This window comes from Ixodes scapularis, unplaced genomic scaffold (assembly GCF_016920785.2).
Source record: "Ixodes scapularis isolate PalLabHiFi unplaced genomic scaffold, ASM1692078v2 PGA_scaffold8__174_contigs__length_109621045, whole genome shotgun sequence".
In the NCBI taxonomy this organism is placed as follows: Eukaryota; Metazoa; Arthropoda; class Arachnida; order Ixodida; family Ixodidae; genus Ixodes; species Ixodes scapularis.
The window spans coordinates 97,283,125-97,569,474 of record NW_024609883.1 but is presented as its reverse complement, the minus strand read 5'-3'; the positions used below and the strand labels follow the sequence as shown (position 1 = coordinate 97,569,474).

Genomic DNA, 286,350 nt, shown 5'->3' with positions numbered 1-286,350 from the left:
CGCTTCTTTTGCAGGCCCGGTAAGAGGAGGTCATTAAAGGGCACATTGCGAGGACCGACTGAATACACAAAGCCGTCACGTTCTCACGTGACAGTGCCACCCAACATTACGTCATCACGTTGTGTCGGCTGGTGTCCTCGTGTCATGATGATCACGTCATTGTGTGACCTGATTTGACGAAGTCAGCTGACGTTACATGGCACCATGACGTCTCTGAGTGTCACGTCATGGCATCACCTGTGGTCACAGAACACCCAAATTCTACGGTAGTGCGAATACTGGTTCGAATCGAATGCGGAGAGCAAGTCGTCTGCTTCTTTTGCAGGAGGTGCGGTGACGTCACAAAAACGCCGCGCTCTGATTGGCTCTGATTGGAAGGATAGTGGGTAGACCTCAAAGCAAGCTGCCTCGAGGTCTACCCACTATCCTTCACTCAGAACCAATCAGAGCTCGGCGTTCTGACGTCACCACAACCCCTGCAAAAAAGCAGACGAACTGAAGCTCCGCATAGCACTGCGTCACTCATAACCTTCGTAGGAAAAAAAAGAAAAACGGTTGTCGGTTAACAAAACCGACAACCGATTTTATTAATGGTGTTAAAGCTAGAGATTACACCGCCCTGTTCAGTTCAAATGGGTACTCGCACCGACCTCTACTAAGTAGTAAAAACTACGAAAGCGTCTTTGGGGTGGCGCTGCAGTGTCAGGTGACGTCATCGAGGCTACATCCGCGGACACGAAATCGGCAGTGCTGGGCATCTAAAACTGCTCGTCCTTTGTGACTCTATTTGGGCGGTAACTTTGTATATTTCCGTGGGGCCGCGCAGACATGCATTCGGTTACTTTCCGAACTGATGGTTACATGCTTGAACTCTCGCACCAGATTGCCAAGCAGTACCAGTCAAGCAAGCACATGTCGTTTGGGATAAGCATGTCACCCGGAGACCTCGCCCCCCAACTCGACGATCCGAAACGCAATCTAACGGACTTCGCGAACGCAGCGAAGCTGACTTACAAGGACTCGGGGATCGGCTCCTACGGGACGCTGGGACTGCCGAGAACCGCCCAGGATTTCAAATTCCAAGAACCCCTGAAGAACTGGTATAAGGTACGTTACAACAACCCGACGGGGTGCTTCCAAACGCTGCACGAACGCTAAAAAAGAAAAGAAAATGTACAAATAAATAAATAAACAGAGTGCACCGAAATTTTCCATAAAGCCGTCTTTGGGTGGTGCGTTTATTATACTCAAATTGTGTAAGTGTAAATTTCAGAAAAAAAAAAAAAAAAAAAAAAAAAACATTCCAGCCCAAAACGTTTTGTTTTCTTTGTGCTTTTTTTTTCTTTTATGCACAAGGAGGAAAACGAAAAAAAAAAGAAAAAAGAACCCGTTTGGTTGAAGGTGGCAGTCACAGATGGCAAAACATAAAGCAAAAACGTGAAAGCTTTTTTGAGGTGAACACCCGGAAACAGATGCAGCAGAGCGTGTGTGGAAGTATAGACGCTTTAAAGGGATACTTCAACGAAATTTGAAATATTCCCGTTGTGTTCAAAAATAGGTTGAATATGATCCACAATATCCGTAAATGACAATCGCACGTTTGTATTTTGAGCCTGGTGGCTGTATTTTTCGTTGTAAACGGCCCACTCTGGCAAGCGTTCAGAGAAGGCCCAGCGGAGACCACGTGACATCCAACGCAATCGTGACGTAGGTCGTCTCGGGACGAGCAAAGCTACGGCGAGGCTGACGTCGAGAGGATGGCTTAGCCGTTCCAGCCACCGAAGCGGCTGCTTTTGTACGAATTTTGAGTGGTGGGTTAATCCTCTATAATCTTGTAGGGAGACAATAACGACTTCTGCGACACACAAAGGGCATTCTCGGGAAAAGGGGAGTTCCTCCTTTCCCTTTTCTCTCGTCGTGGCCGGAGTCCAAGGAGGATAGAAGGGTAGGAGAGGGAATGACGTCGGCCACGTAGCCTCCACAAGCCATGCTCCCTTGACGCCTCGCCTCTTTCTCATTTTCCTCCTTACTCTCCTCACTTACCATGCCAACGTAACCACATCACGTGACCGTAGCTAGCCTTCGTCTTGCTATGGGGTACTAGAATACACCACAGTCTAGCCTTCCATCTGATAAAACCTACCGGACGGAGCACGCGCAAGCCTGCAAGGAGTCGTTCTACAATCAACCATCCATCTCACACGTGACATGTCACGCGCACCAATCGCCAGGAGATCCGCGGTCACGCTGGACAAAAAATCGTTTAAACTTTTTATGACTAGGCTTCACCAATATTGCAACGTGCCCCCTCCTAGTACTTCTAACCTCCTTGCCGGAGGCGAGACAACCTCCGTCACTAGCTGTCAAGGTTCCTAGATGGGCATTACAAGCGAGGCGTCAGCGACATCCACCAGGTGCTCTTTGCTAATCGTTTAATTCGTTTTAAAATTTCTTTTCGTGACTTTTTTAACAAGATATTGGTATGTTCGATGTGATGCTGCTCCTTTGGACACATATAGACAAAAAAATGAGCGCTGAAATTTCGTTGTAATATCCCTTTAAACACGCGCCAGATTGAGCCGCCTAGAAGCCGCCATAGCCAAGCTTCTCTTGTTTTACCGAAATGCTGAGCAACTGAAGTGGGCGTTTACGAGCCTCCAATGAGGCCTATGGTGAGGAGAAGGACGCGGTACCACCTAAAGTGGTGATAACCTGTCCTGCTGCTGTAATGATGAAGTGAAGCGAACGGAATAAGAGGAAAGAAAAACTGAAGGTCGATTACGGCGGCGCCCATCAATCTGACGGTTTTTACCGTTGTGCTCCTTGTGTGTAAAAAATAAAAAAGAACAAGTTTTTTTATATGTTGAAATTGTTTCTTTCTTTTTTTTTTTTGTTTTGAAGCCCGCACTATAAATGCACCACCTCCCGCCGTAGACCCTGGCAAGTTTCTTGGCCTTATTTTTTACTAAAAGAGAACTACGCTTTGTAATTTTACAAGAAAAAAAACGACCTGTGAAATACACCTTTGACGAAAAGTTTAGATGGCTACGTGCAGGCGTCAATTTTTACGGTCCATTTTAGATCGAGCCTGGTGACTTGGACCACCCTATACTGGTAACATTGACCTTGGGCTGTTAAAAACGTGGCTATCACGTGGTACGAGATGTCATGTCACCCTTGGGGCGGGTGTGTGCCAGGCGCAGGTGTCGTCTGCACCACACTTTGGTAACATTCGACGACGTCTGCACAGCTGCCACGTCAGTCTGCGCACGTAGTGTGAACAAAACTCTAAGAGATAATAATCACAAACAGTGAGATGACGACGGCGGTTGTGACGCGGGAAACGGCAGTAATGGCGGGACAACCAGACGGCTCCCAAGAAACGCGTTGCGTCGCCAATCACGTGGGCACCGCTGAGCGCCGAAAGGAAACGTCGCTGACGCCATTCGCTACACTCGCCCGGAGAAATAAAAACCGACAAATTGGGGCAACGGTGATGTCATTCAGCTCAACGTTGGCTACGCCAACGGCGCATTCTTGAGTGCGCTGTTGGGCGCACCTCCGCCTCTATTCGCCCTCTAGAGTCATCCGGTTTCGGCAACTTGGCGCGTCGCAAAGATTGCCGGACAGTTACAACACGTTTAGATAGAACTAGGTCGTAATATTTGACGTGCGGTCTTGCTAGGTGATACTGAAGAGGAATGCATCGCTTCTTTGAAAACAAAATGTAACAGAGTTGCCCTTTAATTGCGATCGAATCCCACGCTCAGTTGAGTGCGAGTCTGATTTCGTTTCTGTTATATTCAAGCTTTAATTACTCTGTCATTTTTTTCGCCTGCTGGTTGCTCGAATTAGAAGATCTCACGAAAAGAAAGTGACCATGACTACTGGCATTATATTTCAGTCTTTGTGAGACTTACTATCAAGTTCACAACCGCTTTCTCCCTGAGAAACCGAAACTGACGTCAACGTTTCAAAGCTACTTTGAAAATTGAAGGCAGGTGGCGCCAGGCGCCCCTACTCCTGCCTAGGGAGGCTCAAGGGAGGGTAGGCTATAGGGTGCCTTCATGTCCCGAGCATGAAGGCACTCTAGGGTAGGCGCAACTCAAAACCCGGAGAGAGTTTGCAATTTAATCGTGGCGCATGAGGGAGAGGATTCGAGAAAGGATATGCGCCAATGTTGCCTGCACGACAGCAGACGCCCGCTCTGTTGCAACTCTGTTACTCCATGCGCCTTTCCTCCTGTCGCCTCCCATTACAAGTAACGAACGCCTTGGCGCAGCCTCTCTCGCTTCTTTCTCGCTCGGAGAATTGCAAACGTCGAGTGGAGAAAGCAGGGTTGCCAGACAAGCAGCAACGTCCAAGATTCCCTGTTTGTCGTACGTTCGTTATTGGTGTTAGGCCTAAGTGCTCGGAGCCCGGGCCATGAACTAAGGCGGCGGAGTGTCAAGTGGCGTTATAAGACCCTGTCCCCGCTCATGTCTATACGACACAGCTAGAGCAGGACAATTTTTGGTGCAGTACATTAATTAGGTTCCGATTCCCCTCGACTTTCTATGGTCTCCGGCCCCAAACAAGGGCGGTGATCTCAAGTGACTTCTTGCGTCACACTACCCCCCCCCCCCCCCCCCCCCTTTACGTTTTTTGGGCTTTGCTCCGGGCAGAGCCAGACAACTCTGAACTAGGGTCCGATCTCCCCTGACGTCCTAGGGACTTCAGCTTTGGACTAAATGCGGCAGATCAAAGTGGAAAGCAAGCTAGGGCTCGTTTCCTCTTGTTCGCGGTACCACCACTGCAGCAGTTGAAGCCCGAACGCAACCTCGTACTTTTCTCAGATTATGATAGTGGCACTCCGGAAATGTGCTGTGCCCTGACTGATGTGCTTCAATACCAGCACCACGACCACAGTTTTTGTGCTATTCTGGTGGACTGTGAGGGCCAGTACCACGACCACTGTTTGTCTGCTATTCTGTGAGTTCGAGTCCGGAGCACAAACCGCCACTCCTGTTGGTGGCAGTTACCACCGCTGTGTGGTCCAGCCCTAGGAAAATACAGCCTGGCTGCACATCCTTTGCCAGTGCCCAAAGGGCCTGGAAGGGTGCCATCAGCTCTAAGGCAGGGATGTGCTAAATCGATGGGAGAGGTGTCCAAAGTGATGACCGATAGTCCCTTCCCCGAGTGTGCTCCGACCCCCCCCCCCCCCCCCCCCCCCCCCCCCCCCAATAAGCTGTCTGACTCTTTTCTACACCACGAGGAGTTCTTGGTCTGCCAGTTTGGGCCTTTCCTCAATACTACTTGTACCGTGACAAGTCATGTCGCTTGTCTCTCTATAGCATGAGTTGTCTGGTATGTGCGTCTCGGTAGGGTGTGCCTTAGGTCTGTTTGGAGATGCCTCACATAGAAAACGTTCTCTGGCAGAACCATCGAAGCATGCATTCTGTACTGCAAAGTTTGCGAACTGGCATGCTGTGACCCTTAGTTTTCCCAGAGCTTTCCACTCTCTCGTGGGGTCTCAGGAAGTGGTAGCCTCGTATCTACCGGAAGTTTTAGGAAGATTCTTAATACTGGACGAGTGTCAATATGGATTTCTCAGAGTTTACCGGTACCTATACGCTTGGCTCACTTCAGCATACAGAAATTCAGACCAGTGCCTGCTGTCGACTCGTCACATTCGGAAGACCGGCAGGCTGGGAACTCCTACTTGGAGGAGTAAGAAAATCCTACGGGGTAACCAAGCCACCTCCAACTCTGTTCTTTCCAGGGTTCACACAGGCACGGGGCTTGTGCCTAATCGAATTTTAGAGGTGTACCTCGGCAAGAGGTATTTAGGGTACCTCGACAACGCCGAGGTACCCTAAATAACTCTTGCTAACGACGCAGAAGTTTTTTTCATCCAGCCGCTTGCATCCAGCCGCTTGCAATACAATAAAATAGCAAACGGGATAAAATTCGCCCTAAAACAGGCGGGTTTCGACATATCAATTCTTAAAGCGCACTCCACTCGAAAAGCCGCCACTTCCAGGCTGTGGAAGAGGGAGTCCCACTGGCAGAGATTTGCAGCGGCAGGTTAGTTCTCACACGGTATGCTTTATCGACGCCAGTTAGACACCCGGGGACATTTAGGCACGCAGGTGTTGAGCGCACATACCGGAGCTTTGAACAAGCAATTGTGAACTTGATAGTAACGCAACAGAGGCTGAAGTATAATTACCAGTTCTCACGAATGGTACCTACCTGAAGTTAGGGCGGGAATTCTACGAAGCTAATGGAAGCTCTTACTGTCAAGTTCACACATCCACCACTGCCCACACAAACCATGTACCTCACTCTCTCAATGAAAGGTCGAGGGAGGAATTAACCAACCAGCTAGAAGCTAAAACCACACACAAAAAAGAAAAGAAACGTGAATAAACCTGTGCGCTGGGGACTCTCTCGGCGGAAAATTGTCTTACAGAAACTCGGAATGATGACGGAACAGGGACGCAAGTCACTGCGCAGGGGTCAGGGCGAATGGCACCGCCTGCCTTTAGTTTTCAAAATAGCTTTACAACGTTGACGTCAGTTTCGACGGTTTCTCAAGGAGAAAGCAGTTGTGAACTTAAGTGCTTCCATAGGTTTCGTATAATTCCCGCTCTAGCTTCAAGTAAGTAGCATTCGTCAGAACTGGTAATTAAGACAGCTGCTGGAGCAGCGCCTGCCCACCTCTCCGACGAATATTTTGATGGTCGCGAATTTGCCTCAAAATGGTTCAATACATCAAAACGCGCAACTGAACTGGTAACCCCCAAAAGTGACTCGACATTTTCTGTTCCACGAAGTTATTAAAATTTTAAATTTTGGTTTCCTCCGTTGTCTTTCTGTACTGGAAGATTTTACCGGCAAGACTGAAAAAAAGTGACGACAGATGTTGTATGGACTGGTGCCGACGGGTTAGAAGATGTCTGTTGGTGTAAACTGACTATTGTAAAAACTCACTCCGGAAAAGCAGTAAAAAAATAAAAAAATAAAATGCGCGTCATACTGTACTTTTTTGCTTGACTGCGCATGCTCGATAAATGTTTTTTCTCGCCATCACATTCACGTGACGTTTTCGCAATAAGCATTTAGAATTCAGAGATCATAAATAGCATGCTGGGAAGAGTAAAGCCTGGGCATTCCGAAAACGTCCTTAGTTTGGATAGTTTCAAAACTGCCAATGTCACAACGATATTACACTAAACAAAGACGCCATTATTTTCTTTCGTGCAGAGCCTCACCACTGTGACTAAAGGCTTCGGTAACAGGTCTCTGGTGTTTCTGGGTTTGAAAATACAAGACGCCGGTAGCAAGATATCGGCGGATAAGAAGTTGGCGAACGACCTCTTCTCGACCCTCAAGGATATTGGGTAGGTCGCGGGAGACGGTGCGACCTCTCGGCACCGCCATCTTGACTCCGGTTGTGTGTAAGCCGTCTGGCAGCCTTGGATAGTTGGACAGTAACGGCTGTACCCTTTGTAACTGGCGGTAGCTTGCGCCACCTAGCCTAAAAACAAAAACGACAAACGCTGCCTAAATGGATACATCGGACTGTTGCGTCGGCTGCGATTGGACTTAACGTGAAACAGAGTGTAGAAATTCTATCGCATTGGAAACTCCACTTGAGATTGTTCGGTACCTCTGTGGTGTCAAAAAGTCTTCCATCTAATCTTTTTTCTTTATTTTAGGATCACGCTGTTCGTGCTGATCACGCACAACGTGGAGGAGCAGGCCGGTGACAAATGCTCCTTTGTTCCCATCAGCTCTATGTCCGATGCAGCCTACAAGGACAAGAGTCTCCCCGCCCTGGTAAGAGAGACGGAATTGAGACAATGCAAGGATCTGTGAAAAGAAACCACAGACAGAGGTCAAGTTTCTCTTTGCGGTTCTCTGTATATCCGGCTGTATTCCTGCTTACACGATACCAGAGTGCATGGTTTATACTAGTATGGTCTAATAAATAGGCAGCGAGTAAGAAATAATTGCTTCGCGACGTTCGTGTTACTTTCCGAGCGAGCCCAAAGTCGACGACACATGGCTGAGGGACCTTACTTGTAGATCTTTTTTGAAAATAATCGACAGTGAAAATACTTCTACATTTGCATAGGTATCTCAGGAACCCATAAATTAGGGTATTACACCAAAAAAATTGTATTGATAAAAAAAACAAAAAAAAAACATGGTTAAAGTATTACGGAATGAGTCAAAGTCTTGGAAGGCAACACGTGCTTTACTATACTCTATTTCACCTTATGATGTACCGCAGGACAAGCTACAAGCGCGAGCTCCTTGCTCTAAGGCACATCTCGGCGGCACAAGCTCTCGTGTACCAAGGGCAGCTGTCTGCGCTATGAGCTCGCGCTTCTAGCCTTGTCTGCGGTATAACATAAGGTAAAACGGAGTATAGGCCGTTTCAATTCAGAGATGTCGCCAGGAAAAAAAAGTAATAGGTAATGCTGCATTTCGGAGGTAGGGAAGGGCTTTTGCATGACATTCAATGCGAGGTATTACGCAATGGTGGCAAGATAAGTAATATGCAGGTAGATTACTATTAGAAGAACATGGACGCACGGTACCATACGAAACAGCCTTATGTAGTCGTCTTAGTTATATCCAATATTCATAGCACGTGATCGCGTTGACAATAATTCTGCAGGACAAAAAAGTTGGGCTGTTGCTGAAGTATCCTCCTTCCTTGCGCTAGTGTTAACGAAAAAAAATATATATTTTTGGCAATTTGATGGCGATGGGTCTACTTCGTGCCGAGCGGGACACATGCACGGGGGGAAATACATCCTTTTTGGGGGAGTTCAAAAACGAAAGCACCACGAGAGTATGAAGGAGGAAGTCCACTCAAACGTCTGCCGACGTTGTGAGTATTCTAGGGACACTCAAGTGGCGAGTTCTTCGTTTCTTTTAACAATCCTGTAGGGTTTTTCAGAGTCCACTATACCCCGGTCCCCTTTCGCGCAGGAACACGCGATGAAGCTGGTCACGGCCGGCCTTGCCGTCTACCCCGTCGAAGTGGCCTTCTCCTTCAGCATGGTCTACCTGGCGTACCGCATGAAGACCGCCGTCAAAGCGGACAGCAAGAAGCAGGGCGCGTGCGTCCACAACGCGCCGATGACCTTCGACACATACTGCATCGAACCCGCGCCAAACGAAAAGGTCGACTCGGACAGTCTGACGGCCTCAAACTACCAGGGCACCACGCTACGCACCTACGAGACGGTTGAGACCATCACCAAGAAGGTCCTCGCCCACTTTTTATGGTCTCCGTTACGTGCGAGCGGAACTCGGTCGCGATCAACACCGCCTAGAGTTTCTGGCATCTTATAATGTCGCAGCCACACTTCTAACACATCGTACGAAGGGCAGTCTGCAAGACACTGCCTGAAGCGTGTTTTCGTCCTTGCAATGACGCTCGTGCCACACTGGCCATACAAACACTGCCTGCAGACATTATCGAAGCATGTAGGAAGCAAGCATGCGTCTAAGATGTTTGAGGAGTGTCCGCAGGCAATTCTGTCGTCGTGTCTGCTCCGAACACCGTGTCTTTTTGTATGATGCAGGAGCAGTGTGGCTGTGGCTTTAGAAATGCAAGGCAAGGCGAGGGCCGAGCACCTCAATAGGGAGTTTTCGTAGATCGTCTTCGGCGTCCCGCAACACTCTCTGCATCCCGAAAACTCTCTAATAGGGAGTTTTTGGAATGCGGTATACGAAAACTGCCTAATAGGGAGTTTTCGTAGATCGCGCGTTGCCCCCTCCACTAAGCCTTCTGCAACGAAGCCGCTACTGCGCCTGCGCGCCGATGGCCTTGACTGTAAAGTCCCGGGTATTGTAGCGGTTTGCGGAGAGCGTTGCGGGACGGCGAAAACCCATCTACGAAAGCTCCCTATTAACCCTCTAGAGCGAACGAGATCGCGGTAACTGTCGATAAGAAAACTGAAGGATAAATGTGGAAGCAAGAAGAGGGAATCCAGTAAGCCTCGCCATGCATTTCGGAGGCTGTAAGCAGCCGTGAGCACGTCCCCCCCCCCCCCCCCCCTCCCAAAAAAAAAAAAAAAAAAAGACAATCGGTTACAATCAGATTTTTCCTCGGTTAAAAAAGTATTCGATAATTAGATTACCCGATTCCTCGAGAAGAGAAGTCATTAGCCGTTACTTAAAAAAGCGACCGTTACTTTTCTGATTACTTCAGATTTTGAAAACGACACCTTTGCTATCAGTTTTAAAACTGATCTTCGCGTTGTTCATGATTGGTCTTAAATCACCGTATTACAAACTACTTATCCCCCTTAATTCACGGCAGTTCGGTGAAAAATCCTCCCGTCGAAGACTCGGTACGGTAATATCTTTTCTCAAACTTGAAACAAAGTGCGCCATTATAAAGGGGAGGGGGAAATGGTAACGGTTACGAGAAATTTTAAGTACTTCCAAAAGTAAAAAAATACTCTATCAATTACTTTCAAATGAATATAATCAAATAAATAGAAAATTACTCGATCCAAAAGGAATTGACTACAAGTAATTTGTTTCTTGTAATGAGTGCCGTACAAGTCTATAGCTGTAAGAGACTCAGATGAAAACTGAAAGTAGCGCCAATAACAATTCCTATGGCTGTAAACAAAAATGTATAGGATTTCTTTTTATTTCACGCAAGTAACGTTCGTCAGCTTTGCAGATACATTGTTCCTTGGCCTTAATGTATATCGCTTGCTTCAAGTCCATTCATCTTTGGAGTGTCAACTATAGTATTCATCGCTCTCCGCGTCCCTGCAGATGGAGAAGGTGGTGTTTCCCGTCGACGACAAGGCGTATCGGAGACCGGGCTGGGCGCTGTTCGACATCCAGGTCGAGATCTACGACGACGTGCTCTGCCAGAGGAATATCTCTAAGCCGGCGGTATTCGCGCGCATCATCGCGGCCAAGAACATCCTCGAGAAGAACAGGAAGAGGACATTTCCGCCCGGGAGATGACCGACAATATAATGAGCGCTCGATTTCGTTGTGGCCAGACGCTTATTCGAAAGGCTTCATTTCCTACACTCTAAGGCCGCAGCCATATACTGCTCGTATACATCATGTAAAAGACCCGGTGTTCGCAGCGGACATGACAACAGGATTATCTGCGGACCAACCTGAAGCATGTTAGAAGCATGTCGGCTGCCTACATATGTCTGCTTCGAACATGACTGCAGACTGTCTTTTGTAGACTGTAGTGGCAGGGTGACCTCAACCTAAGAAACCTGAAGCGTATACTATCCCGCAAAGCAACTGGGGGTGCAAATCGCTGCACTTTACGGTGGGTGTTTAGCCAGTGACGAGGCTATAGATATGTCTATAAACAGCAACAACAACAACAACAACGTCCACAACTACAACAACCCCATTCACAACAACAACCCCATCCACAACGACAACCACATTCACAACAGCAACAACCACATTCACAAGAGCAACAACCACATCCACAACAGCAACAACCACATCCACAACAACAACCACATTCACAACAGCAACCGCGTTCATAACAACAACAATCACATCCACAACAACAACCATATTCACAACAACGACCACATTCACAACAACAAAAACAACAACAAACACATCTACAACAACAACAACCACACCCACAACAACAACCACAACAACTACAACAGCAAAAAGAACCACATCCACAAGCACAGCAAGAACCAAAAAAAAAAAAACCACATCCACAACCACAGAAACAGCAACAGCAACAGCAACAACAACAACAACAGCAACCACATCAACAACAGCAACTTTACGTTGTGGAAGTATGCGTGGCGTTTTACCGCGCCCAGTACCACTATGCAGACTGTACATATTTTCAGCCCTTCGCCGATTTCCCCCCCTAAATTGCAGCGATTTGCTCTCCCAGCAGGCTTCGCCGGAAAGTATACGCTCCAGATTACCTAGAGTGTACATTTTGTGAAGTGCGTTTTTAAATATTTATCGTGCTTTTTTTTATATACAGTCGCCGAGAGCTTGAAAGTGACAGGGCGTCTCTTTCGGATGCCCGACCTTCGGCTCTAGGGTGCCTTCATGCGCGCTTTGCTCAGGGTGATGCAACTTGACCGTTTGCTTGCCGACGCTTTCCCTGTCCCTGAGCCCGAGCAAGTCTCCCGCTACGATCGAGCTCTCGGCATTGACAGTGCTACGGCGGCATTTCGTTACCGGCTATTTCTTTGCATTTTTCTCGAGAACGCGTGCTGTCTGCATCGGGTACCACAAAGAACTTCATCACCCTAAGCGAAGCGCGCCTGATCAAAGCACCCCATTCGGCACTAGCTCGTTGCCTTCGACAGAGCTTTGGCTGCGCGCGAGCGCTCACGAGAGCCCAAAGTTTTCGAGGGTATAGAAACTCGCAGTGGAAGCGTGACAACTGAAAGACCTTCTTGTCTTTCTCATCCTGCCACTGACTGTACCTTTCTTCACGCTTACTGTGACATCGAGCAGCGCGTATCCACGCAGGTCCCTTAGGCGAGACAGGTAGCATCGAGCGTCCACAAGTTCCTCCCTGAGGGCCCCACAAGAAGGGTCAGAACTCGTGACGCCACGGCGAGGGAAAGCTTTGTCGTGATGTCACGGATGGAAACCCTTAGAGGGCGCCACAAACAACATATCGACGTTTGATCCTCGGAAAGTAGCGCCATTGACTTCCCTGACGGATTCCAGGACACAAGCATATACTAATATACAGACCACAAAAACCTCGCAAGGCAATTGACTGATCGTCCCTTTTACCATGGCAATCGCCATTTAGGTCTTTTCCAATCTTTTAAGTTTCCAAAGGGTCGATCTGAACCAGCCGCGCGAAGATCGCTAGGGAGCGTCGCCGTAGTGAAAGCGTTATCACTCGTGCTTATCTAGACAGATATAATAATATTGCTCTTTAAGGCAGAAAAAAAAAAAATTTTTTTTTCAGTGCCACCAGGCAACGACGTTCCATGTAGTGGAAATGCGAGGATGCGTCCTTGTTTTACTGGTGTGTGAATAACGAAATCTAGGTATACCTTTCCATATTTTTGATTTTTGTACACCTCTACTTGCGTGCGAAAATCACCACTTAAACGCTGTACAAAAGCTATCCACAGAACCAGTAGGAATTGCCTGGCCAGTCACGGTATTTATCACTAAACTCCTCTTAAAATTAATTCTTATAATTTATTGCTGGGAGTGAAATTTTAACCCTGGCATATTGCTTTATTAAGCGTAAGACTCCCTCATCAGTCCTACTTTTGGTCTACCAAACTCAATACCTACACCTGAGTGTCTTTTTTTTTTTTGTGTGTATGTTTTCTAGTTTGTTTTCCCTCTCCAAATGTAGAAAAATAAAGCATTTGATTTTTGATATGGTATTTGTCAAAATGAACATACAGTTACCTAAATTAGACACCTGACAAAACAAAAATTAGTTTATTTGTTTTGATCTTTGAGGTATATATTTTCCCAAGTTAGAATTTTGGAAACCAACGTCTATCACCTCATCACGTTATCCTGGAAACCCATAAAGAGCCAAATACATGCGCGATAAAAGGACCGGCCTGTCATATGAATCTGATCACATTGAAATATGTGAAATTAACCTCATAAATCCCTGGAGAGCCAATTTCGCACAGGCTATTTTATACTTTTCAACACGTCAGTTGTTTTGTTGTGCCTGCGTCTCGCCATTAGCTCAGAACAATTAGCGCGTTGTGTTTTGACCACATTTGCTGGAGACGCGAACTCGGAGCATACTGGCAACTGGACCCCTTGCACGAGAACTGGCGCAGCCGTGGGCGTTCCGCAGAAATCTCGCACAGAAAAAAGACGCTTTGCAGCAGCTGTGCATGGGCGCCGCCATAACTGACCTTCAGTTTTTGTTTCCTCTTATTACGTTCACTTCACTTCATTATTACCATAGCAGGCTAGGTCATTGCCATCCTAGATTTTATTCCGTCTTTCTCCCCAGCATTGGCCTTTCTGGAGGCTCGTCCACACCAATTTCAGTGGCTCGGTATCTCGGTAAAACAAGAGAAGGTCAGCAATGGCGGCTGTATTCTGGCGCGTGTGTAAAGCGTCTATAGACGCTTTCAGCGCGCGCCAGGTTGAGCCGCCATAGCCGACCTTCTCTTGTCTTACCGAGATGCCGAGCCACTGAAGCGGGCCTTGACGAGTCTCCAGAAGGGCCTATGCTGGGGAGAAGGACACAGTAACACTTAAAATGGCAATAACCGGTCCTGCTGTTGTAATGATGAAGTGGAGCGAACGGAATACTAGGGAACAAAAACTGAAGGTCAGTTATGGCGGCGCCCATGCACAGCTGCCTGAAAGCGTCTATACCTCGTTTCACCTTATGTTGTACCGCAGCGAAGGCTAGAAGCGCGAGCTCATAGCGTTGGCTGCTGCCCTTCATGCACGAGAGCTGGTGCCGCCGAGGTGTGCCCTAGAGCAAGGAGCTCGCGCTTGTAGTATTTCCTGCGGTACATCATAAGGTGAAACAGAGTATAGGGATGTCAATAGAGAGATTTAGTAGATCGTTCCGATACCTCCGATAGCCCCGATAACGATACTATGCATGCCCAAGGGCCAAGGGAGGCGGTGGCGGAGTATCGGGTACAGTTATCGGAGTCATGCAGAACGATCTACTAAAACTCTCTATTATCAGGATCTAGAAAAATACCACACTATACCACACTAGGGTGCCTTCATACACTTTCGCCACGTCTGTCTTAGGGTGGCGCGGCATCTTGGCCATTTCTATGCCCAGAATGCACGCGCTTCGATCTCGTTCGGTGCGAGCGCTTAGCTCTGCCCGGTGCTTTGGCGCCATTTTAAGGCCCATTCGGCACGCGCAGGCTGTTTTCAATACAACAATGGGTGTCTTCACCCTATGACAGACGCACATTGAGGCACCCTATACCGCAGCGCCACCACACATTATTTCTTGCATTGATATAGACGCTTTCAGGCTGCTGTTGTGTCCTCTTATTCCGTTTGCTCCACTTCATTACCAGAGCAGGACAGGTTCTTGCCACTTCAGGTGCTACTGTTTCCTTCTCTTCAGCGTAGGCCTTTGTGAAGGCTCGTCAACGCCCGCTTCAGTGCCTTGGAATCTCGGTAAGACAAGAGAAGATCGGCAATGGCGGCTCAATCTGGCGCGTGTTTAAAGCGTCTCTATACAGGTCCGCTGCCTTGCGCCGCGCTACAACGTTCTGTTGCCGCGCATTCTCACGATCGAAGCGCTTAGAATGAATTTACGCCATGTTGTTCAGTGTTTGGTTTCACTATGTTTTTCTTCGTTCTCTGTTGTTGTTGTTTCTGTTTTGTTATTCCATGCCCCGGGTGGCTGGCTGACAGGCACACTAGTGGCTCTCGCCTTTCTGTCTTTGTCTCGCAAGCCACTCGAGGTAACATTACTCTTGCAAATAAATATTATTTTATATTATTTATTATTAAGGCGATCCCATCGCCATCTTTTGGTTTAGAATCACACGAACCAAGGTGGGGTTGATCGTGATAGGCGTTTTGTTTGCTAGACGCTAATGGCAATTTTGTTTGTTTTGTTTACTGGACGCTTATGGCAATCAATTCAGTAGAGCAAAAATCTTTTATTTCTGTACACCCCCCCCCCCCCCCCCCCCCCCCCCCCCCTGTTTTCCTATCAAGCAATTCCACCGCCCCTGGCTCCATCGTTCAAGTGTGGCGATGTCATCATGAGCTCTTAAGGAATTGTGATTGGTCAACAGATTGCACGCGACCATATGGGAGATTTTTAATCTCGCCGTATTGTACTTTTGCCTTCGAAAAAACCTTCCCTGCTCCACAGCGTTGCTCTATCTGTTCTGCCATCGGATCCATTAGAGCCGGGAACACGAATGTACTGGCGTGTAATTGTGAACAAAAACGACATTCTTACGATCTCAGGGGATATTGGTAACTGCTCATTCCTCGCGCAGCGTGTAGAGTTTTGCGAATTATTCTAAATCGAGTGTACTTGACTTCCAAATATTACCCAAATACGCACTCTTTGCTAACTGTGTACGTTAAAATTATTATGAGTGTTCCTCTGTGAGAAATATCGCGTCACACCCGGTGAGCTTTTTTGGCTCAAAAGTTTTTTCTGTCATATTTAGCTAAATACTGATTTATTTATTTATTTATTTATTTCAAAATGCTGCGACCTCGATGAGGTCCATTGCAGGATTGGAAAAAACAAACAAACACAGATAAACATTCAAAAAGGCCAACGATTAAAGATGCTGTATTACTCGGAAATCTTGTTATTCGCATGTAGGTATTCTAATACACATTAGTTTATTTCCTTTTAAAATGTGTGCACTTTGAATGTTTTTGTATTTAAATGCTTATCTATTGTGTTTTGTGTGCATGTTTATACAGCCTGAAGTTAGTCGGCCATAACGAGCGACTTGTCTCTCAGCTGTAGATGAGCAATTTAGCCATGTACAGTACAACTCCTGGAGTCTTTAACCTGCACCACGCAGTAGTGATACACTACCGCACGCCGGTACGATGCTAACGCTTATCTAGGTCTATTTATTTAGCGTTTTTTCTTTTTCTCATTTACGTTTACTCGTTTATTTTCTGGCTTTCAAGACTGCGACAGGCAACAAATCCGGCCCCTTAGCCATAACGTTTCGAGACCTTTGGACCAGAGTCACTGAACAGGTTCCCTATTCAGTGACTCCCATGCAGTTTTCTATTCAGGCACAGTAATTGGTGACCTTGCACGCAACGTCTTTCCACCATGCCGGTGTGCATTTTGCTTCTTAAAAAAAAAAAAAAAAAAAGCCATAGGACACAGTTTAGGCTGCAAGAGACACGTGCCCAAGGCCACCACAATGACAGCAGGTGTGACGTCATTGCAGGTCGTCGAAGAACCACCGTTGTACGCCCACGGCTTCTTGGCCTGCCCAGCATTCCTTGCTTCAGACACTGAGCCAAGCGACGCCACCAATGTATAACAGCTCACTTTTGAACTATGCAGCTGAACGTTCCTCGCTTCATTCGCTACAGGTGTTCGCGCACCTGAACACCGTTACAGTTACACGTGTTCATGCCCGTGCGCGGGATAAACAAGCTTCCCCGAACTTATCTTTTCTAGCGGATGCTCGCTTGTCAGTATTCGTTGGAGTGCAAAGGACCTCTACTCTGTTTTCAATTACGCTTCGGCGTTTTCGGAACTGCAGTGCATCCTGCCGAAGAGGTGGTTGCATAAGAGCGGATGCTCGCCCGTCGGCGTCAGCGATTGGCTGCCTGGTGAATGACCCCCTGTCTCGATGATGAGGGATGCTTCTGCCGACAACCCCGAGAGCAATCACAACACGTCCACTAGGATATAGTGACGTCATCCCAGCGAGATCGATCTCAGTCACAGATTGGACACGAGTGGCATGTCGGCGTTCGGAATGGCCTCATGTCCAATCAACGCGTCTCTAAGGATTGTGGGTCCAATAGACCTTTTCGGAAATATGTGGCGCCCCCACAGTCTGCTTGATGCACTGTGACGCTTCGACGCATATGTAAGGCACGCAAGGATATCCAGGAATCGCAGACAAAGTTGACGTTGGTTTAATATTTTCTGATTTCAGAACACAGAGAAGGCAGAAGGATAGCCAAGCAGGGTATGCGGTGACCTCATTTTGTGTTCGCTTTATTTCTTGCGCTCTGCGACACGGGCAGTTCAGGTGACTCCCTGGCGCATCTCGGCGAAGAGATGAAAACAATCGAACACAATTCCACGTATGCTACTCGGACATGGAGGCCAGGGGTGGCGTGGGGGGGGGGGGGGGGGGGGGGGGCTGTAAAGTCTTTTCCCCCCACCCTCCTAGAGGAGTCCGTGAACGTTTCTTCAGCTTCGGCGGTAGTTATACAGATATTTATGCGGTATAGTAAACTGATGCACCAACCACTTTTTTCTTCTTCTCTTTTCTAGGTAATCTAATAGAACGCGTCGGAGAAAGAATGACACTCAAGGCCCGGATCGAAAATGGCATCGTCTATTCCCCATATCCATCGGAACCTGCGCCCGAAATGACGGTTTACCAGGTGGTGAAACAGTGCCTCGAGCAATATGGCTGCCGAACTGCTCTGGTAAGCTTGACAACAGATGTTCACTTTAACGGGGCCTTTGTATATATAGGGTGTCTGAAATACCTAGGCACGATCTAAAATGAACCGTAACAATAAGCGCCTGCACGCTGAATTGGGAAGTAATCCGTTACAAGTAACTGATTATTGGTAATCCTTTAGTTTTTCGAGTAATTTTGTAATTCCTACGTTAATTCTTTTGCGATCGTACTTTGTAATGCAATTTCGTCACAAATATTAGTAAAGGATTACTTTAATTACTCGTTCCCTTTTATTAAAATATTAACATAATACGTACAGAAACTGGATCGATATGAGCAGGCTATCCAGCAGCATAGAGATAGCCAGTTTAACAAAAGAATAACCAATAAGAAAACACGATTTTTTTTTTTTATGACCGGTCTCTAGAACAGCTGGAATAACATGTAAGGCATATACAAATATGCGAAAAACAAAGATAAAGAAGACAATGGCGGGTAGGCGCTGTATTTTGATCTCTTCGCGGACGTAGAGGCTGCCAATGAGCATAATCGGCGCTAGCTTTCTTTGCGGAATTGCAGGAATCATTTCCGGTTAACAGTGTGCACCTACATTATTTCTCTTAAGTACAATATTTTATTTTTACAATGCCAGCGTGTGAAAAATGGAAAGTAACTCTGCAGAAAATTTTTTGTTGGCGTTGTTTGGTGTTTGGCGCATTTAATTCAGTCCGAAGTTGCACGGTTACTGCACTGGCGCGTTCGATTCATCCCAGTTCTGAACGCGTTCGGACCCAGTTCCTCAAAAACCTTGCACCGGCTCCGAACTCAGTTCAGAGTCCGTGCAGAAGCGGACGACGAAAGCAACCATCTGCTTTCGTCGTCTGCTTCTGCATCTATATAGCTCAAATGTCTGCGATGCTTGACAATAACAACGAGACGGGAGTTACATTTCCTCTCAAACTAATGTACTCATGGTGGACGCGGAAGCGAGCTTTTAATGGAGGGTAGGATTTAGCTCAAATATGCTATTTTGAAAGCGCCTTACGCACCTGCTCGCGCAGGTTTGGCTTTCTATGGTGAGTGTTGGCAGCTTGGCTCACGTAAAGTGTTCTTTTTGATGCTATGTGGGTATTCACTATGTTGATATTCTTTTTAAAAGACAGAGGAAAAGTATTACACTCGTGATAGCCCCCGCCTTGAGCAGCATCTTGGAGGCAGACTAACGACTCCGGTACATTGCTGAGGTCTGCGATTTTGTACGGCCCTCGCACGCCCCAGTAGTTGAGTATGTTACTGCATGCGTTGTTCGCTGCTCTCCGTGGCCACCCATTAACGCGCATTAAAAAAAAGAAAACGTTAAGAATTGATATTGGTTTGTTGGTTCCACGTGGATTTTTCTTCAGACTAAGAATAAACGCTTGAACTTTGATTTCACAGTGACGGTCGATAACTCTTTTGGCCAAGGCGACACTCTGTCCAGGCCTTCGCCTTCGAAGTGTCCGCTACCGCGCGCTGCTGCCAGTAAACCCCGAATCAAAATCATCCTGATGCCGCGAACATACATCGCCGAAGTGCGAAACTCGAGAAACTTGGAGTCAATCCACTATTTCCAAATAAATATGAATTCTGTCGTGGAATGCGTTGTCGAAGGGCTCGAATGATTATGGGAACGATAGAAAGCGAACGGACGTCAACCGTTAAGAATGCAGACAAAAATAAAAGATGTTTACAAATCTCTGCAATGCGAAACTAGAGCGCAGCTCTTGAGGAGGAGGAGGGGAGGGTACGCCCCTCCTCCTGCTCCTCCACGAAGTCGTGGCGTCATTTCCCCGTTAAATTTAGCGGGGAAACTTAACCCGCTAAATTTAGCGGGGAAATATTTACGCGAAATATAGCGGCGAAATGTGCCGGACGTGAACAGACGTCAGGTCGTGCGACGTCCTATCACGTGACGTCAAGTTCCCCGCCAAATCTGACCGTAAAATCGAGTTCACAGTGTCACGCGATGCCATGAAGTCATGGGACGTCACGTGACGCAGCATATTTGCCCCATGGAGTCCAGCCTTAACCATGACGTCATGCGCATGTATTGGTTTCTAGACGGTATTGCTATACAAGAGTGCCGCGGATGGCGTCTAAATTGAGAACATATTGCAGGTCTGTGACGACGAAGAGATCACTTTTGCAGAGCTCCTCAAGATGTGTCAGCGATATGCCGCTGGGTTCCAGAGACACGGCGTTAGGAAAGGCGACAAGGTCCTGATACATTTGGACAATTCCGTGGAAAGCATGATTGCCATGTACAGCGTCATTTTTGCCGGGGGAGTTGCTGCCGTATCCGATCTGATCTTGTCGAACGGTGAGGAGAATATGTGGTTGTGAAATCCGCGAAAGAATATTTCGTAGAAAGGTAAACTTCGCTGCTTTGACGCTCTCGGCTACTCGATTTGCCAATTAAAACGCGAACGTGAGATTTGTCACGGAGACACTGTGAAGGTGACGTTCCTGTCTTGGGATTGTCAATGCGTCGAGAGTTTTTTTTTATCTTCTCACATTGCTTTTTTGTGTGCACCAAATAGTGTTTACTGATTTCGAACTTTCAACGCTTCGCCAAAAATGAAGGCAAACTATACTGCGCAAAAATTTACTATATATATATGTATATATATAAAAAGAAAAGAAACACACAACGAAAGATGGGACAAGGAAAGGCACATGCACTCCCGTGCTGTTTTCTCCTCTCCTGACCAAATGGGTCTCTGTTCTTTCTTTGTGCCCTTACCTCCAGGTGATTTCCACAACTCGTTTGGTTATCTCAACCACTCCTTGATTTCTTTTTAACTTTTCCCACCGCGCCAACTGTTTTTCTCACTCCTAAGGTAATGTTCTCGCAACTAGACGCTGCTTCTTGCAGAGTCTCGTGTACCGGGGCCACCTGGTTGCCGGACAGCTATGGCCTCCGAGGAGGCTGACCCAACGGCCTCTGTCAAATCACTTGTTCTGACTGAATTATGACACAACTGGGGAATGTTGACACCACCGACGACCCCACGTCACCAGTCTACACCAGCCAAACATCATTTCAGCAACTGTGACCCAATGGAGGAGTTCCAGGCAAAGAGATCGCAATAAATTCATCCTAGCCGACCGTCGCCGTAGAAGAACAACGGGTATACCCGGGCTATTGGCTTCGACAGAAGAGGGAGCTGAATTCAATCGCTAAGCCCGCCCAGGCTAAGTGAAGAAGTCAAGGCAGCTGCATGCGCACCCTTCGTATACGACATCGTTTACAGCCAATGGAGGACTACTCGTCGATGTGGCAGAGCCGGCGACGGTTAACTGACCGCTGAAGGTCCATACTCTGGCAGAGATCCCCGTTCTTGCCAGCATAACCAAAAGCGTATATGCAAAATATCGGACTGTTCAAAGGCGTGCCTGATTGGTACTCAAACTCAGAGTTGACTGACTTCCTCGAACCAGCTGGAGCCATTGAAACACGTCGCCTATACCAACGCAACGGCAAAGAAGAAGAAGCCGTTCGACCAACAGATCGAGTCATGATAACCTTTCGCCCTAACAGAAAACGCATCTACCAAGGTCAACCATGTCGTCACTTGACATGGGGTGAACGATTATGTCGAAGCGCCTCCAAGGTGTCTCAACTGCCAAGCTTTGGGCCATGTGGCGAAATACTGCAGAGGCACCACGACCTGCAAGCGATGTGGTGAAACTTATGCCACTAAGGCCCGATTCACACGGGGCAAGTTTGCTCATCAACTTGACGTCGCAACACCAGCAACACAGGCCGCCCGCGTTCACACACAGCAAACAACTGCTGCGATTTGCCATCATTATATTTAAATTTCATTGTTCTTGCACCATTTAGCACAGCGCTATAAACGTGTTTGTATACCTTTAAATGGCGTTGAGAATACCAACTTATCTTTCTGAAGCGATTTATCTCCTAAAACTATCAATTTCAAACCAGAACCATGTCTTTATAGTTGTGATGACCGCCGGTACGGGGTGTCACGTGAAAATATTGCGTCCCTGATTGGTCGCTGCCGCTTCAAACGTCTCCGAGCTGTCTGAGTTTCTCTTCCGTTTTAAGCCCTGCGCGATCCGAGCAATGTGTGTCGCACTAGGGAAAGCTAGGAAACAACTCGTCAGCAACGCCGAAATTGCTGGGAAAGTTGCCCCGTCCGAAGCGGGCCTGAGGACTGCAATTGCGAATCGCCTGTCAAATGCGCGAACTGCGGCGGAGACCATCCAGCCGATTACGTCAATTTCAAAACACAACTTCCAGCTCTGGCCAGGAACAAGAGTTTTGTCAGAGTCCCTAAACTTTTCCAAAGTGCTGATTGCACAAAGAAGGAACGTGACGCGTCGTCCTCCAACGTCACAAACCAAGATGCAAGAGCCACCGCGGCAATGAACCCAGTTACAATGCCAAAAAGAAGAAAACCAAAGCTGCTTAAATAAAAGATAAAAAAAATCTGGCTTTTTTTTTTTATGGAAGAAAATGAAGCAGCATACACCTCAAAAGAAACAGTTCCCAACGCTGCCACCACATCAAATTCTGACACTACGGAAAGGCGATTATGCAGCGACACCGTGACTGTAAAAAGGCCTCCTCAAAAACTTATGACGATCGGAGCCTTAGTAAGTTTAATACTTTTTTATGCCACCCAACTTTATTGCCAACTTTCTACCTGATAATTTCAAGATCATACTACAAGGAATCATGGCTTTCCAACCAGCTTAATCTACTGCCATGGTTGACACCCCAAAGCGTCACCAAACCCCTGAAGCAAAACAGCGACGTCTACAAATTCTCACGCAGGGGAACTCTGCGGGACTTCAACGTCGTCATGCGGAGCTTTCTTTGTGCTTAAAACACTCCCCAATTCCGAAAGCTGCATTAGGTGAAACGGGTCTTCCTAATGACTGCAGCATCTCTGGGTACAGGCGTGGGCTTTCTTTCCAAGACAGCATCGCAGACCTGCTTAGTTTAATTGACGAAAGTCACCAAGACCAAATATCGACGTTAGCAGTACCTTTCGATGTTACAAAATCCAATGATAACATTAATCTAGCCGTTGTTCTTGAAACGTTAACGGCCGTCGCTATCACGGGAAAAGTCCAGTCCTTTCTACAATGCATCCTCACAAATAGAACGCTCCATGTTTGACTTGGTGCACCCCTCAGTACTTATCGCATATGTGCTCAACGTTTACCTACAGAAAGCTTTCTCTCGTTAATACTTTTCAACATAGTTCTGGCCAGATTACCAACATCTCTTTCTAAGTACACTCCCCTCATCAATATATCACTATATGCAGATGACATTTGCATCTGGGTTTCAGCACATCGACCTCATAGTCTTCGAAACGCCACCCAAGCAACCATTACGGAATCAAGCAATGATTTACAGGACTGTGGTCTAGAGATCTTACCGGAGGAAACCGCATTCATATGCTTTTTATTTGGAAAGGCCGGAGACGGACTAAAATTAATTTGACTATTTGCGCCGTGTACGCCAGCACAAATTTCTGGGAATCACGTTGAACTCCCGCCTCAACGGGCATACGCAAGCCTCTAATATAATAAAATCCACGCTTACAGAAAGAAATGCAATACATAGAGTGGCGAGACAATCGTGGCCAAGCTCTACGAGACGCAATCATTCAGCCCTCATTGTCATCCGTATATTACACTCATTGCCTTTCATTAGATTATCGCCAACTTACACGCAGGCTCTGGAACGCATACATCGACAAGGTCATGCGTACTTGCCCAGAAGTACCAAGATCACTGAAGAACGAAAAGGTGTATGAAGAAACTCGTGTTCTGACTTTACCACTCATGGCTATCAAACGCCTCCTTTCTCAACAGATTTGTTTGTCCACCACGCCTGCAGAAGTGGTGCTTTCGCCTTCTATGTACCACATTTACAGCTAGAATGGAGCGGTTGACTAGAAGAGATGGTATCATCCGCAACATCTGAAATGCATGATATTCTAAAGCCCTTAAATGATAAGCAAACTGACTCCAAAGGCTGCGCTTGTAGTAACGATCCCTCTCGTGCCGCACTTCAACAGTTGCAAAAACCTCGACAAACGTCACAAGTAGTCATGGCAGCCAAATCAGTTACGAAATCACTAAAAGCAGGCGGTTTTGCTGCTGTCTTTCAGTGGATACCAGCGCATGTCGGATTACATGGAAATACAAGGGCAGAAAAACTTGCTTTCAACGCACACAATCTGCCCGTTAGCATCAAGACCCAAGACAACCGTATGAAATGTTACATTATAAATGACCACATATGTGATTTATCCATAGCTAACTCTTTTTCTCTCCGCCCGTGCCTAATAGAAAAGTCTTCGACGAGCAAAGGCCACACCTCTTTTTCGTCTACGTACAGGAAGTGCACGTACAGGAAAATTACTCCACAAATTGGAAGAAACGTCATACAGACACCTGTACCGCATTCGGTGTTGCCGAAGATATTTATTATATCCTAGAAGACTGCCAGAAGTTTAAGAAAGAAAGAAAAGGTCTATCATCACAGTTGAAAAGACATCACTTCGTCGTTGCAGACATTAAAGACATTATTTTCCCATCTGGTGCCTGTGCTCGGAGGAATCCCCTTCAAAGGATATTCCTAAACTTTCTCCAAATCACTGGACTACAAGATCAACTGCTACAAGCACAGCTAGTTCCTAATATTACCAGCAGAACGAAGTATTTTTGTGATGAATAACTCTATACCTCTCACACTTTTTCTTTATTTTTCACTCTCTATGCGCTTTTCGTCTATTCTTTCAATTTTCTTTTTTCTTCTCGGAGCAAACAATGTCAGCTTATTGGCTAGACTAACCCAATCCGAATTTCTTGTTTCTTTTAATAAACCGACTGTATTTCTTTGTGCCTCCCATACCACCAGGACGTTTTTATTCCACGTGTTCATTCTGAAAAGAGGCAACATGGGTTTTAATAAGCCTTAAAGGGGCCATGAAACCATTTTTCTACTTTCGCTAAATACTACTCAGAATCACTCCCTAACGTTAATAACGAAATAAATTTGCCTTTTATTTATATTTTCTTTCTAAGCAATGGCAGTCAGCAAGTAAATTCGACAAATATGGGCGTCGTTCATCCACTGAGCTTGGAGCCAGAACAAGCAGCCACGTGGCCTGGAGGCCGCCCCAACGCTAATCATAGCCACGCGCTTAGGTCGGCCGCCGAGACATTGATTGTCGCGAGCCCAAATCGAATGCTCACACAGTGCTCGTGTTCACACTGTGTGGGCTGCGTTTAAAGGAGCGGTGCAACGATATTCAATTGGAATGTCTTTCACTTTACACGAGCCTATTGGCACTAGTGGGACTCAAGGATACTCGCACGCAACGCCACTGGCCAAGAAACTTTTTTTGTTGCGGTGTAATTTCAAGGACAAAAGCGATCATTTTCATTCATTCTCCTCTTTGCAAAATTTGATGACGTAACGTGGAGATCGCAGTACACCTTGGTGACGATATTTGAATGCGGTCCATAGATTGGACCCGTGCATTGCGTGGGCACTCGATTTGAGCTTGTGATAGTTACTGGCTCGAGAAGCAATCGCGTAGTGGCCCGTGTCCAATCGCTGCAACGTATAATACCGAGCCATAAAAATGTCCGGAACTCAGCGCGTGTCCTGTGCTTTGCCAGCCCCAGCGCGTGGCCATGATCAACATTGGCGGCATATAATCGGCTCCAGATCACCTGGCCGCTTGTTCTGGCTGCGAGTTGAGGGGGTGAACGCTGCTCGTTTTTCTTTAATTTCTTTTTTTCTGGGACTTCTATTGCGTGGTGTGAAAAACGAACACGTGTTTCATAGGTCATTAACATCAGGGATCCGTTCTAAGCGGTATTTGCGCAAAGTACAAAAATTGTTGCATCGCCCGATGCAACAGAACCGAGCAAACTAGGGTGCCTTCATGTGCGCTTTGCTTAGGGTGGTGGCATCTCGCCATTTTGTCTCACACGTTTATTTTTATTTTTTGTTCAAAAGCACGTGAAAGAGCGTGGCTCTGCACGTGTTTGTGGCGTTGACTGTATTATGGCGACATTTTGTTTTCGTTGGTTTCTTTGTATTTTCCCTATGAGTGCGTGCTGTCGGCATCGGGTACTACAAAGGGTGGCATCACCCTAAACAGAAGGACATTGAGGCACCCTAGAGCAAACTATACCGCTTAGGTCAAATCTATAGATCGATGGTGGTTTGAAAGCATTGCATACATCAGTTTCTTCACTTATCGCGCTGGGATTTACTACAGAGTTGTTCGAACCTGGTGCATTCAATAATTAAGAATATTAATAAATGAAACCTCGGGAGTCAGAAAAAAAAGAAAAAAAGAAGAAAACTGGTTTTGTGTATCAAAATGTATCGCTAAGCCTTTTATCTCAAAATCATCAAAAAATCATAGTGGGCCATTCTTCCGTTTACTACGATTGAACAATTTGTGAATTTGAAAGAAAATATCGTATTTTTCACTTCGTGAAGACTATCGTATTTTTCACAAGACTATCGTATTTTTCACAAGACTATTTCACACAAGACTATCGTATTTTTCACTTCATTTGGCCCAAACAACCGCCCCAGTAACACATAATATTTTTAGTGTACATGCAAAATATAGGGACCACGTAGTTGTTTTTCTTGAGTTACTCAGATGAGTCAATCTTTCCAGATTTTTAGCGAAAGCTTCCACCAACTTCAGGCACCTCTGTTGTAGGTATTAGCGCGATACGTTAAAAACCCGATTTATGCCGTTCCATCAAATGGCCATCGATCTCTTTCACTCACGCGGTATAATTTGCAAAAGTGTTTCTCGCTTTAACAGGCATCTGGTGGCACCCAAGTGTTGTTGACGTTGCAAACAATGCGATCCCCAGGATTTCGTCATCAAGCTTTGCAACCCCCGCTGTGGCGATTTCGAAATGCGACTTTTACAGTGGACACGACCACTGCAGCATATTTTCATTCATTTGCCTTCTTTATTCGTTTCAGATGATCTTCTTTACAGAATTCGAGACAGCAATGCCAGCCACATCCTCACCTCAGCCAGTGAAGCTAAACGATTCAGCGACTTCCGTGACAAGCTGGACGTAAAGGTAGGCTCACGCTCGCCAATATACAGCGATCTAAAATGAGAGAGCACACTCCGCCTCACCGTCACCTGGCAAACGAAGAAGGCTATGGTTTCAGTGACCCATTCACCGCGCCGGAGAGAGACACGTGACTCTACTCTATCTTACTAGTTGATGACGAAGCCACGAAGAGAGGGAAACCGCGTAGTACACAATTTGAGTGGTTGGCTAATCTCTGAGGAGGACATAAGTGACATGACTCTCGCCCTCTCGCCCCTGTAATCGGTCTCTCAGTATAGGGCTGTCACGTGCTTCGCCTTCGTCTTCCTGATTGGCTAGAGGGAGCCGCAGCGTTTGCTCTTTGCCAGGTTAAGCCGGAGTCACACTGCTTATACATCGTACCATAGCCTCCTCTATTAGCGCCGAGATGTTTCGGTGGCGCCCTCTTATGGTTTCCCTCCGTGACGTCACGACTGGGATTTGCCTTGCCGTGACGTCACCAGTTGTTATTCTGGCTACTTACCGTCGGGTGCAACGACGAGTTCGATGGTGTGTTTAAAAAGCACAGTAGAAGCTAGGAGCCATCGCAATCCGAAACTAACACCGTCAAAGTTGACAATCTGACAGTGCTCATATGCCCATGGTTTGGCCAATCGTGGAAAGCTGACCACAGCAACGCTTTTGGCCGCGCACATCGCTAATACTCACAAAGCCTGGCAGTTCGACGACGGAGCCATAGAGTGCCCGGTCGCAGATTTGGAACACTAAGATTTCTCGGGGAACCTGGATGTCAGCGTACAACTTTTGCAGCGGCGAGGACCCGAAACATGGTATTCAAACCCGACGAGAAAACAAGCAGTAGCGCGAGGAACGCCAGGAGCATGAGCGGAAATTCCATTGCTCGGGAGTAGTGTGTTTCGGCGTTTCGCCGCAGCGGGGCGCCCGTCACCTGGCTGTCCTCTCATCCGTTGTCTGCCGCTCTACCTTTTCAATTTCGGCGGCCGCTTCTTGTGGCGATCTGCCAGGTTTTGTCAGTATAGTGGAGGCTATGATCGTACAACAGACAGTCTGCAAATATATTGAAACACAAGTCACCGCGAGATCCGTGCTTGGAATGCCGCATGTCAAAGAGTTCAAACGAGAAACTTGGCACATTCGAACCACGGATGATATTGCGTGAGTTTGCAGACTGTCTTTTGTATTATGTATGAGCAGTGTGGCCCCGGCTTTACGGTGAAGCTGATCTCTATGACAATTACTGGATCGCGCTTCCCCGCTCCGCAAATGCGATTATCGTCGGCCATCTTATGACATTCGCACTAGCGCTGTCAGTCGCCATGGTTACCATCTGTAGGTCACGTGACAACAGAGGCAAAGGTCACGTGACCTTAACGTCGCTTCAGCGGATGCCGTAAGATGGCCGACCGGTGGCCGCAATCGTGCAATGGGCTCGAAGTGGGGAATTGTCAAAGAGATCAGTGGGTGAAACGAAGGATTAACGTCAAGATGTTTTGGTGGCGCCCTCTTACGGCTTCGGTCCGTGACGCCATAACCGTGCATTTGCCTCGCCGTGACGCTACGATTTTTTAGGGGTTACAAGCGCTAAAAACGACGGACGAGTAGGAGAGACACACACCACAGAACGCTCTGTGGTGTGTGTCTCTCCTACTCGTCCGTCGTTTTTAGCGCTTTTAACCCCTAAACATGTTCAACCAACTAGCCCAAATCCAAACCCTTCTGACGCTACGAGTAGTGACCCTGGTTATTTATCATCCGTAAAAATCGACGCCTGCACGTAGCAATCTAAACTTTTCGTCAAAGGTGTATTTCACAGGTCGGTTTTTTCTTGTAAAATTACAAAGCGTAGTTGTCTTTCTGTAAAAAATGAGGCCAAGAAACTTGCCACGGTCTACGGCGGGCAGCGACGCAGACGACAGGGGTTCAGTAGCGGTTCAGTAGGTGTGTTTGTCGTTCGTGACGTGGCAATTAATGGCGCGCGTTCAACCCTTTCAGGGTTACTTCTCCGTGGGAACCACCCCTGGTTTTGTTCCCGTGTCCGACTTCAAGGAACTGAACGAAGACGCCTTCCAGGAACTCCCTGTGGCCGACGTCAAGAAGGAGGCCGTCGCACTGTTGTACACATCGGGAACAACGGGTAGCCCGAAGGCCGCTGAACACACGCACTACAGCATTGTGGCCTTTTTACCTCGTCCCGGGTGAGCTCTAGAACTTAGGTATGCGCGCTCGGAGGAGTACTACAATTGACAGACATTTTTTTTTTTTTTTTTCTGGGTATTCTGCGAGTACTTTAAAGAAATTCCTAAAACAAGACTGGTTGAGGAAAATAAAAAGCTATTTTCTGGAACAAACTGCTAGTCATTATGGACGTCAGTAATTTAAAAAAAACTATTTAGTAATTTTATTTTCTAAAAATCTAACTTACTTCTTACTCCCCGCCGTTTCGAATGTTGTCCACGACGATAAATGGGATGGCGGGAGCCATCCCTCTATATTCAAAGAGGAAATCGCCCAGCTGCGTACGTCAAGTCGTTCCTACTACGCAAACGCTGTCGGCGCGATCTGATACAGCCAATCAAAAGTACACCGCCACGGCGCTTATCGTCTTTGTGCGCTTCATGTAACCGACTAAACCAATGCGGAGCGCAAGTTCGTCTGCTTCTTTTGCAGCGGTTGTGGTGACGTCAGAACGCCGAGCTCTCATTGGTTCTGAATGAAGGATAGCGGGTAGACCTCAAGGAAGCTTGCTTCGAGGTCTACCCACTATCCTTCAATCAGAACGCTCGGCGTCTTTATGACGTCACCGCAACTCTGGCGCGAGAAGCAGACGACTTGCTCTCCGCATACCACAGAGTGAATGCGCCGCATTCCTGAGCTTTATTCTTTGCGTGCGCGTGTTGCTGACTCAGGATATCGTCCGGCTCTATCGGCAGCGAACTTCGCTTCTTTCGCTCGCTCTTGGTGCCGACGTCGCAAAGCCGTCGCTATAGGTCCCGGAGCAGACGACGCACTATTTGCTCGAAAGTGGAGGTATACTGCAAGCGAGCACACTATGCAAAGACCAAGTCGTCTGCTCCTTGCTCAGGAGTTGCGCTGACGTCAGAAGGACGTCAAGTTCTGATTGGATGTGATCTAAAGGATAGTGGGTAGACCTCGATGCTAGATGCTTTGAAGTCTACCCACTATACTTTTTTTTTTTTCAATCCGCCAATAAGGGTATGACGTTGTGACGTCGTCGCAACCCCTGTGCAAGAAGCAGACGAACTTGCGCTCCACATACCCCCGTGGGCGGAGCCAATATTACTCCCCAGAAAACACTGCCTGCGCATGACGTCATCGTTTGTAGATCCCCCCGACCTGCCCCCTAGCGGCAAACACGCCGAAGCTCAATGAGAGGCGCCGCAAAGCTAGCAGACGAGCGTTCGTTTTGGCGTCGCCGCGTAGAGAGACGCTGCGAGACACGCTGGTGCCCTTGCGACGATGCTGACGCAAGCTACGTGGTGCTGCATGTATCCACTATAGTGATAACATAGGGGGGGGGGGGGGGGTTGAGGCGCAGGATTTAGGTTTTTGGTGGTATTGGCGGGGCGTGCACTCTACTCGCGTTTGCCAGCTGCCACGCTTCAAAAGCTAGTCTGGCCACCGTGAATGGGAAATGGTTTGTTTGGGCGCCTCTCTGGCAACCGTCGCGTAAGCAGCAAGGTGAAGGCGCCCAGAGGCAGTACTTGTAAACCTCTATATATACCAGCACACCAGCAACAAGCAATATTGAACCCTCCCCCCCCCCTCCCCGCATAAAAAAGTGTTCTTAGAGTGCAGCTCTTAGGCGCCCGTTGCCGGCTTGAGCGGCGTCGCCGTCGGCGTAACCCTGACGTCACGGGACCCCCCCAAGTCACGTGACCCCCACAGGTCATGTGACTCCCCAGGTCACGTGACCCCTCCCACAGGTCACGTGACCCTTCCCCAAGATCATGTGACCCCCGTGAGGGGAGGAGGAGAAAGGAGAGATATACCATAGCTCCCCTCAGTACCCTTCCCTCCTCCTCCTCAAGAGCTGCGCTCTAATTTGGCGATACAGAGAGTTGTAAACGGCTTTAATTTTTTTTCTTTTGTGTTTTGTTTTGTTTCCTACAAAAATAAACAACGCATCGCCGAACGATCATTATCCGCCAAAATGTAGCGCTAGCGGTTCGAATTAGACGCCAAGGGTTCTTCAGCACTAACCGTTATCTTATTCAAAAGTTATAAGTGACGTTCTAAAAATTTCTCTGGGGTTATGGGGGCCCAGTTTCGCCCGTTTTCGTTAACAGGCGCCATTCAGCTCCATGTATATATCGAGAGCTCTGTCGGTCACCATTTTCCCATTGCAAATTTCAGAAAATCACGTACAACTTTTGACTAGTATAGCGGTTAGTGCTGAGACTTTGGCAAATGGTTCGGACCCGCTACATTTGGGGGGATAATGCATGCGTTCGTCAATGCGTTATTCTTGCGATAAAAAAAAAAGATAATCCTGTCCATTTTTTTTTTTTGGGACACCCTGCAAAATACACAGTATTTAACTAACAATATACATCATGAACAAACAAAGCCGCGTCTGCTCACACTAACTGTGGACATTGCGCGTGCGCACAAGCCAAATTCCCGTTAGATGAACCGACTGCGCATGCCCAGTGCCGATAGCAGCGCCACCACGCTGTCGTGACGTCAATTAAGGGTCGAGTAGGTGCGAGGGTAGAGAAAACGGGGACGTGATAATGTTGGTATCAATAGTTGGTTAACAGAATCAGTTATTAAACCGTCGTTTTTGTGTGTGTGTGTGTTCTTTTTTTCCTTCAAAATGTCAAGGTCTCATCAAGTGTCCGACGACCTCGATGTTGTTGCTTCCCACATACCTATAACATCGGCTTTTGCTTTTCGGACTTACCTGCGAGACATCACCTCTGGAGCGAAGACTGTCCTTTTATCGAAATCTACGGACGCAGACAAAATGGTGGATGCAATTAGAAAATACAAGGTATATATGACACTCACATTATATTTCATACGCTAAGAGGGCTGCGTGATATTTAGTCACGCGATTTTTTAGCCGCTAGTACCTCACCAGCAATTAGTACAAAATTTGTATATTAAAAGAAAAAGCCATTCTGAAACTTATATGTCCTAAACAAAACAAAAGAGTACTGAAAATAACGCCGAGTTGAAGAATGTAAAATTGCAGCAAACATGGGCTGACAAGGATTTGACTAAATTTAAGGAGGTCTAAATAGTTTCATATATAATATTTCGCAAATGTATGAACACCTCTTTGGCGACTTCCAAATTTCCCTCAACCGGCCACCTCGTTGCCAGAACGCTTTCCGGTTCCGAAATGAACCTGCGCTGTTAGTTGTGAGATTTTACTTTTTTGTAAAATAGTTTTTGGTGTTGCCGTCCAAAGCTAAGTTCTTTCGAAATGCCCGGTATACTGTGTTACCGATGCACCATATGCGGGAATCTGTGAGCTAACTCGCACAAGTAATTTTGTGTCGTTTTCCGCGCGATAAAACATCGCTGCCATCACCGTCGCACATGGACGGCGGTGCGATCATGTTTTCTTCGCAAATCGCCGGCATGTCGATGAAACGTCGTTGAAGATCAGGTATGAAACTTGTGTTGATGAGTCTTTCGTCGGCGCAAAGGAACGCCGAGTCTGCCAGGCCAAGAGGTTGTTATTAGCATATAAATTCTTTAACATAAAGCTACCAAGGAAGAACAGCCTTGTATAGTCACTTTATTTATTAAGGTGTGTCTATTAATGAGGGACTACCTTTATAACGATCGGCCTTTGTAACTCATGCGACAAGTTGACTGTTTAAAAGTAAATTAAACATTACCCTACCGAAAAACTCGGTACTTTTCACTATCCAGATTATGGAACTGGAAATTTGTTTATGGAAACCCGAAATTCAGATTGCAGAGAAAGGAATAACGCCTAAAAACTTTAATTCCAGATAGAGTCCAGATAGAATCCAGATAGATTTCTGGCTCCATAATCCGGATACCGAAAAGTTATACCGGATTTTTTTGCACCTGTGTGAATCGGGCTCGACAGGAAAACACAAAGGAAAGCATAGACAATTCTCAGCAAGCTCAGCAATCTCAGCAAAATTACTTTTAGTACTCACCATTATCCTATTCAAAGATTATAAAATGATTTTTTTTTTAAATTTTAATGAGAAAACGGCGACTGACTGAGCTCTCGAATACACTGTGGAGTGCCAGTAACCAAAAACGGTAAAACATCAGCCAAATATTTTTCTTTTGGAATTTTTAGAAAATGACTTGTAGCTTTCAAATAAGACAACGGTTAGTGTTGAAACTTTGGCATCTGGTTCGAACACCAGGTGCTACACTTAGGCGGAGATTGAGCGTTCGGCGATGCTTAGTTTATTTTTGCGTTGAAAAAAAAAAGCACTGTGATTTTTTAGGGGGGGGGGGGGGGGGTGAGGGGGACACGCTGTTTGTTGTTATTCTTCCCCAATATATCACGCAAAGAATAGTATACTGTACTAGTTCAAGTTCAAGGAAGGTATTTCCAAGTAATGAGCATTGGCACATGAAATATATATTCGACAGTATCGCTAAGACAACCTCCGCTAAAGCATTCTTAAAGCGGGGGATAGTGCTGCGAACTCCCTTGAGGAAGGGCGTTCGCCTCACTCCGTACCGTAGCACTCTTTTCCACTCCATCTTGATACCCTTCAAAAATGAGGGCTATTTAATGGTACGGCATCCTACCTTACGTTTTAAAAAAAAAAAAGTACATTACTCGAAATATGGTGTAGGTTTTTGGAACAGCTTTTTTTCCACCGGTCAGAAAGCTCATATACATGCCTACAAAAGACACTGCGTTCACAGTATACATTATGCCAAAAATATCTGTGGATACGCGCCCCATGCATGTTGAAACATGTTTGGTGTCATACATACGCATGCTTGGACCATGTTTGTAGAAAGAGTTTTATGACCAGTGTTACAGTACAAGCAAGAAAGACATCCGAGACCGTGTTATGCAGCCTGTCGTTTGGATGATGTATTAGCAGTATGACCATAGGGCGCAAAACATGTTTATATGAATAAAGTAGTGTTTACAATTCATTTCGCCGCTACGGAATATGCGAGCTCCCTTCGGAATACCATTTGCGCAACCGCCCCATGATTCGAATCCCTCTCCCCTCACCTTGGCGCAGGTGACTACGGTGTTCGGGGGTCTACACTGGATTGTGCTGCTTGCCAAGGCGATTGAGCAGCGAGGAATTCAGCTGGACAGTCTAAGGACTGTCATTCTGTGTGCCGCAAAGGTCACTCCCCAAAGTTTGAGGCAACTCGAACGGGCGTTTGACCTGGCCATCGTCAAAGACACTTACGGAACTACGGAAGTCGGACAGATATGCAGACCTCCCTTGGGCAAGTCCAGTTGGTACGGCATCGGATTCCCGTCCCCGATGGTACAAGTTAAGGTGAATTTGGTTGCATTTAGTGATGAGTACGAGAGGTGTGCGGATAACTCGCAACTATTGGTATCATTTTTCCGCTGTCGACATGCTGGCCACAATGGATACTGGTTTGTCAACAGGTTGTTGACGTCAAGAGTGGAAACGTACTTGGACCAAACGAAGAAGGAGAAGTGCTAGTGAAGACGCCACGTTCCATGAAGGGCTATTACGGACACCCGGAAGCTACATCGCAGACAATTACTCCCGATGGTTGGGTACGAACAGGTAGGGGATGGCGACTGCTCTTGTTAATAAGTCAGTCAAAACTTAGCTTTCTCTTCGGCATTTGCGAAACTCCTTAGCACCCCTCGTTTTGCGGTGACAGTAAGGAGACCGCTGAATAGCACGTTGCGAGGGTTTTGGGAACATATAAAGCCGCCATTGTCACGTGACTCTGTGATGTCGTTTGACGTCATGTCACCGTGATGTCCCGTATACGGGACATCACGGTGACATGTCAGAGTGTCAGGTGACACCACGGTGTGACGTCGGTGTCACGTGACCTTCCAGAGAGTACCTTTAAATGCTACGCATTCAGCGCACCTTCTGGTGGCGTCTCAGTGTCAGGGGATGCAGGGACGTCATCGAGGGTACATCTGTGGACACGAAAACCCTAATGCCGCGTTAGGCCGTTTCGGCATAGCGCTGCCGTGCGGCATTGCTACTGCGAGCTCGCGCTGTCACCTCGAAGAATGCTCTTGAGCGCGGGTCAGGAATCTTACTGTGGCCATAGTAGAATGTGGTGACGCGGTCTGCTAAGACTGCCTATTCACACGGGCGGTTGAACCGCACCCGCGAGGCGGTTGCCAACGCTTAAGGCCCTGTCACAATGAGGATTCAGTTAATAAATTTCACGCCCGTTTTATGAGAAAAACAAGCGGACCTCTTTCGCAGTTGCGATTCGCACACAGAAATGGAACTCTAATTTTTTAAAACCCAAATAGTCGTATCAAACAAAATAATTTCTTCTAATCTACCCGTCGCAATGAATTTTAAAGGATTCTCATATCCAGATCGAATTATAGTTTGCAAAGGCTTCACTATTCGAATTCTCGGCTTTTAAACCACATTAGAAACACCAATACTATATAGATCTACGAAATTACGCGATGGAATGTAATTTTTTCTTGTTGTTCTGGCGCGGTTGGTCTTCTTGTAACAATTTTTTATGTTGCTTTGCTCACTCTGTAAATCGGTATTTTTGTGCTCGTTTGTTTTTCATAAAGATATGTTTGCTCACCAAATGCCTATTTATATGAGAACTCGTCAGCTTTAATTTGTAGCTTTTCTTTCTTTTTCCCTAATTTTCCCACAATTTTTTAATGTAAAATAAACATTATTATTATTATTATTATCATTCATTTAAAAGTTGGAGATATTACTGCAGCAGACAAGCTTCGTTTCGGCTGCATGGCATACTCAAAGACCTCTTTCCATGCACCACTTGAACGTCTACCACCACGGCTGCTGTTCAAAGCGTGCAATCGTGTATCAATCACCATAGCAACATACGGGTGAAAGCACTGCGGACCGCAAATTCGTCTGCTTTTTGCACAAGGGTTGCCATGATGTCAGAATGCCGTGCTCTTATTGGCACTCTGCTGGAAGCCTTGAGGGTAGACCTCAAGGCAGCTAGTCTTGAGGTCTACCCACTATCCTTCAGTCAGAACCAATCAGAGTTCGGCGTCCTTCTGACGTCACTGCAACCCTCGCGCTAGAAGCAGACGAACTTGCACTCCGCGTAGTGATGACGTTTGGGGGGAAAGGCCTTGTCTTCAAGGCTCGTTGCTCAAGCACCCACTCCCGTGCCATTCGACTGCATGGCCACAGAAAGATTGTCTCAGAGTATATGAAAGGTTTTTGCGGATTCTCGTTCTTTCTCATTTGGATATGTTGGCCCTTGTAAAGTCATCAGCTAATCTTCTGAGAGCGTGCATCTCCTACTTATTGATTTAGCTTTACTTTACACCAGCTCATGAACTGGATTTTGAGCCAGATATGACGACTACACGCTTCCTTCCAGGTGACATCTGCTATTACAACGAAGTCGGTCAGTTCTTCTACGTAGAAAGAATGAGCGAGTTCTTTCGCTGCATGGGCATCCCAGTGGCGCCCTGCTCCATTGAAAGCGTGTTGCTCAGCCACGACGGAATCGAAGAGGCAGCGGTCATTGGTGTCCCTCACCCACGATACCAGGAAGCGGCCATGGCGTTTGTTGTGCTGAAGAAATCTTGTAGCAAAATCACCGAGGAAGAGCTCCAAAACTTTGTTGCAGGCAAACCTCAATCTCGACATTTCTTTTATTCCTGTTGTTTATATTGCACCATGAGCATATTTTAGGCTTTAGAGGTGGAGAATCACATACAACAAAATTTAATGCAAAATTAAGTAGAAATACCGTAGCAGTTCGGGGTTCCTTTTTCGATTGGAAGCCTTTGATATCTCGTCGCCAATGCTTCCGCCTAAAACATCTCCGCATAATCTTTTATGAACAATAGGGTGTCGAGAAAACAAAATACTTACTTCAAGCTCCCTTCATTTCACACAGACGGGATCACACAACAGAGATCAGGGACCTTTTTAATCTAAAACCGACACTCGTTTTTTTATGCACAACTCTGCGCTGGTATAAACTAAAAAAAAAAAAGCAATCTCAAAAAAAAAAAAAAGATACCTTTTTAATGCGATATCATCTTTAAGCTAATCACAAATTTCTGTCAATGTATCTCATCTCTAAAGCAGTCATATTTCCGTTAAATTTAGCGGAGAATTGACTGTACGTTACCTATGGACAAATTCAGGTTCCATGCTAAATTTAGCGGAATCAGGTTCCCCGCTAAATTTAGCGAAAAATTGACCACCACTCGTGGCCTATGCACCAATTCAGGTTCCCGCTAAATTTAGTGGAATAAGGTTCCCCTCTATATTTAGCCGAAAATTGCCTTGACGTGACCTATGCACCAATTCAGGTTTTCTGCAAAAGTTAGTGGAATCAGGATTCCCGCTAAATTTAGCGTAAAATTGACTTCACGTGACCTATGTACCAATTCAAGTTCCCGCTAAATTTAGCGGGATCAGGCTCCCCGCTAAATTAAGCGGAAAATTGACTTTACGTTGAAGGCCGGCACGTCCCTCGTGCTACGTATGTGATACTACATACGTAGAATTAAATTATCGCGTGTTACTTCGATACTACGGATGTGCCACGCCAACTGCATCATGCGGTGTGCTCCTCACTTCACTGCCTCTGTCACTCAGGCATTCGCGCAACGCAAGAGCTGGTAACGAACCGTTTCGTATGGCCCAAAATCAACGCCGACGTCCGGGTCACCGATTATGTTGGAACCAGGAATATAGCACCCAACATATTTTATGTACAGTGCGCCTCAAACCTAACGCCGCCACGGCATTCGCCGTTTTTGACAGTCCCTGTGGCGGCCGATTGAACTATCTGAACAATGTTTGGGTTCCTGATTTCTATCCCATCCTGAGACGGCATCCCGAACGTTTTGGTGACAAATTTAACAGTAAGTAGCCGACACGAGCTCAATGTTTGGGAGTCCAGTGGCGGCGTTAAGTTTGAAATGCACTGTACAATATTTACAAAAAAAAAAAAAAAAAGGAAACTGTAGTGGACATCATTCGATGTATATAGCCGCCGGCCTGCTCGGTCACCGAATCTGGTTGCTCGTGGTGTCCCGTTCTGTCTGCTCGCGCCGACAGGCTTCTTTTTTATCTTTTCATTAACACCACTAGCTCGACTGCTGCAACATACAATGCACTACCTAAAGGCACCTTTCTAAAAATTTTAATTGCACTCGGTTTGTTGGTTTAATTATACGCAATTTTTTAAGCCCGATTACAGTTTAATTGGGAAGTTATTCGAGTGCATTGTACTTAAAGTACCACTTCGAGCAGGTTCAGAAAACTTGTCCTTTATTTGAGGTACGTTCTCTGAGTGTGTGTAGTTGTACTGAACTTAAAAGTATTCTTTTCTAGTACTTTCCGTGGAAAGCTCAACTGGCGACTTCAAAGAATACCGCCCAAATTTGAAAAAAAAAAAAAAAAAAAAAACAGAAACATATTGTCATGTGAAATTGCGCTATCGTCCTTCGAGATATTCATCTGGTCACTTTTCCTGAGTGAAGTAATGGCGGCTATATGGCGATACAAATACGTGCATTATAAGTTGCTTGTGTTAAATAGTTCCTCAGTGAAACTAAATCAACTACAGATCTATGGCAACTTAATTTTAGCCACTATTAGCCGTCATTTCCGAAAATAACTGATGCCCCTCATTTTACCTAAAACAATGCATTCCAGTAAAAAAAAAAAAAATACAACTTTGTATGAGGGAATGAAATGCTATCATGAAAGATTGGAAGACATGAAAAAAGTACTTGCATTCAACTTTGAAAGTACATTATATTTATAGTACTTTACTTCCAGTACAAGGTGACCGGTGTACTTACTACATTTCTTGAAGTACACGACCTCTAATTTACTTCGCACTTTAAGTACTTTTTAGATGTACGGTGCCCAAAAAGCGTTGAGATTTTTTAAAAGTTGTAATTAACGGTTTTGTATATTAATCTTTGTTCTAGAAAGTGTCACCTGTGTACGTAATATTCTGAGCTCTTCCATCTCTTCCCAGGCCAACTTGGAACCTACATGCACCTTCATGGGGGCGTGAAATTCGTTGACGCAATACCAAAGAACGCCAGCGGTAAAGTAATGAGAAAAAAACTGCAGATGCTTCATCAAGACGGCTAATATCACTGACTGTGTTCTACAATAAAACAAGGCTTCGGTCGGTTTTGATTAAAAAAAATATAAAAGACGTTTACAATTCTTCGTAATGCCGAATTAGAGCGCAGCTCTTGAGGAGGACAAGGGGAGGGTACGGAGGGGAAGGTATATCCGTGTGACGTCAACCTCGTGACGTCACACGTGACGTCACGTTCGACGTCATTATGGGAAACGTCCCATGATGCAACGCGTGGTTAAACTGCTCAACCCCGAAACGGGCGTCTAGGAGCTGCGCTCTAAAAATTAGCTATCGACCTAATAGCCTTAAAACAAGTTGTGTGCTAGTAACGGACTTTCTTTATACGATTCCTTATGCGGAGCGCTAGTTGGTCTGTTTCTTGCGTAGGGGTTGCAGTCACGTCAGAACGCCAAGCTCCGATTAGCTCTGATGGAAGGATAGTGGGTAGACCACGGTGTAAGATAGACAGGTGGGGAAACGGCCCATAGAAGCCTACCGCAGCGCCGTGACCGGATTGTGTACTCGTCTGCTTGCGGGTACCCCCTATTTGCGACAGATGGCGCTGCGGCGAGAGGAAAAAAATTGGAATCGGATTTGCATGGAACTTAATGGTAGAGTGCGAAAAATAAACCGAGAGCACGACAGTCCTCCATTGAAAATCCACGAGAAACCATCTCCATCAGTTTAACCGGTCGCCAGCATTCGCTCACCTGGAGTGAGAGTTCGCGGTGCTCCACATAGATGGCGCCACAGAAAAAGAGAAAACCGAGGGGGACACAATCCGGTCGCTCATTTGGCTCTCGCTTCCCCACCTGTCTATCTTACACCCTGGGGTAGACCTCAATGCTAGCTGCCTGGAGGTCTACTCACTGTTTTTTCAATCGGAGCCAATAAGAGATCGGTGTTTCTCTGACGTCACCACAATCCCAGCGCAAGAAGCAGACCAACTTGCGCGCGGCATTGTTAGTTGAAGATTGAACATACTCAAGAAGCAACGGAACCCGGGTAAGGTCCAATAAAGGCTTTGTCTTCATAGCATTGAGCGAGAAAAAAAATGTATCGAAAACATTACAGTGTAAAGAAAAAGAACACAATTTATAGATTTCCAAGGGGGTATTTAGAGTAGATTCAGTGACAAGGTAAAAACTGCAGGAGGTAGCTTCAGGGGTTCCGTCTTCGACAATGCTTCGGTGTCTCGTGGTCGCGGAACTCGAGCGTGCACGGGCAGCCAAAGCACGTCCTGTCGCTCTCGCTCTATTAGTGACTGTAGCAGCAGTTAATTATGTGCACCCCAATACGGCATCACCCCCTCCCTCCCCCCCCCCCCCTTAAAAAGATATTAAAGAAAACATTTTTTGTAGGAAATCAATTTGCTCTTCTTACAATGTTTCGCGCTTCTTACAGATTGCACGTTTTCTTTTCTTTTTTTTTTCACCTTGTCAGAAATAAATAATAGCTGTAAAATTAATAACAAACACTTGTTGCGTTCCTGCTCGTGGCACAAATACTTTTTTTTTTTACACGTCTGGGCGCCGAGATTGACGTCACGACTCACCAGCCATTGACGCACGCGCTTTGGAGGATAAGTTTTGGTTGTGAGCCCGGCCTGCACAAAGATTGCATTTCTTGCCCTGTAGCGCCCACTGCAAAGTTCTTAATTGACACGTCACGGCTGGACTATGATGAGGCTGAGCACCAATTTTTCTTTCAACTACATTATGCCTCAAAAATAAAAAGGTAAAAGTTAATTAAAACTTTTTTAGTTAAGTAGCTAACTATTAACTAATATCACCTCTTTTCTAAAACCCTAACGCAAGTTCCTTTTTTTATTATTTCTGAAAGTTTTCAAAACATGATTAAAAAAACCCGAGACTGCAGGTAACGACACACACACTCAAAAGTCGTTCCAAGCAAGGGTATGGTGCCTGGAACGCGTCTCCGACTGGTGTGTTTACCGCAGCCAAAAAAGTGGTCCCTCGATTTCCGCCTGATGACGTCATAAAAGTGTCATGCTGTCGCCGGTCGCGACCCTGGCGGCGTCCCAACAGTTGTGGTAAATACGGCAGACGCCTGTTCTGCTGCAGGTCGCTTTCCATTGTGACAGTTCACGGAAGCTAGTACAGCCGGAAGTTGGGACGCCCAAAGCGACGCCGTGACGACAGCGACATTTTCGTCCGCTCGTGCTTTTCGCCAGCATTTCTACGATCAACCGCCAGGATCGCGACAGGCAACAGCATGACACTCGCGTCATTTGTTGCCACTTCGGGACCACTTTTGATGTATGGGCGGGATAGGGCGCTAAACACACCAGTCGAAGACGCAATCGAGGCACCATAGCAAGGGTAGCACTTCACTGCATCGTGCGTCTTAATGTGGGGAAGCCCAACACTTCTGAGCGACCCATATTTGGAGTGGAAGGCTTCACCTTACGCACTTAAATACCGCAGTGAAGCTTCCTGGCTCCTTCATAAGTGTATTTTTTATTTTTATTTATTCGTATGAATAATAATGCCGGCCTACTTTTGTGGGCCAAGGCATGTGAGCACATATGTTGCATATCAACAGCGCAGCTCTAGTGATACATGGCTTCAAAAAACATAGTTGAGAAAAAGTAAAAGGCATATCGTACGAACGCTTTTCAATAAACAGGGGTAACACTTAACTGTTACATTTAGGGGCCGGGATGCAAGTCTGGCAAAGCACTTTATTGCGAAGTGCAACACAGGCAGCCTGGGGACCAACAACTAGTGGTACATCAAATCGGGGCTCAATATATACAGATAAGATAGACCGGACGCAGGCGCACAGCACTCTGACGTCATACATAAAAGTGCATACTTCATGGCATGCTGTTATCATACACACGCAGATACGACAGATACGCCCAAAGCGACGCGGTGACGACAGCGACATTTTCGTCCGCTCGTGCTTTTCGCCAGCATTTCTACGATCAACCGCCAGGATCGCGACAGGCAACAGCATGACACTCGCGTCATTTGTTGCCTCATTAGGACCACTTTTGATGTATGGGCGGGATAGGGCGCTAAACACACCAGTCGAAGACGCAATCGAGGCACCATAGCAAGGGTAGCACTTCACTGCATCGTGCGTCTTAATGTGGGGAAGCCCAACACTTCTGAGCGACCCATATTTGGAGTGGAAGGCTTCACCTTACGCACTTAAATACCGCAGTGAAGCTTCCTGGCTCCTTCATAAGTGTATTTTTTATTTTTATTTATTCGTATGAATAATAATGCCGGCCTACTTTTGTGGGCCAAGGCATGTGAGCACATATGTTGCATATCAACAGCGCAGCTCTAGTGATACATGGCTTCAAAAAACATAGTTGAGAAAAAGTAAAAGGTATATCGTACGAACGCTTTTCAATAAACAGGGGTAACACTTAACAAATGATTATTCAAATGGATTTAAAACTCCATCTAAGGCGCTGACAAATGAGTCGAAGGTGGCACTGCCTGTAATGTTGTGAGGCAGGCCATTCCAGTCTCGGACATTCTCGGAAAGAAAGAGTAGTTAAAAATGGTCTTTTCTACATTGAAACTCTCGCAGAAGATTGTCATGCTTCTGCCGTGTGACTCGACTGAGATTGTACACCAGATAGTCTTCGAACTTCATTCCAATCTTATCGTGTATTAATTTATACAAAAAATTTAGACGCTTCACTTTTCTGCGGGTCGATAACTGGGTTAATCCGGATAACGCATAAAGGGATGACACAGCCGTATGCATGCCGTATGCATTATATATAAATCGCAGTGCCTTTTTTTTTTCACTCCTTCAAGTTTGTCAATCAATAACCGTGAATACGGATCCCATAAAATGTCCGCGTACTCGAATAATGGACGAATCAAAGTAGTGTACGCAACAAGCTTAGTTTCCGGGGTACAATGTCGCATAGTCCTTCGAAGACTCCAGAGTTTACGAGTTCCGAGAATTGTGTTCCGAGTAGTTGGGCTCCAGGGGCTTCTCCAGGAATTGAAATTAGGGGGAAGGGAGGGGGGTGCGGGTGGGAGCAGTGAGAATAGAGGAGTCGTTGTGAATTAAGGGGGTGCCTTCAAAAAAAAAAGGGGGGGGGGGGGTTACATCCCCGTAGGGGGGTGTAGGGAAATCACTGTTGGGCTCTCGTATGTCATGCACAATTAAAAACCTCGGCGAGAATAAATATTCTGTCAGTGTCCCTTTAACTGTGCCAAAGTGTTGTCAAGGCGTTGCCAAAGCCAGAAAGGAAAGCTTGCTCTGGAAGCTACCTACTTCATTCTTAACATATAGTCAGTGACCCTGTGTGGCGGCATCTTATTCTGTCAGTTTTTGTGAGTTCACTGCGTTGCTCATAGTCTTAGATTTCTTTTTTTTTTTGTGTGTGTGTGTTTTTTAGTGGAATTATATGAGAAGACGAGCCGATGTATACCCTGCCCCATCATTGCTCACGAAAGTGTTAAAGCTAAGCTCTCGACGAGCCAATTAGTGGGATGGAGCAAAGGTCATTCCGGCAGTTCGCACGTCGGATCGGAGAGTTATTAAACACATGTATTCTTCGCCACCGGTGTTCCAGTCTCGTTTTCGTTGATTGCACACATTGCACGCACGACCCATTGTCCTTACTCTCCGTTGTTGGGCGGCTGTGCATGATTGTGCAGGATTTCCGACTGACACCGTCTGTTGTCATCGTGAAATCCAGGACGTCTGATTAGCACTCTTTAGGGTTGATGCTGATGCAGGTTATAAAACGTGGCAGCAGTCGCTCACAAACCTTGCTTTTTCTAAAGTCCCTCGATATGTTTTTATGAAGAAACTTTAGCTTCTTTCCTCTGGCTGGATGGATGGATGGATGAATACGGCTGAGCCCTTTGGATCGGGCGGTAGCTTACGCCTTTTTCAGTCATATAGCGCCATCTAACGGCGTGTGTCAGATATGAAAGTGTATCTTCGATAGGCTGTGCCGTTAGCACCGTCCCTGTAAGGCCTATCGCATATTTTGTGCTTACCAATCTTACTCAGCATAATAAAGCTTGTGATCTTTTTTTTTTTTTTTTTTTTTTTTTTTTGTTTTTGCTTCTTGAGCGACGCTGCAATTGCGAAGTCGCCGTTAAGCAACGTTACTAGAACAACTCATTTGGGAAATTGCCATAGGAACCTGCTTTGAAGAAGTGGCTTCGATCCGTACTCGAAAACCAAACTGGTCCACAGTCGCTTATACTGAGAGAGTTTGGCCTCCATGCTGAACCAAAATTTGAATTCCACAAAACACGGTGGCAGAAGCGTGCAACGGGACGCTACAGACACCAAAACATCACTCATACAGCGATATTTCGAACCGATGATAGTATTTTTTCTAAAAAAGAAAAAAAGAGGTGCATTTGACAGATATGTTGACGTCGTTTCTCCGAGAAGAGTCGAGAAGGAGAGGAAACGGCCTCGCGTCTTCTCCGTCCCGCCGCTTTGAGGTGGCAAAGCAAAGAGAGGAGGAAACAATATATGTTGCCGCCACGCGCCTCGTCGACCTCCTTCCCCCCCCCCCCCCCCCCCCCCCCCCCCCCCCAATCTCGACCTCTTTTTTTTCCAAAAATACGGCCGTGCATTTGAGATATTGCCCTCCGAGTGGTCTTGTAGGGATTTTAGCGTACCGCCTACCGCTCCTGCAAGCATTGTTTTTTGAAATCCAAATTTCAGTTTAAGGTGATTTCGACAGCCTGGCAACCACAGCAGCGTAGTCTGACAACCGGGGGATGACTACTTCCGTCCGCCATTTTGTGGCTCTGACTCGTAGGGACTCTATCCGATTTTTCAGGAATAAACAGGACAAAGAAGTAACGTCATTTTGTGTTAATCGCGAAATCTGCTGGGTTCTAGCGGGCAACAAGCTCCGTCCATTGGCCAAACCCTCAGTATAAACTAGGGGTGTCGCGAACCGGTCGTGGTTTGAGTTCGACCAGGCTCGACTTTTTCTAACTTCTTACGAAAAGTTCGGCAAAGGTTCGACTCAGGTTCGACTTCTATGCGCATGCGCGACCGCTTGGGCAATCTGATATTTCGGTTAACCCTCCCGCGAAATATGAAGTTGTCCTCAGTTCTGTACCTGCATGCGTAAGATGCCCTTCATTATAATTCTGCTACAAAGGCAAACAGCGCCCGTACTGTGTACACTCCTTCTACCTTGTCTCTGTATTTCTGTGCGCTTTTTGCCCCTTTGTCAGTATGCACCAACTACCCTATATCGCCACCCTTCTCCAGTTATAATCCTGCATATCAACCAGCCGAAACTTTGTTTTGCTTTTGAATTGAAAACATCAGCTATGGACTTTGTTTTAAGTTCTGTTTAGTGTGTCAAACTGAAAAAAAAAAAAAAAAAAAAAAAAAAAAAAGATTTATACAAATGTGCCATTGGAAAGCATAATATGTCGTAAACGATTTCAGACACACTTCAGTCGCAAAGCTGCTAGCATTGGCTGCGAGCACGATGGAAGAAATATTTAGGCCAGTGGTCGGCAACCAGCGGCCCGCGGGCCGGATCCGGCCCGCGAGGTAGTATCATACGGCCCTCAGCCTCCCGGTAACCCCCCCCCCCCCCTCCCCCCCTAGGCAGTCAGCTAAAGAAACAAAAAAAAAAACAAAATATATATATAAAGTTGACTAATTTACTGCCCGTCTGCGAGCAGACTTTTTCACGAATGAAGTGCATAAAATCTAACTTCCGCTCACGAATGACTGACGAAAACATCCACAATGTTTTGCGACTCGCAATTAGCAGCTTGAATGTAGATGTTCGTAGTTTGGCGAGCCCAGTTCAACACCACAAGTCTCACTGAGAGGAATCTCTAGGTTTTCGTGGAAATGTCGTATCTTGTTGTTTGTCGTGAAATAAAGAAACTGTTCATTTTCGATTTATGTACGTCAATGTAAGTTCGTGCAAGTGTTTTTTTTTAATTTTAACTCCCCTCCCCCTCCCTGCCGCACGGGGATAGATGGCGCCCAAGTATCGGTTCCCTTCCAAATCGACCGCTCTGGTTGCTTCTGCCAGCGGTAGTCCCGCCATTCCCTCGCTCACCGCTTCTTGTACCTCACCGCCGCCACCAAGTCGCCAGAGTCCGTAAATCTGTGTTCACTTCCTCCTTGTTCTTCTTCGTCGGGTTAAGGCTCACCTTCGTGCACGATGGTGGCACCTGTAATCGACACAGTACCAAAGCAAAACACGAGGCCAGCCACTGGCCGTAATCTGATTTGCTGGGGTGATAGCGTCGTTCTGCCAGAAGCTGCGCGGAAGGTAATGCTGAGGGAGCTGCACGACACTCACCCCGGAATTCCGGCCATGAAAAGTCTCGCTCGAAGAGTCTTTTGGTACCCAGGATTAGACAGGGACATTGAGAAATTGGTGCAAAACTGCCCACAGTGCCTACAGTGTTTACCGATGCCTGCGGCGCAGGTTCCTTCCAAATTGCCAGAGACCAACAAACGGTGGTGCCGCCTGCACGTGGATTTTGCCCGTCCACTGGAAGGGTACATGCACTCTCAAGAAAAAAGGGTGTATCGTTACACCCTTTGTCCCATATAATACACCCCAAAACTTCAATTCGACGTACAGCGCCCTACAGTTGAACAGGCGGCCCGAAATTTTGCGAGGTGCTTGATAGCCGTGTGGTAAAACTTATTAAAATAGCTAATCTACGTTTTACTGACAACAACAACAAAAATAAATAATCGGGGTTTTCTTGGCCAAACTGTAAAAACTCGGTGTTTTCTTTATGTGGTCTTTGATACGCACTTTAGCTATTAAAATGTTATATATCGCACCGTTATCAAGCCCCTCATAAAATTTGTGACCGTTTGTTCGACTATAGGGCGCTGCACGTCGAATTGAAGTTTTGGGGTGTATTATATGGGGCGTAAGGGTGTAGGGAGTATTCACTGGACGCCATATTTGTGGGTGCTGTTTAGAGCGCATGCTCAGAATGAGCTCACATATATAGGCTGCCAAGACCAGCACTCTTGATGGTGCGGAACGCACGTTGCAAAAGAACTGTGGAAGCTCGCCCTCAGCACGCGCTCAGCAGTCGCGCGCACAGCTATGGCCGCCAGTGAATACTCCCTATAGGGAGTATTCACTGGACGCCATATTTATGGGTGCTGTTTAGAGCGCATGCTCAGAACGAGTTGTCATCAATAGGCTGCTAAGACCGGCACTCTGGTGTTAGCGTCAGCATTAGCGTAATGGACATCACGCCTTTTTTTTTTTTTTTGAGTATCCGCCTTATTGTGTTTATCGAGACCATCGAGGCGGTCGGATGGGCATCCGGCTAACACCCAAGTTTCAAAAGTTGTACCAATGTACGTTTTAATAACTGTTCTCAAATAAACCATTCAGTTTTTCTATTACACTTGATGGTGCGGGATGCACGTTGCAAAAGAACTGTGGAAGATCACCATCAGCACGCGCTCAGCATTCGCGCACACAGCTATGGCCGCCAGTGAATACTCCCTATAAGGGGGGAGGAAATGCTACGTCATCGTAACCGGCACGTGCACTCGCGCCGGCCCGTTTCGCGGGCACAAACAGACTGCTACGTCACTGCAACATCGCCCAGCGCGCGGGAGCTCGCACGAGTCCACGAGACGACAGCCGGGGCAAACAGCGGTAGGGCTAGCTCATTAAACTTTCTACGTTAGCAGCCACTCCGACGTTTCCAGTCGTACTTCTCGGTTAGTCCACACCACACCGCGAAAAAGGCGAGCACGCTACGCCGCCGACACCGTGGCCGCCGAGGAGGGACCTCATATCTCAGCGCACTCCGGGACGGCGCGTAACCTAACCAGTGTTGCCAATTTAGCGGTTTTCCCGCTAAACTTAGCGGTTTTTGGTTCTGTTTAGCGGGATAAATTGTTGTTTTGCGGGCGGCGGGATTTTTAGCGGGTTTTATATAATCTTGGCGGTTTTTTAGAGATATAGCAGTTTTATATCGATTTGCTGTCGACTATCGTCTTCGCTGATTCTCAGTAATGTTCTGGTTTGTGAAAGTAATGCCTGTGACGTCATCAAAACATTAAGACGTCGAATATCGGAACAAGCCTCCCCGTTTTGTGCGCGCACGTTTGAACAGCATGAATGTTCTAATTTTCCTTTGACGTTTTTCTCACTGTTTCGTGAAATGGTCGCAGTGAAGTACGCTCACAAGTTTAGAAAAGACTGGCTATAAGACCCCAAACTTAAAGACTGGCTACTGGAGGTTTCTGGTGATAGCAGACGAGCCAGGTGCCGCTATTTCAAAACGGAACTGCCTGCGAAGAATGTGGATTTGGTCATGCACACTGCAACGAAGAAGCATGTTTCGGCCGCTGCACCTTTCTCCTCTGGTAGCAGACGACTCTACAAGTTGAACGGGTCTGACTAGTCACACACTGCTGAAGAGTCCTTTGCCATCAACGAGGTAGAGGGGCTTAGAGTGATAAACCGGAAGTTCGGAAGTGGCACCCCCCCGGTTGCCGCCATATTTTACGCAAATGTGACCACTCGTCACGTGACCTCCCAAGAGCCGTGACGTCCCAGCTAAGATGGCAGCGCCCAGAGCTGGCGGATGCGAGTTTGTTCGGTGCGCGGTAGCCGTGATGTGCAGCTGCTTTCCGACGACTTCGGGCTTCTTCGTGCTCGCTGACGCAGGTATAATGTGAAAATATGAAGGAATGAGACTTTATACCGTTTTTGCGCAAGATCGCTCTGGATCATCTGGATATTAACGCCTGTGAGACAGCATCAGCTCTGCATCGCCGTACCGGTGCTTGGATTCCGGGATGTGTCCGAGGATCGATAGAACTTTGAGTGCTTTTAACATGAAATTTTCGCATTCTCTTAGCTTTGTTTGAACGTTGAATTATCTAAGAATCTACGCGAAATGTATACGTCGCGTTAGGGCCTAAGGGAAGTTGTTTCAGCCCTCCGTCACCGAACAACCATAGCAACTTTTAGCGAGGAAGCTCCTGCGATTTTAACCTTTTGTGCTAATCTACGATTCTACATTCGATCGCTTTTCTTCCTTTTTTTGTGTGTGTGTGCGAGTGCGCAGTGCACCCTTATTTTCAGCTACGAGGTTGGCGTTTTATTGAGTATGGGGAAGAACAAATCGTTGCAGGCACCTGCTTCAAAGCTTTTTTTGGTGCATGCATAGATTAACTGCGCATTTTTTCTGTTTTGTAGGATTTATTGCAGCTATACTCTTTTCCATCAAGAGTGCATTGTATTAGTCGGTCAATTATTTAATTGTTCTAATTACCTGGATAAGATGATTCATATTTGTGTTCATCCCTTGCCTGGAGAGCAGTCTTGTTGAAAAATGTTGACTACCATTCCTTTCGGTCTTTTCAATAGACTCTTTTTAAAAGTGTGGGCTGTCTATACTTCGCATCACCGTAACTTGGAAAAGGCCAACCGCCACAGCCCCCTCGAGCCAATCAGAGAGACGGAGCGAAGGTGTGTGACAAATCTGTGCAGACGAGCACTCTGGTGATATGCTGTCATGTGCCTCTCTCCAATGTGTGTATTGACTCACCGAGACCGTAGCCTTTGCCGTCTGCCAAATTCTGATGAAACAAATTACAGTAGCTATACTGTAATTACCCCAGGCTTTCAAACTTTGGGTATTTGTTCGACAAGAATGTTATGTCCGCCATCCCTGTGAATTCGGCTCAGCACCTATTGGACTCGAATGCTGCATTGGCCTTCGACGTGAACTGGGGCCCATTCGTGTGCTTTGCGCCGAAAAAAATGGTGACGGTTGTGTTGCTTGATAAGGTTCTGCAAAGGGTCTATTGTGTCATGCATATAGGAAGTGTCATGCTATATAACAATGCATCAACACATACTATTAAACTATATGGTCAGAGGTGTGTTTGTTTTTTCAATTAACAAGTTACAGCAGTGTGCTTTAATGCTATTATCATGTGTGTAGTTTTAAGTATCCTCTCTGCAATGCCTACGAAGGCCCCTGGAAAGAATAAATTAATAAATAACATTTTCACATCACTGGAGTTGGTTTTCGGATGCACCACATGTTCAGGAAAGGTTGATTGAGTGCAGCCCCTTGCAGGAAGTCTGCCAGTCTGGTATGACCCCTTAATTAATATTGAAGGGTCAGAGAAGCGAGTGTCCTCGTAAGGTCCAGAGCGTGCAATGGACACAATTCTCGGTGTGTAGACTCTCAAGGCATGAAGGCAAGCGGAAATATGTTTATCTGGTTAGTGTATCAAATATGTTTATTTCCACTTGATTACAAAATTATTGATTCTTAGTAAATGGTTCCATAACGAGTTCTTTCTGCGACAGTCTCGTGTCAGGCGTTCAGTCGTAGTACCTGTGGACCTTGTTGTCGGACGACGCTCCTGGCACGTCGGTGTTCAGTTTGGTCGAGTGGCAACTTTGACCGACTGATGCTGTCTTGTAATCATACGTCATGTGCACTGAAGCTGCAGGGCTGGCTTCTAATCCGAAAATTTTCCTGGTAGTTTTCGGCATCAATGTAGCAAGTTCGGGCATGTATTGCTTACGTGGCTGTGCCTTTTGCTGTACCGTTGACTTGAAAGCTGGCAACAATTTTTGTTTGCTATCCAAGTCTGGTGATGCTTGCAGTTCACTTTTGAGAGCAACCAACCATTCTATTCCTTCAAGTCACTCAGGGGCATTCTCCCTGAAAGTTGGAAATTGTGTGCTTCGTGGAGTGGACACAGAAAATTGGTGTCAGCAAATTTTTAGGTATTGTCCTTGGACGACAACCGACACCAAATCCACTGTCACTGCATCGCCGCTCACCTGCTTTGTCGTGCTTACCTCTTGTTGAGCTGATGGACATGAGGAGGTTTGGGGTAATCAGGGATTCAGAATCTTCGATTCAGCACCTTCGGCATCAGGGACAAAGGTCGCCGAAGGTAATCCTTAATCTCCCGTGGTCGCTCCTCGAGACGTAATCGAGGGTCGTTTGGCACGAACCCTCGCCGACCAATTCATTGGTACGGGCTGCTTTGGTAGACATGGTAGGCTTCATGCAGTGGTAGCAAAGTGGTTTTCGGTCGCACATTCGCATCACCTACGTTTTCCTCGGTGTACTTTGTTGAGCACAGTCCTACACACAATGTCGGGAATGCTTCAGCGTTAGAGTGTCTCATTGAATTGGCATTGAATACTAAGGGGCAGCCGGTGGCGGTCGTCGTGCCATTGTGGCGTAAGTTGCCCTTGGTTTGTCAGATGCCGCTTCGCTCGCAGAAGTCTCGGTTGAAATACCTGTCAAACTTGTTCCGAAACAATCTCGGCAATCAAAATAAAAGCCGGGCAACTGATGGCAGGAAGTAGCTTCCTGATCTCCTCCCAGACAACGTCGTGGGTGATGTCGTGGATGCCTGGGAGGCTGGCGTCGAAGTAGTAGCTGGACAACTCGAGTGTCGAGACGCCGGGAAGTTGTTCATAGTGGCAGGCTCGGGCATGCAGTGCACATTCCATGTTGGAAGCCTCAGTGATATGAACACTTCGACTGTTGTTGGGGGGTTGCGGACAAGGCTGCCGAAGGTGTTGTCCCTCACGTGAGGCGCATGGGATTCTTAGGTTCTTGTCTTCTGTAGCATCAAGGTCGGCGTGGGCGTGGGCGCTCGATCAAGCGCAAAACATCCTCCACGAGTGCGGTGGCGCTCTCATTGGGGCAGTGTCCTGGACAGAATCAAGAATGCGGCTCTCTTTCGTTGATGTTGGCTGACGGATGCGCGCTTCAGCTTGATCTTGCAAACTTCCCATGACGTTAAGGAGGATCCATGGTTCTCAGACCAGCGCCGGCAGTTGCTTCCACCAGAAGTATAGGTTCTGCAGGAGCTGGTTGTCTGTCCACCCAATGTGGCGGGCGACACTGTCATATTGTTCAATCCAGTCCTTGACGTCTTCATACAGCTTGCGTGAAAAAGCGTCGGAGTGTGATTTGCGACGGGCATGCAAACAATGGTGGGAGGGGACACGGTTTGCTGCTACAGGTTTGTCATTGTTGGCTTAGTCAGCTTCGGATTTTCTGACAGGAGACCGAATTCCGGTGGTTTTTCCTGGTAGCAGCAACTGGCTCGGATTTCAGGTGCTTCGTGGTGTATTTCCGAGGTTACTCCTTGTGGTACTCGGTCGTCTTGCGGTTGTTCTGCCAGGCTCGGGTCAGGACTTTGCCTACGGCTCGACAGGGGGTAAAAGACGCAGAATAGTCCGCCAGCCGTGTCCCATTATCGGGTAACTCGGCTGAAGAGCCGCCGGGTTCACACAGAGTGAAGGGCTACGGGTAAAGTGCCCAGTACCTCCACCTGAACATACGATTACAGCTGAGCATGACCTGCAGTGTCCCAGAATAGTGAATATTGATAGAAGATAGTACTGGAACAAGGATCCGTGACAGTATAACAAAACTAGCAGAAGAGATCTATCCTGACCACTGAAGAAGCTGCATTGCTTTAGTGGCATTCTGTCCGAATAAATCCTCTCCTTCGGGGTTTGGCGACTGCCGTGGAGGAACTGAACTGAAATGGATGTGGGACCACTTTTCTGGTAATGAGCCACTGCAGACTGTTGCCACAAAGCGGCGTGAGCTGGGTACGTAACACGCTCGATGAAATGTCCGGACAGCTTGCGATTCGCGTAACGAGTGTGGATGAAACGTTTGTGTTGACGAAACGTGCGACAGACCAGCGGGATCAATACCAACCGCAACACCTGTGCTCCGTGAAAGTGCACGTCTACGCCGGAACAATTTCGGAAGCAGCACAGCATCACCTAAAGCATGGCACAGGAACTACCAGCTTGAAGGCAGCTCTTCGGTGCGCCACACACCTGTGCTCCGTGAAAGTGCACTTCTACGCCGGAACATTTTGTAAGCAGCACAGCATCATTCAGCACGGCACGGGAACTACCAGCTTCAAGGCAGCCTTCCGGTGCGCCGCACAACCGAAGTGAACCCTCGGTCATTTGATCGAAGCTGCACCGCGATTGCACACCGCCAAGCACGACTCAGGCAATTTCCGACGCTAAACTGTGTATCCAAATATATTGCACACACTTCACTGCAAACCTCGAAGATTCCGATGGTCAACGAGAGCACAGAAACGTCGCTTTAAATTTTATCCTAGCGGTATCCGAATCAATCCGAGGTCCGAGCAACGTAGGTCAGATTGTCTCTTCCGTGGCAATATCCCGGTCGGTCACCAGCGAAATGCACACCGTTTCTCCGTATTTTCACGTTATACCTACGTCAAAAACCACGCTGAACTCTGAACTCGCTTTCGACCGGCCTCATATGACGGCTTCCGCGTCTGAAATCAACTCGCCGAGACGAACGACAACCAACAAAGCATCCGACAAGCTCCGGCCCAGCTGGGGCCAGCCGCTGCATGGGCGCTGCCATCTTTCCTGTGACGTCACGTATTTGGTTTGGTCATGTGACGTGTGGTCAAATTTGCGTACAATGGCAGCCTTACATAATTAAACAGCGCACAAGGAGAGGGACAGAAAAGGAAGACAGAACAGGCAAGCGCTGACTCGCAACTGACGATTTACTATGAAAAGGAGAAGGAAGAAAACTACACACATGAACATATATCGGAAAAGAGAAAGATGTGAAAAAAGCTAATAAATTAAATAAAATTACACCTAAAATAATTATAGCTGAAAAGGAAAACAAAATAAAATGAAAATCAATCTCTCAAAGTCCTAGGCATGTCCAGTGCCGGCACTCCGAAGCCTTGACCATACACCTATTTGTGCGCAGCAGCCCCCATAAACTCATACTCGCTGTCTTGTAGTGTTAATGATGGCTGGCTCACACATTTGGATTCGAGCTTTCTTATCCAAAAGGCTTCCACTATTTCTCTTGTTGTTTTTTCTTTATGGGAAGCTAGAACAGTTGTAGCACAAAAATCTGGATCACATCCACAGGTTCTGCAGTGGATGGCTAGGTGGCTTCCAGTGGTGGTTTGAAGAGACTGTTTATGTTCCCTCAAGCGGTCGTTGAGGCAACGCCCAGTCTGTCCGACATAGGTTTTCCCGCAGGACAGAGGAAGATGGTAAACCACTTGTAGAATGCAAGACACAAAGTGCACCTTGTGGTTTTTCATGCAGCAAGCCCTGCTGTCATTGTTCTTGTCCACAAGCGAGCAAATTCTACCCAGTTTGTTTGGGGCTGAAAACACCATGGGCACGTTGTATCTATTGGCAACATTTTTTTTAAGTTGTGCGACGTCTTGTGGATGTATGGTATAACTAGTGGTCGGATATTGGTAAGGTCTTTGCTCTTTTTTCTTTTGGTCGATCCTTTACAGGTTTGTATCAGAGTGCCCGCAACTTCACTTAACATGGCTGATGGAAAGCCGGATCTTGAGAGTTTGTTTACTTGAGTGCTGAAACTCTGTTCGATGGTGTGGTGACAGGATTTTTTCAAAGCTGAATACATGCACGAACTGGCTATCCCTCTTTTTATTAATTTTGAATGGGCAGATTGGTAATTAAGAATTTCTTTTTTGGAGCGTGGTAGGTAGGACCAACAAATGTGGTGATCTGAGATTTTTATAGATAGGTCCAGGAACTGCAGCACATTTAGAATAGGTTGTTCATACGTAAAACTCAGACCTTTACCGCTTCTGGAGAAAACACTCAGGATTGTATCTATTAAGTCTTCTGTTTGTTCTTCTTGGAGGATAATAAGAAAGTCATCAACGTACCTGAAGACTTTTATAATAGACATAGTGCTCAAAAGCGGTGCGAGGATCATGTCTACGCCTCCCAGAAAGATGTCGCTTAAGATGGGAGCAACACATGACCCAATGCACACTCCAGACCGCTGTAGGTATGGAGAATCTTGCCATTTTACAAACAAGGCTTTCAGATAAAAGTCTAGTAGCTCCGTGAAGCTTTCCGTTGAAGTACCACTCGAATTCTGAAACTTGATTTCTCCTGATTGTTCAATAGTTGATTTGACTGAAGCCAGGAGAGCATCCTGTGGAATGGAGTAATACAGGTCCACCACGTCTACGCTGAAGGCTCCTCTCTTCTGATTGGTGTCACTCTTCAAAAAATCAATTACCTCCTCGGAGTTGTGTATGAGGAACGGGTCAACTATGTTGAGGCTAGAGAGGTGAGTCTGGAGATAGAGGGCGATCTGTTTCTGCCAAGTACCCCTTTCTGATACAATGGCCCTGAAGGGACATGCATCTTTGTGGGTTTTTGCACTAAAAAATATATCCAGGTGCAAGCCCTCAGCTTTCTTTATTTTTACCGCCAGCTGATTGAGACTTAGCTTTTGACAGGTGGCATATGCTCTTTCCTTGATCTTTTTCAGTACTATGTCTACAGGCTTGAAATTTTTCATTACAGCAGCGTTAGCCTTTTCATTGTACATACCCTCGGGCATGACGACAAAGCCTCCTTCTTTATCTGAGAGCAGAAGTTTCTGGGAGTTTTGCCCTAAATATCTGACCACGGGTCTGACTTGAATGGGCTGTCTTCCTTTCTTGATGGAGCTTGTGATGACGTTCACACATTCTGAGATGCATCGGGGACGATCTGCTTCTGGAACTTTGAAGGCTACCTTCCTTGCCAAGGTTAGTAAAGCAGGTGGCTGTAAGGTGGGTTCCACGGAAAATTTAGGGCCTAGGTCTAAAGTCTTCCTTACAGGAGAAGGAATACTAACGTCGCCCAAGATGGTTGTTGTCCCTTTGACGGCAGTCAAGTTTCTCTTTTTGCAGAGCAGTTGGGGAAGAATCCCCCGCCAGAGAAATTCAGCAACTTGTCTCTCCGAATTGCTCATGTTGTAGAACAGCCTTCGTTGTTGGTTCTCGGTGCCTCCACGAGCAGCACAAGCCACTCTAAGGCATTCCTTGAAATACCTTTCTTGCCGCCAGTACTCGGAGCGAAGAATCCGACACAGTCTTCTTGCATGGCCTGCTGACGGTTGTAGCATACCGCACAATCCATGGAGTTCCACTGGACTCCATGGATTGTGCGGTATGCTACAACCGTCAGCAGGCCATGCAAGAAGACTGTGTCGGATTCTTCGCTCCGAGTACTGGCGGCAAGAAAGGTATTTCAAGGAATGCCTTAGAGTGGCTTGTGCTGCTCGTGGAGGCACCGAGAACCAACAACGAAGGCTGTTCTACAACATGAGCAATTCGGAGAGACAAGTTGCTGAATTTCTCTGGCGGGGGATTCTTCCCCAACTGCTCTGCAAAAAGAGAAACTTGACTGCCGTCAAAGGGACAACAACCATCTTGGGCGACGTTAGTATTCCTTCTCCTGTAAGGAAGACTTTAGACCTAGGCCCTAAATTTTCCGTGGAACCCACCTTACAGCCACCTGCTTTACTAACCTTGGCAAGGAAGGTAGCCTTCAAAGTTCCAGAAGCAGATCGTCCCCGATGCATCTCAGAATGTGTGAACGTCATCACAAGCTCCATCAAGAAAGGAAGACAGCCCATTCAAGTCAGACCCGTGGTCAGATATTTAGGGCAAAACTCCCAGAAACTTCTGCTCTCAGATAAAGAAGGAGGCTTTGTCGTCATGCCCGAGGGTATGTACAATGAAAAGGCTAACGCTGCTGTAATGAAAAATTTCAAGCCTGTAGACATAGTACTGAAAAAGATCAAGGAAAGAGCATATGCCACCTGTCAAAAGCTAAGTCTCAATCAGCTGGCGGTAAAAATAAAGAAAGCTGAGGGCTTGCACCTGGATATATTTTTTAGTGCAAAAACCCACAAAGATGCATGTCCCTTCAGGGCCATTGTATCAGAAAGGGGTACTTGGCAGAAACAGATCGCCCTCTATCTCCAGACTCACCTCTCTAGCCTCAACATAGTTGACCCGTTCCTCATACACAACTCCGAGGAGGTAATTGATTTTTTGAAGAGTGACACCAATCAGAAGAGAGGAGCCTTCAGCGTAGACGTGGTGGACCTGTATTACTCCATTCCACAGGATGCTCTCCTGGCTTCAGTCAAATCAACTATTGAACAATCAGGAGAAATCAAGTTTCAGAATTCGAGTGGTACTTCAACGGAAAGCTTCACGGAGCTACTAGACTTTTATCTGAAAGCCTTGTTTGTAAAATGGCAAGATTCTCCATACCTACAGCGGTCTGGAGTGTGCATTGGGTCATGTGTTGCTCCCATCTTAAGCGACATCTTTCTGGGAGGCGTAGACATGATCCTCGCACCGCTTTTGAGCACTATGTCTATTATAAAAGTCTTCAGGTACGTTGATGACTTTCTTATTATCCTCCAAGAAGAACAAACAGAAGACTTAATAGATACAATCCTGAGTGTTTTCTCCAGAAGCGGTAAAGGTCTGAGTTTTACGTATGAACAACCTATTCTAAATGTGCTGCAGTTCCTGGACCTATCTATAAAAATCTCAGATCACCACATTTGTTGGTCCTACCTACCACGCTCCAAAAAAGAAATTCTTAATTACCAATCTGCCCATTCAAAATTAATAAAAAGAGGGATAGCCAGTTCGTGCATGTATTCAGCTTTGAAAAAATCCTGTCACCACACCATCGAACAGAGTTTCAGCACTCAAGTAAACAAACTCTCAAGATCCGGCTTTCCATCAGCCATGTTAAGTGAAGTTGCGGGCACTCTGATACAAACCTGTAAAGGATCGACCAAAAGAAAAAAGAGCAAAGACCTTACCAATATCCGACCACTAGTTATACCATACATCCACAAGACGTCGCACAACTTAAAAAATGTTGCCAATAGATACAACGTGCCCATGGTGTTTTCAGCCCCAAACAAACTGGGTAGAATTTGCTCGCTTGTGGACAAGAACAATGACAGCAGGGCTTGCTGCATGAAAAACCACAAGGTGCACTTTGTGTCTTGCATTCTACAAGTGGTTTACCATCTTCCTCTGTCCTGCGGGAAAACCTATGTCGGACAGACTGGGCGTTGCCTCAACGACCGCTTGAGGGAACATAAACAGTCTCTTCAAACCACCACTGGAAGCCACCTAGCCATCCACTGCAGAACCTGTGGATGTGATCCAGATTTTTGTGCTACAACTGTTCTAGCTTCCCATAAAGAAAAAACAACAAGAGAAATAGTGGAAGCCTTTTGGATAAGAAAGCTCGAATCCAAATGTGTGAGCCAGCCATCATTAACACTACAAGACAGCGAGTATGAGTTTATGGGGGCTGCTGCGCACAAATAGGTGTATGGTCAAGGCTTCGGAGTGCCGGCACTGGACATGCCTAGGACTTTGAGAGATTGATTTTCATTTTATTTTGTTTTCCTTTTCAGCTATAATTATTTTAGGTGTAATTTTATTTAATTTATTAGCTTTTTTCACATCTTTCTCTTTTCCGATATATGTTCATGTGTGTAGTTTTCTTCCTTCTCCTTTTCATAGTAAATCGTCAGTTGCGAGTCAGCGCTTGCCTGTTCTGTCTTCCTTTTCTGTCCCTCTCCTTGTGCGCTGTTTAATTATGTATAGCAACCACCAACTAGCCCAAGTATCCACCATTTTGAAATGGCAGCCTCCTTATGGGGGTCACTTTCGAGTGCAGACCGGAACCCCGGTTTATCGCTCTAAGTCCCTCTACCTCGTTGTTTGCCATGCTCGTATGCGCTCACTCTGCAATTTTGGCTTCGGATCACCTGGGTGAACTGTGGCCGTGGCGTGACCAATTTCTAGTCAAAACAAAAGGAAGGCTTCCTTTCAGATGACATTGATATGATCTATACTGTTATTATACCTTTGTCAAGAATTAAAGCAAAAAAAAAAAAAGAATTAAAAAGTCGTTTTGCGCTGTGTTTTGGATTTAGCGGTTTTTTAGCGGTTTTCGGGATTCCGACTGCGGGTTTTCAATTTTTGAGTTGGCAACACTGAACCTAACTAACTACACCTGGTTCGAGGCTAGCCCTGAACACGATCTGGCAGGATCTGGTCGCTCGCTCGCTCGCTCCCCGCGGGAAGAGCTGGGAAGAGCGGCCAGACTCCAGATTCATCACCCAAATGTGTTTCTTCCACCGTGGCTGCGAGTAAGTAACCAGACTCTGGGCAGTTGACGACGAAACAGTACCGTCGACGGCGACGTTTCGAATGCGTCGAGGCCGCCCTGCTGGCTCCCGGTTTCGACGTGTTTGGACAAAGGAAAAATTACTAGCTTGCGGCGAGCTGGGTCCCTGGGATAACGTTGTGCGGTCACGACTACGGGTGACATATTTTGAGTCGTGACCACGCGAACGCTGAAATAACAGCAACGTGCAGAGGTAAACAGCCGCCCGAACGGCCAGAAAAGCCTTCGCCTGCCTTCGCCCGCGCGCTTTGGGATGTCGGAGGAGAGGAGGCGTAAATATTGTAGGCTAGGTGGCGCAAGCTGTCACCTAATAATAAAAAAAAATACAGCAAGCAAACTAATTGCAATTTATCTATACAACTTCATAAATTAGTGCAAGAAGGTTGGATTAGTGCGATAAGAATTTATTGTGATATAAAATTATCCCTACCCATAAAAATCAGTAGCGACTCTGATAACTCCGTGCGAATAGAGGATCAGATAGCGATCGTTCTGACCAGCTGACCAGTGCTGACCTCTGGTGATAACATCTTGCCACGCGTGCTCCTCTGAGGCACCGACTGGAGCAAGGCGGCGGCTGCATTTTATTTCATCCATTGAAGCAGTTCGCCGGTAAAAAAAATGGTATTAGATCTAGAATTATTCCGGGCGGACAAAGGCGGGGACCCCGAGAAAATTCGGGAGAACCAAAGGAGGCGATTTAAGGATCCAGGACTCGTGGACAAAGTCGTTGACGCCGACACAGTTTGGAGAAAACGTGAGTTGACGCAAGACACGTTTCGGGGTTTCGTCAGCCCGTGCTCCGTCAAACGCGCCAGATTTGCTTAAACAAAAAAAAAAAAAAAAAAAAAAAATACATGTATATTTTGGGTACGCAGTACGGCATCAGCTGGACAACTGGAACAAGCTGAAGAACCTATGCAGCAAAGAGATTGGCCAGAAAATGAAGGTGCGTGAATCGTGTCATTAGTACCTACGGTCTCTGGTCTCCTTACTATTTTGCTGGAAGCGTATGTCAAGCAGTCATTTATGTGGTCACGTCGTGTACGTCGAGCTACGCAGTTTTTTTGAAGCTATCTGTGTATGCATCGTGCTACTGTCCGATATTGCACGACTGGAGGTCAACTCACGTATCTGTAGCTAAATATAGACAAGGTCTGCCTTCTCATTTGTGCAACGTTGTAAACAAATATCGAAGTCCGTCTTAACCCTCTGACAAAACCTTTTTTTTCTTTTTTTTTTTCTTTTTTACGTGAGCACGGGAGTTGTTTGAGTTGCTTCGGCCTACAAAATAATCCGTGCAACTTCATTTGTTAGCGTCCAGTGTGGTTATGGTGCTCTAAAAAGCTTTGTTTTGTTACTTTAATTTAATGGAAAGTAAGACCCGTGTGTTTCTGAATGCTCTTCGGCGACGTAGGAAATTAAGTTAGAGCACAACTTTGCACGAACATATCTCGTTAAGGCAGGTTCACGGATTTCCTGAGTGTGGTTGGTTGTGTTGCAATTGCTTGTGGCCACTTACGAAGAGAACAGAGCCGTATATTGAGAGAGTCTGGCCAATAGGCGTAGCGACAAAGGTGCTGGAAAGGAGAAAAGTGAGGCAAAGGGAGGAGAGCGCTGAACGAGTGAGAGAGGAAGGATGGAGCAAAGAGGAAAAAAACTGCCTTTTTGACGCAACACATTTTCGGTGCAGAGCACTGTTGAGGCTACGCTACGCTGCTATAGGCTGCCTTCTTTTTCGCGTGAATAAAAGTTTGCGATCGAACATCGAGAAAACTTCATTTGCTAGCTTTTAACCCACTGAGGAATTACACATGGTTGAAAAAACCCCGAGACTGCGAGTAAACGACAACACTAAAAGGAAATACACTATCATTTTACACTGAGGAATTACACTATCATTTTCTTTCCAGAGCAGCAAAATAAAAGGAAAGAAGCAAAATTTGGATATCAATCCTATGCATTCCACTGGGCGAATGAATGAAAATGGTGGCCTTCCCTGCTCAGCTGGGAGCAGCCGGGAGTTCACGCGCATGCGCTCGCGCCTTTCACTCTGCGCTGCGGGCTGGTGTGCTCACATGGGAGGGGGGGGCATTACAGCGGTGAAATCGTAAACTGGCCAAACTTTTCCTAGATGTCGCTTCGGATGAGAGATCACACTGGTGCCCTCTGTGGGGTAGGCCTGGAACATGTCCGACCTGCATATAACTACGCAAATGTGCGAGCCAGCCCTCGTCCATCAAGCAAATCCTTCAAATCCCGCGAGGACGAATGTCATCGTGTATGTCACCTGTACCTTTCAGTTGACAAGTCTCAGCAATTTTTGTTCACGCTGGCTACGAATAAACAACACTTCTGGCTCTCATTTCGTTCTGTTTTTTTCTCCGCAGAAAAAGGAAGATGTCGGCGAAGGAGATAACCTACCAGACAGCGTTGTGCAGGGGCTGAGTGAACTGACCTCCGAAGTACTTCAGGTGAGGTGATACTGTGTCTTAATACCTGCACTAGTGCATTGTAGAGATTGCGTTCTATACACCGTTGCGGTATTTTTGACTAAGACATTTTTGTGTGTAGCTGACAGATTCCATGTCCCTCTTTAAACGGTTTCAGGCAACCTTTGTCAACATCTCTGCGAACTTCAGTGCCATTCAGTTTCGAGGGACCAGCAAGCTCTTACTTTCCGCTTGGAAGAAAATTTAACATATAGACTTGGAAAATTTTGAGAAGTGCACTGCATTAAGAGTTACAATATTTGCCTAAAATAATTTTTTTTTAACAAAAAAAAACCACCAATCTTCTGCCAAAAAAAGAAAATAATAAATAATGAAATGTCATTGACAAGTGCATCAAGGAGTTGTGTGCATTATTATAACTGTCTGATGTTGAATTGCATTTGGTCGAGAGAAAATCTTTCAAGCATGCAGATTGTTTAGGCAGATATATAAACTTCTCCTTTATACTGAATCATTCTTGGTTTTTACACCATATCTAGGTATTCCTAGCATGTACAGCTCTTTTTCCAATTCCCCCTGTTGATGAACACTATTGTGGCGTTTGGTAAATACGCCCCATACCATCTTCTATTTTCTAGGTAGGAACAAGGTAAGCAGATCTCATTCAAATTTATTCACCTACAATAACTGTGGTCATACGTAGTAGTGTGGGAAGAGAATGTTAGCAGTCCTTTGCATCAGGTTGAACATAGAAGCATTCTAATGCTTTTTACAGCAAAACTGTTTGCGGCTAGGGTTCTGTGGGTTTTTCATGTGCGTCAACAAAAACTCTACGCTCGCACCGCCTCACGCGCATGCCTTCCCCGTATAAAAGATAAGAAGTAAATACCAAAATAAAGTGTTAACGAACACGCGTGCAAGATGCCATTTTGTTTTAGGCTTTTGCTTTAGAACAGTTCCTGCTGGCAAGTGCCACACGCACATGCCTTCCCCTTATAAAAGATTCAAAGTAAATAACTAGAGCCCTGCGCGGATAACAATTTCAGTATCCGCATCAGATCTGCATCCGCAGACTTTGTATCCGTATTCGAACCGCATCCGCAAAATGTGGAACCATGTCGATGTTCTTGCTAACCACCAAAGGTTACGATTACATTTAGACTAGCAAAATCAGCGGAAATCACGCCGACCGCGTTCTTCCCCGCCGCATGCAGAATCGGTGACTTTCACCTGTGGCCCCTTAACTCTCCCCTGAAGTCTAAACGCCTAAAAAAAAAAAGTTCATAAAAAATAAAAGTAAGAAAGTTTGGAAAGAGAGGAGGAGAGGCAGTGGCAGGAAGACAAAATCTTTTCTGTGATGTTGCTGAGCATATGCCACCGCCTCGAGTCTCGCGGTGTGTCGTGTCAGCCAGCGGGCAGATGCGCCGCTAAGTCCAAGGCTTGATCGGATCGACTAATGTGTTGTTCGAGAAAGATCGCGGCCTGTAGGCGCCCAAATATATACTTATATAAAAAGAAACCATTTTTTTTTTTTTTTGCTTGGGATGGCTACAAAGGTGGCGCGCGGCAGCCGCTAGCGTTGCTGGCGCCCTGGCGTCGTAACCGGATGAATATGAACTACCAGACTTTCTTGGCTAGAACTCTAAGCATACAAAAAAGAAACGGGCAATTTACGGGCTGCCGTGCGTGCGCCGCTGATCCCGAAACTTTGCAAACCGCGGCACCACTGGGTCACGCTCGCTGTTGAAGTATTCTTTAGTTTTTGGTATCATGACCACACTACTCTCTGCTGAGAGGGGGAGGTTTCTTCTACTTTCTTGTGACTTGTTCGTTTGAGGTTTTCTTTGGCCGGAGAAAGTTTTCCGCTCTTTCCCTGCCAAAGAACTAGCTTTCTCGGGACGATTGATGCCCTGCATTCTTAACTTTTTCTTTTTCTATAGATAGCATTTCTGATAAGATGAAATGCACTAACTGAAGCGATCTTCAGTGAGAATCAGATCTTTCTTAGGATCCCTATCGTTTCTTCAAAACGTGTTTTGTGGAAATACGTTTCGTGGACAACTCTTCACAGACATACATTTCATGGACACACGGTTCGTCGACGCTGTACGTTTTGCGGGCACATGCCCCTGCGACGCTTCTTCGGCAACGTATTTCTTCACTAAGCCGCTAAAATCTAGCGCGCGATTCACTAAGGCATGCTTAACCAAACCATGTCCCCCTCCCCCTTGTAATCCAGGCGAGACACATTAAGTTTGTTACGAAAATAGCAAAGTTGTTTGCAACGAAATGTCTCAGGTTTTTCGATGAAACGAACATGGAAGGGGAAGCCTTTTGATAAACTTCGCATGTCAACGAAACGATCTGTAGATGAAACATCAGTCGACGGACTGAATGCCACCGGGCAAAAGTTTAGATCCGGATCCGCGGATATCCGCATCCACAGCCCCTGACATCAGCATCCGATCCGCCATCCGCCAAAATCCGTCTAATTTTTATCCACAGATATGCAGGGCTCTATAAATAACCAAAATAAAACGTTGACGAACGCACGTGCAAGATGTCATTTGTTTTACGACAACATTCCCTGCATTCTCCTTGATGCTTGGGTAATTTAGCAATAGGTCTATTCAGTAGATTAATTATCGATACGCACCATTTTCAAGATAGTAGACTCTCAGGTAGATGATAAAGGTTTCTCAAAAATTTGCCGTTGTGCGACCCGCGTCGGCCATGTCTACGTTCGCACCACCCTCTCTTTTTCGTCGTTCCAAGCGCTTGTGTGCCTAGTTTCTTTCTGCTCTCCCGGGGGTGGCGGTCCCATTGCGCGTGTCTGCTTTCCGCCGGGTGGCGATCCTGTCGCGCGTGTCTAGTTTCTTCCAGCTCCTCGGCACGGCAATAGTCGTCCACGCGAAATAATGACCACCGATCAAGAAAACAATAAATGTGTGTGCGTACCTTTCGTCGTGATGACGACCGAGCAAGACAATAAATGTGTTTTTACCTTTGTTCAAACTTCTGTGTCACGTCTGTGTCGTGTGCTAAACAGCTTCACTGGTCATCCACCTTTGAGTGGAGTGGCTCATGATTGTTTTGTTACTTGCTCATTGACTGCAAGTCTGGCATTCCAACTCTGGTACTGATTGCCTTTTTTGAATGAATTGCCTCGAAGAAGGCTTATAACTTGTAGAATGCCTTACGAATATGGATATTATTGTCACACCTCATAATGTGCGTGATTCTATCAAAAAGACATTTGTAGCTACATCTGGAGCCATAAGGTTTGGAAGGTCTGCCACGTTGTCCCTGTTGTTTTGCTGGGGTACTTTTCTAAAAGTATGTTTTCCAGCTTAGTTTGTAAGCTTTCCTCTTCTTTAGTCTTCTTCGAGAGGCAGAGGAAAAAGGCCTCATTTGGGGAAATATTTGAAAGAAAGTATGATTTTCCGTGGCCGTAAACTTAACTTTCAAGGAGCGCTTCTGGAACTTCTCAAGATTTGGGAAAAATTCTTGATCACTTTTGGGGGGTGGAGAAGCATGGCAAGTAAAATTCTAAGTCGACGTTCCAAAGCACGGCTGCGGATCGGCCAATCGGGAGCAAGCAGAGGGTGTTGAGGTTTCTCCCACCGTGCGCAGTCTCCTTAACCACGTTTGCATGACCCATTTTATTCTCTTCTGCAGGGTTTAACTGTGAACCAGATCAAGCGAGTGCGTGTCTTGATCGACGAAGCGATCGTCCAGTGCAACGAGGATCTCGAAAAACACGAGGGCGTCCGGAACGATGCGCTGCGGGAAATGGGCAACTGGCTTCATGAATCGTGCGTCGTCTCAAACGACGAGGTATTTTTCTTGCACTCGTTTTCATTTTTGTGGATGTATCGTGTAGATCCTTGTGTACTTTATCTGGTCCCAAGTTTTCATTATCTTTGCACAAAATTATGCCGAGTTATTTGTCTGGTTCTCACCACATACTTTGTTGAGGGACTGCGTGTTTCTGCTCGCAGGAAGAAAATGCCGTGATCAAGACTCACGGTGACGTGGTGACCCGTAAGAAGTATTCACACGTCGATTTGATTGTCATGATCGACGGCATGGACGGCGACCGGGGATCAGTCACGGCCGGGGGGAGGGGCTACTACCTAATGGTGAGTTCTGCAGCGTGTTGCTTCACATCCTGGAGTCATTGATAGTGCCGAAATGGCAGGCGGGCCTTTTCAATGCCTGATCTCCAGCACAAATGCTGAGCCTTCAATGATGCTTTCACAATTTGACCTTCAGAACCAAACCTCAAGCATAAACACTGAGCCTTCAATTATGCTTTCACAACTTCACCTTCAGAATCAAACCTTGAGCGCAAACACTGAGCCTTTAATAATGCTTTCATCACTTCACCTTCAGAGCCAAATCTTGAGCATGAACACCGAGCCGCCAATGATGCGTTCACGACTTCACCTTCAGAACCAAACCTTGGGCATGAACGTTGAGGCTTTAATTATGCTTTCATGACTTCACCTGCAGAACCAAAAATTTGAACATGAACACTGAGACATCAGGGATGCTTTCGTGATTTGGCCTTCAGCACCAAACCCTGAGCGTGAAAAGAGCCTTCAGTGATACCTTCACGACTTCACCTGCAGTGCCAAACCTTCCGCAACAGTGAAGTACCGCTGAAGGCAACGAGTTCACATTGTAATCATGAAACCAAAAATCGAATCCTGCCAATCATTTTATACTTATCTACAGCAGTTTGTCTTCCTAGGGTCAGTTTCAATTAATATGCCACTTAATATAGCATAAAATAATCAATGAATCAAAGCTTTATTTTCTACAAATACCAACCTAGCTCGTTCTGGGATCCCGTTACACAGGCGTTTGATGTCACATTGGCAGTGTGTACACAAAGTACAACCAACCAAAGCTTGATGTGACAATATAAATTCTGTGTTTCATACATGGAGCCATTTGTTTTTGGGTAAAACCTAATATTTCTCTATACTTACACCCCAAACATATTTTTTAAAAATTGGGCTGGAACACAAGTATCATCATTTTCACATTTTTTTTGTTGTGAAAATCTGGAGCTCATTAACAAAATTTGTTGAAAGCGACCATGACAGAAGCAATGCAAAAAATATTTGAGTGATACTTTCTGGAAAAACAATTTTACTTTCAGAAAGGTAATTCTTATAAGAGAACAGATACTACCCCAGACTACCAACGCCATGCAGGTGCAGATTATCGCAGATAATATACAGTAGAACCTTGTTGATATGTTTCTCAGGGGACAACAGGAAAAAAAACAAAAAAAAACTTATAATCCGGGGAAACATAAAAAACGAGAAGGCCCTTGAGGGGCCGAGAGCTGGGCGGGACCGGCGGTTTTGAATGAAAAAGCCGGGAACGTATCAACAAGGTTCTAGTGTACACAGATGCGCAGAGGATATACAATCATCTGTGCGTGTAGATGATTATAAATGTCAACTAAATTTGTTGAAAATAGTTATGAACAAGTGATCTCTTATACCACGTTTTAACACAATTATCCGCACAATAAAGACTCGTGTATGTAAATAAAAAATTCCACGGACTAAATCCAATCAATACTTTTCATTGCCAATTAGTATAGTTATTGATATTTATATATAACCTGAATTTCATTATAGTTGGTAGGAAAACCCGATTTCTCCCTTATTACGAGCTCGGAAAATACTGCCAGCTATTCACTCCCCGCTTTTTAAAAACTATAAAACCCGGAAATGGAGGGCCCTACTCGTACCAGCTTCACCGCTAGATATTACGCCACACCTTAACTTTACCATGTGGTATGTCTTCATTGCATTATTCTTCAGGATCTTATACTAATGTCTCAGGAACTAACCCTAGTAAGATAGCAGTGGACCAAATCTTCTCCACCGTATCTGTGCCATATCTTTGCCTTCACTACTTTTTATTTCAAACTTTTTTACCGATGCTTCAACGAAATAACCCTAGTGAATGAGCAGTAGGCCAACTCTCCTACACCTTATTTTTGCCATGTGAATGTCTTCCTTCACTGCTATTAATGCAGAATCTGTTATATGTCTGGCATCTAACCGTATTTGGCTAGGTGCCAGAAACGGAAGTTGACGGGCCAATTGCCAGCCAGATGCTGACACAGCGCTTGTCTCCTCACTGATTGGCCACCAGTGCCAGCCGAACCTCCTCCTCAAGTGCCTGTGTGTTACTCCTAACAAGGGTAAAACATCACGTCTTCAGACATACAGCGACGCTCTGCGCCGTGAAACAAGCGTGCTCCGGGCTTTTCCAGAGAAAGAGTGCAACAGGGAGCAACAGAAAAGCAGACTCTTTTGCTGCAAGTTGCGTTTTCCAAGTGTTTGGTTCTCTTTTGCCGCGAGCTGTGCCAGGGCTCTGCTCGGCGCTACCACATCCCAATTGTTCCGTGTTTTGCACTCTCTGTCTACTGTGTTTTGGACGCAAACGGGCTCCGAGGAAGTTGCAATTACGCTGCAACTGCAGAAAATAACACCCCCCCCCCCCCCCCCCCGAAAAAAAAAAAAGAAAAGCTCACGCGCTTACCCTGCATGGCACAGGGTTGCTTCGTGCCATGCAGTCTCCACACGTGTACACCGTTTCTCCACTTTAACACATCGAATCCTGTGTTACCACTGCTTTGCCACATTGGTACGGCAAAGTTCTTTTTCCTAAGTGGTCGTTATGGGCCTTTCTGGGCTTTCTTTTTTTCAGAATGCGGCAGTGTTCCTGGAGCAGGCCTTGCTCCAGCTGGCACTCCAGATGCTCCATGGGAAGGGCTACTCCCCGCTCTACACCCCATTCTTCATGCGCAAGGAGGTGATGCAGGAGGTGGCACAACTCTCGCAGTTTGATGAAGAACTCTACAAGGTGCATCAATCGACTGCTCTCTCTTAGATGTATTACCCCGGGTGTGTCTATAGCTGCTGGAAAGGCTACTCTTGAGACTTTCTGGGTCTCAAATGCCTGTTCCAGTGTGACGGACATACTTAAGCTTTGCTTCAGATAGTATCCATATCTTCCCTACATCATTCATTATTGTTGGGTGCGTCTACTTATTGTAATGAAAAATTAAGTTTCTTCACTTCCTCTCCTGAGTACTAAAAGAAGGAACTGTTGTTGTCAAAACCGAGATCCCATTTCAAAAGTCGTCCAAATTTAGGCAGTGAGATTTCTAGCGGTGGGCCATTTTTAGGTGTCTTTTTATGAGCAAACTGCCTGATATTTAGAGAGACATACCATTTTTTGGGACATCAGAGCATCGCGTTCGCAACCGTGCTCTCAAGTATCACCTGTTAGAAGTGGCCCATCTCTAGGTGTCTTCTTCAGAGCAAAATATTTGACACGAAATTGGGGTGGGCTACCTTCGGGGAGGCATGTTATTTTTCGAATCCAGAGCACGGATCCGGCGTGCCTGGATCCGTGCTCTGGAATACTGCCGGTTAGGGGTGGGCCATCTCTACCGTAAAACCCTGCGAGGGCGCCCAGCCCCAAGAGGTCGCCCATCCTGTTCTTCTGGCGAAATATCTGTAACATGAAAATGATGAAACATCACCCACTCCCCGATTCTCACTTGCACCTCGATTCGCCCACATCCCGATTCGGACATCACGCAATGACTGACGAGAATCACATCAACCACGTGATCTACAGTACCGATGCGTGTGACAGGCGGCTCCGCTGTGGGTTCCCGCGTCTGTCCACGATCTGCGCACAGATTATCGGTTCCCATGACATGCGACTTAGTGGGGAGTTCCCACATCCGCGATCTGTGCGCGTGATATTGGTTCCCCGTGTCACGCAAGTTTAGCCGGTTTCCGCACATTTATCGCACCATGAAACACGAATTTGCCGTGTCTGCGATCTGCGGTATCAGTTCCCGTGTCACGTGGTTTGTAGCTGGTGCCCCTCATGTTTATCATTCATTTTTAATAATGATTTGCTGTCTCATCCCCAAAGATATCCGGCCTCATGTTTTTCACCATTTATCTCGATTTTGTGTGGGTGCCCTTACGAGATTTTATGGTAGGTGCTTTTCTAAGAGCAATATATTTGACACAAAACAGTTTGACTTTGTTCTGTGGAAACATTATTTTTTGGGACATGCAGCATTGTGTTTTCTACTGTGTTCTGCAGTATCGCTCATTACAGGTGGGCCATCTCTAGGTGCCTTTTTAAGACCGCAATATTTTACACAAAACATGGGTGGATGATCTTCGGGAAGACGTATCATTTTTAGGAACATTGTAACAAAGTCGTTGCAACCGTCTTTTAACGACGCCACGACCGCAGGTGGTGGGCAAAGGTGGCGACGGCGGGGTGGACGAGAAGTACCTGATTGCCACCTCGGAGCAGCCCATCGCAGCCTTCCATCGGGACGAGTGGCTGTCCCCCGAAGCGCTGCCCCTCCGCTATGCGGGGCTCTCCTCCTGCTTCCGCCAGGAGGTGGGCTCCCACGGCAGGGACACCCGCGGCATCTTCCGCGTGCACCAGTTCGAGAAGGTGGGTGCCCTCCTTTTTGTCTCTCTTGTACGAAGGGCAATAGAGGTGGGTCCATGCATCAAGGTGTTGCTCGACGGAGTATTGATGGAAGCAGAATGCGGCAAATCGCATGCACTGAGTTCTGTGTTCCCTGGCAAAAGAACGAAAAAGAAAGTGACAGAAAAGCGGAGAAAGATTGCAGACGAAAGGTTAGGCGTGTTCGTTTTGCCGCGATGGGTTGGAGTTGACCAAGAGCTTGTTAACTTTGTTTGTTTTTATGCAAAGCGTGACATGCGAGTTCATAGCGAGTTTCCGCATTTTTTGTCTGCGATCTGCCCGATATCGGCGGTGGTGTTTTTGTTTCAAAATAAAACTATAAAAAAAAAAACTAGGTACGGATCTTGCAACTATGTCTCGCCGTTCTGAGACTGCAGAAATGCGCAGGAAAATGGTAAACACCGGCGGCGTCTTTGTCGCTTTTCTCGCAAGGCTCGTCTTGGTTGTATGTCCCCTTTTCTCTCACTCTTATCGTTGGTCGTTTCCAGATGTACATCGAACAGGCAAACAATGACAAACTTTCTTTCCGAATTTCTGCTCTGGGGCCGAAAGATTGAGTGCTTGTTTTCCTGGTTAACTGTTCCTTTTACTCTCCTTAACCTGGCGGTTTTGTATGAGCGTTTGCAAACCCTCTCGTCGGCGTCAACGATTCCCAGGTGGAGCAGTTCTGCATCACCTCGCCCCACGACAACAAGTCGTGGGAGATGTTCGACGAGATGATCGGCAACGCGGAGGAGTTCTGCCAGAAGCTGGGCATCCCCTACCGCGTCGTGAGCATCGTCTCGGGTAAAGCGGCGTCTTGCCGCACATGAATCATTATTCTCTTACAAAGGACATCTGACGAGGTATTTATGCGTGTCTAGTTATGATAGAAACACAGCCTACAGGTGTCCACCTGCCAAGTAAATTTACTAGCGGCACAAAACTGAAATTGGGCTCAAAATTCTACGATGACAACACTGAACTCTAAGTATACGAGAAGCAATAAGCCGTCACCTGCGCATTTTTCCGGACAGCTGAAACACCAAAAGCGTGTCGATTTAAAGAAACTTGAAGCTCATTTTTGCAGAAGGTGAAACGATCAATGTGACTTCTGGAGTCCTAGGCATTGCATTCCTCTGTTGCCCAGTTCTTTTGTTTCAAACTATATTTGCGTTTTTTTTTTCATCAACTGTAGCAAAACATCAATTGTAGTATACTAGTGCTATGTTTTAGCACTTGCGTTAAAAGAATCTTATTCTTGGGAAGAGAAGGTTTTGAGGGCCTTTAAATGGTTATGGCACTGATCAGAGTGGACCTTTCTTTAGCAAGCCTCTATGCATGTATACAGCCTCTCCAGGGTGTCGAACCTGGACCGAACCGAACCAAACCAAAAAACAGGAACCGAACTGTTATTTTTAGCTGAATCGGAACTGAACCGTAAAAAAATATAACGGTAACCAGTTGATAACGGTTCACTGTATTTTTTATTTTTTTTTATTAGCACAAAATGAATATTTGAGAATAAAAAATTGGCAGCTGTATTTCAATGTATTGTTGAAATCGTCCTATACAGAATTGGATTGCATGAAAAATTGTGGGTTTTCGTGCCGCTTTTGTCTTGGCACTGTGATTAATCGTGTCATGTAGTCGCGTAACGCCACGTTGTCAAGTAATTTCACATCACGTGACCCCGTTGACTCATGTGACTCACTGCGTCATGTCGCTTTAAATTGAGAACGTCACTAGATGTATTAACCTTGTTAACAGAGCGACGTAACATGACATCACGACTTCGCATTGAGAGTCGCTTTACACTGTGACGTACGCCATTTTCACGACCGCTAGTCAAGTACTCGGGTTTATGACACTCAGCATCGCCAAACATTCGGGTAACGGCTTGTGTTCAATTAAATATAATAACCCAACTTTAACAATATCTGAAGCTAAGCCCATGCTCTATGCCTTGCCAACCCCAGCTCATGACTATGATAAAACATTGACAGTATATAATTTGCGTCAGATCACATGGCGGCTTGTTCTAATTGCGAGTAGGGGAGGGGGAAGCTGTTTTTTCCTTATTTCCCTTTCGTCTACCATTGCACAGAGGGGAAAGCTAATGGACATTCTTGCAAGTGATCGACGTCAGGGATTACTTCTTAACTGTATTCACTGAATGACAAACATTGTTGCACGACCCATATGTATACACATCATTGGAGAACCCAAACACGTGTTTGTTGGTGCTGAACTGCCCCAGGAAGTTGTCACCAGAAATAGAAGTATTGAAAGGACTAAGTGTGACTTATTAATCCTACGTTACATAGAACTATAAGTGTGTATGGGGGGGGGGGGGGGGGGGAGGGAGGAGGGGATTGGAGGAAGGGGAGGAGGCAGGGAGGGAGGGAATCTGTTATTGCCTTTTTCATGTGATGAACAGAAATTTTATGTTTCTGTGGGCTGGACAAAAAGTGCACGGGGGCACGTGGCGATACTAGGAGGATTACGTGAGCCAATTGTCAGAAAATGACCAATTAAGTAGCTGTCATGTCGAGTAGAGCATGAAAAAAATAATCAGTTAGCAAGGGTGATGCTTATTTGCAAATTGAATTGACTGACACCTTGTCCAGAACAAACCTTCAAAGCCGTGCTATGTCAGTTTATCCTGTATAAAAACATGTTCACTTGGATAAGCGCTATTTCACGGCATATTCGATTTGAGTATGAAGGTGCTTTTAGATTAGAGTGAACAATTTCAGTCACTTCTTTCTGCATGATTCTTCCCCTGCATCACGATTCTGAGTGTAAACAATGTTGGTTAGGAAAACAAGCTTTGGGATTGCCGCTTAGTGTTTCTATAGAAGGTGGACTGAAATGGTTTGTCTTAAAGCTTTCGTGGCATTTTGAAACTTTCGTTGCTTTTAACTCAGTTTTGTTGTCGTCATATATATAGTGTGAAACGTATTTCGTAAACCATAGTTCACGATATGTATGGCGACAAGGGGCCCATTTCATGACTTTATGTACTGTAATTAATTTTTTAGTTCAAGCTGGCACAACCACGATTTAGCGACGAGGAGTTGTACTAATCGCGGGTATTTTAGGCGACCTACCACACATCGCGAAAACCTGTTGATTCAGGTAAAATATATGTGACCCTAGTAAACAAAGGTATGTTGAGTCGTATAAACACGGCATTTTCTATGTTAATCTAGATTTTTTACTGTTGTTTTGAAATTAATTAACGAAATTTTATATTTTCGCCACTTGAAAATAAAAGTGGATTGTACGAACGATAGAAAAAACTGTACAAGTTAATCGTTTCACGCCGGGAATAGTGCCTATTACCAGAGCAATGTGGAAAATATATTCTCAATTTAGCAATGCAAACCGATTTGAACCGTTATTTTGGCTCCCCAGAGCTGAACCGCAACTGAACCGAAAGCCGTGAGCCCGGACCTGTACCAAACCGATACAATTCTCGGTTTGACATTCTGAACCTCTCCCCGACCCACGCTTCTTGCTGTTGCCGTTTTCGGAAAGCACCATCCTGCACGTCCAAGATTATCGGCACCTATCTTCGTGTGTATTTCGTCTTTTCCGACAATACCTTTTGAGCATATATAGCATAGTTCATGAAAAACTTTCAAAACCGGCGCAATGGCAAGACGCCAGTATGCTTCGACGACTGGACGAACGTTGCGCTGTACTTCATTCATAGTTTGCAGACAACCCCCAGATGGTGCTCATTACTCGATAAAGATTAATTCTGAAACGAGTCTACTATAGTAGCTATGATGGGGCCGCGAGGTCGGCAACTCTCTGCTTTTGGTTCGAGGACGAGCAAGTGCTGGAAATGGACCCTCCCCATCTTCCAGGGGCCCTGAACAATGCGGCGGCCAAGAAGCACGACCTCGAGGCCTGGTTCCCGGCATCTGGCGCTTTCCGGGAGCTGGTGTCATGCTCCAACTGCCTGGACTACCAGTCACGCCGCCTCCTCATTCGCTACGGCCAGACCAAGAAGATGAATGCGCAGGTAAGGCAGACGATCCACTTGGGAGAACGTCGGTCTGCGACGTTCGCGCAAGCCACATTGAAGCTCGGCTCGAGTCATGCCGGGGCTTGTAACGTCTCTAGGCGCAGAGCTGGATATGTTAAGGAGCACTGGCGTGTCAAGACTCAAACCCTCCCCAGGGTGTGGGTTCAAGTCCTCCTGGCCGAAGTGCACACAATTGGACGGAGGCTCATTGCAGAGAGTGCGCCGTGTAACCGAGATTACGGTCGCGTACCAAAAAATCTTTGGGCGGTAGAAATGAATTGTCAGTCTTCCGCTGAGGCGTGTCAGACGTCCTATGTTGGTTTAACACGTAGAAACCCAAAATTTGACTTCGAGCTGCAGCTGACGACGGGTATTTGTTGACGGCGTCATTGTAGTGCCTGTAACATGTTCACTGCCGAAACATTGCCACTTTGGAAACCAATGAAACGGGTCTGGTAAGTGTTGTACAGGTCGTGACGACCCACTAATGACGGAGGATGGATGGAAACTGACGTGGCGACGCGATCTCCATGTGAGGCTGATTCTCGGGATCACGCAAGCGGGATTCTGTAGCTCTGAAAAGTGGTTTGGCTCCACTTGTAGCTACGGTAAGAGCAAGCCAGCGTTGGCTTGTGCTGTCTTCTGCTAGAGCATTCCACAATAACCAGTCGGCTGCGTCATCGCAGTCGAACGAGCACCTGACGAGTGAAGAGGCTGGTGAAAACTTTGTGTATTTCTCTTGTGTGTTTTGGTCTTTGCAAGCGCACCTTTTCCACAAAAGAACACTCGCCAAAAAATTCTGACACAATAGCCCAGCTTCCCAACCCTTTTCACAGTCGTAGAACACATTTGTTTGTTTAAGTAAGTTATTAATTAGTTACAGTATCTGCGGGGTTCAAGGGCATTACAGAGGGGAGGGGGACAGAATCAGTAGTTAGACCACAAACAAAAGACTGGAGCCTATTAACCGAATACTACTATACATATGAAATGCAAAGAAATAAAAGCAAAGAATGAAATTATGTTAGAAATAAAACAGAAAGACATATTGTAAAACCCCTAAGGTTCACGTGCCCCTAACTTTCACGACTTCGAAAATTTGCAAATATTAGGGGTTGCAAGTATTTCTATTGTCTGGAGAGGCGAATTCCAGCCTTTAGAATTCTCTAAAGTTAACGGTTGCAAATATTACCCTGCTGCCCAATTCGCGAAATATGGAGACCGCGAAAATGAGGGGCTTTACAGTATTAGCACAGGTAGGTAGTCGGTGCCTTTCTAAACAAATCATTGGACGCTATATTTGCAAGAAATGCAAAAGGCACAGTGTTTTGCAGTTTTATTCGATGCATCCCTTTAAAGCGAGTTTACAAGACTAACGAAGGTGCCACGACGTGGACGACTCGCTGACAGTGTTGTTTTATTGCACCTGTCTTGGCAGACGGAGTATGTGCACATGCTGAATGCGACCATGTGCGCCGTCACCCGGGTCATCTGCGCCATCCTGGAGAACCACCAGACGGAGACAGGCGTGGTGGTGCCCGAGGCGCTACGTCCATTCATGCCACCCGGTGAGTACGTCTGGGACGCTTGAGCGCCGTTCACACACTTGCAACCGAGTATGACCGAGAGAGACAAGACCGGTATTTAAGCCTCTTGCGACGGCGTACGACCGGATGTGCTGCTGCGGAGCAGGTCTTTTACCGTCGCAAGAGGCTTAAAAACCGGTGAAGAAAGGGAAAAAACACAGGCGAGCTGGTGAATGATATCCATAATAACCCTGAGACGTAGGAAAAATAAAAAAACTGACAGTACAACAAAGTCTCTACAAGAGAGGTGCAGATCATATCTTGAGCTTTCACTTGGGTAAAACATGATGTCTCAGTTTTGATCAGCCTCTGTAAGTTAGTACAGATGATCCTTCAGTGTTCCTGGTAACGTGATGACCTCTTGAACTTATATGTTGGTTTATTCGGGACTAATTAATAGAACATGCTAACACAGTAGAACACCTTTATAGGAGGTGTGATCAAAAAAATTCCAGGACCAATTTCGTAGCGTAAAAAGAAAGGGCAGCTCAGTGGTGCGCGCACAGCAGTCTGAGGAAGGGACTTCCTTGTCTCGTTTTAAATGTCACTCGCGTTTTAGGAACGGCAGAACATAGCTGGAAGACGAAGAGCAGTAGGGCGACCTTATCCGACCTCTCTTTGACTTGAGTGACGTTCTGCCATTCTTGAGGCGCGAGTGCCACTCAAAACACCTCGCACACCTCTCTGCTTTTTGACATAAGCCTTCTAAATCATTTCAGAAGTCTCCGTTCTAGATTTGCTGAGTTTGTCGTAAAATTGATGTTCGCTGCCGCTTTGGTTTGCAGTCTATGGAGAGATCGCCATTAGGTTTGTGCTTGTGGTAAAACGAACTCGTGTAGCGCAGTTCTAAATGTTCAGAGCGACGCCCTTTGGCAAAATGACGCAAGAAGGTGCCTGCCTTCTACTGCTGTGCACGCATCACTGTGCTGCCCTTTCTTTTTGCACTACAAAATCGGTCTTGGAACTTCGTTATCACACCTTGTACTAGGTACTAAGGTCAGGGTTTGACAGAAAATGTTAGCTCTACAGTTGACCCTCGATTTAACAAAGTTACCGGGACCCGCTAATTATTTCATTAAATAGGGAACTTGATAAAGTCGAGAAAGGGAGACCTCGCACATAGGCTGCACGGGGAATCCGAATTTGTACGTTAAATCGGGAAATTTGTAAAGTCAGGTTTCAATAAGTCGAGGTACAACTGTATATGTTTTTTTTTTAAACTTATTTACAAATATTGCAGGCAGCAGCTCTGCCCAAGCAGGTGAACATTACAACGGGCGGGATAACAGGAGGTTTTTAAATGTGTCAACATTTCAACATAATCCATATCATCATTGTATCAGTAACTTATACACCGACTCATGTTTACAAACAAACCGGAGCGTCCCTCACGGTATGCCACCGGGGTGTGAGCAAAAAGCGCCGCGACCCACATCAAGAAACCGTTGGAATGTAATGTTGTCGGCATCGGGTGCGAGTCCCCCTGCTCTTTTTTCGTTGAAATTGTTACATCTACGTCTCCCTAGCAATGTCTTACTACTTTAGTGGCCTGAGCGAAATTAACGAGGCTCATTACACCGCAAAGCCTTGCATAAAACTGGAGAAAATCGCAAGGAGAATCCGACCAAATGAATCTGGCATAATAAGTTGGTGATGGCCACTGGTAACAATGATTCACATCTCCTTGTACCTACTGTTTACATCGAGCCTTTTACCCCAAACAACCTTCAAACTTAGTAGTCGTTTGAAGCCTGCACTTACTTCTTATCGCAACGTTTGTTTCTTCTGACCGCTGTCGTTTAAACGAGCAGACGACAGTTTAAACGACCAGACTGACGTTTGAACATGAAGACACACTGAACGTGGTCTGCGGGTGATCCATACAACTTGATGGTTTTCTCGCATTCTCGTTGGAACAAAACAAATAAATCTGGCGACCAGAAGTATCTGTAAATTCACCCCAAAGTGCTTCTCGCGCAAGCAATCGTGATCCGATGGTGTCTGGTCTTCCCTTTTCACAACACCCATCCACCTTCTTGGACAAACTGAGCAGGCAGAAAACTGATGAAAACTCATCTCCACACCTTTCATGCTTCTTTTGGTACAGCACCAGTTGAGGCATTCTGACGAGAAGGCAGGTTTTAGTTTGGTTTCTTCCAAAACGATACAGCAATGCCCGTCCCGCGCAGACACTTCTGCCCGCACCCCCATACAGGAAGTGCGCCGAAAGCGCCGCTGCCGCGGCGTGGTGTAACAGAGTTTAGTTAGTGTATATGTTTATACTGGTGTCACAAGTGTACTTGAACTTTGCTTCTCTATTCAGTCCGTATATTTAGTTCATCAGTTTTTACTATAGAGAAGTTTCTACTGATCATTGTTTCAAAAACGCATTTTAAATGGGGAAAAATATGTTTTTTGGTAGAGATTGTTCCCCATTCATTGGGAAACTCTTAATATACTTTGAATTTAAAGTAGTTCTCCAAGCATATATTTACCTTAGTCATATTTTGCTTTAAGTTCAGCTGAGGTGTGTGTAGTTGTAGTTGTGCATGTACATTTTTCTGGTACTTTCCAAGAAACTATGGTCCATGGAAATTTCGGCAGTCAAAATTAATGATTTGCCGTCTCTAGCCGGCACGAGCTAGATGGCTTTTGTTTGTTTGATGTGGAGTTCTTAAATTCAGTTCACGACAACTATTCGGAACTTTTGTTTTGGAAAGCAGAAGCAAACATACTTGAAGCCAATATTGCTTTTTGGGCCACACCTTTGTTGCAATTTGCTGCTGATTGAGCTTATTTGCAGCTAGCGTCGCTTTCAATCCGGCGGTGACCAATTTGTCGTGTTCCGCTGTCTGTGCAGCCTTCAGGGAGCTGATTCCGTTTGTGAAACCTGCACCAGTGGATGAGGCGGAGACCAAGAAGCAGCGGAAGCATCGCGAGGGCATGGAGAAGAAGGACGAGCCTGCGAGCAAAGAACAATAGTCCCCTTCCTCGACCCTTTGTGGTCCGACCTTTTTAAGTTAATAAAGCTGCCTTCGGTCGACGGCGATTATAACCGGATGTGTCTGCTTTTTTGTGCGTTGCCTACACTTTTGCTGGGACCATTATTGTGGAAGCTGAGCAACCCTTTGTACTGAACGGATGAGTTGTAGCGCTAAGACTTTTGCCTGCTTTGTATGGATACGGGGCTAGCCAAGTTTCTAAAGGAAAGGACATCAGTTGCCACATTGAGGTTTTTTTTCTAGCTTTTCCTGCTTTGCTCAGGAGTTATGCAATGAGGCTGATGAAACAAATATGCAAATATGTTTGCCATATATAAAGGCACCCCAATGGAAACGGTGGCTCTGGTTTCCTTATAGTACTCATTCTCAGCAGTAGACCTTTCCATAAATATGTGCTGCCCCCAGCGTCTGCTTTACGCATTATGACATTCAGATGTACGGCCCGTGAGATTATACAAGAAGGGAAGGCAAAGTTGACGTTGGTTCAACAGTTTGTGATTTCAGAACACAGAGAAGGCAGAAGGAAAGCAAAGCAGAGTGTATGATGACCTTTTCCGTTCGCTTTATTGTTTTTGTGCGTTCTGAGCTTGTCAGCGGTCCGTTTATTGGTAATGCGACGTTGGTTTGTGAAGGAATAAATTAATGTTCATTTAACTGGAAAAATTTATTACATGAATAGGTCTCTTTTCTGTCCGTTACGTGGCATGCATCGGGTCGTTCTGTCGACCAGACAATCTCTTGTTCCCAAGGTCTCGGCCAGTTGTTGTTGTGTTTGGAAGGTGACCGACAGCAAATCGAATGTTATTGTGTTGCCGCTCACCTGTGTTGTGCCCAGTCCAAGAGCATTTGTCGTGTTTACCTCTCGTTCTGGTCCGTTTCCATTTGTCACATCGACGCCATTTTCTGCTTTCCATGTAGAAAGTCTATTGTTGAAGGCCAGAATTAACTGTTGGAGTTGAATTTTGATATCTTGTATTTCCTGACTCGTGGTCTCGATTGGTGACTTCCGTTCCATTGTTGGAGTCTGTGACTAAGGCGTGGTCACCAGTTTCGGTGTCAATCATTTCATCGAACAACGTTTCAACGAGAAATCATTTCATCAACACGCAATGCTTCATCGACAAATCGTTTTATTGAATCGTTTTATCGACAGCTCAGATTAGCTTTTTTCTGTAATAAGCTGCATGAGACTCACCACAAAACATTGTGCACGGGTCAGTCAGGTGGGTTAACATTTTTGTAATGAGCACCGCAGACTGTCGCCACAATGCGGCGTTAATGTAGGCAGGGGTGTGGGTTGAACGTGTACACAGGACGAAAAGTCCCTACAATGTGCAATTCGCGTAACAAGTGTCGATGAAACGTCTGTGTCGACAAAATGTGTGTTGATGAAAAGTTGCCTACGAAACATAATTCCACAAAACGAGTTCCGGCGAAACGCTAGGGACCCCACTGGTTTCGTTGGATTCTGCGGACCCTGTCGACTGCGCCATGTCAGCGGTGGCTGGGTACCGACGTTTCACTAATTGGCAATGCGACGTTAGTGAAGGAATAAAATAATGTTTATTTAACTGCAATAAATTTGATCCCATGGATAGGTCTCTTTAGCGTCCATTACGTGGCAGGCATATTGGGTCGTTCTGTCGACAAGGCGATCTCTTGTTCCCAAGCAAGTGCTCTGGACAAGGTTCAGTTTAGTTCCCCGAATTGCTAACGTGTGCTTTCCGACGGACAGTGAAAGGGGGTTGAAGTCGAACTTGGTCCACGCGGGTTCGCGAAGCGTCCCGCATTGTGGGTTTACATTACACATCCTGCATGAAATCACCACCTAGGCTGAGGTCAGACAAACAAGCTTGGCTAGCTAATAAGCTTCTAACGATAAGAGAAATGAATTGTGCCGCTATTACGATGTACGAAGTATATGAGCCGGCACGAGCGTACATCCGAACAACCCCCCATTTCTCCTCGTTGCAAGGCCTCCGGGAGTTTCTGGAGTATTGTGGCTGGATAACCACGAAGAATTTATTCGGTTGTTTTGTAGTTTGAAGGTGATGCAATACTATTACTTTATTGGACCTCAAGGGCCCAGGTCTCCCATAGTCAGTGTTTGTTTTAGTGGATACTTCAGCACACACTTGTTGCCTACACAACTGGTAGCCATCTCCACAAATGCTCAACTACTTAGCAAACAACTCATGCAAACTTTGTGAACACCTATAAAACGCGAGATAAGCAAAAATATTGTAAGGGTGCAGGCGAGCTGGTGAATATTAACCATAGACAGGACGACGTCGTCCTATTTTCTGTCTCTTCCACGTTTTGATGTTTCTTCTCTATCCCAGTCTCAGGTTAACCCAACATGGCGAGATAAGCATACCAGAAAAGTCTAACCCTTCGTTGCAGTGATCAAAGTGTTAGCAAGGTAGCAGGGGCTAGAAAAAGAAAGATAAAATTCGACTTTTGTTCTTGCTAGGTCCTTTCTTTGCGACAGCAGTTTTCCCTTTGTCCTGGACGACAATGAACGGTGAATGGACTCTCTTAGCAATTACCTTGGCAGCACCAATTGGTCCTGTGACAAGCTGCCACTTTTGTTTTCTTTCAAATATGACGCTTGGGTTCTCGTACAAAGAACCTTGCAGAAAGTGAGACTCTGCAAATAGCTTGCACCGCACAAGTAACTTTTATTCTGTTTACCATCCACAGCTCTTCCAAAAATACAATGAAGAAAAAAACGAAAAGAAACACCATTCATGAACTAGATGCTCATTTTTTTTTTTTTTTTTTAGCTTAGACACACGCCTGAAGAGATGGGAAAAAAATCCTTATGAGACGCACAAGTACAGTGAAAAAATTACTACTCTTACCTACAAAAAAAAAGCCTAGAAACGAAATACTGAAAGAGATATACATATTGACTAAGTGCCCTGTTGTTTTCGCTTGCTCGTCGAAATTGAAAAAAAAAAAAAAAAAAGTCTCGTCACGTCAAACGGTTGAGAAGAAAGCTAGGTGCGGCCCAAGGAAAAAAAGTTCTGCAGGAAGATCTAGCAGTACGGGTGTAGCCTGCTCGGCGACCTCACGCCGAGAGGTCGAGCCCAAGCCCGAGCTTGTGTCCTCCCTGGTTGAAGTTCTTGCCGTCCAACATGGTCGACAGGGTCAGACTGATGCCCGGTCGGAGCCGGTGCGTGAACCCGAGGCCCACTTGACCCGAATTGTTGACCTTCGCCCTCACGGAGGTCTCCCTGTCGAGCTGGTACACGCAGCCGAGCCCGAAACGGGTCGCGTTCGTGCCAGCCGTCCAGGAGAGCTGAACTCCGGTCTCCAAGCAATCGTTGACCCTCTGGTAGATGGAGCCGGCGAACTCCTGACCGTCGTTAACGTTGGTGTGAAGGACGAAGTCTCCGCCCTGGTAACCCACCGCGAAGTTGGTCTTGCTCAGCCGGGACTTGTTGGCGTCGTACGACAATTGGGCGCCCGCGAGCCAGCCCTGGTAGTGCAGAACCGCGCCGGCGTGCGCGATCGGGCCACCAATGCCGAGATCCACGTCGCTGTTGACGTGGATGTTGTCCACCTTGTAGGCGGTCTTGAGGGCCCCCGACTTCTTGCCCGTCTGCGGCGCGAAGTTCGCGTTGAAGGCGAGCTTGAGACCGCGGGCTAGCTGGTCGTCGCAGGAGATTTCGGTGGCGAGCGTGTTGTCCGTGTTCCACTTCTCCTTCAGCGTCAGACCCAGGTCGGAGACCTTGTATTTGGTCTCGAGAGACGCATTCACCTTGCCGGTGTCATTGAGGCTGGTACCGCTCACGTTGAACTCGACTCCCGTCTTCGTGGTCGTCTTGCAGTCGAGTTTCACGACGCCGAAGTGGTAGTTTTTGTTGAAGAGGTCACGGGCCTGCTTGCCCAAATCGGCGTAGCACGGAGGAGCCATTTTTCCGGGCGGTTTAACGAGAGAACGGTGCGAGCACGGCTTTCGTTCCACGAGCGTGAGACGCGGATCCAAAGATGGACGCCTGGAAAGAGAGCTTTTGTGGGGGGTTTTGCTTGTTTCCAGCCGGCGGGTCCCAGTGACAGACACAAGCCTTGGACTCCGACAGAAATGTTCTACCCTTTCCGCTTCGTAAAGTAATGGCGCCTTTAACAGTACTAATAATAAGTTTAAAGCTTCTAAAATTGTCTTTATACAGTTTATACACACATAAGAACTAATTATTTCTTTAAATATTGTTATTTTATTTATTTTGAATTACTAATTTTTTGTAGAGTGTAGTTGGCTGTGTACATTCAGACTTTTTAGACCATATGAAATGGAAGTCGTAAGAGTAGAAGCTACTTTGCCGTCTTCTACGCGCTGGCTAGTTTTAAGGCTCGATCTCTTGAACGTACACGCCACGCACTATGCGGCTACGGATTTGTGGCCCTTGGGACAAACGGGCTCTTCAAATCTGGCATATTTAGCCGTCTCTTTTGTCGCCTATTCGATCTGGATACTTTGGCTGTCGAGTGCAAGTGTGAACGAACCGGTGCAAATGATCGAATTTGCTTCCTTCCAGGGGAGTTTCATACAGTTCGAGGCCAGTGCTTTCTTTTTTGTTTTCCCATCACACCTCTTAGACCTTCGTGCATTTCCATCACCGAACGAGTGCCTTAACTGCACACAACACAGCGTCTGATTCGACGAATGCGGTGGCCGTCAACCGCGTCTCGAATCCGCTAGTTGCCTCCCCCAAACTCGACGCTCAACATCGAAGAGGTCACCTCCAATCGCGAGTTATGGACGTAACGGCCCTAGAAGCCGAGGCGAAAGCCACTGCCATCAAGCACATCATCACCATGCTACAGCTGCCCGAACAGCTCGACAAGGTCCAACAGTACAAACGCCGGGTGAGCCGCAAGAAAGCCTCCGTCGAAGCCATGCTCAAGACGGCGCTCCAGTCCCAACTGGACGGTTTCCGAACCGCCCTGACCCTCCAAAAGTCCATCCCGAACGATGTGCTCGAAGTCCAGCGCAGTCTCAACAACGACATGCAGGAAATCTTCAGGGACCTGCCTGGACTCACCGAACGCCTCCAAGAGGTCAAAGAAGAGAGCATGCGGCACTCGCAGTACGGCGCAGCCATAGAAAACCTCAAGCACATCTTCAACGTTCCGGGAAGCGTTCAGAAGACCCAGGAACTGATCGCCAGTGGCAAGCTTCTTCACGCGCATCAGGCACTCTCGGACCTGGAGAACTCGAGGGACGACCTGCTCTTCGAGCTGCACAAGTTGCCCAGTCAGAGCGTCACCGACCGTAACATGCTGAAGCAGTACTTCGCGGACGTCGAGAAACTCTCCGAAGACCTGGGCAAGCAGATCTGGCTCGTGCTAAAGCGGACACTCAACTCGGTGCGCAAGGAACCGCAGGTGATCGTGACGGCGCTGAGGATCATCGAACGCGAGGAACGTCGCGACAACGCGGCACGGGAGCGGGAACGGTCGTCGGCCGGTTTTCTGCCGCCGGGCCGACCGAAGGAGTGGAGGCGTCGGTGTTTTGAGGTGCTCGAAAGCGCCGTTGAGGACAGAATCGAAGGGAACCAGTTCGAAGAGCGACACGAGAACAAGATGTGGCTCGTGAGGCATCTCGAAGTGACGCGGCAGATTGTCCTGGACGACCTGCGGACCGTCAAAACGGTGTGCGTGCCTTGCTTCCCGCCGGAGTACGACATTGTTGAGCGGTACGGCAGCGTTTATTCTCATGTCTGCTTCTTTAAGAATTGCTTTCTCCTTAACGTGCTACTTCAGCTAGCTCGTTGCCTATGACTTCACAAAGACACATCCTAAATCCTATGACTTGTACTAGCTTTTATTGCAGTGCTGGTGAAGTATAGGAGTCGTCTGTGCTTTGTTTACGCCCAACGACAACTTTATGTGGGAGCATGGTGTAATTGAGCTCTGTTCATTACCCACTGTGATCAGTTATCAAGACGTATGATTGTCTACTCAACTTTGATGGCTCGTAATAATTAAATATTGGTGCCCATAGCTCCGATCTCACCGCCAGGAAAGTTGTTGCCAGCTGTGAACAGGAGGCAGACGATGCCTAGAATTCATCTGAGTACAGTAACGTAGGCTGCAAGTATGACTGCACGCAGTAGGCTAGCTATCAGGCTGTTTCCCTGCTACAATGGGCCACAAGTTGCCACATCCTAAGTTCTCACTGCTTACTTTTTTTTTTTTTTGCAAGCTGGATTTTTTGAGTAGGATAGTTGGCATTACTCCTAAATCTTCTCTTGGACACCTCTCAAACTATCATTTAGTGTCGCTCAGCTGTCTCCTTCATGCGGTGCAGGTACGTCAAGATGTACCACAACTGCCTGTCGCGCCACCTCCAGAACATTGTGGCAAACCAGCTGGAAGGCAACGAGTACATTACGGTGCTCGGCTGGCTCACCGTGTACTCGGGCGAGGAGCTCATGGGTCATCCGGACCTTGCCCTGGATGTGGAGCGCCTCGGACCACTCCTGGGGCGCTCAGACGTCCAGGGTCTTATCCAGAAATACCTCGGCACGCTGGTGGCCAACTACCAGGACTGGCTGAAGAATGCGCTCCAATCGGACGTGAAGGACTGGCACCGAGAGTGTGAGCCAGACACGGACAGCAGAGGTTGCTACCACACCTCAGCACCCATGATTGTTTTCCAGATGGTTGATCAGCATCTCCAGGTATGTCTGCTGCATTTTTTCAAAAAGCATGCCAAGATTCATCCTTGTGGCTGTTCAATAGCTGGCATTGCATCGGCGTGCTTATTGGGGACCCTAGGGTTTTGTAATAGCAGACTGGTCAAGTTACCCCCTCTGCAGAAATCAGTGTAGATCAAGGTAAACTAGTTTTGCAGACACTAGATCAAGGTAAACTAGTCATGCAGTCAGTATTGATCAAGGCAGACTAGTCATCCAGTCATTGTTGATCAATGCAGACTAGTCTTCTGGTTACTGTAGACCAAGGCTGACCAGTACTCTTCCAGTCACTCTAGATCAAATCAGGCTAGTCTTTCAGTCATTGCAGGTCAAGGCAGACTAGTCTTCCAGTCATTGTAGAGCAAGGCAGGCTAGTCTTTCCTCCCTGTAAACATCTGTACGTCCAATATGGCCTGGACCTTGGTAGTTCAATGTTTGAGAAGGCCATTAAAATGTGCTATCCTGTCCCAGGTGGCCAAGACAGTGGGGCCCGACCTAGTGCGGAAGGTCCTCACCATCAGCCTGGAGCAGACGACCAAGTTTGTCGGTGCCTACATGGAGGCCGTGACTGAGTTCAAGGACCGCCACTTCGAGGACCGTAGCGTGCGCAAGCTCTTCACCCACTACGTGATAGCAGTGGCCAACAACTGCCTCCAGTTCCAGCAGCTCTTCGACAAGTCATACACAGACTGCTGCACAGGTCAGGCTGCCCTGTCCAAGGGGGACAACGAGACCTCGCAGGTGAGACTCTTTTGGAATCTTTCGAGGGTCCCTAACATCCCCCCAAAGTTAATTCTTTTTTTTTTTTTTTTGTGCATCCCGTTAGAATACGGTGTCGGCACGCCTCCCTCTTCATTTTGCACCTCTGAATTTCATAATGGCTGAGAGAAACAAAGCTAGACTGATACCAGACTGTCAGTGCCACATTGACGTTAAGAGACTCTAGAAGTCGCATGCATTGCTTTACCGTCTGCAGCTGTACATTTGACATTTTCAGCATTCTGATGGGCATGGAAACGATGGTTTTATAAATTTTATTACTTTTATTGTTGAGGGTGGGCCTCAGATTCCTTATCTCTCAGATACTCTAAGTTCTCGGTTGTCATATCCCATTGGCTGAGGAGAAGAAAGGCAGAGAGTAGCAGCCAGTTCTTGGCCGGCAGTTTTCGTGCCATAAAAGAGCCAACTTCGAGTCACTAATTGTTTTCTTGATAGTTGGAACTTTGCAGGTTTTGTCAGAAACTGTCTCAAGGGACACATGCATGGTCTTTTCTCATTTCCTTCCACTGAAAAGACAGCTTGTATGCAAAATCCATTTTCTGGGACCCACCACCTTAAAGCATGTTGTTGTCTGCTTCTCGGCAGGTGTACCACCGTCTGCAGCAAAGCCTGGACCGTCTGCAAGAACGCACGCTGGACGCGTTGCGGGACGAGCTGTTCCTGGACCTGGGCAAGGAGCTGGGCGACGTGCTGAGCCGCAAGTGGCTCCTCACGGGGCCCAACATCGTGGACACGGTATCGGCCACCATCGAGGACTACTTCCGGGACTACGCCCGTCTGCTTCCCCGCAACCTGGAGACCCTCGCAGGACGCATCCAATGGCAGCTGGCACGCTGCTACGTCCAGGCCATTCTGCAGCGCAAGATCACCTTCAAGGTCGGGATGTCCTTCGTTTAATCAAACCAGTGTTTCTTTTTGTCTTGTTTTGAATGGAACTGTTGCAGTTGGAATTTGTCTTGCATTGCCGTCACCGTAGCATCAGGCTGATGTCCTGCTAAATTTAATTTGGGACGCCACTATGGGTCAAATGGTCACGTGGTTGGTGCAAATACAGGTCACATGACTGTGTGGCATGCGTCTGGTCATCCTAGGTTGCGTGACTTCACAGTGTGACGTTGCGGTGTCGACAATGTTGTTGGGTTTAGTCATGTTGGGGGTGACATTACATTATAATGTCTCGTAACGTGATGTCGCATGGCAGTGTCATTGGACCTCTCTTGACATAATGATGTCTCGTAAGGTGATTTTGTTCCGTCCCGCTGCCCAAAGTTGCCTGCATAATTACCAATGCATTGTGCATACGGGGCATTTAGGTGGTAGATTAAAGAGTGCCTTAATTTTTTTGTTTTCCGGTGTCGACTAGAAGTGCTCTGATCATCACCCAACATGTGCAACCCTGAATAGAGGCAGCAGAATCACGTGGAGAAAACGGGGTTTCTCTCCGAATTTCGGAATATTCAAGGAGCTGACAAGCTGTTGCATTTTTAAACTTCGGTGGTGATGAAAGCAGAAGTCTGAAGGAAGGAGGAAGAAAGCTTGAAGAAACTTCAGAAAGACAGTGTGGAAAGTCAGGGAGAAAATGTGGTTTTATTGTCGACTTTGTCCCACAAATTGGTCTTGCATAGACAGCTTTTCGAGCGCTCATCATTTTCTGTACCCCCTTGAAATACTGGGTGACAGAAAAACTTATTGCTGCTTTTTTCTAAAAAATTTAATAAAGCAGAGTTTGTGCGTTACAATTTGAGAAAGATGTAAAACCAGAAAACATGCAGCTGTGGTTTAGTGGCTTCGAAAACTTCCAGACTTTTCTTCTTTAGCTCACGTCTCTTGACTTAGTTACTAAAGAGGAGGCTGGGTGGAATTCCGTGCATATAATATTGAAATTTCTTGTTTCCTGGACCTTTGATAGTGGCTACTTTTGCATCAGTCCTCGCAGAACAGCTTTTTGAACTCGAGAAAATTGAAAGAATTAAGCAAACGTTTTACCGCTGCCTTCTTGAGGCTGTGCTTCTTCGGACATGACACCTTCCGTACAGAGAAACTCCTTTCTTGAAATCTGCTTGCGATTTTGTCTCAGGGCTATGAAGAACGCAAGGTGGCTGCCGAGAAAATCACAAAGGAGGGCGAGCAACTGCGGGCCCTGTTCCAGAAGGCCTCCACTGGGATGTCCTCGGCACATGGTTGGCAGACTTTTCTGATAGTCTGTGAAGCTGTGCGTGTTTAGACTGCGAGAAGTGAGGCCTAATGGTCACCTGGTGTCTTCGCCGTAGATAAAAAATTTAGCCAGTGCCGTGCCACTGTTAGCCTGGGGGTCTGGCATGCATTACATGCTTAGTCACCAAATCTCCATTCCTCAATAGCAGTTACAGCATTTGTACAGTAACATCCAATTGCTGTCGCATCAGTGTTAATTAGGCAGTTCAGTTTTCAGTATACTTGTCAAGACTGAACATTGTTTTGAAGGATTCTTAAAAGGCGATAGTTGTGCCGAAATTTATCTTAGATCTTTGGTGTCTTATTGTTTGGTTTTTTATTCCTGGTACCATGTATGTAAATGTAGCATAGAACTGGCACTAGTTGAGTGATGATAGTACCGTCTTTCAGTCAATGTACAATAAGAATAGCTCGTGCAACGAGACGGAGAGTACCTTTCCTTCAACCTTTAAACCGTTCTAGCATTTGTCATCCCTCTGAAACCGTACACTCACCTAGAGATATTCAGCGGAACAGAGCCACTGCGCACGCTCGGAAACGTTTGCCATGACCCAATAGACATAAACGGCAGCGTACAAGAGCCGATTAATCACTAAGGCACATTTGTGTGCCTTTGTGCACTGCTGGTCGTTTCCTTCCACTATCGTTGGCCAACCTTACGTGCTGTAGTCCTATCAAAAGTAATGGACCCCAACTAACGCGAATCTACCACGTTGAAGGTCGTCAAAATAAGGCTTTGAACAGCAGAAGCCCTGTTTGCGGAGCGAGTGCCACATTGTGTCATTCTGTTACAAAAAACAACAACAACAGCTTGAGGTAGTCGCAATTCAGTCATGGTCATGTTTCAAGCTGCACACTTGCCTGGAGACAATTTAAAGGCTGATTCACCCACTTGCGACTGCTTATGACGTGTGCCTTCAAACCTCTCATGACAAAGAAACATAGCAATGCCATCTATCGGATATGGAACACTCAGTTTCTGTAAAATTTCCTATTTTTTTCGTGCATCTTGGCTCGAAAAACTTTTGACAATGCTATAAACAACCATTTCTCATAGACAGGATGTACCTTTCGTCTCGTAAATACTACAAAACCTTTGGTCTAGTGATGTGCGGTTTCAGGGTTGCCTAATACGTGGCGCCAGCAGGCCAGTGTGTTTCCTCGTTGTAGAAGATCATAAGAGTTTGGTTCTAAGCAGACGCAGCGTGCGAACGGGCCTTAAGCTGCACTCGTCTCTTCCACAGCGGCCTCCCATCGCGGAGGCGGTTCCGCGCCGTCGAGTCCGCTGGACGCGCTGCCGCTGCTCGCCGAGGTGCTGAAGATGAAGGACACGAGCTTGCTCAGCCTGGAGGTGTCCGGCTTGATCAAGCGCTATCCAGACATCTCCGGGGAACACTTACAGTCACTGCTGCTGCTGCGCGGAGACATGGCGCGCAACGAGGCGCGCACGCTCGTGGCTGAGATGCGGGCGGACGATCAGCCGTTGCACGCGGGTGCGCAGCGAAGCATCTTTTCGGACATTGTGCTCACCTAAGTGCTCTCCAGAATGTGCGACGGTAGTTTTTTTTATATTTCTGGGTATTTGCTTTACCCTGTGTAGTCATATTTGTCCCTGGATATTCCTTAGGTCCCTGCTTTTGCTTTATGAATAAATAATTTCCCTAAAACTTTCCTAGTTAACGAAAAAAGTGCTTGTTTGAGTGCAAGCAAGCTGGTGTTCGGTAGACCCTCATTAATTCAAACTCCAGGAAGCCAGAAATTTTGTTTGAATTATTGGGAGTTTCAATTATCAGAAATTCATCTAGTAAATGTAATGCGAGATAAACCTATGATTTGCCATATGAATGGCTAGACATACAAAGCAGATATTTTAGGATTTTCTCTACATGGGCCTAATAATCATAAGCAGGTATACATGAGAGATTGGCGAAATGTATGAGATGTGTCTATTTATTCCTAAAAAATGTTATCTGCTGTAGACTGTTTAAACAGCACATGACAGCTCAAAATGAAATTTTGTTCATCCAGCAAAAAAGTTGTCTGTTGTGGACTATTAAGCAAAGTACACATGAGCGATGGTCCTATGCCATGCCGCCACATCACGGCGTCCGCGCAAGATGCCATGGAAACTGTCGCACAGCTCCCGTTTTCATCGCTCATGTGTTTCCTGCTTTAGCTCCGTTGAGTCTTACCGAGCATCTGTGCACTGCAAAGAAGCAACACCCGTAGAAGCGAGCTTCGCAGGTGTTGCTTCACTGCAGTGCATGGATGCTTGGTAAGAAGCGCGCCCCACGGGGCCGCGATAACAAAAAGCATGAATCGCTTGAAAACAGCGTTCTAATTTTAAGCAGTCAAAAACATAGTGTGACAGCCCAAACTTTTAAATTTGTTTGAATGAAGGAGAAGTAGGAAATATCCGAGTTTTAAATATTGCGAGTCTACTGTATATTGAACTTGGTGGTAGACACCGAGACTGGGGAAGAACAGAGATAAAAGAGTAATGCCAGAGTCCCACTTGAGCGACAAATGGAAACAACCGACAAGCCTCGAAAACGTGCAGCATGCACGCAAAGGTGTCTTTGGCAGGCTTGCAATCACACGGGTTTACTTCACGAGCACTGAGAACATGTAGGCCTATCAAAGGTAGAATCATGTGCATGCTTCGTGTGTTTTCGGCTCGTCATTGTCAGTTGTTTCTGTTTGTCGCTCTAGTGGGACTCGGTCATAAGAGGACAGAGACACTGTCTGTCCGCTTTATTTACTGCCTTCTTACTGTTTTTGCTTTCACCCGGTCTTGGGGTTTACCAGCATGTTCCCTAGTTATCCCTGTGTATCCCTAGATAAATGGAGTAGATCTGGGGATGAATGGGAAGTGCTGCCCTACACTTCCCTGTTCATCCCTAGAAGACAAGACACCTCCACATTATCGCTAGTTGCATGCTGCATTGCCAAAAGTACAGGGGTGAGAGTGTAAATGCAAGTTGCAGAAGAGTGAAAAATGAATTCCTCCCTTGTCCGTACACCCTTTTGCATATCCCAGAGATCGCTTTTGTCCTTATCAGAGATAATTCTGCTACTCGAAATTCATACAAAAGGGGCTTCCCCCTCTCTCCCGTCCTTGGCAGCGCAGCATGCAACTAGCGAGGGAGTGTAAATGTTCCTTTAGGTACCTGTTTTCTACAAAAATTTCCTACTTATCCCCAGAATATACCCTAGACAAACATATTCTTTGCTTTCAGTTCTTCAGCATTCACCTATGCATGGAGGATGAAGGGTGCCAGACACATTGAGAATTTGCCCGTCTGTTGTAATGTACATGCGTATCCGATGGTTCTTTCTCCGGAAGCCATGTATCTGCAGCCACTATATTTTTCATTCTTGCTTGTTTTGTTATTGCCTCGAAAATGACGGTACCTAAGTCCTGTTTGCAGATGTGCAGGAGCCTATATGACCACCCTCAACAACTGCCACAGTTACCGGCAACCCCTCACTGAAACTAAATAGTAGGAAACATCTGCTAGTGTTTGTGACAACAGGCACCTGTTAATTTAATTTATGGTTGCTGGTGAAAATGAAATATTGTGAATGACTTGTTTCCCACTGTGATTTGGTTTCTTCATATTTCAGTAACGATTACAAAAATTATAGTGACACAAACAGGTTATTCATGCATTGGATCCATGTGTCCCTGATTATGAAATTTTGCAATTGTAAAATATTCTAAAACACGGAATTTTGGTACATTTAGAAGTGTACAAACATACAGCTGTTTGCCGTCAACAATATTGCATCTGGGGGGTTGTGGGATTGAAATTTTCTGAGATTATGGAAGAGCCTGCAGTTATTTGATTCTGCCTATGGAAAGACAGAAATAGATCAGGAGTGCAAGAAGAGATTTTTTTTTTTATAGGAGTGAGGTTACTGGAATTATCGCATGATTGGACGTTGGAGCTTAATTTACATGAATGTTTGATCTGAATTTCTTCAAATATGTGTCTGTGCTGCTGCTTTCTTAAAATTTTCTTGGCTGTTTGTCGAGGCTAGTTATTTGTTTGGTTTTCTACTGCTTTGGGAATTCTAGAATCTGTTCCGAGCCTAAGTTGTACTCCGTTAAAGAGTTACGTCGGCGTTTTTGTCATAGTTCCCGATTTGCCCGAAAATTTGCTACGCACCAACAAACATCGCCGAAATAGTAACCCAATTATTGGTTAAAAATTTTTTTTTGCCCAGCAGCACAAAGCAAATGCTGGGCATAGTCCATTTTTTGACAGCCTGCTCGACTTGCAAGCCTGCCTTACCCTAATGTCGCGGCACTGAAAAGCGCGGGTATATTTGAATGTTGGTTTATGGCATCATTTTGACTCGCCGATTTCAGAATAACTGTACTAAATTTCGCGATGCTAGATAGCATACCGGGAAGGGTAAAGGCCAGTGATTCTGAAAATATAGTTAGTTGGGGTAGCTAAAAAAAAATCGCCGAAGCACCCCTTTAAAAGTGAGCTGGCCTATCTGCCTGGTTACAACCACCCTCTTTTATGTGGCAATCAAACGTGAATGTTGGGCTCCAAGAGAGATGTCGACTTGATTTGCCGAGCCCTGTGTGTTAAACAAGGAGGTTTTCTATGTGTTGTTCAGCTTGTTTATTTGTGGAACGTGGCATCCCCACAATGCGTTTTCAAAGTATGTCGTCTTGCGTAGTATTGGTGTGGCCAAGAGACCACGAATCTGCTGGTCAGTTGTGTGTGTTTTCTTTTTCTTTTGTTCATTCAATAACAAGCCTCCAAGGCAATGTGATGGGAGACAAAGTGTGCAGTGTAAATAGTGTGCATAAAGAAGAGTTCAAGTTGTTCTTACATTTGTATCTGCTAGTCTTTGTTGCCTTTCTTGTGTACTGCAGGAGCAGAAAACTACCGATGTAATTTGTTTAACAGTTCGCAACAGTTCCTCCCTACTGCTCTATATGAAACTGACTCTGTACAACATTTCTCGTATATTGTACACTACATGAGCCAATGGCACGATCACCACTACCATCAATGAAGGGAAGGAGGTTCAACACCACGAAGTGGGGACTAGGGGGATGTTGAACAAAGGCTTGTTACAAAATAGGCAAGAAAAATCACTTCTTTTTTTGCTTTGTTTTTGTGATGCCATGCGAACAGGAGCTACAGTCCAATCTCCTTAATTCAAACTCTTTTAATTCAAACTTGCGGATAATTCAAACTAACATGCAGGTCCCATCCTATGCATGTCTACGTAAGAAAACTCCCGGTAAGTCAAACTTTGCTTTATTCAAACAAATTTTCGGTTCCCCTTGAGTTTGAATTAACGAGATCCGACTGTATTGTGTAACGCTGATAACACCAACAAGGTAATGAAAACGTATTTGGTAATCACCACGACACTGTCATCCTGTCTAGAGTCCCGTCAAAGTATTACCGAAGGTTGGAAGCTCGTGCTGGAGGTAGGATAACTGAAATTCCTCCCTGCTTCTTTCATCCTGTCAGCAGTTATAAAAGTGCACGAGGGGTTTTGTTGGGCTGTCATAACCATATTTCTAGTGTTCCTGACTCTCGAGATGAAACGTCTTTTATTCTCTCGAAAATTAGAGTCGGGGGACGTAATTATGATGGAGTCGGCACAGCCAGCAATGATGGCCTCTGTAACAGGTGCAGTATTTGACATACCTCTACACAAACACGCACAAAAAAAAAAGCAAAAAAAAACTTCTACATGTTCCTGTTATTTGTGCAGCTGTGCACATTGTTTCCAAATGTGCTTTGGATTGGGCAAGTAGCGTATGCAATTCGGTAAGTTTCTGGCACTGAGAAAAAAATAAGCTTTTATTTCCAAAACTATAATTAAAGAGTGTAGAAATTTGCACATTAGCTTGTTTTTGTGATGGTGTCAAAGTTTTGATAGAGTTTGTGATCACGTACGGTTTTTGTGAAGGTTTTATTACTAGGATGTTTATGGCAGAGCAGAATGACATGAACTTCATTCTTTACAAGTCACTCAAGATTATAATTTTATACTGTATTGTCGAAAAACATTGTTTATATAATATTTAGAGACCTTAAACTCCTTTTTTTAAATGCATGTATTGAAAAATTTTGTACAAGGCAGGCTGAGGACTTTAGCAAGAAAAGTGACCATAACATCATCTACCCCCTTAGTATTTTGTCTGGACACAACAGCTGTGCCGTTACTCTTTATTACTCAACATAAAACTGTTAAAAAAAGTTTTAAGATAGATTGTTATAAGGGTCATATGTTCACAGGGTGAAGTCCTTACACAAATTTCGAATAAATCTATATGCAAAACAAACTTCAGGTGCTGGTGAACGACAATGGATAGGCTGAAGAAGGATCCCCACCACGGCCTTGATTCCCGTCGGAGTTGGGTTGTACTCGTATCTATGGCCTGGATCATGCTCATGTCGACCTTGAGCATTCGTGCTGCTGGAGTGATCTTTGTGGGGATTTTGGAGCATTTCGGGACCAGCCGCGAAGAGTCATCGTGGCCCGTGTCTTTGCTGAACTTTGCGATTTCTATTGGAGGTAAGGTTTTTCAATTTGATATGCACAGGGTTTGTCGTGTGATCACTTAAAGAAATTCGCTTGGGACCGAGTTCTTGCGGTCTCCTACAACGAGAGGACATGCTGGCACCATCTATGAGGTAACCCTGGAACTGCATTTTACTAGAGTGAAGGTTTTGCAGTATTTGTGAGAACAAATTTATGTGCTATCTATGAGACATAGTCGTTTATAACATTAGCTGCGTTTGATTTACTTACGCCTCCTGCACCGGTGCAGAAAAGTGTAGGGCGGTGTCGTGTCTTCATAGAGCGGTGCCGCTTTGGGGGACAATCGAGGTAACGACGTCATTCCAAGTAGCTCTAGAAACATCCACTACCCTAATATCCCGGGAAATAGCTTACCTGAAATCGAAAGCAGATCGGGCGAAAATGAGGAGTGAGCTAACTTTCGGTGTGCGATCAAAAATGGCTGTAAAAAAATGCTAGTTTTAGATACTGTGACCTGGGAAACTTGTGATTGCAGGGAGAGGCGATGAACCAGGGACGACTGTCCTTCTCAGTCGGCAGTGTTTGCTTACCTCCCGTCTTGGCTAAGTGACACCATTTTTGCCAAGGTCAGCATTGGCCAGGGCTTTACAATTATCTAGAAGTTGGCCATCTTTCGGTGTTTATGAAAAAAAAAAAAATTGCAAATCATGCCAAAGATAGGGGGCGGATCATCTTTCGGGGGTGAGGCGTCTCTCGAGACATTACGTACAGTAGGTGTAATTTGGTAATTGTTTGATTCGTTCTAAATGTGGCTCTTGCGTCTTTCCAAACAAACAATTGATGTCTTTGTGGTGTTGCCACTACATGGCCAACATTTAAGGAATAATATAGGCACTGAGATTTTGCTTCCGTAACCCTTTAGATTGCATTCGCTTCGGTTACGTCCTCGGCACCTAAAACAACAGCAGCGACAGAAAAACTGGGACAACTGCAGCTCACTGTTGTGTCGCAAAGCTACTTCTGGCATCACTGATTACACTGCGTACAATAGCTTTGTTCAATTTACTTGCACCTCCTGCACCAGGGCAGGAGAGTGTATGGCGGTGTACATCCAGTTGTGTCTCAATACACATGCCGGAAGTACACTGCCCTACAATTTTCTGCACCAGTGCAGGAAATGCAAATAAATTGAATGAAGCTAGTGAGCGCTTGTTTTTCTGAAAACCTACATACGCAAAATTTATATCTTTTGCCACAGGCCTCCCGCTCGGCTTTGTCTGCGAGTACTGGTCCTGCCAAAAGCTTGCGCTCGTCTGCACCTCTTTGACTGGCGCAGGTGTCATGGCCTGCTACTTTGCTCCAGACCTGGCATTTATATCGTTTTTCTTCGGCATTGTGAACGGTGAGTACGTACTGCGGTGCAACTGTGGATCATGAGGATGTGCCTAAAGGCCAGTTTGTATGCTTGCATTTGCTTACAAACGAGCTCTTGCAATCTCTTATGATAGAAGGACAGACTGGCACACTGGCGCCACCTATGAGGTGGCCCCAGAACTGCACTGCACTGGAGCGAAGGTTTTTGCAGTGTTTGAGACGTCAGATGTATGTACTGTCCGTTAGATAATAGTAGCTTATTACAAAGTCAAATACCTTTTCAGCCAGAAGAAAAAAAAAGATGAGCAGAAAAGGTGAAAAATACACGGAAATCACATGTTCCCCATGCGTCATCTCGTCGTAATGATAACGAGAGGTTTGAACAAACTCTGTGTACGCAGTCACAAGTGTGTGAAGTGGCCTTAATTTTCAAGAAGGCAGCCGGGGTTGCCGAATGGAATTTGCTGCCGTGTGGCGATGGCTGGAGAGAGCCAGCATGCCAGATGTACACCGTCCCAGATTGCAATGGCTCACGGGCCGTATTGCGTGCCACAGCAGAAGTCATAATTCCTTTGTTATGTATGATCGAAAGAGAGAGAGAGAGAGAGGAAGGAAAACCTAAGAGGTTAGTAACCTTGGCCAATTGTCCCGGATGTCTACTCTGCATGGGGGAAGGGGGTATGGGGAATTAATAAAAAAAAGACGGATGGAGGCAAGACGACGCATCATCTGCAAAAAGCATGTGCACAGCACATGCGTGCGTGTTGGCGATGTGACGCACACTAGCGTCTCGCTCGTTCCGAGTCGCACTGGTGGCGATGTCGACGCGAGGTAGGTGGCGCTGCATGAATCCACTTTGGTGACGTTTGGTGGAGAGAGGCACAGGACTCGTCTTCTAGGTGGTATCGACTGGAAGCACCAATTAGGTTGTCCTTCTAAAGGCACAATTGTTTATAGGCTTGTGTTCTTCAGAAAAAGCAGAAGAGCTTCGTTGTATGTCTCTGTCTGTGGGCTATCCTAGGTGCCAAACGTTTTCGTTACGTGCGTTTCGCTAAGGATTCTCGGTATTTTTGAGTGTTGCATACTCTTCATCCATGCATCAGTTTGTAGAGCTAGCGTAGCAAGACTCTTTATAGTCTATTGCTCTCCTGGATTGTAATTTCTATGTGCCAATGCTTAATGAATACCTCTGTGAATGACGGTCACTTTCACAGAACAGAAAAACAAGCGGGCGAAAACCACTTGGTAACCTCTCAATCCCCTAGTGCGATCGGCGTCATTCCATCGGAAGACCTTTTGATGTTGCTTACATTCCTCCAGTTTCTATCCTGGATAGTATTGGCCACTCACTTACGTGTCATCATTTTGCTAAATTTGTTCGCGATTCTTCCTTCCCTAGGATGACTGGTTATTTTATGTCTTTCTCTGTAGGGAAGTATTCGTCATGTAAAATTCCCCTTAGCTCGTTAAATTGGGCTCTCAAAAATCTTTCCCCCTTTCAGGAACATGCATTGCTGGGATCTACGTCGTCGTCAGCGCACTTTGCTGCCAACACTTCGAGAGATGGACGGCCACAGCCTCTTCCATTGTCTGGGCCTCGCAGAGTCTCAACGTGTTCTTCGGACCGGCGGCAGCGAACTACTTTCTAGCCGAATTCGGAACACCTGAGATGTTCCTCTTATTCGGAGCATTGACGTTGCACGGGTTGCCCGCTGCACTAGTTACAAAAAGTCCTCCTTGGCAGACAAGAAAACGTGCGATCGAACCAACGCTGCTAGAAGCAATACTGCCGAAACGAACGATGGACGTCAGCACAGCAGAGGCTACCAGGCGGGCGCTTCCAGTGGTCCAAACAGGTCGCGGACCTCCGTTACCTCCAGACGCCGCCGTCCCACAGGTTCCACTCTCGCACAACCAGCAAATCACGCTTGTGTCACAAAGTCAGCAGCAGGACTACAATATACCGACGTTTCAAGATGCTACCTCTTGCAGCGAGTTGCCTGTTCCACACGGTAAGAACGCTGCACCAAAGTCATCGAGCATCCAATCCTACCGCATACCTACCAAGCTCAGAACTACTGTCAGGGTCTTTGTCAGTCCAATGTTCTACCTGGACTCTCTGTCGCTTGGAGTGCAAGTTTACGCCATGACGACTTTCTTCCAGGTGTATGTCGACCTTGCCCAAGACAAAGGCATCGAGGCCAGCCAGGCCATCTTCTTGATGCACGTCTACTCCATCTCAGACTTTGTTGTGCGCGTCGTCAGTGGTGTGATCGTCGACCGAGGCTACGTCGAGCTGGAGACGGTCATCATGCTGAGTTTTCTTGGATGCGTTCTTGCTTGCGAAGCCGTCGCTTGGTCCACGTCTTTGGCGCATCTTCTGCTGTCGTCCTTCGTGTATGGTGCGAGCGCCGCCATCGTGCTGTCGCTGGCTCCCTCTCTCATCATCAGTGACTTCAAGGGCCAGCCAGTTCCTGTGGTGCTCGGAGGCATGATGTTTTTCAGCGGACTCTTGCTGCTGACGAGGCCTGTGCTTGTGGGTAAGTTCGCTTCACCTCTGGCATGAAAGTGGCTGAAACCATTCCTGTATTGGATTATGGTGGATAAACCCTTTTACAGCGACAGCTTTTAGAGGGAACCTCGCCCGGGAATTGTGGCAACTTGCGCTGCTGCCAAGGCATGTGTCAAAAAGCAACGAACACGTGCTGGCAGCCAGGCATTCGAAAGAGACGCCACTCTCACTTGAACAGTGGCTATAGCCGGCATCCCATTGTGCTGGCGCGTGTGCGCGACCGTCCAAGCAGACAAACTTGCACGCCGCACGACTTGACCTCAGAAAGTTCATAGCGGGTCCCAAGAATGAGACTTTCAGTTACGGCGCGCTCGGGAGGCTCGTCGTAGACTGAGCACAGATGGAATGGGAGTGGAAGCAAGAGCAGAAGCGAAAATAACGTGGAAATACTCCAAATCTTGCTCGGGAGGGGTGGCGCAGAAATGACGCCACCACTATTATGGCGAATTACACGAGTGCTGAGCTGTTGTCGCATTGACACAACACGTGTTACGCGATAGTGCAAATACACTTGAATTACATTTATCAGGCAATCACACGGTTTCATTACTTTCCAAGTTGCACGTCTGAGAATTTCTGTCATCCGTTCGCTGGCCGACTTAGCCGAGCTCATTGCCACCGAGCATGTACTGACTGACAGCGACTCATCAAGACTGTCGCTGGCAGATAGCGAGTGGGAGCTTACTCTAAGCGGCTAGATGCCCCCTGCAATGAGCCTGGCTATGACAAGTCCTGCTAACACAGTTGTCTATAAAGCAGCTCATGCCAACCTTAGAACTCGTGGCATATCATTTCATTCTTCCTTGCATCTCTCGCAGGTTATTTCAGGGACAATCTGGGGAAGTATGACGGGCTTATGCACACGATGGCTGTCCCCAATGCCCTCTTTGCCGTCATCTGGTGCTGGAAGATGATCTCCCGTCGACGTCGCATCACAATCGCTGCTTGAGAAGATTGCCTCGCCGGCGCAGCAGGTGCCGCTGGAGCATGGCAGTGCTGCTCAGGTTTTTTCAAACAAAACTTGTAAAAAAAAAAAAACAATATAAAAAGTAAAAAAGAAAAGCAGCAAATAAATAAAACAGCAAATACATGAACAAACAATTGTTTCATAAATTTACTGCTGAACGACGAAAATTAACCACAGAGTGCACTTTGACCAGCCGAGTCTGAATTTTGCAACTACTTATGACCAAGTGCCTTAAAACCCCTTGCGATCTTACGACGAAAGTTTAGACGAGAGCCAACGTTACTAAAACACTCAGTTGAATAACCCGCCTTTGAAACCCGGTCCGCTCGCGCCCACCGAGACCAAACTGGATACGATAACAGCGCCAAATTTCGATGACGAGCGAAAACATGAATATTGATTTATATAGCTACAGCGAAATTGCACTGCGAGGTGGCACCACCGGCCCTTGCGCGACTCGACCTAAACCAACACCTACAGCTGTGCAGTTACCGGAGGGGCCGCTGTGGGAGAAATGGCGGCTTTGCGATTGCCTTTAGTTGGTTCTCGAAGCAGGCCCTATGGCAGTTTCCCAACTGAGTTGTTTTAGTAACGTCGATAGCAGAGCCAGAGTAAGGCAGCCAGAGGACACACTGGCGCCATCTATCGAGTAACTGGAACACTTGGCACTTCCAGCACTCTTGAAGGGACAACGACTCTTTGCAAAAGCAAGTCTGGCAACGGGTTTGAACGGTCTAGTCGTGGAGTGTACAACGAAACAATACGCGTTATTGGCATGACGTTTCAACGATCAAAAACGGACACGGGGTTCATTTCAGTCCACGATTCGAACGGGGAGTATGCGACAGTGAACACCCTCGATCTCCATTTCCCGCTTGTCAAGCAGAAAGTCGGCTTCGTCGACTGTCCACGTCTTTATCAGGTGCACGTAGGCCACGGGCGTACGCGCCCATCCGCCGAACTTGACCTCGGGGCAGTGGTCGATGAACTTGCACAGATCGGGCCATATGTCGTCCGGACAGCCCACGTCGAACTTGAAGATGACCGTCGTCGACCAGTCGTAGTCGCGCGGGAAGGCGAGCATTTCGTACAACTGGTCGTCGGTCAGAAAGTGCGACACATCGCTCGCAGCGTTGGGATTCAGGCTGTATACCTTTTGGATCCAGGGCTCCTCTTCTTCGAGGAGGTAGCTATCGAAATCGTCTTCCAAGTCGTCGCCCGGGTACAGGGCGCCCATTTTTTTTACGACTCAGTTGGGGGCCTTTACGGTGAATATCGGGAAGAAAAGTCGGTCAAATGGGACAAATCTGGCTACAAACTTGTTCACGCCGACATGTTGATTTGAGGAGGCATATGAGCGCATATGAGAAACGAAACAAATGGACGCTGTGGACGCTCAGGGCATGTTCAAGTGTTACATATTGAAAAGTGAGTTGAAAAGTGAAAGCGTCACTCAGGGTAGCACACCTGAATTCAAGAAGATTGTTTTGGTTGTTTAAGAACTAAAACAACTAAAACAAAGAGTTTTAACGTATTTTGTTTTACTTTAAATTAAAGTCCTGTACAAGCCCTTAGGGTGACGTCAAGCTACCTCAAACTTACAGAAAGTACTTGGTGGTTTTGGTAACAACGGAACGCAGTGTTTACTTTTTAAAGCTTTTAAAGAGTGTTTTTTTGCTTTATTTTTTGACGCTTCTTCTACCAAGAACGTGAAATAGCTCTACTCAAGGTGCAATTTTGTTTTTGTAATATTGGCGATGGAGCCTCTTGTTTCGTTTTCACTTCCTCCATACTTCCGGTTCCGTCCAGCAGCCAACATGGCAGTCGTGGCGAGATCGCAGGGAAGCGAGCGTGAGCTCAAATTTATCGAAATCGGTCTCAGCGAACAGAGAGCCCGGGAAACGACCAAAAATGAAAGCCTGTCCCAGTCCCTCTTCGACGCCATCGTTTTGGTAAGTCGAAAATCCTTAGTTCTAGGTGCCGGTTTCAAGTTTCATGGCACGCCGGCCGGTCGGCACTTGCATGTTGTCTGTTAGATGTTACAACAGACAGCTGACAGTCAAAATTAACAAAAGTACAGGGCATGAGCCCTTCATACGACAACAGCTTGCTTCATGAAAAACCGCTTCCTTTACATTCGCTGTCAATGCAGCAGCACTGTGTGAACCTCTTTTTTTTTTTTTTTTTTTTTTCTTATTTGTGTTATTCGGTTTTTGCTGTCACTCGCGGTCTATTTCGGGCAAAAATGAATCATTTCCGCCTGTGCCTGCTGTTAACCCCGCCTTTCGCTTCAAAATTTTGCTCTTGTCTGCGTTGTAATTTTTTTTATTTTAAATTTCCATTCATCAACATTTTTGTCAGTTTTTTTTTCTCTAATTTTCATTCATCAATATTTATTGTGGGGCGCTTTTTCTCTTTTTTTCTTTTTAACTCGTATACGGAGCATCAGAAATAAAATTATATCATACAACAATAAAACTTCAAGCATCTTTCTTTTTGTTTTTCCTCTTTTTTTTTTTTTGCATCGACTCGTTGAATTAATACTGGACCCACTCGCCGTACCCCGTTGACCCCTAAGCTGACAGTGCAATGGAAGCTACACAATCTCTGGGCCAATCAACCCCCTCCCTTTCTTCACATGACCACTCCAGACCACTCTCTCTATAGGTGGGAGCATGATCACAGGGTGGAAGACGTACAACCGGTCGGATGAGCATGGAGCTTTCACCGCACTGTCAGCTTGGGGGTGGAAGGGGTACAGTGCGACGCTGCTGCGATGGAAGCATTGACTGCACAGACCCCGGTTGACTACTTGCATTTGCTTACGACCGAGTTCTTGCAATCTCTTACGACGAGAGAACGCACTCGCATGCGGTGGCCCTGGAACTGCATTTCACTAGAGCAAAGGTCTTGCATTATTTGCAAAATGATACGCACATGCGCTATCTGTGAGAAATGGTGGTTTATAACCTATTGTCAAAAGCTTTTTGAGCCAAGAAGAAAAGACCGATGCACGAAAAAAAAAATAGGAAATATATACGGAGAGGCCGACTGTTCCACGGCTACCCGATAGATGGCTTCAGTGTGTTCGCTTGCCGAAAGAGATCCCGAGGGGTTTGAAGGCACTCGGTCGTAAGTGGTCGTGAGTGCGAAAAACCAGCCTTTGCGGTAATTGATGCTGTCGTTGCGTTTGACAGGCAGAGAGTCACTTGGGAGGACCGGTGCCAAAGACCACCGGCACGCTGCTGTACCACGTCGTATCGAAGATCAAGAGCCAGATCAAACAATACGAGCCACTGCTGGTGCAGTACGTCGCCCAGGGGAAGCTTGACTCCGAGGTCAAGCTCACCGGTGAGACAACTGAAGCACACTGGCTCCCTCAGTGGATCCGAAGCAAAGTGCCACCCGGGTAGCGGGTTCGGATGCCCATGTGATGGGTTCGAATCCCCAGGCGGCGGGTTCGAATCCTCAAGTGGCGGGTTTGAATCTCCAAGTGGCTAGTCTGAATCCCCAGGTGGTGGTTTCGAACTCCGGGTGATCCTAATTAATAATGCATGGTGCATGTTAAAGACCCCAGGCTTGCAGGTGTACTGCAGTGGCTAAATTTCTCATCTACAGCTGAGACACCAGATGCCCATTGGGGCTGACTAACTCTCGGCTGTACAAACATACACACAGCACAATTATTCCTCTCCATGCACTGAAAGAAAAATAGTTTTTTAGGAGTTGTGTTGAAAATTTGTTGGCCGAGATGCTTGTCTGCATTGCTGCTTCGATTTGTCGGCAATCTGTGGTGTGCGTGTTTATCTTCTAGGGCAGTTTTGAGTGCTTTGTACGTCCACGTAGAAGATTAAAAGATGCCATGTGGTGTCAGCAGACGGCTATGAAGATTTCGTAATACAGAAAGATGCCGACCGACACGTCTGAGGCTTTTGTCGTGTTCTGCTGGATTTTCGTACCACTGCGTGCCGAACTGCGACGTTGCGGCTTCAAACATTGCCCTGGCGTAAACTCTATTCCTGTGAAAGGAATTAGGAATGCATGGATGGATGGATACTGGTAGTCTTACCTCTTGTAAATGCCAGTAGCTTGCACACTCTAGCCCAGGGGTCTCCAAACATTTTGGCTAAGGGGTCGGATTGGGGACCGGTCGCAGTCTCGAGGGATGGAATATAAATATAAAAATGTCAAGTAAAAAAAGAAAAAAAAGTTCTTGTCTTCTTTTGGTATTTCCATGTGTGCGTTTCGTGTGCATTGTGGCGCCGTTTTATCACACGCGCTCAATTTTTCATTGGTAGCAGCAGCAGGCTTGCTGAAAGCGGGCCGCGGGCAGCCGAGGGCCGGTTGGAAGGCCTCCGCTGGCGGGGGTTTGGAGTACCCTGCTCTAGCTTACAACTTCCAAGGTTTTCAGAGGCGATTTGTTTCTTTCCTTTCATTTCTTTTCAATATCACTTGTGGGAATCATTACTTATCAATATTGCCACGAGGAATAGGAAGACCGACTGTCGCAAGTGCCACGGCAGCATCGGTGGTCGCGAGCCTGTCCGAATTAAACCCCTCCGTTGAGCAGATGTCTCGTCTCCGACTCCTAATTGTTGTAACGACATCATTATTTAACCTTCTGATCATAGTTAAAACCTTTCGGCATCCATCCTTTCATCACTCTAGGCAAATCGAAGTACTTCCACCACAGTTCACACGGAAAGAAGAAAAACGCTGAAAATATACGAGGGACAGACGCACACACTTCTTTCATGTGTGTGTCTGTCCCTCGTATATTTTCACTGTTTTTATTCTTTCCGTGTGAACTGTAGTCCATCCAACGCGCTCTGCTACGTGTACTTCCACTACACCCATTTCATGGAAGGCAGAGCTAAGAAAATATGTTAGAATGTTTTGCGATAAAATCTCTTTGGTGCCTTTTCCTCGGTGCTTACAGGCGCTTAGGAGAAGCTCTATTCGTTTATTTTAATGCGAAAGCATTAGCTGGGGGGGGGGGGGGGGGGGGGGGGGGGAGGGGAGGGGAGGGGAGGGGAGGGGGGGAGGGGGAGGGGGATGATGTGAGGGATATAATGATACATTATTTTCAAGTTTAGAGAGGTAAAAAAATACTGTAATATGTTCTCTTAAGGCACGATAATATGTGACCGTTAATCTATTAGAGTACATGTTAGATACATCAGGTATTTTATGCTTTTAAATAAAGGAAGAGAACTATGGTCACGTGGGACATTTTCAATTATCCTTATTGCTTTTTTTTTGCATTAACCTCAACCTGTCAAAGTTACTTTTTGCTGTTGTCTCCCATACCAGATGGCAATAACAAAGAATTGAATGAAAAAGGGAATTATATACTAATTTTTTTATGTTTACGGGAAATTCATTTTTATATTTGTTCATTATCCCTACTACTCTACAAAGTTTTTTATGTATGTAAGCAACATGGGGATTCCACGACATGTGTTCAGAGAACACAACGCCGAGGGTCTTTACGCTGTCAACGCATTCTACTATATTTGGCCCAAAGTACAAATCACTGGACAATGCAATCCATGATCCTGGACATTTAAAAAGGACTGCTTTTGTTTTGGACAGGTTTATCGACAGAGAATTTATGGTGACCCAGTGTGTTAACTTGCGTAAAATATAGTTTCCTTTGGAAGTGAGTAGGTCTTCTCTTGAGTCAGAAAAAAAGATGCTGGTATCATCTGCACACATAATCAGCTTGGCGGAAGTTTCTATATTTGTAATATCATTGACGTAAATAATAAACAACAGGGGACCTAATATGCTTCCCTGGGGAACCCCAGAAGAAATACGCTGCATGTTGGATGACGAGTTTCCAATCTGAACATATTGGTGGCGATATTGTAGGTAGGACGCAAGAAGTGATAAGGGAATGCCACGTATACCGTAACATTTTAACTTGTCAAGAAGAGTCTGGTGGTTTATTCGATGGAACATTTTGCTAAAGTCTGAAAATCCCTAAAGTTAAAAGTTTATTCTCAAAATTTTCTAATATTAATTCTTTCTGTACTAGAAAAGCTGTTTCTGTGGATCTATGTTTCCTAAAACCGAATTGTGATTCCGACAACAAGGAGTATTTGCCCAGAAAATTGAAAAGTCGAGAGCACATAATTTTTTCATTGGGCTTTGAAAATATAGGAAGGATGGAAATTGGACGGTAGTTACTCAGATCATTCCTATCCCCACTTTTATAAAGAACAGAAACTTTAGCAACCTGCATCCTCTTCGGGAAGATACCGGATGATAATATAAGATTATACAAATGAGTTAAGCACGGAAGTATAAAATCCAAGACAAATTTCACAAATCCGATTTGGAGATCCTCACAGTCATGACTACGGCTATTTTTTATGTTCATAAATGTGGAGAAAACTTCGCCTTCATCGGTAGGAGTTAAAAAAATGGTTTCATTGCAGGTGGTAAAATTACTCGAAAACCCGTTCACACACCTGCATTTACTTGCGACCAAGTTCTTGCGATTTTTTACGCTGGTGCCATTTATGAGGTGGACCTGGAACTGCATTTCACTAGAGCGAAGGCTTGGCAGTATTTGCAACATCAAATGTACATTTTATATATGAGAAGCGGTCGTTCACAGCACTGTCAAAAGTTTCCCGAGCTAACAAAGAAAGAATGATGCACGAAATGGAGTAAGATATGCACGGAACTCGCGGGCGTTCCACGACTCCCCAACAGATGGCAGCAGCGTCTTCTCTTGTCGCGAGAGGTTTTAGTGAACTCGGTCGCAAGCAGACGAAAGTCTGTGAACCAGCCTCGGGCGGTAAGGTCACCCTCGAAGAAGGCATATTTTGAAACCTGCTGTATGCAGCTGCAATAAGAGAGAGGGTGGGGTGTGATGTAGACCCATACCTTTTGCAGCGGCCCTGGACTACCTGCTTTCGCACCCTCAGCCTCCATTGGACGTCAAGGCGTTCGAGAAGTTCAGCGGCGTGGGTGTCTCCGTGACCCCCGACCAAATCGAAAAAGCGGTGGAAGAGGTCATTGCCAACCACAGGGAGGCGCTGATTGAGAAGCGGTACCAGTTCAACGTGGGAACGCTGCTAGGTTTGGCTACTTGCCTCTCCCTGCTCCCCGTTGCGTGCTGGCATTTTGGCGACAAACTGATTTCGTCGTGTCGGCTCGAGCGTGATGTTGTCGTAATCTTTGTTCTCGCCGTCGTTGTAGTAGTGCTGCATGAAATTGCCTCTTTGTGGCTATCAAATATACTGGGTCTGATTGAGTAAACAAAACCCTGCTTTTAGGCCGCATGAATAAACTATGCGTCGCAGAAAGCTGAAACTCCACATCGGTGTTCTTCAAGATAACACCGATGTGCACACACAGGTGACCAATATTTTGGCGACCTTCACTGAGTATGGAGGGGGCCTCAGGTTCAGGTATGAGGTCCCTCAAGAAAACATTCTCCAGTTTTTAGACCTTTCGCTTCACTTAGGTGATACGCATGTGTGCTGGACGTACTCTCCACGCTCCAAGAAACGAATTTTGGATTTCAGTTCGGCTCACTCTAAGATCGTCAAGAGTGGCATTGCTCTGACATGTTTGGGATCCGCGCTCAAGAAATCATGTTGCCACACAATGGAAGCCAGCTTCTCGATGCAGGTTGAAAGACTCAGAAAAGCCAGCTATCCGTTACCACTACTGGCTAATGTAGCGGACACCTTGTTGAAAAGGGCAAAAGGCCTCCAAGCCAACAAACAAGATGTAGAAAAGACAAGACCGGTGGTAATCCCGTACCTTCACAAGACGTCACACAATTTAAAGAACGTGGCAGGTCGGTATGGGGTCCGAGTGGTATTTTCAGCCCCGCAAAAAATGAGCAAAATTTGCTCCATAGTCAACTCGCAAGCCGAAGGTGCCACAAGACAGAGGTGCACAAAAAAACATGCTAAACCTTTTGTTCCGTGCACTTCAGGCGTGGTATACAAGATTCCACTCTCGTGCGGCAAGGTCTACGTAGGGCAAACAGGCAGGTGTCTTAACGACCGACTTCGCGAGCATGATTATTCTTTGAGAGCCACAGTGGGAGGCCATCTTGCAACACATTGCAAAGAGTGCAATTGTAATCCGCTGTTCGGGGAAACAATAACCCTAGAGAGGCACAAGGATAAAATGACCCGCGAAGTGGTAGAAGCCTTCTACATCATATCCGCAGCTACTAAATGCATTAGTGTTGCATCGGTAGCCTTGACAAGCAAGGAAACAGACTTTTTAAGACGGACAATGCAGAACTCGCATGAGTCACGGGTGCCGCGAGACATCAGGCACGACGACCCAGCGGCAGCCGACCATGGATGATGGGTTCGTCTCCCCCCCGACACGGGTGACCAGGCGCGAGCGAAGGCATGCAAACACACCCTGCACCACGACAACGAAGGCACAGCCAAAAAAGGTTTTGGGGTTTAATCAAAGAACCAGTGTATCAAGCCTGTGCGCGCGAGGGAACACCCGACTTTGTGTTTTATATTCCTGTTTTATATTTCTGCTTCCTCTTCTTCCTTTTTCATCTTTATGGGGAACTGGACGATGTTCTTTCTTTTCTTCATCTTTGTAAATACAGTTGTGAGTAGCGCTCTTTTCTGTCCCTTCTCTCTTCCTCATACGTGTGCGCTAATGCCGTTAAGATACAGGAGAGAAATTAAATTTATTTATAATGTGATGTCCACCTAAGCTTAATATTGATCAAACAAAAAAAAATGTTTAAATGCCTAGCATTTTTTTTTTTTTTTTTTTTTTCAGAGAAATTTTGTTAGCAAGAAAGAACATCTTTTTTTTTTTTTGCTGAGGAGATTTAGTTTTTTTGTACTGAAATATGTGCTACAAGTGCCCAAAACAGCAATTTTTTGGTTTGATAAATGTTAGGCTTAGGTGGACAATGGCTCATAGGGAAATTTTGTTTTAGAGTGCAGCTCTTAGGTGCCCGTTCCTGGCTTGAGTGGCGTCGCCGTCGGCGTAATTGCGGCTTGTTTTTGGCCCCTTGCCGCAACGTCCGCGCGGGGTCACGCGACTGCCCCTTCAGGGGGTCCTGGGGGGTCACGTGACCTCAGTGACATCATGTGACCCCCTGAGGTCACGAGGGTCGAGTAACCTCACGATTACGGCGCCGCCGCTCGGAGGGAGGAGTAGCAGGCAGCGTGAGCAAGGAGGGAGGCGGGGTATACCTTCCCCTCAGTACCCTTCCCCTCCTCCTCCTCAAGAGCTGCGCTCTAACCCGGCGTTACAGGGAGTTGTAAACAGCTTTCATTTTTTCTTTGGTATTTTTTGATCCAGGTACCGTCACATTCTCAAACTTGCGGGCCGAAAAACCGTGTTCCATTTTCTCGATCGGACCCGGCAGTACAACTCTTATCGGCTAATATATCTTTTTAGTGCACTCGACAAGGTTACTATATTCTGAGGTGTTTCTTTGCCACTGGAACGCAGCTACCCTCGCCAGCGGCTCGTATTCTCGGAACGATGGGCTCGTGCGAGCACGAAGGAGTGTTGTAAATAGCCACTGTGAACTGTCGTCGAAAAGTAGTAAGCATTCATACTGTTCAACAGATGTAGCGATGTAGCGTGTCGTCAACTGAAAGATGTTCGATAGAAGTTACACCGCATTTCATGTGCTTTGTTCAGGGGCTGGGGTGGTGACGAGTGGAGGACGGCAGTTATTTTAGGTTTCGTTCCCAGTGTAGGTGCGTTTCATGCCACTAGCAACAGTATGTTATAAAAAAAAAGCATTCACGCAAAGAGCCCAGGTTGCACGCCGGAGAAATGCCTAACTTGGACGACGTTTGGAAATCCTAGGGGTCAGACTCGGGCGCAATACGGTCTTTCTCCAAGGCGGCAGCTCGTGCCGAGGTACCTCGGCTTTTCCACGGATTTTCCCAGCTTCGCCACGTTATTGCCAAGGTATACCGGACAGGAGCCAAAGATGCCACACGTCAACTAAAAGGACCAGCAGCAGCGCCCAATTCCGATAGTTGTTTGGCAATTTGGGCCCAAAATTACCACGTGAAAACCGAACAACCAGGGGTAACTCTGGTGCTCCTTTGACGATTTAGGCCCAGGGATGCCGGACGACAGCCAAACTACGAGGCAGCAAAGCCCAACTCTGGCATGTGTTTGGCAGCTTATGATGGCCAGACTCTGGCCAAAGAAGTTTGGCTCTATCTCGGCTTCTCTGGGCTCTTCGAGGCCTTTCCAGGCGAAAACCAAATTTTGTCGCAAAGAACCGCGTAATCTGGGAAAAGACACAGAAGGTTACGTTTGTTTCTCTTGCAGCGGAGGCTCGCAAAAAACTTCCCTTTGCGGAAGGGAAGTACGTAAAAAATGAGGTGGACCTGCAAGTTCTGCATCTTCTGGGGCCCAAAACAGACGACGACATGCACAAGCCCCCGAAGGCCAAGAGCAAAGTAGGTCGTGCAGTGTGGTGTAGGACTTGTCAGCCAGCCTTTAAGGCAAATCGGTTACTATGGGAATTTCACCGGAGCTCTCCTTAAAAAAAAAACCTGAACTCTGAGAAAACTTTTTGTTTTTTTAAGTGTGAGTTGTCATATGTATGTGATAAAATAGTTTCCCAAAAAATAAATATATATATAATATATATTTACCCCAATATTTAGCATTGCGAGACTCATTACGGGTTGGGAGTGATTCCGAAATTCTCAACTCTAACATAAAAAGCATGCTTAAAAAAATCGCTCATAGAACAATGTTATATTTCCCTTAAAAAAAAAAAAGTAAGTGCTTTTTTTGTTGGGAACAATTTTTTGGTGACATTCACGAGCTAAACAAGCAGCCCCCCCACCCCCCGAAAAAGATTCCTGGCTACGCCGCTGCTTAAAACATTGATGTTTTTGGGAGTTCACTGACTCTATGTGTACACATAGTCAGTATGAGTTATCAACATGTTTTGTTTCTATCAGTCCTGCTTTCTCTTGCACATTGTCATCCGTTCCATGCAAATAACCAATACACGGGCATAGGCAGCAACTTTCTTTTTCCCCTGGCTTTTATTTTAACTGTTAAAAGTTTTAACATTGATAGCTTTTTCTGATTCTGCACGGGAATTGTGTAATGTTCGATTTTTTTGGTTTTCAATTAGTTTTACACCATTTCGTTTTTATCATGTACCACCGGACACCGATTAGGCTGACTAACTTCCGGCTGCATAATCAAGCGTACGGAACAATCATTATTACTATGTATGTACTGCAGTCGGTCCTTTGCGTAACTGTTCTTATTTTCTTAATATCATTCCTTTAATTTATATTAAATGTTGGGCTAACCTCAGATCGCTAGCTAACCGTTCATTAAGTTTTTGTTGAAAACTTTGGAACCCCTGCTTGAATAAATATCTTATCAACTAACAACTTGTTTGAAAATAAAACGAGACTTTAATTTGACTTTAGGAGGGGTGTTAAAACAAGGTTACGAAAAGTGCGGGCCACCATATTTTTTTTGTTTTGTATCAGGCTCCCAAGGGGCATCGCCCGGTGTCGCCACGAGAGGCCTTCACAGAGGAGGTTCATACAGCCATCAGTAAGTGGTGCTTATATTTTTTTTTTGTGTGTGTACCGTATTGTTACGGTATTGAAATATTCTTCATATGACACACTTTAGACCAATCTGTGGCACATCTGGGTTCAAATCGGAGCCTGAGATCACAATGAACTGGTTCAGCGAAGACGGGAGTTTTCGCTGAACCAGTTCAGTTTGCTCCTAGCTTTCGGAAGGTTGGCTTCTCTGTAGTACAGGTACGTCATGCAGCGAAGCCTTGCAACGTTAAGGCTTTTGTGCACTTTTTATAACTCTGGTGCACAGTGTTATTGGCAACTTTATTAGATTCTGGGCTTGAAACTTACCCTAAAATGCCAAAGTTCCTGCGAAACGGTTTTGGCGCAATTCGGGGGAAACGGACACATGGGCACTTTTTGGTCCAAACGGCGAAAAGTAAGATGGCGGCAAGTAACCAAACTTACAGGAAAGAAAAATTACTCAACCATGTTTGCTAAAAATTAAAAAAAAAAAAAACCTGAACTGAAAAATTTACAGCCAGAGGCAATGTGTTTCATGATCACTTAACAAGAAACCTGGGAAACTGAAGAAAAAAACTAATCAAGCAAGTGTATACTAATAAAGTAAAGAGCGCCCCCCCCTCCCTCCCCCTTCCCTCCCTCCAATAAAGTGAGTTTTAGAGCGCTGCTGTTAGACGCCCGTTCCCGGCTTGAACGGTGTCGCCGTAGGCATAACGGTGCGTTGCATTATGGGACGTTTTCCATAATGACGTCACAAGTGACTTCATGAGGATCACGAGTGACGTCGCCCTCGTAACGTCACATGGAGCCTAAATTTAGCGGGAAAGTTTCCTGCTAAATTTGGCAGAAAAATTTCCCCCGCTAAATGTAGCGAGAAAATTTCCCTGCTAAATTTAGCGGGGAGACTTTCTGCTAAATTTGGTGTGAGAATTTTTTCACTATATTTAGCGGGGAAATTTTTGCGCCAAATTTAGCGGGGATGTTTTCCCGCTAAATTTAGCGGAGGAATTTACTGGGAAATTGTCCAACAATTTTTCGGTAAATTCCTCCTCTGTATTTTTCCCTCCCCCCTGTACCCTTCTCTCCTCCTCCTCCTCAAAAGCTGCGCTCTAATTTGGCATTACAGAGAATTGTAAACATCGTTCTTTTTTTTTTTTTTTTTTATAATCGGAAAAATAAACAATACTTCACCAAACGGTCATTCTTTGCCCGAATGTAGCGCCAGCAGTCAGATCCAGATGCCAAAGTTTCGGTACTAGCCGTTATCTCATTCATGAGTTATAAGCGATTTTTGGAAATTTTCAATAATAAAATTTGTGACAACGCCCATGAATGCAAGGGGCTGAATGTCGCAAGCCGCCGAGAGCATCTCCATTTTCCTATTCAAAGTATCAGAAAATCACCTGGTAGTTTAACTTTCTAATAAGATGTTTAGTCCTGAAACTTTAGCGCCGGGTCCAGCCTGCTATAGGTACGTTTTGGCGAAAAGTGTGAGTAGTAAATGGTACACACTTTATTTTTGTGGTGAAAAAAAACAAACCTGTAAAGTTTTTGGGGGGTTGGATTCGCTGTAGCAGTGTATAAGTGCAGGCAGTATGTTGAATGTTAGTAAAATTTGTTTTTCTTCTTTTGTTGTAGGGTAGGTTTCAGAGAACATACAAAAAAAAGGGCATAGAGAGGGTAAAATAGAATCACAAACCTGCGGAAAAAAAAGGGAGCATTTTTAGTTGTTGTTTTTGCGGGAGTAAAAGTGTAAATATTTTGGTCAATCATGGCTTCTCTGGGGGAACATTCTGCTCGCTTGTTCTAACTTTTTGATTCCTCCGGTATTATGCGGTATGTCCGAACGAAAAGATCTCTTCTCTAAATGGGCCAAGATGCCATCGAAGCTGTGCAGTGGTTGACAGTTAGTACGACATCTTATATTATCGCAGCGGCATCGGAACCGGCGCCCGAGGCGGGTGCAAGCACCATGGAAGAGCTGTTCATGACCAAGGTGAACTTCCACGCTCCTGGGGAAAACCACAAGACGGAAGGTTACGTCGTGACCACTTCCACCATGGCCCATCTTAAGAATCACCTCAAGGTGACCGGAGGGAAGGTGAGTTGCTGTTGCCCTTTCGAAGTCAAGGAGAGCTCCTTGGTTCCAAAAGATTTGAGAAGCCTTTTCTCTTAGCCTACACGGGCAGCTATTTTGGCTACATCTGCTTATGAGAGGCACTGCTGAGAGTCATTTGCTGACAAAGAGGTCAGGATATATTACATTCGGTTGTGTTTGACAGGAATGAAAAGGGAATTCGTCAATTCTTATTTTGAATGAGCCAGCTGGAAGCCATATTGTTATCAGCTGAGCCTCTCGACGCGCAGCATTTGGTGAGCGTGTCTGCAGACGGATTTGTTGTGGTCGAGATTTAGACAACGCTGCCATGATCCTTGTACTGAGGATAGATTTTCTCTTAACTCTAAAGTGCACTATCTACTGCAATCTGCAGCAGTGTGTCGGCCGTGTGTGTGGTTATTTCATTTATTTTGTTTGTTAGGAAAACAAACTGGGGGGGAGGAGTGTAACAACTATGTAGCGCCCCCCTCCAGTCCGCCCGTCTGTGGCCGCCAGGCTCGGCGGGCAACATTGTTCACCGCGCCAATAAACACCGTTGAGCGCACGCCGCCCCGGTCAGTCATCGTCCACCCTCACAACCAGGCTGCGTGTCGTCTCTTTTCGGCGGGTGCTTCGGCCCCCTTCGTCCACGTTCGAGAAAGATCGTGACACTGCAGCAGTGCACTATAACATTTTTGTAGTGGGGACATTGCTTTCATTGTCAACTGGAACAATCTCGTTGATGTCGTTCGAGCTTTTCAAGGTGGAGGAATGTGAAGACATTGAGAGAAAGCATTGAGAAAAAGCTAGTGGCCTTGTGCTGAAAAGTGTCATTCAATGGTTTCCCCTTGACTTTAGCTCGAAGCTTGAACTACTGTGGTGCAGTTGTGAAGCACCTGTTTAGTTTGGTAGTTTGCAAGTATCCAGCATCTTTAGCCGTGATTGGGCCACTCAATGAAAGGATTCGGAGGTCGCTGTGATCATGAAAGAGACATAAAGTTACCCTAGCAGTGCACAAAATGAGATCCACGTAACCCCTAGCTGGGTCCATACATCTATACTGTAGTGTGGTGGGCTAAAAGGGAAGATGTGATGATAATACGGGCAAAAGCGGTCCCACGATTCAAGCCTGCAGAGTGGAGCATAATCTGTATGCCGGAAGCAGCACCACCTTGCTCTCTAGGGCTAGAAGAGAAGATGCTGACAAAAACGGGCTGATTGAATATTCGAGTACAAGCTGCTGAGCTATTGTTCAGCTGTAAATGGTAACACGACCTCATATCTTTCCTCTACTTTTCTTGCCTGCTCCGTCCTGTGTAGAACCCGATTCCTAAAGGATAAACTGGTCTTTGCCGTGGCACCACTTTCAGTTTACTGTTCTCGGCCGCTGGGAGTAGCGAGCAATCGCTACACCTCCCTTTCTGGTTTACCGTAATTGTACTGCCTCTCAGAGCTTGAACCTGGCACAAAAGGGGGTGGAGTGGATTGCAGATGTGGCACGTACGTGTGACTCGCAGGTTCGCACGCGGTTTCCGCCGGAGCCAAACGGCATCCTGCACATTGGGCACGCCAAGGCCATCAATGTCAATTTCGGCTACGCCAAGGCCCATGGGGGTTGCTGCTTCCTGCGGTACGACGACACCAACCCGGAGAAGGAGGAAGAGCGCTTCTTCGCGGGCATTCAGGACATGGTGCAGTGGCTCGGTAAGGCGCCATCCTAAAAGCATCCTCCGAGTACTTCAGCCTTCGTACCTTACTTTGAGGGGTTCAGCTAAGATGTTGATAATGGAATTCTACATAAAAAGATATTGACTTACGCCCGAAGTGGAGCGCAGCTTGCGCCCTCTAAGCAACTGCTGGCCGCTGAAACAATCCACCTGGTCCGGGGAACCTCTCCGAGACTAGCGGAGTGCTCTAGCAATTGAGATAACCAGGAGCTGGCACTCAGTGGAATTCTTTTGGAATTCAATGGAATTTTCTTCTGGTTGTTGCAGGGTATGTCCCTTTCAAGGTGACGCACGCCTCGGACTACTTTGACGACCTGTACGCCCTGGCGGTGCGGCTGATTCAACGGGGGCTCGCGTATGTCTGCCACCAGCGCCAGGAAGAGATGAAGGGCCAGAACCCACCGCCCTCACCCTACCGGAACCGCACCATTGAGGAAAACCTTAGGCTGTTTGAGGTGGGTTCAACCCTTGCCTGTTTTGGTCTAAACGAGCATCGTACCGGCGTGCGGCCGTGTATCACTACTGTGCGGCACATGTTAAAGACTCCAGGCTAGCAGTTTTTCCGCACTGGCTAAGTTGCTCATCTACAGCCGAGATGCCAGATGCCCATTGGGGCATGCATTGGGGCACGCTTAGGCGAGCACTTTGAAATGCGCAATCACTGCCGTACATGTATGGCGACGACCGTCAGAGGGTCAATAGCCACATCTTGTAAGGGGACCAGGCAGCAACCACTGGTTTTTAGTTTTGTGCAAAGGAGAGGCCGAAAGAAAATCGTCTGCCTCGATCTTCGAAATTTCATGGTGACAAAGAGAGGCCCCTTGGTAGTTGGCATTCCGTACGAGTATACTTGGGTCCCACTAGTGCCGGTAAGCTTGTGTAAAGTGAGAAACATACCTACCCGATTTCGTGCCACGGCCCCTTCAATGCAGACTCCTGGGTTGCCGCTTTTTGCAGGACATGAAGAAGGGCAAGTTTGCCGAGGGCGAGGCCACCCTGAGGATGAAGGTGACCCTGGAGGAAGGCAAACAGGACCCCGTGGCTTACAGGGTCCGCTTCGTGCCTCATCACAGGACGGGCAACAAGTGGTGAGCGAGCCGCACCTCGGTTCGGACCCCGGGAGGGTATCGAACCAGGGTCCCCTGCAGTAGCGCAACCCCCAGTTTCCCCTAGGAAAAAATGCTCGACCAAAAATATAAAGGGCTTTATTTTTAGCTAGGTAGAATCTCTGAGGAACAAGGCTGAGTTGCCCTACTTGTCAGTAGTTCCGCTTGTCAAAAGGTTAGATAATCACTTTTGCGACAAGGGTGTGATGTGGTCACTAACAGAACGAGAACGACAGGGCTTGTCTTTTGGATGTTTGGCCTCCAGTATGCGCTGCTTACCCTCCATTATGCTTGGGCCATGTGCGCGCATACTCGAGGTCGAAGGTGGGTAGCTCGTGCTAGGGGCGAGACGACCTAAGCTAACTTCATCTTTGTGGGAGACGACGACTCTTGTGGTTTATTGTTGCGTGTTACTTTTAGCAGTCTGCCGAGCGAAAGGCACGACAAATTTAGCAACCCTGCGTTTTGGCTTTACCCTAGTATTTCATACATACAGTATAGACCACTTACAACGTAACCGCTTATAGTGCAGGACCGGGTATAACGCGGCGTTTTTAAACCACTGGTTCGCCTCCCATAGAACTCCATGTAATATACCGGTTATAGTGCGGTTTCTGTAGCAACCCGCCGACCGCGGCGACCAACCGACGCAGCGAGCACGCTTCCCTGTGCGACACTAGATAACGGCGCTAGCCGCAAGTGGCACTCGCAGGCCAAGGAGGTTGCTCGAAGAAGCGGGGAGAAGCGAAGAGGAGGAGCTTCAGTTGCCATAGCAACGGAGGGACGCACGCACGTGTCGTTCACGTGCGTGCTGTGCGTCCCTCCGCTCTGTGCGTTGGAAACAACCGCAACGACAGGCCAATCGCAGGTCGAGGAGAAGTGTTCGCGCGCGTTGCATGCCGGTCGCGGGCCGGCTGCTTCTATCCGCAAACATGGCGTCGGTTGTGATCGTCGACGTAGACGGCGTGGTGGACGCTCATCGTTCCCCGTAAAAGCGCTATCCTTGACTGTGAATTTTCGTTGTGTGTCGCTATGATAACTCAGCACGTACTAGGAGGAAAGATCCACCTATTAGTGCGGCGATGTCGGCGGCACTCTCAAGACGGCAGAAACGCCCGTGTCGTCGTGTTTGTTTACTTCGACTACAGTGGTGGTTTCTAAGCATTTGTGTTTTCGAACATCGCCCGGATTTTTTATTTGGAGTATTTCATGCCTGTGCTGAAGTTGAAGGTATTACTTGCGCGTACCGTAGAAGGGATGCGAATTTTCACGCGTTTTTATCGCCGGAGAAAAGTGATTAGGGTTAGCAATCCTGAACGCTCGCAACATCCGTCCCCAACCCGCGACGCCGTTAAAAGGCTGCGCCAGGCAAAAGTCGCTCATTTCTTTCAAAATGTGTGACACACTTGAGAGAGAGAAGTGTACTAGTTTGGTGAAATAAACACTTTCCTCAAACTAAGCTTTATTTTTCATCTAACATAAAATAAATTCTTTTACAAAGGTAAGTTGTCTCATGGCATGTATTTTGGCCTGAAAAATTGGTGTTTTGGTTATAGTGCGGTACCGCTTATAGTGCGGATTTTCGCGACTCCCGCGACATACGTTCTATGCAGTCTACACTGTACCTATCTTGAAGCCAACAGATAAGGAAAGTAATTAAGGTAGATCCTTCCTTTTTTGCATTTTTGTCATATTTCACCTCGATAACAAACCTCCATCCAATGGGCAGGGGTATATACAGCTTGCCAATCGCGATCGGCTTGACAGTATGTGCCCCCTCCTTTTCTTGTTCAGGTGCATCTACCCGACATACGACTTCACCCACTGCCTATGCGACTCGCTCGAGCACATCACCCACTCACTCTGCACCAAAGAGTTCCAGTCGAGGCAAGTCACCTTGTCTTTGTGTGCCATTTGATGACCTATGTTTGGCACATACGTCCTACAAAGCTTTTGTGCCATAAAAACCTTTTAGTCGTACCATTTGATGGTAGCCTGTAGAATGCTTTTGGAAGGCAGCTGGTCTGCCAGGCTCCTTTTTTGACGAATGTACCCCCATCTTTATTTGAAGCATAGTTTTGAGATTTACGAAATGATGCACAACCTCCGACATCCTTTAGGAGGCTTTATCACCAACTCTGGTCTATAGTACTTCGCTTCGCCCTAATAAGGAGCAGGTTTGAAAACTGAAAGGCTCAGAGTGCGAGGTTATGGACCACTCTGTGCACTTGATTAAATTACCCAGCGATGACGTTTAAAAAAAATCTATGAACGTCATGACGCACCTTCGGCACTGGTTGGTTGGTCCTCTGGGCTCATGGCATCAGCTGCGCCCTGGGACGCATACTAAACAGTTGGCATGCCGGTCTAATTGACGGCGGTTTTACCTCCCCCGGGCACTAACAGTTTTTCTAGGTTGAGGATCTTCGAGCGTTACGGCATGACTCTGCTCGTTTGTTGAGCGAGTGGAGTGGAGCGACACGTGACAGCACGTGCGATTGGTTTCAGGCGGTCCTCGTACTATTGGCTGTGCAACGCGGTGGACGTCTACTGTCCCGTGCAGTGGGAGTACGGCCGCCTCAACCTCAACTACACCGTGGTCTCCAAGCGCAAGATTGGAAAGCTCATCGAGGAAGGCGTGGTCAGGTGGGCTCGTCCGCCACTCCGTCTGCGAGAGACGCAGTTTAGGGATGGCCTCGCGTGTGTGTGTAGCTTTTATAGGCCCCTGGGGCCGGAATGGTGGTGAATCCAACAAAGGGAGCTCTCGGGTCGTTGTTTAAAGGCCCGTTCACACTCTTGCGATCGAGTAAGACGGAGAGAGACCAGACCGGTTTTTAAGCCTCTTGCGACGTCTTAGGACCAGAGCTGGTCCTAAGACATTGCGAGAGGCTTAAAAACCAGCCTGGTCTCTCTCAATCTTACTCGGTCGCAAGAGTGTGAACGGGCCTTTAGAGCACAGCTCTTAGGCGCCCATTTCCTGCTTGAGCGGTGTTGCCGTCGGCGTAACCACGTGTCAGATTATGGGACGTTTACCATAATGACGTCACGCGTGACGTCACTAGGGTCACGGGTGACATCACGAAGATTACTCGTAAAGGTTACGATGAAGCTCACAACCTTCACGTGACGTGATGTCACTCTTGAAGGTCACGACCTTCATGAGTGACGTCACGAGGGCCACGAGGCAGGAGGAAGGAGAATGAGAGGAGGATGGGAGGAGGAGGGACATACCTTCCTTTCCATACCCTCCCCTCCTCCTCGTCATGAGTTGCACTCTAATTCGGCATTACTGGGAATTGTAAATGTCTTTCATTTTTTCACTCAACACTGTGACCTCCGACGATGCCACAATGTGGCGTTGTGACATCAGGTCATGCGACACTGTGATGTCGAGCGATGTATGGTCACGGGACCACATGCTTTCGTGATGGTCACGTGATGTCCAGTGACATTGTGTAACCATCTGGAAAGTGTGTTGGTGAACCTGTATACCGCTGTTTCGGGCACTACTGGAATAGCAGTGGTCGCTAAATGAGCGCAAAAAACGATGAGTGTCATGAAGAAATCTCGGGCAGTGTCGTGGAATCCTAACGTTGTTTTCTACTGTGGCTTTCTTCGGCTGCAAAGGGACTGGGACGACCCACGGCTCTTCACGTTGACTGCGCTGCGACGTCGGGGCTTCCCGCCCGAAGCCATCAACAACTTCTGCGCAAAGGTATGCTCCCACCACAAAGCATTTAAGGTTCCTAAATCTTTTCTTCTTAAAAACACACGCTTATAAGTTGTGCGACGTGCTTGTCTGGAGTAAAACGGACGAAATGTGGGCCAAATGGACTGAGGTACCGTTCTTCCTGCAGATAGCTACCGAAACTGTTGACTAAAAACATTGGCTTATACGCGAACTCGTCGTTCACAAAGGTATGTTAGGTTGCTGCCGCAGGTTTTGCATCAGTATCGATCGGGCGAATAGTTGTTTTAATTTAAGCACCTCGCAAAAAAGTGATCAGCACGATTTGAGGCAAAATTTAACGGTTGAACCGCATTCGTGAACAAAATACGGTCACCAGAGGTTAGGTTTTCGGTACTTTATTGCATTAGATCATTTACACGGTGCCGCCTCACCACAGAAATATAAAAGGGTTGTGAAATGCCTCTAACCTGCGGAGGAATCGGCACAAGGTAGGAGATAAAACTGTGTCCAAAGAACGAACATGCTGTTTCAAATTAGTGGCTCGTCTTTTTGTGCACAGCTTGGCCTGACCGGGTCGCTCTCGTCGGTCGACCCCCAGATGCTGGAAGCGTGTGTCAGGGACGTCCTCAACACTACTGCGCCCAGGTGGGACTGTCGGTACACCTCTAGGAAGCATTTCCGAGTGCTCTTGGGGCGTAAGAGAATTGGCATAAATAAACCAACGAACCGAGTGCAACGAAACTGTTTACCAAGGTGTCTCTAGGTGGTGCATTAATCATACTAAAATTCAATGAGTGTAGGTCTCGGGAATAGCACTTGAACTTACAAAAATCCCGTTTTTTGTTTCTATGCAGAAGGATGAAAACCGTAAGGACCGTCTGGCTTTGCCGCTTTACAGCTGAAAGCAAAAACGAGAAAGCTCCGTCGGGATGAATGCCCAAAGGCAGATCCGGCAGGTCCGAGCGTCAACCATAGAGCTTGTTTTCACACTCTTGTGAAAAGTTTCTATGTAACCGTTTCGTTGGTTTATTTATACTACAAACTTTTGCATACGTGATTGGTGTGCAAAAGCAGTAACAGCTTGGACAGGCCTGAACTTTTCTTGCCCGACTCCATTCACTGCCCGTACAGTCTGAAGCGATCTTAGCCTGCAAACCGTAGGAGCAAACTGCACAAAATTTTAGGCGAAGTTGGTGGCCTAAAACAAGTTCACCCTCAATTTCAATTGTCAAGCGGGGAGTAAGAGACGACCCGTACCATTAGTAACCCGCGTTGAGAGTAAGTTTGGCGCCAGACAATCCAGCGTAACATGCCAAGACGCGGCCCCCACTTTCGTCCAGTCGCCAATTTTGCCTTCGCCATATTTTCCTGATCCATGCCCAGTCTATAGACTGCAAAAACAAACTTCGAATGAAAAAAAAGATGATTTTCCTTGGATAGTTTGCACCCAATGCATAGTCCACACATGAAAAAGTCTCAGAAAGATCACATCCAAAAAAGCTTATGTTCTATAGGTAAATCGCTATTAACATACTCTGCCATTCACAAAATCTGTAGTGTCTTGTCATAATAAACAATCCTGAAAAACAAATTTCTGTACAGCCTGCACCAGTAGATTGTGCACACTGCACAAAATTTCAACTTTTAAATGTGTATAGTCCAGGGACCAGTCGAATCTCGTTAATTCAAACTCTCTTGACTCAAGTTTCCAGATAATTCAAACTAGCATGCAGATCCCACCCTATGCGTCTCTATGGGAGGAAACTCCCACTAATTCAAACTTCGCTTTATATTCAAACAAATTTTCAGTCCTCCTCGAGTTAGAATTAACGGGATTAGACTTTATTGGCGATTGTCATTGCATGTTCTTGAGCCTACCTTCACAGTTTCGTCTACGAACCGCCCGGTGCTCTGAAAATCTGATTAGCTGGAGAAAGATGGCGAGCAAACCTGCCACGACAGATATCCGTTCTGGCCACTGGGTGGTATTTGGGAAAATAAGGTAGTATTTCTTACGGTGGAAATTTGTCTCATGGGCACGTCATACTTACCACATTAGCATTGCGATACCTGACTCTCGATGGCGTTGCTCTCTGAGCTTGGGTCGTTTCTTTGCAGGGCCATGTGCGTGGTGGAACCCCTCAGGGTTGTGATCAACAACTTCCCCGAGCCAGGACAGAACGTCCCGATCAAGGTCCCCGACTTCCCTGCCACGCCCGAACGAGGCTTCCACGTCGTCACCCTCTCCAACGTTGTGTACATCGAGGAGGGCGACTTCAGAGAGGTTCTTATTTTATTTATTCATTTACGCAGTACCTGCAGGGTGTCCCCAAATAAGGTATTTACAGTGTGTTTTTTTAGTTGCAAAAGTAAACTGTGCCTGGTAGAACGCTCGGTTTTGCCCAAATGTCGGTGGGCTGTCCACGCCAGATGTGAAAGTTTCGGAACAAATTGTTTTCTCATTCAAAAGTTGTAAAGATTTTCGAAAATTTTCAGTGGCGGACAAAGTTCACGAATGCCTTTATTTGGAAATACTACCAGCTACACGTTCAGAACATACGAAAACGGGGGAAAAACGGCGGTACACATGGGACCGAATGGTACAAGCTACCGGGAATAGGCCCCATTTTCCCACTGAAAATTTCGTAAAATCACTTATAACTTTTGAATGAGATAACAGTTAGTTTTGAAATATTGGCATCTGGTCCTTGAGCAGAGACTGCATGCGTTTGGCAATGCATAATTTATTTTAAAAATTAAAAAAAAAAAAAAAAATATTTTTTTGACACACTGCACATTGCTTGGAGGCATGTATTGATCATATTTAGGGTTGTGCGAATATTCAAAACTTCCGTATGTCGAAGCGAACAATGCCATATTCGCTTCTTACTTCGATTCGAATAGGACTGTTCGGTAACTTCGAATAATTTCGAAGCATTTCGAAGTTTAAAAAAGAAATTGACGAAAATTCGAAAAAAAATTGAGAGGCTTCATCGCAATGCACCAGTGTAAAGCGGTGAAGCTTGACGCGAGCATGCCAGGCGAAGCGGTGAAGCTTTTAGCGAGTGCGCAGTGCGATTGTTCTGGCATGGAGGCAGAGTTGTTGATGTGGTAGTCGTGTGTTAAGTTTTCAAAAGGAGACTGGCTTTTTTGTATCATAGCAATGAGGAGGGTTTTTCTAAATAGAGCTTGACTGGCAATATTCAAATACTGCGACAGGTCTGCATGAACTTTTAGCTCACATATATATATATTGGTTATTTTCTCTAACTTTTTTGTGTTTTTGCTACTTTTAGTTTTGGTCATCAATTGATTTCGAATCTTACAACTATGCCTCTATGGTTTCAAGGTGTCAGTGAATTTACGAACAACCAGTGCAGATTACATCCGTTGCCCGTTGTTTTCCTGGTGACCCGTAAAACCACATCGAGGAAGTCTCCCGTAGCCGACCTTTCTTTCACCTTGTATTTATTCAAGTTATATAGTAAAAGCAATTTTGTCTGGTTTTATAGTGTTGATCACAAAATATCATCTTTATGGAAAATATTCGCAGCGCTTCGAAATTGTTCGCTTCGATTCAAAATTATTCGCGGAGATCTACTATTCACGTTGTATTCGCTTCGAATTAAAAATCGGGATTCACACATGTCTAATTATGTTGTTGCACCATTATATTGTCACACCAATTGTCACATTATATTGCCAAAAAATGCAAAATAACAAGAGCGAAAAAATGTTACACAAATAGGTGTCACACACAGACTATGCATCGCGTCAAACAACAGAAAATGGTGGCGCTGCACCCCCTTTACGCTTGTTCCTTCGTCCGGGCACTTCCTTCTGGCTTGGGACGATTTCACGGTGCCCGTCGTGCAATGATAGTGCTTCAACTGTTCTTTTCTTTTAACGTGAAACTTTCTTTGGCTGGGTGTTTGGCATTTCGTGAAGCCCAGATAAAAGTGAATGCTGGATAAAAACGTGGCCGCAAGGCTCAACACTGATTATCGTTGTTATTGGGTGGGAGAGGAGGGAGCTGCTTCATGCTGATTGGTTAACTGGGAGGCCACGTGACCAGAGGGCTAGGCGAGGAGCAGCTCGACCACCCGTGCGCACTGAGGGAGAGGACTTCGAGAGTATGGAAGGCTCTGGAAGGTCGCCAGGTTTATCAGCCCGATTACCAGTAGAATTGCCTCATTCTAGGAACAAGTATCGAGTGTACAGATGGTACGCATTAAATTATCTGACGAAAAGCGTCGTGAATGTATAGGGTGACCATATTCCTCAAGGTAGAAAACGGGACATCCCAGCGGGGGGAGGAGGAATTAAACCTTGAGATTGGAAGAACAAATTTAATTAAATAACTTGTCCTATTTCAAATATTTACCCTATTGCCTTAAGCCCTGGAGCAGTGACACTCATAGTCCATGCACCCATTTCGAAGGTGTTTGTGGGCAAGAGCAATTTTACTTTCTGGGTAAATATTTAAAAGTACCTACGGTAATTTTTGTAAACTATACACCAGGGATCGTTTCATTCCCTTGTAAACTATACACCGAAACTATACACCGGGCATAGTTTCGGTCTGCTTCAACTCGCTTGGTGCCAATTTCAAAACTATGCACTCCTGCGAAAACGGGACATGATTCTTTATTGGGACAAAAAGACGGGACCGCAGAAGCGGACCTCAAAAACGGGACTGTCCCGGCCGAAGCGGGACGTCTGGTCACCCTATGAATGTAGGCGTCTGGAAACTCGGGAGTATCGCTAGACATTTGTTATGCAAGAATGTTTCACGTCTCCAGCGCGATTGCCTAGCAACTTGCCACGAAAAAAATATTTGTTCTTTTTCTTTTCTTAATTACACTCTTTCTTTTCAGTATCCACGATGTAGTCGTTCAGGTCTACGTTGTCGACATACGCAAGTATGACGAGCGTCGAGATGGCTCGTTTCGCTTTTAAAAGTTCATTTTAGAAACGGTGCTATTCGTTCGCGTGCTGACAAAAATCTCGCTCCGGGTAATCCGACAAGTTTGGAAGATCCGCAGAGACTCTCGTCATCGAGAGCTTCGCGAAGTTCTTAAAACCTATGTCTCGGCCGAGAGGATTTTGGGCTTCTATTGGACTAGAAAGCAATTTGTTTACTTAGGACACCCACTCCTTACTTCCCGGTCAGAATAGTAATTTGTTACGGCGTGCCACCTCCTTCACACTCGCGTGAATTTTCTTCTTACATTTCGCAATGTCTTGGAAATATGTACCAGGCACTTAGGTCTTGTCGTAATTAGTACTACAACGTAATGTTTTCAGAAAGGTAATTGTTTAAGTGCTGTGGGCATTTTATGCTTCCTGGATATATTGGGGGCGAAGCTTCTTAGGGTCTAGCCTTGTTCGTCCGGCGTCCGTGCTCACATCGATTGCCATCCCATCCGTCTTCTTAAAAAAGAAAAAATGTTTGCGCAGTCGACAGGATTCGAACCTGTGCGGGGAGACCCCAATGGATTTCTAGACCATCGCCTTAACCACTCGGCCACGACTGCGGGACGAGTAGGGGGCTCTGAGATGTGGTAGTAACTCAAGAGCTGGGGATGTCATGGATGAAACGTTGCATGTAGCCGCTCAACGTCTATACAGGAGAGGGCGCTGCGGTCAAATGCGTATATAATTGCGTTATACTTTGCGTGCATTGGCTCAACACTTATAGACAAGAGGGCACTGCGGTCAAATGCTCAAAAAATCAGTATCATCAGCACCACCAGAGCTTCGCCCCAATCAACATCACATCATTCACCACGTGGAGATGCAGTCTTTTTTTTTTTTCTAGTTCAATCCTAGAATATCTTGGGTTGGAGTCTTTGGAAGGGAGTATTGAACAGGGTAACTTGGTATGGGACCAGGCAGACATTGCTGGTGTCTGCTGTCTGTGTTCCATGTACATATCTAACTCCCAATGGCTTTGCTAACTCAGTCCTCATCTTTTTCAATGTCTAAAATTTCAAGCTGTAAACGATAATTCCACAATAACTAAAGTGGTGCTGCATTCTGTCATTTGATTTAGCGGAGCGTTTCTTTCAATGACCAATGTGCTATGGCTTCGTAATTGTACGGCAATTGCTCTATCTAATGGAGGAATAGACACACTGTTTATGAACAAGGCCCCGAGTACACTTTCCCGCGAGGCACGCATATAGCCGGTCGTCCCATTTTACATGAAAAACATGACATACGACGAGCTCGAAAGGACCATTACCCGTGAAAATTTTATCTGCACGGGATAGCATTTTCGCACGAGGACATTATCTCTGTCCCTTAGGTTGCAGTTCACCCGTCAATCATGACGGTTGGCTGGCTGCATGCCCCAGGGAAAAATGGACACGCAGGCTGTATTGATAAACAGTGCATCTATTACTCGAGTAAATTAATCCTACTTGGCCAATTACTCTATTGAAAGTAAAATGATGGAAAGATCAGCATTTCTCATTTCGCCGTTTGTTACAAAGTGGTACAAGCAATGCCTCTCTTTTTTTTTGTTTGTATTTTGTGGTTTAAGCTTAGTTGTCTGAGCAAAGTTTGGCAGCCTTTCTTAGCTCAGAAGCAGTATTCTGGCATCTCAAATGCACCAACGTGTCTCTAGTTAATCATGAGCCTTGTCCACTTCGAACGAGCGGCACTTTCAGCTAGGGCGAATGTCACACTCTTCTTCTCTTCTTTGCAGGATGGCGACAAGAGTTATCGGCGGCTCACGCCAAAGCAGTCTGTTGGCCTGAGGCACACGGGGCTCGTCATCACGGTCGACCGAGTGGTCAAGGTTAGCCTTGTTGCCCGCGGTTCACTGTAACAAGCGTAGGCTTTGGGTCCAACCCTGTTGGCTCGCTGCCGCGCTTTTCCGGAACTACTCCATTCGTATACTTCTCATCCACAATGGTCATGTGTGCGACAGTTTCGTCTCGAGAAATTTTACGGATAGAACTGTTTTGTCTCGACCGGTGTCGTCTAGAACGATCTCACTTCAACGAGAAATTTGTCATGATCGAGTGTCGTGCACGAACGTCTTGAACTAATGTTATGGACGAGCAACACGCTGGGAGCGTTGGACGACGTTAAGGTTATATATAATGTTTATATATAAAGTTGAAGCCCCAGCGAGGCTTGAACCTGGATCGTTGTGGTGGCACTCAGATGCCGGAGCAGCTGCGTCAGGGACAGCTCAATAAAAAAATAAAAATAAAATGATAATGAAGATTGAAAAATCCAGCACAAACAACATGCTGATTGGTTCAAGTGAGACACTCTACGCTCCCTGGTCTTTTTCAGCATGACTAAACTCGTACAATTTCTTTAAAATAACTGAGGCCCATGAGGATTTTATGAACCACCTTCGACGGGTTGTTTGGGCCAGTTTCATGGGGACCACTTTCGTATAGACCAGCTGTACAAGTCCGTCTGATCATCTGAGACTAGTATTTCTTGCACCAGTTTACCTATGGACCATCTTTATGAGGTCATCCAAACTATATGTTATTTTCTGTGCTAGTTTCCTTAGGCCTTCTGGGACCAGTTTTTCTGTACTAGCGATTCCAGGACTAGCTTCTCGGGTCTTCTGGATCGATTTCAGCTGAAGTGATGCTGAAGTGGCTTTCTTAGCCTCCTTGAGGGTCCTGGGCTGCTTCCTGAAGGACGGCTCTCTTGCAGATTGGTGGCAGGATCCACGAGATCCATGTAACCTGCCAGCCTGCCGAGGAGGCGGAGAAGCCCCGTGCCTTCATCCACTGGGTCTCCGACCCGCTCGTCTGCGAAGTCAGGCTCTACGGACGACTGTGAGTGTGTGCTCAAACCGTCAGTGCTCGATATTAATTGCCGAAAGATTACGGCAGTGTCCCGTTTGTTACACGCTGAATACGCAGTTTCTCTTCGACTGATCAGTTTTTAACGGCTCGTACCGGCAACAAGTGCTTGGGTAAATGAAACAGGCACGACTTTGCGTCGCAAGCATCGTTGCACTCGAAGGAAATTTTGGCGCTCCTCATTTTCGTTGCAGGTTCTTTCACAAAAACCCCGAGGATTCCAACGAGGTGCACGGAGGATTTTTGTCGGACTGTAACAAGGTGTGTACTTGGTCGTGCTAATGGCCACGAGTGCCATTTAGACTAGGTGCCCCGGTTGCCAATCGCCCGCGTGCCGCCCTCAGTTCCGACAATTTCCCACGCGGCCACGTTCTTATTCAGGACGCCATGGTGGTCTGCTCCAACTCCATGGTGGACAAGTCGATGAAGGGCTGCAACGTCCTCGACAAGTTCCAGTTCGAGCGGCTGGGTTATTTCTGCGTGGACCAGGACACAACGCCGGAAAAGGTAAGCGTGTTCGGAAAGAAGCTCCCGGGATGGGGAGCGCAGTGCGTGGGCATGGTGCCGGCAACGCATCTTAGACTGTCCACAAGTTGGAGACATGCTTCAGGCTCCTTAGTGTGGTCACACGACATGTCCAAATGTGTATGGAAAAAATGTGCAATACCACCGGTTCTGTTTCTGCGGTCGCTTTGACGAGCGGGGCCAGTGCGACTTCAGTCTGTGACTGCCGACGTCTTTTGTCTTTCAGATCGTGCTCAATAGGACGGTGACCTTGAAAGAGGACTCTGGGAAAAACTGACTGAGAAGCCACTGCTCACTAGGCGCCTTCTTTTTTTTTTCCTCAAAGAGGGAGAACAAACGAGAATTCTATTTTTGAATTTTTGTACCTCTCGTTGAAATATGAAGCTGCAACATGTTGAAAGCTTGCACCATGTTTGGTCTCCTTGCTTGTGTTTAGTCTTGGTATACTGTAGTGGCACCTAATCAGAAAACGCAACGCAGCCTTCACTGAGCGAGTGCACGGGAAGACGTCTTATCACGAGGTCTATTATGAATGTCCCGGCGTCGAGAGGAAATGTGGGCGTTGGCACACAATAGATTACATTTCCCGGTACAGTTGTACCGGGAAATGTGTATCTAATAACGGGGGTACTGCCCATTTCTCGTCTTTACTCACGTGCAAATTATGGATTTCGAGTTTGAAGCAAAGAGTAATTTTGGTCAAATATTTTCTAATCGAATATCAAATAGATACGAAGTTTCACAATGGTGCACCATGCTTAAACGAAAGTTCAGCTGAACTTGTGAAGGTTGTTCCCAAACTTTCACTTGTCCACTTCTAAGCTGAGTAAATTTGAGTATAGGCATGTTTACAGACTGGCACGTAAAAGACAGGTTTGTCGCACTTATCCTAATTAAGAAGATTTATAAACCTGCTTCCAGTATGCAAACATTTTTCAATTTCAAATCTGAAAAAAAAAAGAAGCAGCAGTTTTGCATTAATTTGCATTATGGTCACGGCAAAGTCGTTGGCTCAATTGGCTTCCTTCTCACGAGCGTGCACCTTGCAATCCTTGCGACGAACGGCACCGCCGCTGAAGTCTTTCAGCGTCTCCCAACGAGCGCGATGCCAAGACACCCGCGTCTGTCCACAAGTTTCAGATGCACTCAAACTTTTCGAGTTTGAGTGTGTCTGCCGCTTGGAGCTGCTCAGAGATCCACTAACGACAACGTAATGTGCAGGCTCTTCTTCTAGGTAGTATTGGACGGAGGCACACAGCTGAACACTTCTTAATCGGGCGGCGGCTTCCACCGCCTATTCAGAGCTTTTAATTTCAACAGTTAACTTCGATTAAATTCCTCGCAGGGGGCGCCTACACCTGAGATATTAGGTGCCTGGTGAAGCGTCACCACGGACGCCAGCCAAGTGGGTTGCCATACCCACATGCAGGGGGCACCTACTTTAGTGGGTGCTTGGCGAGTGGCGTCGCTACGAACCATGTGGGTTTCGCTCACCCACGCCTGGCGGTGTGTAGCTTAACCCCGGGGAAAAGGGGATCTTGGTGGTTGAGCTGAGCCCGGGGTACGTTTTGAACCTTCAGGGCGCCCTGGGCGAGGCAACATACCGCTTCGGCCCCTGCTTTTGTAGACAAATGTCCTGGCTTGGCTCGACCAGCATGATTGAGTCAGTTGCCTTTTTTCTCCCCTCCTACCTTTGCCTTTTTTCTTTATCTACCCTTCTTTCCTCTTTCACCTTCTTTGGCAGCAAGGGCCTTGGGTGGTGACAGATACTCTTTGCAGATCCACACTTGGTTATAGTTTCCTGGCACAACTATTAGAGTAATGTCTCCACTAAAGCCCTTCTTTTCATGCTTGTGTCACCTAACCCCTTGTTGGGCTCGGAGGTGGGGGCAGTGCACCACAGATTCCAAAGATCCTTGCCGTTTTATGGCTTCCCGCGCTTCTAAACCCCGAGCAGAGCGACCCCTCAAAAGGGGCTGCCCTGTTCCCCTTACTTTTGAAAAAGCTAATGAACTGGAAAAATCTCCTAGTTTTTTTTGTAGTTCACTCTACAAGTGACACTGTTAGTTTGCCCAAGGTCTCTCCCTTTTTAATGCAAAAGCATTAACTGTTTCATGGAGTGAGCTGACGTCATCAGCCTGAAACGTAAAAATGGTAGATAGTTTCCTTCGGTTCCATTGGCTGGTGCGCGTCGACGGGCGCCCATTGGCCGCTGCGCTCGTCGGTCTCCACGACCGCTCACCTCATGGCGCTGTGTGTCCATCAGCGTGGAGCGTCCAAGGTCACCAGGGGAGCACACACGCCGACCGGCGACGAAAAATACGCAGTAGACGAAAAAGGGAGCGGACGAGCGGCTTGCATGCTTTCGCATTCACAACTGGTAAGGAATGCTTAGGTGTGCCTCAATCTTTTTTTATTCCAAAGCACTTGGAACAAGTAGTCGGAAAATGCTACAAGGCAAAAAGCTAGCCGGAGACCTTCTTGTTGAGGTAGAAAATAAGCAACAGAGCACAGCACATTTGGAGATGACAAGCCTGGGAGGTTACCAGGTTACTGTGACTCCCCCACCGTACCCTGAACACTGTTTACCGTGTCATCTCCGAGGATGACCTCGAACGCAGTGAAGAGGTGATCCTCAAAAGTCTGCTCAAGAGTGCTGTTGTAGTCGTTCGACGGGTCACTTTAAAGCGTGATGGACACGAGAAACCAACTCTACATCCGAAACATTTGAACTCCATGCTTTTCCTGTCACCATGAAGCTAGGGTACTGAAACTGCAGAGTCCACCCTTTCATTCCAAATCCTTAACGGTGTTTCTACTGCCAACGTTTTGGGCATGGTTCCCGAAACTGCCGCGGCCGAGAAATGTGTGGCAAGTGCGGTGGTACCGACCATGTAGCGGACGTCTGCGAAAATGAACCCAAATGTGTAAACTGTAGTGGAGCTCACCCTGCTTTCTTTCGCTCATGCTCAAAATAGAAACAGGAAAAAGAAGTACTATTGACTTTTAAAGTAAAACATAACCTTAGCTACCAAGCAGCCAAAGAACAGCTTGCCTTTCAGGCAAGGGTTCTTATGCCCAGGCAGTGAGGAGGGGACCCCACTGTCTACGGCATCTGTGGAGACACAGACTTTCCTGGAAGACTTCCTCCTCACAGGTGTCCCGTTCTGAACTTGAAGTGGCACACACTCTTTCACCTTTATGTTCTGAGAAGGGTGCTGTGCCCTCTACCACCCCCTCCAAGGTGCCAGAAGTGCCACCAGTGGCACTAGCTGGCCCTTCAGGCAGTAGTCGAGGGCTTCCTCCCCGCGCCCCCAGCAACAACCAGAAGCCCGGGCGGATAGAACAACCTCCACTGCCCATGGGTCCAAAGCTCTTGGCGGACAAAAAAATGGACGAGCGTGTACTGCCATTTGATGATGACCTGTCTCCTCGTGAAGCAGAGTCTCTTTCTTTGGTCTCCTTTGAGGTTGTAGGACAACCAAAGGACACTGCTAAGAAAAAAACAAAAACAATTCCATGTGTTGATGCACCAAAAGTCCCCTAAATTTATTTAGTTTTTGCTTTCTCTAGTATATATGTAATAGCGATCCAACTTTCTTTTAGAATAGCAATGTCTTTCCTTCTTCAGTGGAACTGTAGACAAAGTGTAAGCCAGCTACCAGATGATCATTGCCCTATCATACTTTGCTTGCAGGAAACACATCTAAAAACGAGCCGCACTAACATAATAAAGTACTTCCAGGTGTTTTGCAAGGACCGGATACAAGCAGCTCATTCATCTGGAGGCGTTGTAGTCCCGCAACGTTCAACTTCATGTAGCTAAGTTACCCTGCAAACTCCGCTGGAGGCAGTGGCGGCCCGTATTTTGTTAGATTGTTTAATTATGGTTTGTTCTTTGTATATACTCCCCAGTTATCAGCTAAATATTGAAGAGCTTGAAGACCTTGTTTGTCGGCTTCTTCACCTTTTTTTACTTTTAGGAGATTTCAATGCTCACAATCCCCTGTGGGGGAGTGGCCGACAGGATCCCAGAGGGGCTTTCGTTGAACGTTTTCTTCTTTCCTCGGGGTTGTGCCTACTTAACACAAATGAAGCTACATATTTTAGTTCTACCACTCACATTTACTTCTGTAGAATTATTCATTTGTCACCCATTATTATTACCATTGCTTTCATGGAAGGCCATATCCCAAATCCATATGGAAGTGATCACTTTCCACTCATTTTAGAGTTTACCCTTTCTTACGTCACTCTTTCATTCTGTTCACCTCGGTGGAAGTTGGGAAAAGCTGACTGGGCATGTTTTAAACAATCGTCCCTTTTAGCTGCTTCATCTCTACATCAACTCTCCATGGATGAAACAACAGACCATCTCACAAAACAGATTTTGGAAGCTGCAAAATGATTGCCACACCGATGACGTCCACCCATCTTCCTAAACGACCAAAACTGTGGTGGAATGGACTGCCGAGCGCCTAGAAAGAAATGAAACAAAGCGTGGGGCATTTTTAGGCGATACCCTACACCAGACAGTCTTAATGAATTCAAAAGAAAGAGGGCAGAGGCAAGGAGTATTCGAAGGCGAGCGAAGAGAAAACGTTTTGGAGGGTACGTTCCCTTGTTTAACAGCACAGTATCTGCAAAAGAAGTCTGGGACTGTGTGCATAAAATTGACGGCTCTTACCGGGCATTCACTGTTCCACTTTCAAATCGAAATGGAGTGTGCCCCACAAGTCTTGAGGAACAAACCAACATCCTCGGTGAGCACTTCGCGCATGTTTTCAGTTTCCAACATTATACTCAAACTTTTCAGTGACACTAGATAAAACCAGAAAAGAAAAAACTAATCACATCTGGTGGCGTGCACAAACCCTATAATACTCTATTTACATTACACTCACTGCAAATTTTGCTTCTTTCCTCCAAACGAACTGCCCCTGGACCAGATGTTATTCATTATAAAATGTTTGAACAAAATGTTTGAACTATGAAGCTAATTTTGTACATTTTTAGTAGGGTTTGGCTTGCGGGTCACTTTCTCTCGTCCTGGAAAACTGCTGCTGTTGCGCCAGTGCTGAAGCCCGGTGAACATCCCTCTTGTGCACCTAGCTTCAGATCTACAGCCCTAACTAGCTGTCTTTGCAAGACATTGGAAAGGATGGTAGACAAGAGGCTCATGTTTTATCTAGAACGAAACAACCTTTTCGATAGGTACCAATGTGGCTTTTGTTCAGCTCGGTCCACTGTCAATCAGCTCGTCCACTTTGAGACTTCCGTACATGAGGCGTTTGTCAACAGGCAACAATATCTTTTCATCTTCTTTGATTTGGAGAAGGCATACGACCCGGTCTGGCACAATGGCACACTGCAGGATTATTCTATCTTGGTTTCCATGGCTGAATGTTGAGTGCTGTAGAGAGTTATCTGGAGCACCATACTTTCTATGCGAGTCTGGGGAAAACTCTCTCTAAAAAGTTTTTCCAGGAAAATGGAGTCCCTCAAAGGGTGTACTCGGTGTCACTCTTTTTATCGTCAAACTTAATTCCATTGGCCGTGCAATTCCTCCTTCAGTGCAATATTCTTTATATGTTGATATACAGATCTCCGTTTCATACTGTAATCCTTCAATTTGTTAATGTCAGGTCCAACTTGCGGTTAATAACTTGGTCAGGTGGGCTGATACAAATAGTTTTAAATTTTCTCCCGAAAAAACAGCGTCCAAAAACCTACTTGCATCAAGCGTGGCTCTCGCCGATTCCTTTAGCCTCATTGCCACATGCCTCAACCCCCCCAGCCCGCAGGCGTAGCTCTAAAAAGCCGTCAAAGAAAGGAACGCCACAGACAACCGTTGGAGGGAAGAAAAAAAAAAAAAAGTGACGCCGTGGCGACACTTTTTTTTTTTTTTACCTTGTTTTTGTTGGCATCGCCTCCGTTGTAGAGGGAGAGGGAAAGTAAAAGAGAATGTGCATTGAAAAGAAGCCAACTGTCAAGGGGAGCCTTGCAAAGAAGCGCACTATCGGTTCAGCCTACTCATGCCGACGCTCTTTGAAGGGAGAGAGGGAAGCGCTGCGGCTTTAGATCTAGGTGGCGTTGGAAGCAGACGGAATGCTTCAGAGGAGAGGGGGAAACCTCCTAGTCTCTTTAGCATTTCGTCTGCTTCCTCCTCCTTGGCCCTTCCTTTCCCTCGCCCAACCTTTTCGAGTTGCAACGGACTATGGTGCGTTCACAGCCGAGTGAGTTGCTGGAGCCTATGGGAGTGGCTACTCTTTACGTTACACTTTATTACTTTATGGCGAACTAGCCTCGTTTAGTGCACTTCTTGCCAAGCAGCTGTGCATTGTAAGGAAGCAATGCTCGCGCAGCCCGCGAGCTCTGTGGGTATTGCTTCCCCGCAGTGCACCAGTGCTCGGTGAGAAGCACACTCAACGGAGCTAACCCGCTGCAATCAACACTTTGAAAAGTACACTATTGTAGTTTCCTCAAAGTGAATACAGAGTAGCATATTATTCGGAACTACTATTGAAATATTCACACAACACTACTCGTTTCTGTTGATGAGAAAGCGTTTATTAGCACACACAAATGAGCACCAACCACACCTTCAAAGTTGTTCAAACTACTGTCTATCTTTGGTACTGAATGAGCTCTGCAACATAGTGCATGCACAGTTTGATATTTTGTAGTGTTTGCTACGTCGCATGCAATCGAGAAAGCGTAAGATAAAAGCGAAAGATTTATTGAAAAACAAATGTTATGCACACAACTCAACTGTGAGGTACAAGTTCATCCTACAGCCTGCAGACATAAATATGCTAGCTCTACAGCAGATTGTTGGAACAACTAATGCTACACACTACAAAAGTATGTGTGCTTAGATCCTTGCAGAGAAAAAACGTTCAGCCTTCCCACTCTTGTGAAGAAGAAAGACCAGCGGAGCTGTACTCAATACTGTGTGCTTCTTCTTCGTCGTCTGTTTTTCACGCTGTGTCCTACGATGAAATCCCACCAACGCGCCCAACTATCCATTCTTCTATTATAGACCCTTTGCAGCAGCTGTGCATGGACGCCACCATAACTGACCTTCCGTTTTTGTTTCCTCTTATTCCGTTTATTTCACTTCATCATTACCATAGCAGGCCAGGTTATTGCCATATTAGACTCAACTGTGTTCTAAAGCATCGGCCTTTGTAGAGGATCGTCAACTACCGTTTCAGTGGCTCAGCATTTCGGTAAGACAAGAGAAGGTCAGCAATGGCGGCTGTAATTTGGCGTGTGTGTAAAGCGTCTATAGCTGGAAAGGTTGCCGCCATCTACGAGCGACGGCGGAAACCATACTGGTTGTGTGCTTGCCGCTGTCGCTTGTAGATGGCGGTAGCTGTCCAGGTAGGTTTGTGTAGACATACCAAACACGATCCTGGGGAACCTAAACCTTAAAAGCTCCGCTGTAAAAAAAGATTGCCTTTCTGAGGGGAAGCAGTTTATTTCTCAGTCAGAAATGTAATCTGGTACAATCCAACTTCTCACTTTCATCAGTGGACACAACGGAATGTGTTAGCTATTAGGAACATTCAGTGCCTCTTGGCACAACTATCATTGGACAAGTCCAGCACAAAGCAGACAAGCTTCTGAGCAAGAATTGGCAGCGCCACTTTCAAGATATTTGTGGCACATCTTAATCTTGGAATGATAATAGAGGAGGTACTGCTGATGTCTCATTCTCTATATTGCACGCCCTGCACAGATGCGTGCCATATCTTCTAGGAACTCTCCCTTTGATGTGATGGGGATGGACAGGAGCAGGCGAAATTCCTATCGCTGTTGGAGAATGTGACACTTAGTTTCTTCTCATTCTCAGTTTCTTTGATCTAGCCTTGTGTTCAGGTCTGTACCTCAGGTGGTGATGACTTCTTTGCTTCGCTTTCTGCCGTGACGAAATGAGGAAGCACAATGTTACTAAAAGCGGCGCTACTGTTTACAACACTGAGCTAGTTGCCTTGTCAGTATCGCCAGACGGGCCTCATTCATCCATTCTAACGTGGCTTGTCTAGCGTTAAGTAGCAATACTGAGTAGCTCCTTCCAACACTGAAATACATGTGAATATTGAAAATGCTCGAGTATTAGTGTATTGGATTCAAACTCTGAATCACAAAGTAAGACTTAGACATTTATCTCATGTTTTCAAAGATTTAATGTAGACACCATCACAAGTCATGTAGAGCTATTAAACACAACATTAAATAAATGTATCTCAGGGTACTTCAATTAATTCAGATAATTTGGGAAGGTCTCGGCAAAATGTTCTGGGCAGTGGCAATATATGCTCGCAGACACTTGCACCTACCGCAAAGGTTTCGAAGAACGCTGCTTTTCTGAATGCTTGAGCCTCAGCCACTGTTCCAGCTTCTGAAAGTAAAGAAAAAACTAATTTAAAAACAGGAAATGAAGGCATTGTAAACATGGTAGGACCTTTTACATGCTAAATACAAGCTGCAGAATGCTGCTAATGATTCAATGTTGATTCGGCATAGAAAGATTCCAGTTTGTCTTGCATTTCCCCCCACTAAAAGGCAGAATATCATCTCCTTCATTTGACAGCAAAATGTACTGCAATTATTCTTGAAGTGAGAGCAAAAACACCTCTTACCTCTTTGCGTTCCATCAAAATGGACAGGTCTTGGGATGGCGGAGGGCCCTGCAAAGATACAAAAAATAACTTAACGGGACACTGACAGGGTTTTTATGCTTGCCGAGGTTTTTATTTGAACTTCACCTATAAGAGCCCAACTACCCAGAACATAATTTCCAGCTCAAAATTCGTTTTCTTTCTGCCTGAAAACGGCCAGTCGAGAATTGGCCGGTTTCAGTCATGCTCACTTTCTTTTTTGTGGTCAAGTGGTGTTCAAACTATGTGTTATATTTAAACTATGTGATTAAACTATGTATTTATACTATGTGTTAAATTCGTAGGTCATCTAAGGCACACATTCAATACTAAAAATAGAAAAGAATATGAATCCATTTTTGCGGCTTCCAATAAGTTGCAATTACGTTCATCAAAAAAAAAAAGTTCCACAGATTACAGGAAGTGCATGTACACGTCATTCTCAATATGGCGACGTACCATGGGCCGGACGACGCAATGGGGGCGCATGACGGACCAACATTGCGACGGATGTGGGGCCGCTACTTCGGAACCGTCGCTCGCGGTACCGGCCAATCGATCTTCAAGCGCAGAACATTGAGTGGAAGGGATATAAGTGCGAAACAATCGCACGACAAACGGTGCATGCAACTTTGTCATCTGCTTCACATGCCGGAGAAGTGGAGAAAAAAAAAAGTGGTCGGCTATGAGCCTCCGTGCTCGTGTTTCGCTTTCGAGCAGTGGAGTTTCCTGGCTTTATTAAAAATATATGTGGCTCTGCAGCAAAATATTGATTGGGTAGTCTTCTGGCACCATATTAACGTGCCTGGCAAAATATAAAAAAAAAAATTTTGGGAGGTGCCAGTGTTCCTTTAATGAAATAGTCCCAGTGATTAATACAGAATGCAACTTTTGTAGAAGGCTACAGCATGTTTTCACTTTGCCACAATGCCTGAGGCATAGAGCCCCCAAAGGGATGGAAAGAACTTTCTTCATTTGAATTTTCTCAAGCATAGCCGGGCAGGGAGGTAGAAATGAAAGGCATTTCTACCCAACCGCACCCCGATTCGAAGTATAGCAAAATGGACAATGCAGCAAGATTCTAAAGCATTTGTGTTCGAGTCTTATTTTAGTGGTGCCTTTTCATAAGCAGACGTTGCATGTCACAAAGACCGTGACGTCCACAGACCTGCCTTCGTCTTTGAGCACTGCAACCGCGGATAATAGAAAGTTTTAGACCAACCACGTCTGAAATTTTTACATTTCGGCTCACAATAATGCCTTACCTCGTGTGAATCTGAATGTGTGGGAAACTGCTCCGTGATGCCAGTTTCCTAGAGAGGAAGATTATGCATTTGAATTTGTTTTTCAGAGTTTCCATCCATGGTTACCACAAGATGTGTCAGAACCTTGGTGAACTCTTCTATGGGGTCACACGCACATAGTCCGCAAAAAACGTGGCAGATTAAATACAGGGTGTTTCTGCGAAAGCTTTAAAAAAATCCTCAAAAATATGCTGTTCGAGATGAAAAGAAACTCTGTGGGAACAAACTACCAGCCTTGGCAGACGTCAAGGATTGCAAAAACATACTAATTATCAAGGTAACTAACAAATTTACTAATTAACTTTTAATTATTGAAAATAAACACATGGTTTCACTGAGAAACTTACTAAGCATTATAAAAAATGACTAGATAAACTTTTTAGAAAGTTATAGGGCAGCTGGGTCAGCATTTTATGGCATTCTGAAGGAACGCTCAGTTTAGTCGCGTTTCTAAGTTGCGATTTCTTATCGGAGCGCATCCTTGCACCAGCGGTCCTGCTCCCCGATGGTCACTGCGCGAGGCCACCGTCTAGCCTCCCTCGTAGAATGGAGGGAAGTATGGTGCACGTGCGTTGCACGTCTCAGCCACTGGGGAGCAGAACTGCGGGCGCAGAGATGTGCTCCGATAAGAAACCAAAACCTATAAGCGCGTCCAAATTGAGCATTCTTATGAATCGCCGTAAAATGTCTGCCCTGCCTTACATTTTTCTAAAAAGAGTTGATTAAGTGGTTTTCGATGATGCTTAACAAGTTTCTCAGTAGAACCCTATGTTTATTTTCACTAATTAAAAAATTAACTAGTAAATTTTAGCCAACTATCTTGCTAATTTGTATGTTTTTGCAATCTTTGATGTCCACCAAGGCTGGTGGTTTGTTCCCAGAAAGAGGTTATTTTTATCTCGAACAGCAGTTTTTTAGGTATTTTTGAAAGCTTTCACAAGAACACCTTGCACGCATAGGGTGCACACAGTAGATCTTGGACTGGGGTGTTCAGTTTTACTCCGTGAAATTTCAAGGTGTAGTTCTCTTTTTGTAAAAGATGCAAACAACAATTACTTGCCAAAGTTGACGGTGGACGTGTTAGCAGACGACCGAATTAGCAATGAATGTGTTGTAACTTGTGGCGCCATCTCCCAATAGGTGCAGCGAGCAGGAGACACTCTGTTGTCTGTTTGCTCAGTCTATCGGGAGACGGCGCCATGAGTTATATTCGTCGCCAATTCGGTCGTCTGCAAACACATTCGCCGTCGACTTTGGCATGTATGTTGGTCTAATATTTTACAGGAGGAGAGCTACGCCTTGGTTTCACAAGGTAAAAACCGACCAGCTCCATGCACATTTTGGCCAGTTAGAGCTTTCTATGTGCAGGGGTCGATTCTTCTGGCTCGTTTTACAGCACGAGATCCTATGTGCACATCCTAAAATTTGGAAAACTTACAACGCCGGCTTTGGTGGATGTCCCCGCCCCAGGAATCCCTTTCTGGATGCAAGTGTATAAGTGCCGGTCGGACCCAGGCAGTTCCGCATATTCAATCTGTAGAGAACGAGGCACGTCAATGCCTTCAGCGGTGCAGGAGTCCATGCAGCTGTCAGTTGGAGATGGTTTTACATGTTCAATCTGAAACAGGAGAATGAAAAGCCCAGTTCGTATCAACTTCTTTGTGGGTACCCCAACAAAAAGCAGAGCTGCTTTGTTTGTTTCATCTCCAGCTATTACAGCAATGGCCACGGATGCAGGTATATAACTGGCCAAAGCCAATTGTATGGCTATGTGCATATAGCTGTATCAGCTTTTATTTATAATGAGAGCAATGAGATCGAGAGCTTTCTCAAACAAAAAAACGAGGGTATGAAGTAACTGGTGCAGGTAAATGTTAAACATTGTGATTTTACCCAAGCCTTCATTAAAATTAGCATGTTTAGCTCTCTCGGCTGCTAATTGGATGCATCAGGTTCTGCTGGGTGAGCTTTCTTGACAAAAGCCCACTCGTGAGTCCACAATCAGCCATATTTTGTGGTAGCTTTTCACCCGTACACCCGTAAAAAAGATCTTAATTGCGTCCACTGTTTTTTGGTTTTTTTTCAAGCTTTTTATTTACTGGTAGATTTTAGCGACTGTATGGCAACAAAACAACTCAAAACTTTCTGTATGGGTAGTCGATTGTCCCACCCCCTTCATAAAATAGCAGAAAGTCACAATTCACCCTCGCGTTCGATCCCGTCTCTCACGGGATGCAATTTCTAGCAGAAAACCTACTTTTTCTTTTTCGGTAGCAGACGATTCTGTTTTCTTGGTAGCAGACAACGGGGAATCATAGCAGACAATTCCCCGTCGTCTGCTTTTGCACCTCGTCTGCCTCACCTGAGCGATGCATGATTGGAAGGCATCCTAGCTGGTGCACGCTCATGACATGACGTGCGGCACTGCAAAAGGTGTTTCCTGATTTTCTTTTGCATTGAAGGGACTTCATCAAAACTTATGTAAAATATTCTTTCGAAAAACCGACCTAAGCAGTACAATTTGGTGTTTTGCTGCCCTGTTTGAACGTGTGAGAAAGTGTTGATTATGTATTTGCACTAACTGTCGTGCAGTACTGCACTGAAAGAGTTGGGCCATCCGGCAGAATGAAAGAACTAAAAATTCGTCGAAAAAGTGTAGAGAATAGAGAGAGAGAGAGAGAGAGAGAGAGAGAAAAAACTTCTGCGCGTGCGCAGTGCCCACAGATGCATCGCATATCGTATGACGTCACGAACCAACTCGATCAGTCATTTACGGACGACGCTCCTGTGACGTGAGCTTCTTATTACTCTTATGTGGCACAAGCAGCTCATCACATTCGGAGCAGAAACTATGCTGATGAAGTCGCAAGTTACACTTACCCATTCTTGATTGAATACGGAGGGAACCACGCGTTCCCGAAGTCGAACGCACACCAGTGACGTCCGATCAAAGTCTTCGGGGCGAAAATGCTTGGAGCAGATCTGTCCCCATTTTTTCGGTTGCCAGTCGCTGCCTCTTCCTACAGCCCCGAGCCACTTTGCACGCAGTCCTGGGTCCTTAGGAAAGCTAGATAAAGAATCGAGAAGTAACGTCAGTCACTTTCGGTTTCAACCCTTTGCTAGTCACTTACGCATGGAAAGATACTCCGGGTTCTTTGTAAAAGGAATGGGACCTGCAGTACTTTGCAGAACACCTCGGCATCTTGCACTCTTCGATAAGTCGTAAATGAGCGTCAAGCGTGCGAAAACAAAACTTAGGTAGCTTTGGCTTGCCTACAAGACTCAGCTGGTGGTTGGCATTAAAATGGCGATTCGCGCATTTTCTTTTCCGCTTTTTGTGCCATTTTTTTTTAGGTTGTTGCATGACGGCCGTTGACTAACTAACTTGCATAAATTAGCGTAATTAAAGGTACAGTTTTCAGCTGTATTTAAGCGAAATGCTTAGACGTTTACATTGTGGACATTTAGAACAATGTTTAAAAATTGTAATCCAACAAGCCATGAAGTCGTAGCAGTCGTAGCGCTTTCGACATCACGCAATGGTTCTTGGTTCGTTCTGATTTTCTGGCCAGGAAGCTAGAAAGCCAGAAACCAGTCAATATTTGCCTAAATTAAGTTCTCTGTGAAATTCACAAGCCCTAATTGTCAAATATGGGGAAGCGACAGCACCAAAAGGACAAACTCTACCTCACCACGACAGAGTGGTCGACCATCTACGGTGGGCGACGCACGGCGAGTCGTGAGGGCGAATCTGCCGAATTCAAAAGACTGCCCTTCGATCACTGCGCGCTGTCGCTACAGCCTTTCGAGCACCCGCTATGCACGCCCGAAGGCGTCATATACGACATTATGAACATCGTGCCGTTCATCAAAAAGTACGGCATCGATCCGGCCACCGGAAAGCCCATCGAAGCCAAGAAACTGGTACGCCTCAACTTCGTCAAGAACTCGGAAGGCAAGTACCACTGTCCGGTCCTCTACAAGGTGTTCACCGAAAACTCGCACATCGTCGCCATCAAACCTACGGGCAATGTCTTCTCGTACGAAGCTGTCGATCAGCTCAATCTGCGCGCCAAGAACTTCAAGGACCTGCTGACGGACGAACCGTTCACTCGGCAGGACATCATCACCTTGCAAGACCCTGGAAACCTGGAAAAATTCAACGTCTCCCGCTTTCATCACCTCAAGCACAACCTCAAGGTTGTGGATCCCGAAGAGGAGAGGTTGAAGTCCGACCCCAAATACACACTGAGGGTGGTTAGCTCCGAAACGCGGTCCATCCTGGACACACTCGACAAAGAGTATAAACCAGCCGAGAAAACGGAGAAGGTCGTCAAGAAGGCAGACAAATTCAATGCCGCCCACTACTCGACCGGAGCGGTGGCGGCCTCTTTCACTTCAACTGTCATGGAGCCGACCACGCAGCACGAGCCGGCCATCTTGGCAGACGACGTTGTCCGCTACTCCATGGTGAAGAAGAAAGGCTACATCCAGCTGCAGACGACGCACGGTAACCTCAATCTGGAGCTCTTCTGCGACATGGTACCCAAGACGTGCGAGAACTTCCTCGGCCTTTGCAAGAAGGGCTACTATGACGGAACCAAGTTCCACCGGTCCATACGCCATTTCATGGTCCAGGGAGGAGATCCGACGGGCACGGGAAAGGGCGGGGAGTCCCTTTGGGGAAAACCGTTTCGGGACGAGTTTAAGCCTAACCTCGTGCATCAGGGCAGGGGGATGCTCAGTATGGCCAACGAGGGACCCGACATGAACAAGTCGCAATTCTTCATCACGTACCGTTCCTGCCGGCACCTGGACTCGAAGCACTCCGTCTTTGGGAAGCTTGTCGGAGGACTCGAGGCGCTGAACGCCATTGAGTCGGTGGAGACGGACAACAAGGACAGGCCGATCGAGGATATCGTTCTGCTGAGGGCAGTGGTCTTCGTCGACCCTTACGAAGAGGTCGACGAGGAACTCCGTAAGAAGAGGGAGGAGGAGAGGACGAAGCAGGAGGTGCACGAGTCGGGGGAAAAGCGGAAGGCCAAGAGGGTGTTGAAGGAGTTCCACAAGGGCGTCGGCAAGTACATCGATCCCGAGGAAGCCAAGAAGAGCCAGGAAGTGGTGGCTGAGCTACCCGAAAAGAAGAAGAAGGTTGTGTCGGGAAAGTTTGGAGACTTCTCCGGTTGGTGACGACGGATTCCGAGGGCTGTTAGTATCTTTCGATTCGTTTTCGCAAAACTACAATTTTTGGAACGCGTCTTTGACTGATGTTTTTGGCGTCCCGTCCCACCCGTGCATTGAAAGCGGTCCCGTGGCAACAAATGGCGTCGCGGAGGCTAGCGCGTCATGTTGTCAGATGTATATGTGATCCTGGCGGTTGGTGCCAAGGGTCCTGGCAGAAAGTGTAAGCGAACACGGGTGTTGCAGTCGTCACAGAGTCCCGACACCTGGCTGCCGAAGTTTCCATGGACTGTTAAACTGTAGTGCGATTTGCAGCAGAACAGGCGTCTGCTACACCCGCCACCACCACTGCTGTGACACGAACAGGATCGCAGGCGGAGACAGCGCAACACTCAAGCGACATCACTGGGCAGACATAGAGGATCGGACACGCATTGCAGGCACCACATCGCAACGAACGTGTTGTTTGCTTTTCTTTTGGACTTCGAGGAAAGAAGTCCAAAAGCCCTCAAGTACATTGCGCATCTAAATTGTGCAGGACTGCCCCGATGCGACAGGTGTTCCTCTGATGTAATGGGACAAACCCGACAGTTGCTGGGAAACAAATGTCATCAAAAATGAAAATATTGGTGATTACAGAAGTGACGATTTGTGAAGTTCTTTTTATGGCCTGACAAAAGGCGATCATTTTTTTTTTTTTGATGAAAAGTGTTTTTATGCTTACCGTAATATCCCGAGTCATCGCCCATCCCCAAGCCATCGCCCACCCTATTTTTCGGGCCAATATCGATTTCCGAAAAAATACCGAGTCATCGCCCACCCGTTCAAATACCCCAGCGCGGACTCCGCGATCCGCGAACACTCATCCTACCCGAATGACGCGGCCGCGGACCTTACAGTTGGAGGACGTCTGTGACAAAGTAAAACGAAGGAGGGAAAGACACTTCTTTTTGTTTACGCATTTCCTCCGTGAGCGACCCCAAAGTGGTCGTGTATCCGTGCGAAAAGAAAACGATGGAGATAACAAAATAAGAGTTTGTTAATGTAACCGCGGAGTGTTAGGTCAAAGTCTGTCTCCGCCGAAGGTCACCGCGAACCCGCTCCTTCTTCCCGCCCGTCGCGACCGCGGTTGTGCAATATTTTAAGCAAAGCCAATACGTAAATAAAGCTTTGCTGGAACGCCCTACACAGGCGTTTGCAGAGCGTCCCAACCGTGCATTGATAGCCCGCCGTGCACGTATGTACGCACCAAACAAGAAAGTTGCGCAAGAGCTTGCGATTGACAAGGCGCCCGACTTGGCCCGACGCCAAAGTATTTGCCAACGCGACCGCCGGCTTTCCCGCTTTCCCAGCATTGCTCTTGGTCGCTTCTTTGGTACGCTCGCTATGCAGGCAACGCGTATGCAGGCAACGGACTTCGCTATAGTAAAATATTCTTTCGTGAGCATTTTTTTCTATAAAACAAGGAAACTAAATCGAGTTTTGAGTTTGATGTATCTCTTGTGCATCAGCGCTAGATACGCAGAGAAGAATAGGCGGTTTTTTCCGCTTTTTTTCAAGTGTTTGTGCTCACCCACCGAGACATGGCCCACCCCACTTTTTTTATGAATTTCAGGCGGTAGGGGGGTGGGCGATGACTCGGGATATTACGGCATGTTTTTTTTTCTTTTGTAGGCCTGAACATTGGGGTCTACCGACTGAAACGGAAACTGAAGCGTTTATTGAGTTGCCATGAGCGTCATCACAATTACATAACTCTCAAGACATGTTCTTTAATGTGCATGACTGTAAATAAAGCTGCGTTTCAAGTCTTCAGCCCTTGTGGTGGAAGTTCAAGGTTCAACTTGTGCGATGAAAGTTCAAGGTAGACCCTTTCTTGGACGCAATGTTAGATGCCCTCAATGTTTTTTTTCAAACCGGAGGTTCCAAGAATAAGCCAGGGAGTTCGAAATGTGAAACTTATTGCATTAAAAATTCAGAAATTTTTGAACTTTTTGCTCTAAGAAGCTTAATTGCTTTAGAACTTTCAAACTTTTTGTTAGAAATTTATCTATTTTCTTACTTGCCACACTAAGTAATTCAATGATTTTCCAACTTTTGAACATGCTAAATTCTAAAGTTTGACAAACTTATGAACAAAATTCTGAATCAAAAATGCGTCTAAAGGTGCAAGGCATTCGTATCGTGCATAAATATTGCATGGAGTGCAGTGGAAATTGTACTGGAATTTTACATAGCGAATCATGCCGCCAACAAATCGCTTTTAAAGCGCCGAATAATCGCTTTGTGGAGTCCTCGGCGCTTAAACCTCATACCTAAGAGTTTTCCTCTGGCTTCTGTACAGAAACTCTAGTGTACAACTCCATTAGTTGTCCTCGAGTAAATTACGGAGCCTGCTCTGCAGGGTGGAAATTCAACCGAAGCTCTTCACTGGGGCGTCTTTCATAACCAGAGGTATCCAAACTTTTCGGGAGATGGGGAGGCGGGTAAGGTTTTCCACCCTTTCCATTAAATTTCTGAAATATATGATTGGGCAATTGCCCCCCCCCCCCCAAATTCAAACACCACTCTTCATAACTTTAGTTGTTTCTGAACGCCGATTCCCTCGATCTATTCAGGCACGCGGCTCGATCTGCACTTGCTCCATTATCATTGGCAACGGGTTGCTTTTTAGAGTAGCCAGAGCCACTAGAAACGTTCGGGAAGCCTAGATGCCTTTACGTGCACACGTCATGCTGTATATTTTGTTGTTTCATGCCTGCATCGACTGGATTACTACTTGTTTGCAATAAGTAGGAAGAACATGTTAACCGGGTCGCCTTGGGAGTTTATTGAAGACTTGTCCAAGTTCAAAGCTTGTTTCATGAGTTACAATAAATAAGTAGCACCGTAAGTAAAACAGTATAATCGGAAGAGAGAATTTCTGGCATAGAAATATGCAATTTCAGTTGAATTTTTGGCACATTTTGCAATTTGGTTAGACGAAGCCATGTAAATGTTATTCGAAATTGCAGAATTCTATTCCCATCCACAAGCATTGAAGTCTTCGATTTTTTCAAACTTGTAACTCAAGAAAATTTTTTACCTGATCCATCAAGAAATTCAAAATCTTCAAACTTACTTTCAGAAACCCTGATAATTAATTTTTCGAATTTGAACTTTAGCGAGGTTCTAAAGTTGCAAACTACTCAAATTCGAACCTTAACGAGGTTCAAAAGGTTGAAAACCTTTTGAACTTGAACCTTGGAACGTTTGCAGCATCTCTACTTATTTGTACTTGTTTGCAAAGTTGTTACAACTGACAGCTATGAAATTGTTTATTGTCCCATCAAATGCGCTCCTTTTCCAACGGGTGCTATTGTTTGTAAAATAAATTATTCTTGCACAGATTTGTGCATTTTTCCACTTAAGCAGTTTCTTGCAAGAATATGAGGCATCCTTGAAACTGTGAGTGTATAATTGGAGCTCATTTTGTAAACCTTCTCGGTGGACTGAATTCATGCAGGTTCAGCTAGAAGATTTAAGGCTGGTGAAGGGATTTATGTAAAGCATCAATTAAACCAATATATTCTAGGTAGGCTGTGCACTCACTGGTTTTAACCGAAAAAAGCGGGTAAACATCAGGTGGTGACAAAAATACAGAACCGATTACACCCAAAAACACCAGTGGCTGAATATTTTCGCTCCGATTAAACCCCAAAACAACGGTCGTTGAATGTTTCCACTCTAGAGACAGCACTTTTTTTCTAAACTCCTCCCCTTAAAGGGGCACTGAAGTCGATTCTCAGATAGTCCTTTTTTGTGGCGACAACTCAATCTATACATGATTGAAAACCTGAGACTGTGGTTTGAAAAACAGAAAATCGTGAAGTAGAAAGAAAAAAAAAACAGACAACGTCTCAGACGTTGTCCGAGACTCTTTGAGACGTTGTCTGTACCTTTTTCTTTCTACTTCACGATTTTCTGTTTTTCAAACCAGTCTAAGGTTTTCAATCATCATGTATAACTTGCACCAGCTCGCCTGCACTTTAACCGTTTTTTCATTAACTCAATCTAGATGCTTTAAACATCTCAACAAACCCGAAATTACAATCGTGCATAGCTCATTTCTTTGTGTTCAAAGATCGCAACAGGCCCTTTTTGGGAAAAATTTTCTTCCTAGTGAAGTGGTTGACAAAGGGCGCTTGTCGGCGAGTTGCAAGCGATGGCTTCACCCGTGTTGAAGAGGAGTCTTATCCAAATGTACCATTGAGACTCTCTTCAAAACAAGTTATAATAAAATCATTCAGAATTTGCCCGAGTGTTAGGGCTTTCACTGGTCCACACAATGTAGTTGTAAGAAAAAAAGAGTCCACATGTTTTTCTATTGCCTTGAGATGAATAGGCACTTTTGCAATATAGGACTTCGTATATGTGGGAACTAACAGATTTTAAACAATATAAGATCAAAAAGACCTCTTCAAAATCTTCAGTGCCCTTCAAAGTTTCGTCAAACGTGTTATCTTGTGAATAATGAATTTTCTCTCACGATATTCAGCGTCTTTAGCCTCGTCAGCAGTCGTCCAACCAAGATACACTAAAAAACACCGAAATCTTAGTCGTCTAACCAAGATTTCGGTGTTTAAAAAATAAACACCGAAAAACATTCATCTATTTTTTACATTAATAAACACTGAATATACACAGCCTAATCAGATAAAGAATTTCAGTTCATACTCTTAAAAATGCAATTTAATTGTGATTGCATTAGTTATAATGCTTCGGTAGCAACTGAAAGCAACTGGCATCGTCCGTTTTTATGTACACATGCACGACCAGTCAGCTCAAACACAAAATTGCTCACTTTCCCCCATTTGTTTTGTCGTTAACAGGCAAACCACCACTGAAAATAAGAGTGGTGAAATGCAGGAACATGCAGCACCAACTTCGGTGAAAGTATGGTGTTCGGCAGTAACCAGCATGACTAAAATATCCGAAAGTGCCAATGTCGTATATAGTTCCTTGTGTTTTGCGACGACATTCTAAAAAAATGTATATAGTATGCACAATGTGGAAATGGGCTTCATCCCCATGTCACAGGTCTGCAAACCGATTCGTCAACAGCACCACCGACTCCTCAGACTCTTCTCCGTCGGTATGTTTGTCGCTGACGTTGCGCTTCTTCTTCTTCTTCTTCCTAGATGGCGCAGCTCTTCGCTCAAAACAGCAGTCTGGCAGAATGCTGCGGAACTCTTTGTAAAATCCCGAAAACGCAACTTCGAGAGGAGAACCCCGTCCGAGGTACTCGGCTATGAAGAGGTCTGGCTTGGGTCGCGTGTCCAGTTCTTTGGTGAAGTTGTAGAGGAAAGTGCCGTTGAACGACCGATGGAACTGTGCGTCACTGTACGGCCGAAGGAGCACCCTGTTGATCGACCTCGCAAACATCAGGCACGTCTGTAGCTGGCAGCACGAATAAACGAGGTCGGCGTCAAAGTGCCGCGCGTGGTTGTGCGTGGGGCGGCTCCAAAACTTTGAGAAGTTCTTGCAGGTCTCGTCGATGACGACCTGCGTCATCTGCTCGTCCTGCACACCGAGTAAGACTTCCTGAATGTGTATGGGATTTGGGTCATCTGATGTAGACCTCGGTTTGCCGCAGACTTTCTTTGAGGACTGGGTTGCTTGTGGAAGTAACCGCAGGAGAACCGTGTTCAGCAGCAACGAACGGAGCAGGTTTTCGTTGGTCGGCGAACACGCGTGTTGCAGCCAGTAGCTGACGACCGCCAGCATGATGTGCAAGGGCTCTGGGTATTTTAGCGCGCAGGCGTCGAACTCGAAGATGCAGTCAAACAGCCTGCGCCTGGTCAAAACGTCCAGCTCCTCGATTTTATGTAACTTCGGCAGACGTCCAAAACGAGAAACTTCGTACGATGGCCGTTCGAGACGCCTGACCATGTTTTTGCCCTCCCTGTCGAACTCCTCAACGGCCACATCCGAACCTTCCTCAGCAGCCAAAACGAGGCCATAAAGTGTCTTCCGCAGCGGAAGCGAACAGGCGTAGCTGCTTGGCATCTCGAAGCAGTCTATCTGAGTGAGATGAAACACCTTGTGCACAATGGCGACGTTGAGAAGGTACGGGCTCAGCACGCCGGAAAAGAACTGCTCCGCAAACCACCGTGGAAATGGCACTCCCGACGAATTGAGCAGTTCGAGCTGGCTGCCGTCTTGGAGGTTCCTCACGAACGACGAGCTGCGGGCTCCGTAGCGTATCACTGCGTCGCGGATCGACTTCTCCGCTTCGTCGCGGACTCCGGACTTCAGCGTGACCAGCACTTGTGAGATTGTGCCTTCGACACTTGTGGCCATCTGCAACCAGTGCAGGAGCCCGATCATGTTGGTGTGTCGCTTGCTGATCTTCAACTTCCGTTTGGACAGCTTCGGGAGCTTGATTCTGCCGAGAAAGTTTTCGAATGTGCTTCCGTTGACAAAGTCGTTACCCAGCAGGGTCGCAAAGAGGGGCAGCAGACAGCGGTCAAAGCCCGGGAAGTGAGCTAGTAAGTGGTCTATGTGGTACCACCGGCAGGAGAGAGCGCTCACTTTCGCGTCACCAACAGCAATTGTCGAGGGAACGTTGGCGATAGAATCGAGTCGGATGAAGCCCCCTGCAATGTCAAAGATGTAGAAGTCGCTGTCCTGGCTGGCAACTGGGCATCCAAAGTGGTTTGCGATAGCGGTTATCTCTTCGTCTGCTTCGGAGCTGCACTGCATGACGGGAATGCCAAGCTCCCGAACGACATCCTTGAAGACCTGTAAGGGATGAGAAGATGGTTCATAAAACACGTGCAGGCACCCTGTATGTCTGTTGTGGATGACCAACACACAACAAGCAGAGGCGATTAGATCTGGCATGCATTGTTACACAGCATGTCGTCATACATATTATGGCTAAAGCTTTTTATTTTATTTGGAGGTTAAGACCTGGAGCAGAGGCTTATCCTTGACATCCTTCTGAATATACAACACCATTTGCAACGAATTAGCTATTTTGAGTGACTTATCCACAAAGTATGGAAGATCTGTTACCTAGAACCATCTCTGTAAAAACTTGGGAAAATGCAGCATGAGCAACAGGTTTTGATACCAGGAAAATAGTGTCATCTGCTACCAACAGTTAGTTCTGGCACGCACTAAGCTTGTTACTTTAGGGAAGGGGGGTGGGGGAAGGGGAGGGGGAGGAATGACAAAATAACTTCTCCGTACATCATGAGCCAGAATGGGCAATATCTTCTGGTTGGCTGCTCCAGTTCGTGCGATGGCTTTGGCGGTGGTTAGGCGGTCCTGGAGGCGGCGTTGGCATGTCTTGAGCTTCCTGTCCGAGACGTCGTGGCCCCCGTCAAACACGAGGATGACCTCGACATTGCAAGTCTTGAAGATGCCAAAATAATTTCTGATTGCCGCTGCATACCTGGAAATTTAATCAACAGAAAGCCTCAGACACATTTAAAGCATATATAATACTGTTCTGCGAATGTCGTTCAGATGTTCAGAGAATCATCTTCTTGTCAGAGGCAGTTAAACAAAAAAATATGGCACTGTCGTAACGCCTTGACTGTCGCCATCAGTGATCGAAACCCATTGATCCATGCGATAACACGTGTTCCATACCTGTCATAATCGCCGCCATAAACACATTCTAGATGTGAGCTGTAGTACAGCATGTAAATCAGATTGTTGCCGTCGATGACCAACTTGGTGTCGTGAAGATTCTTCCATTCCGAAAGATCGGGATTCAGGTTGAAGAAGGAGCTTAAACCACGAACTCCCATAACCACCGGTCAACCTGCAGAATCATACGCATTGCCCTGTGCGTTTGTTTAAGTTACTCACCAAACCCTCGTGACTAACACTTAGCCACACTTCCTCTTCCAAACACAACTAGGCGCAATTCGCGCGTCACGGAGTTTTCGTACGGCTGAAGTAACCAACGCAACTCTAGGGCTTTACTTCTATGCGCCACCGCCATCCAAGCGAGCGCCAATAAAGCGAGCCATTTGAAAGGGTCTTTCAGCTGGAGGTGGCTTGAGGTCACTGTGAGCCATGGCGGGAAACTCGCGAAAGACTTCGAAGAACTTTAAAGGTGAGTTGAACATGTTCCAAGGGGATTAAATACCGTGTAACTAGATTTACAAGCGTGAAATTTTACGCGAACGTTTCCTTCGTAGGAAGGGGTTCAAAGCGGCCGAGTGACGGGCCACTTTTCTTCGAAGAACACACGTCCGAGATCACAGTCCGTTCTCGCAAAGGTGAGAGCATACGAAAAAGGGCCGCTATAATCCCCAAAGATCGGAACAGCTGTGAAGTCTCGTCAGTCTGTAAGTGATATATCAAAAGCCCTTTTACGAAACATTATTCAAGGTCGCTCCATCACCTCCGTGAGCATCGTAGACGAAGATGAAGAATACAAGAGTGGCCTGTCATTTTGCAAGCTTGCCAAGCAGTCTGGGCTCACGCTGTACTCGGGGAAAAAGTCCAACGTTCTCAGTAAGTCGAACTCTCTACTTGTTTGCGGCGTAAATGTGTGCGTTGCACTTTGAACTATTACTGCTAGGACCACAAAGTTGCAACGAGTTGATGGCCTAGTTGGTTAAAGGAATTCAAAGACAGAGTTGCTGTTGCTAAAAAAAAACAAAAACAAAACTTGTTGTTGTCCTAGAGTTGACTTTATCCAACAAAGTTTTTGTTGGCCAGAAAACTTGTTGGCCGTGTTTGGGAAAAGAAAAGAGAACACGTGGCCAACCAAATCGTCATCTAGTCAACTGCCATCAATATGATTGGCTGCTGATTGGGCAGGTTTCAGAGGCCAGTCATTGTCTTATACACAGCCTGTTCTGGTGAGAGCGTCGACCAGTGCGTTGACATGGTCTGTCTTCATCTACGACTCTGTGTTATTTTTTTCAAGCTGTGGATCAAACAAAGTTCAACAAGGACTTTATTCAACACATGAAAGCTCGACCTGACTACCCCCAGGTATATGTTTCCTTGCAAGAGCTATATATTAAAAATATGTATACTTTATGTTTGTTGTTTCTCTCGTTTTACCGCAGGTTGTGGAGAACCTCATAACCGAAATCAAGGACTACCTTGAAGACGATGATAGGTAAGTGCCACCGGAAATGAATGTTTGTAAAGTTCTTCCTTACATTTACATAACAGGCAACTCCAGTCAATATTTTTTTTAATTTGGGATCATAGCTGTTTTCAGCTAAAGCAGTGTTTTGGAATTAAAAGGTGTAATTTTTTTGTCGATATTGTGTGTAGTTTAATGAATATCACGGCTCAAAGTTTGGTTTTGGGCATCTATGGCGAAACCGAAACTATCTGCTAGAGGGATGGCAATACTAATCATCAGCCAAACGGCCGCGACATGACGTCCTAAGAGTGCTGCGATATGCGATACAACCAATCGACTGCAGTTCCACTGCGACGTGACGTCACAAGGGTGCTGCGCTAGTGTCGCTTGACTAAAAGCTAACCCACTTGCCGCCCGCTAAAGAGCAACTGGTCACATCTTTAAAATAGATTTTAGTGGAGTACGAGGCCTCACTTTGACGTTACATTTTCGGCTGTGATCATATTTCGTGCCACTAAAGTGATACCAGTTATTTCTGTTGGTTTCGTTTTCGACTAGAGTTGCCCTTTAACATTGCTAACTATCTACTAATTTTTGGCTGAACAATGCTTGAGGAAAAAAACACCTTGAGTGCTCCCATGCAGGTTTCAGTTTTGATTTTCTCCCTACCTCTTCCAACTGGGCTGTCGGTTTTATTTTTGCTTGTAGAGGAATGTTTGTGTCTTGTAATAACACCGATGGCATGTGGAAAGTTTTGTTCAGAAAACTTCTGTCTCGGGGTTTGCTCCTTTGTAATTCCAGAAAGGCGAATCCATGTCGTTCAACCTCTCGCTTTGTGGAAAACACGGAGGTCCAGAAATTAATACTAAACTAAATAAGAATGTCCCAGTTTCTAATAAAAAAAAAATGTTGGTTGAGGCCTCTTGAAAAGAGTGACCCCGGGGTGTGAGGCCGGGGTTGCCACTTTGCGTAGTACCTTGTCTCGGAAAATATTAGAGAAAAATATCCTCGGTTGGACGCTTGCAGACAAAGGGACATTGACACCCCCCAAATTTTTATTTTATTTTTCGCCAGGTGATCTATTATGGTGTCAGAAAACGACCCAATCTATATATTGCTACAGCGTAACATATATTTTTAATAAAGTAAAAAAACACAACTGCTCGAAACCGAAACCAAGACCAGACTGGGGAGGAAGAAGAAATATAGAGGACAAGAAAGATACCAAAAATCACGTAACTGTGCAACTTTTTTTTCTTTTTTTTTTTTCAATTAACATATTTGCAATTTTTTAAAAGCCACAAAAAATGGGTATCATATTTCCTGTCTATTTTTTTAGTATTGAGTGTGTGCCTTTGATGACCCACGACTTTGATTATCCTTGGTGGTTGTGTCTAAACCATAGAAAACGGCACGTGACCATGAAGAAGAAAGTGAGCGCGACTCAAACCTGCCAATTCTTAATCAAGATTTTCGGCTAGAAAAAAAAAAAAAAAGAATTTCGAGCCGCGAATTGTCTTGTGGGTAATTGGGCTCTCGTATGTCAGGTACGAATAAAAACTTTGGCGAGCATAAATATTAGCGGAAAACAAACAGCACAAGGACAAGGACAGAGTAGAAGGCGGTAGACACACACAGCGCTGTGTGTGTCTACCGCCTTCTACTCTGTCCTTGTCCTTGCGCTGTTTGTTTTCCGCTAATATGAATGAACAACTAGCCCAATCGTCAACACTACTGAGCATAAATACCCTGTCAGTGCCTCTATAATTTTGATCCCACAGATCAGTGTGTCTTCAATAAATAAATATACCTCATAAAAGCATGCTACAGTTCTCCATGCCACCAAAATTTGCGTTCGACATGCACCATATGACAGCACCACATGGTGGTCATTTGAAGCTTCACTAAATATCGGCATTTCAGAAAGTTTCTTTTGTGCCTGACTGAGAAAGCTCCCCTTCGCTTTTAGGCAAACTGTCACACTTCGATTTAATCGCCTGCTGCTCTCGACTTCCTGTTCTGTCGAATGATCCCGACCTTCGCTTTCGTCTTTTCCTTATACAGAATGAAGCTTGCACTCACTCCTACCAACCTGACTGGCAGTGGGTGAGTACTCACGTTTGAAGAGTCATTTGCCAGCGTACCGACGTTAGCAGACTTGGTTAAGCAACTTTTATAGTTGGAATGCCATCTGCTGCGATGGTTGACCTGTCTGTGAATTGCCAATGATATTTCAAAAAGCTGCCGAATCATTGTGTTTACAGCGGAAGAATGGTGCGGCAGGACAGCATCTTCCGCCTCTTGCTTCGAGTTCCGCCACTTCAGGTTGGTCTTTGCCTCGCCGTTTTACTGAGATCGTAAACATCTAGTATAAATAAATCGCATGAAACGAATCGCACTATGCGGAATGGTACGACCACGTGGTGCGGCTCATTCGTGCGAATGAGCCACGTGGATGAATTGTATGCACTCCGGTTGCACGAGCGAGACATAGTAATCAACGTTTTAGTCGTACAAGAAATTGGTTTCCCATGGGGCTTTACGCCGTTCACACTTGTCTTCGTTGATTTGCAGCGGAAGCTCAGCGAGTACCTCCTGGAGAAAATGGTTGAGACTGTTGTTACAGACGAGTGAGTGAGAGCCTACCGGGCTGTAGTCTTTTTGCGGCACGTGTGTCAAAACCTCCGGATCTCGCATCTAAAGTTTATTTGGGCCATCGTGGTGACTTATCTCCGTTGCAATGGCTTGGTGGCGCGTTAATATTAATGCTCGCCCCGAAATATTCTAGCACGCCTGACAACACTTACCACGTCCAAGTTCTGAACCAGTTCAGGTGGCTCGACGGCTTGGTTGGTACCAAGGTGAGCTTTACTCCACATCTAAGACTTGTTAGGAACTTAGTATTCATTAATACTCGAAAATATGCGATGCATACCTTTGTGTCAAAGCGGTCGGCCGAGCAGAGTGGCACTATCTACAGTGTGTCCCCCTAAAAACTTTTAGTATTTTTTTTTTTTCACCCCAAAAATAAATTATGCAACACCGAACGCTCGTTCTCAACCCAAACCTAGCGCCAGCGATTTGAGCCGGATGCCAAAATGTCAGAACTAGCCGTTATTTCATTCAAATGTTGTGCGATTTTCTGTAAATCGCTTTCCGTTTTCGGGAAATGAAATTCAGCTCCATGTATTCCAGAGCTCCTTCGGCCACCATTTTCCCATTGAAAATCTTAGAAAATCGCTTATAACTTTTGAATGAGATAACAATTAGTTCGGAAAATTTGGCATCTGGTTCGAAAATGAGCATTCAGTAATGCATATTTTTTTGTGATGAAAAAAAAAAAAAAAAAAAAAAAAAAAATCCATAAATATTTTTTTGGGGGCGGGGGGGGTTAAAGTTAAAGTTTATCTAGTTTATGTTAATTAGAGAATCTGGAATTGGGTTATATAGCATTGTATCTGTAAATACTGGAATGTAAATAAGAGGAGCGAACAAAAGATCTCATGCATGTCCGATCGGTGTTTTCAGTCTTGTGCTGCGGTCCTGGCGTATCCAAACCTGTTATGTTTGTGCTCTTATTAATTCTGGGCAATGTGCAGGAGTTTGCAGACAAGGTCTTCGAAGTGCTTCCGGTCGTCCCCTTGCATGTTCGCAAGGACGTGGTGTCGGCGTTGCCAGACATCCTCGAGGACTCGGAGCATGTCAATGCTGCGCTTAAACTGGGGTGAGTCGCCCACGTTGGCTTGGATCGCATCGAAGGCTAGTTGAAGTTCAGTGGAACAGTCGGCTGTCAAATCGTCACGCAAGCTTGCGTTGGGTGCTTGGTCGACGCGGCGGACACACCAGACATTAATGCCTATACAGGTTCAACCAGGAACTGTATGCAGTGTTGATGAAGGTATGAATTTCATAGGATTAACAAGCACCGTGTTTGTTCCCTCAAGTGCTCATTCCACCCTAGGCAGTTTAGCATTGTGCTCGTGTACCTTCCTTGACGCTCAACACAACTCGGGAGGAGAGCAGAGGGCTTTGTGCTTAGTCACAAAGCATTGCGACATGTTACAGCCTGTCAGCAACGGGATGAAAGCAGCAGGGAGGTTCTTCAGCTCTGCCGCCTTCAGCGCAAGCTTCCTACGCCTTGGCATCTTGTGAGCCTTGAGCATGCAAAGTAGGATGGAAAGCAACTCATCTTGTCAATATCAGCGCTGAGCGCAAGTTCGTCTGCTTCTTGCGCGGGGGTTGCAGGGACGTCAGAATGCCGAGCACCGATTGGCTCTGATTGGAAGGATATGCTAGCTGCTTCGAAGTCTACCCACTATCCTTCCAATGGGAGCCAATCACAGCTCGGCGTTTTGAGGTCGGCACAACCCCTGTGCGAGAAGCAGACAAACTTGCGCTCCGCACAGAAGCCGTTCACTACACTTTTTTCTCGAATGACCCGAAGGAACTGCTCAATTTTTTTAACGAAAATGTACAAAGGCTCGAACGAATACAAACGTCTCTTTCAGAACGCTGCTTACGGAGGACAAGGAACTGAGCTTGACCATTCTGGAGACTCTGAGTAACCTCAACGTTGATGCCGACATGGTGTCTGAGGTGGGCTCTCTCTCTTGAGCGGTGCTTGTCCTTTGCTGTTGGGGTGTTCAGTCTACTAAACTCGCGTGAAAAGATAACGATGGAGGGATCATTAAGCATCTTCTGCGGTCCTTCACCAGATTCGGAGCACCGTGATGGGGACCTTGAAGTCAGCCGAGCTCTCCCAACTGCCCATGATCGTCCGGTTCGTCCTCAGCAGCGTGTCCTCTCAGGAGGCACTGCAGGTGGGGATAAGAGCACCGTCTGTTTTGGGTGGGGGACGGGGTTACCTTTCTTTGCGAAAAAGTTAATAATATTTTAAAACCTAACAATGCCGATAGAGTGTATATCAACTGTTTATAATAAGGAAAAGAAATAAGTAACAATGCCAATAGAGCGTTTATAAGTGTTTGCAACAAAGAGGGAATAATTAAGTTGCCCTCCTGCCGCAGGTTGTGTCTCAGCTCCGAGCCAACCTGGACTTCCGAACCATCCTTCCGGCCGCACTTTCTTCAACCCAGAAGACCTTCAGGTTTGTTGGTAGAGTAAAGTTTCTTCACAATGGTGCCGTGGGCCTACCAAACTCTGGGGATGGGAGAGGGGTCGCTCGGTAAATTCTGCCCTAACGTTCGCGCCCGAACGTGCATCTGCCACATTGGTCTACAATGTTTAGCCATATGCTATAGATGGGTTTCCGGGTTTTCGCGGTTTGATTCGCTTTGAATTCGGTGGGGTGTTTTTTTTCGTGGTTTGTTTTTTCCCACCGATTCATTGTTTTCCTACGTAAGTTCTCCGTGTTGGACAAAAAAAGATCTGTGTTTTTCGAGACTTGTGCTGAAGAAAACAGGACAAGTGGAACTCACCAACCTCCAGGGAACATGTGCATAGACTAAAAATTCATGGCAAATTGCTAGGCAATTGTGTTGCATACGTGAAGCTTTTCAGCATCACAAATGTTTAGCGATACTCCGAGTTTCCAGACGCCAGGCGCCTACGTTCATGGCGCTCTTTATCAGATATCTTTTTGACGTATACCATGTGTGCACTTGATGGTTGTTCCTAGAATGAAGCCATACTACCGCTGATCGGGCTGATAAATCTGGCGATCTTCCACAGCCTTCCACATTCTCTAGCTTCTCTCCCTCAGTGCGCACAGATGGTGGAGCTCCTCCTCGCCCACCCTTCTGGTCACATGACCTCCCAGTTGACCAGTCAGCGTCGAGGACCTCACTCCTCCTCTCCCACCCATGAACCAATCACTTTTATCTGGACTTCAAGAAATTCCGAACACCTAGCCAAAGAATGTTTTGTGTTAATACTTGAAAATGTTCCCATTACCGGGGAAGGAAACTAAAGAAGGGGTTTGGTTTTTTAAAGGCTGACCTGCAAAACATTTGTCAAACGGTAAAAATCCTCGCTAGCCTTTCTATTTCCCCCTCTCCCACTCTTAACTTGAGGGCAGGGGGGGGCTAACTTGTATTCCGTATCAGCATAGGGTAAAACTGCATTTCTTCCCTGTGAAGATAGGGTATTGTTTTGGTGAATTATAGCTCCAATTCAGCGTATTAAGTTTTTTATTTTTTATTTTTTTATTTTGATAGAACCGGTTTGGGGGTTATTTTTCGGGCATTTTTCAAGATATACTGAAAATATGGAAGCCTAACTATGGCCGACCCGATTTGCCATCCTTGCGTAATTTCTCTATGATTCCAAATAAACCTATGTTTGCCAGGAAATCTGATTGCAATGGATGTTCACAATTGGGTTTTTCGGAGTGCAGCATGGAAAACGACTACGAACTCCTGACCATGACCGAGATCAAGAATGCGGTTCAGCTACAGCTGTTTCTGGGGGACGCCTGGGCTAAGGTGAGGTAGCCGCAAACGTAAGCAATATTACAGCTTCAGCTGCCCGACCATGTTTCTTTCTCTAAAGTCACCCTTTCTCGAAATGGAGTTAATCTTTCCGAATTTCAGGCCGTGGAGCGCGTCAAGGTGGCAGCAGACCACAAGGTGAGAGATCAATTTTCTAAGCTGTCCGGTGATCCTGAGATGGTGCCTGAGTAGGCAGCTGTTTGAGTTTGTTGTGAACTGTTTCTTTGTGGGTTTGCTAAAATAGACAGTTGGTTTGCTTTGTAAGAGCTGATGCAACATAATTGAGGCTGACAGCCTAGACAATTCGGAAGATGTGTACCCTCTGTCTTTCAAATTAACCAATTTTTTCTTTCTCGTACGATAGTATCCTATTTACGATAATCGTCAATAAGGTTACTTTTGCCTTCAATCATCCCAGCATAATAAAGCAACTTACCTATAGGTACTGACAGTCAGAACGGTAGGACATGTTTTTCTAACGCCCGTTCTCCAGCACGTGCTTTGTCACTTCCGACATGCTTTTTACCCTGAGCACGCGCTCAAAATCCACGAGACGCCGAAGCACTTTCAAAGGTGGAGAGCCTGCATTGGACGTGGGACTACGGAAGCTCCTTACCATTCTCACCTTGTCAGTTGCAGTAGGCTCGCAGTAATTAAAACCCTGATATTTCATACATCTGGTTAATTCAAACAAATTTCTAAATTTGGGTGGTCCCGCTACGTTTTTAGTGTATTTATAAGCCGCTTAATTCGAACGGCGTTTTCGTGCAAGTCATACTTGTTCTTGTGGCCCCGTTGAGTGCGCTTCTTTACGAGCACCGGTGTACTGTGGAGCAGCAATACCCGCGGAGCTCGCTTCGGCGGGTGTTGTTTCTCTGCAGTGCACCGGTGCTCTGCGAGAAGCGCACTCAACGGGGCTAAAGCAGGGGACACGTGAGCAATGAAAACGGGCGCCACGCGGCAGTTTCCATATCACCTTGCGCCGAGGCTGTGACGTGGTGGCGTGGCATAGGTCCACGTCATAGCGTCTGCGCAATTTGCTATGAAAATTGTTGCGCAATGCTTGTTTTTCTCACTCGTGTGTCCTCTGCTTAATATTCCACTATCGGCAGCTTTTTGTTTTGGCTAGATGAACGAGCTTAATTTTGTTTTGAGGTTTCATGTGTTGTTTAAACAGTTCACAAAAGACAACATTTTTGAGGGATGAACAAACCTATGTCATACATTTTAGTGATGTTTTATGTGTGCATACCTGCTTATGACTAGTAGGCCTGTGTAGAGCAAATCGTCAAATATCGGCTTTGTATGTGTAGCCATTCATATGGCAAGTCCTAATTTTATCTTGCATCTTATTTAAATGAATTTCAGATAATTCAAACAGAAGTTGTGGCTTTCTGGAGTTTTGATTAATGAGTCTACTGTAATATAGTACGCTGAAATAAGAAATGGCACAGGAGTGAGTTGCTGATAAATATATACTGGAAAATCATATAGACGGGAGAAGAAAATAAAAGGGACAGAATTTAGACGCTACTGCGGTCGTCCCCTTATTTGTTTCCACAACTCCGGGTTTTTCGGTACGGTACCTAGTAAACTTGCTTACCTAGATTTGACTGCCCTCCTTGTAAAGCAGTTGAAGAAGTGGAGCAAGGCACACAGTGTGCTGCGAAAAGGTTGCAAATGACGACATCTGCGGTTTTCTGCTCGCAGCCCCTGGACCTGCTCTTCCTCCTGCTGCTGCACAATGTATCGCCGAAACCGAAGACAGTCGAGGCCCTGCTTCGAGGGAAGGTTCGCTGCGGGCAGTTCACGCCGGCTTTGCTCGATGCCACCTTCGCCACTCATGCTCAGGTGACGCGTCCAGACTCGAAGTTGAGGTGCTGTTTGATTATTTGGACGTTTTCGGCCGAACTGTTACTCACCCCATAGAGTTAATGTATAACATTGAACGAAATTTCTTATGCCATAAAGCTTATTGCTCAATATTTTGGACGTCATTTGCGTGCTTTCCCCAATTTATAGCTACAAAACAGCTGCCGTGAGCTTAGTCGCTGCCATTTTGGTTGTTTTGATTTTGCCCTATAACCTCCATACCATGTCCTATGCAATGAACAAGCTGGGTTGAGGCTATAGTCCGGTTTTCCGGTTCCACTATAGCCAACATGGCCGCCGTCTGCCCATTTGTATGGTCCTTGCAGTTCTTCTCGTGGTCCGTGTTTTTCGAGTGTGACCGCGAGAAGAGCAGCCGTCTTCCGTTCTTGTGGTCTTTGAGTGCGAAGGTTTTTTTGCGGATAAGCTTAGTATTGAAGCAAGCTTAATGGACTAAAGGTTGTCTCTAAATAGTTCCAAATGGCACCAACAAAGGTGCTGACAAAGCGCAGCACCGTGATCAAACAGATCAACAAACAAATGAAAAGTGAACAATATTAGCGGAAGTTGCAAGAGAACTTAAAATTGACATCAAGCAACTGGAAAGTGGCTAATACGCAACGGAATATGCACGGAAATTTGATATCTTGCCTGAAATCGGTTTTTTGGACCGCTTGATCATTCGGACAATTTCGGGATCCCCTCCGTGTCCGAAAAATCGGTCGGCGGCTGTACGCACATATTATGAGAGACTGAAAGCACAAGTTTGCAGCGCATTCTGTGCGCTTGATTGAGTGAGCCGGCAATAATGGTCGTACAGAAAGACGACGAACGTCATGTTGTCACATTTTCGGCACTGCCTTACTGGCCCTGTCGTCTTTATAGCCAATAACGGTCACACAAAGGGACGACAAATGCCGTGTCATTTTTTTTACACTGCCCGTTTGACTTGCAGGTTTGCCTGCACCATTTTGTATGATGAAGCAAACTACAATAGAGTCTCCATCAATGAAACTTGCTTGTCTTCTGATAACTCTAATTTCTGGTAACTGGATGGATGAATTGCTCTACTCTTTATAATGGGCGGTAGCTTACGCCACCTAGCTTAAAAATATGATTCCTCCCCTTCTAAGCCAGAGCATTTTTGTAACTACGACCAGGCCGGGGGATAATCACCAGAATTTTCTTTAACAGATCAAACAAAATTGCTACCCCCCTCTCCCCCCACCTTCTCCCAACAGCGAAGGAGTCACTGATTCCGCTAAGCGGAACAGTCTTGCCCGGTCCCTCAGAGTTATTTCTGAGAGCCCACTCGCATATTCAGTCTTCATTACCGAAGAACTTGGAACTACCTAGTGACATCATGGGGGCTCTGAAGTGTTACGTAGTATTTCTGTCTCACTTGTCATTTCGTGCGCACGTCCGGTTCGTACCAACTAGTCCATCCACTTGTGAATTCGTAATTTGTGCGTTCGGCTCGGAGGCGTGAACTTGTCGGCGCGGTGGCGGCAGGTGGTGACGTCGTACAGTTCCACCGTGCTGCACCTGGCCCAAGTGCTCCTCTGGAGTCCCGAGCCCCAGGTGCTCAAGTTTGGTGCTCATCTCTACCAGCACATGTTTGTCTGCTTCGAGGGAAGCACCCGACAGGTATGCGGAAACGTTAGGGAAACAGAACGTAGTCCTACGTATAGAGCCATTAAGTCGGCCACACTTTAGAGCAGGGGTTCCGAAACTTCTCAACCTCGAGGAACCCTTTTCGAGGCTCCTCTCTCTGAGTTCCCCATATTATCAGACATATTCAGTTTCGCTCCAGAGTAAAATTATACTTTACAAGACTCACCTGCACCAAACATTGTTTCGTTTCCCGTACTGTCGCATGTCGTCGCGCGTCGTTATGATGGGAACCTACCATGAGTAAGATTTTAAAGCAAGGCTTTGCTAAAGGGGGTTTTAATTTGTGCGGAACTAGCTTTCGGTGAAATGCTTAGGTCACCTCACGAGGCTGAAGTCGTGTGATCGCTGAAAGGTGTTCGGTCGGCGACGGAAGGTAGGCGGGGTCTACGACATTCGGGGCGACGTTTTGACTTGCTTTCAGGAGGCCGTGGTGAACCTGGTGACTCATGTCGGAAGCGGGGTGCAAGCGCAGATGAACGCCGCGCTCGACTGCCTCGTCGACCTTGCCCACCGGCATACTGTGCTAATGGCACCTTTTGGCGCTTTCTTCAAGGCATGTCCCGAAATGTTTTTCTTTACTTCAGTATTGATCCAGTGCCGGCAAAGCTAATGAGACGACGTGTCGCATTGATTGGGTAATAAGAATGGCTAATATTATCTTGGAAGTGATCGTCCTACGATTTTCAGTGTCTAGTGATCTCACAATCTAATTGGTTGTGTTTTGATTGTAAATATAATTAAAATTTTAATTGATCTTTTTTTTTTTTTTGTGACATTGCAAAGAAGTGTTATATGCTGTCCAGCTTGTCTTATGCTATTTGTACGTTCTTTACTTTTAGATCTCGAGAAAATGAGTTGTTATTAAGATTGCCGTTACAGATGCAGAAGGATTCAGATGAGTGAACACATAATTGATAGTGTACTTGAAGCGTTTGTGTCCCGTAGTGTCGCATGATGGTGGGCATTTGTAATGCAGGGGATGCTGGATTTTCTGCGCAACCTGTCCCTGTGCCAGATTCGAACGCTCTTCTTAGTGATTGCGCTCATTGCCTACCAGGGTGGCCAACAAGGTGCCATGTTTCAGGTAGGACTCAGCCTCATATGCCTTTTTATTGTCCAAACTCTAGCTTGAATTAAACTTTCAATTTGTGGAAACTTTGCAGGGGATGGGGATGTGAATGTGCCAAGTCACAGTTGCAATTCGTGTGGTCGGGTGGGAGATAATTTTAAGCAATAACGAAGAGTGTAAGCTCACAGCTGGTGGTTGTTACATGTCGTATAGCTGGTTGATTTGAAACTATGTTTCGGTCTCGGGCTCGAGTTTGACCTTGAAGAAGGCTCTGGATGCAGAACAAACTTAAGGAGGGACATGGGCCTAAATTTAAAATTTCTTTTGACAAAAAGTTTACTTTTCAATTTTGAGGTTTTCGGTTTTAGAAACCAATTATACACCCTTACACAAAATTTGATAACCTTATGCCAAATAGTTGCATTGATATGAAATATTTTGAACACACTGTGAGGCAGTAACAAAGTGAAGGAGTTCAATGTTTGAATGCAATTTTCTCAGTTCCACCTTTTGCTGCAAATTTCATACGAAGGAATTTTTTGTTCTAAGGTAAAAGTATTCTGATACGCACCACGATCAAGATGTTTCTGAACTGACATTTACTGGGGAATCGGGCTACCTACTTTATTTTGTTTTAAGTTAAGGTCCTCGTTGAGAAAAAAAACTATGTTTTCAAAAATTGACTTAGGACAGATATGCATCTCATATTTTAAGGTAATCACTCTTCCTGAAATATTAACATTTTAGTTATGAAAACTAGATAGCCCTTAAGCCCCCCCCCCCCCCCCCCCCCCCTCTTATATTCAAGCAGTCAGAATGGTGCTTAATAGCTTCATTTGCATATCATAGATTTTTTAACGAAGAGTGAAACATCTTCTCATGAGGGTATGTAAATTTGTCCTAGAGAGCTGAAAGTTTGCACAGTACACCTACATCTGACAATAAATCTCCCCTGCAAATTTCATTCTGATCACTTGAGTAGTTCAGAAGTTAAATCTCTAGCCAATGTCCCCCCTTAACACTTTCTTGTGTGTTTTACACTTTAGTAGCACTGTAAGGATGTTAAATAAATTATTAAACCACTTCTACTTTAATCTTGTTCTGACACTTTAGTGTTTTACTTGATTTGCTTCAATTATGCTACATTTGAAAGTGGAGAACGAAAATACAATTTTATCAGTTTAAGTCCTGCTCGTTTCTGTTTAGCCTTTAGAAATCATTAGTGATGATATTTTAGGGTTGCTGTTGGAGGGGGGCTTATGACGAATGCATTGAAGGGGATGTCATCGCAAAGCCAGCGTCACCTCTATGAAAGCATCTCTCTCTTGTCTAGTCTTTCTTCTCGCAGAAAAATATCTTGTTTATTTCACAAGATTCATCACTCTAACCCGGCAGCTCATAGAACATTATTTTCAGAACCATGTTACATATCATCGCGCATAGATGACCAACTAAAATTAGGCATCCCTCATTGTAGCACCTCTATTTTCAATGCTTCTTTTCTTCCCCAGACATCCATTGATTGGAATCACCTTCCGGCATCAATAGTTTTAATACCTGACGGCACTGCTTTTAAAGCGCCGTTCCCACTCTTGCGATTGAGCAAGACCGAGAGAGACCAGACTGGTTTTTAAGCCTTTTGCGACTTCTTAGGACCGGATGCGCTGCAGCGCGGAGCTGGTCCTAAGAGATTGCAACAGGCTTAAAAACCGGTCTGGTCTCTCTCGGTGGTACTCGGTTGCAAGAGTGTGAACGGGCCTTAAACTGCTATTACTATTTTTTTTTATATTATGTTCTTTAGCAATGCTTATACTTTTTTTTGCTTTGTTTATTTTTGTATTGATGCATTTCTTGCCTTGTTTATTGACATTAATGTGTTGTTGCCTTGTTAGCATTGTATTCTTGTATAACTAACCCACTCCTTTCTGTAATGCCTACGGGTCCTAAGAGTTATTGGAGTTATATTTGAGTTACATTGCCAATGGAATATCACATTTATTGACTGTGAACTTCCTTGATGGCAAACATTACTCCTAATTTCATTTCAGGATGAACTGCACATGATGATACGTAAAATGCTGACCCGGTTCTGTCCCAAGTGAGCTTGAATTTATTGTACACCTTCTCCTGTTGACTTTTCCCTGTGATGTTTGCTACCTACTTGCAGCATATGTATATAGACATTTTGTACAAGGTTTTTTTTTTAAGCTTTACAGATTTGTTTAAAAAAAAGACGTGAAAGCTACACTTATGCGGTATGTATAGATGAGTTATGTGGCCAGGGGGACATTGTATAGGGGGCTAATCATAATGATCAGTCAACTAATTAAGTATAATTTGGTAATTAACAATTAAGTTAGTGAAAATATACATATGGTTAAATTAAAGACTTGCTAAGCATCATCGAAAACCAGTAAATCAACCCTTTAGGAAGATATGACAGGGGCAGCATTTTACGGCGTTCTGCAAAAATGCTTGATTTAGACACGTTTCTAGGTTTTGATTTTTTATCGGAGCGCACCTTTGTGCCCGCAATCCTGCTCCCCGGTGGTCGCGGCACGAGGCCATCCCCCTCGCTTTTCTCGCAGGATGGAGAGAAGTAGGGTGCACGTGTGTTGCGCGTCTTAGCCACTGGGGGGGCAGGACCGTGGGCACATAGATGCACTCCAATAAGAAACCGAAACCAAGAAACGCATCCAAATAAAGCGTTTTTACGGAACGCCATAAAATGCTGCCTCTGAATTATATTATTCTAAAAAGAGTTGATTTAGTGGTTTTCAATGAAGCTTAGCAAGTTTTTAATTGGAACAATATTATATTTTGACTAATTAAAAAGTTAATTAACAAATTTTACTTAATTAGCCGACTGATCGTTACGATTAAGTCTCCTATACTGTGTCCCTGTGGCCATGTAACTCGCAGTTACAAACTGCATAAGTGTAGCTTTCACCGCTTTTTTTAAACAAATCTGTAAAGCTTAAAAAAAATCACCCGTATACCATGTCAATAACGGCCAATTTGCCCTAATAATTTAAGGATTAATTGAGTTCTAGATATTCCAATTTGATATGCATTTGATATTTTTGTGGTTGTATACAGCTCTTTCCAGATTGTGCTCACACGGTTGTGGCTCTTTTGTGAGAATTGACGCCAAGTCACTCTTTTTCAGGTCAAAAAGGATAGGTGTTGTCGGAGCCCTGATGACAGTCAAGGCCATGGCAGCATCCAAGTGAGTGATGTGACAGTTTAACCTTTAATCAATCTCATTCACTGTCATTCCCCTTATTGTTTTATAGGAATGATCATTGGTCATACCACTAGCGACTCAAGAATCATTCCTGTTCTCGTGCTGTTAGTGATGCGAGAATTACACCAATTTTCCTCTTCCCGCTTGTGGTCTTGTACTGACTTATACGCTTCACACGACAGAAGACACTGTACCAGTCAGCATCGGTGTCATGGCAATGATAATTGGTCATATTGCTAGTGATACGAGAATCATTCTTGTTTTCATACTGCTAGTCATACGAGCATGACACTTAAATTTCTGGGGCTGCTGGGTTTTGCTAGCAAGGATGGAAGAACAGAGCAGAAAAGGATGACAATCACTACTAAGAGGAGGTTAGAAGGTTGGTGGAAATTATGTAGGGAAAATTGAACAGAGTACAACTAACTAGCAGAGCCGGGGGACAGGCAGGACAGAGGAACATCAGGACCCCTTCCCATGTGGGCCAAAGCCTCAACCCTGTCTCCCAGTGGGTTTGATGTTGGTGTTATGCCGACAAGGTTTGACCAGAGAAAAATCGGAGTTTCCCCAGACGGGGGGGAGCGGAGAAGGTGGGAATCTGAGTGTTTCTAGTTTCCTTGTCCCATCCCCCAAAGGTTGTCTTGGGGATATCCCGCACTGATAATAATTTAAAAAAATGCAGGGAGAAAAAAAAAAAAAAATTAATGTTTTAGTTTTTAGGTTAGGTGGGTCAAGCTACCGTCCGTTATAAGGGGTATGGCCGTTAACATCCATTCATCCATCTGTGCATCCGTTTTCTGTATGTGGACTTGTATTGACTGGCACACCTCGCAGGCCAGAGGACAGCCTCGACCAATCAGCATCAGTATCATCCGCGACGACTCCCCCCGAAACGGTGAAAGAGGCAATCGAACTTCTTGAGCTGGTTCGCTCTTCCACGTCGTCGTCTCCGCGCGCCCTTGCCCTCTTCTACGACGAGCTCAGTCGGATCGTCATCCGCGGTGGGCTTGACAGCCGCATCGAGGTGTGTTGACCGAATCGCTTGTTTTATGCTCCTTATTGCTCCTCCTAATGAGCTCTTTATATGTACTACGTCATCACATTCTGCAAATCCTTGTAAGAGAATTGCGTGGGAATGCCGGCTTCTGGGAGGATGATTGCTTTCTCATTCGACAGTTGTAGCACACTGCAGCTATGGGAATCTATTAGGGAGGGACACTACCTGGGAATGTCAACTTTTATACTGCTCACTCAATCGGCGTGATAATTGCAGGTGGTGTTTGTAGCCATATAAAAGGAGGGCACGCAAAGTTTCAGCCCTGTGAACCAATTTAGTAGGCACAATACCCCCAGAACGTAGCTTTGCATGGAATCTGTTCAATGAATCTATCGTTGAGAAATGGTGTTAATAACCACATATTTTTCTGGTGGAATGCATACTGGAATACCTGTTGCCAGTTACCATGAAAGGAAATTTCAGAACATATGCATTTTTCAGATAGAAAAAAAAAGTATGAAAATTTTTGTCACATTTGCCAAGTTTTGCAAATTATAATTTTTCATAAAAAAGGAACATGAAATTGCAAAATCTAAGCTCATAGTAATCGGCTCTTTAAAACTTTGGCATATAAGCTGCAAGTATTAAGTCTCTATAGTTTCACAGTGGAACAATAGTTTTATTAAGACGGGATTTGCCGCCAAACAGATGAACTTAGAAAAATGCGTTCAAAGTGCTCAAACCTCTACCCTTTCTTTAGCATCGGTGGACCAAAAATAATTTATAAAAAAAATAACTATTCTGTGTAAACATAAAACTTCTTGTGAATACTCTCTAGATGTTGGTGGATGTAAATATGGCATTTTTCAAAATCAACTTTTTTTGCAGAAATGTTTTTTTTTCTAGTTAGTGTCCCCCCTTAATGCTTTCCTTTGAGATGATGACGCATATTTCCCAAAGTTTGAGTTCAAGTGACTTGCAAAGTCTGGTTAGTGTATTGGAGCTTTTAATTACGCAGATTGGAAAGTCTGTAGGCTTTTAGCTGCCCCAGTTCAAAATGCACTAACGTCTAAAAGCTAAAGTACATACTCAAGTAGCGTACCCGATTGGAGGGAATGGTGAACTAAGTACGACATATGTCAGAGGTGCAGTGTCAGTACTCATTTGAGCTGTCTCTATAAGCATTAATGCATTTTTCCCCATTTGTTTTTCAGACATGGATTGGAGACACCATCATAACAGACTTCCAGGACGACTACGTCGTCGACGTCACGCGGGGCGAAAAGGAACCGAGGTGAGTTTTGTCGCACTTCCGATCGCGGCTCACCTTTTCGCTGGTCGCAGCGCTGCGCCGAGCATTACTTCCGAAGTTCATCGTGCTGTTCCTGTCTCTAAAGGGAGCCGTTCCAGCAAGAACTGCTCTTCAGCCTGGACGATCTGCCAGACGGCGCCATTGCGCTGAATCTGTGTCCCCTCCTGCTGAAGGAGAAAAACGAAGTCAAGGGAAAACGAAAGTGAGCGACCGTGTTTTAATCAAATTACTAGTCACGTGCCAATAGTACACTTTGAGTTCGAAGCGATTTTAAGCGAATACTAGCAATTTTGGCCGAATATTTGCGAACTGAATATAGAATAATTTCTTGAGGTCTTTCACTACCGTGCACCACGCTTAAACAAAAATTCAGCTGAACTTGTGAGGCTTGTTTTTATTCATATTAAAAATAGCGCAAAAGAGACGGGACAAAAAGACGAAGAAGCACACAGGACAAACGCTAACTGGCAACTAAACTTTATTGAAAGCTTCCAACTTTGCTATCGCCATGCACGCGCTTAGTCTCGTTCAACAGAGACAGGGCGTAGCGCCAAATCCGCACAATCATACCGCCCACCGCCTGTTCCAAAAGTCAGCAAAACAGCTACATCACCCCGCCGCACAATCCGAACGAGAAGAGAATAGAAAAAACGCCGCGTTAATATTGTCAAGATAGATAGTGTTAATGAAATGGTACTCTTTCTGCTGCATATACACCGATGCGACGCTTATGCAAACGTCTTTGTCACAATCACGTATTTTCGCTGCCTCCAGCAACTCACGTTCCCTCCTTCCTTTGTTTCGTCCCTCCACCTTCGCACCGTCCAGCTTGGGGGAACAACCACAAGCTTGTTTCTAACCTTCCACTTATCCACTTCTAAGCTCAGTTCATTGTAATGTAATTATAGAAACTGTGGCATGTAAACGACAGATTTTGTTGCAGCTATTTTAATCGAAGGGATGCATAAATCTGCTTGCTATATGCAAATACTCTTTCTTCTACTTCAAATTTCACCACAAAAAACAACCAAGAATGATGAATGCAAGCTGACAAGACATCGCTGTTTAGGATATACTCTTGCATGATTGGAGTGAGTTAACCCCGCCACGCTTATCACCCTGCACAGGTGCTTGGTGAGAAGCGCAATCAATGGGGCCAACTTGCCGCAAACAGCACTTCGAAAAGCATGAATGTCGCAGTTCACCTCGAAGTGAATATCAAATAGAGTACTAATCAAACATTCGTGCAACACTACAAAAAATTACTCTTATTTCTTTCGGCGATGCATGAAAAACAGTTGTTGAAATAAGTGTCTTGGTTGTCTTTTTTTTTTCGTTGAAAGTTACTGTGAATTGGTGCGGTCATTCGCGATACCTTGTTTGCAGTGTCATTGTTTGGTTTAAAAGTTTTTCTGTCTCTGAATTTGTCCTTTCTTGTTAGTCTTCGACGCCTCAGGATACAGTTGGGGCATTGGTTTTTCCATATTTTCCCTCTTAGTATGGTAAAACTTAAGCTACAAAAAAAGTTAAGTTTTACTCCATCAGTATCTTACAATATGTCAGTCCTTTGAATACTTGTCGGCATTGTCAGCTTCCATCAACCTTCTTGAATATTTGCCTTGTAGAAGAAGGAAAGCAAAGACTCTCTGCTTTAATGGTATTTGTAACAGAGTGGTATAGAGATGCCTTCCTTGAAATAAGTGTAACATTACGAAAGAGCGTCACAAGAAAACATTATTACAGCCACTAGATTGAGTTGGCTTACATCCCACTAATTATTTATTATTATTAAATAATAATTATACTTAGAAAAATATGTGTATCCTTCCACTGTACACACTGTGTCTTCTGACTTTATCCATAAGATTGAGTTTGGTTTAAATTTTGTAGTGGTGTAGCACGGTTAAACACTGGTTCAATTAAGATTTTTTAATTTTTTTTTAATTGACTTTGCTATTTTATTGAGCGGTTCTTCTGCAACAAGCATTGTGAACATTTCTGGATGCCGACGCCTGCAGGCACATCTCCCTGCTGACGCTGAGCCCGCTGTTCCGTTTGCTTCGTATCACCGAGCAAATGCTCAACGGGGAAACCCTGGAAGGCATCGACGCTCTCCTGGGATGCCCCGTGCGGATGCCCGCATCGAGCGTCTGCGATTCTTTCCACAGCCTGAGCACGGAACACCGTCAAGTCGTGGTGGCGTCTGCGTTTCACTGCGTCAACTGGTTCAGAGAGGTGATGCGAATGCCCTCTCGCTTCGTCATCCTTTCGCTTCGTCGTTGTCATGCTCTCTCGCGTAGTCCGGTTAGGAAACTCTGTCGACTTTTCCATGCAACGCTGTCGGAGTTATCGCGGCTTCCTCAGCGCCGAAGGCCTGACCCGAACGTTCTTCTTCCTTTCCACTTCAGCAGTGCTAACGCCAGATCTAGGCAGGAATAAATTGACTTCCAGCTGACATGGAGTGCAACTCGCGCCCTCTAGCCGACTGGTGGCAGCTGAAAAAATCCGCCTGGTCCAATATTCGATCCCATGACCTCTCCAAGGCTAGCGGAGCGCTCTACCAATTGAGCTAACCAGGAGCTGGCAGTCAGTAGAGCAAACGGATGTTCCGATTGCCGCCAGTCTTGATCGTAGCCACCGCACGGACAATATCTGTCGTTAATGATTTTTTATAATGAGTTTTAGGGGAAGTCTCAGAAGCAGAGAAGATGCGTGAATCTTGTCCACCTTAGGGACTCCCCCTAAAACTCGTTATGTCTAACCATTTCTACGAGGGGAGGTGATAAATTAACTTGTTTCCTTTTTTTAGAGCGCAGCTCTTAGGGGCCCGTTTCCAGCCTGAGCAGCGTCGGCGTCTCCGTCGGCGTCGGCGTAACCGGGGGGGGATGGGGCGTCACGTGACCCCCGAGGTCACGTGACCCCCCCCCCCCCTTCCCCCCAAGATCACGTGATCCCCTCCCCCGAGATCACGTGACCCCCCCGGGGTCACGTGACTACCCGCAGGTGACGTGACCCCCCTCAGTACCCTTCCCTCCTCTTCCTCAAGAGCTGCGCTCCAATTCAGCGTTACAGGGATTTGTAAACGGCTTTCATTTTTCTTTACTTTTATCCTGCTTTTTTTTGGTATTGTGGAAATTGTGCTATTTTGACAGATTTTACAGAAAAATTAACTTGTCGTACACAGAGGGTAATATTGGAGACATCATGTCATAAAGCAGTTAGGCTTGATATTTTTTTTTTTATTTAGATTTTAAATTTGAAGTTGGATGTTCCAGTAACAAAACCTTTCCTCTTAACCCTTTGACGCGGTGATCACAGATTTGAAAGTGTGAACCTAAACGCAGTTTAGGTTCACCTAAACGTGGGAGGTGTTGTTATGAGTTATCTCTTTGGCGAACTATAAGCGTCAAATTCGTACAGTATATAAATTTTCTGGTGCTATTTAAAGCTTTGAAATTAGAAGCTTGGCACGTGCGATACTCTTTGCATTTCGGCTGCTTTGGCGGTAAGTGCCGGCTTTTCCGATTCAGATTTTAAAACGCTTCTCAGAATTGGATTCTGAGGATGAGAGCTTACCACCCGTTGGAGAAGCTCTGTAAAGCACCTCCTGTTCGGAATCTAAAAGCACCGGAATGTCCAAGAAGCGGACAGGTCAAAACGAAACCAAATGGAAGAAAGGTGACAACTTTTCGCCTTCAATATTTTCGCTTGATGCTTCTAATCCTGAATGGCTTGCAAGCACTGTACATGTTCCCACTACAGATACCTGTAAGGAAAAAACCTGTGCATTAAACCTTCCTTTATACCATTCCTTTGGAAACTGAACCCAACCACTAGGAAACATGTTTTGAAGGAAAAAAAGTCGACCGTCAAAGGGTTAACAAAGTCCTCGGTATTCTCGTGTTTCACGGTTTGTGAATTTCCGTTGTGGTGCTATTTTCATTATTTGAGAACTTTACACTTTGCGAAATAGAAGTTTCACTTCGTTTTCGTGAAATTCACTACCCCTCGAAATGCTCCAAGGTTTGCAGAAACGGTTAGTTTCGAGAAACACCAAATTTATTATTTATTTAACAAAACTGTTAGCCTTCACTTGAAGGCCATTTCAGAAGAAGGTGAAACAATGCAAACATCAAAAACGTATACATATTTACACTACTTTAGCCCGCACTATCTTTCAACACTGTCCTGCGGTTGCTGAAGTTGCTGCACATTTAACATATGCCTAATGCTAACATCAGTTTTTCTCTCTTTTTTTAAATTTTAGTGTTAATTTTTATTACCTCTTGTCTCCAGCTTGTGAACGGCTTCTGTGGCCTTCGGAGCGAAGACCCAAGGGCGAAGGTTATTGACAGAATTCGTCGGATCGTCGAGCTTCAGAAGGGCCTCGAGAAATGGCTCCAGGGTTTGCAACTTTCCACACGTCGTCTGCCTTTTCAAAAGCCCTTTCTCGTTCCTTTGTTCCTCGTTAGATTGATTAGATAGGACAGTTTGCTTTAGTGCGGCTGCACACTGTTTGTGAACAAACGTCAGCTTTTCTGCAGAATGTGCAATGTCGAATATAACTTTTTTTTTTTCCTTTTTTAACATCTCGTGACTACAACCTTTTCCGTCAGGTGTCCCGGGATACATCCCTCCCCTCTCGGTGTTTGACACCGAGGACGAGGACACCAAGCCGCCTTCGGTGTCACAGCCGCCTGCCAAAAGGGGGCGCAAGTGAGTTCTCGTATTTTCGTTGGGCCCGCACTCATTTTTCGTAATTGGATATTGTCGCGAATTAAAAATATTTAGTAAGGCTAGCTTGTGCCAGTTACTGAAACAACGAGGAATCTCTGCGTCTTGTGACGGCTTTGAAAGGGTGATTGTCTAGAAGCAGCACGCTAAGTCTGCTTTTGTGCACACACCGTGACCAGGAAAGTTCCAACGCAGAACGTGCCATACTTGCCGCAAATAAACTGGAAGTTCTATAGGAGCACCGATTGGTAAAACGAAGATCTGAGCCGGTAAGGATTGAATCCTGTACCTCCGTGCGTTGGCCGCATGCGCTGCCAACTCTGCCACAGACATAGCAATGTTGTGCGTCGTGCTGTCAATAAATAGACAAAAAAGCCAATTAGAACCGTGCGAGATCTGGAACAGACCACTAGTGCATAATGCGCAGGTGGTAAGACCTCTATAGACTAACAGACTAGTAAAGATATGGGTATAAGGATGTAAAACAAGTATGCTTTGGTTAGTGACACAGGCAGCTCTGTGTCACTAGTGAAGATTTTTTTAGGTGTTTTTAGTAGTATAGATGGAGGTTGTAATGTGCTCTCCAAGAGTGTGGATATCTAATCTGTGCCCGCCGTGTGAGCACGAGATATTCATTACGAGGTATGTAGGAACCTATGGATCCGGGTGCTTGCCTAGGGGACTCGCCGCGTCAACTTTGCCGCATCGCCTTACTGCAGTGTAGAGAAGTTAGCCTTTTGCTGTTGGTGTTTATTTTGTGCTAAACCAAATATAAGATAAAAGGGAAATTTAGTCCTTCATGTCCTGGTGCAATGTGGCGTAATATTGCTAGAATCGAAATGGGAATGGCCCGTTGTAGATTCACTGTTGGCCCGGACTTGTGGGGTGTACAGAAGAGATGATGGGAATGAGGCTTGAGGGTTCTCAGCACAGATTAGCAAGGTCAGGAGAATGTCACTGCCTTATTTGTTTTCGCTTTGACATGACTCGCACTTAAATAAATTTAAAACCATCCAAACCTAGGGGAAAGAAACGCAAAGTGATGTCGGACGACGACGACTCGGATGACGAGGCCGGTCCTTCGAAAAAGGCGACGTCCCCCGCGGAAGCTGAAGATGACGTGAGTCGCAGTGTTTTTGGGCGTTTGGTTCACTGCCAGTTGCAAAACGTGGTTTGACTTGAAATCACAAGTTTTGTCTCTTTTAGAACCGGTGATATCAAAAATAAAGAAAAACTGCAATCCACCTGTGAACTGTTTGTGCAGTATGGAACCCTGCAATCTTTTTCTGAAAGACGCGGTTTTGTTAGTGCTTTAAATGCATCTCTGAAAGTTTCGTTGGTTCTGTCACTTGTTTGTTTTACTTGCTTTCATTGTTTGCCCGCCTACTGTTTGGAAATGACCCAAGGTTGGTATGGCAGTATTTTGTGGCGATGCAATCTCTTACGTATAGATTGCACATCTTTGTGAGTGTGTAACAGATAGTGCCGTTGTTTTTTAAATGTGCATTAACAATGGGTTTTCAATTCTATCGTCTACTTTACTTCTCTACCTTCTAAACTGCCTAGCACAGTGTGAAGCGGCGTTTGCTCGTGCATTAGCCAGCTTATATAGAGACAGCTGGAAATGTTACTGAAATAAAAGGCATTTCTTTTCTTTTCCTTAGTTTTACGCGTTGAATATGCCACAAGCTTTTATGTGGCACATTGCTGCCGGCATGCAATCTATTTCGCGAAGCAGAATAGTGTTGAGAGACGCACGATGAGTGACCCGAAACATCGCAGTTCGTGACACTGGCTCCTTCTAGCATTCTGGCGGGGACCGTTCATTGTTTATTTGTTGCCTACATTGCCCATCGAGCATAAAAGTAAGAACGTCCATACAAACAAATCGCACAGAAGAGCAATGCACAAAATCGAAAAAAGATTAACAATAAAAAAAAAAAACTTTCAGCAATAACATTATTCCTTCCAGAAAACGACCGAGCAGTGGGAAGCTCTATGCATAGTTTGTTGCAGAATAAAAATAGCGAAACAAGCCCCCCCTCCCCCTCTATTCTGAACCGGCAAGAGACTATATACCGGTACATCGGCTCGCACGTTTCAGGCATTAGTGGTTTGGCGGGAAAAATGTAGAGACGAAACGAGTGCCGAGTAAGCGATTGCATGAGTTTGACCGAAGTTTCCCTCGGCGAACATGGCAGGCAGACAGTTCTGGCGAGGATCTGGACTCTGAGGTCGGAAAGGGCAGTGCGACCTCTGCGTCTTGGAGGCCCTTCCTGCGGGAGCTGGACCTGGACGTGTTCGAGGTCCTCGGCGTCGGACTGGAGTGCGGAGAAACTGAGGTTCGCATTTTCCGTTCCCTGCCTGTTGCTCGCTGTGCATGGCGACTGGAGTAAGAGCGAATCGTTGATTTTGGCGAAGGCGAATATTCTACGCTTAAGGGTGGGAAAATTTTTAAGAGATTTTCTTAATGGGGTGCCGCTATCTGCTCAAGAATTTTTCCCAATTTCTACTCCTTGGGAGTTTTGGAGACCCCCTGAACACAATTCTGAAACTTTAACCCCCTTTTGCACCTATGAAAATTTGTATCCTGTCGAGATTGAGTTGTTTGGGTAATTTTTTCTCCACCTTTTGCACTCGTTTTTTCTAAGTATGTATCTGACGGGTACTGAAGTTAGCGCAGCAGTTGATTGGCCATTGATGAATAGCTGATTCGGTAGTCATCATAATATCACACTCTGGGGACAGGGTATGGGATGAAACATTCAATTTGTGACTCATCTCTTTCAGGCACCGTCGTCAAAGCTGACGACTTCGGAGCTTCTCTTTTTGCTCGACGACCTCTGGAGGAAGTTGGACCGTGCTCTGCCCTCAAGTGCTCCCAAGCGCTTCTCTGCATTCAAGGTGCATTTTGACTCCTTTCGCACTTGGCTTGCTTGACTTATAAGCAATATCCGTTTCTGTTGTGCAAAATATGTTTGTTAGTTGAGTGTCTCGTTACAAACTTGCTGACATTTAGAGGGGGCAGTTTTCTCGTAAGTGTTCCTCATAACGTTTTTTTCTAATGCGTAGTATTTATCGTATAAACTCGTTAGAACTAGACTATATACAGTAGGTTCGCTTTAATTCAAACTCGGATATTTCGTACTTCCGGTTAATTCAAACAGATCTGAAAATTTTGGTTGTCCTGCTATGTTTTTAATGTATTTATAAGCCGCTTAATTCGTACGGTGTTTTCTCTTAATTCATACTTTTTTTGTTCTCGCGACCCCGTTGAGTGCGCTTCTTTCCGAGCACCGGTGCACCGCAAAGAAGGAATACCTTGTTTTTGCAAATGTTGCTTCTCCGCAGTGCACCGGTGCTCGGAAAGAAGCGCACTCAACGGGGCTCAAGCGGGCACACATTAGCGGAAAACGGCGTTCACATTATGTGCTTCAAGACTAGCAATGATGACTAAGACGACATCGAGGATGAGAAACAGCTCACTGGCATCATGCTTTCTGGCCTTGAAGCACATAATGTGAACGCCGAGCTGGCGTGCTAGTCTTGATGACGATGTGTGTTTGTCGTGATGACTCATTAGAGGACATAAGAAAGTAATGCCAGCACAGTGCAGCAGTGAGAGTGAAGATGAGGATGAAGAAGGGGATGACCCACTACCAACTGTCACAGCCGCAGAGGCCTTTGAGCACATCGCTCGGCTCCTAAAGTTTCTGTCTTCAAAGGAAGAGTCCCGTAAAGAGCTACTTGCGTTGGCTGGTATTGAAAATTTTGTTTTGAGATCTCATGTGCTGACTAAACAGTCCACAATCGACAACTTTTTTGCCGGATGAATAAACTTAACGTCACAGTTCTTTCACCAATGTGTTATGCCTGTACTTGCTTATAATTAGGCCTGTGTAGAGGAAACTGGCCGAAATCTGCTTTGTATGTGTAGCTATCCATGTAACAAATCGTAATGTTGTCTAGTATCATATTTAGATGAATTTCTGATAATTCAAACTAAAATCTGTGACTTCCTGGAGTTTGAATTAATGAGAGTCTACTACTTTCCGGTGTTTATTTATGTAAAAAATCGGCAGATGCTTCTCGGTGTTTATCTATTTCCAAAACACCGGTGTATTTCGGCGAATCGTCTCGTGCAGACGCTTTAAACTGCTTTTATCGACAAAAAAGAATTGCAACTAGAAACAAACAATGAAGACGTGAAGTGGTTAAACTTTTATTTACGTCTGATAATTTATATTTAATTTACATCTGACAACACTGTCAGATGTAACACTGTAATATATGCTAATGGGAGCAACCAGACAGTACCAAAAGTGCACCATCATGGTGTACGTGTTCTAATATCTCTGAACCAACAACAAACAGAAAAGGTCCATTGACTTGTACTTTTGACGCTCCTTGGTTGACCCCATTAGCTTGCAGCGTCGCCTGCGTCTGGACATAAGCTGAAACGAAGTGTGAAGAAACACCAATGTCAACCCCCCCTCGGACAAGCTTCGACCCGAACATTGTAAAAGTTACTTGAAACCACCCAAATAGGGTCCACAAATGAGGAGAGCAAAAAATGAGTCTGATGAACATCTACATCTATAACTTTTTCAATGGGAAAAAAAAAAAAAAAAAAAAAAAAAACTGCTGCTTGCACGAAAATATTTAAAAACTAATGATTTTTTCAGTTTTAACCGATTTTTTATTTTCTACACTGGCGGATGCTTATTGCCGTTTTTCGGTTAAAACCGGAAAGTATACGGCCTAATTATAACAGACCTTGATAGTGATGAAGATTTTGGTCGGTTGTAAAAGGAGTATGAAGAGAACAGACACTCTTTTTAAAGACTTTGAGGTAGATTTTAACTGGAGTCTGTTGTAACCATTGAGACTGACGGAATGAGGGTGCATACTGGAAAAGAATGGTTTGTTGAAACTTCTGATCTTTGAAAGGAAGGGATTTTTTTATTCAGCTGTACTGATGATCGTGATCACTGCACACTCTCAGTCATACGAGGCTCGCTTGGCGCCGAGTGCAATGGCAGCGGTTCCTGCTACCGAACCAAAGCTACGTTTTGTCCAAAATAATGACTGCTGTCAAAAAGTCTGCTATAATGGAATGGTGATGTACTTTCAGACTTCCTAATATAGTCCATTATATCCGTATGTATGTTATAACTTGTAACAGAGTTTGTAATAAGCAAAGTTAGTTCAATGGAAGATCAATAAGAAGGTTAACCAAACTTCACAAGTTGGTGTGTTATAATCGAAAGTCCGCTGTAACCAGATCTGTTGAAGGTCAGTTATTATGGTTCCTGTGTTTCTGCTCAGATGTAGCCTCGATGGAGTGTGACGTGGCTGACACCGCATGACACTGTGATGCCACGTGACGTAACCTTAAGTCACGTGACTTAATGACATTGCATGAAGTCATGTGACACAATAACATAACATCGAGCCATGTAACATCGTAACATGACATTGTGATGTTGCACAACATCATAATGTTGAGTCACGTGACATTGTGATGTCACATCATGTGGCATCGTGACTTCACTTCACTTGACTTCCCTAATCCTCAGTCTTTTGATGGAATAATAATTATAAGTCTTTATCTTCAGTGGCCCAAAACAACCACAGCTGTCCTCTCTCTGGTGCACTCTATACCGTATTTACTCGCACAATGAACTCACTCGCGTAATGAACGCACCCCCCAAGTCGGCTCTCAAAATTTCGACTTTTTTTTTCACTCGCGTAATAAACGCACCCCAACTCGGATGTCAAAATTTTGACCCCCACCCCCCACGCGCGCGCTGGCGAAATGAACGCACTTTTCTATTCTGGTGCAGCGAGGTCGCGAATGCATAGGCAGCGTGGGCGAACAAAACGCCTTGTAAAAGGCGTTCAAAAAATTCGCGAAGATCCAACGGAAGCAAGAAAAAAAAACATGGAGAGGAGCTTTTTTTTTTTTTTGCACAGCGCAGTCTGGATTTTGGGTTCGCGCGCCGCCGCGCGCAAGGAGTATTTTAAGCGCAGAAGCGCTCTAAGCGAACGAAACAACTTGCGAAAGGCGGCAAAAAAAAAAAAAAAAAAAAAAAAACCACGGAACTAAAAAAAAAACAAAAACAAAGAGGAGCTTTTTTTTTTTTTTTACACAGCGCAGTTAGGTTGGGGGGGTCGCGCAAGGAGGTAAGAAAGAGGAGCGGGGAAGCCCTCTAAGCAAACGAAACAGCTTGGGAAAGGCGGCAAAAAGAGAGAGAAAAAAAAAACCCACGGAACTAAGAGAAAACAAAAACAAAGAGGAGCTTTTTTTTCTTTTTTCCTTTTATTTTTTTTTTTGCACAGCGCAGTCTGGTTACGGGGGGAAGGGGGGGGGGGGGGGGGGTCGTGCGTGTCGCGCGCCGCGCGCAAGGAGATTAGAAAGATAAGCGGGGAGCCCTTGCCTAAGCAACGCCTAAGCAAACAAAACAGCTTGCGAAAGGGGGCAAAAAAAAACAAAAAAAACCAAGGAACTAAAAGAAAAAGAAAAATAATTTTTTTTTTAAGAAACAAAAAAAAAAAGATTTGTTTTTTGCACAGCTTAGTTTGGTTACAGGGTCGGGCGCCGCGCGCAAAGATATAAGAAGTTACTTCGATTTTTCAGGCTAAAAGATACGTTCATTATCCGAGTAAATACGGACGGAAAAATTTTACTTCGCATAATGAACGCCCCCCTCAACTTTGCATCGATTTTTCGGAAAAAAAAGTGCGTTCATTCTGCGAGTAAATACGGTAATCCTGAAAAAATAAAACACTCGTTATCGCAACATAATCACAAAATAAAACAAAATTTACGAGTAAATGACTTACAATTACTAGTAAATTGCAATTAAAAATTACATGGAATGCAAACTTCCAAAATTTGATCGTTGGCGCGTGTGACTCTGAATGGCGCAGGCCAAGGGATCGCGGGACATTGGATTCTCAAACCTCTCGCTCTACCCCGAGTCCGACGTCGCAAAGTTTGCCGTGGGCATCGTGCCCCATCTCTGCTCGCTTCTGGAAGATGCCAGCGCCTACTTCCAGGTACGTCAGGACCTCGACGGTGAAATGGGCACATTGTTGCGGCCGCCGCAAGCATTCACACGACTGCTTCGTTTCCCGTCTAAGCCGAGTCTGCGGTAATGGGCAGGAGGCCAGAAGTCGAACGGCGGTTAAGAGGCAGGCATAGTACGTCTGCGTCAATTAACACATCACTTTTGAAGGTAATCTGTGCATTAGTGAATACTTTCCGACCCGAGTACAGAAAAAACCATAGCTTATTTTTGCCTCTATGCTACGCTACAATTGTTCACTAAGGTTCCTGTTTAGGGCTCTTTAGTGGAGCCACCGAAAGCTCGAGTCAAAGACGAGTATTACGGTAAGGTTACGCCGTCTGACCGCGTCCTCAACAGCACGTGATCTCTCAAAACGACGGGATGGTGGACGCTGCCGGCATGTTCACCGTGGGAGCCAAGGAAATTGCTTCCTGCATGACGCTGCTGCTGTCCTGCTTCAACTCCTTGTTCTCGTGGTGAGCGAGCATCTTGCACTTCGTACAATTGTCGTCGCAGCCACGCGGTTGCCGGCCTGCGTGTTTTGCGTACGTGCCGAGTTTGTTCCGGCAGCGACAGGTGGGTGACATGCTTTTTCAACAGGAACGGTTTTGAAACCGCGGTCGGACGGGACCTACTGCGGGAGGCGTTCCGTTCCATCTCTGGCCGAATCGGAACGACGCAGCTCACGCAGGTCCACGTGTTCGAGTTGGGGAAGTGAGTGGAAATTTACACCGAAGTCCTTTGTTTCCGTTTTCAAAACCGACTCAAAGCCAGCCTTGTGCCAACCTTTTGGTTGATAGCCTCGCGAAATTTCTGGTGGTCGCTGATTTTTCTCGAAATTGGTTTGACACATTAATAGACTCATCTGAACCAGTAACCCTAATCACGAGTCACAATGGTTTTTTGTCACAAAGTTATTGAAGTCTCATATTTGATCTGAGAGGGCCAAGGAGCTCTACTGGCTGTGCTGAATACCTGGTGCCAGATGTTGTAATATAGGGCAATATGAGTGCACTATACAACTTGTTTGCGACCAGTTACAAAAAAATGTAGTCGAGGGAAATGGATGTCAAAGGAAGCTCGCATTAGAAAAACAAAAGGAAAGCACGCTCGAAATACCGCAATTTTAAGACTGCCTGGCAGTTCATAAAATGTGTGACGTGACTCTGCTGGAGAGCGTGGGAAAATATGAATGTCGGTTTTGGCATTGCGCTCATTTGCCATTTTCTCAATGGCTATCTTGAATTTAGAGATAATAGGCGTCATTCTGGGACGAATAAAGCCGGGGTGTTCCGAAGATGTCTTCAGTTTGGGTGGCTTAAGAAACTGCCGGAACTCCCTTTGAAGGGTCGTTTGTGGCCAAGCTGTTGTTTAATATTTGTTACCTTGACCCCGATTTGCTATGACGGACGTATTTTCTGAGGAACGGTGGCCTCCGTATTACCGAGGCACGACCGTCCTGTAAATGAGTTTGTTTGTCCTACTTGGCGCGTCGCAAACGATGCACAAACGTCATTTCGCAAACGAACTTCCTCGATCCCCGCGCCTTGCAGACGCACGTTTTCGTACTTCGCCAAGTTTGCGGAGTCCGTGACAGAGCCGGACGGCGCCACGTCGCTCCTGCGTCTGCTCTGCACGGTGGCCGACCGGGCTGAACTGCGGGCATCGGACGTGAGGGACGTCCGTGGCGTCGCCGACGGCTTCCTGCGCCGCGATTGGCTGTGCCGCCCCACCCCCAACGCGGCCCCCCAGCGACCCCGCGGAAGCCAGTTCAACGAGTCCTTACAGTTCATGCTCAGGTGGGGGACAGCTCTCAGAGGAGAAGGGACGTCGAACTACGCGAATTCTGCTTTTCACTTCACTTCACCATTTTCGAAATAATTGGTGCCACCTGGCGACAAATTTGGTTAGAGCACCGGTTCCTTCACTTTATTTGCACAGCCCTAGGCGAATAGAGGTTTGTTAAATTTGAAAAGTTTCAGAACCTCTGCTTTAAGTGGCATATGCATAGCGTCACAGTACTTACGAAACGCAGCATAAAACAGTCTGCTGTTGTGCAAATATTCAAATTTTCTAATGGTAGTTTCTAATAATATGCTATTCGATATACGCTTCAGGATGAACTGCAATATTCATACTTTTCTTAGTGTTGATCGGGGTGGGCTAGCCCCGTTGAGTGTGCTTCTCACCGAGAACCTGTGCACCGAGGGGAAGCAAGTCCCACGAAGCTAGCGGGCTCCGCAGGTATTGCTTTTCCGCAGTGCACTCAACGGGGCTAACCTTCCACGATTATTCGCGAGTATACATATGCTAGGCAGCGATCTCTTGAGAAGCCCGCATTAATCATTTGCGCGTTTTCTTTTATTTTTTTGGGTCGAATTCGGAATAGAAATACGAATATTTGCATATATAGCAAGCAGACTTATAAATCCCCTCGATTAGAATAGCTGCGACAAATCGTACATGCCACAGTTCATATAGTTCTGTTGAAATTAACTGAGCTTAGAAGTGGACAAGTGCAAGGTTAGGAACAACCTTTATGAGTTCAGCTGAATTTTTGTTCAAGCATGGTGCACGGTAGTGAAAGACTTCGAGACTTCGATATTCAGTTAGAAAATATTTGGCCAAAACCACTATTCGCTTTGAATTCGCTTTAAACTCAAAATCCAATATTTGCACTGGCCTATAGAATGCGTCGGGGCTTTGTAAATATAATTAATTATTTGTTAAGTCGTTTCAGTTTTGACGGCTGGGAGCCGGGATCTAGGAATAGCGTTGCAGACCAGGAAGCGCAGCAACTACGGTGGCGGCCACACGAGCCCCAAAAACTGTGACGCTGTAGCAAGATCTTTGCTCCCAGTGGTCGAAACCGAAACCGCTAAGTCGAAATAATGCATTACTAATTTATTTACAGCAAAACTGTCAGTTTCAGACCTCCTGCCTTTCCTTTAAAGTTGAATTCGTGGTAGCACCGCCGATTTGTGGAAGACAGCGTTTGAGCCCGTTTTCTCGTTTTAGCACGTTCCTGTCCGAGTCGGAGTGCGTCCTGTCCAGCCTGCACGAGATTGCGACGGACTGCCTCCCAAACGTCCTGGAAGACGGAACGTCGGAAGAGGCAGCGGGGGAACAGCCCAAGTCTTTTCCGACACTGGACAAGTGAGAACCTGTTTCGGTTCAATTGAATTTATTTTTACAAGGATTGTCCTTGGTGCAAAAGGCGAACCAGTCGCTTGACAGAGGCACGAAGGCCACTAGCACCGAGCGACTGCAGTGAAAGACAAAACTTTTAGCCATCTGTTAGGATCTAGTTTGTTTGGTCGCATTTCCTCGTTGCGAATGCTTTTTCTCGGCTTTAGGAATGTGCAATAATAACGGCTGTTGGGATCTTGTTTGTACAAAATTTGTTGTTTCTGTTGGGACCCGTGCCCTGTATCTTGGTTGTTGTAGCCTGTTGATAGATGAGTAAAAGAAACTGTCATTCTAATGTATCTCCTATTGCTATGCTTACCTGCTGCTTTTCTGCGTTTGGCCGCAGATCCACGCTGAACGCATACTACAAAACCATGTTTTCCAACCTGACGGAGGCCGTGAGGGACTTGTCCATGAAAGTTCCCAGTGACCAAGAGGTATGTGTGTGGAGAGTGGCTGCTGTCGTTTAAAGTTCCAGTTTTGAGCCAATCTCTTTCAACTGGAGTGAACGCACGTAACAGCCCATCTTTAACTGGCACCATTGAACGGCCGACAAGTCTCGGTGGTGGGACTTGTGAGCTTTCTTTTATCAGCTAGCTTAGAATAAGTGTGTCGTCAATTTGATGTCTGCATTGTTCCGCGTTCCAGGAAAAGCTGAAGCATCTCGAGAAATGGTCTCTGGCCATTACAGTCTTTCAGAAGCTCGTCAGTGTTGTCAAGGTGAGATCACTGATTGCGGCTGTGAGTAGTTTTATAATTGTGCAATCTCCTAAAACGGGACTTAATTTTGCGAGGAATGTCGACACCATTCTCTCTTCCTTTTCAGAAATCCTCGGTGCGAAACAATCTGTCCGTGTGCCTGAAGGTAAACCTCACGTTTTTGTATTTTATATTCATGATACTAATAGAGAAACCTGACCAAAACGTGAGATTCACCAGATATTGTTACTCCAGCCGTTATCCCCTTGTTGGCTATAGGCAAGTGAGTCAAATCTTACCATACTCCTCGAATGTAATTTTTTCCCTCAAAAGTTTGTGTAAAAGTGGTTCTCCTGTTGACAGGCAAAGAGAGGAAGGGAAATATTTCCAGCTTTCCTGACGATTTTGCGGGTTAATTGGCATTGAGTATGACAGATTCCTATCAGAGTTGGGTCGTGTCATCATTGGTTTGTGTCAATAACACAGCAGGACACAGCTCCATTCACTACAAAGTTGCAAGTCCATGAGCATGACAGCTATTCTCTCTTTCTGCACCAATGACCCACTGATTGCAACTAGAGAAGTATAGATTTCAAGGCCTGGAGAATTTAAGATGTTTCCTTGCATGGTCTCAAACACATGTCTCCATGCAACTTTTATAAGGTAATTAAATTATGCAATCGAGACATTTCCAAACTGTATGGACACAATCTAATGCCTCGCAGAGTATGTCCACGATATATAATACTCGTTTATTGTAGATGGTGCTGTTGTAATTGGGTTCAACTGTATGTGCTAGACTGTCTCACAGTTCTTGCGTTAGTATACTGTGTCCAGTTCGTTTGACCTTGGAGTAATGGCAAAGCTTCGCTATGTCGGTTGTCGTCGGCTGAAAGTCTCGTCGTTCAGCATTACCCAGGTTTAAAAAAAATGTTTGAACAACGTCCCAGTTTGGACGCCAGTTCCTGGAATCGTTCCTGCGCAACGGCATGCCTTTGCTGGACTCGCTGTTCAAGTCGCAGCATGGAGATGTCCAGGGCCTTCTCAAGAACCTCCAGCAGAGCACGCGCTACCTGCAGCATATCTGCAGCCATTCCAAGGTGAATGCCACTGCTGAACTCTGCCATTGTGAGACCTCCGGTGACCAAGACAGTTTCGTAACAGAATGAGAGTATGTTGGTTAGACAAGGTTGGATGTATTTTGCGAACGACAGGACCACAGCTGAAGATGCCGAGCCGTGAAAACAAGCTAATAAGTCTCTTAGCAACATGCCGGCTGCTACTCTGCAGCCTTTAGGAGATTTTTCCAAGCTTGAAACTAAGTAAAGACAACTGTTCTGAGGTAATATCCTTTGTGGTTTTGTTTATTGAGGGAAGCCTAAATTTTTGTTTGTTTGACACGTAGAGTTCAGCAGGGTTGGTTTGCAACTAAGGTTCAATATTAAAAAAGTGCTTTGTATTTTCCAAGCTTAAAAAAGAAAAAATGGCATAATGAGGAATCCAGTTTTAGGCATCACTGTTCTGCTTTCGTCGGCTTCCGGTTTCATCAGCTTCCGGTTTGCTCCAATGGTGTCTAGGTTGTGAAGGACGTCGGCCTCACCGGACAAGTTCCGGCGGTCCGCAAGACGTTGGAGCTCTTTGTGTTCCGCGTCAAGGCCATGCTGACCAACAACCGTTGCCAGGATGCATTCTGGGTCGGCAACCTCAAGAACAGGGACCTCAAGGTGAGCTTTGATTTTGGTTGCCCACCCACGGTCGCCACTTAAAGGCTGTCCGATCATTACTAGTTCCTTGCGTTGCACAGCTGCGTTGTAGGAGCAATGCCATAGGGTGCTATGCACTGTGTTCCAGATATAGAATTTAGAGTTTGGTTGTTTGTTTTTTGTAATTTCTGTCATTGCATAATGTTATGCCACGGTCAGTCCTAAACGAAGCATATAGTGAGTGCACTCTTTGTATATTTTGGTATTTTCTTGCATGCCCAGGCATGCCTTTTTTTCTCACGTTATTTGTCTTCTGCGTGTTGTCCCATCACTTCTGTGCTATGCCGTTGGTTCTCTTAAATATGCCCGTTATATATTTAGTTATCAGTTTTGAAATTTGCTTCCGTGCTTCGTTGAAGTTTGATTGCACGCACGTGACCGAAGCTCTTCGAGCAGACTATTCAAGACTCGATTGATGCATCAGTGTGACTCGATTATTTTATTTCAATAAGTGGGGCATTCTCTCATAGCTGAATGAAAGACTGGACTCTGTAACTTGCAGGGAGCCGAGATTCTGTCGCAAACCACAGCGGCGGATTCCGTGGACGAAGCACAGTCCGATGACGCCAGGAGTGGCCACGAATCGGTGAGAGGCTCGATATTTGGTTACCGCAATGCACAACGCATTTTGTTTATTCTGAAGCGTCGGGGTTTTTGCAAGGTATCGACTGGCCATAAAGCCTTGCTCGTATCGGAATATTACTTAATTTTGTAGTCTGATTACTAAAGCGTGGAATGCCTTTTTAGTGGAACTTGCCAATCCCAAAAATTTGTTCATCCGTCTGTACATTTCCTACTAAATCTGGCAGGAAAATTGTGCGATCTGATTTTGCGCAGCCTATGCACCAACTCAGTCTCCATATTAAATTTGGCGGGGATTTTGACGTCGCGTGACCGAAACACCAATTCAATTTCCCGCTAGATTTAGCAGGGAGATTGATGTCGCGTGACCTGTGTACCGAGTCGGTTTTTGCGCTAAATTTAGTGGGGAAACTGACAAAAATGTAGCCTCTTCTAAATGCATTTCAACGATTGACCTGCAAGGTTTTTGCAGATAAAGGTTGCTGCCAATTTTCTTTGATAACTCAAATACATATGTGACACGACCATATTGTTTTCTGCACATTGGGATACAGTATACAGTTTGATCACACTTCTTCAACATAGAAACCTTTGCGAATTCCTGCTGGTGGTTCACTCCCCCGGCCCGGTGATGGTTGCAGGGATGTAGAGGGAAGAAATTAGATATTTAAGTGGGGGAAAAAAAAAAAAATTTCTTCAGGCTAGGTGGTGCAAGATACTGCCTGTTATAAAGAGCATAGTCAATATCATCCATCCATCCACCAGTTCCTCGGGGTCCTTCACAGTTTATGGGTTTCCTTCGTTGTCTCAGGACGCCAGCATCGTCAGCGGCAAAAGCACAGCAGACGACGGAACTGCCCAGGACGCCAGCGAGGACTACTGAAGTGGACTGATTCCCGATCCCCAGTAGTAAGCCATTTTATTATTTTCTACCGCGAATCTATGTGTTACTGAGTGCCTCTCATACGCAAATGTTTAATGTTTACATCGAGAAAGACTCGATGTGCGAGAAAGCTTAGTTGCAAATGATACAAAAAAGCTCCGTGCAAGCGCTTGGCTCCGAAAACCTCCAGTGCTGTTCATGGAAAAAAGCAGAGTTATCATCAAGGCTATTATTTGAACAAGCGGCACTTCAGCGGCTGTTCGATTTGTGTCGTTACTCCCCAGTTGGTTGGAAAACGATTGCTGAGTTAGCACCGATAGCGGTAGTGTTGAGTGAAATAGAAAGAAAACCACTTGTAGTCATTTATTTTGCGAATTATTATTAAATGCCTAAAAACTGCCCGCTCAACCAGCCGATCCAGTGGTTTCGGCCATGCTTGATTTTGCCTTTTGTCGCAAAACGCGTATACGTTTGGCGCTGAAATCGGCATTAGGTAATTTGGCAACAGCTAATCAAGTGGGGAGTGACGACACAAATTTAACAGTCGCTTAAGTCTCAATAATAATTGAGCTTTCTCTGATAGTGCTGCAGGCCTTCTAAGTCAGTATACAGATAGTTTTTTGTGTGTAGCTTCGAACTCAACTGCTAGCGTAATGTGCAATAGGGTCGTGACGAGGAGGGTTCCATTATCTTGCTCTCCGCGTGACTAGTTCAGAGCATCTTTTTTGCCAAATTACCAGCATTGTAATGTGAAATGCTATTAGTATTGTATTCAAAAATAGGTCAGCCTTTTTTTTTTTTTCCGGAAATGTCAAAAATAAAGGGTCGACCTACAATCGTGACAAGAGAATTTCGACCCACATTTGTAGCCAAATTTCGCGATCCTACCGAGCACACAGAGCTAACGAGTCACCCAGCCGGCTTTGCGCCCTCCCCTCCCCTCCATCCCTCTCCCCCTCGCAGACGCGCAGCAATAGGAAACTGAGATTTCGCTTCTTGTTGCTCACAGCGGCTAGTGGCGGCTCGCAGCGGTGCTCGCGCCTTAATATTTGGTCATTCGTCGCTTCATTCGTCTCCACCTTCTTGGGTTTCTTCTTGTCGCCGTTTTGCAACGGTGTCAGCGAGGTATTGTTGCGAATTTGTGAGGGTGTCGACGAAGCTTATGATGACATGTCCGGAAGTTCTGAGGGTGATTAAGTTTTTGGCATCGTGCTGCGAATAAAGGTTTGTTTCATACTTTTCCCAAACTTTATCTGTTCTTTAAAAAAAAGAAAGTTTACCTATACAGTCGAACCTCGATATAACGAACTTCAATGTAACGAAATCTTCGATTTAACGAAGTATTTTATTTTTCATAATTTCTTGCCCATAGACCCCATGTATTTTTAGTCTCTATATAACGAAGTCTAAGTCTATAACGAAGTGCCATTGCCATAGAAGGCAATAAATAAATCAACTCTAAAAAACAACTTCGCAAAAAAATTGTGGTTAAAAAAAAAAATTATGCGCAAACGCGAGCGCTTGATAGGTTACTTAACGGGGACAGGCCTTCCAACGTTCCCAGGCTGCCCGAGGATGCGGCGCCGGTAGCACCGGCGAGGCATGCGGCAAAGCGGATTCCGCGAGGTTGGCCAGAAAATGCCGAGCAAAAAGTTAACACGGCATACCAGCATCACCACTGACATTCACTGATAACCATAGTCCACTCCACTGCACCGCGGGTAGCGCGGGAGCCAACTTCAGCGGGGGAGCGACGTGATGGCGCGACCGCACGGGCAGTGCCATCTAGGAGAAGACCGAAAAGACCGATTATCGTCTTGCGAGCGTGGGCGCAAGCGGCGCAAGCATCACTGTGGGCGCAAGGGTGGCAAGGGGGCAAGTAAACTGTGCGGTGAAGAGTGCTGTGTAGGTTGGAAACATTGGCACCGCCTAAACTGCCTAAACTAAACAGCTTTATTTTTTAACCGGGCGGTTCACTTACGTGCTTGCTGCCATAAGGAAACGTAAAGTTCTTTCTTTGGATGAGAAAGCAAACGTTTTGGACGCCATCCTGAAGAAACTGCCGAGATCACGAGCACTCGGGAAGTGCTCGACGCAATGGACGTCCTGAGGAGGTACACGGCGTCGCATGGGCAGCAGGATGCCGTGCAAGCGCTCTGGGCGCTCGAACGCCGTATGACGCCGCTGCTACTGTCGGACAAGGCGCAAGCAAAACTCGCGGACTACTTCGCCCATAAATAAATGTCATTTTCGGTGAGTTTTCATACCCGTAAAATGTTTCGGAATTTTTTTTCGCATGCTAAAGCCAAATTTCGATTTAGCGAAATTTCAATGTAACGAAGTAAATTGCGAATTTTACCGACTTCGTTACATCGAGGTTCAACTGTATTTGAATTTTCTTCTTTTTCTTATTCTTGATAAGTTTAATATAATGGCATTGACCTATATTCGTGGTCGACTTACATTCGAGTAAATACGTAGTGCGCTTATGGCGTAACTCATTTCATGCACTTAAACCACTAGTGTTCAGAGAAACATATACGAGTACTAGACGTTGGTCGAAACATGCAAAGGTATTTCGTGCAACGAGTAGTCTTTGGGACGGCCGTAAAATATTTGTGAGACATTACGATGGCCTACGGCCACCGAACAATGCGCGTCGAAGAGCAGTTGCTGCCGTTGTCGTGTATTTCTTGCTGTGCCCGTCAGCAACCAAGGGCCTATAACGTGGCACAAATTTGGTATTCTTCAAAAACCTTGATTTATTGGGCATTTTTTAGTCGATAAAGGACAGTGTTATGTATATAGATAATCTGTTGCAGGTTAAGAATAGGCCTTTGCTCTTTTCACTTCAGGAGAGCAAATGCTGGAAAGGAACAAACCGCCAATCACGGCGAGCAGACAGCTTTGTGGGAGGGGCTTGTCCTGCCGTTCTAAACCTACAACAGACCACAGTAATAGTATGCAAGTCTAAGAAGCAACTGATCTTGTATCTTCCGACTTCTTAAGAAGAGCTCAAGTTGCCTCCATTCCCAGCAGGAGCCATATGGAAGGTACCAGGAGGAAGGAACTGGAGAGATGTCTGTGACATGGACTGCAGGCTGCTCTTTATAAAGTGATGCTCCAGAAGACTTCCGAAATTGGCGCCTTGATGAAGGAGGGGCCCTGTTTCCTCGTGGTTTCGGCCACCTTTGTTAACTTCATTTCCTTTCCTGCGAGCCAAGGCGACAACTTGTTGCGGTATCGACAGCGGAGCAGTGTATCCAACTCCCTTAAGTTCTAAAATAAATGTTCTGGACAGACATTACACCATTCTAAGGTTTTCCAGTTAACCAGAGAAGAGGAAAAATGTTTTTCTATTTTTAAATATTTTAGTGCTGGGCTTATTTGGAGTGTCAACCGAACACGGAAATACATTGGCTGTGGCATAGCTTTGATATTAGAAAAAAGGAAACAAAGCCGACGTAGGAATACATTCCCGTAAAATCCCATCCCATTTTTTTGGCTGAATATCCATAACATAATTCTAACGCTTCAACCTCCCCCCAAAAAGTAAAAGAAACAAAAACACATTTAAACCAGTGGGTATAGCTGAGTGTCATCCTTATGTGAGAGCAGCACACATGACCATATTTGTTGTCGATGAAGTTACCTTTTAGCTGATTGCACATAAGTCGTCGACCGATTTTTCGACTTTGCAGGGACCGAAAAAACGTCCAAATACTAGTATAGCAATTAGAAAAATCAGCAGATTAAAAACTTGGCTTTTATTACGTCCAAGTGGGCTTAAAAAAGTCATCAATAGTGCCTTGTTTCCGGTTATGCCTTCGCTTGCATTTGGCTACTTTCTATGAGCTTGAGAATCACTACCTTCTTTCCTAGCGTTACGGTCGTGTACTTTCCCTGCCTCTTAGCGACACTTCGCGGCAGCATAGTCCGAAAACACAATTCACCGAGACGAGATGAGAGGCGTAAGTAAGTCCATGACAGCAGAATGGCGAATGAACAAAACAAAATGACAACAATAATGATGACAATTACACTAGGCTAGAGAAAAGAAAAAAGCCGTAGCATAGCATTACTTAGCAGTACTCAAGTAGCACTGCCAAACCAAGCCAATCCATGTGCAGCCAACATAGAATTTAAAATGGCAGCTTCCGCTGATCGCTCGTCACGATTTTGTCCGAAAAATTTAACTTTCCGACTTCAAGCTGTCCAAAGCATCGGTCGTGAATATGCACTATTTCTATCGGATAGGTCGCGGTTCGTCGTTTAGGTACGAAATATCAAACTAGTCCAAATTATTGGCGTCCGAAAAATTGGTCGGCGACTGCATTGTTTGGGGAATAACAATCAATGTCTCGTCGTTGTGGCAAATTGAAATCTCCAATTTTCTTCAGTGCGTGCCAGCAAACCTTGGATTGGAGACCCCTTTGCATATAAGTTACAGCGTGTGAGGTATTTTGGTGTAGGGTTGTGATGTACTCACCAAATAGTTCCCGAACAGTGTCATCCGGAATGCTTTTCGGAAAACCTGAACAAAGTCAATAGACAAATTCAAATTTCACCCTCACCCTCACCTCACCCCCCCCCCCCCCCCCCCCCCCCCCCGTTGTGCTGGGACAAACGTCTTTTGCAAATGCACAAGCTTCAGGTTTTCTAATCATTAAGACCATCTTTCATTAGCTGACTTCTAATCAAATTGTGCTCAACCTGTTGAGTTCACTCTTTGAAAATTTCTCGACATATTTGTTGCTGATGACTCTCGTCTAAAGTTTTCTAGTTTCGCGAACCCATACGGTAGTAACGGTCTCCCCATTCAATTAGCCTAGTGAACCTTTTAATGCCAATAGTAAAGGGAGCCCTATCTCTTTTAGTTGACCGTGAAGTCCAAAGTTTGTCCAATGAGAACTGACCTGTGTAGCTGTCGTCGTCGTACACGACAGAAAGGAGCGTGTATGTGCTGTCTGGTGACATCAGGGACAGCATGACGCTGATGTACCTGGAAACATTCAGGATAATTTCACCCAAGCTCTTTTTTGTTGTCCTCTTCTGCTTACACTTTGTTCTATCTCAAGTCCAAGCACAGCCGATAGAGTCAGTTGAACACCGTCAAAAACACATTGCCAAGGCATTCTCTCCATGTCATTTCTCTCCATGTGTTTTACCGTTTTACCGTCCGCTAAACCAATCAAGCTCGGGAATGCCCGTTGACTTGCACTTTCAGTATGTGTGTAAGTGTTTGTAATTGTTCGAGCCTTTTCACTGGACTCTCACCTAAGACGAGACAAACGCCCATCCACGGCGAAGAGATAACTGGTGAAAAATATCGGGTGAACGACCTTTGGGGAGCGATAATGAGCGATAAAAATGGTAGCACTGGCTACCAACCACGTGACACGAGAACTGATGCCGCAGATCGCGGACATGACGATTTCGCGTTCGACGTTGCGCGAAACATCCGGTGACTCTGTACGAATTCACGTGTCACAAAAACCGATACTCCATATGGCGATCGGGACAAACTTGGGTTTCGTTGTGCAATAAACATGGAGGAACTCGCTACGAACTCGCTTGTCACGGGAACTGATACCGTAAATCGCGGACACAGCGAGTTTGCTTACTGGTATGATAAACGTGTGAGAGCCCACTACAAAATTGCATATTGAAGAGATTGTTGTTGTCCAATGGGAATCGGGTGTGGGGGATGTTTCGGAATTTTTAACCATATTGGTTTTTAGCCAGAAGAATAGGATGTGCAATCTCTCGGGGGAGTGCGTTCATACAAGATTTCTCGTATTTTACACTCTTGTCCAGATTATCTTGCATTTGTTCTGCCAAACTTGTTTGGTAGGGTTGAAAAACGTTCCCTTTCTCTCTTTTCATGCCATTAGGAAGGATGAGATGCCTCACTTGTACGAAATTCGGGGGGGTGGGGGGGGAGGGGAGAGGGAAGGGACAGAATACTCTATAACGAGAACAAGGGAGAATTTCGGAAAGCTCTATATATTTGCCTTGCTCATTTATAGTCATTGGAAAATAGAAGCATGTTTATCTTCTTTCCAACTGCAGGTCGGCCTTCGACCAAACAACCTTGATAAGAAGAAACACTCAGACGGCTTTTAGCCTGTTTCAACTAAAAGGAGACACTGCCCAGAAAAAAAAAAAATATATATATATATATATATTTCTGCAAAAAAAAAGTTGATTTTGAAAAATTACATTATTTACATCCACCAACATCTAGAGAGTATTCCCAAAAAGTTTAATTTTCACTGCATAGTTAATTTTTTATAAATTATTTTCTGTCCACCAAAGCTAAAGAAAAGATAGGGTTTGGAGCACCTTGAATGCATTTTTCTCTATTCCACTTTTTGGTATAAATTCCATTTTAGTCAATCTATCGTTTGATAATGGCAAAACAGGGAAGACTCATTCTTCCTTTTTCCTGACTGAAATTTAATAAGGAATGCGGCTATGGAACTCTTTTGTCACTTTACGGATGTCTTTTATAAAAAATTTTGACATTTTGTCGAAACACAGAAGACCAAAAAGTTTACCAATTTTGCAGAAGAGAAAATTTATAGAAATAAATTACTTTTTAGAAAAAAACGTTCCATAACCGCACCCTGTAGGCATTCTGCTACATATCTAGTAAATAAAAATCTTGAATATCGTGATAGTTTTCTGATGATAGATTAACTAAACAATGTAGGCGCATTGCTGATGGAAGCTACTCTAATTTCCTTCTCAATTAACCGACACCTGAAATTTTGTTGTGCGCCCTCTAGCATGACCACCAGCCTACCCTGCAAATTTCATTAATTTTAAGACAAGGGTTCAAAAGTTCACCCTCCTAGGGGGTGTGTTAAACAAATAATTAGTCCTTCAGTCGGTTTGGAGGGGTACCCCTGCGGACAATACCAGCTGAAACATCCAATCCGGCCTTTTTTGGCATCTGCGGTCCCAACAAGCTTAATTATCTCATCTGTTCGCAGATGATTGCATCATTTATCATCCAATTACGGGTTCTCTGGATTAGAAAATTTTACAGGACGACATGTATATTAGTATCTCCGAATAGTATGCCACGTGGTTGATGAAAATAAATACAAATGAAACGAAAGCTATAACATTTACCACAAAGTGTCGTTCCACTCACAAACATTGGAAATCATCCTATCGAAAATGTGTCTTCATTTAAATATCTTAGTCTCCATCTTTCATCAGATCTTACCTAGAACACTCACATTCAACATATTACTAACAAAGCGTCAAAAACCCTTGGCTTCCTCAAACAAACTCTCTTCCAGGCAAACACAGAAACAACACTTGTTGCCTACACTGCTTTTGTTAGATCCCAACTCGAGTATGCGTCCATCATTTGACATCCTCACCAATCATATCTGGGAGAGAATATAGAATCACTACAAAACAAAGCCGTTTGTTTCATAGTTCGTGGCTACTCCCGCTTTACTAGTGTAACCGGTCAACCAGAAGGCATCTTGCGTGCCTGTCATTTATTCACAAACTCTACCATAGCTCTTCAGCTTTTAAGGATGTTTTCTTATGGCGAGCTCCCCATAAATCACCCCGTTTAGATCGGATTTGTAAAACTGACCCCATATATGAGCAAACTAACATGTCCAAAAATTCGCCTCTTCTCGTTATTTCGGATTGGAATAGCCTTCCAAAGAAAATTGTGTATGTCAGTGATTGCGAGTCTTTTGTTTTGCCACTGTAAACATGGTGCTGCTTGAGTAGGCGAAGTTGAAATGAAATTTTTGGTCTTGTGTTTTATGCACCTATTCTTATGGTACCTTGTCTATATATATATTTCAATTACTGCTGAAAGTGCCGAAGTGCGTTGAAATGTTATTTGTATGCATTCATTGTATCTTTTTTTTTTTTCCTTGTGTGTGTTGCTGCTTGGTTTTGTGTTTCAAATTACTGTACTGTTGTTCACCCCTATGTAATGCCCGCGAGGGCTTTTAGTGTAGTCCAAAGAATGCGACCCCAACTTCTCATTCCATTCGTAGTTTCGACCACAGCTCCCTGAAAAACTGGCAGATAGGTCAAAGAAGCACGAAGGGCTGTTTCAGCTCGTATATTCTCCGCAGTCGTACATGTGTTCGGATGACAGAACATATGACCAGACAAAGCAATGCACAGTGGAAAAGTTCACTGGTGATTCACTGGTGAATCACCAGTGAATATCTATCTACCAAACTTTTGTGGTCACCATTTCACTAGAGGCTCAAAGCAACTACAGCGCAGTCTAATACATATTAGAACGGTTCCTTTGTCTGCGCAAAGAACAGATCTGGGCTTACCTTAATCTGTCTTCCTTGTTCACTGCTACAAGACCGCCTCGGTCCCAGATGACGTCTACCGGCCCCACAGATTCCCTATAACAAATATATGATCAAAATCTCGGCTGCAGCACAAAGGCACGGCGCAGGTGACAAGAAGTGTCCACGTAAAACTGGTGCAACATTTCAAATATATTCCCCCATCAACATCACAATTATAGGGTTACGTAATGGGTATTTGCATATATCATGCGCAGCACTTAAATTGCTTGATACGTTTATGTGCGGGGTGCACTCGTATGCAAATTTTAACTGTTCTAGGGTGGGGTTGTAGCACTGTTTTAAGGTCTCACTTAAATTTCAAAAACCTAAATTTGCCAGTTTTCAGGAAAAACAGTTCTTCAGAGTGAATTACTCCGAATCATATTTTAAATTGAAAATGCTGAATGTTTTTTGGCTCCGAAGAATGAAACATGTTTTAGCCAGCGGTGGCGCTTTGGGAGAAGGGGGCACTCACTTTTTAAAGTCGAACATGCTGCAGACGAAGATACGTAACCGCTTGTCGTTAGTCTGTAACAAACAAAAATCTAAGCGATTTTTTCAACGATAAGTTGCTCACTTTGGCAAAGGAAGGTGTAAAAAACGTTTTCTTAAAAATGCAGTGTGTCAGACGTTTTTGATGCAGGTAGACTCCACTGGCTGATGCTATTATGAACCCAGTTGCAGGGTAAAGCCCTGGAACTTTTCCACTTTAGCAAAGCGAACGTCGGAGAGGAGCCAAGTCCCCATTCGCCTCGTCTCCGGCGTTTGCTCAGCCAAAGTGGAAAGGGTGAAGGGCTTCGCGGCAGCAGCTTGTCCCGCGTTTCTTAACCTGTAACTGGGTGTTTGCGATTTTCATCACGCGTCTTTGAACCTACTTTCACGGCTTCGTCTTTAGACCGCCAGTCGCTGTGAAAATCTTATTCGTTCAAGAAGGCTGGCAAATGAACCTGCTGCCACAGCTTTCTGTTATAGCCGCTAGGCGCCGTTGATTTCGCTGGAGTCGCCAATAGTGCGAACACGACATTGGCACATTTTCGCATTTTACTTTGAATATATATTATTGGTAGGCACAAAATTTGACCACTTGGGTTTATGTTCCAAACGACCACTTCCCACTGGGCTATGGTTTGATACAGCCTTTCCACGCGTACGGTAAATTTTCTGAGGCACTACATCGTCGGATGTAACCAGTCAATTTACTTAGGCGTTCGTTAGATGAATTTTTTTTATCCATCTGATGGAGGTTTCACGCCACCTCACTGCCACTGATTGGAGGATCAAAAGTTGCGTAGCAAAGTTTGCTACATCAGAAGCAAGATGACATCCACATCACTGCACGCCGATTTCTGCAACATCATTGAACGAGTACCTGTTTGCAAGTAGACGCAGAAAGCGGCGTCACTGTTGTTTTCTGTGCAACATATCCACACTAAGCGCCTCGGCAAATTGTCTATAGTCGGTGACAACTTAAGTAAAGTGGAAGCTTCTCCCACCTCCTCTCACTTTAGCAGAGTGAAGGTAGGAGAGGAGGTGGCCTCCTTTCCAGCATTCGTCTGCTAAAGTGGAAAGAGATTGGAGAGACTTCCACTTTATTCTTAACCTGTCACCAACTATGGTGTCCGTAACTAAGGTGCTCCTGCTAAAGCCATGCCCACAGAATGCACACACCTGGAGAATTTTGCAGTTGATGACGGGGCACGTTGTTTCGACGTAGGAGAGCTTGTTTTCCTCGAAGAACAGGCGCACCGTTTTTTCAACGTACTCCAGTCCGGCAACACGATGCCCATTGTCGTAGAACCTGCGACGGTTGAACAAGCAACAGCCGAACATGTTACTTGATGGGGTTGTGAGAAGAGTCTATTAGACCCTTCCCAAAACCCCACCAAGCGAAATTTCTTGGGCCCAAAACACGCGACTCAATCGGAGTTCTTGCCAAACGGGGACGCAAGTCTCATCCCAAGTAGCACACTTGCTCGGCCCAGGCTTGGGCCAGACTGGCGCAAGCTAGAGCCAACTTGGCTCAAGCCTGTCACAAGCTTGCGCCCAACTGGCCCAACTATGAGCCAGGGAACTGTGCTGCTAGGGATGTCCAATACGCACGTTGAACTATGGCAGGCTCGTACCTATGATTTCTACAGCATCTACTACATGGCGCTCATTTCTGAAAAGGGTCTATGGATGACAATATAGCGTTCTACCCTCCTCTCTCCCATTTTTCCAGATTCAGATATGTAGCGCGCTCAGGGTGTCCCATTACGGCGTGATAGTCTGTCTGCTGTTCGTGCAACTTGCGCATTTGTTTGCGCAACTTGCGCACCCCCATTGCCGTCACGTGATTTTACGCCTCGGTTTCGGCCAGCGACGATATGCGCCCGGCTACCCTCGTCGGCGCGCGCTTTCTGCACATTCTTTGCGTTGCCCGTTGATTGTTGTACAGTGCAATCCACTCATAACGATACCACATATAACGATGTCCTGATTATAACGATCAGGTTCTAGAGTATTTCGACTAGGAACGCTCAGTATCTAGTCCAGATACAACGATAATCGGTTATAACGATTGATTTTTCGGGTTTTCTTAGTATCACTATAAGTGGATTGCACTGTATACTACGACTGTCTTCCTTCCGGAACCATAACCCCAGAACTCGTGCAAACGTTCAAGCGCAACGCTCGGCAGTGCACAGACACAAAGACGACGCGACTTTGCCGGCGGCAGGAGGCGCTTCGAGTTGAGTGGGAGGGGGAAGCCGTTCGCACAACGGACAATTTGAAAAAAAAAAAAAACCACCCCAAAAGGCGGTGCGAGAAGGCGCAATAAATGAGCCTTTTTCAGTAGGCCTCCGTGCGTGCATACATCCTTTCCCCTAGCCTTGCTTCCTGCTTTCGCCATTTTCAGAGGGCACGAGTCCAGACTCAATATTACGAGCAATCAAATTACTTGTAATCGATTACTTTTTGGCATAATTTTGTAATCATTTGATTAGCTTTAGTACAAAGCAATCACTAGAGTAATCTGCTTACTTTTGAAAATACTAAAATTAATCATACCCGTTACGTTTTCCTAGATTTGTACAATTCTCATTACAAGTGATCAAATTAATTGTAATCGGTTACTTTTTAGAGTAGTTATGTAATGATTTGGTTACATTTATTAGAAATTAATCGCAAGAGCAATCTTATTACTTTTGGAAGCTCTAAAATTACTCGTACCCATTACTATTTTTACCTCCCCTTTCTAATGGCGCCTTTTGCATATGTTTCCTACCAAGAAAGTTTCGAACCAAATCTCAGACAGGAGGATGTTTTACCGAAATTGGCGGATAAAGATGATAAGTAGTTCATTAATCGGTGATTCTAATCCAATAGTGGACAGTACAGAAGACCCGTCTTAAAACCGGCAAAGACAAGTCACTTTCAAAATCCAAAGTGTAATCGGAGAAGTAGCAGTTACTTTTTCAAGTAATGACCAATCACTTTTCTTCTAAAGTGATTGAGCAATCTAACACTTTGTAGCCAAAGCATATTGTAATCAATTACTTTTTTGAGTAACGTGTACAAGACTGCTTTTTCCTCTCCCTTTTCTGATGTTTGTAAAAGTTTCCCATCAAGGAACATTCAAACCAAGTTTTCGAGACGAGGGTGGTTTACCAAGGCTAATGGATGAAGGAGATGAGCAGGTTAGTATAACTCGGGTGATTCTAATCCAACAATGAACAGCACAAAAGACCCACTGCTTTCAAACAGGCGGAAAAATCTGTCGTTCTGAAAATGTCAAGTGATTGGAAAAGTAATCGTTACTTTTCCGAGTAACGTCCGATTGCTTTTCTTCTCGGGTGATAGAGTAATGTAATTGAATTCTTTTTAACCAAAGGTAATTGTAATTGTAACCGATTACTTTTTACAGCAAAAGCTGTTAGTGACCCGCTCCCCAATTTTGTAACGGCGCGAGCGTAAACGCCGTCAATTTCCTGGCTAAATTTGGCGGGAAAAGTGATGTTGCGTGACCTGATGTCGCAGCACCTACAGAAGGTTCAGGTTCCCGCTAAATTTAGCGTACAAAATTTACGTTGCGTGACCTAAGCACCAATTCAGTTTCCCCGCTGAATTTAGCGGAAAAATGGATGTCACGTGATGTGACCTATGCGCGAATTCAGTTTCCCCGCTAAATTTAGTGTGAAAATTGATGTCGCGGCACCTACGCACTCCCCGCAAATTTGGTGGAAAAATTGATGTCATGTGACCTACAGGCAAATTCGGGTAATTCAGCGGAAAAATTTCTCTTGCATGACCTATGCACCAAATCAGTTTCCCGCTAAATTTAGCGGAAAAATTGACGTCGCATGACATATGCACCAACTCAGTTTCCCCGCTAAATTTGGCAGAAAAACACATCATGACCTTAAAATCATTCATTCATCAGCAATGTTTCGACGCTAAAGCAACATCATCTCAATATCAGATCACCGTATGACGCACGATCAGTGCAATGTCAATCTATCGTCATCGTCATATAGTCTAATGATCAGCACAGCTCTCGCTGTCTAAATGCATCACATCGTGTGATCGTCGCGCAATTTATTTTCGAGTAACGTAAACAAGACTGGGCACGACCAACATCGTATACACTGTTTATCTCTTCTTTTTTTTTATGCTTTTTTTTTTTTTTTTTAGAGAGAGAAAGTTGGTAGTATGGGGCACAAAGAGCAATGAAAACTGATGCAACGGCACAATGCCAATCTTTTTTGACAGGCAGAGGCATGCTGGGCTGCCCTTCATTTGAAGTTCACAGACAACCTCTTAGACGGCGCTCGGAAAAAAAGGTCCATTATACAAACGTCCGGTATGCTTTCCTCAGCATCTGCTCCGCGACACTGAACGACACGTGACTGCTCGTCTGCGTATCCCCCGTCGTCTGCTAGAGCCTATTCTGTACAGCCAGTTCCAGGCATTCCCTTCGAACCGCGGGCTGCGCTGCACGCCTTGCTAAAGTAGGGAGTCTTCAATCTTTTCTCATTTTCACCATCGTGCATCATCCGGGTGCTCGTTGTTGTCGTACGTCCAAGCACAAAAATAGGTATGATTGTGACGCAATCACTGTGCGTGATTAGTTTAATCGATGATAGCAAATGCTCAGACTTGCGGGGGAAAACAAATGCGGCACTCAAAGTTATCGAGGTGCTCAGATTCATATACGCCGCGTGAGATAACGTAGATCAAAAAGCGACCGAGAAAGAAGAGGAGCTCACCACTTTATTTCGTTGGCCTTGCCGCAGAGCGGAATGAACACCTGGGCGTCCCGTCTGTTGCCCAAGACTTCATCCACGTGCTCGGTCAACAACCTGTGCAATGATAAGCGCATCTGCATCTTTATGCGTTTATTATACTTGCGTTTGCTTTCCTGGAAAAGTGCCCATGGGTTGTCCCCCCCAAAAAATGTAGTGTTTATTTTTTTAATTTTTACCGCAAAAATAAAAGATGCGTTGCCGAACGCTCGTTCTCCACCCAAAGGTAACGTTAGCGGACCGGACCGGAAGTCAAAGTTATGTTATTTTCTTTAACTTTTAACTCGAAAGTGTGGCCCGTTCGCGCCGTTCGGCCGCATGTCTTTGTCGGCCACATTTATACCGTCAGAAATTTCAGAAAATCTCTCGGAATTTTGAATAAGATGATGGTTTGTTCTGAAATTTGGCTTCTAGTTCGGACCGCCAATGGTACATTTGGCAGAAACTGAGCGTTATTCTTCATTCGAGCTTAACTCCTGACGCAGCCGACGTTACGAGGTAATGGCACCAATCGAGCAGCGTTAAAACCGCGAGTCTCTAGGCCTTTCCTGTTTATGATTAGTTCAGCGATAATAAAACACGTACGGAAACATCACGGACGCCATGATGGTGCACTTTTGACCCGGTCTGATTGTTCCTATCAGCTCGTAGCGTTGGCGTGCGTCTGGACTTAAAACGAAGCATAGACATAGTGAAAATTCTTTTTGCAAAAAAGAAAAAAAAAATTGTAAATTGTTTTGGGGGACATTGATTGAAAAACAAACAGTTTCTTTAGATGTTCATTGGCCGGTGCATAAACTTGATCTTCCTACCGCTTGATTTTGCTTGTGTATTCTAGAGGACAACTGCATCTCGTATCTCTTCGACAACTGCTTCTCGTATTTCCACCTTACTGTTAAATGGGCATGCAGATGCTTCTTTGATTGAAAAGCGGGCTCGTGCACATGTGTAGTGCCCACATTTCTCGCGGTGTGACGCAGTTGTTAAACACCTGTCTAAACTAGACACAGCAAATGCCGTGTCTAGTTTAGACAAGTGTCTAAACCAGACATGGCAAAAAAAAAAAGAAAAAGTTATACAAGCTTTATTATGCTGACAAAGACTGGTGAGCACATAATGAGTGATAGGCCTTCCAGGGAAGAAAAGAACAGCATCTGAACAGCACCGCCTACCGAAGAAGCACTTTGATTTCTTACACACGCCGTTAGATGGTGCTATGTGACTGGAAATACCCGTGAAGCGCGCAAGCTCCCTCATGCGCTGTGCGAATGAACTCGCTTTTGCGTGGTCCCGACACCGAACCTGGACGGCTCAGTCGGCAAAGCACGCAGCTCTGCCAACTGAGCTAGTACAAATCCTGCCGGGGGACTGAAGTCTTTGTATGGTTCCCCACGGGCGTACTAGCACTTTTCGGTGCCGGTCTTTCGTTACAATTGACCGCTACAGCTGGCCTTTACAACCAGACGTCGCAGAACTCCGTGGAAATCAACCAATGAGACACACTTTTGGCACGTGCATTCATTCTCTTCAGTGAGGACGTCGATCGCGCAGTCGGCACGGCCAGCAGACTGCGCAAGTGGCTGTCCGGACTTGCGTGACGAGCACACTTCAAGTCTCGGTTCAAGGTACAACAGACGGTCCGCAGACAGGCTGAGGCGTGTTTCCTTCCTGTGTGACGGTTCTGTCACGTAGGTCATGCAAAAACCGTCTGAAGACATTTTTGAAGCACACAAATGTATGGCATACGGCAACATTTGGCGTACGCCATACATTCTTTCGATTACCCGCGGATGTTCGCAGCCAACTGGCAGATCCGGAACAAAACAAATGATTTGGCGGATCGTATGCGGATGCCTGCACGTCCGGATATACATTTTCGCCGAGGCGGCCCATAAACGTGCGCGACTGCACAGTGTAGAGTGAGTAAGTGAGTGATACTATGAAGTGCATCATTGAATGTATAGCGGGGGCAAACTACTCTCTTGGATAAAAAGTGCCGGTCGGGAAGTAAATTGTTCTTTACGCCAATAAAGATTTCATTTTCACCCAAGATCGCTTTAGAACGATCTGTCTCGCCAAAAATGCAAAAACTTTTCTAGGAACAGCATTTTTAAGATATAATATTCAAAGTATTGAAAGTTCACTCTTAACAAAATGGAAATGAATTTAAGATCATCTAATTTTAAGAGACTGTAGCAGATAAACAAGTTTTAGCAGTTGATTGCTTGCACAGCGCCAAAGACGCTCACATTAAACGAGAACACTGTCACTGCGATGACGGGAAACCGCCTGGCTAATCGAGAGGGGGTTTGTAATTTGATGCCACAATACAGCAGAGGCAAGATGCCGTTTCCTGGTTGCCAGACGTCCGGCTGTGGTTGCTCGGCTGTCTGCATAATCAAGGGAACAACAGTATAAAGGGCTCCGAGACGAGACACACCAGCATCGAGATGGCGACGTCCAAAAGCTGTACTTGCAGACGTGAAGACTACGACAGTCAGTTCTCTACTGAGGAATTGCGGGGGAGAATGTACAAAATATCAGCAAATAAACGAGGGCTTCTACTCACGGATGGATGTCCGGCCTGTGCCATGGAGTGTTTCCAGTGTCCCAACAGTTAGACCAGAAGTCCCAAAGGGGCTTCTGCGTAATTTCTGTCATCCTCGTCTGCTAGTCACGTTGAGCTAAAATGCAAGGTGGAGAATGAAAAGCAATAGGATTTAAACCATGGTTTAGTCATTCACAACTTTTCCAAAAAAATAATTCCGAAAATATTTTTTTTATATGTTGTTTATAATTTTATGCTTTCATATTCAAATAAAAAAATCATCAAGCAAGAAATATTTATGCAAGTCTGATCATGAACAAAGAGAAGTGCTCTTCTGAGCATTTCTATTTTTAAATTCCACTTTGTTGGTCAGTTATGTAACACCCTACTGAAACGGAATCAGAAACCAAAAGAAACGAAAACTAGTAAAAGAATGTCCTACTGCAATCAAGTTAGAATGCAGAAAAAAAAAAAGAAAATTCAAAGCTTCTTAACTAAAAGCACCCGTCCTGTGTTCTCTCCGTCCAGGTCTTTCTGCGTGCTGTATTACCTTAAAAATTTCTAAATTGGGCTGTTTTTGCTTTAGTATGGTGGGGATTACACCAATTAAATAGTTAACTAACTGTACTTTACAGTAATTTTTTTCTTTCCACACTGTTATCAGTGACTGGATGAATAGATCAATCAATATGACATATAGACATATAGATAGAGCTCCATGTTTTCGGATAAATCCGGAAAACTCCGAAAAACACCCGCCGGTAAAATTTTTGTCAATTCGGATTTATCCGATAAACTCCAAATTGTTATGTGCCCATGCCCCCTTCCCCCCCCCCCCCCCCCCCCCCCCTTTTTCTACAAAAAAAAAAATATATATATATATTTTTCTTTTTTAGAATTTGAGCAGTGCAGGATCAATGGTCCTGGGAAAATGAGACCATAATTATCTTTCAAGCCTCAGACCGTTGTCAAAAGGGGGTCTTACGGCTTGTCTCGTCAAGGTTGGTTCAGGGAAACAGGTCATCGTACCATTCGTGTCACGACAAAAGCCACCCTTTTGGCTTCCAGTTTGGGCCATGGGATTTGGGTTTTAAAGAAAGGAGAGGGTATGTTTCTGGGGGTAACAGTGAAAGCTATGGACCGTAGAGATTGTATAAGATAGGGAAAAGGGACAGTTGAAACTCTCTACTACCTACCTCGCGCGGCCGCGGGATAGATTGATGGGATGACAACGAGCTTCCTTGCGGCTACCTCCGGCAGTTTATGGATTTTAAGGTATCGACGTTTATTGAAGCCACACTTGTGTGCGACTTTTGTCGTGGGACAAATTAGTATTGCAAATGACACCAATGCCAAATTCAACTGAAGAAATCTTAATTATTACAAGCGTGTTTTATTTTTAATCTGGCATACATTTACATCCGGTTATTATTTATTATTTTTAATAAGAAACAGTGTGAAATTAATCTCCAAATTTCTGAGAATTGGGGATTTACGAAAAATAAACTCCGATAAACACCGAATTTTCGCTAAAAAATAAACTCCGAAAAACACCCTCCGAATTTCACGAAAAAAAAACTCAGAAAACGCGGAGCCCTACATATAGACTTAAAAATCACTCTTTTCTAGGTTCAGTTATTTTAACCAAAACAATGCATAATTTTGCTTAACTAATCTGTTCTATAAAATCATTCCAATATTTTCTTAATTTTCTCTTTATTTTTGGCAAAATGTGCAAAAACAGGATATTTGCTTTTAATCTTTGAAATGCTGGAACTGAGGGACAAGAACACACCACAGATCAGAGCCCGCCCCCACCGCCCTTCCTGTTTTTGTATGGAATCGGGCATTTCCTACCGGCCTGTGGTGGTGTATCACTACTGCGTGATGCACCAGGCTCACAGTGGTACTGTACCGGCATATGGCTCTGGTTCCGGCTAAATTTCTCAGCTATGGCGGAGACTCCAGACTCCTCTTTGGGCTAGCTAACTTCCTGCTCTAAAGGAATGGACAACACAATTAGACAGACAATTCGCAACTTTCACGACCTATAGGGGGCGCGCACTGGTGCCTATCAAAATGGTTGTCATCTGGATGATCGTCGTAGAACAGCGGTACGAGGCTGGGTCTGCGACGCGTAAGTAATTCTAGTTTTGCTACGTGCGCAGTGTTAGAGCCTTGTGTTATTTTTTTATGCCAGGAAGGTGTAGGCAAGCCCATTTATTATGAGGCCAATCATCCAGGAGCTAGGGAGCACGATTCTCACACCGCGGTACCACCATCGCTGAAAGTTGCGAATACCTAAAGAGTCAAAATGTAGGTGGATCTGGAAGTTGCTCGACACACTGAAACTAAAAATCTAATTGTAATAAAAAAAAGAACAAAAAAAACATGGAGATACACTTGTTTTATGGGGGCAAGGTGGTCTTCATGCACATATACAGGGTGTTATCTTTGTTTCTTAATACTTTACAGAATTCTTTTAGAAAAGCCGTGAAAGCTACACAACGCGGTCTTTGGAGGCGAGTTTTGCCGTCAAGGGGACATAATATAGGGAGATAACCATCACTGTCAGATAATTAACTAAACCTTATTATTTTTAACTGGCGAACGTATAAACACGGTTACAATCGGAAGCTTGCTGAATGTCATCGCAAACCACTAAATCAAATCAAATTTGGAAAGACTTTGAGTGTGTAAGAAGCGGGGTAGTGCGCTAAAGACATGTGGAACAGGCACAAGTCTGCCAGTGCAAGAACGTGACTGATAAGAGAAGGAAAAACCGCGCAGGCGCGTTTTTGTGTCTCCAGTCTTTGCGCCTGCTGCACGAGTGAGAACTTTACCACAGCACTGCGCTGTTCACGCGCCACAAACCTTTCCCAAATTTACCGATTTAGGGGTTTTTGATGATGCTCAGCAAGCTTCTAATAGGAAACATGTTTACCTTCACTAATTAAAAACGTAATTGACAACATTTAGTGCATTAACCAACTTATCGTGACAATTAGGCCCATATGTTATGCCCCCTGGCCATACGACTCACCGGCACAGACCGCTTCTTGTTGTACACGGTGTCCTTGATTCAAGGAGAGGGAGACTCGCCTTGATGTGATCTGTCGCACCTTTCTCAGTGACAAGTTACGACTTCAGACAAAGTCGCTTCGTAATCTAAGAACAAACAAGCGCCCAACTTTTTTTTTATTATTATTATTATTATTGCGTGGATGAAGCTTATCTTTATCTTCTGACAAGCCTTGGACGACAAGAGCAGGGACCAGTGTCGAAGTCAACGCACTGCGTGCTCCGTTTGCATTAGAAAGAGAAAACGTCCAGTCATTCGAGGCATGCGGTGTCCAGCCTCGCTAAACCCGCGATTGCAATAACACACTACGTTCGTATGCGAGTTGGCAGTGCTCCGGCGGGGCCAATCAATCGGTTGTCTTTTTTTGCCACTGCATGCACGGCTGATTGGTCTATAGATAGAGAGTGTTGCTTTCACCTCCGGATAGCGCGAGATATTACCATTGTGCGACCAAGTATAAATTTTTTAGTCAATCAAGATCGACGACACCCTCACACCAGACAGTCTGCGAAGAGGACCACGGTGTGGGTGTGGAAATGTATGACCAGATTCTCTGACGTCGCGCATCTGCGGTGGCACTGCTGTTGACACCGAGCTGGCTTTACATTGAGCATGAGCCTGTCACAGTGTTTTACTGGTCTAGCAGTACGGCGTCAAATTAGCATATCAGGGCTTAGTGGTTGTAGAATGAAATAATTGAGAACTTTATTCAGTACAAACGTCTTCGGTGAGAACAAACGCTCCACTACTTCAGACTGTGGAAGTATCTAAAGCGGCTTCGGGGCTCAGAACAATGCTTAGAAAGGCACAAGTAGACCTTGCACTTCTCGGAGATGATAAGCAGCTCTTTCCTTCCTGTGCACCTTTCTGGTTTGCACCTCTGCTCCCCATAGAATTTAGGATGAATTCGCGCCAACGTCCCAGCTGGTCAAACCTCACGTCATGGACGGGCCTATTTTCAGAGTACCTAGCTTGCTTTGAAGGCTGCAAAAAAGACAGTGAGGATCTTTTCCACTTTTGAGCCTTCGGTATACACGGTGCTTTCGCGAAGGCTTCGATGATGCTCAGGGTTAAGCTGAGCAGGTCAAGCTGCTTCGCAGACGTGAGCCCTTGTGTGTGTGCATCGCTTCTCTGCTCGGGCCAAACATTTGGAACTGACAAATTTAGAGAATGTAACTGAAGAAAAAAAAAAATATTAAAAGCACCGAAGTCAATGGATTGGTCATCACTCAATGCATGCCATGAGCAACTGCTGAGCCCTGGTGTCATCAAAATAGCCCATACCAAAGTGATCCACTACAAAAATACCAAGGCATGGAGTATATATAGTACGGTACCCATTACAGGGTTATGGGTCAGGCCTTTCGGAGGTGTACTGGGGCTTGGAGTCTCAAAGTCATGTGACACATGACGTCACTACTTGTTTTTGCTTCGTGATATGGGACACGTCACACATGAAGTCACTGAAAAATACTCGTTATGTTGGCCTGGGTCGTCCCGTACAAAGACGCACAATCGCTACGTCGGCGTGCACTCGCTCGAGCTACCGTGTCGCAGTACATACCTGCCAAGATGTGGCACGGATTTGCTGCCAGGCCGAGTTCTTTTTCGGGCGCTCGCTCAAATCGGGGTGCTGCGTTTATAAAGCAATGCGTATTCTTTAATAAAGCCTACCTGTGGCCCCAGCGCCCCAGCGGCCGAGATCAGAGCCGAGATCACCCAGGCCGTGTTCCAAAATTTACTCGATCTTACTCCAGGGTAAGAGTTTTGTACCTTGGCGTTCCAAAAGTTCCAAAACGTACCCGCGTCCAGCCAATAGTAGGCGTTGGTCCAGCGTTCTTCAATCTGTGTTGTCATGTGACACGACCCGCCGGAGTAACTCGGGTTCATTTGGATGGCGGCTCTGATGAATGGTAGTAATGGCTATTCCCTTTGTAACGGGCGGTAGCTTGCGCCACCTAGCCTACGTCTAAACATAAAAAAACGTGATTCCTCCCGACCTTTTAAGACTAATTTTTCTCCCCTAACTATCACCAGGCAGTGTGGGATTTTACCGGGTAAAATTTGGAACAGTGTTTGGAACAGTTCCAGATGGACCAGTGACAACTAGTGCTCCTAGCGGCGTAGGCAAGACGTCGGCATTAACCATAATCTGGTTCCGGTTCCGGTCACGTTAGTTTCGGTTTCGGTATTCCTGCTTCGGTTTCCGATACCCTTTTTCTTCTCCTGTTCTCACTCTCTTTCCTCCTTGCCTCCCTCCTCGTTAGGCTCTCGGGAGCAGTGTTGCGGAATGGGCACCCCCATTCCATTCCAATTCCATTCCGGGGAATTAGAGTTTGCGATAATTCCATTCCTTTCAACTCCTAGGAATGGGGACACTGGGCCCATTCCCACTCCTGGAATGGCTGAAACGTTCCATTCCATTCCTTTGATTTCTAAATGTTAAAAGTGTCACTTAACAGCTGCATTGCGTTTCAGGGTTGGGCAGAAATATTTAAAGATGTATTTAAAAATACAAATACTGGGATAAATGAAAAAAGTTGCTAAAATAGTGATACTCAAGTCTCAAATATATCTGTAAAAATGTATCGCGATACGTATCCGAAATACATTTTAAAAAGAGGCAAAAAAGTATTTCGAAATACAAATACAAGAATACACTTTAGCGAGGGCAGAAATATAAATACTGATAATGCAATACATTTTTTTAATTTCTTTGAGACGCCAACTGAGATGAGGCTCTAAGCTTGAAGTGGAAGTTTTCTTGTTGTCCCGAAATAACTTTCCCGTAGGCTTAACACTTCGCCTTGAAGGTAGTGGTTCCGGATGAAAAGTCTTCAATGGGTTCAAAAAACATTTCATCAAGGATTGACCGCGCTCCCTTCCCTGGCATCCTGTCTGTCTGACCAGTGATGCGAAAAGATTTTGACCTCTAAATAAATTCCATCAAAACATCATCACTTTCCTGTCCAACAAGGGCGCCCCTGTCAGCACTGATCAACTGACGTCACGGTGGGATGAACTAGTATTGCTAGTATTCTTGTATCTGTAGGTGTTGCCTTGAACATGAAACTTTACCCACGCTGCTGTATGAAAGGACAGTACGTACTTTCGTTGTAGGCTACCTCGTTGAAGACCATGGAATTTTCGAGAAAAGTGGGCCACCTGAAGCATCCTGAAGCACATGTCTAATCTTCTGTTACGGTTGAAAAATCGATACGGTGGCATCCCTGTTGTGACGGACCCTCCGCCTCCAACGCATGAACGGCAGTCTTCAAGTTTCGCCTAGCATCATTCAAACAGAGACCTCGTGAATTGCGACCTGAGATGGCCGGCACAGGTGCGAGCAAACAGCGCGTTCGAGACGAGTTGCAGGTGTACGAAGTCTGGGTCCGCACAGTGAGGTCACGTTTGGCCTCCTTCCTGGGTATCGGATCACCAGAGCTGCGGGTCACGTTCACGTCGGCTGATGACGTACCCTTGAGCCGTGCAATGTTACAGGCGCAGACGCATTCGGATATCTGTTGAACTTCACTGGTGAAAGGCGCCACCGCCCCCCCCCCCCCTCCCCCCTTTGTTCTTTGCTTTGACTCTTTTTTATTGCATTTTCTTTCGCGTATAAGTCTGTTAGGGCCTTACGCAGGTTCGCAGTTTCCCGTTCATTTTATTTCTGAACAACAACAACATTCCATTCCCATTCCATTCTGGGCAAAAGGCATCCAATTCCATTCCCATTCCATTCCCCTCAACGTTGCCGCCATTCCATTCCCATTCCATTCCGGGGTCGAGAAAATGCGGAATGATTCCGGAATCATTCCAACTCCGGAGTGGCAACTCCGCATCACTGCTCGGGAGCTCATCGGCTCCCAAAGCCGCTGTTTCTTTTTGTTTTGTTTTTTAATGTTGACGCAGTTTTATTTTAATAGCAAGCCCTAGCAGCACACACGGTCCTCCGTACCTCCTCAGGATGGGTCGCTCAATAGGTTAATTTCGCCCGATTAGGCTGTGCTCCGTTCTCTCAACACCTTCTAGAAGACAAGGCCGACTAGCTATCTCGTGCCGTCGCAAAGGAAGGCCATCGGGGGCGCGCGTCGAAGCGAAGGCAACGCGCATGGATCGACCGTCGTAACGCGCTTTTAGTCACACTCGGGTGTCTTATCAGCTAAAATGAAAGCTGCACATAGCAACGGGTCTAGAAAACATTTTATTACACGGGCAAAATATAACACCGCTAAGTAATCGGTGCGAAATGGCACGAGGTATGCGTATAAGACGTCTATAGAAAATTGTGATTGTTTTAAAGGGATACTTCAATGAAATTTGAAATATTCCCGTCGTGTTCAAAAATAGGTTGAATATGATCCACAACATCCGTAAATGACAAACGCACGTTTGTATTTTGAGCCTGATTACTGTATTTTTCGTTATAAACGGCCCACTCTGGCAAGCGCTCGGAGAAGGCCCAGTAGAGACCACGTGACAGCCAACACAATCGTGACGTAGGTCGTCTCGGGACGAGCAAAGCTACGGCGAGGATGACGTCGAAAGGATGGCCTAGTCGTTCCAGCCACCGAAGCGGCTGCTTTTGTACGAATTTTGAGTAACGGGTTAATCTTCTATAATCTTGTAGGGGGACAATAGCGACTTCTGCGACACACAAAAGGCATTCTCGGAAAGAGGGGAGTTCCTCCTTCCCCTCTTCTCTTGTCGAGGCCGGAGGCGGGACACTCACCGTCACTACCTCTCAAGGTTCCTAGACGGGCATTACAAGTTAGGCGTTAGCGGCATCCACCAGGTGCTCTTTGCTAATCGTTTAATTCGTTTTAAAATTTCTTTTCGAGACTTTTTTTAACGAGATATTGGTATGTTCGATGTGATGCTGCTCCTTTGAACATATATAGACCAAAAAATGAGCGCCGAAATTTCGTTGTAGTACCCCTTTAAGTCGAAAACATTGAGCTCTAGGCATGCACATTTTATACAGAAATACTTGGAAGAAATGGCGCGACACGCAGTGATTGGACACAGCAAAACAGATCACAGTTAAATATCAGGTAGGCCTAGTCAACGCGGACATGGCTAGACAAGTGTCACTTACGATCATGTAAGCGATGTTATCGCGTGCAGTCACTGAATTCTTGCATTATACCCCGGCCACATGGCAAAACTAGTGTAATTTCGATCAAATGACATTATGGGGTTGACGAATCAGCTTGCGAAGCTCGTATAATCACTCAAAACCGCGAGCTGATTAAATCCTATATAATTCAATGAAACTATATCAACTTTTCTGTGTGGCAGGAATACTAAAATTACTATTTACAGTAAACTAATTTACTTCTCCCTATAGGGAGTATTCACTGGCGGCCATAGCTGTGTGCGCGAATGCTGAGCGCGTGCTGATGGCGAGCTTCCACAGTTTTTTTGCAACGTGCATTCCGCACCATCAAGAGTGCCGGTCTTAGCAGCCTATTGATGTGAGCTCGTTCTGAGCATGCGCTCTAAACAGCACCCACAAATATGGCGTCCAGTGAATACTCCCTATAGGCTCGAGCTGCCTTGGAACAAAAGTAACTCATTTGGTATAGAATAATACTAGTACCTTAATAAAGTTAAGATTCTAGCATACTCGCGGTAAAGGCAATAAAATAACATTAGCATAAATAAACACATAAGCACGAACAACGCACTTTCAATAATCACACAAACTTGTCACTCACCTTCCAGTGAAAACTATACTCCGTTTCAACTTATGTTGTACCGCAGCGAAGGCTAGAAGCGCGAGCTCATAGCATTGGCAGCTGCCCTTAACGCGCGAGAGCTTGTGCCTCCGAGATGTGCTCTAGAGCAAGGAGCTCGCGCTTGTAGCGCGGTACATCATAAGGTGGAATAGAGTATAGAATATTACCACGCATATTTACAAACGTCAGCGCAACTGCACACGGATAACGACGAAAAACGAGATTACTTTCTATCACAAGATTAAAAAAACACACACACACAAAATGACTGCACTTTACTCGCGTTTTACATGACCAAGAAAGCCCGTAAATAAGTTGTTTCTCACCCGTCGATCGTATCCATATGTACCACAATATCTGTCGAAAACGTTTGAGCACGAACTCCAAGAAGTCTCTTTCTGTCGAGAGAGAGGTCCATCGATGGCTAGTTGCCACACGTGCGACTCAAACCATAGCCGGGACTTTTCCCACAAATCCACGTAAATGTCGTAGTACCAAGCAAACACACACACAAAAAAAAAAAATGACCCGTAATTGCGGTGACGACAGAAAAACGACGGGAAGAACCACTCACGAGAGCAACGGCAAGCAGTGTGCGACGAAAGGCCCTCTTAGAGTTCCTGTATACACGTTTGCAAGTCCGGCTTCAGGGCGCTGCCATCTTGCCTGTCTGGGGTGCGCTTGGACCAGTCATAATCCGATTACGAAGCCTTGCTAAGGCGTCGTAATCGGATTATGGCCGCTCCCGAGAGCGCACCCCACTGAGGAAGATGGCGGCGCTCTGAGACCGGACTTGCAAACGGGAGCCGTCAGGAACTCTAGGCCCTCTTCCTCCTGTGCACTCCCTGCGGCGATGGCTGGATTTTTTTTTTCGGTTCCTTTCCCTTCTCAAATGTCTCAGCGTTCGTTTTCAGACAGTCAACGGCTTACACACAAAGTAAATTTACCAGAATCGGAGCCCATATGAGGGAAGAAGATGTTGCATCGGAGCCGGTTCATTCGAAAAGTGTGGGGAGCTGCGGGACTGCACGTTACGGTGATAATCATAAATATAAATTTGATACTTTCAAACTTGGTAACGCGTTGTATAATACATTTATATTATATATATATAATAAATTGTACAAGACTGCGCTTTTAAAACGTATATTAATGTCGGACAAACGCGCACAAACACCACCGTGCCGTCGACAAAAAAAATTTTTTTTTTCAGGTCGATACTCTATATTTTTTCACGTAGTTGCGCCATGGCCTTCCTTCTCCGACATTGTGACGTAACCACTTAGAGCGCTACGGCCTTCTCTTCCAGGAGGTGTTGGTTCGCTCCCCAAGAAATCACACAACGGGAAGTTTGGAAGTAAACGTAACTTGCTTTAATCTTTTCTCCGGATGCCGGCTGTGTTCTCGTGCCCGGGAGACGGCCCGCTGTCCTCGCTGGCCACTGGCCGCCGGTCCTGAAGCAGCGGAGTGACGGGGGAATACGACGGCCGTCACTCGACGGCCCGCTTCACCTCTCGGTTCCTGGCGTTCTCCTCGTGGCTCACGTTCTTTTCCTTTTCTCGCGCTTGGCCCCGGCTGGCCGTGTTGGCTGGCCCCCGCTCGCGCCTCTCTCGGCCGTCCTCTTTTTCTCACGATGCCTTCACAAGTTTCATGGATGTCCTGGATGTCCCGTGGACGTTCACAGGATATACATGCTGCTTGGGAACTGCATTATATATCTGAATTCGATACCGCGTCTCGCAGGCTCCCCCCCCCCCCCCCCCCCCCCCCCCACGAAGTTCTATGCACGCGTTTGTCGCCTTCAACTGCATCTTTGTCGTCTTCACCTCCAACCAGGCGCCATTCATGACGTGGAGGGCATTAAAGGGATCGACACTGACACCCCCAAATATTTTTTTTTCTATTTTTGCCAGGCGATCTATTATGGTGTCAAAATACTACCCAAATAATATTTTGCCACAGAGTCACATTTTTTTTTAATAAAGCCAAAAAACGCAACTGCTCGGAACTGAAATCGAAACCCCCGCACCGCACGGAGAAGTGGAGCGGAGAGAGTAAGTGGCGGGAAGTCACGTGGCTACACCCGACCGTGCGATTTTTTATTTTTTTTTTTTTCCTTTCGCCGTGCGATTTCTCTGCAGTTATGTTTGTTCCGCTCGCTGCTCTGTACTTCAAGATGAGTTGTTTTGTACATGTAAGTGTTGGCAATTAGTAGTGAGTGCCCGTGGGGAATTCCCGTGATCGGCTCCGAAAAGAATACTCCCAAGATGTTGCGTGAAGAGCTGCCTCATATCTGACAGTGGCATTGTGCGGCAGAGATGTCAAAAATGGAATCCCATACCATTTATTTCAGCGACGTATCGTCCACAACAATTTTTTTTCAGTGGTAATTGTAAAAGAAAAAATTAAACATCGCAAAATATTTGAAGAGATTGACCCCGTGCCCGCTGCGTGTGAAGCGAGCGTCTTTCTACTGAGCTACTGAAGGAACTTTATTTTTGTGTGTTTATTACATGGAAAAAGGACCGTAGAAACAATCAGGACACATTCTAACATAGTTATCCCTTATTTACATTCAAACTGTCTGGTAATGGTCACAGGGAAATACGAAGAAAGAGGGCTATGGTAACATTTCTAAAAGTCTCTAAAAGTCGGGAAGATGAACACATTTGTCAAGAAGGGTACACCATTCTGGGCGTTTCTTAAGGTGATCGTACACATTAAGTACATGCGACACACTTTCTATGAAATTGGACTTTGTAGACCGTGGAGGATCAGCATTTCTACCAATAATCCTTGTTTTCCAAAGGCTATGAGACCCATCAATGTGAACATGTCATAAGGAAAAGTATCACTCTGGTTGAAAGGCAGAAGACGTATCGTGTACGCACAGATATTCAGATCTTTCTTCAATGTCCTTTGTAGGACATCCCAAAACAGATAGGCGTCGGCGCAAAACATAAAGCATTGTTCTATTGTTTCATGCTGTATGCACAAACGGCAGTTCATAGACCAAGGGACAAATATACCTTTTTCACGAAGCCAAGGCTTTACCGGTAACGTTGATATGTGGAGCCTATAAAGGAATGACTTCGCTGTCGGTAAGACATGCTTACACGTTTCAGGTTGTCCCGGGCCATTACTAAACATACTTCGGTACAGGGGTATAGGAAGTAATGCAGCGATGAGATCAACATATAAAGCTTTCCGCGACACTTTAAATAAGTATTCCAAGAAAAAACGTGCTTTAAGGAACTCTATTGAGCTCACTACCTCTACTGGGAATTCCAAGGGACGAGATGTGCTCGCAGGCGCTGTTGTTACTACCAAATACGGCAACGCACTTGAAAGCTCTGCATGTAAGTTCGAAGGAAGTCATGAGACACAGTTCTGAAGAACAAGAAACGTGATATACGTTGTTTTAAAAAGACGTGTAAAAGTTCGAGACCACCTTGCTCAACGGAAAGAAAAAGATGATCTCGTCTCATAGGTTCCCAAGTGGAACCCCATACAAAAGTTGCAAACACTCTGTGAAACTTCTGAATGTCTCTAGTACAGCAAATCACCTGAAGTGCGTACCAAAGTTCTGCTGCTAAGGAGATATTACAGGCTTTCGCCCTTCCAAAAATAGACCACTGATTTACTTTCATTATTGCCGCTTGAGTTTTCATCTTTTCGACCCTTTCTGTCCAATAATGTCCATTGTTCCTCCTAAGTACTGAGGGACAATGCTGCTTCATGAAATGCCAGCGTACTTTGAAGGTGTTGTGGCCCACTGCCCGCACCAGAAGCCAGTGCACTTTGCCTTGTTGATGAGCGCCCCAGTCGTAGAACAGAAGTTTTGAGCTAAAGCGAACACATTGTCTACGGCTCGTTTGTCTTTACAGAAAAACGCAATGTCATCTGCATATGTCAACACTTTTACCTCTGTGGAGTAGAAACGGTATCCTTCTACAGTAGGGCTGTTTAGTACGCTTAGACATAGGGGCTCTAAGTATACAGTGCAAACAAAAGGGGGGACAAGGGGCATCCCTGTTTGACAGATGACTCTAGACGAATTGGACCTGACAGGGAGCCATTAACTATAAGCCTAGTTGTACAATTGCGGTAGCATATCTTTATTCCTTTAAAAAGTGTTGGTCCTAAGTTTATCGTTACTCGTAAACGGAAGTATCGATGGGCTTTAGGTATAGGCCTTCTTCGCATAGCTTATCACCCGGGAGAAAAACGCTGAGTCACTGAGCTGTGAACGCAGAAGGCGTTCCACAGTCCAGCTAGTAGACAAAGATGCCATGGCAGCGCGCAGAAAGGCGACTTCGGCAATAGCCCCGAGAGCGAACACAAGCGTCGCTGCGGTCGCCGCGCCCTGATTGGGTGAGGTGTACCGTGACGTCAGGGGGAGTACTCCGCTCCGCGATCTCGCATCGGCTCGCTTCTCAGCACCGGTTTCCTGGTTTGGCGTTGTGTGCCGCATGCTCTTCGAGGAGCTGGACTTTGTTTACCCGGTGTACAAGGCGTTGAGTTAGGCCGATATTGACGTGCTTCCGTACATTTTATAAGCCTGCTTGTCCCTTTTACCTTCAAAATCGGGTTACAAATCTCGAAAGCTATCGGCGGAGGCAATTCCGCCGATGAACCTCCTCGTCCGTCCAGACACACGGCAATCTTGCGAGGGGTCGGTGAAGCGGTGGCGCAAGTGTTTCAGACGCTAGAATTCTGTTCCTTGCATGTTCATGATTTAGGACGATATTACACCCCGCTTTCAAGGCATTTGAAGTGGCATTTATATCATGGGCCTTTGGGTGGTCGGCAAATTAGCTCGCGACCCCGATTCTGCGCTGCCACTCTGTATGCGCTGGTTCGCAGATGTTTTAAAGGCCCTGCGTCTGATGATCTTTGAAGTGCTCGTGGAACAGCGTTGTTTTAGATATATGTAGCTCCTTCGCGAATTAATTATATAGTTTATACACGTATGCAGGCATATTTATTAGAAGATGAACAATTACTGGAAATTAGTTTGTATGGTAGCAGCAAAAACGGCTAAATTGCCCCCAGTTATCTGTATGATATGTATTGAACTGCCAAAAATATGCTCAGCAATAGTGACGTAATTTGGAATGGTTATACGTTTTCCTGACATTCTTTATTCCAGCCTTTGGTATTCGGAAAATACAGCGTTGAGTCTGAATTGTCATTTCCAATTAAAAGAGACACTGCTGCAGGTCCCCAAAAGCTTCCTCAGCCTCCACACTCCCTACAGTTAAACTCTGACAGCAGAAGAAAACAGGAGTAAAAGCAAGCATTCGAACGTCTGTCCTGTGACGAAAATAATCCCTGGAGAAGGGGAACAAGAGCGACAAAGGACAAACACAAATCTCCAAACACAGCTAGGTGACTGGTGCGCGACTGACAAAATCCGCCTGGTCCGGGTATCGAACCCGGGACCTCTCCATTACAGGTGGAGCGCTCTACCAATTTAGCTAACCAGGGGTTAGACATCAGTAGAGCAAAAGGGTTTTATCAGCTGCCACCAGTCTAACACCAACAAGGGCGAAGCTTGCAAACTTAAGGTTAAAATTATAATGCAATTAAACGCAAAGGTGCAAGCGAGCTGAACAAGAATGACGAAAATAATCCCTGGAGAAGGGGAACAAGAGGGACAAAGGACAAACACAAATCTTGTCAGTCGCGCACCAGTCAGTCACCTAGCTGTGTTGGGAGATTTATGTTTGTCCTTTGTCCCTCTCGTTCCCCTTCTCCAGGGATTATTTTCGTCATTCTTGTCCAGCTCGCTTGCACCTTTGCATTTAATTGCATTATAATCATAAGTCTGTCCTGTGGTAGGTGCAGCACTAGTAGCAGAAAATGTGGAACCTGTGAAGGGCGACAGTCTGCGTGAGAAAAGCTTCTGATATTTTAGCTTCAGGACAATTCGATTTAAGTAAAATCTCAATTTTAGGGCTTAAGGGACTAATAACAAACAAGACACCTTCGCTTACGTTTGTTATACATTACTCAAGGGTTGATATAAACAAGTTTACAGATACCACCCATGTAGTCCATTGAAATACTATCCGAATCCAACCAAGGTCAAATGCGAGCAATGTATATTATAAATGTTTCTTGTTTATTTACTTTGCCCCCGCAATTGGGCTGTCGTACTTGTGATTCTCTCCCCATGGCCCAGACTGTATTTAGTATGTTGCTCGAACAACATGCAGCTTTTCTGTTTCGGACATCTTGTTTAAAAACAGAGATAAAAAAAAAAAAGAAATAGTATACATAACCTGCTCATTTATTCAGACCATCATCAGCATGTATTGTGCGAAATGTAAATCTATAGTGATGCTCCTGCAATTGTGGCTATATTTCTTCATTTTCATATACCAGCTGCGATTCATGCGTTGCCTGCCCTGTCAAGCATGCTTCAAATGTTGGTTGAAGTTTCGCCTGTAGCTACAGGCCATACCTCATTAAAGGCACATATAAAAATTTACACTTCCTACGAAAAACACGCCAAAAAAAAAAATATTAAATAGAAACGAGCGCGCCGACAGCTAGCGTTGTCACAGCCTCCACAGGGCGACCGGGGCGAGTCGGGGAAAAATTCTCTCCTCGCCGTGACGTCACCCCGGTTCGCCGTAAGGGGGCGCCACGCGAACTTCTCGGGGCTAATACCGAACTCCGAAGATGGCACCTGCCAACTCTTCATTGAATACCGCATCCAGCACTACGTCACTAACAAGAGAAAAGAAAGCCTTCTTGCTTGTAAACTTCGAAGATACAATTTATTCAGATTTAATTACTTAGAAAAAAGATAGGCGTAACTTGAGAAAAATGTCATCTGGACAAAAGAGTTATCAGACACTTCGCAGACACTTCGCTATACTTTGTTTCACCTTTAGTGTGACCACAGCCGACGCTAAGCGGAGCGCAAGATAATCTGCTTCTTTGTCAGGGGTTGGGCTGACGTCAGAATGCCGAGCTCTGATTGGCTCTGATGGAAGAATAGTGGGTAGCCCTCAAGGCAGCTTGCTTTGAGGTCTACCCGCCATACTTAAATCAAAATGAATCGGAGCTCGGCGTTCTGACGTCACCACAACCATGCAAAAGAAGCAGACGAACTTAGGCTCCGCATACGACCCGATGGAGCCAATCAAGCAGCGCCAAAAGTACATCGTCACAGTGCTCGTCGTCTATGTAAGTTTGTTAAATCGTCAGCTCAACCAATCTTGCAGAAAAAAAATGCACAGGATCAAGGTCCATTTACTGCGCGTGATCGGTTTAGTTTGCGATAGTAAGCCCACAAAGAGGATGAGCACCGTGACGATGCGCTTTTTGGCGCTGATTGGCTTCATCGGATCGGAGCATCGGCTGCGATCGGACTCAGAGTGAAACGGAATATAGACGTTTGAAAGTGAGGCCTCCATGGGCGCCGCCATCTTTCTCCCGGTGTGGGTAGATCGTCTGATATATAGTCCAGCGTTTGCTGAGGTGTACCCGCGGCCTCGGCAATGCTTGACTGCCAGATGATCTACCCACACCAGCAGCAAGATGGCGACGCGCAGAGGCCGTAGACTTGGAAACGTCTCGTTTCTTGGCCCCGATTCCAATGACGTCTGCGATGTCACTCGCTGTCTTCCTTCGAAGAAGGTTCCAGCTCCTCGGTATCGCGACCCACGAGCTTGTAGACACATATGGCCAAGACGGTGGTCATCAGGAGTGCTCCCAGAAGACCCAGCAAGAGCAGAACGTAGGACGTCTTTTTCTTTTCGGGCATGGACACTGTATAGGGAGTCTTGTCTGAGGTATTCTGACCCGGTGGCGGGACGGTCGTCTCGCCTTCCGGCGGGCGAGGTTCGGGTTTCCGCGTGACATCGGGATGACGAACAGTCGGCGGGGCCGGCTTCGACGACGTGATCTTCGTCACCGGGACGATGTTGGACACAGAGGAAGCGCGACCCTTGTCGTTCAGGGTGCGCATGCCGAGATAGATGCTGTTCGGCCTGCCCTGGGCCCGTGAGACCAACTCTCCGGGAAGCTTGACCTTGACCTTCTGGGGCCTTGCACCGCGCAACATGCGTGTGGGAAGAGAGATGGTTCGTATCTACACATAGCTCGAACCGGCAGCTATTAGTGCCTTGCAGCTGAGGGCGCACTATCGTGGACACAGCTGGCTATTGGCGACAAGATGTTTCGGTGGTTCTCTATATCTGACGTCCCGACGAGGATTAATAATTGCCAACGACAGTTTCGATGGTGCGTAAAAAGCACGGTGGAAGCTCGTAGTCATCGCGTCCTTGAACAGGCAAAGTTGACAGTCTGACATTTCCCTTACATCCATTGGTGAAAGCAGAAATTATCCTACTCAGCACGATGCATGCCTAGTGAGCGGTTGGCGGTCGATTGTGGAAGGCCTACCAGAGCGACGTTTTTGGTTGTGCTCGTCGCCATTAGCATTTGCAAGTGCATGGCGTCGTCTGCTGCGCGCCTATCAGATGGGGTTGTTGTCGCAAACAGGAAGCGCAATTAATCACCAAGAGAAATACGGCGAGCAAGTGTTCCAAAGTGCGTCTTCTGCGCATCAATCCGCAAAGATGGCCAAGCGTTAAGCAAAGGGCAGCAAAGAGAATATAAAGCGAAAACGCGACGACGAGGCAGCCAACCTCGAGTCATCAATGGCTGAGGTCGGGGGAAAACATAAACGCACGAGATGCACAAGGAGCAGACAAACTTGCCCACCGTATTGTCAAGTGTGATTCCTCTTTTGAGGCCCCATTCTACTCGGCGGGACCAAGCGAGACCGGGACATCGCCGTGTGCTGCGATTGGTGAGCGGCGCAAAGCTGGCCAATCACAGCAGGCGATTGGCCACCTCCGCTGAAACGGTCTCATGGCGCCGCCATCTTCCTCACTGGGGTGCGCTTTTGGGCGCGGCCATAATCCGATTATGACGCCTCGGCAAGGCTGCGTAATCGGATTATGATTCGCCCAAGCGCACCCCAGTCAAGCAAGATGGCAGCGCCCTGAAGTCGGACTTGCAAACGTGTATAGCCAGCTGTGTTCACGGTGGTACCTTTTGCAGCGTAGATGTTTTGTTTGTTTGTTTTTCGCGGCAAGAACCGGTAGGAGTGACCACCACCATTGTGCACGACGTCACGTGCAAGCCATGTATTCGGATCCCCGAGAGGGCCCGCGACGCCACCTAGAGGGAAAAACGCGAAAGAAAGGTGCGGGGAGCTACGGCCTATTCGAGCGACAACGCGAAACGATTGAACGAGGACTCCAACAATGGAACACTGTCGCTGGAGCGGATGATACTCCACCTCAGTATTTGTGAAAATCTCTCGTTTACAGCACGAGCTGTAGGCACCGCACAAGGGCAGAAACACGCGTTCTTTCGAAAATCGAGGCATCTGCGCATGTCCGCGCCAGCGTCACGACTTCGACATGACGTGTGAAATACGAGTGGGAGTCTATAAAGAAAGGCAGATTCTTTACCGTGCTATTTTATGCAATGTATCAATATATATATAAAAGTACGAAGACAAGTTTCAAATGATGGCCATAATATTTTCGACATTAGTTAGAGCCTCAATTATTTGTCAATCGTCATTTGACCTCTGGGTCAACAAGAGTCGTATGACGCGATTGGACTAATGGCCGCGCGCAAAACCTTTAAACGAATACGGAAAACTCATGCCGACACTTTAATCACTACTTTTTTTCCCATCCGTTTTACTGTCGTGCGTTACAAGGTGCAATAAAAAAAATCCCGAGCTAAGGCAAAAATATTGCAAAAAAAAGTGCAATTATTAAAGGGACGATGCAGCAATTTTTGTACTTTCAGTAAATACCGCTTGCTGCTATTCATTAACATATTCATAACTTACAATACACGTGTTTTTGTTTTCCTTTTTTGTTTTCACGCAATGGCAGTTGCAGAAAAACATCCGAGAAAAAGAAACAGCGTTTACCCCCTCAACTCGCAGCCAGGACAAGCGGTCACGTGGTCTGGAGTCGATTGAACGCCGCGATTGGGCACATGCCACCATACCAAAGTACATGTCGACGCATCGATTGTCACGAGCCCAAATCGAATGCCCAGGCAGCGCTCGTGTTCATTGCATTTAGGTATTGCCACAGCGGGGATCGCGAAAAGCTTGATGACGAAGTTCCCGGGGATTGCATCAGCCTTGTCCTCGCAACCTCGTCATCAAGTTTTTCGAAGGGGAAACTGGAAGAAACCGACGGATTCTATCCTCTCGAATCGCACCGCGATGAGGACACTTCGTGGTCAGTGGCGTTGCGGGCGGCAGGGATCGGCAACCTTTTGCAGCGGCGGGGCGAGTCGTTACGAAGCCGACTTGGAGGGGGCCGGACGGCAAGTAACGAAGTGGGAGGGGGCGAGGGTAGGCGAAGAAAAGGCTTAAATGGAGTGAAGACGTTATCTGCACAAGTATGGGGACGCCGGACAGTGCCAGTTGCAAGTGCTCTTCGTTTGAGGTCAAAACTGCCGTGTGGTCCTTGAGTCCATGTTGTGAGGAAGCGGCAAAGGGAGATGGGGTGACTGACAAGGAAACAGCGCACCCTCAAAACAAGCACTCTAAGCTTTCATGCACACAAAAGGAGGAACCACTTACACAGCGCTGACTGACAACTCTATGTTATATTTACAATTTTCGTTTTCGTCTTTCTTTGGGACTAGGGTTTCTATGGCAAAAAATTGCCCTTTTCTTCTTCCTTTTTTTTTTCTGTGTTTTTGTAATAGGAAGCTAAACCATAAATAATTGTATGGCTTAGTACTCTAGTTCTTTGTTGGACAATATTATGGAAGGAGTGCTGACACATCTCTCCTTTTGCCTGGCAATGTTCTCTGCTTCCATGATTTCCCTTGTCAGCTTGTCGTAGTTCCTGCCTAACACTGTGCATTTCTCCAGCAGCGCTGTGCAGCCACAGTCTCGGCAGTGAATTCCCAGGTGTCCGGAGTTTTTGTTGGTGATAGTGCAGTTGTGCTCACGAAGGCGATCGTTGACGCACCGTCCGGTGCGTCAACGATCATTTTGAGGGTGCTTGTTTTGAGGGTGCGCTGTTTCCTTGTCAGTCATGAACAACCAACTCGCCCGACCCTCCGTTTTAACAGAGATGGGGGTGCTTTCCTGGTGTCGTGCGGGGGGCCGCATGAAACTGCCCCGCGGGCCACGGGTTTCCGACCCCTGCCTCAGAGTGTTCTTCGGTCCCACTAGTGCCAGTAAGTGTGTGTAATATGAGAAAGATTCCTAAATATTCTTAAAGGGGCCGTTGCACGGCCTTTTTAAGCAACAGTGAGCGAGCAGCTAGCAACAGTAGAGTCAAAATTGATTGGCGTGGTCAATGACTGACGCAATTGTCGGCAGTTGTCATTTCGGGCAACACGTTGAACGCCATTACGGCGCTCAAGCTCAAACTAAGTATCACCATCGAGTCCCATTCATCGCGCGCCCTCGAGCCTCCTTTAATCTTTCGCTTTGTTCCCCACTTTATGTAGGCGGGGAGATTCCAGACATTTGAAGGCCCACAATATGTGATGCGGATGCTGGCCTGTGAAGCTCGAAAGTTATTATATTCACGGTGAGAAGCTCGCGAAGAGCGCTTCTGTTTTCCTCATATATGGATAGTGCATGTGCTACCCACGCGGTTATGTTTTAATTTTCACCCTGCACAGAATCTTGGCATTGCACGTGCTTGCACCACCAAAGGAAGTTGTAGTATCCTCACTCTGGGTTGTAAAAAATTTCCACCAGGCGGCTATACACAAACTTCTCGCCGCGAATAAAAAGAACAGGGAATATATATCTCTCAGCGAGGCAGTGCTCCCGTTTCCTCACCTATAAGGCTCCAAGGGCTCCAGCGATCCTTCCAGAACATCCGCCTGGGAAATCGGCGTCGCGTTGTTGAACGTGAAGAGCAGGACGCGGGGGTGCGAACCCGCCCTTATATCCACGGCTCGAGCTGCAAAGGCGGTGTTTTGTTCATTTCCTTGAATTGCGCTTCAGTTCCAGCAGTACACATCGATTAGTCTTTCAGCCTTCGCAGTAAACAAACGACAATGCGTGTACAGCTGAGTCTCCACCAATACGAAAGTACCACCTGGAGTGCGTGGCCATGACGGCCGATGTCCGTGGTTGCGATTTCGGAAATGTAGTTTGCCTAGATTTGAGAGTGTTTCCAACTGCTCGACCACGGTCACGTGGGTCATGGGCCGCGTTTGCAATACAAGCTGCGAGGAGAGGGGGGGGGGGGGGGGGGGGATGAAAGCGTCGTTTGTCTGCATGCGTCTCCAACGCATGCGCATGAGGAACCAACCTGCGCGGAGGTGTGCGCCATTAAATTGCCAAACGCTCTCCTATATTTTGAGTTACTCCTTCTTTTATATCTGCGCTCTTTAGGGCCATTTTTCGGGTAGCGGACATTTCATCGAACGCCGTTTCATCGAACGCCGTTTCATCGAATGACCGGACGTTTCATCGAACGCCGTTTCATCGAACGCAGTTTCATCGAATCGCTAAGGGCCGTTTCATCGAATTTCTCTGCACCGAGGTTTAGGGCATAACGGTGTTTTATAAATGTTTATTTTGCATTTGTTAAGACTAAGGTAGTCAATTGCGAAATTGTTCTCAAGGTGGTGTCAAATTCCAAGAAATAAAAACAATTGGATATGCCACATATTGGAAAGCTTTACTCATGTACATGACAGAAACCAGGACACTGCAGGTAAAAGACAGACGCCTAGAACACTTTTAAGTTCTGTGCCGTTTTTTACCTGCTGTCTCGGGGTTTGCAGTAATGTGTATCTCACACCAGCTCGTTTGCACCCTTAAGCTGGTTTATTCGCGAAAACCTGCCATGACAGCACGCTTATAATATAACGATACTCTTTCAGGAGAGCATGAAAAATAAAATATAACCATACTCTGATGATCAACTTTATGCTCAAATTGAACTTGTGTGCTTTAATATATTTTTTTTTTAGTTATCAAATTTTATAGAGAAAAAAGCTGCACAAAGAGTCTGCCGACAGGTCACCTGCAATTAGGTCCCAGCGAGCAAAAAAAATAGATCAGCTTTGGAATTGAATGCCTTTTATTTCTCAACACAATAGGCTTCCATGTTACAAGTGCACACTTTTTAGTGTTTGAGATGGTGAGCAATCGCTCTGAGAAAATCTGGTACGCTCATGCTGCGTCGATTTTGGCACAGAAGAGCGATCCTGTCGTTCCTTTTTTTGGTCGTCGTTTTCTGGCGGGGCGGCTCTTGGCTGCGAAGCATTCTCTCCAGCTTGTCCTCAGTGGCCTTGTGTTCGGCGGCCACGCAGACAATGAATTTCCAGATCCCCGGGTGTGCACGTCCTACCACCTTCAAGAAACGCGCGTGCCAACTCTCTACAGAGTTGTTTCCTCTCGGCTGGCCCTGGTTCATGAGCGGGTGTACGGACCACAGGTCAGGGGGAAACTTGGGCGGCGCGCGCACGACCAGGCCATTCGGAAGTGTCCGGGGTTTCCCGACCACGTAGTTCTTCTCGAACCATTTCAGGAGCGCAGCTGCCTGTGCTGGAAAGCTGGGCTTGATCTCTTCATACCCCTGGATATAAAAAAAGCAAAACTAATAATTACACCTCATAGTATTTTGACTAAAAGTACGAAACTGCTAATGAAACGGTAATGCGTACGCACCCGACGTATTCGGTGAGAAGGCAGAAAGGATAGCGCGCAGAGTTGCCGCACTGAGCTCGCAAACGTGGCGTCGTTCACGTACAGGGTCTGAATTCCTGTCTTCTGCACACGCCGGAAGACATTTTGAGACAAATGAAAAAAACAACCGTGGAGTACGCTGGCTTGAAACACGCGACGCAACGCGTTAATCGCAGCCAACTCAAAGTCAGTTATAATAAACCCCGGAGACAAGGGGAGTCCATGGCGCCCGGCAATGTCGACAAGGGCCTGCATGATGAATCATAAACACAACATTAGAGTATGCAAATAAAAATAAAACATACAATGTGTAGCTATTATTGTACCTTAGCATATATAGAGTGCTTGAAATAATTTGACCAAACTTTGTTTAAAAGAGGGCGCGAGTGAGACGAGTGCTGTCTTTACCATTGATTTATCGGCTTACGGAGATTTTAGATAAAGGGTAATCGCCGTGATATGTTAAATAATTACTTAAATATCTTAATAACATTTTTAATCACCTCGCAATTGTCACATATATGCTCAAGCAGCGCTTTGCATGAGGAATTCGTTTGAATAAAATCAAACGCCCGGTATAATTATCGACGAATAGCTGATGACATCGAACTTACATTGAAGAGGTGCAGGTAAGCAGTTTCGGTCTTCGAAGATAACAGGCTGTAAACCAGAGGGAAAGTGACCGTGCGCCCTCCGATCACTTTGACGCCGTGGAATGTGTAAAGCTGGTAAAACTGCCGCGGCACAGTCTTAAAGGTCCCGTCGCACAGAACCGTTGGCGACTGAAAGAAAAAAAAATAATTAGGATGAACAGAATTACACACAACCCGAAGTCAGTCTCTCCACGTATCATACATGACCGACGTATTTACCTGTGAAAGTTGGCCTAGGCTCTCCACGGTCGCAAAAACTATGACGCGTGTTCCGTCTGGAGCCGTGTCGTCCAGCTGCAGGAACTCTCGTTCCCCGTCGATTTTGTCGAAAGGGTCAGCAATTACCAGCCCGGCCAAGTTGGGTGGCTCTGGGGGGAACAGCGATGCCCTCTTCCTGCGTATCGTTTTTCCTAAAGCGTCCACAGCTGGAAGTGACTGGCGCGCCTCAGGTTTCATGGCCCCACCAATTTGCTGTGGAAAGACAAGATGAAAAGCGTTATACACAAGCTAACTTGTAGTTATATTTATGCAGGATATTCATCACATATCGCACATAATATATATACCGGGACTTGTATAACGGTTATAATGGGACACGAATTTTTCGTTACTCTCGCTCTTAAAATTTTCAGGCGTTAAAAGTTCGCGGAAGGGCATCAAGATTATTTAATGGGCTAGTAACTAGTTGGTTGAACATCAAAACTGTGTATTAAAATCGCAAAGGACTAAGAAGACGAGAAGGGGATAGGACAGGGCGCTTACTTACGACCGATGTAAGTAAGCGCTCTGTCCCGCTCCGTTCTTTTCCTCTTAGTCGTTTGCGCTTTTTATTACACAGTCTAGGTGTTCGCAGGGGTGACCCAGCGGCAATACACAAAGCGTACCTGAAGGATCTGGACCGGTGCGCTGGTGGTTCGCAGCGCCTTTTCTTTGATGCTTGTCACTGCTTCGAGCACATCGGCCCGGGTAGAGTCTGGACGGTGGCTCTCATGGGGTTTCAACGAGACGACCTCATGCTCCCCATTAATTGCATCGCGTACAGTAACGACACGACCCCGACATTCCCCATATTGTTCGCACTTCCAGTAAACTCGGCAGTCGACTTTCTTGTCAACTACGTACGCGTAGCCATCAAGACAGAGCTTCGGCTTGCCACGCGTAGTCTCCCGCATCTCCATGTCAAGAGTGTAAATCCTTACCGGGTCAACCATTTTATAGCCCACCTCGAACACGAAGCTTGTGAATCCCGGATGCTGTGTGGTAAATTACAAAGAATACATCGGTTTGTCTTTCAGTTTTTGTTGGCCTGTATGTTTAGTGACTTCGGCCCACAGAGTATGTTTTCTGGTAACATAAGCAACTGTTCACCAAACACTTTTCTCTCTCTCTCTATTGTCCTTTGTCCCCAAAACAAGCCTGGACTGGAACCACCTCCCCTTCACTGTAATCTTTATCACCGACCCTTTTGCCTATAAATGATCTTCAGGACGCTTTCTGAGGAAGGCCACCGCACCAGACAATAGTGAAGACTTGGGTGCGCTCTGTCACCCAAGAAGACTGAACCCTTCCGGATCCTCACATAACCCAAGGTTACACCTACACCGCTGTCAGACAATAAAACACTACCCGCTTCCGGGAAAGCATATCGTGCTTTCTGTGTTTTTGTCTCATTTTTAATTGTTTCGTGTGACATGGGGATGGGTCATTGTTTCATAGAGGCTTTCTTCTCGAAGCAGGATATGTTCACGATGGAACTTATCTCGTCACTGTGATATAAAAACGAAAACAAGACAAAAAACAAATAGAATTAGATTAAGGTGTGTATAAAAATTTAAATAAATTACAAAAATATTACAGCCTGTAACGGCGTTTGATGAAAAGGCGTTCGATGAAACGGCTTCGATGAAACGGCGTTCGATGAAACGGCGTTCGATGAAACGGTGTTCGATGAAACGGCTTCGATGAAACGGCGTTCGATGAAACGGCGTTCGATGAAACGGTGTTCGATGAAACGGCTTCGATGAAACGGCGTTCGATGAAACGGCGTTCGATGAAATGTCCGGACCCACCATTTTTCCTGTCGCTTAGAAGAGATTTTCTTTCTGAGCACGTCGTTTCGTTAGTACGCACCGATTTAGTCCGGCTGTGCAATTGAGTGTCACTCCCCGCGGAGTGATATGGAACTGTTCACAATGCGCGTCGCGCCACCGTCTCGACCCCGTGCTCCGAGTAGGGTCTTTCGTATTGGTGGAGGCCGTATACGTTTTCGGAAATAGGCAATCAGTTCTAAGGAAATTCGCTGAATGACGGAGCCGATGCAAACACAATAATGCGACCAGCTTATTAGCGCCGAGATGTTTCGGTGGCGCCCTCTTAAGGTTTCCCTCCGTGACGTCACGACTGGGATTTGCCTCGCCGCGACGTCACCAGTTGTAATTCTGGCTACTTACCATCGGGTGCGACGACGAGCTCACTGGTGTATTTAAAAAGCACAGTAGAAGCTAGGAGCCATCGCAATCCGAAACTAACACCGTCAAAGTTGACAATCTGACAGTGCTCATATGCCCATGGTTTGACCAATCGTGGAGAGCTGACCACAGCGACGCTTTTGGCCGCGCCCATCGCTAATAGAGGCTGTACTTCGTTCCACCTTAACCGTTCAAAACGCCGCTCGCCATTTATCGTGGAAAAATATTTCTTCACAAAATGGATGGGTGGATGATAACGGCTGTCGACTTTGTAACGGGTGGTAGTTTGCGTCACCGAGCCTAAAAACAATAACAAAATCTTGATTTCCCCTTTCCAGCCAATGCGTTTCTCTAACTATCACCAGGTCATGAAAATGATCGCCAAGGTGACCTTTGGGGGATCGGGCCAAAATCTAAAAACATCACTTCCCGCCTCCTCTTCCGGGCGAGGGAGTCTCCAATTTTCCTCTTGTCGAATCTTGACGGCGTAACTTAACACCCGATCCACTAGGGGACAGGTCTGTGACTTTTGGCCCGAGCCACGCGAGACGGAGTCCCAATTTTCCTCTGTCCCGCCTGTCCCCCAGCTGTGCTAGTCAGTTACTTAGTTAAATTTTCCCTAGATAATTTCCAGCAGCACTCCAATCTTCTCTTCGTTGCCTCTACTGTTTTATAATCCACCCTTCCATCTTCTCCAGCGGAATCAAGGGCCACCGGCACATTTGTCGCCACTTCTGGAAGGGCAGGACAAATTGTTCCCTACATTTTGGAATCACATGCTAAATTGTTTCCCTCTCCACCTTACATATGGGCGCACATTGTATCTGTGTCTTCAAATTTGACCCTATACGAGGGGGTTATGACACGCCAAAAATAAAATAGGAGATAACAATACTGCTAGGACCAATTGTAGGTTCCTGTAATCCTGCTAAATTTGTTTTGAAAACGGTGCGATAGTTTCGTGGATAAATCGATTTATATGTGGGTCCATCGGAGAGGCGGATCCGCGCGGCGTCCCCTTGCACGCACCCACAGACTTGGCTCTCTTGGCGTCTCGAGCTTCAGCTTCCTCGTTTACCTTCGCCGTTTCGAGCATGCGGTCCGTGACGATTACGTCTACGGCATCGCTCGCTTGTCAAAATGCTCGACATTGATCGCAATTGCGATGAGAGTGATTGCTATCAAGAGATTTGGAAGCTGTGCGTTCTGACTGCGACCCGCTGGCGACCAGCTCCAGCGACGGCGAGTTACGGACGAACTCGCCGTGGTCACGGTCGTCCGGGAATATCTCGCGGAGGGTCAACGGTGGAGGGTGGAGGGTCAACGGGCCGGGGGCGGGAGCGAGAATAGCGTTCAGGTTACCGAGTTGCGCGAGCGGTTTTGATCGTACCGCGGCGAGGAGAGCCTGTGCGATCATGGGGGCGTCTAGATGAAAGAGCGTTCATGATCACGTGGCTCATGGACACCATGGTGTGACTAATTTGGGCAGTGTTGCCTGGTCGCCAGATGAAAATGATCAAAATTCGTAAATTGAGTATTGCAATTACCAGAGCTCTAAAAATAGCGATGCTTGGTGTATATACTAAGTAGCCTATAAGCATTCCATTCCAAGGATAATCTATCCGTTTAAATTTCGTGTCACACACTCGTCCACGACTCATACAGCAGAGTGCAACCTCTTGAAATATCGAATAAACATTCCTTCTTTATTTCTTGCTTTTGTGACCTATAAGTAGTTAGAGCTGATTTTCCCTGGTATTTCTCCTCCCACATCCATCTCTCTACCTCCTTAACTGCCTTTTCCACTGAACGCGCCTGCTCCACTTCATTGCCCGTGTGCAGGATTTTCATCCTAGCTTTCGTGTCCGTTTCGTCCAACTCGTGTTCAGACTCCTCATATGCAAGTATTTGTAGATAGTGTGCGCCCACCGCGTGGCCTTCAGGTCTGTTCGTCTTTGGGCAAAGTTTACTCACTGCCTCTCTGCTCACAAACGATGTACAGCCCATATCACCCAGAGCTCCCTCGTTTGGAGTGTCCCCATGTGCCCTTATAACTATCCTGCCAACGCTCCTTTGCCCTACGTCCATGCACAAGACAGCATTGCCAAAGGTCAACCCTGGTACCATTACTCCTTTCCATACTCCCCGCAGAACTTCGTATCTTTTAAGCTCCATACCGCTCTGTGCTTCATAATGGCAGAATTCCTTTTACCTTTGTCAAGAATATGTCTCTCATATTCTTCTATGTATTTCTTTCCTTCGTTGATCCACACTCGCAGATATTTGTACTTGTCCACCATACCTATGTCTATGTTCTTTACCTTTGAAGAATCTCTCTTATGTCATTAAATCAATTCTAGACTTTGTTCCGCTGAATTTAAATCCGAGAGCGTCCCCTTCCACGCCGCGAATTCCAATCAATTTCTGCAACTCTTCTCGGTTATCTGCTAAAAGCACAATATCGTCTGCGTGCATTAGGCCTGGCAATTTCTGCTTCACTGTTTTCCCTCCCTCCATGTACGACATATTGAAGCTTAATTCACTTTTCTCTGATATATTCTCCAACTTTCTTAAGTATATCATGAAATGTATAGGCGACAGAGGTCATCTCTACCTAAGCCCACGACTTATTGCTGCTCGCTCTGTGGTTTCAGCCTCCCATGCTATAGTTACTTTATTGTCCATGTACACTTCCTGCAAACACCTCAGCAATGACGAAAATAATCCCTGGAGAAGGGGAGCAAGAGGGACAAAGGACAAACACAAATCTCCAAACACAGCCAGGTGACCGGTGAGCGACCGAAAAAATCCGCGTGGTCCGGGTATCGAACCCGGGACCTCTCCATGGTGACCGGTGAGCGACCTTTTCGGTCGCTCACCGGTCACCTAGCTGTGTTTGGAGATTTATGTTTGTCCTTTGTCCCTCTTGCTCCCCTTCTCCAGGGATTATTTTCGTCATTCTTGTCCAGCTCGCATGCACCTTTGCGTTTAATTGCATTATAATTATAACCTCAGCAATTTTATATTTAAACCTGATTCCTTTAGATGTGTCCACAGAATTTCCTGATTTAGGTTATCGTCTGCTCCCCGAATGTCTAAAAATTCCACACAAAACGGTCGTAGGATTGTCCGCGCTTTTTCTATACATTGCGCGACCGCATAAAAAGTATCTTCCACTTTTCTATTCTTGCGAAATCCATTTTGGAGTTCTCCTAACCTTTCTTCTCTTTCTGCCCATTCTTCTTCTCTACCCTCCACCACCTGCATTGGTTGTCTGAATAGGACTGATGTTACCGATATGGGGTGGTAGGATTTGATGTTGGCACTGTCACCTTTACCCTTGTACAGCAGCCGCATCCTGATTTGTCGCCGAGTCTCAGATACTCTCCTCCAACAACAATTGTTGTTTCTACTGTTTGTTGCAGCATAAATCTAGTTGTTTTGCCAATATTTTTTACAATTATCATTGGTATTCTATATGGTCCAGTTGATGTTTCTACTGACACCCTACTTTACGCTCTTTTCCATCCTCTTGGTGTTGTTATCTGGGGTACTTCGCTAAGGTCTGGTTGGCTGCCACTACAATCTATTCTTTCCGTGGTTTCTGGATGCTCTAGATCTAAAAACATTTCCTCGGTTATGCCCCTGATATATTGGCACGACTCCTCCTTTCCTACCCCTGTCCCATCGCCAGTAGTTAATGTGTGGTGACGCATTTCCGTCTTTCTACTCTGTGAATGTATTCCGTTTCTACCAGTTCGGATAATTTCCCTCGTCCATTTCATTCCCTCTTTTCCGATTTTGACCTGCATATGCCGCTGATTTCTTTTCCTGGAAGGCCTTTAATTTTTCTTCTATTTCCCCTACTGAAGCAGCTTCCTTTTTTGCTCGTCTTTACTCTTTAGATTCCACTTATTTGTTATTTATGGCTCCTTTGGATTTTTTATCCACCAGCCTTTTGGCCCGTGTTTGCATTCGTTCTTAAATCTGGCTTTCTCTCGTTCCAACTTGTTTTTGAATGCTAATACTACTTCAATGTACAACCACTTTTTCTCTGCTCTTGTGGACTGTGTCCTCAACTCGTTTTGATTTTTTTTTTTTTCAGCTGCGTGCAATTCTTTTTACACCGGCAATTATCAGTAGTTAATTTTAGAAGGTACATTTTACAGTTTATGTATATCGCCATGCGTCTGTCGCTGTGTGCGTTGTTTTGTTTACATGCCGCTACTACAAGCTCGTTACATGGCACGTAAACAGCGTCTCCGTATAAGAATCATGACCCCGGGGGGGGGGGGGGGGGGGGGGGGGGGGGCAGGCACGAGCTTTGATGCCCCCCCGTAGTCTACGGCTATGGGATCAAGTACGGTTCATTCATCTGCATATGTTCGTTTATATATATATATATATAATGATATATAAAGTGAGGGTTTTGGATGTACACATTTGTGTAGATAGCGTCTGAAGTGGTCAAGTCGAGACGCATCCTACGCTACGAGCTGATGGTACAAATCAGACAGCGCCAAAAGCGCGCCTTCACGCTGTTCGTCACGTTTCTGTACGTGTTTTATTGTTGCTGAACCAATCACAAACCAAAAAGGCCCAGTGCACGACTTGTGCTTTTCACATTGCTTGATTTGTCCCATCAGCTAGTAGCGTCGGCTGTCTCTGAACTAAAGCTGAAACAGAGTATAGAGCTCTCTCTCTCTATATATATATATATTTTTTTTTTTGCGATATTCAATTTACTTTTAATACCGCTTTTTCTTTTTTTAATCCCGGACATAGAAACGGATTTAGTTGCTCGCTTCGGGCCCTTCCTTTAGGTGGAGAAACAAGCCAGGCGAAAGAACGTTTTCTCATCTGCAATCATAAGCATATAAAAGCACAGTTTTCGGCAACCTTTGTTTCATCATTGTCGAATTTTCCAGAAGACCTAAAACAGACGGACAGCAATTCCCTTCGTGAAAGTAACTGATAAAGTTTACCACGGCCACTGTCAAGATGGGCACCCATAGAGGTCCAGGACAGCGTCGCCGTCATCCCTTCGTCGTCCAGTTTTGCCTCCGAGACAACCAGGTCGCGGATCGGCGCCGGTGATAGGTCTTCCCGCGTGAGGTTGCTTTTAACTTGCACGGACCCGGCGTAGGCAACCAGGCTCAGTTCTTCGTTCACAAGCTGTTCCTGGAAGCGAACCATAAACCCGCAAGTAAGATGGTACAGCATTCGCGTAAGCATTTCTGAGAAAGCACACAGAACCAACCATGTTTGTTGATCACATGAACCAAGAGGAAAGAAGCCACTCCTTCAATGTGACTCGGCACATTCAAAGCTGGAAAAAGGGGGCCTGGTAAACCTACGCTTCAAAAACTTTCTTACAAAGTCATTCCCTTATTCGGCTCAAGTAAGCTTTGAGGCACAGATATATAGGCTACAACGAGCGAAATACACTACACAGGTAATAACCCCTTAGCTGAAAACCTCTTTAGAAAAGCAAGAAGAGTGAGAGTACAGCAGGCAAGTCAAGATACAGAATAAAAAGGCCAGCAGCAGTGATACCTTATATTCGTAACATTTCGCACAATCTTAAGACGATAAAAACCGTGTAAATGTAGGTGCATTCTTTTCAGCCCCTCCCCCTCCCCCCCACACACATACGCACACAAAAAAAAAACCTTTTGGGTTATTGCAAAATGTCGCCTCTACCCCAATCACAGTACAGGCTGCACTAAAAAGAATTAAACAACTTACGTCCCGTGCACAGAAGCAGTGGTTGATTCAATTTCCCTCTCACGTGGCGAAACATACGTACGTAAAACTGGATGATGTATATAACCTCAAAAAAGGCAATTTCTGGACGTCTAGGCATCCATTGCCGTAACTGCGGATGCTCAGTAAACTTTAAAAAAAAAAAGGCCAAACTGCACTCTTATTCGCAAAACTTGCAACAACTCAGGCGATAAATTACCGAGACTGAGAACATTGCGAAGCTGTACGAAAATTGTGTTGGCATCCCTTCTCAAACCTTATCCGAAAAAAAAAAAAAAAAAATTATATTTACACAGAAAAAAAACAAAAAAACAACGAAGCGTGGTAGATGCGCGAACGGCGTAGAAGACCAGATACAGAACTGAGTTGATAGCGCTGAATGAGAGTGCCTTTTTACTGGCGTGCCTGTTTCACTGTGAATCGTACTCGGGCGCTGTAAATGATAAGAACCGGTAGGTCGTACTATATAGACCGATACGCTGTTTACAAACAAGCCCGCCTTCGCCCACACCAGGTGTGGGCACTACGCGTGCGCAGAAACCGAATTCGCGTGAAGTGAAGCGTCTGCGCACGCGCTGTGCTGCCGGCAGCGCCACCGCAGCTGTATGACGTCAGGGCCGCGTGTTGGTCCATAGGGTGCATGATATAAAGATATAACGATAGACAGTCGCGGTTAAAACGCGAGCTTACCGCTAGTGGTGTGGCGGGTACAAAATGATAATTTTCCGCGTACCGGAAGTTCCGCGATCAAGATGGCGGCGCCCGCGAACACCTCCTATGGTATGACAAAGACGCAGGATTTTCTACGTCTTACAAAGACGCAGGATTTTCTACGTCAGCCTAGGGCGCCAGAGCGGGGCACAGATTGGGCTCTGCGACAACATTAGACGGGCACTCGCGTTTCCGGTCAGTGAGTACACGAGCCGAACGCCGACTCTGCACCCCTGTCCAATCTTCCGGCGGAGCTTGATCCCGCTGTAACCACGTCAAAATACTGTGCACGGGCTTTGAGCATTCTCAATGGCGTTGAGCAGGTTCGCGGCGCGTTCCACAGCACTGCTCAGACGTGACGTAACTACGCAAAAATGAGAGAGTAACCGTTCAAGCTCGCCACTTTCAGACATCTAGGGCATAATTGGAGTGAACTGAAAGTTTGCTACTATATATGGGGTTCAATGATCCTATACTGTTCCCGTGCACTCGTCGTCGTTAAATTAGCTAGAAACTCCCTACAAATGGACACCGGATATTGAATGAGCTCACCGTCTGCCGGGAGTGGGAAGCGTGTCCAGAGTTCGATGCCCCGAGGTGACCTTTCTGCTGCTTGCACTCCGCAGGTGGCCCACAAGCCAGGGTATCACCTTTTCGAAATCGATCGAAGCATGAACGTGTATATTTCTTTTGCATTGGTCTGGCATTGGCGAGGAGATCGAACCACTTTGTCCAGCTAGCTTTCCCGGTGCTTACTCACCACAAGGCTTGTGAACTGGATTCTTTGTCGTCCTTGGTCGAGCGCGACGCGGCATATTGGACACCAGTGCTGCATCAGTGGTCGACCCGTACTTCGAACAGGAGTCTCAGTCCAACGATGACGCAGCGTTCGACAACGTGAGCCGAGCGCTTCGTCAAATACATCGACGCATAATTCACGTTGTTATCCCCACGGGTATAGTTCTAAACTGAGTCACCATAGGCGCGGTGGTTAGATCTCCTCCCCAATAGGGAGTATAATCACACCTACAATAGGTTTTACAACTGGACGAAAGGTCCACGGTGTGCATACGTAGCGATTCACAGCGTGAAGCGTTAATTTCTTTAGCCCCTTGCCGGGGTTGAGCTCCCATAGTTATTCAACAAATTCCAGCACCAGCCGATTCGTGTGTACATATTAACGCGTTGTATAATAGACCTTACCCGAGTAAACAAACACAAGTATTTACGAAAAATAAAGAAGAATGAAACATTTTTCAGTGGCGTTCGAACCTGCGGCCATAAACAAGTAGGGCAAGAACGGCCCTGGTGGAGGTATTCTGACTGAAAAAGGCCTACATACCAGAATAGAAACGTTTCTAACCTACTCGTTTTTCCCTAGACCCCCCCCCCCCCCCCTCTTTCCAAAAAAAAAAAACGTTAGCCAGCGCAGTAGAACCGCTTGTCTGGCGTCTTTAACGTACACCACGCAGTAGTGATACACGACCGCACTCCGGTATACAATGATTACCCAAATCGAAACGGGCAACAGTGGGGGATTGAACTCAGCATCCCAGGGTTCTGCAGCGCGAGCTCTCGCTCCACGCGCTCCGAGCTGTGGTGTGCTAACACGCTCGAGGCACGGCCACTCGATCCCCCCTGTTGGTGCGGCCTGCCGATGTCTTTCCGAAAACAAAAGAGCGCGCGTGACAGGAGAACTTCTTCCATTTTCCGGGGGGGCGCTGCACATCGGTGAGCGGTAAAGCCCCTCGATGTGTTTGCGCTCGTCTTGCAAGTATAATGCGCGAGTGCACGAGGCCCATGTCTCGAGCGGCCCTTGGAAGCAAATGGCGGCGCAGCACTGAAATGAGCGGGCCTAGTGCCACTAAATAAGCTACGCTTCAGAGTAACGACACTTGGCCATATTGTGGCTTAAAATCATGGTTGCCAGTTATCTGAAGCTTTATCTGAAATAACAGGAAATGCTTTTCCGCCCTCCACAAATGTTTAAACCGCTCGCGACAGAGCAAAGCAGTATTACATGACCTTTCTAACACCGAATCTAATGCTGAGGAAGTCGCATTTTTGAATCATGACGATCTGCCGTTGCGTCTGTTCTGCATACGAGCCAAAATGGCGGCGCCCATAACAATGTCGGGGAACGGAGTGCCGATACTCTAAGCGCAGCTTATTTAGTGGCTCTAAGCGGGCCTTGGAAGCGAATGGCGGCGGAGCACCCGCTCCTCGCACGTGTCTCGCGCGCTTCCACAACAATGGTTGGCGGTACTTGTAAAAAACGCTTTTATCAAGGGGCTTTAGTGAGCGGTCTTGTGAGCTGAAAGCTATACTGTTTACCTTATGTTGTACCGCAGGAAAGGCTGTAAGCGCGAGCTACTTGCTCTGGGGCAGATCTCGGCGGCACAAGTTCTCGTGCAGTAAGGGCAGCTGTCAACGCTATGAGCTCGCGCTTCCAGCCTTCGCTGCGGTACAACATAAGCTGAAACGGAGTATAGAGAAGGCGCCCAAGCTTTTGCTTCGCTACCCAGATAAAATAGGGGGTTTTCGTAGATCGTTCTCGCCGTCCCGCAAGGTCCTCCGCGACCCGGTATACGATAGCGGGAACTCCACAGTGAAGGCTATCGGCGCGCAGGCGCAGATAGCAACTTCTTCGTTGTGGAACGCTTAGCGGAGGGGGCAGCGCGGTCTAATATCTGCCTGTCCATTCTGATGTTAGTCTGAGAGCTGTGTTAGAGACGTATCCTCGACTGTTCCTTTCTCTTCTACTTTGAAATTTCCTCTTTTCCTGCTTCAGTCTCAGGCTAACATCAGAATGGTTAATTTCCACCAGGTCGCCTGCGCACTCACTACAATATCTGCCTGTCATTGGCTTCGCCGATACCGAGGCGCTGCCGCGGTTGCAAAAGGCAGCAAAACTCGCTTTCCTCCCACCTATGCACCGCTGTGCTCGGCGAAAATATCGTAGTGTCACTCTGCGCTTGCGTGTGTGGTTTGTGTTGGCATTTTGGAAGCTGCCGGAAATGTAAATGCGCGTTCTAGTTCTGAGTGCCAGACGGCGATTAAATGTGCCAACTGCACTCGTGAAACAGGAATGATCCTGCAGTTGACGAAGTACAATAAAGTCTCTTCCGAACTTGAGTTCGCACCGCTGACTTACATAGCTGGCTACTTGGCCTTCGTTTGCGAACAAAAGGTGACCATTTTGATTTGTAGAAATTGTCGTAATTTCAAAGTAAAGAGCTGAAACATTCAACCTAGCAAAGCAATAAAAAAAATTCTCAGTGAAAGCAAGGAAGGCTAATGTGTAGAACCCGCTAAACTTTGCAGGTGACGTGTCCTGAATGCAAGCGCAACTTAAGGGAAATGCATCACATGACGGAGCATATCAGTCCATGTTTAGCCTTGACCAAGGAGGACTCAGCTATCCACGACCTGAAGCTGTCTGGCTGTGCAAGCTTGTCTGCACTTTTGTCGAGAGGGCTCTACAGTCGGCAGAGATTCGTGGTTGTGGAAGGATTTGCAAGGTCCTCTCGAGCGCTGTGCTTCCACACCTTATGGACACCCCGCTGATGTGGTGTGTTAACTGCAGAGACCCCTACCACAGCGAAGAGCTCTGCGAGCTCTTTCTCAGAAAACTCCTCAGACATTTTTGGCAAACTGGGCTGGTGACCTAAACAGCCCACTAAAGAATATATTGAGGCTTTCGCAAAAGCCTTTTTCCCGAAAGGTACTCCGCTTGTGAACTAAATGACTTCCTTGGTCTGCTTTTTGTGAACAATGAAGTTTATAATGCTGAAGTTATGCACGCGGAATCCGATTTTATATTGTCCTTCACAGATGAATAAATGGCACAGCTCGCGCGTGCTCGAGCGTCGGTTAAAACCGGAAATCACACGGCCTAGCTATATCCAACTATAACTCCTATATTAAAGTGGTAACAGAAACGGGGCAACACTTACGGGAACAAGAAAACAACAATTCGCTCATACTGCCAGCAGAATGCAGCTTTAACGCGCAGCCTGCAGCTGAGTGAGCCTTTCGCAGAAAGAATCATCTGCTTTTATTCTACGCAGATTTGTCACATCATTCATGCAATCTGGCACTCGTTTCAAATGAGACTTGCGGCTTCACGAAAAAAAAGAATGTAAATAGCCACACTGGGCCGGGCCGGGCGTACTGCTCCTCTCTCACTATATTTCGTCTTACCTTAGCATGGACTAACCGTGAACGCCGTGCTAGCGCGAGCGGCTAGACTTTACTGCCTTGACTGGAGCACTCGCTGCACGAGCACTCATGCAGCCGCCGAGGCTTCCTTCGAAGCAACTATCTCGCGCTTTTAGCACGCGCGGCTAACAAGTACATACTAATGTGAAACGCAGTATAGAGTTCCTCAATATGCTCCCCCGAAGGGAACTGTATGACTGTATCTTTCACCGATAAAGAGCGCCACGGCTGGCGCTGCGGGGTAAAGTAGAACTATCGCTCTCACCGGCGGAGTGAAGCATACGGCAGGCCGGTCCCAAGGGGAGTCCTAATCGAGTGGCCGTGTTCGAGGCCATCAATCCCCCATTTGTGAAAAAGAAAGAAGGACCGGGAGCGATAAAGAGCGGAATCCTTTGATGTCCTTAAGGCTGCGGTCCCACGGCAGCCATCTTGAACAAGGCGTTAGTTCAACCAATAGATGGCGACACGCACCCGTGGGGTGGCCGAAACATTGGTTCACAGTGGGATGACTCGAAGCACCATCACGTTCCCCTCGTGGCCTTGCTCGCGCCGCTGCCAGCTGTGCTCAGCTAGCTCATGTAGCGTGGCCCAGCAAACGGATGTATGCGGAGATGCGGTTCGGCGGTTGTAACGGGCTTTCGCAACAAAGCTTACCAAGAAGAAATCAAATGTTGATTGACGTGTTAATTGTCTATCAATGAAAATTTCTTCTGCAGGAATGCACGCTCAGTAGACTCAATCTTCCAAGACACCAGTGGAAGCGGATGTCAAGTCGCGATTTACGGTGCTTACCTCACCATTTTAATGACGACTAAAATAACGTCACGAAATATTGTGTTTCACGGGGTCCGGAAGATGTTGTAAAGGTTGTTACATTATAGTTCCCGGAAAACAAACGCCGTTGCAATATTTTCGGAAGTACCGACACACATAATGTTGTAAGTACAGCTTAGGAGGAATATGATGAAAACTATCAGAAGAAATAGGAAGACGTTTATTTCCAATGATGACGCTATGAATTAACGGCGTTTAGCGACGGCAAGTTATGAGCGTTCGGGAATTTATAAGTTCACGTGATTGCTAACAATGGACATGCGTTTTTGTCGGGAGATGGTGTTGCGGTGATGACCTGATATCGGACGACTCGTGGCAGACGAACAAGCAAGTTTCTTCTCAGCGAATGGTAAGTGTCCAGTGTCAAGCACAACACGTGGCTTCCGACGTTGTTGACGTTTCGAACACTTACCGCTTTCGACAAAAGTCCTGGCACCTGGGCTAACTTTCTGGAAAGACTCGAAGTCTTCCTTGAGTTTAACGCCATCATGAACACTAACTGAAAACGATCCACTATTCGATCGGTGGGCGGCGAAACGTATCCGCATCTGCGGAGTCATGGACGATGCGTACTCTAAGTGGCTGGAAGTTTACTCGATGCCTGCTACGACGCCCAAACACGTCATTGACGTTCTACGGTCTCTTTTACCTACTTTTGCCCTACCGAAAATACTTTTCTCTGATAACGCGCCAAATCTTGCTTCAAACAAAATAAACAAGTTTTTGAAGAAAGAAAAACCGGCATCAGGCATAACATTAGTGCACCATACTATCCTGCAACTAACGGGCATGTAAAACAAATGGTGTGCGAAACAAAAAAAAAAAAAAAAAACCTTTTGAAGCTTACGGAAGCAGTAGTTTAGTGAAGAATCGCCAGGTTGTTGATTCAGCAGCACGCGACGGTCTCATCTTACACGGTAAAAACACCCGCCGAAGCAATATTCAGCGGACGAAGAGCCACACCCCTCGATCTCATGATACCATGCAGGGCTTACGAACGAAGATTAAGAGATTCCCAGATCGGGGAGTAATTGCAGTTTATTCGGTCGGACAACTCGTCTACGTAAGGAATTTCAGCGGAAGTCGGGCCTTCCATGTAAAACTTGAGTAGAAAAGGCTCTATGTTGGTTGACTAGAAGGTGTCATCTCTCTGAATACGTTGGATATGAATGCCCTTGAGTGTAAATATAATTAAATCACAAAACTCTCTTTGTGTATTGTGTAACTGCCCTTGTATTTGGTAGTAGAAGCTATGGTGCTGATTTGTACCTTTTTTAGGCTCCTTTTTCTTATTTTTCGCCTCATACTCCTTTGCGGTTTAAGTATGCTTCAAGAATCTTTTGGAACGGGGACACTTTACGTCAACGAGGCTATTTGTTCCAAGAAGTCAATCAAGGAATTCTGCTAGAAATCCGTCCCTCCTTTTAACGAATAAGCCGCACTTCTGCACAGTGCAGTTTTCCTGTTCCACGTACAGTTGTAAAGCTGCAGCATCCTCATTGATTCTACCATATTCTGTTGCGGGTGAAGAAAGTCTTTGGGTACACGATACTTGAAACAAGTCTGGCACTGTACGTTGTGGTTCGACACCCACTAATGTCGTCATCCTTATACAGCTTCATCATTTAATCATTACATTGTCACCTCATATTGCTCTTCATCAACAGTAAGTACAGTGCTAATCACTCTTGTCTATAACGCGCGAGCGTGCGGCTTTCTCCGGGGAGCGCTAGACTGGTGGCATTCGCGGAAACTAAGCTAGTCACGTGGCGCAACGTGGAACGGCCCGCTCGAGGGGTGTCCTGCCCACTCTGTCAGCTTGATAAGCGATAAAAGTAAAGTGCTTTATGATATATTGTTGTTTTTTGATGACGAGATCGTTGATACGTCTTCGTGCTTTAGTCTGTTTATTGTTCGAGCAATGATGTTTGTAAAAAGCGTGCGAGCAGCCTTTCGCGTTCGCCGCCAGTTGATAGAGTGGGCAGGACACCCCTCAAGTGGGCCATTCCATGTTGTGCCACGTAACTAGCTTAGTTGCCGCGAATACCACCAGTCTAGCGCTCCCCGGAGAAAGCCGCACGCTCACGCGTTATAGACAAGTGTGATTAGCACTGTACAATAGGCTATCGCCATATTACAATTCAAGAATTGAAAAATTGAGTTGTTCAGTCCTTCCACAAGGTTATTATTTATATAATGTTATTACGTTACATTACCTCGAGACGATCGACGTCCATCGTCGATCTTCAAATACTTATATCTGTATATAAATTAGACGCACAAGGGGGGGAGGGGGGGTCGGTGGCCGAGTGCATGGTCTAGCGCACACCAGCTCGGAGCACTTGGAGCGAAAGCTCGCGCTCCAGAAGCCACCCCGCCCCTGCCCGTTTCGATCTGGAAGAGCAGCTTACCGGCGTGCGGTCGTGTGTATCACTACTGCGTGGTGCACGTTAAAGACCCCAGGTTTGCGGTTCTACTGCACTGGCTAAATTTCTCATCTACAGCTGAGAGTCAGACGCCCACTAAGGCGGACTAACTTGCGGCTGTATAAACATACACACAACAATTTGCAATTAGACGCATAATAACAAAGAGCACAATGTGCCGCCTCTTTCTTTGGATGCCTCTTTTTAAACCAGCGCAAGCTCGCGCGTTCTCTCTTTTGAGACTGTTAGAACGGTCGCACATAAAACCCGCGTTTCTCTTACCCGGCCGCTTCCTCCTCTCAATATGTGTAGTTGGTTATAACTAAATAAGCTATAATAATAGTGTATTACTCATATTTACTTTCAGTTTCAGTCAGGGAGAAGGAGTTTTGCGGGAACTAGAGCAAATAAATGAGCTGCGCTTGGAGTATCGGCACTCTCTTCCCCGTCTGTGTTGTGAACGCCGCCATTCTGGTGCTTGTGCAGAGCAGGCGCAACTGCCGATCGTCATGATTTAAAAGTGCGACGTCCTCAGCATTAGATTTGGTGTTAGAAAGCTCATGGAATGTTGCTTTGGTTTGTCGCACACTGTTTAAAGTTGTGGACGGAAAAGCGTTTCTTGTGACTTCAGATAAAGCTTCAAATAACTGGCAAACATGATTTTAAGCCATAATATGGCCAAGTGTCGCTACTCTGACGCGTAGCTTATTTAATGACACTATTCATGCTCTTGTTTAAGAGGCTTGTAATACCTGGAGGGGCCATGACGTAAGCCCCGTGAATTCCACAAGCCACTACCTTTTGACACCTGCCTCTTCCTCATTGTTCCCACTTGTGCCAGTAATACCCTTGTGACAAGGGCACACTTAACTGCAGTTACGCCAAGCCACAGTTAGCGCTCAATACTGGCCGACAACATTCTCCGGCTATGCAGTCAAAGCTATGGGCGAACGTGCCCTTGAGCATCTTGAGCACACATCGAAGCAGTGCACGAGCGCTCTCCACTTCTTCTGAAATAGCTTTCCGAGAGTATAGTGCGGTAACTGTGGTGTCACGTAGCAGCAGTTAAAGCTGAGTTAACCACGGTTAAGGGTGCTCGCGTAACAGAGGTATAAATTAGCTACGGTTCAGAGTAACGACACTTGGCCATATTGTGGCTTAAAATCATGTTTGCCAGTTACCTGAAGCTTTATCTAAAATCACAGGAAACGCTTTTCCGTACCCCACAAATGTTTAAACAACCCGCGACAGAGCATTGCAATATTGCATCAGCTTCCTAGCACCGCATCTGATGCTGAGGAAGTCGTACTTTTGGATCATGACGATCGGCAGTTGCGTTTGCTCTGAACAAGACCCAAAATGGCGGCATTCCGTTCCCCAAAACAATTTTGGGGAACGGAATGCCGATACTAGTGCCACTAAATAAGCTACGCTTCAGAGTAACGGCACTTGGCCATATTGTGTCTTAAAATCATGGTTGCCAGTTATCTGAAGCTTTATCTGAAATCACAGGAAATGCTTTTCCGCCCTCCACAAATGTTTAACCCGTTCGCGACAAAGCAAAGCAATATTACATGACCTTCCTAACACCGAATCTAATGCTGAGGAAGTCGCACTTTTGAATCATGACGATCGGCCGTTGCGTCTGTTCTGCATACGAGCCAAAATGGCGGCGCCCACAACAATGTCGGGGAACGGAGTGCCGATACTCTAAGCGCAGCTTATTTAGTGGCTCTAGCCGATGCTTTAAAGCTCATTCAGTGACTCTAGACATGAAGTGAATTCGGGTGTATTATTTTCCTCTTCGTCTTTATTGTTTATTGATTCAATCATATCGAATAATGAACACATTATATCACGCTACACGTGTGTAATTATTTGTCTTACATTTATTAATCGGACCTAGTACTTAAACCATTCATTTATCGATAGTAAATCTTCCAATATATTTTTTAAATGTGAAGGTAAAATGACACGGAGATTGATGATGATACAGACGCCAACGCCGCCCTCGGAAATTTTTTGAACACTAGAAATCAGCAGTTTGTCTGCCATCCGCCAGGTAGCGCAACAAAACACCCAAACAGTTTTTAATTGTTTTTAAAATTACCTAAGCTCTTCACCTATTAAGAAACCAAAGCAAGATCATTGTGAAAATTTAATTCATCGCAATGTATATCTATTCTTAACAATACTGCTATTAGATGCCAATAAATCTGTTTGATGCCAAAAAAGATATGCATCAAAAACAGGTAAGTTTGAAGGGCTCCTGGAGCGTTATGACTTTGAAAATGAAAAAAAGCCATCGTCTACCTCTTGGGCAACAATTGTAGTACGAAATGTTATAAAAGGTTTTATCATAGCTTAATTATTTCCTCAGCGGCATTTGAAGTACCACGACTCGAAGCACAAAAAAGTGCTACGTTTGACATAAAATATCTAAACAAAAAAATTTTACACACCATTAAATTTTTTTCTGCATATTACCAATTATAAGCACTACATCTGTAGCTAATTTCATTGCCCTAGCTCTTGTCATTAAAAACATATTTGTGCTGAAAAATGTCAATTTTAGGGCAATATTTGGAGGGATAAAAAAAACAAAGTAGTGCAAATACCAAAAAAGTGTACCGTTACATTCTGTTCCGACATCATCTTCACAAAACTGCTATATTGGAACCGTGCTATCTTTAATGGATCGTTCATAAAACATGAACTAGCGGAGCAAGTGAGGGCCCGCGCCATCATATTCGCAACGCTACAAACGCGCATGAACAGTAAAAACCAACACATACATAATATCAAATGAAAGAGGATTGCATCGCCTTTCGAATGACATTAATCCCACAAAACAGTATTTAAAAGGAGATGAGTAATGACCTGCCAAAAAGTACCTAAACTGCCACATTCAGTGGGACCGTGGCCTTAATAGCTCGACTGGGTGGTTCCGATACATATAAAGCGCTGTTCACACTTTTGCGACCGAGAAAGACCGAGAGAGACCAGACCGATTTTTAAGCCTTTTGCGACTTCTTAGGACCGGATGCGCTGCAGCGGAGCTGGTCCTCAGAGATCGCAACAGGCTTAAAGACCGGTCTGGTCTCTCTCGGTCTCACTCAGTCGGAAGAGTGTGCACCGCCCTTAAAGGGGCGGTGCAACGATTTTATGATTAAAACAATTTGCATCTCGTCATTTTTACGTTGTTTATCGTGTCCCAGAGGATACAGAAAACGCTTCCTCCTTTAAAAATGTAGCGATTTCGCTGCATAATCGCAAAGCAAAAGTCGAGCTTTTCCCCCCTCCTGCAGCCCCAAGTGGCAGCCGAAGGAACTACGGCGGAAAGATTACGTGACCTCGCTCGGCTCTAAGCTGCAGCATAGCGCCCGCTAATGTACGCAGAGAGAGGGAGGGGAAGCGTCCTCCGAGATAGCACACGGGAAGCTACACGGCACTCCGAATGACGTCACTGGGAGTGCGACCAGGTATGACCCTGAAGACTGGGAGTGAGTTGAGGGGTGCCCGAAATGCCAATCTTTATCTTTTTTTTACGCAACAACTAGGACACGCAGGCGAAATCGGTTTTCTGTTCTTCACTTCGTAAGTGTCAGGGGGCAACTTCCAGAAATCTTTGACCGAAGTCCGAAAATCGTTGCACCGCCCCTTTAAAGGAGCGATGCAACAATTTTTGTACTTTGCGCAAATACCGCTTAAAAAGGATCCCTAATGTTAAGGACCTATGAAGCACGCGTTCGTTTTTCACCCCACGCAATAGAAGTCCCAGAAAAAAATTAAAGAAAAACGAGCAGCGTTCACCCCCTCAACTCGCACCCAGAACAAGCGGCCACGTGATCTGGAGCCGATTATATGCCGCAAGTGTTGATCATAGCCACGCGCTGGGGTTGGCAAAGCGCAGGACACGCGCTGAGTTCCAGACATTGTTATGGCTCGGCTGTTGTCGTCGTTGCAGCGATTGGACACGGGTCACTACCCGAATGCATCTCGAGCTAGCAATTGTCACGAGCCCAAGTCGAGTGCCCACGCAATGCTCGGGTCCAATCTATGAACCGCATTCAAATATCGTCACTTGGGTGTACTACGATCCCCACGTTACGTCATCAAATTTTGCAAAGGAGAGATTGAATGAAAATGATCGCTTTTGTCCTTGAAATTACACCGCAACAAAGGAGTTTCTTGGCCAGTGGCGTTGCGTGTGAGTATCCTTGAGTCCCAGGTGTGCCAGTAAGCTCGTGTCAAGTGAAAAACATTCCAATTGAATATCGTTGCACCGCTCCTTTAAGGGTGATCTACTTCCTGGCGGTACATCTCAGCGACGTAGTTTCGGCTCTGGGGATTTAGTAACAACTACTCTATCACCTGCCGTTGGGACAGACGGCTCGTTGCAACGAACTTGACGTCTGCTTTCGGCGAAAAAAAACAACATTTTTGAGAGCCCATCTTTGCCTATATGTTCGCGCAACTCCGCATGCACAACGCTTGTGTTTCCGTGTGACTTGCGTTGACTGTGCTCTGTGACGTGGGACTTGCTCTGACTTGTGTTATGTCAACTGCCTTGTGTTGTAGTGTGTTTAGAATGTTATTTCCTTATAACCACTGTCTACGTAGCGTTTTTTTTTTCGCCATCCTGCGTGGACCTATAAAGGTCTGCGGTATGAAATAAATAAAGAGGCGTCCGTCATTAAGTTGCAAACGAGCTCTATGTTTTGAGTTGTTCTAGGCTTTCTGAGGTCGTGCAGATACAGCGTAACGCGTGGGCATGTCTAACCTGGATTGAAGAGCTTGGATACGAATCGGTCTGGAGACGAGGTACCGGAAGCGGATGTTACGATGGATCCGGATGAGCCGGGTGTTCCGGACCCTCCAGGAAGCCCAAGAAGCCCAGGATGTTCAGGAGCTCCAAGAGCTCCAGGTGGTCCAGGATGTCCGGGAGATCCAGGATGTCCGGGAGATCCAGGATGTCCAGGAGATCCAGGATGTCCGGGAGATCCAGGATGTCCGGGAGATCCAGGATGTCCGGGAGATCCAGGATGTCCGGGAGATCCAGGATATCCGGGAGATCCAGGAAGCGCAGGAGGTCCAGATGTTGTATAACGGCCGGAAGCGGATGTTACGAGGGATCCGGATAACCCGGATGTTTCAAACCCAGCAGGTCCAGGAGGTCCAGGTGATGTAAAAGGTCCAGAAGCGGATGATACGAAGTATCCAGATGGCCCGGATGTTCCGGGCCCTCCAGGGGGTTCAGAAGGCCCAGGAGGTCCAGATAGTGTAGAGGGTTCGGCAGGTTGGGGTTTGGCTCCCTTGTACGGGCCCAATCGCGAGTCCTTCGTTACTTTTACATCGACACGGACGCTGTACCTTCCGGCGCCCTTAAGTTGCGTGAAGAACGCAGAGTAGTCGCCGTCATCTTTTAAGTTGTCGGCCCCTGCGCCCAAGAAGGACGTCCAGATCATAACGTTTGGGGACGCAGTGAATTTCCATGCCTTAGATCAGGACACAAACGGAAAACTGCAATTTTTTGTTTATTTTCTTTCAAAAAGCAAGAAATTGGTTTCTTAACACTAAGTAAAAGAAACGACTATAAATATTGTCATCCATTGATCTCGAGGAAAGATACCCTAGCTGAGAAGGTCATGTTTTCCCCATCATGTATAAGAAAGGTAAATTTTGAGTTAAAAAGTCAAGTTCAGGCCTAGAATTCGTTTTTCCAGCAACGTGTTAATATCGTGGATACACTCTATTTGCTGGAGATGGGACCTTCGGATCCATCCTTGCAGCCAGTCCGCCATGTCTTCCAAAGTTGGTTACGTCAACCATCCACGTAAACCTGCGGGACCTGTAGTCACGTGGTATGTTTTCAACAGACTTGTACGTAACGCTTTACTTGTACCTTTCCTTATCGGTGACGAAGTAACTACCGTAATTGCTTTTTAAGAGAAGGAATTCGGGTAATATATTTTCGTTGCTTGTTTACGGAGTAACGAGTAAAGATGTTTAGTTATTTCTAAAAGGAAACGTGTGCACCGCAAGCACCGAACCTATAGTCCTCACCCCAGCTCACGCGTGTAATTTCAACGAAGAGAAAACGCTATTAGTGCCGAGATGTTTCGGTGGCGCCCTCTTATGGTTTCCATCCGTGACGTCACGACTGGGATTTGCCTCGCCGTGACGTCACCAGCTGTTACCTTGGCTACTTACCATCAGGTGCGACGACGATTTTGATGGTGTGTTTAAAAAGCACAGTGGAAGCTGGGAGCCATCGCAATCCGAAACTAATACCGTCAAAGTTGACAATCTCACAATGCTCATATGCCCATGGTTTGGCCAATCGTGGAAAGCTGACCGCAGCGACGCTTTTGGTCGCGCACACCGCTAATAGACCATAAAAAATATGTGCACAAGGTAGGTCAGTATAGCCACACTTATCCAGAAAAATGAATGCGTTAAAAAGCGAGGGATTATGAACGAGAGCAAATATTAGAAAGGCAACTACTGCTCAAAAAAAAAAAAAAGAATGACACATTTGGGTGCAAAAATAGTGCAAAAGACGTCCAGATATGTTTTGTCTCCCGTCTGGCAAGCGAAACGTCTATTGAAGTTTTTTTTTCTGTTATGTGTAGACGGCGCCCTTATTTTAATCACGACACATTCAAGGTTAATTTCGGGCTGAGGTACCGCGTTCCTTTTGAATCGTACTAACGAGTTAGCAGAGATGGCAGTAATTACATTACCGTAATGAAATTACTGTAATTAAATCACTTCTTGCTGTAATGAGTAACGTAATAAATTAAATTTCTCTGTTTGTATTTTAGTAATGATTCGCGGGTTCTAATTTTCGCGACGCGGTGGGATCTCAATATCAATTCCAATGTGTGTACATTTTACTAAAATTGTTCGAGAGTCCCATTTTTCGCGAATTGTAGGTGATTCGCAAAATTCGCGAAAATTAGGTCCTCGTGAAAATTAAGTAGTTTCCAGCAGTCGAAAACGGCAAATATGCGAGCAAAGCAGGCTCATCTTGGGAAGTTACAGCAGGGGAAAAGCAAAACCCGCAGATAGAGCCGCCGATTCGTTGGCGAAGGACACATTCAGGAGGCGTCCGCCACCCCTTTCCTTCTCTAATGGCGTTTCTCCCCAGAAAACAACCGACCCCCTTGCGTGAAAACGCGCTTTAGTTCGCGCACTTCTGGTGTTGCGAAACAATACTTCTCGAGAAGAATGTCCGGAAGTGGGTCGACTAGAGCTCTAGAGAGGAACGATTCGACTGCATTCGTGTTAAAAGAACGAAGTTATAGGCATTTCGTCAACCTTGTGCAAAATGGATTCGGGACGCCACATAAGGGGCAGTTCGCCAAGAGCCACAAAAGGGACAGTTTAGCAGACCTCACAATAGTCGTTACGACTTCATGTAAAAACGAACTGCTATGGCGCAACCAATCGAAAGGAACGAATTCTCCAAACTCAGGAGGACGGAATCGCGACAGTCATTAAACGATCAACTTAACCATTGAATGAACTGCGAAACCGGTGAGCTGTCTGTTTTCGTCATGATTTAAGAAGCTCTAGATTATGTTTAACACTTCCATCGTCACGGCACGAATTTCTGCCTGAAGGAATTTCAGAGTAATTTCAAAATAATTTCATTACTTCTCAAAAGTAATTGTAATGTAATAAGTTGCTTTTAGTCTGCGGTGATTTGTAACATAATTTAATTACATTTGCCTGTTTTTGAGAAAAGTAATTAGTAATGTAATGTAATTACTTTTGGAAATTAATGCTGCCATGTGTGGTACTTAGTTCAGTACAAAGCGAGCGTGTTGGTAAACAGTAGCATTACTAGAACACTCCATTGGGAAACTCACCGTTGAAATCTGGGCCGCTGACGTCCACCGAGACCGAGCTAAATACGACAACAGCGACTATGGGCGTAACACCCGGGGGGGGGGGGGGGGGAAACAAGGGGACGATTGCCTCCCCTCCCCACAGTTCTCTGAGTGGGGAGGGGGCAAGGCAGGTAATATGCCCCCCCCCTGAAACAGCCACCATTGGGCAGAGCAAACACTGGCCGGCGGTGCCCAAGAATACCAATGGCACCGCCCTTCGGCCCTGGGGGGGGGGGGCTCTGATTTGCCCCCCCCCCCCTTCCCCACTCAAAAAAAGTTGGTACGCCACTGACAGCGTCACCCTTTATCGACGAGGTGAAACATGAAAGTTGTCTTACATTGCTACTGCAAGAGTCACTGAATGTTCCCAAAGTACCGAAACTCCCAGGCTGAAGGTGCCAAGATGGCAGCTCTATCTTTTTTCTTTGGGTGTTTCTGATCGACCTGGAAGGGCACAGGATCTGTTGTGGCTGTGTTGTGCTTAGCTGTGCACATAATGTGTGTATAGTCTGAGTTATATTTTACTACAATTTGAGATATTTTCTGAACCTATTGTTAATTCTGCCCTGTGTAGCACACATGTACAGCCAGAGGCACTATGAGGTTAGACAAGATGAATGCGGGCAGACCAGGAGAAATACCGCGTGGGGCGCAGTGCTTGCTTTGCACACTGGGAGCGAGGCCACGAGGTCCGATCTACAGTCAAACCCGATAATATTGAACTTGGTTAATTCAAACTATTTGTGAACGGACTAGTGGCTGCAATAAAAGTGCATAGCGAAAAATGCGGTTACATTGAACGAAAACCGCAGCGTCTCCCGATAGATCAAACAGCCAAGAGCGCTGTTGAGCTCTGCAAGCTGGCTTTCCGCCAACGCAGGCGAACTCGTTGGGGGAAAGCCAGCTCGCAAAAAAGTTGACTTTTTTTCTTTTGGGTGGCCGCATCCAGTGCCTGGAAGGCAAAAGAAAAACTCTTTTGCAGAGGGAGTGGGGAGAGGGTGAGCCAGTGAAACCTTGAAAAACGGCCACTGAATAGCTGTGGTGAGTGTCCCTCATGGCTCACAGACGCCTTTTCGAGAGTAAACTGCTTTTCTAATTGTGGCATACTGGTTTGCTTCAAATTCATCAAACATTTTATATAGAATTACCCGCTATATCGAACCGGTAGACGGCTTTTTGCGCGTTCGATATAGTCGGGGTTTGACTGTGTTATGTTGCTCACAGGTAGGGGAAACCAAATTGAATGCGGGAAGGCGGCCGAGTGATAAATTGACTCTGATTATGAGGCTGGACACGACAGACCTTACTTGTTTACTGTTGCAGTTGTGATTTTATTATTTTAAGGTTTTTTTATGAATATCTGCATGTGTATTTGATTTATCTTATCTACTGTAGGATTTATCATGCAATACCAACTTGCCTAAACCATCATTTTAGCCATCCGGGTGTGCTGGCGGAAATTGCATGGAAGAGCCATGGACAGCTCTGTGTGCACCAGAATGTGTGCGAGTGGTGCGTATCGGGAAGAAAACTAAAATAGTAAGTTTTATTCTTCTTGTCTTTGTAGTTCTGTTTCATGGCAAAATGAACACCTAAAACTTTGAAAATATGGTGATTCTTTTGCACAATTTGCTAGCTGTTGTCGTAAGCAATCTTTTCTGCATCTAAACTATACCGTGCATGCATGACCAGGTCACCCCAGAAGACGCTAGATCGACCGGGTCACATCGAAACACTTGGCAGGGTCATGCCAAGATACCAGAACATGTCACAACACCAGAACATGCCGAAACACCAGAACACGCCACGACACCAGAACACGCCAAAACACCAGAATACGCCAAGACACCATGACACGCCAAGACACCAGAACACACCAAAACCCGCGTCTGAACTTCCGCTCTGGTGCAAACGTCAGAAACACACCAGAACCGGTCTGGAGGATTTTTCAATAAGGTCCAAGTCTCGAGGTGCCCAGATGGCGGCTCAATCTTTTTTCTTTACTGTAATCACCGTGAGCTTTTAGAAACCATGTTTTTGTGTAAAAACAAACGGGACGAACTTTTGCATGAAGTTTCATTTGAGATTAGTACAAAATAACAGACGTGTGATGCCTTCTAAAATCTTTAGTTTACAAGGTTGTGCGGCACAATTAATATTGCTTTATACAACCATGTCTCACCGGTGCTTTAAGGTAGCACGTCCCGACCTGGGCGCTTCCTAATTTCGTCTGTAAGTCGCGCCGCGTCCGCTTGGGAGACGGGAGCCGACATGCCTGAAACCGCTTCCACCGTATATGTTTCGGCACCAGAATGGCTGATTACAGTCAAAATAGAACAGTCACAGCGGACACTATCGAATGTGATACTCCTGAACCAATACAAACAGCCGTGCATTTCCCCGAGTGGCCGCTGCGGGAGAAAGGGTGGCGTTGCGAACGCCATTAGCTCGGTTCTGGAGTACGGATCAGTGCCACTTTTTCAGAGCAGACTCTATGGCAGTTTCTCAATTGAGTTCTTTTGGTAACGGTAGTAAACAGTATCAACCGCGCGGAAACTGACACATAGAAGGGCACGGGCAACAATGATGTTGTCCGTCCCCTTCTCTGTGTTATCTTCCTCATGTTTTGTATTTAGCTACTTTTCAAAAGCTTTCTGTCTCTCCCTCACTCTCAGTTACTTTATGAGTTACTTTTTGAGTAACGGCGTTTAGTTATTTTACTTCAGTCACGTGTACATGTCTGGTTCAGACTGCTGGGATGGCAAGTAGCGTCCGCTGAATTCCACCTTATAAGGTGGCAGTGCTGTGGACACGGCGCATGGTCAGACGCTGCATCTCACGCGAATCTGATTTCTGCGCACGCGCAGTAAAACGCCGTACCTATGCCGTTGTCCAGAAGGTGAAGCGTGTCGCCAGTCCCACTAGGTCCGCCAAAGGTGACTGTGGCGGTGACCAAGGCGCCCAGGACCGCAGCGGTACCTTTGGTGACCTTGCTGTAGATGCGAGTCTGCTGATTGTTGTGCTCGACAGTGCTTTCGGCTCGGATGGGGTCTTGACCGAGAACCCGCTGCTTGGAAAGCACCACGACCGTGATGTCGGCGATGCTGGCCGCTTTAGGCTTTACGACCAACCTCCAGGTTTCGGTCTGAAAGGCATGATCATCCGGTACACTTAATCAATGGCGCATAACATGCATATAGCCTCCCACGTATACGGTGAAATCTTGCTTTTTTTCGGTGCCAAAACAGTAGGCGGCCAGGTTGCGGTAAAAGAGCAAGGAGCAGCGGGACGCGAGAAGGGAATCATCTTGAAGACAGCGCCGCAGAGTTGTCGTAAGGCGAACAACTCCACCTTTCTTTTTGTATTTTGTCAGATGAACGATAAAAAAAGAAATAAAGACCCGCTGTTTACTCTCCTTTCCTAACTTCGTTTCATGATATCTTGGCGAACTGTGGAGGTTGCGACCCCCGTGACACAATAAGGGCGCCGGAGCGAGGCACGCGATAACACTCCATCGTAGGTTACCGCCACAGCAACAAAGCCCTCCGCGACAAAAAAGTAGTTCTGGTTGCTCTTTTTTTAACGGCAATTCAACTCGCGCAATTCCATCTATAACGAGAAGATATGAAGCATAAGGAATAATCATTCACAAATTTACGAGTTTCAAAAATATTTAAACAAAAAAAAAAGACGCCACATCCATATCCGCTTGATTTCTTCGCCTTGTAGCGCCGTGGCCGTTAGCGATCGCTAGCGTAATCTGCCGGTTCCGCTCAAAAATCGCACTGTACCCTGGCATGAGCGCCCATCACAGATTCGCGGCTAAATTGAGCGCATGGTCGTCTCATGATGGGCTCGCTATTCTAGCGGAAGGATATTTTGCTTCATTGGACGTTCATCCGAAGTTGGTTGGTTTCGGAGCAGACGACTCTTGGCTAGCAGACGACCGGCGGTTCCTCCGGGCCTCGCGCCTCGCATCTGGCGTGGTGACACATATGCTCCCGCGACGTCAGGTCACGTGCCTCGTTCCGACGCTCTTATTGGTTCGCGGGGCCCTAGCCTCCACAGTTCGCCAAGTTGTCGTGAAACGACCAAAGGTACGAGGATCCGCTGAGGCTCCGGGAGGGGAAGATACGTTCTGCGCTTGCGTCGCACTTCTGACGTCACTCGCGGCGAGGGCACGGGGTGTGTGCTCTTCGTCGGTTTAGTTTCGGTTTGAAGCACCGGTGTATAAGGATTACATTTGTATCCCCTTCGCGCACACACTCGCTTTTCTAATTGAAAAGACACACTTCACGGCTAGACTGAACGAGATCGAGCGTCAATTTTTCAACTAGAATTTTCCCTAAGTTAAAATATGAAAGTTAATGTAAGACATTTAGTTAACTACCCAGCTAATTAACCAATTTTGCCTTAAATTTCTCTATTGGTTCCCATCGCCACCAGTTAGCAGGAGGGCCAAGAGAATCCTAACGGAAGTTCCTTTTTTTTATAAGTCTAAACATAAAAAAACACCCTGCATACAAGTTTTTAGCGCTTGTCACGCAGGCAAAAATCCGCAGTCAATGTGCAGTCCACAGATGCGCGGCGTGTGTTCTTCTGCAGAAAAGTGCTACTGCGCGTGCCCACAAACAGGGTGAGAATTATTTTTTATATAAATAGAAATCAAATACATTACATTTATTTGTTTTAAATTAGATTGATTTGATTTAAATCAGGAAGTTTGTTTTAAATCGCTGTAGTTGTAAAATATTGTGCTCTTTAATAACTAAATGTATAATTAAATGCAGATTGATTGAAAAATTCGTTTGATCAATAAAAACAATGCAGAAGAAAGAATTAACGTAAACTTAAAGTGCGCTTATATAGATATTTTTATTTAGTGAAAAACATTGATGTTTTTCTTTTCTTTTTCGTTCCGATTTTTTCCAATAATTAAAACGTTATTTTCTAGCGTTACTTTTTTGTCGTTTTTTTTTCTCGCGTTCTTATTAACTAGCATGTGTTACGTAACCTAGCCGAAATAAAATTTTATAAGTCTTTTTTGTCAGTTTTCACCGCTGTTAATTGCTGTTATAATCGGTTTTCTTCGATTTTGTATTTTTTGACACCGACGGATGTTTATCGGTGTTTAAAACCGGAATGCGTGCTGCCTATCTACGAGAGATATTTTTTCCTACCGTGCTCGTTTGAGGCATGTCTATGTTGGTGGACTGGTTTCCCAGAGTCACGTTACACGTTGCGCAGACTTTGCCGTTCGAGTCTTGTACTTCGAGGTCGTAGTCTTCGTCATTCGGGGTGGTCACGAGAATCTTGGTCTCGCTGCCGAGCTCCTTCGAGATGGTGAACGGGAATTCTTTCGGTCCGCTGACCGCCTGTGCTGTCTGGTCGAGCAACTGAAATCGTGGAAAAGAACGAACGCCACCATATTGAAGACGGTCAAGACGAGGATACAAAAGGGTGTCATTCACGGCACTGTATTACTTGCACACATTCTAAGAAGTGCCAAGGTGACAGTGACACCCCCCTTATGAGCGTTGTGCCCCCTGCACACTTTTACCTAATGAACGATAAAGGGGCACTAATGTGGATTTTGAGATCGTCTTTTTAATGGCGCGAACTCAATCAAAACAACGTAAACATCGTAGTCATTGTAAGGGTCGGCTGCGACTGGACATAGCCACCTCTATACTCACAAAGCCTGGCAGTTCTATGAAGGAGCCATAGAGTGCCCTGCAGTGTCACAGATTTGGAGCGCGAGGATCTGGTAGCAGAGAGCATCAAAGAGCCATTTCTCGGGGAACTTGGATGTCAGCGCACAGGTTTTACAGCGGCGAGGACCCGAAACACACTTGTTCGCTCGGGAAAAGACGGTTTCGGCGTGTCGCCGCAGCGGGGCGCCAGTCACGTGGCTCTCCTCTCATCCGTTGTCTGCCGCTCCACCGTTTCCATTTCGGCGGCCGCTTCACGTGGCGATCTGCCAGACCTTGTCGGTATATAGGAGGCTGTGGTCTGGACTTAAGCAGAAATGACGTGTATAAGCGGCGTCTATGGCAAGTTCCACAGCTGAGTTCAATTAGTAACCTTGGCGCTGCCTCAGCGTTCAGTTGCGGGTCGAGTTTTATCGGATCTTTACTAATGCTTCACGTGGCGATCTGCCAGACCTTGTCGGTATATAGGAGGCTGTGGTCTGGACTTAAGCAGAAATGACGTGTATAAGCGGCGTCTATGGCAAGTTCCACAGCTGAGTTCAATTAGTAACCTTGGCGCTGCCTCAGCGTTCAGTTGCGGGTCGAGTTTTATCGGATCTTTACTAACGGCAGGGTGACTGTTCAGCGGGTGGAAGCCATGCAGTGTGGTAAACGTTATCGTAAAAAAGTATTGAAGTATGTTACTTGCAAATATGTAAAAGGAACGCGCTGCCGACCTACGTTACCATAAAATGCAGGGTGTTCCACGTAACTTTAGCCGAGGTTCAAAATTATTTTGGTGCATTTGTGGAAGACAAAGCCAAAGGAATAACTTTGTTCATTGGTTGGAGCAAGTGAGGTTATTTTTCGTATTTTGCCCAATGGACTAATTATGAAGATAAATTAATGAACTTTTGAAATATTCAATCTAGAGCGAAAGTTTCAAAGTTGTAAACCGTTCATCAAAACATCCAATTCGATGGTTTTTATCAAAAACCTTAACTATTAGACGATCTACCCAGACCATGCAAGATGGCGGCGCCCTGAGACCGTACTTGTAAACGTCTATAGAACTTTCAAGCTGCAGTCTCCAATCAGGAGATTTACAGAGGGCGTCCATCGTTTTAAAAGGGTACGTCAGTGTGGCCCGACTACGCTGGGCTGTGGGTTTTCTCGTCAATGGGCTGTGGGCAGCCTGCGTAGGCGGAATTTCTGACACTGGTGGCGCCTAAATTGATGATTTTTATTGATTTTTCTGAGTTTTATTGCGAACAACATTTCTGGGTGCTTTTGAAAAAAACAAAAAACAAAAAAAAAACATTCTACGATCTCTGGGAAGAAATAGAAACAAATTAAAGCTCTTCTTATTGATGCTGTACGCCAAAGAACGAATGCAACTGGAATGTTTGTTTCATTTTATGGAGATTTTTCACGCCACCAAACGCTCAGTCTGGCCAATCTACTTAAAGGGGAACTCAAGTGAATTTTGAGATAGTTTATATATGGGTATAACTCAATCTATGTGCTCTAAAAATCTTAGCAAATAAGAAAAAAAAAATTACAGAAATTACATTTGTGTGCGGCCGATTTTCCGATTACAAATATAATCAAAGATCGTGACATGCCCATCTTTTTGCACCTTGGAGGAGACACCAAGAGGAGTCGCTGGACGGCATTTTCAAAAATTAATTGCTGTATTACATCTCCTACACCCAGATATTTGAAGTTTTTGTCACAATATAATGCTCAACGCGCCTAAAAACATCAATAATAGTAACGTTCGGAATATCCACGCAATTAACTATTTTCATTCGTGAAGTTTTAAGAGGTGGTGGAAACCTGAACCCCCCCCCCCCCCCCCCCTTCCCAGAAGGAATAGTGCCAGTGTACTTTAATTGCTATTAACTTACCAGGACGTCTTGCCATCTAGCACTGGTCTTTTCTTTTTCTTTTTTAGAGCCCAGCTCTTAGGCGCCCTTTTCCGAATTGAGTGGCGTCGACGTCGGCATCGGCCTAACCGAGCGTTGCATTATGGGACGTTTTTGGTAATGACGTCATACGTGACGTCACGTGTGACGTCGCGAATGGTAAAACTTTCCCGCTAAATTTGGCGGGAAATTTGTCCCCTAAATTTAGTGGGAAATTTAGCGAAACTTTTCCGCTCAATGGGAGGAGAGGAGAAGAGGAGGATGGGAGGGTACGGTGGGGGACGTGGGGCATACGTTACCCTCTGTACCCTCCCCTCCAGCTGCGCTCCAACTTGTCGGTACAGAGAATTGTAAAGGTCTTTAATTTTCTACTAAACCACAACTTACAGTATGCCATCAAAGACATTCCTATAACGAAAACCACTCGAGTATTCATGAACTGCTGAAGATATTTGATCATACAAGATAGCCGAAAGGCACGGCTGTTCTCCGCTCCCAACATAAACTTCAACGAGTCTCATCAATCGAACAACATCTTGCACGTATACCACGGTGCCAGGTTATACGAACAGGGTTTACTTGAGAAATATTTCAAATAACACAGCATATCCAATCTTCAGTATCGACGACAGTCGCTTCACGACGATGAGAAGCAATCCGGGATTGTTTCAGGGCACGCTTTGAAGAGAGCTTGCTTTCCGCACAGCACCGAAGCAAACGAACGGACGTGTCTCAACTGTTCCCTGCCACTTCCGTACCTGATTAACTCTTTGTTCGCGAAGACCGTGAAGGTTTTCGGAAATTAGAGTTCTATAGACCTTTCCAGCGGCAGTCTCGAACGAAGCGATTTACAGCGCGTGTCCCTGGTTTTGAGAGTGCACGTCAGTGTTGCCGGACTGCGCTGAGCTGTGGAGTTTCTCGTCAGTGGGCCGTGGCGGCCAGCGTTGGCGCAATTCCGGACGCTGGTGGCGGCTGAATTGCCACGTTTACTTTTTTATCTTGTGTTCTGTGGCGAGCATAATTTATAGAGGTCTTTAAGAAAGCAGTGCTCTATTTTGGGGAACAAAAACAAAGAAATGAAAGCTGTTTTGGTGAGTCCGTGCGCGACAGAACAAATGCAACTGGAATGTTTGTTTCATTTTATGTTCATTGTTTTACGGCACCGTATACTCAGCCTTGTCAATCTATAAATGTCAAAATATTTGACCACACAGGATATCCGTACTGCATGGATATTCCCCGCCCACAACATAAATTTCAATGAGTCCCATCACTCGAACAAAAATTATATTGTACGTACCCCACGGTGCCGCGTTATCCGAACAGGATTTGAGAAAGGTATCAAACAACACAGCATATCCAATATACAGTGTCGACGATAGTCACTTCACGACGATCGGACGGAATCCGGCGTGTTTTGGGGAACATGTAGAAGAGAGCTCCTTTTTTACACAGCTCCATAGCAAATGAACGAACGTGCTTATTCCGTCGCCACACCCCGGACCCGACCCTATCAGCTAGTTTTTGCGAAGACCCGGAACCAGGACCTGCCCGGAACACAGCCTGGAAGGCTTTTTGGAGATTATTTCGACGGAAATAATCCTCCAAGCACGTCGAACTGCCTGCGTCGCGGGCTGCTTGACATTCGTTCTCTTCGTTCGTTTCCTGCGAAGGCCGAGCGGGCTACGAGCCCTGGTATTCCCTGGTTCTCACAGTGGAAGATAACATACAAAGGGTAAGCATCCTAAACAGGCGAATAAAATAAAAACTTCCAAGAAAAGCCGCCGAACTCCGAATGCAAAATGCAGGTGGGGAGTCACGCTGACCGGGTTTCCACAGCTCAGGCGGGTGCAAGAAATTTCTGGCTGATAGGGGTCGCTCGATTCGCAAAATGGCGGCGGCCAGAGCGCTCTTTTTACAAAGGTCTATAGTCGGTTACAAGTCAAGAAGGTAGGAGAAGCTCCTCCCACAAGTGTGATGCGCCCGTTTCAAATCTCTCCGCAGTCGAAAGAAGAGTTCACTGGAAACGCCCCTTGTTCCGCTTCAATGGATTCCCACTTGTCTCCGATCCCACTTTTTAAGAAAGCGACCTTTGTATCCATCGGAGAGGAAACCGAGCCCCTGAAAGCAGCCTTTGTATCCATCGGGGGGGGGGGGGGGGGGGGGGGGGGGGGGAAGCTAATCTTCGAAAGCCGTATTTGTTTCCGTCGGTGGGGGAGAACTCTAATCTCCCTCTCGTGGCTTCCACAATGCTAAGTCAAAATCGAAAGATAAAGCAAATATGTACAGAAAGGCAAGACCCTCCTCGCGCGTTGGCCGCGACGTCACGGAAACGGTGGGACGCTATTGGATGCGGAGGTGGCGGAGGGATATCTGATTCCCTTTGAGGGGCATTTGCCGCTACCTTCTTAACCTGTAACTGACTATAGTAGGCTGCGCGGAAAGTGGGTTCAGTGGGCGCATGCTGAATCCATGCTTCGAAGTGATAGCACGAGCTCCAGCTATAGCAAACCAAAGCTCTAGCGTACAGTCTGCTAAAGGTTCCTATTAGGGAGTTTTAGGGTACCGTTTTTTTTTTTGTTTCTTTTTTTACATCTGATATAGTACGACGGAGCCTCCAGTGCGAACTTCGCATCTACTACCGCAGAAGGTTCCCAGATGCACAGTTCGTACCGGAAGACTCTGTAGCATCTCAGCGGAAATATTCCTTGAAGAACGGCGTGGGCCGTTCGACGTTCTTTGACGTTTGTTTTGCTGACTGCAACGCGGTCCGCGTCTCCTCTGGAGACTTAGCCGAGGGAACTTACAACGACGTATTGCTCCTCTTTCGGCATCAACGCCGTGGTCGACAGCAGAATGGAGACGGTCAAGCCGGCGATAATGTTGGCCTTGAGGTTCCCGAAGGCGTACGCAGTTCCTCCGGTCTGGAGGGCCACGTCCTCCAGCTTCTTTTCGGCAGTGGGGCCTAGGGCAAACGTGCAGACCCTGACTCCACTGGAGACGACGATCGGCAATTGGTCGGCGATCCACGGTCGGTAGGTCTCTTCGCCGTCGGTGACCAGAATGATCAACCCTCCCCTTGCCGAAGTGCCGTTGCCTTCGAGCATCTATCAAAAGATCAAGAAGAAAAAAATACATTTACGGTTAAAGCGGGTACGAAAATTGGGAGGTGAGCTTTACCCGCACTCACAAGGACACAAGTTGGACTAATTTAGTAATGTCGCGTGACTTGACGCGGTGTCTTGGCGTCGTGTCAGGTCAAGAGACACCCCCACGTCACATCGCGCTGATGGCGTCACATGAACGCCGTCCGCTAAATTTAGCTGGAAGGTAGTCTACTAAGTTGGGCGGGCAAAAGGGCAGCACGCCGCAGCGTCCTTCTCGCGCGGAGGAACGGTTAGCTTATGCACTGAGCAATTTTTCATCCTTCAGGGTATAAAAGTCCTGTTCCAGAGACTTACAACGAGTCTTGGGTAAGTTACTTTTTAAAAGTATTTAGTTACAGTTACAGTTACTTTTCTAACAATGTATTTAGGTTACAGTTACTTAAAAAATAAAAGTAACGCGTTACACTTACAGTTACTTCGGCAGAGTAACTTAGTTACCTTCAAGATGCTCATGTATATGCAACTATGAAGATATGGATGACAGAACAAAATTAGCAACATTTACCGGTAAACCCGGGCAACTAACCGGGCCCTCGAGTACACGGCCCATGGGAGAGGGCAAGTCGGCCAATATAAACACGAACTCTGACCCCATGGCTTGGTTTTGTAAAGGGAGCTGAAGACTATAACCTCCTAGCGCGTGGTTCGCAGCGCACATGCAAATAATATGTAGCCTCGCGGGCGACCCCTGTCACATTGTCCGACGCCGAACGGCTGACCGTGTCTATGCGTCTCTGCGAGTCGAGGTTTCTTTTTTTTTTTTGACGCTTTGCGGAGGAGTGGATGAGGCGGGGGTGCTTGAGGAGATCGGAAAAGGTGAAGACGGAGCGATAGTCTACCGGAAGAAAGTGAAACAAAAACAAGTCCGAAATCAGCGTCCCCGCAGCAGAAAAAAAGAAAAAGAAAAGAAAGACAAAAGGGGAAAAATGCCTGTTCCTGCGGCGAAGGTTTGCAGGAAACAAAACTTTCTTTAGTGTTTGATTTTTGGTTTTGCTGTCTACTCTGATTGATTTTTGTTTTTGCCGTCTCTTCTGATCTACAGCCATCAAGAGAGACAGGGTTTGTTTTTACGAAAAGTAACTGTAACTTTGCCGTTACTTTTTAGTTACTTTTGTTAAAAGTAATTAAGTTATTGTTACAGATACCTTTCTGAAAACGTAAGTACAGTTACAGTTACAAGATACCAAAAAAAGTAACGAGATACAGTTCTCGATACTGGTAACGCGATACTACCCAAGACTGCTTACAACCCATGGCTACATCTTTCAACACCCTCATTTCGAGTGACACACCCATCGTAAGATAGGCCGCTATTGCATGGAACATATCAATCGTATCTTGAAGGGTGTGAAAGGGGTAAAATGAGCAGAACTCACTTTTTGAACGGCGTTCGCCCTTCATAAACAGACTCAAAGAACCCCTGAAAAAAAAAAAATTTTTCAGGGGTTCTACCAACTGAACTTTTTTTTTTTTAAACTAAAACCTTATGATGCTATATACATGTTAAAAGCCCCAACTCATGTGAGTGGAGGCGGAGCGCACTTTACGTTCAAACAGCCCTCAGAGAGTACGAGACCACGAACAGGTTACATCCACATACAAAAGCGACCCCGGTGGGCACCCTGAAAGTCTTAAAAGCTGTACCAAGACAAATGCTTTTGGAACGCCTTCCAGTCGTCTTATCCTGCCCACTCTTTCGCATTGAGGACTGAAGAAACCTCTTGGAAGACATCAACAAAATGGCGCCACGCAGGTTTCCCACCTACTACCACCAGGAGGTGATCTGTCCTTGAGCGCCAGATAGCATGGAGATCGACCAAGGAGGGCTAGCGTCTCGAGACAGCTTCTGTCTGTGCCATTGCCAAACTCCAAAAATTTACAGCTTTCCCATTTGGATAAAGCTGGACCTGAAGCGCTTGTCTTAGCTGGGCCCAGAACAGTTGAGCGTTAGTGCAATCAAAGAACACATGCCTCAGGTCCTCCCCGTAGGGACATAGTGCAGAATTCGTTCACAATAACATAAAGATTCCCTTCTTGTCCAGCCATGTTTTGACGGGTAAAACCTCAGTATGGAACTTAAAGAAAAAGTTTTTTGTGCCGGTCTGTACGGGATAGCAGGAAAGCCTTTGTAAAACAATGGATAATGTGTTACGAAGCTACGCGCGATACATGGGCACAGGGATTTCGGAGCCGGCACACTCTCCGACATGCAGTTAACGCTGCTCCTAATGCTGCAGGTCTTGACCGTGCATGGATCAGCCGCATTGTTCGACGCGGGATCTGCGGAGGCAGTACTCCCTTACTTGCCCAAGCCATCTTCAACCACGTCACCAGGACTGCATGTGTCGGCAAGCCACGACGGAGCGACAGTCATCGCTGCTGATAACCCATGCCCGGACAAGCCATTCGCTACGGATCTACAAATCGCCTTTAAAGGACCTTGGCAACGATATTCAATTGGAATGTTTTTCGCTCTACACGAGCTTACTGGCACACCTAGGACTCAAGGATACTCCCACGCAACGCCATTGGCCAAGAAACTCCTTTGTTGCGGTGTAATTTCGAGGACAAAATCTATCATTTTCATTCAATCTCTCCTTTGCAAAATTTGATGACGTAACTCGGGGATCGCAGTACACCCAAGTGACGATATTTGAATGCGGTTCATAGATTGGACCCGAGCATTGCGTGGGCACTCGACTTGGGCTCGTGACAATTGCTAGCTCGAGAAGCATTCGGGTTGTGACCCGTGTCCAATTGCTGCAACGACGACAACAGCCGAGCCATAACAATGTCTGGAACTCAGCGCGTGTCCTGCGCTTTGCCAACCCCAGCGCGTGGCTATGATCAACACTGGCGGCATATAATCGGCTCCAGATCACGTGGCCGCTTGTTCTGGCTGCGAGTTGAGGGGGTGAACGCTGCTCGTTTTTCTTTAATTTTTTTTCTGGGACTTCTATAGCGTGGGGTGAAAAACGAACGCGTGTTTCATAGGTCATTAACGTTAGGGATCCGTTTTAAGCGGTATTTGCGCAAAGTACAAAAATTGTTGCATAGCTCCTTTAACCAACGTGACCCACGTGATCCGAACCAAAGCTACAGAAGGGCTGGCGACTTTGGCTTCGTGGGATTCGGAGCCGGCACACTCTCCGACATGCAGTTAACGCTGCTCCTAATGCTGCAGGTCTTGACCGTGCATGGATCAGCCGCATTGTTCGACGCGGGATCTGCGGAGGCAGTACTCCTTACTTGCCCAAGCCATCTTCAACCACGTCACCAGGACTGCATGTGTCGGCAAGCCACGACGGAGCGACAGTCATCGCTGCTGATAACCCATGCCCGGACAAGCCATTCGCTACGGATCTACAAATCGCCTTTAACCAACGTGACCCACGTGATCCGACCCAAAGCTACATAAGGGCTGGCGACTTTGGCTTCGTGGGATTCGGAGCCGGCACACTCTCCGACATGCAGTTAACGCTGCTCCTAATGCTGCAGGTTAGTCCTTACTACCCTACCCAAGTGCAAAAACTGTTGTGCACTTTGCCGGCTCCTCCCACTACTCCGAGTGTCGATGACTTTATACATAAGCGGACGCGCCTCGTATTGTCTCGTAGACGTTTTCGCCTTTTTGTAAACCCTGCTTTTTACCTCATTTTATTGCTGTTGCTCTCCGGTGACATAGAGCTAAACCCTGGTCCCCTCACAGAATTCGAAATGGAATTACTAAAATCCCTACAAAGTGGGCAAACAACTATTATGCAGAAACTAGATAGCATTGACCTCAGATTCGCAAAGCACGAAACCATGATGAAAGAAATGAAAGATAAACTTAACAAAACCGAGGGCCAGATAGAGAAGGTTAATAAATTACTGTCAGTTCAAGAGAATCAAATTCGGCAACTTTCTGAGAAAGTCCAGGAGTTACACAACAAGAATGTTGACCTTGAAAATAGAAGTCGGAGACAAAATCTAGTTTTTTACGGAATCGAAGACAACAGTCACTCCGAAACATGGAATGAGTCAGAGAATATTGTCAAAGAAATCTGTAAACAAAACCTGGGAGTTGAACTTAAAACCATAGAGAGGGCGCACCGCGTTGGCCGTTATAACCCAAAGTTCAAGCGACCAATCATAGTGAACTTCGCTTCATATAAAGAAAAACAGAATGTTTTGTTAAATGCCAAAAAATTCAAGGGTTCGCCTTACAGCGTTGACCAGGATTACGCTTTTGAGACTCGAGCCACGCGGAAGAGGTTGTGGGAATACGCGAAAGAAAAGAGGAAAGATAGTACTAACCAAGTGAAGCTAAATTTTGACAAACTAATCATTAATGGGAAGGCTTTCACGTGGAATAAAGAGACTGAAGAAGTTGTTCCAGTAAAGAACTACTGACGCCCAATCAAGCCGAAGAAATGTATCCGACATGAACTAATCGCTGTCATAGTCAACTGCAGAAGTATTGTAAATAAAGTTGATAAATTTGCTGGACTTATCGAATCCGTAAAAGCTGATATTATTTTCGGAACTGAGTCGTGGTTGAGACCTGACATCGCTGATAGCGAGGTGTTTCCGAGAGATTATAGCGTTTATCGTAAGGATAGGACTCGTCTCGGGGGCGGGGTTTTTCTACTGATTCATTCTTCATTAAACTCATCCTTACTAGATCTGGGGCACGTTGACGTCGAATCGATATGGTGTAAAATCACCTTAGCAGATATTTCCTCGTTTGCAGCCGGTGTGTTCTACCGACCACCAGATTCTAATTTAAACACATTACAATTACTACATGAGATAGTTTCGGAGGCCTCTGGTCAGACTTTTGTACTTGCTGGTGATTTTAATTTGCCGGAATTAATGTGGCAAAATGAAATGTGCCAATGCAAGGTAAACAGCCGCGCTAACCTGGAAATGAAAAGTATTGTGGATACATTTGGGCTCTCGCAATATGTGAAAGAACCAACTCGAAATGATAATATCTTGGACCTTTTCTTTTGTAGCTCTCCTAGCTTTGTTAACTCTGTCGTAACTATCCCAGGCATAAGTGACCACCATGCTATCGTTGCGAGTATAAGAACAAAAACCAAGAGGCAAAAATCAAACGCGTCAAGGAGGGTGTTTTTATTCGAAAAAGGTGATTACAGTAATATCTCTAAGGCGCTCCGTGATCATCTGCCTGTTTTTGAGTGCCTAGCTGAGGATTCTGACGTCCACAAATTATGGAGCCTGTTCAAAAGTAAGCTGCTTGACCTTGTCGAAAAATACATCCCAAGCATAGATTCCACTAGGCTTAAGAAACGAAAGAAACCATGGATGACATCAGCTATTCTTCGATTAAGGAAAAGAAGAAGGCGAGCATTTATTAGGTACAAGAGAACCAAAAGTGATACGCACTTGCAGAAGTTATCGGAGATAACACATGAATACGATTTGAATGTCAGAAGCGCAAAGGCACAATATTTCGAAAAACTCAGCGACTGCATGAAAACTAACTCTAAACTTTTTTGGAAATATATAAAGAATTGTGGTTCGGATCCCGTGGGTATCAGCGAAATTGTGCAAAATGGCCAGGTAATTTCAGATGATGCAGAGAAAGCCACGTGTTTAAATAATTACTTTCAGTCCGTTTTTTTGGCTAAATGCAGTTACCAAAGTATTTCATACACTAGCGGTGTTCCCGAAATGCCACCAGTCGAATTTAGTGTAAGTGGCATTGAAACCTTATTGCAGAACATCGATGAAACCAAAGCCAGTGGTCCCGATGGCATCTCACCACGCGTTTTAAAAAGGTGCGCTCAGGCAATCTCGCCCTATCTATACTTAATTTATACCCAGTCGCTGGCTACGAGCGTTCTACCAGATGACTGGAAAGTTGCTCACGTTGTACCTATCCACAAAGGCGGTCCGAAGAAGGATGTCTCTAATTACAGACCTATTTCATCGACGTCTATTTTATGTAAGATTATTGAACACGTTTTTTATTCACAGATAGTGTCTCACTTAAACGCAAACAATTTGATTATCAGTGAGCAACACGGTTTTTGTAAGGGATTGTCTTGTACAACACAGCTTGCGGAATTTTTTCACGAATTAGTATCTGGTATTGATGAGCGCAGACAAACAGATTGTATTTTCTTAGACTTCCGTAAAGCATTTGACACAGTTTCACACTCGCTTCTTCTCCAGAAACTTAAGATATTTAATTTAGATTCAACTGTTATTAGGTGGATTGAAAGCTATTTGTCCCAGCGGCGTCAATGTGTGGTTTTGAACGGCAAGCAGTCTGATTACGTTGATGTTACATCTGGAGTCCCCCAGGGCTCCGTCTTGGGACCCCTTTTGTTTTTAATTTATATTAACGACATTTCTAGCCAAATAACATCCCGTATTCGACTGTTTGCTGATGATTGTGTTTTATATAGAAGCATTACGAGTGAGCATGACGCAGAACAATTACAGAGTGACCTGGTACGTGTTGAAAACTGGTGTTGTAAATGGAAGATGAATTTGAATCCAAAAAAGTGTGTCCATTTAAGTTTTACTAGGAGTAAGAAAAAAATCGATACTCAGTACAGTATAAATAATGACTTCATCAAAACAGAATGTACGTACAAATATCTGGGTGTTATATTATCGAATGACTGTTCATGGAACGCCCAAGTCGTTAAACTTCATTCAGCGAAACTTAAAAAACTTAAACATTCAGTTAAACTTCATTCAGCGAAATTTAAAATGTTCCGAAACAAACTTGAAGAAAACGGCATATCTGGCATGTGTTAGACCAATTCTAGAATATGCATGTGTTGTATGGGACCCTGCGCAGAAGTATCTAATTGAAAAACTAGAAAAAATTCAAAATAGGGCAGCGAGGTTTGTTCTGGGACGATATGGGCAAAAGGATAGTTGTACTGACATGAAAAGAGAATTAAATTGGGAATTACTCTCAGCCCGACGGAACAAATTAAAACTGAAATTTTTGTTTTCAATATTTAATGGTCGACTGGGCATTAACAAAGACGATTACCTAAAGCAACCGCACTATATTTCAAGCCGGACCGATCACTGTTTTAAAATACGAGAATACCGTGCCAGAACAAACTTGTACGCTAATTCTTTTTTTGTCAAGACCATCCAACAATGGAACAAGCTGTCGGAGGAACAAGTGTGCTCTGCAACCGAAGAATTGTTTTTTTCACGTTTGTAACCCCCCTGCAGTAACGCCTTCGGGCAATGCGGGGTAACTTATGAATAAATAAAGAATAAAGAATTTCTTTGCACTTGGAGCTTTAGTTTAACATTGACTAGACCGAAATCACCCCTTTTCCCGGCAGAGGAACAAATTGCTGCGCCGCATGCGCTCAAATTTAGAGTCTTATATATAAACAGCGCAAAATTGGTTCCCTTCCTGTACATCAATCCTCTTACAAGGCATCGTTTGTGCCGCGTACCATGAGGTGGGAAAAAATACTCAATTACAGACCCTACTACGGTTAAAGAAAGACAAATATCTCCCATACCAGTCTTGTGCTTTGGCATGCAATCTTTTCACCTGCGGTGCCAGTCCTGGGGCACTTGGGGGCCAAGCTTACGGGGGGCTGAAAAGTTCTCCAAGGGGAAGTGCTTTTCTGCGCATTTTTTTTTTTACACCGGTAATTATCTGTAGTTTATTTTAGGGAGTGCATTTTACAGCGTATGTTTATCGCCATGTGTCAGTCTCCGTGTGCGTTACTTTGTTTACATATGGCACTACTAGAAGCTCGTTACATGGCACGTAAACAGCGTCTCTAAGGATCACGGCACGGGGGGGGGGGGGGCTCTGCCGCCCCCCCCCCCCACCCCGGATCTCACCAGGGGGGGCACGAGCCCCGATGCGCCCCCCCCCCCCCCCCCCCCCCCGTAGCCTACGCCTATGATTAGGTATACGCGTAAAATAGACAAAAATGTGTGTAAAACAGCATGACAGGACACACAGACACAAACCATGTCGATGGGTCGTACAGACTGTATTTGTACACGTATCGCTGCTTTGGACGGATGGTAAGATGACAAGCCTTTGCGGAGGGGAGTTTTATATTCTGATGGCGATGTAAGTGAATGTGAATGCGGCATATAGTCAATTCTTATGCATGGTTGTTTTAACGGAGGTTGTTTTGCCGATGATGTGGAATAAGCTTTACTTCTACGAAATATGCTCTTGCTTGGAGAGAGATTCCTTGGAGTTAGATATATATTATGTTGACAAATTGGCGGGAACCCAGCAATATAAATTGCGAGAACGCTCCCCTGCGAAAGGGCGACTTTAGATTGTGCAGAATACAAGGCGGTCGGACCCTCAGCAGGGAGATGATTCCTCTGTCATCTCTTATTTACTGCGTCTGTATTGGCAGTTTTAGTGCATGCGAGAGCTGTCCTATACATTTTTTTTTCGTAAAAAAAAAAAATAGCTATCCGTAGAGGGTTGCTAAGATTGACAGCATTCTATATTTTTTAAGGCTCACCGGCAGTCTAAGGGTGTTCTTGTAGCACCCCCAGGGTGTTACTAGAACGCCCTTAGACAGCCGGTGAATCAGTTCTTGTCACAGAGCAATCTGACTTACGCCTTTCAGGGTGTAAAACGGTTTACTGTGTCGCACTTACCTCGATAGCTTTGAGAAGTCCGCAACCAATCGAGGTCCCCGGTCGCATCGCTAAACCGTCAATGGCTCTGGCGATTTCATCGCGGGCGTCGGTTGTGTTCAGTACCACGAGGGGATGCAAGACTTGGCACCGACCGCTGAAAGTGACGATTCCAAGAGCCTGGTAGTCGCGTAGCATGTGGCGGATCATGTGGTTCATTGCGCACTGGAGGAACTTGAGACGACCATGTTGCTGTAAAATAATAAATTACCATGTCTTCATTATGTCTGACCTGATAAGCTTGGAGGCACTCACATAATGCGATGTTGAATGAGCCGGGCACATGCTGGGTGTGATATCACGTGACTCTGACGTCACGGTGTCACGTGACACCCTGAAGCCTGGAAGACATGAGCGGTGAAACTGGGCGTCGCGCGCCGTTCGCCGCTAAGCGCACCACAGGCGCGCGGAAGTGACGTAGGGACGCCAGCACCGGTTGCTTAGATACTGCCGCGCGGCGCCCGTTTTCATCGCTCATGTGAGCCCTGGTTAACCTTGAGCACGCAGGTCTGACGTCACGCCGCTGAGGTGGCGCTGCTGTCGGATGCGGCACATGCACAGAGGCTTCACTACAAGCGATTCTGGTTTCTGCGCATGAGTTATGGCGCATTTCACTGGAAGGGGATCCGCAACCGCTAAGCGGATTAGCGCGTTTTCAATCGGCTGGGATCGTGTGGTTGGGGCGCGTTTTGTAGCGTGAGCTACACTGGCCGAGGTTGAGCAGTTTCGCGTGGCTCGGCCCAACTGTAGCGCTAAATGCCCGAACAACCCAGATGCCAAAGTTTCGGAGCTATCTTATTCGAGTTAACTTCTCTTCTGAAACTTTCCATGGGAAAATGGGGCCCATTCACGGTAACTGGCGCCATTCAGTTTCATGCATTCGATAACTCAGTCGGCCGCCATTTTCCAATTGACATTTCCCGAAAGTTGCTGATAACTTCCTTATAAGGTAACAACGGTTAGCTCCGATTATTTGACTTCTACTTTGGACCGGTAGAGCTACATTTCGGTGGAGAATGGGCGTTCGGGAAAGCGTAAATTATTTGCGCGAAAAACAAAAACAAAAAAACTTCACTTTTTTTTTTTTTTAAAAGGGGGGGGGGGGGGGGGGAGGAGAGCACTTTGTACTTACAAGAAACAGTAAACGCTCGCGTGCATGTTCTTTTTCTCTATGCCCGCGACAGATGTACGCTGTTCCGGCCAACGGCTTGGAGAGGCTCACTTTCATGCTGTACGACACGTCGAGAACCAGGACCAGGCGCTGGCTGTTCTCGTCCGAGCGCTGAAACAACCGGAAGGTCGTGAACACGGTCCTGTTGATCGGGAACGTGCCGGTTCTGCAGAGGCAGGGGACAGGGTGGTCAGCGTAAGGCCAGACAGGTACAGACAGCTTACTAAAAAAAAGATACCGTTGCTCGCTATTCACTCAACAGTATACAGTCCCCAATGTGCCTACAAGAATCGAGGGAGTACGCAATGCATCCCGCACAAACCACACTTCGTGTGTGGTATGTGATAGGTTTTTCAATCCCGGCCCTTATAGTCTATTTCTGCATGCAAGTATATATTTTACTTTTCATCGATTGTTTTATTTTTTTTTTGTTTATTATACTTTCTTATAAATTTAGTTTTATTTTATATTATTTCATTTGTTTGCATCCAAAACCGGCCGCTCCACTGGCACGCTTGCGTTCAAATAGATCTCTTGGGTCTCAAACTCATTTGAGTGTAAGGGCCAGATAGTCCATTCCGAGTATGTCGAGGGCCAGCATAGATAGGACGCCGGGGGGGGGGGGGGGATAATACATTTTAGAAAAAAAAAAAGGAAACGGCGATGGTTCCATGTTGCAAGCAACCAAGTGTCTCAGCGACACCCAGAGAATTCCTAAAAAAAACTCTGGGTGTCGCTGGTTTCCCGTGCTATTTGTTTCTTTCTACAGCGAAGCTGTCTATGGCTAGGTTCTGGCGCATCGTCCCTTGCGACAGACCGAACGTATATAGACCAACAATTTTCCAACGCAACAATGAATGCCCCCCTTTATTCTCCTCTCCAGCGCCGCCGCCTCTTTCTCGAGTCGTGTACTCTTCGCCACACCCGGCGTCTCTCTCCCCCCTGACATTGCGCAATTCCGCGCGCTCTTCGGCGGCCACCTTTGCGGCGCACTAGAGTCTGCGCCGTGATTGGCGTATAGACATTTTCCACAGGAGCTCCGCCATCTTGAATTGTCGTCACTTCCAGTATGGGCGACGCCAAGATAGTAAAACGTTTCAACCTGTGAATAGTAAAAAATTAAAGGGGAGCCAAAACGAGAATGTGTGACGGTTAGGCTTATATCCTCAATGTCTTCTATTGGCGTGGTGACGGCAAAGTAATGTTTTCGCCCATACTGGAAGTGACGACAATTCAAGATGGCGGCGCCCTTGTGGAAAAGGTCTATACCCGCGCTATAATAAGACGTCTGTCTCTCTTCTGACATTGCGCAATGCCGCGCGCTCTTCGGCGGCCACCTTTGTGGCGCACTAGAGCCTGCGCCGTGATTGGCGTAGCCGCGCTATAATAAAACGTCATTGTATATACCAGAACGCCAGCTTCGCTGGGCTTCCCTCTCTACGGGGTGGAAGGGATCTCAATTTTTTCATAAAATAGCCGTTTTGCCAGTGCCGTCTTTAGCTTTGATTTGTTCGTGCAACTACTTTAGGTTTCTACCTTGCATGATTGCAAAATTTCAAACACCACCATCCCGTGCCGGAATTTTTGAATAAACTAGAAAATGAGCATACATGCCATTACTCGGTCGCTCATTTCATTCGGTAATTATCCGAGTTCAATATGTCTCGAAAGAAACAATTCCAATACTGTAGTTTTTGATTTCACGACAATGTTTACATGTGAATCATTAGAAAAATATTTTGTGTCTTAACGGTATGCAAGACGAAACAGTCCTCTTTCTGGGCCCGTTTGCTCGAAGCTGGTTAGCTAACCGCGGTTAACCGGATTTCCCTACGAGGGGGAATTTTAGGTCATGTGACCGGCAGAGCAAGGACGGCGGGGAAACATGGCGGTGCCCCGGTGAGTGAGCGCCGCTCGCTTTGGAACTAATACGTCGTTGTAGCTGCAATATCGGGCGCGTTTGTCAACAATGAATGGTGCAGGAGGCTTTCGATTTGTTTTACCTCACTTAAAACGCAAAGCATGAGCAATCACCTCGCCGCATTTTTCAGATAGTTTTTCGATTCTGGCGATTCCTAAGCCTAAATGAACGCGATAGTTGTCGGCATGGTAACGTCTTTGAAAAGTGGATTGCCTTGACTCAATCGGCCGGGTACTGATAGCACACAAAAGCAGACAGCGTCCCCATAGACCTTTTGCTAAATTTCCCAAGCACCGAGGTTCATGCTGCGATACTCCGTTTCACCTTATGTTGTACCGCAGAGAAGGCTAGAAGCGCGAGCTCGTAGCATTAGGAGCTGCTCTCAACGCACGCGAGCTTGTGCCGCCGAGATGTGCCCTAGAGCAAGGAGCTCGCGCTTTTAGCCTTTCCTGCAGTACATCATGAGGTGAAACCAGGGCCGTAACCAGGGGGGGGGGGGGGGGGGTTAGGGGGTTCTGACCCCCCCCGAAATTTTTTTCTGGGTACAGCCCTGGTCGGTGCACTGGCAGCCAGCCTATGTTAATCTCCACCTCTGCGCACGCGCAGTGGCGCCGGTCGGCTACCGGGTACCAAACCGGGATCGGTTCTCCGGTTTGCTGTAACTCTCCATTATATGCCACCGATGCACATGATTCATAGGCGAAAATAAGACAACAGACACTTTCAAAATGGCCGCCATTGTCCCCGAAACCCCCCCCCCCCCCCCCCCGAAATTTTTTTCTGGGTACGGCCCTGGGTGAAACTAGAGCCACTCGATATGGCAGCGTAGCTGCCAGAGTAGTTGTTGTTGTTGTTTATTGCCCAGAGGAAAGGCTCGCAGGCCTAAGTGGGAAAGGAATTAAAGGAAAGCGGAGAGGCCGGCGGTATGGACGAAGTCTAGAAGGCTTCGAGCGCAGGCGTTGTTGGTCGTCCAGGTCTTGTAGGCCTCCGGATCGTCCCACCGTATCCCCGCCTGGAGGACGTAGTGCTCCCGATCCGCCCGTATCCCCGAGCAGGTCCAGATGAGATGGCGAACATCCACCTGGTCCGCCGGAGCGGGGCAGTGGGGGCAGCCGGGAGGGATGCGGCTGTGGTCCCCTCGCCAGGATGAGAGGACTGCCGGTGTGATAGCGCATCCAGTGCGGATGCGCCGGAGCAACACCTCCTGGAGCCGGGACAGACCAGGGGGAACCCGGGCGGTGCACGGTGGTATGAGAGCTCGCGTGCTTGCCCGGATCCTGGTCTTAGTGGCCAGAAGTGTCGCCACGATGTCCATGCTGAGTGTGTGGCTCTGCAGGTCCTCTGATTGGGCTGCCCGTTTGGCCGCCTCATGAGCCGCTATGTTGCCCTCTGCAGGGCCGTGGCCCTGCACCCAGTCGATGACGACCATGCCCGCGAAATGGTGTCGTAAACGATGGATCTTTTGAACAATGTTCATGGCTTGTTTGGTCTGTTTCAGGTGCCTAATGGCCTGAGCGGAGTCAGTGAAGATGGTCACTTGATTAATGGAGTGATCTTTGGAGGCTGCGAGAAGGGCTTCATAGATGGCTTGTAGCTCAAGCAGCAAAGGAGATGCGTCCGATGTAGCAAACTTCTTCTGGTCGTCAAGGTGGGGATGAGTGCGACTGACGAATGCAGTAGCTCCTCCGTTTTGCGTATATGCAGCGTCCGTGTACAGGATACAGTGATCCGGAGAAGAAGGGTTTGGATTATGGGCCTTGGGATTTTGACGTGCCTTACGGCGGGAGGTCTTATTGGTGGTAAGGCAGGAGAAACTCCAGGGGGGAAGCTGCTGTATCTTCTCAATGTATGACGTTTCCTTATGACATTCTGAAGCGTACAGTTGATGTTTGGCAACCCGGGCTTGTGTGCGTTGATCACATAATTGTCGTAGTGTATTCAGGTGAGCATGCTCCTGTAACAGCTTAATAGGCGTATGCATCGGGAGGCCGGTAATGCTGCGCATCGCTGCCCGGTTGACAGTTTCCAGCGAGTTCCATTGCGTCGCTGTCAGGTTCTGAAATTGTGCTTGGTAGATTATCCTAGGCTGTAAAATGGCCTTCACGAGGCACGTGGCAATCGCAGAACAAGCACCTCCACGTCTCTGGGAGATGCGGTTGATAAGGTGGAGCATAGAGTGGGCTGATTTCTTTATGGATACGAGCCACTCTTTGGCACTGCCGGTCTTGTGGATTTGGAGGCCGAGAATTTTCATAGTTTCAACTTTGGGGAGTGTTTGTTGACCCACCTTCAGATCGAGGTCGTCTGTCCCTAGCTTCTTGCGGGCAGCATTATTGCAGACGCGCATGTAGCAAGATTTAGATGGGGATAATTCCAGGCCAATGGCTTGGGTGTACTCGTGGAGAGTGTTCAGCCCTCGTTGAAGTATATCTTGATGTTGAGTGTGGTCCAGATGGGTGGCCCAGAGCGTCACATCGTCAGCGTAGATTAGAAACTTGAGGTGCTTGTGTTGTGCCAATTTCCATGCGAGTTGGATGAATGCAATATTAAAGAGAATGGGCGCGAGGGCAGAGCCTTGGGGCACCCCACAGTTAGCGGTAAAGGGAGCAGAATTTTCCCCTGCCACTCGCACCGAGAAGGTGCGGTTGGTCAAGAAGTTGTGGGTGGCCTTAATAATCCCATGTGGGAACTGTAAGTTGACCATAGCATCTAAGATGGCGGCATGATGAATATTATCGTACGCCTTCGATATGTCGGTTGCCACAATGCTGCGGATCCATTGGATGCGTCCCGGCACCTTTGTGATGTCTTGGGCCAGTCGATGTAGGCCGTCCTCTGCACCCACCAGCTGTCGGAAGCCAATTTGAGATTCATGGTAGAGTCCTTTCGTTTCAAGCCACCAATTGATGCGTGAGGCTAGGATGCGCTCGTATATTTTACATATGGTAGGCGTGAGCGATATGGGGCGTAAAGCTGTGAGGTCTTTAGCTGCTTTCCCGGATTTAGGGATCGGAACAATGATAGCATGCTTCCACTCCTGTGGGATTTCCCCATCCGTCCATACTTCATTTAGGACCCCTAAGAGGTTGTCCACCGCCGGCCCCTCAAGGTTCTTGAACACTTCATAAGTGATACCATCATGTCCCGGTGCGGATTTCTTCTTAGTTGCCTCGATTGCATCGATGAGCTCGGCCTTGGTAATTGGTGATGTTATGCCGCAGTCATCCACAGCGTAGGAAGCCGGGCATGTGGTTGCGGGGCTATCATGTTGTGGGAAAAAGGCCATGGCCGCATGCCTGGCGAAATCCTCGTTGGATAATCCCATGGCCAGTTGTATGTTGCACGGCCGAGGAGTGGCAACCTTGTTGGTTTCCATGGCATGATATGTGCGCCAGAGTTTCTTAGAGGAAGTGGAAGAGCCAAAGGATTCACACCAGTCTCTCCATCGTTGTCCGCTCAGTTGCGTCTCATACTTTTTTGCTTCAGCAGCTAAGCGATTCACCTCCCACTGAAGCTGCTCGTTGTGAGGAAATGAGCGGGCTTGGAGTTCCGCCTGCTTACGTTGGTCCCAGAGACGAATGAGGTGAAGATCCGGATTTGGCTGATCTTGATTCACTGTTTGTTCGGTGGTATGCTTATGCACAACCTGTTTAAGTTCCAACATAATGGAGTCCGCCGTGGCACCTTCTAAGGTGGTAGAGGTTCGAAGCTCCGTCCAGTTAATCACTTTAGTCATACGGCGCTGTTTCTTGACTAGATGATGGGATAGGTGAATGTGAATAGGCGTGTGATCACTGCCCCAACAGTCCGGTTCCGCTGTCCATCTGGGAAGGCCATGTCCCTGCCACCATGTAAGATCCGGTGTATTAGGAGCCGTGAGCGGACGAGTGGAGACGTGGGCCTCGTTCAGCAGGACGTAAGATGAGTCCCTGAAGCGGCTGTACACCTGTCGGCCTCGACCAGAGTCGTTGGCGTAACCCCAGCTTGTGTGCGGGGCATTGAAGTCGCCACCCACCAGAACTGGCACATGTAGGTATCGCCGACAGAGATGCTGGATCCAGCCGAAATTAAGCCGTGCACTCCCGGGTTTTCCGTACACTGACACCAAGATCACCTTAGTTTGTTTGCGTCGGACAAGGACGGCTACCACCTCCTGTCGTTGTGTGCACCACTGTGACGTATCAATCTGCTCTTGTGGAATATCAGTACGGACGTAAATCGCCGCCTTGCCAGGAGCAGTGTCGTCTATTCCAAAGCGCCTGTCAATAATGGAGGGACAGTGATACCCCGTGAATTGATAGAGGTTGGGCAGACCGTGTGTTTCTTGGAGGAGGAATGCCCAGGGCTTGATGATGCCATACTGCATACGAAAGAGAAGCTCGTTGCGCCTGGCAGCGAGGCCTCTGCAGTTCCACTGCAGCACGGTACCTATGGCGATTTTACTCCACAACGTCGTGGGGAGCCTTTCAGGTGTTGGTATATGGCCATGAGAAGCTGGTGGGTTGTCATTTGGACATCCTGAGTGTCGTCGTCAGCACTGAAGTCGTGTTCCTGGCTCTCCCGAGGTCGAGCTGGGGCTATCCGTAGTTGTTGTCGCCTGGCCTGTAGTTGTTGTAGGAGCTCCTGACTTCTGGCGATGTCCCGTGTAAGGCGCTCAATTTGTTGATCAATCTCCGTAGCCGAGGTTTCCTGAGCGGGGGCTCTCTGCATCCGGCGTTGTGACTGCCGTTTGGATTTCACGATCGCATTTGCGTAGGACAGCGTTGGGAAGTCCCCCCCTTCGTCGGCATCTCCCGGATCAACATCCAGTAAGGGCAGAAACCTATTCTTCGTCGGCAACTGCCTATCCAGCAGCCGGTTTTGTTGGCGGGAGCGCAGTGTCGCTTGTCGCTTGCGGGGGCAGTTGGGAGACGTGATATGATGGTCATCTGTTTTACATAGACCACATTGATAACGGGGTTGACCGTCCTGTGTGACTAGGTCTGTGTTGGGTTTGGCCTGTGGGCAGTAAGTCTGCATATGCCCTAATTGGCAGCACTTGTAGCATACGATCGCCTTCGGCCGATAGGGCCGGGGGCGGAAAATACCCCCACAGTAGTAAACAATGTCCGGAATGTCCTGGGGGCCCTGTAGCATGAGCAGGTACGTGTCTCGCTTGCCCAGACGGCGCGCAGCTATGACTTTGTGGGACGAGCAGTGAAGATCCGATAAGATGTTCTCACTTGGGTCTTCTGGGTGTAGGCGATAGACCACACATCTTGTAATATCAGGGCCCGATGCCAGATATGCTTGTACCGGGAGCTGCTTTTTCTCGGACAGTGGCAGCGCCGAGAGTTGGCACATCCGTACAGCGTCCTCCAGCGTTGCGACATGCAGCGTGATGGAGTTCGACGGTCGGTGCACTTCGTAGCCCCGATATCCCGTTGTTTGTAAGCCTTGATTAGCAACCGTTTGCAGCACCTTACCCGGCACCTGTGTCATGTCGAACGGCTCTTGTGGTCGGACGTTGACTCGGTAGGATAAGGCCGGCGACGGTGTGCGGTAGACCTGCAGCGGCGGCGAGTGTCGCTGTGCTGGGGACCCGGCGCCCGTCGGCGCGGCATAACCATTTGGCGTTAACGTAGAGCCAGCTGCAGCTGACTCATCCCCATCGGCTTGCGATACCTCCATGGCGGGATAGACGGTGTCGTTGGCGCTAATGTTCCCGGCAGCGCCGGGTCCTGCCGCCGCAACATTCACATCGGCCACGCTAGGCCTACTCTCCAGACCGGATTCAGAACCCTCCTCGGAGGTAGAAAAGGCCGATCCGCCGGAGCACGACTTGAGCTTACGTGAGTCCGGAGGGTCTTTACCGTTCTTCCTGACGTCTTCGGTGTCGTAAGGGTGACTACGCCGGAGTTTTCGATCCAAAAACACAGAGCTCGACGTAGATGCGGCTTCCTTCATAGGCGATTCAGCTGCCAGAGTAGCGCCACGCTTTTCCCTGTGCCGCCTCTCACCGCGATTGGTCACACGCGGTACCATAGCAACGAGCTGAGCTGGCTCGGTTTCCGTAGCAACCAAGTGACGACTTGTCACGTGACCTCTCAAGAGCCGTGATGTCATCTGTCATCGGTAAGATGGCAGCGCCCAGAGCTGGTGGATGCGAGTTTGTTCAGTGCGCGGAGTCGTGATGTACCGCAGCTTGCAGACGATTTAGGGCTTCTTCGTGCTTTCTGACGTAGGTGTAACGTGAAGATCTGAAAGAATGATACTTTATACCCTTTCTGTGCAAGATCGCTCTGGATATTAGCACCTGTGCGACAGCATCAGTAATATCGCCTTAGCGGTGCTCGGGTTTCCGCATGTGTTTGAGGATCAATAAGACATTTAGCATGCAATTTTCGCATTCTCTTAGCTTTATTTGAACGTTGGAGTGTCTGAGAATCGATGCGAAATCTATGCGTCGTATGTTGGGCCTTGGGGAATTTGTTTTTGCCCCAGGTAACCGCATGATCACAAACTTTTAGCGAGGAAGCTCCTGCGATGTTTACGTTTTGTACTAACCAACCAGGGAACCTAGGTTCAATCCCCACCCCTGCCCGTTTCCATCTGGATGAGCATCGTACCGGCCTGCGGTTGTGTATCACTACTGCGTGGTGCACGTTAAAGACCTATAGACCCCAGGCTAGCGGTTGTACTGCATTGGCTAAATTGCTCATCTGCAGCGAGTGACTCGTTGCAACTTTGAAATGGCTGACCAACTACACGCTGTATAAATATTCACACAACTTACAAGTATACTAATCAACGATTTTACGATATGCGCAGCGCAAGTTCGTCTGCTTCTTTTAGTAGGGGTTGTGATGACGTCAGAACGCCGAGCTCCGATTGGTTCTAAATAAAGAATAGTGGGTAGGCCTCAAGGCAGCTTGCTTTTAGGTCTACCCACTATCCTTCAATCGGAGCTACTCAGAACTCGGCGTTCTGATGTCACCACAACCCCTGCAAAAAGAAGCAGACGAACTTGCGCTTCACATAGCTTTTAGGATAACATTTTCGCATTTTTCTAGCTTCCTTTGAAAGTCTGAATTTCTGAGAATCATAAGGAAAGGTATACGGCACTTGTAGGGCCTAGGGGAAATTGTTTCAGCCCTGGGTCACCGAATAATCACAGCATTTTTTAGTGAGGAAGCTCCTGCGATCTTTAACCTTTTTTATTAATCGCCAATTTTACGAAATGGCAGTTCTGAAGATTTTGATACAACTTGCTTTCGTTGCAATAGCTTGCATTTGATCGCAGTGTTTTTTGGGGTTTTTTGTTTCAAGTGAAAAACTGGCGTTTGCTCAAGTGACGTGTATGAAATGTTCTTCTATATGACAATGCCTCAACACATACTATTAAACTTAGATGCTCAGAGGTGTGTTCGTCTTTGTAATTAACAAGTTACAGACGTATTTATTTCTTACGAGGGTAATATTTATTTTCTGTAGCTGGGCCCGTTTTCTGCTCCTTAATGCCAGTGTGTTATGACGTTATCATGTGTGTATGGTTCTAAATATCCTCTTTACAATGCCTACAAAGGCCAAAATGACGTCAGCCGACCCCAACTCACGCATTGGACACAAAAACTGCGTCGCTCGGATGTCTACACGCTCGTCAGCAATCAATTCGTCCATGGATATTTGAATTCGCGTTCCTGGCCAATGAGTGCCTTGAAAAAACTTATCATCACTTGCGAATGCCAAGTTCTACGGTGTGCTTAAAAAGCACGGTGAAAGCTTGGGGTCATCGCACCGGTGCCCTAGCATGTCACGACTGCGTGATTTCACAGTTCCCTTTTGAGTTGAGGATTACAGGTAAGGAAGAAGAAGTTTAAAAATAATTTTGTGGCCCCTTTAACACGGATATGTGTGCTACACCAGATAAAAATATTAACTTTGTGAATGCCGGTAAATTTCCGAACGACCATTTGGCTTGTCGGCAAGAACACCTCATATCCGGCGTCCGTCTCTTTTGATGGCGTTAAAATTCCCTAGAGATCACCATGACGTCCTTCTTGGTTGAACCCCGTCGACGTCGCTCCTCACCAGTCGGTGAGAGAATCTCATATTGAAGGGATGATCGGGTCTTGAAGAAGTATGATGCTTAACATATACTCGCTCACTATGGGGCAGTCGAGCAGCAGTCATATCCCGAGCCAATCGTCCTGTCGTGGCCGGCGTAGTAATATTTTGTTCCATCGGAGCGAAGTCCGAAAGTACTGCGACGGTAGGTTCGTCCCACGAAGCGGCCGCCATCCCGGCGGCGCCGAAAACCACTCGCCTTGTCCGTGCACGTACGATACCATAGCAGCTCTCGTCGCCCGACAGTCCCCGGGCTGCAAATCGTCTCACTTTTCAGAAAAAACAGGCACTGTTCCTCCAGAGGTTCTTGCCGTACAGCGATGCCAAGCGTCTTATACCACTTTTCAATGAACGAATGGAGATATCAACTAGACTACAAAGGTTGCCGCCCGGCGTCGCTAGAAGCACCGTTACCATGGCAACCGCCCAGGCCCAAAATGGAGATCACTATCAGCGCTTCTGACGTCGTGCATCTAGATAATTTTGCGTCGTGTCGCTACTCTGGCAGCTACGCTGCCATATAGAGTGGCTCTAGGTGAAACAGAGTAGAGTGTAGTTACACGCGCTGCGCGTGCTGGCGTCTGCAGTAGTAAGTATTCTAAAGCAAAAAGCCTACAACAAATTTTGCCGTGCACGCGCGTTCGTCAAAGATTTATTATGATTATTTACTTCGAATATTCTATAAGTGGAAGGCCAGCGCGCGCAGATCGTTGAATTACACTTCCAGTGCTCTCCTCGATGTTAGGGTAATTTACTAATAGGTCAATTTTCACTGAAACCGAATTACAGGTTTTTCAATTAATGACGGTGTTATATACAGTTCTTACATGCTGGCCAACCATACGGCCGGTGTAACGCCTGCCTTTCACTGCTCACTTCTTTCTCATCGTTTCTAGGACTGAACTTCTTCGTCCACTTTCGAACTTGGAAGGAAATTTCAACGAGGCTTGTCCACTTCAGACAGCCAAATATTTAGAAATTTTCCAAACAAGGGTTAATTTAGTTTTACCTTACCGATTACCTGTACCACGAGCAATAAAAATTGTTTCTTGAGCTTAAATGTATGTCGCGCTGTGTCGCGAAAACACGGCAGCGCGCATTTTTGGGTCCCCTCATTTAGGGAACCTCTCCACGGAAGCCACTTATATTCGCTACAGCCAGGAGGTGACACCAGCTATACCACCCCAATAATAAAACACGGAGCTATCGCTCATTCAGCCCTCGTCAAACTTGGCTAGGTACTTTTAGGTACCTAGTAGGGAAGGGCGGTTAACTTTTAACCGCGGTTAAAGTTAACCGGCTTCGAGCAAACGGACCCTGAAATAATAGTGTCGAATGGATTAAAACGTCATAAGAGCAGAGTCACGTTTCCAGTGCAAACGAATAAACAACGTGAGGAAACACTGGGAACTCGTCAAGATGTCCATGCAGCTTTTTTTCCCCAGCCCTCGCCATTGTAAAAAAATGGTAAATAAACATTGAAATAAATTGAATTGAAAGGTTTTTTTTTTTTTTTTTTTGTTATTATGGTTAAGGTGCATACAGAGCTCGAGGCATAGAAACGGGTGCTCGCAGCACTTGCGGGCCACGTCTCAAAGAGTGGTGGGCCGCATGCGGTCCGCGACACTTTGGGACGCGGCCCGCAAGTGTCCCGTATTTCAGACCCGTCTTCTACCCTCCCGGACCTTTTCCGTTAGCTGTCGTCATCTTGAATCGCGGAACCCGACGCAGCCGACGCTACGAGCTGATGGAACCAATCCGACAGCGTCAAAACGGCACTATCATGGCGTTCGTCATGATTCTGTACGTGTTTTATCATCGACGAACCAATCATAAAAAGAGAAGGTTAATGACTTGCGCTTTTGATGCTGCTTAACTGATCCCATCAGCTCGCCGCGCCGTCCGCGTGGGGATTTAACCCGAAACGAAGTTTAGTATTCATGGGTACGACTTTACGCGCCGTACATCGGAAGGACATGGTGCGTCCGAAAGACTATGGTAGGTGCTGCGTATTTCCGGAATGGTCCATTCAGAGGACCTCAAGAGAGAGCCAAGTCGAAAAGCGTATTTAGTGATTTACTTATAATCATACAGGGTCGGTGAGAATCAAGGTTCGAACAACATTAAGAAATGTTTTTTTTTTTTTTTTTTTTTTTTTTGCAGAGGTGTATTTATTTGGAGTTTCATATCTCAATGAAGCTTATACCTTTTCGCTTTATCATGTGCCATCTGTAAGTAGCAGTTTCAACCAGAAGGTTTTAGTTTTCATTTTTGTAATGTTTTAGAGCGCAGCACTTGGGCGCCCTTTTTCGTTTTTTTTGCGGAGTCGGCGTAACCGCGCTAAATTTAGCGGGAAAACTGACGTCATGTGACCTCAACACCAATTCAACTTCTCACTACGTGACCTCAACACCAATTCAATTCCCCGCTAATTTTATCGGGGAATTGAGTTGCTGTTGAGGTCACGTGACGTCAATTTTCCCGCCAAATCTAGCGAAGAAATTGAATTTGTTCATGAATGACGTGACAGCAAGTCATGTGACGTCATTTTCCGCGCAAATTTAGCGGGGAACTAAATTCGAGGAGGAAAGGAGCGGAGGTGATGGATGAGGAGGAGAAGGGGAATACCCTCCCCTTTTCCTCAAGAGCTGCGCTCTAATTTCGCATTAGAGAGATTTGTAAACGTCTCATTTTTTAGAGCGCAGCTCTTAGGGGCCCTTTCCCGGCTTGAGCGGCGTCGCCGTCGCCGTCGGCGTAACCAAGGTCATCCCAAGGTCACTTGACCCCCGAGGTCAACCCAAGGTCACGTGTCCCCAAGGTCACCCCAAGGTCACGTGACCCCTCCTCAAGGGTCACGTGACCCCCCAAGGTCACCCCAAGGTCACGTGACCCCCAAGGTCACGTGATACCCAGTCACGTGGCTCCCCAAGTCACGTGACCCCCAGGGTCACGTGACCCCCGATGACGTCATCAGTGATGTCACTGACGACGTCACCGGCATCCGCATCGTCATCGTCATCATCACTGATGACGTCACCGGCATCCGCCTCGTCATTGTCATCATCACAGATTACGTCATCAGTGACGTCACTGATGACGTCACCGGCATCCGCATCGTCATCGTCATCATCACTGATGATGTCACCGGCATCCGCATCGTCATCGTCATCATCGCTGATGACGTCATCAGTGACGT

The 286,350-nt window shown here is 46.1% G+C and overlaps 12 protein-coding genes and 1 long non-coding RNA gene across 22 annotated transcripts in view; 7 read left to right on the top strand and 6 right to left on the bottom strand.

Annotated features, from left to right (window-relative positions):
- LOC120844318 (4-coumarate--CoA ligase 1) overlaps positions 1–39,643 on the top strand; it is a 64,115-nt gene extending 24,472 nt beyond the window's left edge. For 3 of the 5 annotated variants that reach the window (XM_042286691.1, XM_042286692.1, XM_042286690.1), the window contains 9 exons: positions 17,984–18,141; positions 20,277–20,478; positions 27,175–27,278; positions 29,268–29,470; positions 32,121–32,289; positions 34,505–34,774; positions 34,891–35,035; positions 36,834–37,085; positions 39,465–39,643. In XM_042286691.1, the coding sequence (XP_042142625.1) occupies positions 17,984–18,141; positions 20,277–20,478; positions 27,175–27,278; positions 29,268–29,470; positions 32,121–32,289; positions 34,505–34,774; positions 34,891–35,035; positions 36,834–37,085; positions 39,465–39,583 (1,622 nt within the window). In that variant the 3' untranslated portion in view covers positions 39,584–39,643. Of the gene's footprint in view, positions 1–1,043; positions 1,108–15,014; positions 15,148–17,639; positions 17,673–17,983; positions 18,142–20,276; positions 20,479–27,174; positions 27,279–29,267; positions 29,471–32,120; positions 32,290–34,504; positions 34,775–34,890; positions 35,036–36,833; positions 37,086–39,464 lie in introns of those variants that run through there. The other 2 variants (XM_042286693.1, XM_042286694.1) reach the window with 2 other exon arrangements.
- Positions 39,644–59,469: 19,826 nt separating this feature from the next.
- On the top strand, positions 59,470–79,338 carry LOC120844320 (serine--tRNA ligase, cytoplasmic). The gene is made up of 11 exons (XM_040216037.3): positions 59,470–60,418; positions 60,540–60,610; positions 62,052–62,135; positions 65,793–65,951; positions 66,116–66,256; positions 68,856–69,011; positions 70,434–70,643; positions 71,336–71,465; positions 74,537–74,694; positions 76,136–76,265; positions 79,144–79,338. The coding sequence occupies exons 1-11, from the start codon at positions 60,283–60,285 to the stop codon at positions 79,263–79,265; spliced, it is 1,497 nt and encodes a 498-aa protein (XP_040071971.2). The 5' UTR covers positions 59,470–60,282; the 3' UTR covers positions 79,266–79,338.
- A 2,604-nt stretch (positions 79,339–81,942) lies between these two features.
- Positions 81,943–83,415, bottom strand: LOC120844321 (voltage-dependent anion-selective channel protein 2). The gene has a single exon (XM_040216039.3). The coding sequence runs from the start codon at positions 83,205–83,207 to the stop codon at positions 82,359–82,361; it is 849 nt and encodes a 282-aa protein (XP_040071973.1). The 5' UTR covers positions 83,208–83,415; the 3' UTR covers positions 81,943–82,358.
- A 218-nt stretch (positions 83,416–83,633) lies between these two features.
- LOC8025102 (exocyst complex component 3) lies at positions 83,634–93,854 on the top strand. The gene is made up of 6 exons (XM_029969051.4): positions 83,634–84,990; positions 85,605–85,977; positions 86,464–86,733; positions 87,358–87,648; positions 88,850–88,952; positions 90,231–93,854. Exons 1-6 carry the CDS (start codon positions 84,050–84,052, stop codon positions 90,518–90,520), a joined length of 2,268 nt encoding a protein of 755 aa, XP_029824911.1. The 5' UTR covers positions 83,634–84,049; the 3' UTR covers positions 90,521–93,854.
- An 851-nt stretch (positions 93,855–94,705) lies between these two features.
- Positions 94,706–100,538, top strand: LOC8025101. Its single transcript, XM_042286705.1, has 3 exons — positions 94,706–96,916; positions 98,391–99,428; positions 100,279–100,538. Exons 1-3 carry the CDS (start codon positions 96,856–96,858, stop codon positions 100,407–100,409), a joined length of 1,230 nt encoding a protein of 409 aa, XP_042142639.1. The 5' UTR covers positions 94,706–96,855; the 3' UTR covers positions 100,410–100,538.
- Positions 100,539–101,173: 635 nt separating this feature from the next.
- LOC8025100 lies at positions 101,174–101,824 on the bottom strand. The gene has a single exon (XM_002408018.5). The coding sequence runs from the start codon at positions 101,662–101,664 to the stop codon at positions 101,242–101,244; it is 423 nt and encodes a 140-aa protein (XP_002408062.4). The 5' UTR covers positions 101,665–101,824; the 3' UTR covers positions 101,174–101,241.
- Positions 101,825–102,207: 383 nt separating this feature from the next.
- LOC8025099 (glutamine--tRNA ligase) lies at positions 102,208–129,385 on the top strand. Its single transcript, XM_040216040.3, has 19 exons — positions 102,208–102,379; positions 103,625–103,778; positions 107,334–107,519; positions 110,739–110,869; positions 111,932–111,998; positions 113,929–114,095; positions 115,610–115,796; positions 116,087–116,274; positions 116,777–116,907; positions 118,720–118,812; positions 119,434–119,571; positions 120,553–120,640; positions 121,176–121,261; positions 122,735–122,900; positions 127,329–127,421; positions 128,306–128,430; positions 128,652–128,718; positions 128,839–128,964; positions 129,209–129,385. Exons 1-19 carry the CDS (start codon positions 102,245–102,247, stop codon positions 129,257–129,259), a joined length of 2,379 nt encoding a protein of 792 aa, XP_040071974.2. The 5' UTR covers positions 102,208–102,244; the 3' UTR covers positions 129,260–129,385.
- A 7,019-nt stretch (positions 129,386–136,404) lies between these two features.
- On the bottom strand, positions 136,405–142,393 carry LOC115314704. The gene is given in 8 exon segments (XM_029973819.4): positions 136,405–136,906; positions 137,328–137,389; positions 137,631–137,651; positions 137,654–137,678; positions 138,914–138,961; positions 140,391–140,570; positions 141,833–142,019; positions 142,084–142,393. Coding segments are annotated over 8 exon segments (843 nt in total). The 5' UTR covers positions 142,317–142,393; the 3' UTR covers positions 136,405–136,819.
- Positions 142,394–142,469: 76 nt separating this feature from the next.
- On the top strand, positions 142,470–144,774 carry LOC115314706 (RING-type E3 ubiquitin-protein ligase PPIL2). The gene has a single exon (XM_040216041.3). It carries the CDS (start codon positions 142,604–142,606, stop codon positions 144,140–144,142), a length of 1,539 nt encoding a protein of 512 aa, XP_040071975.2. The 5' UTR covers positions 142,470–142,603; the 3' UTR covers positions 144,143–144,774.
- Positions 144,775–149,120: 4,346 nt separating this feature from the next.
- On the bottom strand, positions 149,121–152,085 carry LOC8025108 (protein asteroid homolog 1). Its single transcript, XM_029969039.4, has 3 exons — positions 151,775–152,085; positions 151,370–151,574; positions 149,121–150,916 (listed from the first exon to the last, which is right to left on the bottom strand). Exons 1-3 carry the CDS (start codon positions 151,933–151,935, stop codon positions 149,207–149,209), a joined length of 2,076 nt encoding a protein of 691 aa, XP_029824899.3. The 5' UTR covers positions 151,936–152,085; the 3' UTR covers positions 149,121–149,206.
- A 90-nt stretch (positions 152,086–152,175) lies between these two features.
- On the top strand, positions 152,176–188,823 carry LOC115314707 (Fanconi anemia group D2 protein). Its single transcript, XM_042286887.1, has 42 exons — positions 152,176–152,246; positions 152,332–152,412; positions 152,525–152,650; positions 153,069–153,136; positions 153,214–153,266; positions 155,304–155,345; positions 155,504–155,564; positions 155,814–155,869; positions 156,028–156,100; positions 156,839–156,963; positions 157,748–157,835; positions 157,955–158,059; positions 158,267–158,346; positions 159,595–159,682; positions 159,791–159,826; positions 161,399–161,539; positions 163,070–163,204; positions 163,653–163,785; positions 164,209–164,315; positions 166,349–166,398; positions 167,470–167,529; positions 168,382–168,571; positions 169,759–169,838; positions 169,942–170,058; positions 171,875–172,091; positions 174,153–174,261; positions 174,473–174,572; positions 175,614–175,710; positions 176,792–176,932; positions 177,381–177,494; positions 181,524–181,652; positions 182,021–182,139; positions 182,264–182,377; positions 183,217–183,462; positions 184,682–184,819; positions 185,199–185,289; positions 185,501–185,572; positions 185,679–185,717; positions 186,502–186,651; positions 187,129–187,275; positions 187,817–187,900; positions 188,708–188,823. Exons 1-42 carry the CDS (start codon positions 152,207–152,209, stop codon positions 188,777–188,779), a joined length of 4,314 nt encoding a protein of 1,437 aa, XP_042142821.1. The 5' UTR covers positions 152,176–152,206; the 3' UTR covers positions 188,780–188,823.
- Positions 188,824–191,521: 2,698 nt separating this feature from the next.
- LOC115314708 (probable thiopurine S-methyltransferase) lies at positions 191,522–209,984 on the bottom strand. Of its 6 annotated transcripts, none has more exons than XM_042286881.1 (10): positions 209,851–209,984; positions 209,613–209,681; positions 204,988–205,102; positions 202,383–202,475; positions 198,802–198,931; positions 197,609–197,661; positions 197,113–197,187; positions 193,696–193,781; positions 193,269–193,313; positions 191,522–191,991 (listed from the first exon to the last, which is right to left on the bottom strand). In XM_042286881.1, exons 3-10 carry the CDS (start codon positions 205,077–205,079, stop codon positions 191,888–191,890), a joined length of 678 nt encoding a protein of 225 aa, XP_042142815.1. In that variant the 5' UTR covers positions 205,080–205,102; positions 209,613–209,681; positions 209,851–209,984; the 3' UTR covers positions 191,522–191,887. The 6 variants fall into 6 exon arrangements, with proteins under 6 accessions (XP_042142815.1, XP_042142818.1, XP_042142816.1 ...); XM_042286884.1 differs by having other exon boundaries at positions 209,822–209,940; XM_042286882.1 differs by lacking the exon at positions 209,613–209,681 and having other exon boundaries at positions 209,851–209,914.
- An 11,756-nt stretch (positions 209,985–221,740) lies between these two features.
- LOC120844325 lies at positions 221,741–235,699 on the bottom strand. Its single transcript, XR_005716366.3, has 3 exons — positions 235,625–235,699; positions 225,656–225,779; positions 221,741–221,852 (listed from the first exon to the last, which is right to left on the bottom strand). It is a non-coding gene; the product is annotated as an uncharacterized LOC120844325 (long non-coding RNA).
- Positions 235,700–286,350: the final 50,651 nt, after the last annotated feature.

Bases quoted from the DNA above. Each gene is read 5' to 3' on its own strand.
- LOC120844321 (XM_040216039.3), bottom strand. From the start codon at position 83,207: ATGGCTCCTCCGTGCTACGCCGATTTGGGCAAGCAGGCCCGTGACCTC.
- LOC8025108 (XM_029969039.4), bottom strand. From the start codon at position 151,935: ATGGGAGTTCGTGGTTTAAGCTCCTTCTTCAACCTGAATCCCGATCTT. The intron at 151,575-151,774 runs GTATGGAACACG...TTAAATTTCCAG, and splicing joins TATGGCGGCGATTATGACAG to GTATGCAGCGGCAATCAGAA. The intron at 150,917-151,369 runs GTACGGAGAAGT...CATCCCTTACAG, and splicing joins TGCCCATTCTGGCTCATGAT to GTCTTCAAGGATGTCGTTCG.
- LOC8025102 (XM_029969051.4), top strand. From the start codon at position 84,050: ATGGACGTAACGGCCCTAGAAGCCGAGGCGAAAGCCACTGCCATCAAG. The intron at 85,978-86,463 runs GTATGTCTGCTG...ATCCTGTCCCAG, and splicing joins TGGTTGATCAGCATCTCCAG to GTGGCCAAGACAGTGGGGCC. The intron at 86,734-87,357 runs GTGAGACTCTTT...GCTTCTCGGCAG, and splicing joins GGGACAACGAGACCTCGCAG to GTGTACCACCGTCTGCAGCA.
- LOC8025100 (XM_002408018.5), bottom strand. From the start codon at position 101,664: ATGGGCGCCCTGTACCCGGGCGACGACTTGGAAGACGATTTCGATAGC.
- LOC120844320 (XM_040216037.3), top strand. From the start codon at position 60,283: ATGGTATTAGATCTAGAATTATTCCGGGCGGACAAAGGCGGGGACCCC. The intron at 60,419-60,539 runs GTGAGTTGACGC...TTGGGTACGCAG, and splicing joins CGACACAGTTTGGAGAAAAC to TACGGCATCAGCTGGACAAC. The intron at 62,136-65,792 runs GTGAGGTGATAC...TCTCTTCTGCAG, and splicing joins TGACCTCCGAAGTACTTCAG to GGTTTAACTGTGAACCAGAT.
- LOC115314708 (XM_042286881.1), bottom strand. From the start codon at position 205,079: ATGACAGAAATTACGCAGAAGCCCCTTTGGGACTTCTGGTCTAACTGT. The intron at 202,476-204,987 runs GTGAGTAGAAGC...ATCATTGCACAG, and splicing joins CACAGGCCGGACATCCATCC to GTTGTTGACCGAGCACGTGG. The intron at 193,782-197,112 runs GTAAGCCCAGAT...GAATGTTTCCAG, and splicing joins AACAAGGAAGACAGATTAAG to GTACATCAGCGTCATGCTGT.
- LOC8025101 (XM_042286705.1), top strand. From the start codon at position 96,856: ATGGCCTGCTACTTTGCTCCAGACCTGGCATTTATATCGTTTTTCTTC. The intron at 96,917-98,390 runs GTGAGTACGTAC...TCCCCCTTTCAG, and splicing joins TTTCTTCGGCATTGTGAACG to GAACATGCATTGCTGGGATC. The intron at 99,429-100,278 runs GTAAGTTCGCTT...CATCTCTCGCAG, and splicing joins GACGAGGCCTGTGCTTGTGG to GTTATTTCAGGGACAATCTG.
- LOC115314706 (XM_040216041.3), top strand. From the start codon at position 142,604: ATGGGGAAGCGACAGCACCAAAAGGACAAACTCTACCTCACCACGACA.
- LOC115314707 (XM_042286887.1), top strand. From the start codon at position 152,207: ATGGCGGGAAACTCGCGAAAGACTTCGAAGAACTTTAAAG. The intron at 153,137-153,213 runs GTATATGTTTCC...GTTTTACCGCAG, and splicing joins CTCGACCTGACTACCCCCAG to GTTGTGGAGAACCTCATAAC. The intron at 177,495-181,523 runs GTGCATTTTGAC...TGAATGGCGCAG, and splicing joins AGCGCTTCTCTGCATTCAAG to GCCAAGGGATCGCGGGACAT.
- LOC8025099 (XM_040216040.3), top strand. From the start codon at position 102,245: ATGGCAGTCGTGGCGAGATCGCAGGGAAGCGAGCGTGAGCTCAAATTT. The intron at 111,999-113,928 runs GTAAGTGGTGCT...ATATTATCGCAG, and splicing joins GGAGGTTCATACAGCCATCA to CGGCATCGGAACCGGCGCCC. The intron at 116,908-118,719 runs GTGAGCGAGCCG...TTTCTTGTTCAG, and splicing joins CACAGGACGGGCAACAAGTG to GTGCATCTACCCGACATACG.